At 43.0% G+C, this 259,475-nt stretch overlaps 4 protein-coding genes, 3 long non-coding RNA genes and 1 other non-coding gene across 21 annotated transcripts; 4 read left to right on the forward strand and 4 right to left on the reverse strand.

Annotated features, from left to right (window-relative positions):
* Positions 1–22,922: 22,922 nt before the first annotated feature.
* On the reverse strand, positions 22,923–64,531 carry LOC125711320 (claudin-7-like). The gene is made up of 6 exons (XM_048980123.1): positions 64,414–64,531; positions 63,892–64,140; positions 29,473–29,637; positions 28,989–29,070; positions 26,309–26,422; positions 22,923–26,181 (listed from the first exon to the last, which is right to left on the reverse strand). Exons 2-6 carry the CDS (start codon positions 64,109–64,111, stop codon positions 26,088–26,090), a joined length of 675 nt encoding a protein of 224 aa, XP_048836080.1. The 5' UTR covers positions 64,112–64,140; positions 64,414–64,531; the 3' UTR covers positions 22,923–26,087.
* Positions 41,905–43,158, forward strand: LOC125711327 (uncharacterized). The gene is made up of 4 exons (XR_007382995.1): positions 41,905–42,086; positions 42,232–42,516; positions 42,632–42,721; positions 43,047–43,158. It is a non-coding gene; the product is annotated as an uncharacterized LOC125711327 (long non-coding RNA).
* Positions 64,532–71,422: 6,891 nt separating the features above from the next.
* LOC125711324 (uncharacterized) lies at positions 71,423–79,322 on the forward strand. Of its 5 annotated transcripts, none has more exons than XR_007382992.1 (5): positions 71,423–71,477; positions 71,835–71,931; positions 72,712–72,851; positions 78,001–78,119; positions 78,667–79,322. It is a non-coding gene; the product is annotated as an uncharacterized LOC125711324 (long non-coding RNA). The 5 variants fall into 5 exon arrangements; XR_007382991.1 differs by having other exon boundaries at positions 71,435–71,477; positions 71,764–71,931; XR_007382990.1 differs by having other exon boundaries at positions 71,451–71,600.
* LOC125712446 (small Cajal body-specific RNA 6) lies at positions 78,241–78,481 on the forward strand. The gene has a single exon (XR_007383313.1). It is a non-coding gene; the product is annotated as a small Cajal body-specific RNA 6 (non-coding RNA).
* Positions 79,323–96,314: 16,992 nt separating the features above from the next.
* On the reverse strand, positions 96,315–99,560 carry LOC125711326 (uncharacterized). Its single transcript, XR_007382994.1, has 2 exons — positions 99,441–99,560; positions 96,315–98,162 (listed from the first exon to the last, which is right to left on the reverse strand). It is a non-coding gene; the product is annotated as an uncharacterized LOC125711326 (long non-coding RNA).
* On the forward strand, positions 99,289–217,528 carry LOC125711306 (diacylglycerol kinase delta-like). 8 transcript variants are annotated; one of them, XM_048980092.1, is made up of 30 exons: positions 100,025–100,037; positions 100,548–100,567; positions 100,820–100,930; positions 101,215–101,295; positions 125,311–125,415; positions 125,510–125,642; positions 143,198–143,304; positions 143,939–144,064; positions 144,272–144,374; positions 144,725–144,887; positions 144,988–145,096; positions 145,508–145,647; positions 145,744–145,828; positions 156,363–156,457; positions 158,077–158,176; positions 158,591–158,858; positions 165,537–165,689; positions 188,638–188,734; positions 188,853–188,963; positions 189,110–189,206; positions 194,899–195,006; positions 195,276–195,389; positions 195,477–195,611; positions 200,812–200,966; positions 201,077–201,188; positions 212,304–212,396; positions 212,502–212,618; positions 212,782–212,899; positions 215,707–215,837; positions 216,559–217,528. In XM_048980092.1, the coding sequence occupies exons 2-30, from the start codon at positions 100,562–100,564 to the stop codon at positions 216,646–216,648; spliced, it is 3,363 nt and encodes a 1,120-aa protein (XP_048836049.1). In that variant the 5' UTR covers positions 100,025–100,037; positions 100,548–100,561; the 3' UTR covers positions 216,649–217,528. The 8 variants fall into 8 exon arrangements, 6 of the variants coding, with proteins under 6 accessions (XP_048836048.1, XP_048836047.1, XP_048836049.1 ...); XR_007382986.1 differs by lacking the exons at positions 100,025–100,037; positions 100,548–100,567; positions 216,559–217,528 and adding exons at positions 99,289–99,695; positions 213,060–213,970 and having other exon boundaries at positions 215,707–215,758; XR_007382987.1 differs by lacking the exons at positions 100,025–100,037; positions 100,548–100,567; positions 216,559–217,528 and adding exons at positions 99,290–99,695; positions 213,884–213,970 and having other exon boundaries at positions 215,707–215,816.
* A 9,782-nt stretch (positions 217,529–227,310) lies between these two features.
* LOC125711305 (uncharacterized) lies at positions 227,311–232,471 on the reverse strand. Its single transcript, XM_048980089.1, has 3 exons — positions 232,355–232,471; positions 231,810–232,135; positions 227,311–231,647 (listed from the first exon to the last, which is right to left on the reverse strand). Exon 3 carries the CDS (start codon positions 231,564–231,566, stop codon positions 227,799–227,801), a length of 3,768 nt encoding a protein of 1,255 aa, XP_048836046.1. The 5' UTR covers positions 231,567–231,647; positions 231,810–232,135; positions 232,355–232,471; the 3' UTR covers positions 227,311–227,798.
* A 3,127-nt stretch (positions 232,472–235,598) lies between these two features.
* LOC125711312 (coagulation factor IX) lies at positions 235,599–250,317 on the reverse strand. Of its 3 annotated transcripts, XM_048980105.1 has the most exons (9): positions 250,202–250,316; positions 249,882–249,980; positions 248,753–248,916; positions 240,180–240,204; positions 238,282–238,395; positions 238,064–238,198; positions 237,347–237,630; positions 236,746–236,860; positions 235,599–236,481 (listed from the first exon to the last, which is right to left on the reverse strand). In XM_048980105.1, the coding sequence occupies exons 1-9, from the start codon at positions 250,221–250,223 to the stop codon at positions 235,916–235,918; spliced, it is 1,524 nt and encodes a 507-aa protein (XP_048836062.1). In that variant the 5' UTR covers positions 250,224–250,316; the 3' UTR covers positions 235,599–235,915. The 3 variants fall into 3 exon arrangements, with proteins under 3 accessions (XP_048836062.1, XP_048836064.1, XP_048836065.1); XM_048980107.1 differs by lacking the exon at positions 238,282–238,395 and having other exon boundaries at positions 250,202–250,317; XM_048980108.1 differs by lacking the exon at positions 248,753–248,916 and having other exon boundaries at positions 250,202–250,302.
* Positions 250,318–259,475: the final 9,158 nt, after the last annotated feature.

A 259,475-nucleotide genomic window follows, 5' to 3' on the forward strand; every position in this document is an offset into this window, starting at 1 on the left:
AGCCAATGAGTGCCCTCCAGGTGCTGTTTAAACAGTTTGAAGCTGCACTTCAGGGCCTTTCGCCATTCTGGGTTTTATCAAAGCCCCATGTGTTTCAGAGAACTCTCTGTCAAGCCTTATGTTATGCTACTGGTTAGGCCAGGTTTCATGGGTTTCCTACAGCTCGTTGTCACTACTGAACTGATTCACCCTTTGTTACATTGTTTTTCTGTCCCCTCTGCCAGAGAAAGCTTGTAAGGGAGAACTGCCATTTTTTCCCTCAGTTTTTCCTTGAGTGATATGGAGTTGAGTTGTAGGTTTCTACCCTTTTCTTTTGTAATCTAGTTAGTTGATGGTCATTTTTGTTCAAGCTTAGGGCTGTTTTGTTTGTTGTGCTGGCCTTGGCTCCCCCCAGGGTCAACTTGTGCTTTCTTTAAAACACCCTGGTAATAATAAACAATTTCAACTGACCCAGATGATCTAATTATGTTTCTCCATCTAGTGCAATATTGCTCCCCTTACCTCTAAGCCTGCTTGGGGGTATAACACCCCACCTTGTGATTAAACCTTCTCATTGCGATGTGGGGGCCACTTTTTTGTCATCACACAGGGAAACTCAATTTTATGAAAATCTGTACTGCAATCAAAGAACTAAAAATGATAGAGGTATTTTGCTTGGTTACTTATGGTTAAGGGTATAGCTGGGTAGACGTTGTCATTGATGCAATGCTGCTAATTTGATTGTACTACATATTTTCATATTTTCCGCCTAGTATGATTTCTGGCCGCTACTCCCACCTCTGCTCAGCTAAGCATGCGAACTCCCAGCATCCTAGTTCTTTGTACTTATGTAAACCCTTAAAATGATGCTGAATAACAACTTACGGAAATTTCAAGTTACGAACAGCTGCTCGGAACATAACTCGTTCATAAGTAGAGGGTTCAAGATTCTCTAATTGTCACATACATAGTTATACAAAGTACAACACGTAGGGAAATGCATCCTGAATTGGCCTTTTGAAGAAATCCAATTATGCTAAAGTTAAAGCGCAAAAAGCTAAAATGCGAGCTAAAACTGCAAGCAGAGAAGTATGTTCAAAATGAACAGTAACACAGACATAAAAAAGTGACCAGTGTAACAGCACGGATATGGTGAGGGGTACAAGAGCATAATGTACAACAGGGTGTGAGGTACAATGGCATATCCAGGTTCAGAAGCCTTATGGCCAGGGGGTAGAAACTCCTCCTAAGCCTCTCAGTCCTGGCCATGATGTTCCTGAGTCTCTTTCCTGATTTCAGAAGCTTAAACAGACTGTTGTTGGGGTGACATGTGTCCTTCATGATCCTGAAAGCCCTGCTCCTACATCTCTTGATGTAAATGTCCTGAAGAGATGGAAGGGCTGACCTGCAGCAGCGTTCTGCTGCACGGATCATCCTCTGGAGGGCTTTACGATCCTGAACACAGCTATTCCCAAACCAGGAAGTAATTTTCTGAGTTAGGATGCTCTCCACAGTGCCTGAGTAGGAAGTCCATTGGATCATTGGAGAGACCATAAACTGTCTCAGCTGTCGCAGGTGGTACAACATACGCATGAAGACCACCAAATTGACAAAGTCAACAATAATATAAAAATCAACAGTGACTCAAATACAAGACCTCAATGCTAATAAAACATACTGGCATGATCTGAAACAGATTGTTCGATTAGATTTTAAAAATTTTAATACTGGTCACCTTTTCCCTGTCTTCTGTCTTCTGAGCACAGTTTTTCTAGCTGCTACAATGATTGATGCCCTTGACTTCATTGTGCACATGGGAGACATTTTTTCTGCTAGTGTGAGTTGAATTAATGTCACATGGAAGTCTCACATAGATGTTCTCAGCAGACCCTTATTGCTTGCCATCCTCACCCATCCAGCGTTCTCCCAATGTGCGGAACACCAAGAGGAGATAACCTAATAGCTCTGTCCTCCTTTTTCCAAGTGTCCAAAATGTATTGTTTTCAAACATATTTTTTTATGTGCAGTACATGGCTAACACAGAAGCCAAATAATAAAATATTCTGGAAAAAAAAATGAGATGTTAGGTTTCTCTAAGTTGTCCATAATGTGTCAGTACAATGCCTGCGATGAACTGGTATCCCATCCAGGGAATTACTTGGCTTATGCATTCTGCCTTCTGAGATAGGCTGCAATGAGAGAGAGAGAATACTACTCACTTTGGGCGGAGCTTAATTGGGGTCTCATTTATGATGTCATGAGCGGAAGGGGGTGTATCTCTTTATTCTGATCTGTCCAATGGTTATATTCATATAGGGTATCAGATATGCTTGTGCCACATGGTGTTGATAAGGGATATATGGTTTGGGGGATGGGGTGTCATTAAACTTTAATAGAACAAAAATACATTACATTTATTAATATGTTATTTTAAATTACGTTTTAAGGAATAATAAAACGTATAGCAGGATGAATGTACAGATGTAGCCGCTTGAATTTTCCCCAGTTTCCATGATGGGACCTTGGCTGGTCCTTGGCTGGCCCCTGCTTGGTTCTGGGTGGGACCTTGACTGTTATGAGATCCCCCACTATGATGTAATGAACAAGTGGGCCAGCATGATCCGCCCCTTACCTCTCTGTGTGTAAAGTACTTGCAATTATTTATCCATCCACCAGGGATAGCAGTTATTATGAAAGCTAAAGTGACTTACCTGAAATCAGGTAATCTTTACTTCACTACAAAAAAATGAAAATCTAAGCAAATATAATTTTCTTATATTTAGATAAAATTCCAATTTCATTAATAAACTGACTACACTGCAATAAATGGTCTGTGAAATTTAAGAAATTGTTTCTGTTGTGAGGCAAAGATGGCCTAAAACTAGCAAAATATGTTTTTAGTCAGTTTATTGATGAAATTAGAATTTTGTATTTTATTTCACCCTTTGGAGATGAGGCGGACCCACGATGTGTGCAGTATAATAATTACAGACCTAAACAAAGTAATAAGATTGATATTGTCAAGCAATGAGGGACAGCGTGGTATTTGAAAATTAAACAGATTTTAAGCTTGTTTGGCACATGATGAAATACTTCATCTGCAAGGAGGCCAAGCCAGATACAAAGCAGCAGCGTGTCCAAGCAAGAGTTATGTTGGGAGAGGAGAGTGACCCAAGATGTGTGTAACAGACTAATTACAGACCTAAACAAAGTAATACGGTTGATTGTGGAGAATAAAGGTGGACAGAGTGGAAAATGAAAAATAAAAAAACATATGGTTCTGTACTGTGCTTGAATAAAACAGACACATTCCTTAGTGTGTTCTGTCTGGCTAACAGTCTGAAAGGCTGCTGATGGCTGCATATTCACGGGGTGGGGATGGGAGGCAGTCACAATGACGTGTGAATGTGTCATTAACTTCTCTGCTTGGCCACAATGAAAAGAGATATGTTTGCAGGGGATCAAGGTGAGGTTGCTTTCTTAACCTAAGAACACTGAACCAATGGTCAAGCAGGGTGGTGGTAGTATCATGCTGTTCTGCTGACAGCACTTTACATCAATACATTGTCCAAAGAGGATGGAATGATAAAGTAGCACTGGATAGATAGATTGGGAATTTTTTGTCATAGTACCAGACTCAAAAAGAGGAACATAAAAGAAACATAGCATAATAAGTATTTACTGTAACCCATTGGAGTCTGAAGCCTCTCACCCACTTTCAAAGTAGTCTGACATGCCTTAACATTTTATAGTTTTTCTGAATTGCTAAAACATTTCCTAAAATCTCCTCTCCTTTAATCGATCCACTAAGCACAAACCGTAAAATTCTAGCTAAACTCAGAAAGAAATGAAAACACTACCACTCAAAATAGTTGTTGGCATGGAAAGTAGAAACTGTAAGACTATAATTAAAAAAAGTATGGTCATCTACCAAAACAGATGTACATATTACAGTTGTTACATATTAGTTATGTCATGTTTCCCATATTCAGTACTCCAGAAAAGTTACTGTAAAGAACAAAGCCAAAAAATAAACAAATAAGAGGCATATTACAGTAAAATGTTGTGCAACTGCTAATCCAGATTCACGGAAAGAAAGAATCCTCTTTGTGACCCATTTGTACCTTGACCTCGAAATTCAGCTCCTATTCACCTGGTGAAATCAGGTGAGATACCTGAAATCAGGTATTGTAACTCCACTGCACAAAATGAAAATCTAAGCAAGAATAATTTTCTTATATTTAGACAAAATCCCAAAGATGGCTTAAAACTAGTAAAATAATCTGCCAGTGCAATAAGATAATTATACTTGGTAAGATTTTCTAAAGGAAGACAATATGCCTACATGCAAGAAAATTATTAGATAAGATAATTTCTCCTCAGTGGCACCTCAGCCGTTCCATGATTTTATTAAATTTCAACAACAGCTCAATTAAATAATTAAATGTATTGGTTTAAAAAGTCAGTGACAGATTGACTAGCTATATGGGGTGTGCTAATGGCCAAGTAAAAAAATACATGGCTGCACTGGACGGTCGCTGTAAATACCAGGATGATTTTAGCAGAGGTTCTGATATGGCTAAGCTGACACACTTTGACAGGCATAATATCATAGTTTTACACCAACACGAGGACAATCTAAACATCATTTTCTTTGCCTGCCTAAAACTTTTGTACAGTACTGCATATGGCAGGCTTTTGTGAAGGTTTCCATGTCACAAACATAGGTTTGGGCTGCCTTGGATTTGAGCTAGCAGATTGAGTAAATGCAAATGTGCAAGGGTTCACAGTGTGTTTGCACAACAGAGGCAGGAGGACAATTGAGCTGAAGGCCTGTGCAAATTTGTGCAGCCTTGGTTCTAGTTCAACATAAACTTTTCAAAAACTTATTTTCAGTGGTGCTGAGAAATTGTAAAAAAAATCACATAAACATTTCTAGCCAAGACTTTTGAGTTCTGAAGCTTATAGACATAGGGGCTGGCTACACAAAGGTGAATGAGACATTCAAAGAATTGTATGAGGTTTGATTACTAAAGTGTTACAACTCTGAAGTGACTTTGGAGTCACCACACCTTTGCATACTGTCAATGGCCCATCAGTCTGGAATGTCTGTCACTGCTCCTCACACTAATCAGTTTGGAAAGGCAGTGTGAATTTTAAATTTTTTTTCAATTGCTAAGACAGATACTGCAATACTGAAGTTGCTTTCTCAAAACTTTTCATACAGTCATACAGTAGCATATGTGGGCTAAACTGTTAAGCATTTTGCTTTGCTTTCATACAAAATGCAATCAATAACTAAATTAATTTATCTTAAATTAATTTATCAGAGGCCATTTTGCACATAAGTACACACTGACCCTAAAACTGTTAGTAAAACAGTCAAAACTGAATATATATCATTTTACTAAATTACTATCAAGACCCTTTCTAAAATAGATTGTAAAAAACACATAAAATAAACAAATTATGTTAAATGACACAAGATCAAACAATGAATGCTGTATGCCAAGATATTTCTCCAGAGCAATGCCAAGGATGGATCATGTATGTGAAGAGATACAGTAGAATCTATGGTACTGTCTTAGCAATTGAAAAAAAAACAGTAAGAAAACACACAATACTAGCCTTTTCACAGTTTATAACATGCAACTGATTAAACGTTGAAGTATAAAATGTGCAATCACATTATATTACAGGAATAATACAATACAATAAATGAATATTAAAACAATAAATTAGTTAGCTGTTAGTTGCTGAGCTATTACAGTTCTCCTCAAATGAGCTTGATGGGCTGAATGGCCTCCTCTCGTTTATAAATTTCTTATGTTCTTATGTTTTTATATAAATTGTCACTCCTGATCAGGATGCCAAGCTTCAAAACAGTTGTCGGTTATGCTGAAAAGCCAGGTCTGTGCCTGGAACCCATCTAGTTTAAATGAACTAGAAATTCTGCAAATAAGAGTGGTCAAATATTCAGCCAGAATTATACCAGAGGCTTACTAATGGCTACCAAAAGATTCTGGTTGATGCCTGTTGTATGTAAACTTGTGACCACAACTAAAATGTGTTTTTGTAAAGAAAGCGCCATCTCATGGTAACACCCTGCAAGTGAATAAATGGGCAGGTTTAGATGAGAATTTAGGCACACCCCCAGAAGGAGGGGGGTCAGTCCCTTTGGCTGGCTTTTGGCAGGCAACTGGCAGGCAGCCGGTTGGGAGGGGAAAATTCAAGCGGCTACATCTGTAAGCTAGCACAGACACGTCCCATGTGCTGTTAGGAGTAGGCACAACTCTCCCGACACTTTCCGTATTGTAAAAGAAGAAAGTACTTAAACTCATTATATTTAACCAACATGTGAAAAGAAGAACTAGAAAAAAAACTTTAGCGGTATTTAACAGTGTTTTTATTTCGTTGTTAGGTTGAAGAAAGCAATTAATCAGCAAACTTTTAGGAGACTGAAGGCGAAATGAGAAAGCCTCGCTGCTCTGGTACATACGTTCTGTCCCTTCGAACGATGTGCTCGAAATGATTTTCGGAGATGGGTACACTCGCACATGCACACTAAGAACACGCACACTCATGCAGACAACCATTTCAAAATGGCACCCCTAACGGGGCTACACACGATCTATCATTTTAAATAAGCCCCTTTTACCCTCCTATGTTTTTAAGCAATGAAGCATTTTGACAACAAGAATCAAGGAATAACGTGGCCAATCCTTGTTAAATGAGCAATCAAGCTCTGCAAATACACATCCAGCATCACTGGTCTACAGGGGAGTGGAGTGACACCATATCCATCCATCCATTTTTCAAACCACTTATTCTTGTGGGTCACGGGGGGTCCAGAGCCTATCCCGGAAGCCATGGGCACAAAGTATGGAACAACCCAAGACAGGGGGCCAGCCCATCACAGGGCACACTCACACACCATTCGCTCACACATGCACTCCTATGGGCGATTGAGTAACTCCAATTAGCCTCAGCACGTCTTTGGACTGTGGGGGGAAACCGGAGTACCCGAAGGATACCCCATGATGACATGTAAACTGCAACCCAGGCGGACACTCGAACCCAAGTCCCAGAGGTGTGAGGCAACAGTGCTAACCACTGCACCACCATGCCACCCCCGATACCATATCATGCTATGCAAATATACATCCAACGTCACTGGTCTATAGAGGAGTTGGCGGTTACAGAAGCTGCCCAGCAAAGAGTGTCAGCTTTAACTCCATGCTCGCAATTCATTTGCAGAAGCATCATGGCTGCCACCTGTATTCTGCATTCATTGTATGTGTTGTTTGTGCACCTACGCATGGAACACTATGCATATGCAAGATGCAGTACCACCAAAAATCCTGGGGCAGTATGGTCACCTTTTGTCACGGGACTATGTGCAGCTTTAAAAGTACTGCATGTTTAGAATCATACATCAAAACTTTTAAAAATGACCGGATGGAGGGAGGAGGGACACACTCGCACATGCACACAGAGAACATGCACACTCACACAAACACATATTTCAAAATGGCGTCACCCCACATATTATCACACAGGGCAGCATACTGCTCTGTGTAGCAGACGAGGGCTTTAGCGATACATTGACTCACATTGCTTTCTGCCCATGAAGCTGAACTTTCCCTGCAGCTCTGGGTTTTGAGAACAAAAAAGATATTTCCTACATTTTTGGAACACCGTAGAAAATCAAAATTATGTCAGACCCTACCTGCCACCTGAGACATATGGTGTGCAAACCATGATGGAAAAGGAGAAGAGTGAGTTTATGGCATGGTACGACACTGTTGTTGGCAAGGTGTGTGACTTTAGGAATGAAATGGTAGAGTAGTGTAAAAATGATCTTGTCATCTTAAAAGAGGGATTAATCAGATTCAGGGGTGAGATTATCAACAACTGTAATCTAGACCCTTTTCAATGTGTCACCATAGCCTCAGTATGCATGAAAGTTTTGCATGAGTTTTTTGCCTGAAAATACAGTCGCGCTAACCACTCAATCTATTCAGTGGGTAGAATACACCACCCATCATGAAAAACTAGAGATTCAGCACGCGCTCTGTAGAGGGGAGCTGAAAATGGGTCCCTACTACCTTGATGGCTATGCTGAAATCGATGGGGTTAGTAGGGCATATGAATGTGCAGGGTGTTTTTTTTCTCAGGTGCCCGGAATGCTTTGATTCAAACGCATTGAACCCTGTAACATTAATGCCTTTTGGGGACATGCATCAGCAGTTTCAGCATAAGATCTTTGCCCTTAAACACATGTACAATGTCAATGTACATGTTATTTGGGAACACCAGTGGAATAAACTGAAGGCTGAAAATGTACATGTACAGACATTCTTGAGGGAATTTGACTTTCCAGAGTGCATCGATCCTCGGGATGCTCTGTTTGGTGGCAGAACTAACGCCTTGCAATTGTACTACAAAGCAGAGGGTGATGAGCATATAGGTCACTACAACTTCACAAGCCTTTACCCCTCGGTCAACAAGAATAAGGAGTACCTGGTAGGCCACCCCATAATCCTTTACCGTGATTTTGACAGTGTTGAAAACTTTTTCGGTGTGATCAAAGCTAAGGTTTACCCACCAAGTGGACTTCATTTACCGGTGTTGCCTTACACGGCAGCTGGTAAACTCATGTTCACACTTTGCAGAACACGCTGTGAAGGCGAGACGCAGAGGATATGCAATCATTCAGATGAACAGAGGGCACTGATCGGCACATGGTGCAGTGTCGAAATCAACAAGGCTGTCGAAAAGGGGGATAAGACTGTAAAGATTTATGAGGTCAGGCATTTCCCCAACAGAAAAGACACACTCTTTGCTGACTATATTAACACCCATTTAAATGGAAAACAGGAGGCTTCGAGCTACCCCTTATGGGTAAAGAGTGCTGAAGATAAAGAGAGATACAATTAGACTTATTTTGAGAAGGAGGACATCCGTTTGAACCCCAAAAACATCATTTGGCAAGAGAATAAATCAGACAAGCACGATGCTCATTGAAGATCTCGATGAGTTTCTGCAATACGTGTTTTCAAAAGAGCTTGATGTGTCTCACATTTCCTTTCTGAATGATAATGTGACAATGGTCCAATTCCAGAACATAACGGGGTACCCAACTGTGGCACTGTCTAGCTCGGTACCGGTGAACGGGCGATCGCTCGGGCAGGCGGGCAAGGAGCAAGCCGACAGGCAGAATCCGGGGTAAAACTGGGATTTATTCGGATAATGGGAGCGGGGAAACATCAGACATGGACTCACACCTAACATCAGTGACAGACACTGAACTCTGGTAAGACATGGACTCAAATAGACAGGACTGGTTGAAAATAACTAGACACAGCAGGGTACAATCAGGGAAGCACACGTGGATAACCAGGGGGGCGTGGCACACACGAGGATCGTACGGGCCGGGTATGACAGGCACGACAAATCAATGTTTTTATTGTAGCTTTCACTATGGCTAATGCGAGGCTTGAGGCACCCCGTCGCCCTGGAGTTAACCATCCACAGCAGCGATCTCTTGTTGGCGATGTCCCCACCTGAGGGCAGGCACCGCTTGGGAGAGGTGCGTGCCAACCTCCACCAGCTGATTCAACGTATGACATCACGGAGGTTGTTCCCCAGCCGCCCGTCCTGTCGGACGTGGAGCAGCCTCCCTCAGCAACCGTGATGCGATGGAAGAAGAAGAGGAAGAAGCAAGCGATCGCCCAAACGATCGTTCTGGGGGCGTGCGCGCTTGTCCTCGCTTCCCTCCCAGCCGGGGAACAGGAGGACTCCCCGGCTGATCCTGATGTCACGAGCGCTGGTAAGCTGCCTTCGCAGACAGCTTCCCCCGTCTGGGGAACAAGCCGGGCCGCCAAGCAGCTACCGCCTCCCCTCGAGCAGTACTCCTACCGGCCGGAGCGACTGGCCAACAAAGGGGCCAGTGCGGTCAGAGACGCAATTCCGCGGGTCCCCAGGATCCTTAAAGGGGCCACGCCCGTCTCTCCTGCATGGGACCTGCCAGTCCCGCTGCCTGCAGCAGCTACGCCTGAGGCGCCCCCTTCACCTCTACCTGCTGCAGCCGCTCGGCCCGAGGCACTCCCTCCGCCTCTGCCTGCTGCAGCCGCCCAGCCCGAGGTCCCACCTCTGCCTCCGCCCGCTACGCCTGAGGTCCCACCTCTGCCTCCGCCCGCTACACCCGAGGTCCCGCCTCTGCCTGCAGCTCCTGCGCCCGAGGTCCCACCTCTGCCTGCAGCTCCTGCACCTGAGCAGCCGCCTCTGCCTGCAGCTCCTGTGCCCGAGGTGCTCCCTTCGCCTACGCCTGCTACAGCCACTCGGTCCAAGCAGCCGCCTCCGCTTCCACCGCTTTCTCCGGCCGCTCCACCCGCCAGCGGCCTCTGCCCGAGGCGCTCCTGTCTATCCGGCTGCCCGAGGTCCCTCTGTCTGTCCTGCTGCCTGCTGCAGCCGTTACGCCCGAGGCGCCCCCTCTGCCTCCACCGCCTGCTGCAGCCACAATGCTCGAGGCTCCTATGCCTCTGCCCGAGGCTCCTATGCCTCCGCCTGTGACTGTAACCCCTGTAACTCCTGTCCCTGACCCCACTCCAGTCCCTCCTCCGCCCGAGGCTCCTTGCCTCCGCCTGTGACTGTAACCCCTGTAACTCCTGTCCCTGACCCCACTCCAGTCCCTCCAGCTCCTGTCCCTTCTGCCCCAGACCCCGAGGAGGTCCCGGACAGTCTGACCATCACTCCTCCCTCCTTGGAGGTGGAGGAGCTTGAATGGGACCCCTCGGGGACCCTCCTTGTGACTCCTCCGCCCTCGCCCCAGCGAGCTCGACCCCGGCCCAGGGTCCCGATGTCTGTGTACAAGAAGGGGAGAGGAGATAGACGCAGGGCTGAGGTCCCTCCTGCCCTGCCCCCTGGCTCACCCTCCCTCACCTGTGCTGGGGCTCAGAAAGCGCCTGCGGGTCCTGGGCCTCCAGATTGGCTGTCGCCTGCGGGTCCCCCTCCGAAGCCTCGTCACCCTGCCTAGGTCCCGCCTCCGACTCCTCGTCGGTCGCCTGCGGGTTCCCCCGCTGCGGCTCCTCCATCGCCTACGGGTCCTCGTACTCCAGTGCGTCGGTGGACGTCGCCTGGGCCAGCTATGGCTTCGCCGTCGCCTGCTGCGGCTCCCCATCCCTCCTTTCCTTCACCGGTTCCCCCTTCAGCTCCCCCCTCGCCTTCCCTGGTGCCCCCTCCGACTTCCTCCTCGTCACCTCCATCTGTTCCTCACCCTGCCTCCTCGGCCCTTCCGAGGTCCCCTCCTACTCCGGCCTCCCAGCTTCCTGCGGCCCCTCCAGCCACTGCCCATCGCCCGCTCGGGCTCCCTCGGGCTCCCCTTTATTCCACCTCCTTCTTTCCCTGGTGTCCTGTCTCCGTCCCTCCTCTCTTTGTTCCTTGTCCCTTTATTCCTCCCATCTCTGCTCCTCGTCCCCCAATGTTCCCTCCATTCAGTCCTGGCCCTTTCGTCCCGCCTGTTCCTTCCGTGTCCCCATTCCTCATCTGTCTGTTTGCCTTCCCTGTCCTATGTCAGGTCCTGTCCTGGTTTCTTCCCTTTTGTCTGTCCATTCTGTTCCCTGTGCCCAGTTAATGGTTTTGTTCTTGTTTTCCAGGTCCCATATCCCTCATCCTGTCTGTCACCTCCCCTGAGGCGCGCCCGGAGAGCGTTTCTTTGGGAGAGTGGTTCTGTGATGCCTGGCTCATCCGATCCTCATGTGTGCCACACCCCCTGATTACCCATGTGTGCTTCAGTAATCTTGCCCAGCTGTGTCCATTTATTTTCACCCAGTCTTGTCTATTTGAGTCCATGTCTTGCCTTAGTTCTTGGTCCGTCATTGATGTCAGTTAACGTTAGTGGATGTTACCTCGCTGTTTCCCTGACCTTCGCTTTATTAAATCCCCGTTTACTTCGACTTCGCCTCCTTGCCTGCTTCCTGCCCACTTGCCTGCCTGTACGCTCACCCACTCACCCAGTGATCCTCACAGTACCCGTGACATTCAAAATTTTTTGTAGAAACTTTCGAAGATGTGACAAAAGTCCCTTACGGGTATCTGCTTGTGGATTTGACACCGAGGACTGTAGGCTCAGAACCTGAATGCTTCCACCCGACTGATGTGCTTAAAAATGTTTCACAGCGCAACAATAAAAAGGTTGAATATATGATGGGCAAAATTCTTGAAAACTGTGCCGTCGCTCCGTGGAACCCGCATGGGGAATTTGTTTTTAATGGTAAAACTATCGTGGGGGATTTGCTTAAAAACATTACAAACCCGCATAATATGACCAAGGCAAGAAGACCTGTGGGCTTGGGCAAGTTTCTACAGGGCTTGGCAAGTCTCAATATGCCTTGCACCCTCTTACTCAACCAAGATGTCTGCCGTCTCATAGAAGTGATCAAGAACAAGAATCCCATCGCGGAGCCGTGTGACAGTACACCCCGAGGTATTACCCAATCTCCATGGACCCGTAGCACTCCACGGAAATTCTTAAAACCAGACTGGCTTATGTTTTAAAATGTTTTTGTACTTACTTAATAAAACACTAAAAACGTGATATTTTGTCTCTGTAGATTTATATATATACACAGTTACATGCTTTATTCATAGCCTTACAACACATCGCCATTTGCGTTATGGTAAATACATTTTTCACAGGATTGATATATTTAAATTTTGAAACAAAATGCTAAACCATGGTGTCATTCCTTCTCAAGTCATAGTTATAAAAAGACAGAATTTTAGAAAAAGAAAAGCCTCTACAGCGATTAATTACTGTAAATAAAAAAGGCCTATGTTGCCTACACGTTACACTGACATCGTCTTGAACCTGCTTTGTGCTGTAAATGAGTCAGTCGCAGTTCCTTGTCATAAAAGCTTTCATGGCTCTCGGAAAGCTGGCATGGTCTGGAGGGTTACTGTACGAGTTGAAAAATTCACCGGTGCTGTCAGCACCAATGTAAAGCGCTAGTCAGTGCTCTCCCGGGGGCTGTCCTCAGATGTGTATTGATGATAAAGATTGCAGGTAATTCATCAGGTTTTACTTCCTCCAGCTCGTCACAAGCTAACACGCTTTGTTAATAAAAGTGTTTTGTAGTCTACTGGTTTCTACTAAGGATATTCGTCAGCTCCCATTTGTTCATGACTAGTAGTGATCGTAAAAAACGTTTCTCCTTTGGTTAATCTCGATTATGCTGTCAAAGCACGCGTAAACTATCAGCGTCACAGTCCTGGCCAGCGGCTGGCGGAATCTCATTTCCAAGTGCATATTATTGCTTTTTACCATGGAGAGATGCTGGTTGCATCCTTCATCTGGTGACAAGTTAAAGGTATGCAAAGTGTAACCACTTACGTACAGTCGACCCTAGTTTATCACGGTTAATCAGTTCCAGACTCTACCGCAATAAGCGAATTTTCACGAAGTAGGATTCTTTATTTATAAATTGAATATTTTCGCAGTTAGAGCATAGACAACCTATTTACGACCTTCTAAATGTGATTTTTTAAATTATTAGACATGAAATAACACCCTTTAATCACCATTACTGTTATGATTGCTGGACATGGAAGCAGAAACGGGGAGACGAGGAATCAGAATCGAAGGGTTTATTTGGAATCACTCCAAATACAGGACACAGGAACATGTAACATCATAATGTCAATGACAGACCTGGGGTTACAGACTCTGACGTGGACTTAAATACACCAGACGAATCAAACTGACAGAAAACAACTGGTCACAATCGGGGTCGCACACGTGGTTAATAAGGGGACGTGGCACACAAAAGGATCGTACAGGCAGGTCATGACAATTACACTCGTATTACTGAATATATTACACAAAATAAGAGAAAATGACATATTAGACATTACAAATATAATATTATTGTTATACATTTAATTACGAAGAGCAATGATCCTTACGATGCGTAGCGATGTATCATTTTCACTGTCTGACAACTTTTTAATGAATATACAAAAAACCACGATAGAGTGAAGTGGTGAAAGTCGAAGCATCAAGTGGCGAGGGATGACTGTACTCATTTCAGTCAACAGAAAAAGAATCTTTTTCAAATGTCTCCCCGTCGCCAGAACCAAGCTGTAATACTCAGGGGCCAGGTTTCCTCGCTTAAAATCCGGTTAAAAGGGTTTAGTGGGATATTGCTGGCCATTGAAATGAAGCACTACAAATTCAGCGTCATAATGCTGAAAATTGAAAGGGTTACACGCCCATAAATCCCATGTTATCTACAAGTCCGATGACAACGGTTTTAGGCAGCTGTCCTAGAAATTCATTTTCTTGCTCACAGACACGGCTGCCTGCAGCCACGCTTAATGTTTTCATGTATACTCTCTCGATCAGGTATTTCATGTTTGATGTCAGCAAGGCACTCGTGTGACCCAGTTTGACAGCTGTCGACACAGAAGTTTTTTTAACAGAGGGACGCCAAAACTATTTTGAGTGAGCACTGTTCAGCATCTTCGCTCATGAGGCAAAACTCATCTTTGTTTCAAACCATTTTAATTTTGACATCAACCCCATTTACCATTAAACTCTCCTGAAAAAATATGTCAGTGTATTGGTCCCATCAAATCGATAACGCTGCTTCTTGCTAAAAATGAGGCTCTTTTCTCTAATCCTTTGTTTTAGCTGACAGGATTTGTCTCATCATTGAACCACTGCTGTCCTTGTAAAACAACCCGCACGTAAACTGTCTGGAGAGTGTACTAACACTATAATTAAGCAGGGATTCTATCATCGCTCTATAAGGGTACATATTGCTAGACTGGCTCACTAGCCATTCGCCACACCCCCTGATTACCCATGTGTGCTTCAGTAATCTTGCCCAGCTGTGTCCATTTATTTTCACCCAGTCTTGTCTATTTGAGTCCATGTCTTGCCTTAGTTCTTGGTCCGTCATTGATGTCAGTTAACGTTAGTGGATGTTACCTCGCTGTTTCCCTGACCTTCGCTTTATTAAATCCCCGTTTACTTCGACTTCGCCTCCTTGCCTGCTTCCTGCCCACTTGCCTGCCTGTACGCTCACCCACTCACCCAGTGATCCTCACAGTACCCGTGACATTCAAAATTTTTTGTAGAAACTTTCGAAGATGTGACAAAAGTCCCTTACGGGTATCTGCTTGTGGATTTGACACCGAGGACTGTAGGCTCAGAACCTGAATGCTTCCACCCGACTGATGTGCTTAAAAATGTTTCACAGCGCAACAATAAAAAGGTTGAATATATGATGGGCAAAATTCTTGAAAACTGTGCCGTCGCTCCGTGGAACCCGCATGGGGAATTTGTTTTTAATGGTAAAACTATCGTGGGGGATTTGCTTAAAAACATTACAAACCCGCATAATATGACCAAGGCAAGAAGACCTGTGGGCTTGGGCAAGTTTCTACAGGGCTTGGCAAGTCTCAATATGCCTTGCACCCTCTTACTCAACCAAGATGTCTGCCGTCTCATAGAAGTGATCAAGAACAAGAATCCCATCGCGGAGCCGTGTGACAGTACACCCCGAGGTATTACCCAATCTCCATGGACCCGTAGCACTCCACGGAAATTCTTAAAACCAGACTGGCTTATGTTTTAAAATGTTTTTGTACTTACTTAATAAAACACTAAAAACGTGATATTTTGTCTCTGTAGATTTATATATATACACAGTTACATGCTTTATTCATAGCCTTACAACACATCGCCATTTGCGTTATGGTAAATACATTTTTCACAGGATTGATATATTTAAATTTTGAAACAAAATGCTAAACCATGGTGTCATTCCTTCTCAAGTCATAGTTATAAAAAGACAGAATTTTAGAAAAAGAAAAGCCTCTACAGCGATTAATTACTGTAAATAAAAAAGGCCTATGTGAAAATGACATATTAGACATTACAAATATAATATTATTGTTATACATTTAATTACGAAGAGCAATGATCCTTACGATGCGTAGCGATGTATCATTTTCACTGTCTGACAACTTTTTAATGAATATACAAAAAACCACGATAGAGTGAAGTGGTGAAAGTCGAAGCATCAAGTGGCGAGGGATGACTGTACTCATTTCAGTCAACAGAAAAAGGATCTTTTTCAAATGTCTCCCCGTCGCCAGAACCAAGCTGTAATACTCAGGGGCCAGGTTTCCTCGCTTAAAATCCGGTTAAAAGGGTTTAGTGGGATATTGCTGGCCATTGAAATGAAGCACTACAAATTCAGCGTCATAATGCTGAAAATTGAAAGGGTTACACGCCCATAAATCCCATGTTATCTACAAGTCCGATGACAACGGTTTTAGGCAGCTGTCCTAGAAATTCATTTTCTTGCTCACAGACACGGCTGCCTGCAGCCACGCTTAATGTTTTCATGTATACTCTCTCGATCAGGTATTTCATGTTTGATGTCAGCAAGGCACTCGTGTGACCCAGTTTGACAGCTGTCGACACAGAAGTTTTTTTAACAGAGGGACGCCAAAACTATTTTGAGTGAGCACTGTTCAGCATCTTCGCTCATGAGGCAAAACTCATCTTTGTTTCAAACCATTTTAATTTTGACATCAACCCCATTTACCATTAAACTCTCCTGAAAAAATATGTCAGTGTATTGGTCCCATCAAATCGATAACGCTGCTTCTTGCTAAAAATGAGGCTCTTTTCTCTAATCCTTTGTTTTAGCTGACAGGATTTGTCTCATCATTGAACCACTGCTGTCCTTGTAAAACAACCCGCACGTAAACTGTCTGGAGAGTGTACTAACACTATAATTAAGCAGGGATTCTATCATCGCTCTATAAGGGTACATATTGCTAGACTGGCTCACTAGCCATTCGCCTAGCAACACGTCCACTTGTGAGAAAATTGACACGATCAGGTAACGTAACTTCGATCTCCCGTTCCATCGTTCCCTCACTCGTGAACAAGACCCCGAGATACTCCACTTGATAGAGGACCTCATCCCCAAGATGAGAGTATTCTACCCTTTTCCGGCTGACAACCATGGTCTTGGATTTGGAGGTGCTGATTCTCATCCCAGCCGCTTCAAACTCGGCTGCGAACTGCTCCAGTGAGAGCTGAAGGTCACGGTCCGATGAAGCCAACAGAACCACATCATCTGCAAATAGAAGAGACTTAATCCTGAGGTCACCAAACCGGACACCCTCAATGCCCTGGCTGCGCCTAGAAATTCTGACCATAAAAACTATGAACAGAATTAGTGACAAAGGGCAGGCCTGGCGGAATCCAACCCTCACTGGAAACGAGTCTGACTTATTGCCGCCCATGCGGACCAGGCTCTGGCACCGGTCATACAGGGACCGAACTGCCGTTTAAAAGGAAGCCCGGCACCCCATACTCCTGGAGCACCCCCCGCAGGACTCCCCGAGGGACAAGGTCAAATGCCTTCTCCAAGTCCACAAAACACATGTAGACATTCCTACTCTCACCTATGTTCACAAGCTGTGGGTAGTGACCGAAAGAACGAGATCGCAAGTGCAAGCGGCCGAATTGGGTTTCCTCCGCAGGGTGGCTGGGTTCTCCCTTAGAGATAGGGTGAGGAGCTCAGTCATTCGGGAGGGACTCAGAGTAGAGCCGCTGCTCCTCCGCATTGAGAGGAGCCAGATGAGGTGGCTCGGGCATCTAATTAGGATGCCTGCTGGACGCCTGCCTGGTGAGGTGTTCCGGGCATGTCCCAATGGGAGGAGGCCCCGGGGAAGACCCAGGACACGCTGGAGATACTATGTCTCTTGGCTGGCCTGGGAACGCCTTGGGATCCCCCCAGAGGAACTGGATGAAGTGGCTGGAGAGAGGGAAGTCTGGGCCTCCCTGCTGAGACTGCTGCCTCCGCGACCCGACCTCAGATAAAACGGGATATGATGGATGGATGGATGGATGGAGGTAATTTATGACACCCACTTTCACAGTCGCATCAATGTTTACCCCATTCGCTCTTGTAATTTGACACCAGACATGCAGTAGAGCGTTGTTGAAATCTAGGTGATATTTCCCTTTACTAGCAATAAAAAACTCTAGGGGTCCATTTTCTGTTAAGGCTGAGAGTGGTGGCACTTCAACGTATATGTTTTTATCAATGCTTGCTTGTGTGTATGGTAATGCAAAAATTTCCAATTCTGACTTCATACACTCCTCTGACATGTTGTGTATGAAGACCATAGTTTTAGAAAATGTATCTTCTCTTAGATACATTTACCTTTTTTAGCTACCTTCTTCTCTCACTTCTTTTCGGCTAATGTGCCTCTCTTGGGTGTTACTCTGCATTTTTTAGTAATGGTAATTCGATCCCACTTGGGATCTTTGATGCTTGCCATGTGTTAACACCATGAGCCCAGAGCCCTCCTGCAGTTGTGCAGTTAATTGCCCTGTTATGGCTACAGTTACAACATCTTTAGCAATATTTTGCTTGGTCGATTTTAAATGCGGCTTCACCATATTGAAAGTCCTTTTCAGAAATGGCACTGCCATTCTGAGGAGTCCTCGAAAAAGACTTCCCAGACTCCCACCGTACATGACAGGGGCTGTATTGTATCCGGGGAGGCCATTATCTGCTCGCAGCTTTACAATCGTTTTCCCATATTGGAAGGGTATCGCCTTGTTCTGGTCAGACTCGATGACTATATTATTGTGATTCTTTGTGATTCTTGCTGAGTGACACGTAATGAATCCAGTCGTACAATTTTGTGACCATCGAGTTCTGTTCCCCCGCAATATGTACAATATGTAAAAGGGGCACGTAGCAGTCGGCCACTCTTTGATGCTCACCAATGTCTGAATATGCGTAAATCGTGTAAAAGCCTGCACATATGTCTGCATGGTTTGGAGCTGATGGTTTTTCTCCTATCTTCTAAAATACATCAGGAACAAACCCCAGCATCCGTGTAAGGTTACCTTTCGCTTTAAAGGTCATGTGTGGTGGCCCAACCATATACACTTTGTTTTTTATCACGCCATAATCAAGTCTTAGTTTTGACAATCCTAGAGCAACGTACGACTCACTGATTAGGTTTTCAATATCTCTGTAATGCCCCGCCTTTAGCTTGTATTGCAGGGTAGGCAGTACTGACGGTCCACCGGTCACGTAAAATATGGTGTTTCTCCTACCAACGTATCCCATGTGTCATGCCTGGCTCGTACACTCCTCGTGTGTGCCATGCCCCCCTTATTATCCACGTGTGCGTCCCTAATTGTACCCAGCTGTACCTTGTTGTTTTGCCATGTCTTGCCTATTTCTGTCCATGGCTTGCCCTGCTTTTTGTCCGTCATTGATGTTAGTTGGCGTTAGTTGATGTCAAATGTTTCCCTGTCGCTGTTTCCCAGGTTTCTCTAATAAATCCCCAGTTTTCCCTGTCTTCCGCCTGCCTGCATCATCCTTCCCTGCCTCCTTCCTGCCAGCCTACTCATCCGAAACCCGCAACCCTGACACCATGTACGTGGGTAATGGATTTCCGCTAATCCTACTTCCCATTTACCATTCAGATCAATCGGTTTGGATAGTTTTGTTGTGTAGCTAGATATGTTATTGTGCAGGAAAACATCCATACACACATTACTTGGGAGCGTAACATAAAAGCTGCTTTCCTCCATGACGGCCTTTGATGAAACTGCACCCCACAAACATGTGCCATCGCACTTATATGTGAACTACACAATTAGTTGGGACCCAGCTGTTAAATTTGTCAGGCCACCGAAGCCATTTCACTAAAAACATTTTTACATTTTTTCCACAACAATTTTCTCAACTTTGAAGTTTTTATCTTTGTCTAGTCTGATCTTTTGTTGGCGTAAAATGTCCCCTCTATCCTTTCGCTGCCATAAGCTTTTAACCTATACAGACGTTCGGTGACTGTAAAATACTCGTCCGTAAAAGTTTGCTCATATTCTTTGGTAAATTTTCCACGTGCTTTCGGCACCTTGACCACATCCCCAGTATTAAACTTATAACGATGCTTTTCAGATGTACTCAGCATCAAACCATATATGTTGTTGAAGACTTGGACTGTGTTCTTTGAATTTATCTCAACTGACTTCATTGTAATAGTACTGTTAGGTGTTATTGTAAGAATACACTAGATCTTGTACAAGATCCACATATCTGCTTGTATCACAGGTTGTAAATTAATGCTACATTTGTGTCTTTAACGTGCGGTTAAACCTTTCCACTACAGATGCCTTGACATTGTTACCAGTAGTAAAATGTATTATCCCCATGTTTCTTGGTAAGCTTTTGAAAAGCAATGTTAAAAATTTTAGGTGACGCAAGTGAATTAGATATGGAAGAAAATAAGGCACACATAATCCTTACTGCTTTAGGCATTGCAAAGAAAACTATCTTCATGAACTAAAAATCAAAAAATAATTTATGTATTACTCAGTATAGAAATGTACTTTTAGATCACGTAAGTCTGGAGAGAATTACTGCTCCCTTCTGAAAAAAAAACAGGTGAATTAGATTATCTCTGGTCCACAGAGACCAATTCCATTATATGAGGGTGTGGTCAGCTGTGGCCTCATCTCCTCAGGAACATGGTGGGTAGCGGGGTTGGACCCTCGAGCTATGGGCGTCTAGTGGCTTCTTGGGGTTGGGGGGCTATGGCTGCCGTTTTGTGATGTCTGGGTGTCTGCCCTGGCTGGTGGTGGTGGGGTGAGCTTGGGCAGGTGCTGCATGGTGGTCATGGGGTGTGGGGTCTGCAGTGCTGATGGTGGCAGGGGCTAGCCCTGGGATGGGTGGTTGGCCTCTTCGGTGCGGGCCTGGGTATGGGGTCTGGGGCTATGGTGCCCAGGGCCTGGCCATTTCCTTGGTGGATGCCTCCCTGCGCTGGGGTAGTCTGTGCTCCCCCCAGGCTGCTGCCGGGGAGGGGGGGGGGGGGTCAGTCCATGTCTGGGCATCCGGCCTGCACAGTGTTGGGGGTGGTGTGTCTCGGGGCTAGTCTGCCACATTTTTGTTGTCGAATGAGTGACTGTCTGAGTGCGGGCTGCCCTTCAGGGTGGCTTTTGGCGCTGGTGGTGCCCTGGGGTGTTGTCGCCGCGGGTGCCTACTGAGTCAGCTGGTTAGCTGGCTCTCTTTTGCCAGGGGGTGAGTAATCTGTTTCCTGACCTTATGAATCCCAGCTCACTTGCTCACTCCCAGTTAGACTAACAGTATGAGGTGAAGAGCTGGGTGGGGATCGGTGTCCTTGGCTTTGGATAAACTGATGCGTCAGTGCTGTCACTCTAGCCTTACACTAGAGTGCTGATGTTCAGGGAGTCCCCATGCCTGTGTTCCCGCCTGTCTCTCCCTCTTTCTCATGCTGCTATAGCCAGATTTGCCGGAGCCTAGATGAATATTGCACTCAATCATTTTGCTTGCACTGCCTCTAGTTTCCTCAACTCTGGCTAATACACTATTTTATTACTTCCTCCCCCACCCCTTCTGGGGTGTGCTGCCCGGAGAACCATAACATCAAGGAATTTATGCTTCTGCTGCCTGCAAGACCACTACCTCCACTTCCGGCAACTACCCTCCAGCCTGCCTGCCTTTGGCTCACGGATGCCTCTCCTTCCTCCCCTGCTGCTGTGCCACTGTTGATCTTGCCATCATGCATTAAGCACCCCGTGCCTGCACCGGTCTGCCCCTGCATCGAGACTGAAATTTCAACCCCTGTATTAGCTTCAATTATATAATCTTGTTTTGTTTGACTCTTCTGCCGGCCCCTGGAGGATGGGCCCCCCCTTTGGGTCTGGTTCCTCCCAAGGTTTCTTCCTCTTAGGGAGTTTTTCCTTGCCACCGTTGCCTTTGGCTTACTCACTGGGGGGTCTTTACGTGGCAGAAATGTAAAGCGCATTGAGACAATGTAATGTTGTGATAATTCGCTATATAAATAAAATTGCATTGCATTGCTTTGCATTGCTATTTAGTACATTCCATGTTGAAAACACACGCCCACAACACACGCACTCTAGTCCGCATCTCACATACACAATTGGGCACACATGTACATATACTTGCACGCACCCCTCCAAGCACACACAAAGATTTAATGTTTGTATAGTTGTTACTTTCTTCACTCTTTATTTTTGTTTGTGTTCCTAAATTTATCCATTTCTGCACTTCTTTCAGATGTTGTTGCCTTTTTTTCCTTCACTCTCCATTACAGATGCAGCAATTGGAGATTGTTTTCTACGCTATTCATATCAATCGTGACTTTTGTTCTTTTCTTTTATTTATTTTTCCCCCTCCTAATCTGTCCCTCCTCTTCGGCCAGCTCAGCCACTGCAATTTTACATGTGCTAAAAATGAAATAAATAAATAAAATAAAAAGATAGGGCCTATACAGAGTTTATAGAGCCCCTCATGGTAAAGCAAACATGTTTGACACAGCAGGGAATTCAGACCATGACTCTGCTTGCTAAAGCTGTCGGATAGGAGAAAAGTTAAAAAAAATAAAAAATTCCGTCCCATGATCGGTCTGAAGTTTTTTGGGGGTCCTACCTTCAGAGAGAATGTTTTCAAAGGTTTTCTTTACCTCTGTACCAGTCTTGCTTTTAAGACACCAGAACCATGCATATTTTGATAGAATGTTTATACACGTTAACGTATTTAAAATCATCGTTCCGTGCTTCGTAAGCTGACATGTACACCAAGTCAGCTTGCCAGTGAGAATCGATATGTCACAAAGACTCTGTTTCTCCTAAAGTTAAGTCTCAGTGGCTTATGTAATGTTCAAGCAACTTCTCCAGCTAATCATGTTGCAACTTGTTTATTTATATTACACTGACCATCTGCATCCATCAGTGATCTGTATAGTCTTTTGGTACCTCAAAAAAACCTTGGGTTTCATGGCATAATAGACACGTTTCAAGTGCTTGTTATCCGTCGCGATCCCCTAGCAATCATGACACAGTGTTTTTCACTCAACTCATTTTATTTAGAAAGCCTGTAAAAACAGCCAGAGACATTTTTTAACAGATTCAGTAGCATAGTTCAGCATTTACACACCAACCAGTGTCTGTTGGAACTTGTGCATATCCCAGAAATCATTCATTGCAGCATCTACAGCACACGTATAATCTTTCCCTTCAAAATTACGTTTCAATTCGCGCAATTTCTCCCGTACATTTATTTCATCTTTAAGCTCGCATATGATGGCCTCGACAGTGCCTTGTACTTTCACAGGGGCAAGGTGGGATGGAACATCGTTTTTGTGATGACATATTTAAACCACAATCTATACAGCTTTTTGATCAAATTTTCAAAATTGTTTAAAAAGTAAAATGCTGGGGGCTCATACAGAAATGTATGCCTCTGCTGGCTTGGGTGATTCAAAGAACACCCGACACAGGTCTCCTTCCTGCATGTCATCTTTGATTATCCAATCCAGAATACAGGCCAGGACCCCTGTGATTATCTTAATGGCAGAGGCGTTGATGCTCCCATCAACAGAATCCTCCAAGGTCAGTCCAGCAAAACGGTTGCAAAGCTCATCAAGCCACGGTGTCATTTTCAGGATGGGGTCTTGGGATGTGTCCATTAGACCGGGGGCCTCGTGCGGGGGTTGCTACGATCCCAGCCACACAGCCCAGGTAGGACTCGGTGGGGTGACAGGCACAGATCACCATACGGACCCCATGATGCACCCTGCTGAGGGGCAAGTTGAGGAGAAGTCTCTGCTGAGTTGTTCAGCATCAGTCCAATAGTATGTTCACCTATAGCCAGAGGCCAGGATGGGTTCTGTGGAGTAGCTGCTTCAGGGGCTATCGGGCCGGTCGAAGTTGTCTGTCCGCTTGCCATTGCTCCTTGTGCTGGCTCACAGGACTGATGGGTATTAATACGTTTTCAACATGGTTAAGTACAGTCTTTGCTAGTTTAATTGGCTGTTACTGTTAGAAGGGGGCTATACTAACAATGTCATGACCGTTAGAAAAAATTCCAGCAGTTTCTTCAAAATTTTTTCTCGAGTTTTATACAGATACAATCATTATGCGAGAACATGCTACATGGAGACCCAGGCTTGCCATGTCTCGTTGATTTGCATGGCGCCCATGTTGGGTTTAACTGTGCTAAATTGCTGGGAGGCGTCGTCACTGGGCCCATTGAACTCCTTGCAGACTCTGTCTGTATAAGATCGGCAACAATTTGACAGCTGGTAGCCATTTTGTTTCCAATTTGACAATTGCTTAACGCCACAAGTTGGCTCATTAAAGAAAATATTGTGTATCTCTACGCACATGAGTTACAGGAGAGAGAGAGAGCGAGAGCAAGTGAGCGAGCGCAGGCACTACAGGTTGAATGCCGTGTGCTCAATTTAACAAGCATTCTTGTTATTGAAATGTTTAGGTTGTTTTATTTTAAATAACACATTGGCCAAAAATGTTATAGTTAAAGGCCACATGTGGCCCTGTCGGTGTCTCAATTTTGAAATGTGTCTCGGTGAGTGTGCGTTTTCTCTGTGCACATGCGCGAGTGTGCCCGCCTCCCTCCATCCAGTCGACTAAGGCATCATTCTACCAAAGTTCTTAAAAATATTCTGATGTATGATTCTAAACATGCAGTACTTTTAAAGCTGCACAAAGTCCCGTGACAAAAGGTGACATACTGACCCTAGGATTTTTGGTGGTACTGCATCTTGCATATGCGTAGTGTTCCATGCGTAGGTGCACAAACGACACATACAATGAATGCAGAATACACGTGGCAGCCATCATGTTCTGCAAATGCATTGAGCGCATTGAGTTTAAACTGGCCCTTAGAGCTGACGCTCTTTGCTGGGCAGCTTCTGTAACCGCCAACTCCTCTATAGACCAGTGGCGCTGGATGTATATTTGCATAGCATGATATGGTACCGGGGGTGGCATGGTGGTGCAGTGGTTAGCACTGTTGCCTTACACCTCTGGGACTTGAGCTCGAGTGTCCGCCTGGGTTGCAGTTTACATGTCGTCGTGGGGTATCCTTCAGGAACTCCGGTTTCCCCCCACAGTCCAAAGAGATGCTGAGGCTAATTGGAGTTACTCATTTGCCCATAGGAGTGCATGTGTAAGTGAATGGTGTTTGAGTGTGCCCTGTGATGGGCTGGCCCCCTGTCTTAGGTTATTCCCTGCTTTGTGCCCATGGCTTCCGGGATAGGCTCTGGGCCCCCATGACCCAGAAGGATAAGAGGTTTGAAAAATGAATGGATAGATGGATGGATGGATATGGTGTCACCTGTTGGAGTATGCTGACTCCACCGGGTCCGTAGATGAGAAGAGATCACCCGGAGGCGTGGATGAGTTGTCTAATAACCTATATTCCTGCAGATCGATCTGGGAACTCTGCAACGCGACGTACCCCTCACAGAGTTCGACTTCCTTGTTGTTCATCGTTTGTCTTATACCCCTTCTACAAGCAGCCCCCGCCCCTGTTCGTACTTTTCCACTTTCTGGCAATTTCGGCTTATCTGGTGCAACATGTTGTTCTGTACGTTCCTAGTTATTGCGTCAACCCTATATCATTTGCCTAGTGACTGTCACCGCAGCCCACATCAATAGATTAACTTTGGTGCGCACAGAGCCTCCCTACATGTCCTTGTTCCCCTGCATATATCGCTTTCCACACACCCCACTCCCCTGTAGACTGTGGTAGAAAAATTTTAAATATAACACTTGGTGCACTCTGAAATATTACTGATCCTTTAACACCCAGTTTTTAAACATCTTTTTGTGATGACTGGAGTGAATGAGAGAATGTCAAAAAGAAGTCTGCTTTTCACAGAATGACTGAGAAGCTTTTCTTGTGCAGTACTCTAATGATATGTAATAAAATAAAAGTTTGGTTTTATCAATATCATTTATTAGAGCACACTGCAATAGGATTTTAAATATTTACAATTCAATGGATGGGTTGTACATTTACTAGGTACATTTAATGAACTGAAATTTTAGTAACTGCGAAACACATTAACTATATATATATATATATATATATATATATATATATTATAACAATTAATAAAGGGACAAAGCAAATGTAAATAACCAGGATAAAAATATCAGTAAAATACCTATATATGTACTCTAACACTGCTTAAGTAATAGATTAAACGTATGCATTTGTGCTCAGTGACTCTGAGACAGGTGCTGGTGTGCAGATTTTCTGTCTTTGGCTACTCACAGAATATGTGTAACCATACCTGGTTGAGAGAAATGGATCAGGACAAATAGACCACAGTTCCACAACGACAAACAGAATATAGATAATAATAATCATCATCATCAGCAACAACAACAAAAATATTAAGTGTTTCTTGCTGCCCTTACCCTGTTGGCAGTTCTGTTGAGCTGCCCCTGCACGAACAGCAAAGAAGAGTTCCACCCAGAATGGCCAGACTAGCACCCCCCCAGCCAATATATAAACCAGGCCCAAGTTCAAACCTGCAGCGGGTGTGATTAATGTGGAGAGGTCACAGAGTTATAGTTAGTAAGTGTTGTGTATCTACAATGGAATGAAAAAGTTCACATCCCTGATAATTTTCATGCTTTTCCTTTATGAATCACTGGTTGTTTGGATCGGCAATTTCAGTTAAATATATCATATAGCAGATGAACACAGTGATATTTGAGAAGTGAAATGAAGTTTACAGGATTCACAGAAAGTGTACAATAATTATTTAAACAGAATTAGGCAGGTGCATAAATTTGGGCAGCCCAACAGTAAAATCACATTAATGTTTAGTAGATCCTCCTTTTGCAGAAATAACAGCCTCTAAACACTTCCTATACCTTCCAGTGAGAGTCTGGATTCTGGTTGAAGGTATTTTGGACCATTCTTCCTTACAAAACATCTCCAGTTCAGTCAGGTTTGATGGTTTCCAAGCATGGACAGCCCACTTTAAATAACACCAATAATATTCAGGTCTGGGGACTGAGATGGCCATTCCAGGACGTTGTACTTGTTCCTCTGTATGAATGCCTTAGTAGATTTTGAGCAGTGTTTAGGATCGTTGTCTTGTTGAAGTATCCAGCCCCGGCGCAACTTCGACTTTGTCACTGATTCTTGAACATTGTTCTCAAGAATCTGCTGATATTAACTGGAATCCATGTGACCCTCAACTTTAACAAGATTCCCAGCACCTGCACTGGCCACACAGCCCCACAGCATGATGGAACCGTTACCAAATTTTACTGTGGGTAGCAGGTGTTTGTCTTGGAATGCTGTGTTCTTTTCCCACCATGCACCGTTTTAGTTTCATCAGTCCATAGTACCTTATTCCAAAATGAAGCTGGCTTGTCCAAATGTGCTTTAGCATACCTCAAGCCACTCTGTTTGTGGCATGTGCGCAGAAAAGGCTTCTTCTGCATTACTCTCCCATACAGCATCTCCTTGTGCAAAGGGCACTGAATAGTGACACCATCTGCAGCAAGATGATGTTGTAGGTCTTTGGAGCTTTGTTCTCACCATCATTCGCCTCTTATATGAGATTTTTCTTGGCCTGCCACTTTGGGCCATACCTAGAACTGTGCCTGTGGTCTTCCATTTCCTCACTATGTTCCTCACAGTGGAAACTGACAGCTGAAATCTCTGAGATAGCTTTTTGTGTCCTTCCCCTAAACCATGATGTTGAACATTCTTCAGTTCATTCAAGTTTTCAGGTCATTTCGGGTTTCAGGTTCACTCTCAATATTCAAGTCCAGACTAAAAACACACCTGTTTAGTTTAGCGTATAGGGACACTAGTTCTAGCCCTAGCTAACTCTTCACTCCCAGTCAGACCTGTAGTGTGAGGTGTAGAGCTGGGTGGGGATCGGTGCCATTGGCTTTGGATGAACTGGATTGTCAGTGCTGTCACTCTAGCTTTGCAATCTCTTGTGGAACTGGAGTGCTGACATTTCAGGGACTCCCCATGCCGGCATTCCCACTTGCCTCTCCCTCCTACTGATGCTGCCATAGCCATATCTGCCGGAGCTTGCAGATTGCACTTCATATTGTACTCACCTAGCTTTTAGCACTGCCAATAGCCTCCTCTACTATGCCTAATTGTACATTTTATTTCCCCTACTCCTCCTGGGGGTGATGCCTGGAGACCTCAATCTATCAAGATATCCAGCACACCCGACCACCACCAGTGACGTCCCTGCATCCAGCTCGCCGTTCTGATCTTCCATGTATGACCCGCTGCCTTACCTCTGGTTGCCTGGCAATTGGAAGAAGACTCGGCTTCGGCATTGGCTTATCTTCCTTGCTCTCCTCTCTCTATTTGACTATCCCTGCCGGCCCCTGGAGGATGGGCTTCCCCTTTGAGTCTGGTCCCTCTCAAGGTTTCTTCCTTCTAGGGAGTTTTTCCTTGCCACTGTCGCCTATGGCTTACTCACTGGGGGCTTTGGGTGAGGATACTGTAAAGCGCTTTGAGACAATGTAATGTTGTGATAATGCGCTATATAAAAATAAATTTGTTGTTGTTGTTGTTGTTGTCATTTGTGAGTTGTTTTGAGGCTCCCATGTTGTCACTCGTCAGAGAATAAGCAAAGAGGAGAAAAACTTGCAATTGGCCACCTTAAATATCCTTTCTCATGACTGGATTCACCTGTGCATGTAGGTCAAGGGTCAATGAGCATACCAAACAAATTTTGTGTTCCAATAATTAGTGCTAAAGAGGATCTACTAAATATTAATGTGATTTTACTGTTGGGTTGCCCAAATTTATGCACCTGCCTAATTTTGTTTAAAAAATTATTGCACACTTTCTGTAAATCCTATAAACTTCATTTCACTTCTCAATTATCACTGTGTTCATCTGCTGTATGATATATTTAACTGAAATTTCTGATCCAAACAACCAGTGATTCATAAAGGAAAAGCATGAAAATTATCAGGGGTGCCCAAACTTTTTCATACCACTGTATATCACTTTTCACTTTTCACACACACAATTTATGTCTTTACAAAACCAATAGACTTCTCACACTCACAATTTATGTCTTTACAAAACCAATAAACTCACTTCAGGCTTCCACCTATGGGATTGTAGAAGTCCTGTATGACTTGAGAGGCATACCAGCTCACGGCTGTGAGGGAGGAGGCCCCTGAAAAATAGAAATTTTTCTGTTTTAATTGTACTTTTCCAGTTAAAAATGTAATTAATCTAAATTATTATTTGCAACCAAATTGTTACTTAATCTTACCTCTTCCTAACCTATCCACCCATCTTCAAACCACTCCAGGGTTGTCTAAGCCTGTCCCAGGAAGTTCAGGGCAAAAGGCTGGGGTGTGCCCTTGATGCAATACCAGTCCATCACACGACACACACGCATGCTTTCGATAATATACTATGGGCAATTTACAGATGCTAATTAGCCTAAGTGCATTCCTATGCAACACTGTGAGAACATGCAAACTCCACAAACACTGAGCATCCAAGTCATTACACATCCCATTTGTTATCTGACACTAGGACTCTGCTATTAACCTAATCTGTGGGAACTTACCTGACAGAAGGAGCATGATACCACCAAATGTGGCAATCTTGGCCTTTAGATGGTCAGAAGTATGTCCAATTTTTATAAACTTCATCCCCAGCAGTGATATAATGACACCAAACAAGCCCAGAAGCACAGAGGTAATCATCAGAGCACGGCATGCTTGAATATAACCTAGACACAGAGTGATATGCTTCACATTATGATCAAGCAAGACATTATTAACAACAAAATACCAACAAAGATTATTGTTTGGCTAAGTTTCAGCACTTCGGAAAACCACCAGGATGGTTTTCAAGTAATATATAAATAATCATTACTTAAGAATACTTAAGAATTCCCAAAGTATAATGTTTTAATATCTTTATGAATTAAAGAATCAGATATGCTTATACGACTTAAAAAAAATTCCAAGTTTCATAGTTAGAGATAATTATACAAAAGTGAGTTTATTTTGTGCATTTATGTACATGATGGTACTAAAGTTATTTCAAAATATATTTACTGCGTTTTGACGAAGCTTATTTAATTTAATTAAAATCAAGTAGAAAAAATAAACTATGGCCATGACTGTGCATGTGTGCATAGTTAATGCATTCATCTTTTATTTGCCAAGGAACAGACTTTTCTGAAGGACAATGGACTCGCCGTCTTTTTCTCTGCACTATCCAGCTAACGTGTTTTGTAAGTGAACTTTTGCAATATTGCAAACTATTTTTTCAGTTGTTTTGTTCAGAAACTATACCACCGTACCGCAGTATTTTTAAACAAGTACCTATAAATTCACTCATATGAATTAAATGTCATATCTTAACATATGGTATTTACGCAGTATAGGTGCAGAAACAAAAGGCTGTAAAACATTTTACTATAGAAGAAGGGAAACGGTATAAGTGCAGCGTGGTTAGAGAATGTCAGGTAGCCTTCTCTTTTCCATATGGAACAGTTAAGCTCATATTTTATATTCTCCATAGGTCAGTACCAGCATGGATCGTTTTAAGCCTGGCGTATTCAAAATCGTTTTGGATCCGTCAGTTTCTGATTTTGTTTAATCTCTCATTTGGCATAGCTATATATTTTTAGTAGTTATCTTTGTAATATATGAAATACAACGGTTAAATTGGGTTATTGTACGTCCTCTTATTCCTGCTCATTCTCTTTTTTGGGACATAAAATGCCTGAAATTTCAGGGATTTCGTTTCATATCGTATCGGCATTTGAATTTTTGAAGTCAGAAACGGCATATTTGCGTTATACTGATGCCTCTCTTTGGAACTATAACCGCAGTATCTGCCTTAACAAAGCAAACTATACTCACCCTAGTTTAAATAAGGTTTATTTGTATGTGGCTACATTTAACTAGTCACATTGCGACTACCCAAATTAACCATCTGACAGACATGTCGGCATTTCTCGGCTATTACTAGGGGTGTAACAGTACTTTTTATATTATCTAACCGTTCCGTACGTCTCCTATAGTTAAATATGCATTTACTATCATCAATTAATAAAATAAAAGGAAGGAAAATATAAGCATTCCGATTGTGAATTTTGTACGTATTTCTAAAAACAATAATCACATATTATCATATCAAATCTCTTTGAATAAACTGATATATTTGTTCCTTTTCTTTTTCCTGCGTATTTTTGAGGGAGTACAAATTCAGCTGCTTTTTTTCCAAGAAATTGTAATGGTAAGTTAAAACACTTTTGGAGTACTATTTGAATGTATATAAATTTAGTGTAATAATAGTTGTTGTTTTTTATATATACATGCAGGGATGTGGCTGTGTAAGGAATGCAGTGTATCCGTGTCTAATACTTGATCAGGAGTGACAATTTGTTGTTCGCTATTCCCCGGATCCCCAGGGCTCTTAAAGGGGCAGCGCCCGCTCTCACGGCACCAACTCTAGTGATGCTTTCCGATGTCCCGCCTGATCTGCCTGTCCTGCCTGTGCCTGATCTACCTGTCCTGCCCGTGCCTGATCTGCCTGTCCTGCCCACTGCCATGCCATCCAGCAAGGCTCCGGCTGTCATGGCGCCCCTTGCTGGTCCAGAGTCAGCGGTTCCTGTGGCGCCCGAGGCGCCTATCATGACACCACCTCCAGCTATTGCTCCGCTCCCTGCACCGCCTGCAGCTACTACTCCACTCCTTGCACCGCCCGAGCTCCCTGCTGCGCCTGTAGCTCCACCCATGCCGGAGGTCCCCGCTACGCCCACGGTCCCTGCTACAGCAATGCCCGAGGCACTGCCTCCACGTGCTGCACCACCCAGGGCTGCTGCCTCCTGCTTCACCCATTCCTGAGGCACCTGCTACGGCCCCGCCTCCACCTGTCCTGCTCTGCTCAAGGGTCCTCTGCCTCCACCTGTCCCTGCTCCACCCAAGGTTCCTCTGCCTCCACCCGAGACTCCATTCCCCCCAGCACTGGTCCCAGTCCCTAAGGAGGTCCGGACAATCTGACCACCATTCCTTCATCCCTCGGGGACCTCCCTAGTGACTCCTTTGCTCTCACCCCAACAAGGTCGACCCCGCCTTACTGTGTCCCGAAAGGAGAAAGAACACAGGTGCAGGGCCAGGGTGCCGCCCACCCTGCCCCTTGGCTCGCCCTTGCTCGCTTTGGCTGGGGCTCGGGGGTGCCTGCAGGTCCCCCTCCAATGCCTCATCGCCCAGCCTCGATCCCGCCTCCAATGCCTCGTCGGTCGCCTGTGGGTTCCCCCACTCCGGCGCATCAGTGGACATCGCCCTTGCTGGCTGCGGCTGCGCTGTCACTTGCTGCAGCTCCCCCTCCCTCTTTGCCTTCGCCGGTGTCCCCTCCTGCTTCCTCGTCACCTCTCCTGGTGCCCCCTCCGACTCCCTCCTCGTCCCCTTCGCCTCTCCCTCGGCCTGTCTCCTCGGCCCCTCCAAGGTCCCCTTCTGCTCCAGCCTCCCGGTCGCCTGCGGCCCTTCCAGCTGCCACCCATCGCCCAATGTGACTCCCTCGGGCTCCCCTTTGCCCCCCGACCTTTCCTGTCTGGCCCTCTTTGTCTATTTCACATCCTTTTGTCCCTCCTGTCTCTGCTCTTCATCCCTCTGTGTCTCCTACGTTCTCTCCTGGTCCATCTGTCCCTCCGGTCTTTGCTGCCCGTCCCTTTGTGCCTCCCGTGTTCATTCCTGGCCCTTTCGTTCCTCCCGTTGGTGTTCCCCCTGTGTCTCCCTTCCTCATCTGCCTGTCTGCATTCCCTGTTCTGTGTCAGGTCCTGTCCTGGCTTCTGCCTTTGTGCTTGTTTTGTTTATCTGTCTTGTTCCCAGTCCCTCGTTGATGGTTTTTGCTCTTGTGTTCCAGACTCGATTTCGTCCTGTCTGTCGCTCCCCTTGGGGCACACCCAGAGTGCGTGCCTTTGGGGTGGTGGGGGGCTTCTGTCATGACTTGCGTATCCAGTCCTCGTGTGTGCCACGCCCCCTGATCATCCACGTGTGCTTCCCCAATTGTGCCCAGCTGTTTCCTGTTATTTCTGCTTGTCTGGTGTATTTAGTCCGTGTCCAAGTCCGTATTCCTTAGTTCTGTTATTAATGTTGTTTGATGTGCAGTACCCTGCCCTATCTCCTGTCTGGAATAAAACCCCATTCCTGACTCCACGGCTTCGCTGCCTTCCTGCCCACCAAGTGATCGTCACAAGTATTGTGTCTTTTCTTACAGTTTTTTTTCAATTGTTGAGACGGAGTAGAATCTAGGGTAGTAGCTCTTCACATGCCTGATCCATCCTTGGCATTGTTCTGGAAAAATATTTTGGCATTCAGCATTCATTGTTTGATCTTGTGTCAATTTGTTTATATTATGTGATTTGTACAATCTATTTTAGAAAGGGTCTTGATAGCAATTTTACAAAATGACATATTTCAGTTTTGACTGTCTTATTAGTAGTTTTCAGGTCAGTATGTAGGTATGTGCAAAATGGCCTCTGAAAATTTAATGTGAGTGACACAAGAATCCATGATTTTTGAAGCGTTTAGTTATTCATTGCATTTTGTATGAAAGCAAAGTGAAATGCTTAACAGTTTAGCCCACATAAGCTAATGTTGTGATGACTGTATGAAGAGTTCTGAGAAAGGAACTTCAGTATTGCAATATCTGTCTTAGCAATTGAAAAAAACTGTAAAATTCACACATACCTTTCCAAACTGATTGGTGACAGACATTCCTGACTAAAGGGCCATTGACAGTATGCAAAGGTGTGGTGACTCCAAAGTCACTTCAAAGTTGTAACACTTTAGTAATCACCATCCATCCATCCATCCATCATCTCCCGCTTAATCTGAGGTCGGGTCACGGGGGCAGAAGTCTCAGCAGGGAGGCCCAGACTTCCCTCTCTCCAGCCACTTCATCCAGGTCCTCTGGGGGGATCCCGAGGCGTTCCCAGGCCAGCAGAGAGACATAGTCCCTCCAGCGTGTCCTGGGTCTTCCCTGGGGCCTCCACCCATTGGGACATGCCCGGAACACTTCACCAGGGAGGCGTCTGGAAGGCATCCTAATTAGATGCCTTGTTCCCTCCATCGTTCCCTCACTCGTGAACAAGACCCCGAGATACTTAAATCCTCCATTTGGGAGAGGACCCCATCCCCAACCCGGAGAGAGCATTCTACCCTTTTCCGGCTGAGGACCACTGTCTCGGATTTGGAGGTGCTGATTCTCATCCCAGCCACTTTACACTTGGCTGCGAACTGTCCCAGTGAAAGCCGAAGGTCACGGTCTGATGAAGCCAACAGAACCACATCATCTGCAAAAAGCAGAGACCTAATCCTGAGATCACCAAACCGGACACCCTAGACTGCGTCTAGCAATTCTGTCCATAAAAACTATTAGCAGAATCGGTGACAAAGGGCAACCCTGACGGAGTCCAAGCCTCACCAGAAACGAGTCCGACTTATTGCCGCCCATGTGGACCAGGCTCTGGCACAGGTCATCCAGGAACCGAACTTCTCTTAAAAGGAAGCCCGGCACACTATACTCCCGGAGCACCTCCCACAAGACTCCCCGAGGGACATGGTCAAATGCCTTCTCCAAGTCCACAAAACACATGTAGACTGGTTGGGCAAACTCCCATGAACCCTCCAAAACCCTGCGGAGAGTATAGAGCTGGTCCACTGTTCCACGGCCAGGGCGAAAACCACACTGCTTCTCCTGAATTCAAGGTTCGACAATCCGATGGACCCTCCTCTCCAGAACCCCTGAATAGACCTTACCAGGGAGGCTGAAGAGTGTGATCCCCTGATAGTTGGAGCACAACCTCTGGTCCCCTTTCTTAAAGAGGGGGACCACCACCCCGGTCTGCCAGTCCAGAGGCACTGCCCCCGATGTCCACGCAATGCGTGTCAACCAAGACAGCCCCGCAACATCCAGAGCCTTGAGGAACTCCGGGCGAATCTCATCCACCCCTGGGGCCCGGCCACCGAGGAGCTTTTTAACCACCTCAGCAACCTCCGCCCCAGAGATAGGCGAGTCCACCTCCAAGTCCCCACACTCTACTTCAATATCGGAAGGCGTGTCGGTGGGATTGAGGAGGTCTTCAAAGTATTCCTTCCATTGAACCAAAATGTCCCGAGCTGAGGTCAGCAGTGCACCATCCCCACCATAAACAGTGTTCATGTTGCACCGCTGTCCCGCCCTGAGCCGCCGGATGGTGGACTAGAATCTCCTTGAAGCCGTCCGGAAGTCGTTTTCTATGGCTTCGCCAAACTCCTCCCACACCCAAGTTTTTGCCTCAGCAAACGCTGAAGCCGCATCCCGCTTGGCTCGCTGGTACCTGTCAGCTGCCTCCGGAGTCCCACAGGCCAAAAAGACCCGATAGGACTCCTTCTTCAGCTTGACGGTCACCATCGGTGTACACCAGCGGGTTCGGGGATTGCCGCCACGACAGGCACCGACCACCTTACGGCCGCAGCTCCGGTCAGCCGCCTCCACAATGGAGGCATGGAACATGGCCCATTCGGACTCAATGTCCCCCGCCTCCCCCGGGATATGGGAGAAGTTCTGCCGGAGGTAGGAGTTGAAACTCCTCCTGACAGGGGATTCTGCCAGATGTTCCCAGCAGACCCTCACTATACACTTGGGCCTGGCAGGCCTTGCCGGCTTCCTCCCCCACCAGCGGAGCCAACCCACCACCAGGTAGTGATCAGTTGACAGCTCCACCCCTCTCTTCACCCGAGTGTCCAAGACATGCGGCCGCAAGTCCGACTCCTGGTGCCAAGTGCACATATGGACACCTTCATGCTTGAACATGGTGTTCATTATGGACAATCCGTGACGAGCACAGAAGTCCAATAACAAAGCACCGCTTGGGTTCAGATCAGGGGGGCCGTTCCTCCCGATCACGCCACTCCAGGTCTCACTGTCATTGCCCACGTGAGCATTGAAATACCCTAGCAGAATAAGAGAGTCCCCAGGAGGAGCGCTTCCAAGGACTCCAAAAAGGGTAGGTATTCCGAACTGCTGTTTGGCGCATAAGCACAAACAACAGTCAGGACCCGTCCCCCCACCCAAAGGCGAAGGGAGGCTAGCCTCTCGTCCACTGTGGTAAACCCCAATGTACAGGCCCCCAGCCAGGTGGAAATAAGTATGCCCACCCCCACTCGGCGCCTCTCCCCGCGGGCAACTCCAGAGTGGAAAAGGGTCCAACCCCCCTCAAGGAGACTGGTTCCAGAGCCCAAGCCGTGCATCGAGGTGAGACCGACTATATCTAGCCGGAACTTCACAACCTCGTGCACCAGCTCAGGCTCCTTCCCCATCAGAGAGGTGACATTCCATGTCCCTAGAGCTAGCTTCTGAAGCCGAGGATCGGAACGCCAAGGTCGCTGCCAAACTCACATTGCACCCGACCCCTATGGCCTCTCCTATAGGTGGTGAACCTATTGGAGGGGGAACCCACGTGCCTTGTTCGGGCTGTGCCCGACCAGGCCCCATGGGTGTAGGCCTGGCCACCAGGCGCTCGCCATCGAGCCCCACCCCCAGGCCTGGCTCCAGGGGGGGGCCCTGATGACCCACGTCCAGACAAGGGAAACTTCAAAATGTTGTCCGTCATTAGGGGTCTTGTGAGCCGTACTTCATCTGGTTCCTCACCCAGGACCTGGTTGCCTTGGGTGACCCTACCAGGGGCATAAAGCCCCGGGCAACATAGCTCCTGGGATCATTGGAATACGCAAACCCCTCCACCACGATAAGGTGTCGGCTCCAGGAGAGGCTTTAGTAATCACAACTCATACAATTTTTTTTATGTCTCATTCACCTTTGTGTAGCCAGTCCCTATGTCTATAAGCTTCAGAACTCAAAAGTCTTGGCTAGAAATATTTATAATGTGTTTTTTTTTTTTTTTTTACAATTTCTCAGCATCACTGAAAATGGTTTTTGAAAAGTGTATGTTTAAAGTAGATTTTAACAAAAAAATAGAATAATCACATTCTAAATTATCTCAGATTATTGGTGCTGAATAAAAGCATTTATAGCAATTTGGGATAAATGTTTTTTAGATAGGTGAAATATTTTACAGTTTTTCCAAATTTTTGAAATGTTAAAAATCTTTTTAAAAACTGCCAACTGCCAAAAGTCATTTATTGAATCAGTCACTTGTTTAGCGAAACTTTAAACCTTGTTCACCTAGTTAGACACAACTTGCAGATCTCAGTCATCCTTTTTGCAAAACTCGAAACACATTCTCATTCATCAAAACACATTTTGCGCTTTGGTGAACTTTGATGCAAAATAGAAAACACAGGCCACAGAAGTTAAGCGCAGCCAGCACACAGTAGTCATTTAAACACAATGACTCAAAACTGTTCACACACATTTCTAAACATTTGAAGAAGTCAAAGAGTGACTAGTACATAGAATACGTGCCATAGGTGAATAGGAGCTGAATTTCAATGTCAAGGTACAAATGGGCCACACAGAGGATTCTTCCTGCATCGCCCAACAAGGGATAGCATCGCTAGTTCCAGTCCTGAGACATGGTTATGAGGCAGAATGAATATTCTTCCGTGACTCTGGCTTGGCAGTTGCACATTTTACTGTGATATGCCTCTCATTTGTTTACTTTTTGGCTTTGTCCTTTACAATATCTTTTCTGGAGTACTGAATACGGCAAACGTTACATATTAGCTATCAGTCATAACTGTACAGTATACAAAACCGACCATACTTTTTTTTACTATAGTCTTCTATATACTATAGACTGCTCAGTAGTGTTTATTTAACCGACTGGCTTGATGCATGATCTGAAAGCAGTGTTTGCTTTCGAGAAAACATAATGTATAGTTTTGAGAAGATTGATTTTGCAAGATGAGTGTATGGTTTTGTGAGTTTATCTTGAATTTTAGGGCTTGTGCTTAGTGTTCTGATTAAAGGAGCGGAGATTTTAGGAAATATGTTTTAGCAATTCAGAAAAACTGCAAAATGTCAAGGCATGTCAGACTACTTTGAAAGTGGGTGAGAGGCCTCCAAAGGGTTACAGTAAATACTTATTATGCTGTGTTTCTTTTCTGTTCCTCTTTTTGTGTCTGGTACTATGAGAAAAAAAAAACCCTGTCTATCTATCTAGTGCTGCTTCATTATTCCATCCTCTTTCTGTAATGTACTGATGTACAGTACTGTCAGCAAAACAGCATGATACACCCTGCTTGACCGTTGGTTCAGTATTCTTTGGTTAAGAAAATAATCTCACCTTGATCCCCTGCAAACATATCTCTTTTCATTGTGGCCAAGCAGAGAACATAATGACACATTCACACGTCATTGTGACTGCCCCCCACCCCTACCCTGTGAATATGCAGCCATCAGCAGCCTTTCAGACTGTTAACCAGGCAGAAAGACAGAACATACTAAGGAATGTGCTTGTTTTATTTAAGAACAGTACAGAACCAGATGTTTTTTTTTCATTTTCCACTCTGTCCACCTTTATTCTCCACAATCAACCTTATTACTTTGTTTAGGCCTGTAATTTGTCTGTTACAGACATCTTGGGTCACTCTCCTTTCCCAAAATAACTATTGCTTGGACACACTGCTGCTTTGTACCTGGTTTGGCCTCCTTGTGGATGAAGTCTTTCATCATGTGCCAAACAAGCTCGATGAGCTTCAAATCTGCCATATCATTGTCATATACCACACTGTCCCTCATTGCTCAACAATATCAGTCTTATTACTTTGTTTTGGCCTGTAATTCTTGTATTGCACACATTTTGGGCCCACCTCATTTCCAAAAGGGGAAGTAAAATAGAAAATTGTAATTTCATCAATAAACTGAGTAAAAACACATATTGCTAGTTTTAGACCACCTTTACCTCACAACAGAAACAATTTCTTAAATGTCACAGGCCATTTATTGCAGTGTAGTCAGTTTATTAATGAAATTGGAATGTTGTCTAAATAAAAGAAAATTATACTTGCTTAGATTTTCATTTTTTGCAGTGGAGTTACAATACCTGATTTCAGGTATCTTACCTGATTTCAGGTAAGTCACTTCAGCTTTCATAATAACTGCTCTCCCTGGTGGATGGATAAATAATTGCAAGTACTTTACGCACAGAGAGTTAAGAGGCGGATCATGCCGGCCCCCTTGTTCATTATATCATTCTGGGGGATGTCATTACAGTCAAGGTCCCACCGAGGACCCAGCAAGGACCTGTCATGGACCAGCCAAGGACCAGCCAAGGCCCCATCATGGAAATGGGAAAATTCAAGTGGCTACATCTGTAGGTATGAGCTATTAAAGCATTTTAGATTGCAGCACAGACATAATCAACACTATCCATGTTTATATCTAAGCTGCCCTTGTACTTTTAAAACATGGAATGCTTTATCCATTCATTTAAGCAGAGTCCACCCTAAAAGAAATTCACAGAAGCTACTCGAACTGTCAACGTTCATTTGTCACTTCTGCACTTGTAGTGTTCTTTCTACCAAGAGTGATTATTTTGTGCACATTGCAATAGATGCAATACAGAACATGCCCAAATTAATTGAGCAGAATTTTGCTGCAATATTGCTCAAGTTGTAGCATATTGCTCATGTGCCAGGTGCAACACTTGATGAGTTTTAGAGGAACTGCACTACATGTTTACTTATGCAACATTGCCACTGTCTCAACATTGTTGAAGACATATTTCAAAACCACAGTGTTTCATCTGAGAAGTCAGAGATCAAAGAAATAGCCAAAGCTCTCTCCATTTCTAACCCCTTACTTAAAGTGATAGGAAAAGGTGGTCCTTTAAGTACAGCTTACCTTCGTAGACAGTATTATAAAGCGAGCTTTAATATTGTAGAACCTGTTGAGTTTATGCTTGATGTCAAAGAAAGCCGAAGTTTTCAGTATGTTCCTGTACTAAAATCTTTGCAGCTGGTATTTGCAAATAGAGAGGTGGTGGATATTGTAGTCAAAAATCTAGCACAGCAGAAGAGTAGGATGACAAGTGAACCGAAAATATACAGGTATTCTAAGGATGGGGCTTTCTTCCAGGAAAACAATTTTATTTCATGGAATGAATTGAGAATTTGTTTAAGTTTATACATAGATGATTTTGAGGTTTGTAATCCGCTTAGAACTTCTCGTAGGAAACATAAGCTTTGCGCACTATATTTGATTTTGAACAACTTGCCTCCAGGTTCACATTTGGTTGCTTGGTGTCATATGTGCTTTCAACCTGAGCTACCCTTCAGAGCTCAAATACACATATGAAGCTCTGCAGAAGATTTTTATGGAATTAGATGGAAAGAAGTGCCAAAGTACAAGTTTTGAAAACCAAGCTTTTCCATGGGCAACTTCATTGACTTTGATGCCCCTGGAAATACATTTTTCTTCTCTTTTTATTTTATTAACATCCTAAGTGTCATGCCCGGCTCGTCCGCTCCTCCTGTGTACCACGCCCCCTGCTTACCCACGTGTGTTTCCCGGATCGTACCCAGCTGTGTCCGTTTGCTTTCAATCAGTCTTGTGCATTTAAGTCCTGGTCTCCCCAGTTTTCCTTGTCTGTCATTGATGTTAGTTGGCGTCTTCTGTTCCTTGCCCCGGATCTCCTAAATAAACCCCTGTTTGCCCTGATTTCGCCTGGTCTACCGCTACCTGCCTGCCGATCCGTACGATCACCGCTTCGCTCGACCGCGTCCCGTGACACTAAGCTGCATAAATGTTTTACTGCAAATATTGAAATGGATATGCAAGTCATTCAAAAATGAGATTTGTAAATGGATAGAATCTGCTGATTTATAAGATGGGGTCTGATTCAAAATCATAGTGGACAATTTTGTACTGAAGAATTTTTTTGCAGAACTATAAGGTTTCCTTTGTGTTTTAAAAAAGACTGATTCCCTATTTTTGAACATTTGTTTTACAAGGTTCAACACTTTGAAAAAGCGTGCATTTTGTGCATTTTCAAAATGAGAAAAGAATATCCTATTTTTCAAAGTTGAATGTTTTAGTACGTTTATCATGAGAATGTGTTTTATTATGTTTCAGGAAATTGGAAGGTTTACCGTGTACTAGTTTAAAAAGAAACTGGTTTTATACCTGTTTTGTATTTTTCCAGTGCTGTAGTCTTAGGCACAACTTAACTGTTCTTCAGTATATATTTATTAGTAAACTAAGGTTTTTGTTGAATATTTAATGTGTAAGAGGAAGCAGGTTTGTAAATGCTTTGTATTTTACAAAGTTGCATTCTTAAGCACAACTTAAATGTGCTTTATTACTGTATTTCTCAGGAAATTGTAAGGTTTACACTGAATCATTCTGAAAAGGTAACTAATGTCCTGTTTTACTGGCAAGCTTGGAACTAAAGGTTGTTACAACATGTTTGTTGTGTGGTATCTTTTATACTCCTGACATCCAGCAGGCTGTACAATTAAACTATGATCCAGCATACCAGCTCTATTTATTCCAGTTACCAGTAAATGATATTTTTTGTAAATTATGAATAACTTACCCTAGTAAATCAGTCTGCACCAAATTAACATATTTACAGTTTTTGACGATTGCTTACACACGGAAATTAAAAGTAGTACACTATTAGCAAAACTGCACACTCAACAAGCAAAACAGCAGCCCATATTTGCACAACTATAAGCACATTGTCAACCTCACACTTGTTGCAAAACTCTACACACAGTGATTTGCAAAACACTAAACACACTTAACATACATCACACACAAAAATCTATCATGAAGTCACTTCCTTGCAATACCAAAGCACTGACTGTCAAATTACCGCACCATCCAACTAATTGGTTCAACACAGTCATCAGGTGTGCAAACACTTGTTTGCTTAATTGTAGACACACCAATCAGGTGTGTAAGCACTATAAAAAGCAGCAGGTGAGTTCATCGGTCTTCAAGCAAAATGGAAGGAGGAGGAGGAAGGGGAGGACGAGGAATCAACAGAGGAAGAGGAAGAGATGGAGGCCATGCTGGAGGTAGAAGAAGAGGAAGACGAAGACAAGAAGGTGCTCAAAGAGGACCGAATCTGACAAATGAGATCCGCGCAACACTGGTTGACCACGTTGTCAACCACGGCCTGACGCTGAGGGAGGCTGGACTGCGAGTACAGCCAAATCTAAGCCGATACACAGTGGCAAGTGTGATAAGAACATTTCGGCTGGAAAATAGGTATTGTACAAATATCACCATATCAAGAACATCTGCACGGTTTCAGTAACTGCTTTACAGTACTATATTCTATGCAGTATCAGCACTTCTGTTACCTTGTCCTGTGAATATACTGTACCATTGTTTACTGTTTTTTTCTACATAGGATTGAGGGTCAGGAACGACAAGGGGGAAGGCCTCCTATGTTCACAGAACAGCAAGAGAGGGAGATAGTAAACATGGTTTTGGCCAACAATGCTATAACACTCAAACAGCTCCAAGCTAACATTGTCAATAACCATGCCAGTTTCAACGATATCCATCAGGTCTCAATATCAACACTGGCACGCATCCTAAAAAAAAAAACCATATTCAATTGAAGCAAATTTATCGAGTGCCTTTCGAGCGCAATTCCGAAAGGGTGAAACAACTGCGGCATGATTATGCAGAGGTATGTATTCACTTTAGCAGTGTGATCTTGCATACTGTCTCATCTTTTACTGTACTGTAATATGTATACTACATCGACACTGAACTACACAATTTTGCCTGACACTGTTCTTCAGGTAGTTCTACGAATGGATGGAGAGGAGATCCAGCATGAGTTCATTTACGTAGATGAGGCTGGGTTCAACCTGACGAGAACACGAAGGAGGGTAAGAAACGTCATTGGCCACAGGGCTATAGTCAATGTCCCAGGGCAACGTGGGGGAAATATAACACTCTGTGCAGCCATTACACAGAATGGGGTCCTCCACCGCCATGCCCATATGGGCCCTTACAACACAGCACTCATACTTACATTCTTGGATCAGTTGCACAACATAACAGCAGCAAATCAAATCGATCATATGCAATACATTGTTGTCTGGGACAATGTGTCTTTCCACTGCTCTGCTCTGGTTCAGAACTGGTTTCAGCAACATCCACATTTCACCGTCCTATATCTTCCACCATACTCTCCATTCCTCAACCCTATAGAAGAGTTTTTCTCGGCATGGCGGTGGAAGGTATATGATCACCGTCTCCAGGCTGAGGTACCCCTCCTCCAAGCCATGGAGGAGGTCTGTGACCAGATGGAGGTAGCAGCAATACAAGGATGGATTCGTCATTCAAGACGTTTCTTCCCAAGGTGTCTAGCTAATGACAACATTGCCTGCGATGTTGATGAAATTCTCTGGCCAGATCCAGCTAGGCGAAGAGACAATGTCTAGTGTTTTTCTTTGTTACAGTAAACTGACAGTACAGTACGTAAAGTGACATGTTGTTACAGTTCTATGAATCTCCATGTCAACATTTTGGGGCATGTTGAGAAATAAATGAGTTTCTTCAGTGTGCAACATTGGTCTTGTGTAGTGTTTGGTGGATTTACTTTACATTTGTACTTTGTTGATGGTAGCCTACTCTAATCATAGGGAAGTAGAAGTGCTAAAAGTGTTTTAGGTTTATCACAGCAGAGTGTAACTCGTGCAAACAGAGTATGGTAAATGTGAAACATGTGTTTCTTATGGTACAAAAGTGTGGTTTTTAAACATAAGTATATAGTTTTTACAAGAGTATTTCATTATGCAAAGGATCTGTAGTGTTTTGCTAATTGGGTGTGTGGTTGTGCTAATTGTGTGTACTGTTTTGAAAACACGGGCCCTGTTTTGAAAATCGTGCGTAAGCAATCGTCAAAAACTGTAAGTTGGAACAACAAAATTACTTAATACTGAGAAAAATCTATAAAATCACGTGGAAATACTTTCTGTGATTTTTTTAAAGTTGATTCAACAACTATTTTTTCAGTGTACTCAGAAAGAATGGTCCAGGAGGAGTCCCCAAAAAACCAACTCAGTTGCTATGAATGACTTCTGCCCTGTTACACTATGTCATGACCCGCTTGCCCGATCCTCCAACGTCTGACACAGGGTGCAGGCGAAGGAAGCCGTGGATACAAACAAAAGGATTTATTCACAGGGTAACATACTCCAAAACACACGTAACGTTAATGACAGGACTAGGGAAACGTACTCTGACGTGGACTTAAATACACTGAACTAATCGGAAATAACGCAAACGGGCCCGGACATAGGCATGGGCAAGGTGGGGCAATGCCCCCCTAAATGCTGTGACTGCCCCCCCAAACGTGAAGGCATGCAAAATTCCGAATTTCATAAAAACTTTAAGTAAAAGGGTCAGAGCGCTCTCTGCTCGCTTTCAAACTAGCTACTGATTGGTAGAAGTAGGGAGGGAGTGGCTACTCACTTCATTTGCTTGCTCGTCTCACTTGCTCGTCTCACTTGCTCGTCTCACTTGCTCACAGTCACGGCACGACAGAGCTCAAAACTCAAAAAAAAAGACATCGTTCTAAATCTTTTCTTTCGCGGTCTCTCACCGGAATTATTTAATTACTATAACTCTGTTTGTCATGCCCTGCTCGTCGGCTCCTCCTGTGTGCCACGCCCCCTGCTTACCCACGTGTGTTTCCCGGATTGTACCCAGCTGTGTCTGCTTATTTTCAATCAGTCCTGTGTATTTAAGTCCGTGTCTTACCCGAGTCCTTTGTCCGTCATTGATGTCAGTCGATGTTCGTGCCCTCGTCTCCTTAATTAAACCCCTCGTTTGCCCTGATTCCCGGCTGTCTGCCTGCTTTTTACCCGCTTGCCCGCACGATCGCCGCTCTGCCCGCGATCGCTGCCGATCACCCGTGACAGAATGACAGACCAAAGAGAAGCAGCTTCCGTGACTGTGGAAGACTACCGCGGTTACGTCGATCAGCTGCTATTTTGGATCGCCCAGCCCGGCATCCGGGAAGATCTCCCGGCCTGGGATCTCATCAGCCGGAGCTGGGACATCCTGGACCGGCTGTCCCTGGAAAAGGACGCGCACCTCGCGGAGGAGGTGCGCGATAACTTCCAGCGGGTGGCCGAGCTCCGTAAAGAGCGGTGGGTTGCGCTACGAGAACCGGGGACCATCCTCCCGCGGTCCGCTTTCTCGGACAGTGCGCAGCCTACCCCCCCGACGGTGACGCGGAGAAGGAGGAAGAAGCGGACGGTCGCCCGGACGATCGTCCTAGGGGCGTGCACTCTCGTCCCCGCCTCCTTCCCAGCTGGTGAGCTGGAGGACGACACGGAGGCCCTCAGCGCTGCTAAGTCGCCTCCGCGACTAGAGGCCATAGCCGAGCCTGAGGAGCTCCCTTTGCTCTTGCCGCCGACGCAGCCGCCGCTGCCTGCGGATCCCTATCCCGTGCGGCCGCCGCTGCCTGCGGACCCCGCTCCCGTGCAGCCGCCATTGCCGGCGGACCCCGCTCCCGTGCAGCCGCCATTGCCGGCGGACCCCGCTCCCGTGCAGCCGCCATTTCCGGCGGACCCCGCTCCCGTGCAGCCGCCATTTCCGGCGGACCCCGCTCCCGTGCAGCCGCCATTGCCGGCGGACCCCGCTCCCGGGCAGGCGCCCCCACTGCAGCAACCTGCAGCTCCCGGGCAGGCGCCCCCACTGCAGCAACCTGCAGCTCCCGGGCCGGCGCCCCCACTGCAGCAACCTGCAGCTCCCGGGCCGGCGCCCCCTCTGCAGCCGCCTGCTGCAGCTCCCGGGCAGGCGCCCCCTCTGCAGCCGCCTGCTGCAGCTCCCGGGCAGGCGCCCCCTCTGCAGCCGCCTGCTGCAGCTCCCGGGCAGGCGCCCCCTCTGCAGCCAGCTCCTGTTCCTGACCGCGCTCCTGTTCCTGACCGCGCTCCTGTTCCTGCAGAGGCGCCCCCTCTGCAGCCGCCTGCTGCAGCTCCCGGGCCGGCGCCCCCACTGCAGCCACCTCCTGTTCCTGACCGCGCTCCAGTTCCTGACCGTGCTCCAGTTCCTGCAGAGGCGCCCCCTCTGCAGCCGCCTGCTGCAGCTCCCGGGCAGGCGCCCCCACTGCAGCCACCTGCTGCAGCTCCCGGGCAGGCGCCCCCACTGCAGCCAGCTCCTGTTCCTGACCGTGTTCCTGTCCCTGACCGCCCTGCAGCAGCTCCAGAGGCGCCCCCTCCGCCTGCAGCAGCTCCAGAGGCGCCCCCTCCGCCTGCAGCAGCTCCAGAGGCGCCCCCTCCGCCTGCAGCAACTCCAGTCCCTGGCCCCGCTCCTGTCCCTGGCCCCGCTCCTGTGACCCCTGGTCCCTCGCCCCGGCAGCGTCGGCCCCGACCTAGGGTCGGCCTGTCTGTGTCCCGCAGGGGAAGGGGACACAGACGCAGGGCTGGGGTCCCGCCCGCCCTGCCCCCTGGCTCGCCCTCCCTCGCCTGCGCTCTGGCTCGGTTGGCGCCTGCGGGTCCTGGCCCTCCGGGTCGGCTGTCGCCTGCGGGTCCCCCTCCGGTGCCTCGTCGCCCTGCCTCGCTCCCCTCTCTGGGTCCTGGTCGATCGCCTGGGGGTTCCCCGACGGCGGCTCCTCGGTTGCCTGCGGGGCCCCTACCTCCGGCCCTCCTCCGGGCCTTCGCCGTGGGCCCCTCCTGCTCCCTCGTCCCCTTCCCTGGTGCTCCCTCCTGCTCCCTCCCTGGCCCCTCCGCGGGTCCCTCGCCCTGTCTCCTCAGCCCCTTCTCGGTCCCCTCCGGCTCCGGCCTCCCGGCCGTCTGCGGCCCCTCCGGCTGCCGCCCGTCGCCCGCTGGGGCTCCCACGGGCTCCCCTTTGTTCCCCCGCCTTCTCTCCCTTCTCTCCTGCCCTGATCCCTCCTTCGTTTGCTTCCCCTTTTTTGGTCCCGCCTGTCTCTGCTCCCCCTCGCTTTGTTCCTCCCGTCTCTGCTCCTTGTCCTTCTCTGTTCCCTTCGTTCACTCCTGGTCCTTTTGTTCCTCCTGTTCCCGCTGTGTCCCCTTTCCTGGTTTGCCTGTCTGCCTTCCCGACCCTCTGTCAGGTTTTGTCTTTTGTCTTGTCGCTTGCCATGTTTTGTGCCTCGGTCCTGTTTCCCGTCTCTCGTTGATGGTTCTGTTTTTTTTGCTCCAGGTCCCGGTTCCCGTGTCCCGTCTGTCGCCTCCTCCCTGGCGCGCCCGGTGAAGCGCGCCTTTGGGGGGGGGGTTCTGTCATGCCCTGCTCGTCGGCTCCTCCTGTGTGCCACGCCCCCTGCTTACCCACGTGTGTTTCCCGGATTGTACCCAGCTGTGTCTGCTTATTTTCAATCAGTCCTGTGTATTTAAGTCCGTGTCTTACCCGAGTCCTTTGTCCGTCATTGATGTCAGTCGATGTTCGTGCCCTCGTCTCCTTAATTAAACCCCTCGTTTGCCCTGATTCCCGGCTGTCTGCCTGCTTTTTACCCGCTTGCCCGCACGATCGCCGCTCTGCCCGCGATCGCTGCCGATCACCCGTGACACTGTTCTTCTTCTCTATCTTCTCTCTCTTTCTCCTCACTCATTTACAATTTGTTGAAGTGAATCAAGTAACGAGTCGACAATGCACAGATTTCTGGTTGCTAAAGCTAAACCTAGCAGTAGCAGCGGAGCTGCCAGCAGCAGTGCTACGGATTTAGCAGCAGTGGAGACAGAATCATTACCCGGTCCCGGCTCATCGGGTAGTACTGCTTGTGGACTCGCCACAAACCATTGTGCCCGGTCCAGTACCAGTACAAGTTTTTCTAGCTGCACAAGCACCACAGCCCCCGCTGCCCCCACCGTTCGCAGTCCAGTGGCCGCTGCGGATGATGTAGACATAGGCTTGAACACCATAGCACCGTCACAACCCATAGCTCTTGTTTTCCCCAAGCGTAATTTTGGTAAAAATGCACGCTCATTCTGCCCAGGCTGGTATCGCGGGAGACCATGGCTCGAATATTCAGCAAAGCTTGATGCGTGCTTTTGTTTCCCATGTCGTAAATTTGGCGGGAACAATGACTGGGATTTGGTTTTTACAAAACAAGGATTTAATAATTGGAAAACGGCATTGGAAAAGAACAAGGGACTCACAAAGCATGCATCAAGTCAATGCCACATAAAAAATGCAAAAGCATGGTCTGAAATGTCCCAAAGAGAGGCCACAGGGGAAACTATTGGTAATTTATTAGGGCCAACACAAATGGAAAAAAATAGATATTATATAAAAACAATTGGAGAAGTAGTTCAGTTCCTAGCAGTAAATGAACTTCCACTTCGTGGCAGTGTGGAGAGCTCAAATGAAGATGATTTCTCTGCAGGACTGTTCTTAAAAATGGTTGACTACACACTAGCAAAGGACCCCAAATTTAATGAAATAAACAAACATATCCCACTAAATGCAAAATACACCTCTCACAACATACAAAACGAAATTATTGATACTCTGGCCAAAATGGTATTGAAAAAGATCAAAGATAATTATGACAACGCAGATTACGCTGGGTTTTGCATTAAAAGTGATGGAACTAGGGACAGATGCAATGTGGAGAATCTGTCCGTCATGGTTAGATTTGTCTCTAAAGGCATTCCAGAGGAACACCTGATTGGTCTGCTTGACCTCAGTCAGTTAAATGCTGAATTTATTACCACCCAAATTCTTGAGCATCTTTCTGACTCAGGCTATAGAGCAGCTGAAATTATCAGTCAGTGCTATGATGGAGCTGCTGTCATGAGTGGAGTCAGGGGTGGGGTTCAGGCCTTATTGCAAAAGAAGGTAGGAAAGGATATTCCTTATATCCACTGCTATAACCACCAGCTGCACTTGGCAGTGGTCCATGCAATGCAAGCAGAGCCATGTGCAAAAACCTTTTTTGATCTATCAGGATCACTGCACTCATTTTTTCACCGTCATTATGTGTCACAGAACTATAATGTTCCCTCCCTTAAACGACTGTTGGAGATCAGGTGGACAAGCCATCATGATGTGACCAAGTGCCTTGTGGAGAATCAGGATGCTATTATGAGTATCCTGTCAGAAGTTACAGAGGACAGAGCCGCTGCTATTGATATCTGTACAGAAGCATCAGGGTTATTGATAATGTTAAGGAGGCATAATTTCTTTGAAATAGGAAAATTTCTCCTAAAAGTTCTGGGTTCGTTGACGTCTGCAAATGTTATGCTGCAGGCTCATTCTGTTGACCTGTGCTGTGCTTCAGAAGTAGTCAGTGCATCTCTACGGGCTTTGAAGCAGATGAGAGATGAGGAGAGCGAGGCATTAACCAGCATGCCTGCACCAGGTGCTAAAAGAAAGAGAACAATGAGCTCACTGCTCACAGATAGTGTCACTATGTCCACTGTAGGCCATGCAGACGACTCCATGACTCCTTGCCAGGCTCTGAAGAGAGCTCTTCTCAACATTTTGGACATAGCCATTGTAGAGATGGAGACAAGATTCTCCAAAAGTAATCTTGATCTCATGAAAGCAGTTAATTGCCTTCAACCTCAATCTCCCTCTTTTCTGGATGTTGCCATGTTAAGTCCTCTGCAAAAAATGGCGGGAAGTGACAGTGACAAACTTTCCAATGAGATTCTTGTAGCAAAAATAATGTTGGAAAAAGAATTTAAAAAGACTGACGATTATGGCAATGTAGAGTTTGTAGACCTCTCTACCGTTTGCAAATATCTACACGGTTATAAGAATGCCTTTCCTCAGCTCCATCGCATGTATGTGACCGCCCTTGTGATTGGAATATCATCTGCATCATGCGAGAGCTCTTTCTCCACTTTGTCTCGTGTTCTTACTCCCTTCCGCCGCACTATGCTACATGAAAGAAAAAGAAATTTAGTTATTCTGGCTCACGAGAAGGCCATAACCACAGGCCTAGATATGGATGCATTTGTTAGTCTTTTTGCACAGAAAAGCAGACGACTGATGCTTTAATGATTGTTAAGCCATGCTGTGTACAGAACTAAGAAATAAAAACGACAAAAAATACACAAGAAAATAAAGAAATAAAAAAATATATAAATTAAATAAAAGACAAAAAAATGAAAGGAGAGATAGATAGACAGACAGACAATCAGACAAAAGCAGACAGACAGACACATTTAAAAAGTAAAAAAAAAAAAAAAAAAATCCAAAAAATAAATGTAAAAAAAAAAAAAAAAAAAGAAAGAAAACACAAATGCAGCCTCAAAAGGGTGCAATGATTGCACCCTTTTTGTGCCAGTCCCAAGCCTGGGTAAATGCAGAGGGTAGAGCATCAAACATAAAACCTGTAAGGCAAATCAAATGAGAAGATAGAGATATGGATAGGGGGACTGATATGACGACAGCATAGTTAGTATAGTTTTCTTTGCATAGATGATTAGAGAAGCTCACACTCGCCCCCCCCAATATTTTACATGCACCCCCTACTGGGGCTGGCTAAATCCGGCCCTGAACGCAAAACAGCTGGTGAACATGGGGAATCCACACGGGGTAGATGAGGGGGCATGGCACATGGGAGGATCGGACGAGTGGGTCATGACAGACTCATATCAGTTGTCATGAAATACCTGAGGAAAATAGTTTTAAAATTCATCAAATCTATAACTCCGTCTTACAGACTGTTGACCCCCTTCAGTTCCACCACCAGCCAAATAAGTTTATAATGTGGTAGCTTTTGCTCTCCACTCTGCCCTGGAGCACCTACAAATGCATATGTAAGTATGATCTTCCTGGACCATCCAGCTCACAAGCTGGTAGTAAAACTGGCAGGTCTTGGATTGCCGACATGCACCTGTAACTGGATCTTGGTCTTTCTAACTGACAGACCAGAGGTGGTAAGGTTAAGCAACAAAGTGTCTGCTGAATGCCCAATAAGCAATGGTACCCTCCAGACCTGCTGTTACAGTCCAAAATTCTTCCACCTAATATATGACTGCTCATCAACTCAAAAACACAACATAATTTTCATCTTTGCAGAGGGTACAACCATACTTGGACTTATTAACAACAGCAATGACACCTCATACCCCCGAGTCAGTAGAGTGTACCCTCTTCTGCCTTTACCTCCATTGCAGTCACTCTACATCAAAGGCACTGAGATGGAGCAGGTCAACAGCTTCAAGTTCCTAGGAATACACATCGGCTTCGGCATTGGCTTATCATCTTCCTTGCTCTCCTCTCTCTATTTGACTATCCCTGCCGGCCCCTGGAGGATGGGCTCCCCCTTTGAGTCTGGTCCCTCACAAGGTTTCTTCCTTCTAGGGAGATTTTCCTTACCACTGTCTTTGGGCAGGGATGCTGTAAAGCACTTTGAGGCTATACAAAAATAAATTTGTTGTTGTTTATTATTAGAATTAATGCTTAACTGAAATTTTCTGCAATGAGTCAATACATAATTTAAAAATTGTTCGCAAGAATATCTTAAACTAACCAAAAAGTGAAAGACCAAATATGATACACAGGCCAGATAATAGTTTAAGGTCATACATTTTAAACCTATGCAGTTTAGATCAAAAAAGATAGCATCACCTTATTGAATTATATCTAAAAAAAACATTGTTTGAAAACATGCCAAGATGGGGTTAACCCTAGGATGCACAAGTGGGTCAAAAATGACCCGGTGAGGTAGTTTTCTTGTAGTATCTTTGTAATGAAAAGTTTTTATCTTTTCATATTCCAGGTATTCCTGAAATTACATGTTTTTGATATCATGTCATTAAAATTTTTAAGTTACCTCTTATACTTTTTAAGAAATTGTAATATTTGTATTACTACCCCAAGCTTCCATAAGTGGGTCAAAAATGACCCACATGCATTTCCCATACAATTTCATGGGAAGCTGTGCTTCTTATCAATTGTGGCTGTCAGGGATATATTTACTGTGGACCACACACCCTACGTTAGAAGTGTCACCGATCAGGAAGATTATTTTACACAGCAAGACCTGATACATGTAAGTATTATTTTTTTATCTCAGAAAAAAAATAATATATTTCACCATACTTACGCATTCATGAATATTATGTGAAGGATTATTATTATTGTTACTGGGTATTATCAAATTATCCTACTTTATAGTTAGCTAACATGTGCTAGCTAACTAAGCTAGGTATCATTACTGTACATATGTATTGTGTGAGTGTGTGTGTGGGTGGGGTTTGAGGAGAGAGTGTGTGTGTGAGAAAGAGAGAGAGAGAGAGAAAGAGAATGTGCATGTGTGCATTTATTTACATAGCTACATATTGATTGTCATTCAAAACATTCTCTTCCTTTTATGTTTCCTCATCTAGTGTCATGACTACTAGGTTTACAGGAGATATGGTCATCCAGATGCTGGATGATGGAGAGGCAGTTATGGGGTTGGACTCAGAATCTGAAATCTCTGACATCTCAGATAATGAGGATCCAGACTATTATCCAGCTGGAGGTATCGGTCGTCCACCTAGAAATCCAACTCTTCTAACTGAAACAGATCAATCAGACACAGAAGATTCCTCTGATGAGTCCTCTGAAGAGGAAAGTGAAGTCCAAATCATGTCCAACAGAATGAGTTGTAAGGGCTCTTACTGGAGCGAGTTACCTCCCACCCAGAGCAGAACACCTAGCCACAATATCCTGAGAAGTCGGTCAGGGCCTGCACCGGGGCTTGCCACCACCATCTCACCAAAGGATGCATGGGAGCTCTTTATCACTGATAATATCATACAAGAGGTGATGAAGTGCATAAACTTTGAGGGACGGAGAGTAGCAACAGCTAGAGGAAAAGAGTGGAAAAATATCAACAAAGTTGAATTAATGGCCTTCATTGGATTGACCCTTCTTGCAGGAATTGAGAAGAACTGGGATGCACCAATCCGTGAGCTGTTTGGAAGTCCTTTACAAAATCCCATGTACAAGGCCACTATGGCTGTTGGAAGATATGAAGATATTCGCCGTGTCTTGCGTTTTGATGATAAGAGGACCAGAGCCTTCCGACTGGACACAGACCATATGGCAGCCTTCCGCTACATATGGGACCTGTTCCTGGTCAACTGCAGACAGCGATTCATCCCCAGTGATTGTGTCACTGTGGACGAACAGCTTGTGCCATTCCGGGGCAGGAGCAAGTTTTTGCAGTACATGCTAAGCAAGCCCACCAAGTATGGCCTAAAAATCTTCTGGGTTTGTGATGCACGCATCCCATATGCAATAGATGGGATGGTTTACACAGGGAGACAACCAGGGGAAGAAGTTCAGAAGAATCCGGGGGAAAACATTGTCCGGCAGTTTTGCAGTAGATTCAGAAACACAGGTCGCAACATCACCACAGATAACTTTTTCACCAGTGTGCCTCTTGCTCAGCATCTCCTGGAAATGGATCTCACTATTGTGGGGACTCTACGACAGAACAAGCCAGACATCCCTCCTCTGATGAAGGCTTCTAAGTCCAGGGAGGTTCACAGCACAGAGTTTGGATTCAATGGCAGCATTACCATGGCCAGCTATGTCAGAAAGAAAGGAATGGCTGTTGTCCTCCTGAGCACGATGCACCACGATAAAACGGTGGATGAAAACAGCAGAAAGAAAAAACCAGAAGTCATCACCTTCTATAACAAGACCAAAGGAGGTGTTGACACCATGGACCAGATGGTTGAAATCATTCTTGTGTGGTCCAGAATGTAATACAGACTATATTACAATTCATTATTCGTAACCAAATCTGGTGACTATTGCCACGTACAGGTAAACATATCATATAGGTACATTAGTGATGTGGCCAAAAAACTGACTCTGGGCGTACCATGGGAAAGGTTGTACACGGACTCAAGCACAACAAAGTCATGTGTATCCATAAGAATAATTTTGTTAATTTCTTAAAGGCCAAGAAAATTCTGGTGCGTTCAATTATTTCTCTCCAACTCGGAACTCGGACGAAAATATCACAAAACGTCAAGAAAAACGTCACTTCCCGTCGGAAACACACCTCTATTATGACGTCGGACAGAATTTTCTTGTCCGAGTTGCCCCTGTGACATGATTTCAACATGGCGGCTTACACACTCAACAGTAATTCTATTTTACAAATCTTTAAAAATGTTTATTTTGTTAAATGTATTAACAACTATAAATGTAATTGCATGTGTTCGATATAGAGAATACCATATCGTGACCGTAAACAGTATCCTAGCATGCAATATCAGATTTTTACCAGACTTTTTAGTGTTTTTGATTTGTTTGTAGTTTGTTTGCCTCTCTAAAAAAGAATATCGCTATGAATGTACTAAAATACTTTATAAAGCTTTTAATGCGGTTTGACTTGTCACGGGAACGCTCGGCGATCGCGGGCAGAGCGGCGATCGTTCGAGGCGAACGGGCAAGAAGGATGCAGGCAGGCGGAAGTCGGGGATTAACGAGGGTTTAATATACAAACTGGGAGCAGGAGACATGTAACGCCAACTAACATCAATGACAGACAAAGCAAACAGGGGAGACCAGAACTTAAATACACCAGACTGAATGACAGTAAACGGAAACAGCTGGGTACAATTCGGGAAACACACGTGGGTAATCAGGGGGCGTGGCACACACGAGGAGCGGACGAGCCGGGCATGACAGAACCCCCCCCCAAAGGCGCGCTACTCCGGGCGCGCCAAGGAAGGGGGCGACGGACGGGACGAGGCAAAACAGGACCTGAAAAACAAGAACAGAATCAACGCAGGACAGGGAACAGGACCGAGGCACAAAACAGAGCGAGGGACAAGACAAGACAAAACCTGACAGAGGGTCGGGAAGGCAGACAGGCAAACCAGGAAGGGAGACACAGAAGGAACGGGCGGAACAAAGGGGCCAGGAGTGCAAGGCGGGTACACCGGGGCACAAGGAACAGAGACGGGCGGAACGAAAGGGCGAGCAGAAAACAGAGGGGCAGAGACAGGCGGGACAAAGGCAGGGGCGTAGGGAGACAAGGAGGGGGAACTAGGGGAAGCCCGAGGGAGCCCCAGCGGGCGACGGGAGGCAGCCGGAGGGGCCGCAGGCGGCCGGGAGGCCGGAGCCGGAGGGGACCACGGAGGGGCCGAGGAGACAGGGCGAGGGACCCGCGGAGGGGCCAGGGAGGGAGCACCAGGGAAGGGGACGAGGGAGCTGGAAGGGGCCAGGGCGAAGGTCCGGAGGAGGGGGGAGCCGCAGCAGGCGGCGACGTCCGGAGGAGGGCCGGAGGTAGGGGCCCCGCAGGCAACCGAGGAGCCGCCGTCGGGGAACCCCCAGGCGACCGACCAGGCACCGGAGGGGGGAGCGAGGCAGGGCGACGAGGCATCGGAGAGGGACCCGCAGGCGACAGCCGACCCGGAGGGCCAGGACCCGCAGGCGCCAACCGAGCCCCAGCGCAGGCGAGGCAGGGCGAGCCAGGGGGCAGGGCGGGCGGGACCCCAGCCCTGCGTCTGTGTCCCCTCCCTTTACGGGACACAGACATGATGACCCCCGGTCGGGGTCGAGTTCGCCGGGGCGAGGGAGAAAAAGTCACTGGGGGAGAAGGGACAGGAGCTGGAGCTGCTGCAGGCGGAGGGGGCGCCTCTGGAGCTGCTGCAGCGCGGTCAGGAACTGGAGCGCTGACGGGAGCTGCAGGTGACTGAAGTGGGGGCGCCTGCCCGGGAGCTGCAGGTGGCTGCAGTGGGGGCGCCGGCCCGGGAGCTGCAGGTGGCTGCAGAGGGGGCGCCGGCCCGGGAGCTGCAGGTGGCTGCAGAGGGGGCGCCGGCCCGGGAGCTGCAGGTGGCTGCAGAGGGGGCGCCTCTGCAGGAACAGGAGCGCGGTCAGGAACAGGAGCGCGGTCAGGAACAGGAGCGCGGTCAGGAACAGGAGCGCTGACGGGAGCTGCAGCAGGCGGCTGCAGAGGGGGCGCCGGCCCGGGTGCTGCAGGCGTTCTCCGGAGTTGGATTAGCCTCCGGAGGTCCTCAGCCATTTTCTCCAGATCTGAAAAAGGGGAGTCTGGAGTAAAGGAGTCAAAGTCTTGCCCCAGCTGTGCGGCGAGTCTTTCCCCCTCCAGGGAGGCCTGTGGGGCCGGTTCTCCCATCACCCTCCAATAAAGCCCCTGGAGGGTGAAGTATCGGCCAGCTAGGACCGCGGGTGGCGGCGGCAGCGAAGGCGGCTGCGCCGGCAGCGGCGGCCGCACGGGAGCGGGGTCCGCCGGCAGCGGCGGCCGCACGGGAGCGGGGTCCGCCGGCAGCGGCGGCCGCACGGGAGCGGGGTCCGCCGGCAGCGACGGAGGGAGGTCCTCCGTACTGGCGATCGCCGTTCTCCTCCGTCTCCCTCGCTGGCGCCTGGCGGTTGCGGGAGGCGGCGCGATGTCCGTGAAAACGGACGGTGGAAGAAAGGCTTCTGGCTCCGGGTAGTGGAAGGGCTCCTCGTCCTCGTCCTCACTAGAGAGCCAGTACTTCCACGCAGGATCGGGGACGCGTGTGGTCGGCCCCCGGGCTGGAGGTAGGGCAGGTACCTCCCTCTCGTCCTCCGCCGGAAGCCAAAGCCTGGAGAGCGAGCAGGCGCCGAGAGAGATCGGCTCTTGTGGGAGCCTCTTCCTCCCTCTCCGCTTCTTTTTGTGGTCTGTCATTCTGTCACGGGAACGCTCGGGGATCGCGGGCAGAGCGGCGATCGTTCGAGGCGAACGGGCAAGAAGGATGCAGGCAGGCGGAAGTCGGGGATTAACGAGGGTTTAATATACAAACTGGGAGCAGGAGACATGTAACGCCAACTAACATCAATGACAGACAAAGCAAACAGGGGAGACCAGAACTTAAATACACCAGACTGAATGACAGCAAACGGAAACAGCTGGGTACAATTCGGGAAACACACGTGGGTAATCAGGGGGCGTGGCACACACGAGGAGCGGACGAGCCGGGCATGACATGACTAGTACCTATTTCCTGTTTGTTTGTCTCTCGGAAATAATAATCTCACTCCAAAACTGCTAAAATATAAACCAACAACACACAGCAGCGTATTCATGGAGGCAACCATGTTGTGGTAGTTCGAACGGGAGATTGTGGGACGTGATGTCACTCAACTTGGAATTTCCGAGTTCCGAGAGATAATCGAACGCACCATTCTGTCCGACATCAACTTCATAAAAGAGCCGTGTTTCCAACTGGAAGTGAAGATTTTTGTGACGTTTCGTGCCATTTTCATTCAAGCTCCGAGTTGGAGAGAAATAATTGAATGCACCATTCTGTCCGACATCAACGTCATAAAAGAGGCGTGTTTCCAACAGGAAGTGACGTTTTTGTTATGTTTCCACCCGAGTTTCAATTTCCAAGAGAAATAATCGAACGCACCATTATTTCAAATAAGACCTTTTAACCATAACGTTTTAACCCTGCAACAATTTGTCAAACAGCAGCCATTTTGTTTCATTGATGCATCCTTCTCATGGACTTATGGCTCACGACTTGAAGAGCTCTTGCGCTAATGCCCCGTTACCCACCGCCGTGGACATTAGCTGACCGACATGTCTAGACATGCAATACGCATAAATCCCCTCCTAAAAACAGGATGGCTGTGTTTTACCGATATAAAATAGTGTATTTTGTTTAAAAAAATAACCCTTTAAGAATACACAACTACTGATTTTACCATTTTAAACTGCCATACCCTCTTTCCTCTCTAGCTAGAAAAGCTTGACGTGTCCGGTGACCACGTTAAAATTATTGTTAAAAGTTTTATTATGCCTTAAAACATATTTAAAATATCGAATTAATAAATGAATGTATTGTATTTTATTCTTTTAAAGACTACTGATTCCAATTTGGTGCCATAACTTTTATCTTGTAGGCTGCTGGATAGCGCCATTTCTACCAGCTATAGGCCGGGGTGCGTATGGGATATTATGCTTAAATTCTTTATTAATTATCGTTGGTTATATGCTCTATAACACATTTTATACTTATTTTACACACCTTTTGTCATGCCCGGCTCGTCCGCTCCTCGTGTGTGCCACGCCCCCTGATTACCCACGTGTGTTTCCCGAATTGTACCCAGCTGTTTCCGTTTGCTGTCATTCAGTCTGGTGTATTTAAGTCCTGGTCTCCCCTGTTTGCTTTGTCTGTCATTGATGTTAGTTGGCGTTACATGTCTCCTGCTCCCAGTTTGTATATTAAACCCTCGTTAATCCCCGACTTCCGCCTGCCTGCATCCTTCTTGCCCGTTCGCCTCGCACGATCGCCGCTCTGCCCGCGATCGCTAGCGTTCCCGTGACAGAATGACAGACCCCAAAAAGAAGCGGAGAGGGAGGAGGAGGCTCCCAGAAGAGCCGATCTATATCGGCGCCTGCTCGCTCTCCAGGATTTGGCTCCCGACGGAGGGCGAGAGGGAGGTACCTGCCCTACCTCCAGCCCGGGGGCCGACCACACGCGTCCCCGATCCCGCGTGGAAGTACTGGCTCTCTAGTGAGGACGAGGACGAGGAGCCCTTCCACTACCCGGAGCCGGAAGCCGTTCTTCCACCGTCCGTTTTCACGGACATCGCGCCGCCTCCCGCAACCGCCAGGCGCCAGCGAGGGAGACGGAGGAGAACGGCGATCGCCAGTACGGAGGACCTCTCTCCGTCACTGCCGGCGGACCCCGCTCCCGTGCGGCCGCCGCTACCGGCGGACCCCGCTCCCGTGCGGCCGCCGCTACCGGCGGACCCCGCTCCCGTGCGGCCGCCATTGCCGGCGGACCCAGCTCCAGTGCAGCCGCCGCCGCCTGCGCAGCCGCCTTCGCTGCCGCCGCCACCCGCGGTCCTAGCTGACCGATACTTCACCCTCCAGGGGCTTTATTGGAGGGTGATGGGAGAACCGGCCCCACAGGCCCCCCTGGAGGGGCAAAGACTCGCCGCACAGCTGGGGCAGGACTTCGACTCCTTTACTCCAGACTCCCCTTTTTCAGATCTGGAGAAAATGGCTGAGGACCTCCGGAGGCTAATCCAACTCCGGAGAACGCCGGCAGCACCCGGGCAGGCGCCCCCACTGCAGCCACCTGCAGCTCCAGGGCAGGCGCCCCCACTGCAGCCACCTGCAGCTCCAGGGCAGGCGCCCCCACTGCAGCCACCTGCAGCTCCAGGGCAGGCGCCCCCACTGCAGCCACCTGCAGCTCCAGGGCAGGCGCCCCCACTGCAGCCACCTGCAGTTCCTGCAGAGGCGCCCCTTCTGCAGCCGCCTGCTGCAGCTCCCGGGCCGGCGCCCCCTCTGCAGCCGCCTGCTGCAGCTCCCGTCAGCGCTCCTGTTCCTGACCGCGCTCTAGTTCCTGCAGAGGCGCCCCCTCTGCAGCCGCCTGCTGCAGCTCCAGGGCAGGCGCCCCCTCTGCAGCCGCCTGCTGCAGCTCCCGGGCCGGCGCCCCCACTGCAGCCACCTCCTGTTCCTGACCGCGCTCCAGTTCCTGACCGCGCTCCAGTTCCTGACCGCGCTCCAGTTCCTGACCGCGCTCCAGTTCCTGCAGAGGCGCCCCCTCTGCAGCCGCCTGCTGCAGCTCCCGGGCAGGCGCCCCCTCTGCAGCCGCCTGCTGCAGCTCCCGGGCCGGCGCCCCCACTGCAGCCACCTCCTGTTCCTGACCGCGCTCTAGTTCCTGACCGCGCTCTAGTTCCTGACCGCGCTTCAGTTCCTGCAGAGGCGCCCCCTCTGCAGCCGCCTGCTGCAGCTCCCGGGCAGGCGCCCCCTCTGCAGCCGCCTGCTGCAGCTCCCGGGCCGGCGCCCCCACTGCAGCCAGCTCCAGTTCCTGACCGCGCTCCAGTTCCTGACCGCGCTCCAGTTCCTGACCGCGCTCCAGTTCCTTACCGCGCTCCAGTTCCTGCAGAGGCGCCCCCTCTGCAGCCGCCTGCTGCAGCTCCCGGACAGGCGCCCCCACTGCAGCAACCTGCAGCTCCCGGGCAGGCGCCCCCACTGCAGCCAGCTCCTGTTCCTGACCGCGCTCCTGTTCCTGACCGCGCTCCTGTTCCTGCAGAGGCGCCCCCTCTGCAGCCGCCTGCTGCAGATCCCGGGCAGGCGCCCCCACTGCAGCCAGCTCCTGTTCCTGACCGCGCTCCTGTTCCTGACCGCGCTCCTGTTCCTGACCGCGCTCCTGTTCCTGACCGCGCTGCAGCAGCTCCCGAGGCGCCCCCTGACCGCGCTGCAGCAGCTCCCGAGGCGCCCCCTGACCGCGCTGCAGCAGCTCCCGAGGCGCCCCCTGACCGCGCTGCAGCAGCTCCCGAGGCGCCCCCTCCGCCTGCTGACCCTGTTCCGGTCCCTGTCCCTGGCCCCGCTCCTGTCCCTGGCCCCGCTCCTGTCCCTGGCCCCGCTCCTGTGACTCCTCTGCCCTTGCCTCGGCGTCCTCGGCCCCGACCGAGGGGCGTGATGTCCGTGTCCCGTAAGGGGCGGGGACACAGACGCAGGGCTGGGGTCCCGCCCGCCCTGCCCCCTGGCTCGCCCTGCCTCGCCTGCGCTGGGGCTCGGTTGGCGCCTGCGGGTCCTGGCCCTCCGGGTCGGCTGTCACCTGCGGGTCCCTCTCCGGTGCCTCGTCGCCCTGCCTCGCTCCCCTCTCCGGGTCCTGGTCGGTCGCCTGGGGGTTCCCCGACGGCGGCTCCTCGGTCGCCTGCGGGGCCCCTACCTCCGGCCCTCCCCCGGACATCGCCGCCTGCTGCGGCTCCCCCCTCCTCCGGACCTTCGCCCTGGCCCCTTCCAGCTCCCTCGTCCCCTTCCCTGGTGCTCCCTCCCTGGCCCCTCCGCGGGTCCCTCGCCCTGTCTCCTCGGCCCCTCCGTGGTCCCCTCCGGCTCCGGCCTCCCGGCCGCCTGCGGCCCCTCCGGCTGCCTCCCGTCGCCCGCTGGGGCTCCCTCGGGCTTCCCCTAGTTCCCCCTCCTTGTCTCCCTACGCCCCTGCCTTTGTCCCGCCTGTCTCTGCCCCTCTGTTTTCTGCTCGCCCTTTCGTTCCGCCCGTCTCTGTTCCTTGTGCCCCGGTGTACCCGCCTTGCACTCCTGGCCCCTTTGTTCCGCCCGTTCCTTCTGTGTCTCCCTTCCTAGTTTGCCTGTCTGCCTTCCCGACCCTCTGTCAGGTTTTGTCTTTTGTCTTGTCCCTCGCTCTGTTTTGTGCCTCGGTCCTGTTCCCTGTCCTGCGTTGATTCTGTTCTTGTTTTTCAGGTCCTGTTTTGCCTCGTCCCGTCCGTCGCCCCCTTCCTTGGCGTGCCCGGAGTAGCGCGCCTTTGGGGGGGGGTTCTGTCATGCCCGGCTCGTCCGCTCCTCGTGTGTGCCACGCCCCCTGATTACCCACGTGTGTTTCCCGAATTGTACCCAGCTGTTTCCGTTTGCTGTCATTCAGTCTGGTGTATTTAAGTCCTGGTCTCCCCTGTTTGCTTTGTCTGTCATTGATGTTAGTTGGCGTTACATGTCTCCTGCTCCCAGTTTGTATATTAAACCCTCGTTAATCCCCGACTTCCGCCTGCCTGCATCCTTCTTGCCCGTTCGCCTCGCACGATCGCCGCTCTGCCCGCGATCGCTAGCGTTCCCGTGACACCTTTACTTATTTTATACACACTTTAAAATTCAGAAAACTACTTGCCTCAGCTGTTTTTAATAAAAGATAGTGGCATGTGGGGATCGTGGCTCTACACACAAGCGCAACATGGAGAGAGAGCGCGTCATTTTAACAAGGATTGTCCACGTTATTCCTTGATTCTTGTTGTCGAAATGCTTAGGATGTTTTATTTTAAATAACACATTGGCCAAAAAAGAGTTTCATTACTTAAAAAACATTATGGTTAAAGGGTCTTATTTGAAATAAAAGGGCAACATGTGTCACCATTTTGAAATGTGTGTCTGCGTGAGTGCACATGTGCAAGATCGGGGCCGTTTTGGACAATCATTTCAGCCACGTTGTTCAAACAGGTCGGAACTCTGTTGGACTCGCTCATTTCACCTTTTAGCTACCATCGGACTTAAAGGTTATTCCTCCTAAAAGCTTGCTGATTAAATGCTTTCTTCAGCTTAACAACAAAATAAAACACTGGTAACTACCACTAAATTTCTTCTTTTAACATGTTGGTTAAATATAATGCGTTCTAAGTGCTTTCTTTTAAAATAACGCTAAAGTGCCCGTACTTTTGTGCCTACTCCTAATAACACGTGGGTGTGGCTGGACGGAAACCTGCTGGACGTTTATGCACTAGCTTACATTCATCCCACTATATGTCTTATCAATCCTAAAAACGTAATATACGTAAAAACGTAAAAATAACACAATAAGTATATGTCATATATTTTATTCTTTTAAAGTTCAATGGCAATGCTTATCTCCCAAACCATATGGCCCCCTATCTGCAACACGTGGTATATGCATGAATGATATATGGAGATAACCCCTCGACCAATCAGAATAAGGGATGCGCCCCCTCCTGCTTATGACGTCAGAAGCGGAGTCAAATTAAGCTCCGCCCAATGTACCAACTAATATCTCTGGTAGCTGTTCACGAGAATGATCTCAGTGTGTATATTGATGCTTCCATGTCCCACTCTCGCCAGTGTGAGGAAGCAATAAAAAAGGCCAATAGAATGTTGGGTTACATTTTTAGGTGTGTAGAAATAAGGGAAGTGATGCTACTTGGTATGACCCCACCTAGAATATTGTGTGCAGGTTTGGTTACCGTACCTTAAGAAGGACATTGCTGCCTTGGCAAGGGTGCAATGTAGGGCTACGAGAATGATTCCTGATCTTAAAAATACTAGAACTCGTGGCCATAAGTGTAAATTAACGGGAGAACAACGTGTAGTTGGAGTATGGAGTAGTCTTCCTACTAGTGTAGCTAAAACCCTGGGTTCCTTTAAATCAGGCTAGATAAGATTTTAACAACTCTGAGCTATTAGTTCTCCACAAACGAGCTTGATGGGCCGAATGGCCTCTCGTTTGTAAATTTCTTATGTTCTTAAAAGGAAAACAATTAATAGATGATTCATACCAAATTATTTGCTTGTTTTCAGAAAATTATAGATGATTATGCAGTACACTAACTACCTGTATAACCTGTTTGTTCATTTTGTAGATAATTGTAAGTAGGTTTAGGTTGTGGAAGAATCAATGAAAGTCACACATTAAACAGCTGCATTAAATACAATAATTCAGAAATATGATATAAATATATAAATTGTATATAATTTCTTTATGATTTGAGTCGAAAATGTAAATAATAGGTACAACATGAGTTTGGAATGTTGACAATAGGCTGTGAAGTTGTAAATTAAAAATCTTGGGGGAGGGATCCATAAAGTAGGATGTCTCACTTAATTGGTTAATTGAAGTTAGGAATTGTGATTGTCTCATAAGACAATCTAATAGGCAAGGAGCATCGCTGCTAAATGATCATGACTTCTAGCTTAAGTAACCCCAGCTAATCCTGCTTTGTGGAATACTGCCTGTTTTAGTATGAAAAATATAAACATAGGGTTTAATTGTCTATTTCAACTAAGATATATTTTTAAAGTCATGTATTTGCCCTCATTTCAACTAATAGTTTTATGAAGGAAATAAAAATTTGAAATTCTGTAGTATCTGATCTTTTGTATCAAATCTATTGAAAAAATGTTAAAGGACCCTGGCATGGTACTGTAAGTAATCTGTAGCAAATTAAGTAGTCTAATGGATTTGCGTTCCTCTCAGCCACTGTCTTCTAGACTTTAATGTTTGCAGTGTCGTACATTTGTGTATGTGCATGAATACTGAACCAGTGCACAATTTCCCAAACACTTACTGCATGAAGAGCACAAAACACAATATGAAATAATACACATAGTGAATAACTGGTTAGCCAAGCATTCTTGCAGTACAATTCTAGCTATAAGGGGCTTATCTTAGTCTCATGAATAACACTGTCAGGTATTAACTAAAACTTTCTCAGGAGGAACCACATTTGATTTTGTTAATGTAACTAAAGTAAAATAAACATCATATTTCCCTTGAAAAATTGAGTACCACTCTAAACAGATGCTATGTGTGTCCATAATTTTCATAGTCCAGTTGTCAGATTGCATATGTACATTTGCTTATGTATCTGTGTGAGTTGATAAACCTACCAGGTAGTCCAAGGACAGTTTTATATCTGTGACATTGAATTGCTCCAACAGCAGTGGCTGCACAATGCATCCAGAGACCCTGAAATTGCCAGGTGTTGGTAGTCACTGCATCTGCATGGCTCTTCACCTTCCAGACATGGGAGCTTGTAGAACTTAACTCGAGGGTCCAGCTCACTAAGCCCATGAGTAGGCCCAGGATCTGCATTGCCATGACCGCCATTCCTGGCACACTTTATGGTCTAATAAAATCTATAAACAGCAAAGAACCAGAAAAGAAAGAGATGAATGGAGGAACCGAAATAAGACACCACTTACTCAGCTGACTTCTGTAATGACGCATATACAGTACTATAGTATTGCAATCAACTGCTTAACAGAGAACAAGTACCTAGACAAAAATATCAAAACCTTCTGAAAGCAAGTAGGTTTTTCATACTGAAATTCTGGTTCAGCATCTTGGAAAAAAACAATTTCATTAAAACTAATTTACATTAATTACATAAAAAATAGTGCAAGACTTACATGTGTGTCCAACCCCTGGTATGAGTATTAAGGACCTGTGCAAATGAGGTGTGCAGTTGTAAGATTTTTGGAGCCTGTGCTCCCCTTAAGCTAATATAAATCTGAGGGTCAATAACCGTGCTGTCACAAAAGAATGACCTGGGCAAATATACTGCATACTGCAGCACATGCTCAGTCTGATAGCATAGCTATTGCCTGTCAAGTCACTGAACACCCACTCTAACACTCCTTTGCCTTGGATTAAAGTATTTGTCAAATTAACTAAATGTAAATGCTTATTATATTCTGTGATGGGTTGGCGCCCCATCGTGGATTGTTCCCGACTTTGCGACTGTAGCCTCCGGAATAGGCTCCGGACTCCCTGCGACCCTGAATAGGACAAGCAGTTGGATGGATGGCTTATTATATTTTCTATAAAAATCATGCAAACAGTGGCTCCACAAAATCAGTTTCAAAGTATATTTAAACTAATTGATCTGGGGACATAAAGGATGTGGAAGTGACATTTTTACACACAATGACTACATGTGGGGCACATAAGAACTATACAAACGAGAGAAGGCCATTCGGCCCATCAAGCTCGCTTGGGGAGAACTAAACTAATAGCTCAGAGTCGTTAAAATCTTATTTAGCTCTGATTTAAAGGAACCCAAGGATTCAGCTTGCACTACATTATCAGGAAGGCTATTCCATACTCTGACTACACGCTGTGTAAAGAAGTGCTTCCTTAAATCCAGCTTGAAATGTTCTCCCGCTAATTTCCACCTATGGCCACGAGTTCGTGTAATATTTTAAATTGAAAGACAGAACATTTTTCTTGTATATGAATAAATTTCGTGTTTGAATGCACGTTTCTTTCTTTTTTTTTACTTTTGTCCTGTCCGGCCGCTTCAGCAAGCAGAATCATGGTCTGAATGCACTACTGTTGTGGTTTTTCCTTCCCCGCCAATCAGGAGTCAGGAACTGCTTGTGTAGCTCTTCAGATTCAGTCTTTATTGCTAGAATGAAGTTACAACCAAGGCGAGACACTTAAAGTGTGTCCAATACTGTTTTACGCCAATTTTTATACATTTTCTTATTGTGGAACAATATCTCGTCACTTAAGCATCATCATTCCCTCAACCATTCACCCTCGTTGTTTTCTCCCTTGATCCACACCCCTAGATGATAAGTTTGCCAGTCATCTCTTTGACTGTTTGGTGCCTCGGCTGAACATAATGGTGGCGTGACCATCTCTACTTGGTTTTTTTTAAATACCCAGCCGTGAACTTTTGGTGAACTCAGGCGAATTCCTTCCTTCTGTAGCAAACCTTGGCAACTTCTGCTTGTTGCACATTGTCTGGCTAGAGGGTTAATAATATATTTGTCCTTCAACATAGTGATAAGCTGCAGCAGTGATAATGTACATATTCATACAACACATGTTCCGGGCTTGCCCGGTCCATTTAATTCTCCATACAACTCCTCCAGCCCAGGTAGGGGTGTTGTGTCCGATCAATGTCTCCGCTACACAAATGGTTGTTCCTGCTCTCTTGGCCAGGTAATCTCCTTAACTACCAGAACCTAGTGGATTCTAGACCTGCTAGAAGCTTCTTTGACCAGCAGCTCATAACGCTCCATGCCATCCCCCTGGAACCTCTGTAAATCCTGCAATCCGTCTGCGGAGGGGATGGCTCTCCACTGGCAGCAGGTCAGGTTACTCATTGTACCCGTCCCCTATGAATGCAGGTAGAAATCACCCATTCAAAGGACATCCAGTACCTGATCCTGTTGACCATCAAAGATGGAGTGATTCTAAATCACCCGTGGCTGCAACAACACAAGCCACGCCTAGACTAGGCTAAGGAGAAATTCTAGCATGAGCAACATCTTGTTTTTCCTTGTGTATCTCATTTCCATGTCAAGTGTCATCCGTTGATATCTCCCTTCTGGAGAATCACACCCTGATCCCACGGGATGGAAAAGGTGAGAGCAGTGCAGAAATGGCCCCAGCCTAACACAGTGAAGGACCTTCAACACTTCAACACAAATGTTTTTCTAATTTTTATCGTTGCTTAATTCGCAATTTCAGTACGGTTGTTACAGCCCTCACGTCTCTTATACATACCAAGCAAACCCATCTCCAATGGAGTTCTGCAGCCGAGGTCACCATGAAAACCCTCAAAACCTTGTTCTGTACCACTCCGATCCTCCAATAACCAGACCCCATCAAATCTTTTGTGGTCAAGGGTGTTGTATCAGAAGTGGGAGTGGTGGCGGTGTTGTCCCATCAAGCCTCAGATTGGAAATGACATCCTTTCGACATGGAATCGAAATGCTTTGGGAAAAACAGGACGATGCGCAGGCTAGAATCTCACCTCTCCTCTAATCTATGTGCAAGTTATGCTGTTGTAGCCACGGACAGCCGAGAATTATTCCATATTTGACAGTTGAAGGTAACTAACAAGGAAGTCAGCAGTGGCTTCCAGAGGCTATGGAAGAGTCATTCCCCCAGAGGGGCCCAGTGGGGCCATCAGGGAAATCCCCGAGGGGTCCCATTCGAACTCCTCCTCTCCCTCTATCAAGAGAGGAGGAGCGGTGGTCTGGCAATCGGGGACCTCCTCGGGGACCGGGGCCAGAAGTGCAGGGTGCGTAGGAGCAGGGTGAGGAACTGGAGGGTTAGGAGCTGGGGATCTGGACTGGATGAAGATGGGGGGTCTGGATCTGGACTGGATGAAGATGGGGGGGTCTGGAGCTGGGGAATTAGAAATTGGGGCAAAGCTGGAACCTCAGGAGAGAAGGAGGAAACAGGTGATCGAACCGACGATCGCCCTGGGGGAGTGCAACCTCGTCCCCGCATTTCTTCCCGGTGGTGATCGGGAATGCTTCCCGATCACAACAGAGGGCCCCAGCGCTGCTAAGCTGCCTCCCCGGGCAGCTTCCCCCGTCCGGAGAACACACCGGGCCGCTATGCAGCCTGAGCAGCCGCCTCCACTGCTCGCTGCAGCTGCCGGACCTGAGGAGCTCCCTCCGCTCCTGCTGCCTGCGCAGCCAGAGCAGCCGCCTCCGCTGCCGCCTGCCCAGCCACTGCCACCTGCGCAGCCAGAGCAGCCGCCCTTGCCAGTGGCTCCAGCGCCCGAGCAGCCGCCCCTGCCAGCAGCTCCAGCGCCCGAGCAGCCGCCCCTGCCTGCATCTCCAGCGCCCGTGCAGGCGCTCCCTCTGCCTGCGGCTCCCGAGCAGGCGCTCCCTCTGCCTGCAGCTCCCGCGCCCACGCCCGAGGCGCTCCCTCCGCCTCAAGTGACTGTGCCCCCTGGGGCTCTTGTTCCTGGCCCCACTCCTGTCCCTGACCCAGCTCCGGTCCTTCCAGCCCCAGTCCCTGAGGAGGTCCTAGAGAGCCCAACCACCGCTCCTCCCTCCGTTGAGGTAGAGGAGCTTGAGTGGGAGCCCTCGGGGACTTCCCTGCTGTCTCCTCCGTCCTCGCCCCGGCAAGCTCGACCCGGGCCAAGGGCCATAAGGGGAGAGGACACAGACGCAGGGCTGGGGTCCCACCCGCCCTGCCCCCTGGCTCCCCCTCCCTCGCCTGCACTGGGGCTCGGTCGGCGCCTGCAGGTCCTGGCCCTCCGGGTCGGCTGTCACCTGCGAGTCCCCCTCCACATCCTCGTCACCCTGCCTCACTCCCTCCTCCAGCATCTCGTCGGTCGCCTGCGGGCTCCCTGACGGCGGCTCCTCAGTCGCCTGCTGGTCCCCAAACTCCAGCATGTTGGAGGACGTTGCCGCCTATTGCGGCTCCCCCCCTCTCCTTGCCCTCGCCTAGGTCCCCTCCAGCTCCCTCGTCCCCTTCCCTGGTTCTCCCTCCACCTCCCTCCTCGGCCCCTCTGTCAGGCCCTCATTCCCCTTTATTCCCCCTCCTTCTCTCCCTCCTCCCCTGCCTATCTCCCTCCATTGTTGGCTCCTCCTCCCATCTTTGTCCCTCCTCCTATCCCTCCTGTTTCTGCTCCTCATTCCCCGGTGTTCCCTCCTTTCACTCCTGGCCCGTTTGTTCCGCCTGTTCCCTCTGTGTCCCCATTCCTTATCTGTCTGTCGTCTACCTTCCCCGTCCTTTGTCAAGTCCTGTCGTGGCTTCTGCCCTTGTGTCAGTTCTGTTTGTCCGTTCTATGCCCTGTGCCGCGTTAATTGTGTTCTTTTCCCTTGTTTTCCAGGTCCTGGTTCTCCAGTCTCGTCTCGTCCGTCGCCTCCCCTGAGGGGGGTTCTGTCATGCCCGGTTCGTACGATCCTCGTGTGTGCCACGCCCCCCTGATTATCCACGTGTGCTTCCTCCGATCGTACCCAGCTATGTCTTATTTTGATTGATCCTGTCTTATTAAGTCTAAATCTTGCCTGTGTCTGTTGTCTGTCATTGATGTTAGTAGATGTCCGTGCTCCTGTTCTGTCCTGCCCGTCCTGCTCCCTTTAATAAACCCCAGTATTTTTCCTGTACCTGGCTTGCTCGCCTGCTTTCTGCCCACTTGCCTGCCCATACGCCTTACCGCGTTCAGTGAAAACGTAACAGTATGGAGCCCATTTCTTCTTTCTTAATTTCATTTGAAAACCACTTTGGCTGTATATTCCCAGGTTTGTTTTTATGAGAAACCAGTATAACTCTCCATGAGGTTGCAGTAATCTGCTTTTAAGAAATGACCATGCCTCTTCTACAGTTTACCTCCATCCAGTTTACAGTCTTCTAATTTCTGTCTCATGCCATTATACTTTACCTTCCTAACATTATATATTTTTATCCTGACTTTACACTCTACACTGTATACCCAGAAAATTAAAGTCACACATAACAAATACATCATTTTTATTACTCTTACCCATGATATCATTATATAAAGTTCTGCTGCCCCCTGCATCTACATTAGGTGCCCTATAACAAATACCCACAATTAAACCACTGGAGTTGCTAGCTTTCAGTTTTACCCATGAAGTTTCTGTAGCTGCATTAGGGAGTTCCCTTGCCTACAGATATGTTTTTACATGCGTAGCAACTCCACCACCCTTTCTGGCCTGCTGGTCTCGATGGAAAGGTTAAGTTAAGAAGTTTATTGTCAAAAGCGTGTAACCTTCTAAATTATATTTGTCTCCATCACTTTCACTCAACCATCATTCTGTTATTTCTAGAATATCATAAGACTCAGACAAAATTAAAGCCCCTAAGTCATGTATTTTGTTTCTAATGCTCTAAGCATTTAAATATAGACAGCAAAGGACAGGTCTTTTACAGTGCCAACCTTTCACCTACCCCCATTTTTCTCAACCAACCTCCCCCCCCCCCCCCCCCCCCCCACACACACACACACACACAGTCCCTAGTTAAAACGCTCTTTGACTACTGGAGACATAGTCATAAGGTTGGCTCCAAGAGAATTTCTGGAAGAGGGGTCAATAAAGTGACATTATTATTATTATTATGCAATGTCTTCTCTTTTTCACTCTTTTACAGCAAAAGCAGTTATGGCCAAAAGCTGTTTTTGTTTCTAGTCAATTGTTCAACAGTTTTTCTCTTCCGGCAAATTTCCACCAGGAGCATGATGGGACTAGGAATCTACTTGTAGTTTTGCAAATACTTACCCGGCAAAATCCCTAGTCTTTCCAAAAACATACAAAACTCTGTGACTAATGACACATTGTCTTTAGATGTGAGTGTCACGCCCCCCTGATTATCCACGTGTGCTTCCCCGATCGTATCCCCAGTTTCCCGTAATCTGCCTGCCTGCAACTTGCTCACCCGCTTTACCAGCGCGATCGCAACCGGCGATTCTGACAGTGAGAGGGTGTCAGACTTTAATCTTTAAATAGGTTTTTTTTTCAAAGTCTTCTACTCTATGGTTAGCATACATCAGCATAAATTAAAATTTCCTACGGCATAAACTGGCACAAACGATTGAGATTGGTTTGGTTACAATCAGAAACAATGAAACATATGGGATGCCAACTTCACACAGTGTCCTCCAGTGCTTCTCTGATGTCTATAGCATGCTGCCCAAGCAACAAAAGGATGTAGTTCTACACAGGGATCATCTGGTACTGTACTGTCCCCTAGCCCAACCTGACCCCCCTGCAGCAGCAATGGACAAGGACACGGCGAGCAAGGAAGGTACACCAGGGACCTTGAGGCCTGTCAGCAGAAATTTCATTTTTCACATACCTGCATGTCCTGCTCTGCACCATTAGATGTGATTTAGGGCATTTCCATACCTATAGTGCGGTTCAGTTGATAAGTCTGTAAACTTGTAGTATTTTCCCCTAGGTTCAGTTTGCTTTCACACAGAGAAAAATCCAAGAGGAGTAACAATGCCTGCCCGTTAATTGTGTTCTTTTCCCTTGTTTTCCAGGTCCTGGTTCCCCAGTCTCGTCTCGTCCGTCGCCTCCCCTGAGGCGCGCCCAGAGAGCGCGCCTTTTGGGGGGGGTTCTGTCATGCCCGATGACGATCGGGGAAGCACATGAGAATGTTCATATGTCCTTCTCCGCCTAGCTGCTACTACTGGATTGTGTGCTTACAGAATGCAAAGCATACCTGCCTGCTGGAGCTGTTTAGCTCAAACTCGTGCAGTACACCTGGAACTTGGGTTGGACTGAGATAGGATCACATTCACACCACAAACGAACTGCTCCAGAACTAGACCAAGACAACCTCCTCTCCAGGGTCTCGGTCTGGTTGCACCCGAGTGTGATTACTGTGTTCACACCAACCAAAAAGAATAGCACCAAGGTGAAAATTGAGTCAGTCTGTTTTAACCAGACTAAAAAGTGCTGGTGTGAAAACACCCTAAATATATAATTTAATGTGGGTATTCGTATATTTATGTGTACTGTAAAGGACCATTTAAGTGTCTATTCTTTCTATTTGATTTGGGTTGTAATGTATTGGTGTAATTTATATTTATGTATTTGTTAGAAATGATGTTGTACCTGTTCATGACTGTAGAGGCACTGTTGAGCCATATGATTGAAATTTGTCCCTTGTGCATACAGGAGGGAGTTCCGAGGGCAAATTGAACGCACCAGAAAAACTTGACAAAGCGTTTCCGGCAGGGTTTGAACATGTGCGTGGAGCTTGCTGGCACAGATTTTTTTTCTTCTTTTGAATTTATCTATCTATCACTATTTTATGTGATGAAAAAGCATTATCCTGTGTAATATTTGCCTACCTTTATGAGGGGAGCGGGGTACGGTCTTATTTATTTTGTGTTAAGTGGTGATTTGTTTATGTAGTTATTTGATATTTACTTTGGTAGCGTCATGTAATGATCCTGTTTCGTAGGTGTATATGTTAAAAGATGTTAAATGAATTTGTGAAACATGCAATGTGTATTTGTATGTTTAATGCAGTTTTCATGGTGCTTAACGACACCGATTGACGGAAAGGTTTAATCGTGTTTTATCTGTGCTATGGTGATCAGCGATGGACAAAATACGAGAAACTTTTAAAGCACCAGTCCAGACACTCATTTTGGATTTCAAGGACTATTATGTATATGAGTATCGTAACGTCGCAATGTAAGTATTTTACCTTGATGTGCATGTGTTTGCGTGAACTCTGAACGCTTGTGAATCGTTAGCATTTTTGTGCCTGTTAGACCAGTAGTGGCTGTATATAAAAGAAGCTTTCATTTTTAAAAAATACGTCGCATTATTAAAATTACTTAAGCACTAGCCACAATTTATTTATCGTTCCATTTTTGAATCTTAGTTAGTCTTAGGAAACTTAAAATTGACCACGTTTTATAAGTGTCTGTCTTTACTTAAATCAAATACTTTAAAACTCTAAAACATTGTCAATTTTAAATTTCCTAAGACTTTAACGCAAGATTCGTGTCGTTCTTTTCAAATTAATATAAGTAGAGGAATTTTCTTGCTTACTGCTGATTCATTCAGTTTGTTTAGTGAGTTTTTATTTTTTTTTATATATATATATATATATATATATATATATATATCACACACACACATACGTACGTAATGCATACGTTGAATTAAATACGTCCTCGCTTCGGTAGTACGTGATTTTCTGAAAGGAATCATGCTTTTAATCTCCAGTTCTGTTAAGGCCAACTTCATAGGTTTTAACATTTTCAACAATTTTTAAACCATATATTTAAAGTAACCCGTATCGGGAAATTCGTCTCCTCGATTGGTTGGAAGCCTCGTGACGCGACCTAAAAGTTCCCGGATGATGTTTGGTTTTTTCACGGTGTTTTGGGCAAGCTTGTTTCATTGCTATAGTGTTCATATGTTTTGGATTTTTGCTTCTTTAACTGTTTTCTTGTGAAATTTAAGGCGCCGTGGGTACGGGGAGTACCTTCGCTTGTCCCGTGCAGCTTTAAAATGCGGAAGGATGCTACTGCGATGTGGAGCATAGTGTAATTATATGAAGTTACAGCTAGTGCAGCAGAAATGCTGGCAATCTGAACTGTAAGGTAAGTGTTCATTATGAATTTGTTGTGCTCTAGCATTTGTCTCTGACATCACAATGAAAAATGCACAGACTGTAAGTTCGTCACTTAAGGAACTGTACGTTTGATTGAATTCTGGATGCCAGTGATGAGCAGTAAAAGGTGTGATGCTTCCAACTTTCTTTAGTTTCCAGCAGCCACTTTTCTGCTCCTAACATGCCCTTGGTGTGGGTTTTGGGATACAGGGGCTTCTAACAAATTGAATAACACGACATCTTGTGTGCCAGAGGCTATTGGGACATAGTTGTGGTGGAGATCCAAGATAATTTCAGTTTTGGGGGAAGGGATGCGTGCATGATCCCCAGTTCTCAAGCTATTGGTGCGTTCCATTTGTCCTCGGAACTCAGATTCCGGAGTTTTGAAGCCGGAAGTGAGGATATGCGCGCTCCCGTTCCGGGTAATATCTCGGAGCAGCACTGATGGTCCCTAGTTCAGAATCCAAGATGACTGCGTCCTTGATCAACAGAAGGGAAAGTTGTAGTTTTATACTGTTTAAGAAATACTTCTCATTTGTGGCTCATTAAATCGGTCGCGCACACTATACTGTCCAACTTATCTGTGGACGTGTTGCTACGGATGTTTATACGTCAAGCGCCGCGCGTAATGTGTTATGAACTGATATTGCTAACAGTGGGTAACAACCGGGCTAGAATTGGATTTTATGATTAGTTGGATTATTTGTAAGTGAACGAAGATTATGGGCATTTAAACTGAGGTACCTTAAAGCCGATAAGCCTTTATGGTCTGCACAAAGTCATGTGTATAGGTCATGTTCATACTACAGTCGAACCTCGTTACTACGTACCCCGGATACAACGTTTTCACCTTTTCAACCTACAGATTTCTAATTCCCGTTTTTAGCCTATGTATTATTCCAATAGCAGCCATTGTTTACAGCGTACACCCTTACAGCGTAAACTTCGTTACAACATCCAAATTTCTAGATAAAATACGAAAACTAACCATCGTTACAACGTACAGCGCTCTCCCCACCCACCACGACTTGTGTCGCTACATCTACCTGTATCTACCTGATCTTCGCCCGACAATACACATTTGTCTATTGCGTTGCTTGGCGTTAAATGAGTTGCCTTGACCGATCGGTACTGGACTGCGTAGTAATGGCTCGTTAAGTGTTGTGTGCGTATTCTTTGTTTATTAAACTTTGTGAAATACCGGTCATGCTGGTAATTGTGAATTCAGAATAATAATGGTAGTAAAGGATTTTATGATTTAATTTGACCAATATTTCATTAATATTTTCAGGCCAAATGCCCATTTGGATGCAAATGTTTATTTTAAGAATACATTTTTATCAGCAGTTGTGTATTTTCGTTGCCGTTTATCGCCGGCCGGCACTAATTAAGTAACCGTGAGTAATTTAAGGAAAATTTCAAGGAACCAAATGAGCTTTGTCGAATTATTTAACAATTAATAATGTGTTCGTTTGTTTTGTAGTCAATTGAAGGATCTGTTCTATTAAAATTTTATCATTTACATAGATATTTCGTGAGTTCTTTCACCCATCTTGTACTAAGTGGGTACAACGTTCTATGCTTATAACGTACATGTTTTTGATATCCCGTCTTGTACGTAGTAACGAGGTTCGACTGTACAATGTTTTTCTGTGGATCAAGAGGTTTGGGATGGGGCAATGTGATGGTAGGGGGTTATAGTGGTACGACTGAAAAAATACAGACGTCAGATTATTGTTGTGATGGCATATTCCCTCTCTGTCTATGGAGGTTAAGAAATGCTTACTTGTATGAATTAATATGGGTTAGGTATTTTTCTGTGACAACTTTTTTTTTTAGTAGTGCTTAATTAAAACCTCATGTTTGCCCCTGTTTCACTCAGCAATGTAACAGCTTATCTGTATGTGTATGGAGGATGGCAGTGGGAATTGGCTGTAGAGAGCTGCAGTAGGTGAGCAATGTAGCCCAGATGATTATGTTTAGTAGAAACTTGCTCATGTGCAAGATAATTGACTAGGTATATCCAGTAGGTGGCATGTATGAAACTTTGTCCTTTCAGTTTGTTCAGCTCAAAACAATATCAATTGTTCTGGAAACCTCATCTATATTTGTTCAAGATTAATAATGAGGTCAGGGTGAGAGTGTTTTTTGCAATAGTTTTATGTTTCCTCGCAATACTTTATGAACCCTCACAATAGTTTTTAGTTACTAATAATTACTATGTTTTTTAAAGTACAAACCGTAGGATTAATAAATAAGTATAATTCTACATGATAGACATGTCCAGTTAGTTTAATGCTTAAAGCAAACTTATGGGGAACAATGCCCACCATAACTTTCATATGTGCTTTTATATGTATTTAATAATGGCACTGTCAATTCATCACCAGTACCTAAACAAGACAGGTGGGCCATTGAACAAGTGCACACGCAAACATTATTTAGGTTTATCCTCATCAAAATAAGCAAGCTAAGCCTCTGTGTCCATGATCCGAAGGTCGCTGGTTCAAGCCCGGCCTCGGCAGAACAGTCACATGTCTATGGGCACTTGAACAAGGCCTTTAACCACTAGCTCCATAGGTGTCACGTTGGCCAACCCGGTGTTGTGACCCCAAAGCTATAGAGAGCAAGTTGGGGCAGGCGAACAGAAGAATTCCAATGTACCTGTACTCATCCTTGTGCAAATGTCAAATTAAGGATTTTCATTTATTTTATTTTTCAATGCCTTAGTGACTTGCTCGTGAAACCCGATTCTCGCCCCCATACACATACACTATCTGCGCAGACCATAACAGCATGTGGAAAAGTTAAATATGAATTGGTCTTATCTCTCTCTAAAGTACTGTGTGGAACATGGCTGTTCTTATACAATGCTTGGTGCCTGTTTGTTGTACATGGCAGTTAGGTAAAGCATTTCAGAATCAGAATTCACTTTACTGGTACATCTGCATATACTAGGAATTTTTTTGACATTATTAGTGCATACATTCACAGACAACAGAGAACGTAAATTAAGAAGAATAGAATTGGTAGAAGTTAAATGGAATGAAACATATAGTGAATATGGAAAAATTACTGATTTCTTGTGTGTATTTTGCCTGTGATTGCTTGGAGGTAGGGCTGGATGATATATAGAGAGATTATATCGCTCATGCACAATAATCACCAAGGCTTCATATGATGGCCGAAACATTTGGTCGGATGCCAGCTTTTCGGTACTATACGCATGTTTGTTTATGTCCACAATTAGGTGAGCAGATTATTAAATGCCTGAAATATTAATGAGGCATTTTATAAAGCCCAAAATTTAGTGATCGGTATAAATTCGGCATTTCCTTGTGTTTAATAAACATGTCTGACTTTAAACTGCAAAAACTCCCTCCACACCACCGACATCTTTTTACTGTTTATCCACAAGATCATCTCTTTCAGATGATGTGGCTATTGAGCTTTCCCTTTATTCACCGCCACTCCAGTGTATATTGCACTGAAGTATACCAAACCACAGCATACCAAAACAGTATTATATGGTGTGATCTGCTAACCAAATTTAATAAACGTTAAATTTAAAAGCCCCATTTGGAGACCACTAAATGTACACAAAAATTCAATTCAGGTGCTTTATTGTCACTGTTTTCACAGCAACAAAATTTTAAAGGTGTATCCTCTCCAGTGTCACATTTAAACAGTAGTCCCATAGTAACAACAGAACATCAAATAGACAAACAATGAATAAACAGACCAGCATGATAAAGTAGTCATACCCCATGGATTAAAGATATTGCATTTTTTGCCTATTACACTTCAAAATAGCAAATGAATTAGGCAATGAGTCCAACTTAGCTGTAACCATAAGAGTGAATTGTAAACATGAAGGTGAACTAGATCAGATCATCAGCTTTGCAGCATTCAGTATGGTGATGGCTGAAGGATAGGAACTGTTTTTTAGTCTGTTAGTTTTAGTCTATGTATGTGAAACACCTGCCGGAAGTACATGTCCAGGATGTGATGGGTCCTGTAGAATTTTCTGGATGTTGCTGAGACAACGGGAACTGCAATTCTTCAAATGAAAGGAGAGGGCAGCTGATTATCTGCTGGGCGACCTGAATGACCTTGTGGAGCTTTTTCCTCCGTGCTACTGTGCAGCTGGAGAACCATGCACAGAGACAGTAGGCTAGGACAAATCAGAGCACCATAACACCACGGCTGCTATCTTGGGACATTGCCAGATGAATAGCAATATTTTGTGATTTGCAGATTTGCTTGTACACTAACATTTGGCTTCATTTAAATTGATTTAACTATTGATTACTTTGTCAACAGGTGAAATATATTTGAAAATCAGTGTTCTCTGTGGATCTCTAAAAGCTAGGGTTATAAAATGCTTCTCAGACCTATGTTTAATAAATGTCGGGCTATAAATGGGAAGAAGTTCTACTACACCACCTGCACGTTTTTGTACTTTGTTAATCCTCCAATATCTCATCTATCAATGGATGATGTGGCTGTTAAGCTGCCTTCCTTCCCTGCCACTTCAGTGCTTATAAATCACTTCCACAATATACCGAAACAGTAATATGTGGTGTACTCTGCTAACCAAATTTAGGTTAATGCAAGGATATGCCAAATGTATATTGATCACTAACTTTTGAGCATTATGATACACCTCTCATTAATATTGAATCATACTACTAATCTGCTTACCAAATTGTGAGTGTAAGTAAACATCCTTATTGTGCCGAAAAGCCTTCATCCGGACAAATGTTTCCACCAGTCACCTAAAGCCCTGATGATTCTTGCGCATGCCCCATGTAATTGTGAGTATATAGTGATGCGATGTCGTGTAGCCCTGGTTGTCTTACTGTTCTCTTTGAGTGGAAATGGTTTATGTGTGATTGCTGTTGCTTTTTGGATGCATTAACTACAGTTCTGCAGGAAGGAACAATAGAAATGTACAGTTATTTTCAGAAATGATTTACAAGGCTCACTATCAACATGTCAGCTTAATGTGTTTAGCAGTTTTCCACATTTTATCTCTGCACATTTATTTAGAAAGATCTATAACCTACCAAAACTGTTTCAGAAGTAAATGCATCTTTAAAAGAGCCAGTTACATTGTAAGTCAATTTTGTTTTCAGGTTTTGGACCAGTGCTGAACATCACACACTCAATGCTGGCTGGGAATATCACTAAAGCAGAACCTTACGAATGCCGACTGTGAACTTAGTACTGCAGAAATGGCAGTATAAATTGTAAGGTGAGAGTTCATTGTCAACTTCTTAGTATGATGCGATCTGTTGTATTGTGCTGGAGGGCTATTAGGCACTGATTGTGGTTTAGTGAGTTTGAATAATGTTTGCGTGTGAGTGAATTCTGGAGGTCAATGATGAGCAGTAAAAGGTCTGATGCTCCCAACTTCCTTTTGTGTCCAGCAGCCCTTGTTTTACTCCCAGCATGCTCTAGATGTGTGTTGTTGGCTACAGGGGCTTCTAACAAATTGGATAACGCCTCCTCCTGTGTGCCAAAGGCTATTGGGACATAGTTGTGGTGGAGATCCAAGATTATTTTAGTTCTGGAGGAAGGGAGCCATCCATGATCTCAAGTTTTCAAGCTGAGACCTCCTACGTAGACCTCCCACGGGTTTGCCTTGAACCAGGGTTGTCTATGGTTCTGTGATTGCAGTGTATATGAAGCTAGTGTCTCGCAATTTAACTGGATTATATTTTGCTTTGCTTGAGATCTTTAGGGCAATATTATGTCTAGTTGTGCTAACTATTTGTATTTGGTCTGTCTCATCTCTTAAGGGCAGGACATTTCAGGGAAGAGGGCAGGAAAGAGTCACCTCTTTTCAGTCATGGTGTCCTGTACTCCGGAAAAACCTGTGTATGCTGAATCAGACTAAGCTGGGTGGACAACACAACAGTGCAGTACAAGAAAAGTCAGAGCAAACTGCTTTCTAAGGAGACTCTAGTGTTTTGATCTGTGCAGCAAGATGCTGTACATGTTTCGTCAGTTGGTTATAGCTAGTGCTGGCGCTAGTCGTAATTGATGTTGTGAGAGCATTTTGGTTTCCCAATAAATTTCCCATTAAGTGGAGACCGTAATTAAGTTCAAGGTGTTTTGCGAACTAGAATTTGTAGCTAGAAACCTATCCAGAGTGCTAGCTCATTTGTGACGACAATTGTATGTTCAAAGTAAAGCATAAACAGACTCTACCTGTGGTATTTATGGAGCTTTTGCCAGGAAATTCAGGCCAGGCTAGTAACTAGTTATAAGGCTATGTATTGCTACAACTATGTAACTGTACTCAGTAGTAGAGAACCCAGAATTTAATTCATTATGATGGCCATGTGCAAATAAGGTTTTGTTATTCAAACACATCAACAGATGCATTGCCTTCGGTTGTACATTGTTCCTAATTGTTTGTACTTTTTAAAAATAAATTTCAAACCAAATTGTTTTTCCTTCTATACTGAAATTGCATAAAACTATGGATTTTGTGTACTGTTATACTCCTTGTACTCTATCAGAAGTGTGAACTGGTATTCTAGTGAAAACCACGAAGGCTCAACACTCAATTCTAGACCAGGCTAGTGCCCTGGGGCCTCTGACTGAAGGGGACCTTGGGGCATCAGAGTCCGCAACATGTATAGTGAATTGTTGAGCTAAATGGCAGTGCCGTTTTCATATTCAGTGTCAGTTGACCCCCACGAGGCCTCCTTGACCCTCTGCAAATACAATGCTTCGACTAGCAGGGCTCCTAAGCATTTTGCATTAGAGCATGTGAGCGGAGTGCAGCAGTGAGAATTTCCGCTCCTCGCTCAAGTCTATTGACTCTGCCCACTTCTCCGCTTTAATTTGCACTGAGCCGCTCCGCTCAACACTGCTCCTCGCTCCACTAAAATTTCCTCCCGCTCCAGTCAAATCGCTCCACGCTCACTCCAATTTAAGAGGGACAAATAATCTGCATGCCTAAAAAATGTCACCTTAAACCCGAAGCCTTAAGAAATAAAGAAATATGAGCAACGGCAACATTGTCACTCAGAACAGAAAATATTTATTCTTAAACATATCGGCAACAACATATGTAATATGTATTTTTTGAAACAGAGCTTATACGAGCAAAATAACCATGTCATATTGTAACAGTCCGACAATGGTTTTGAGGTTTTTTTTTATTGCGATATTACATTTTTTGTTACATCACTAACATGTACTCATACTTGTGCAAATAGCAAATTATTCTCATTTTTAATTGTAAAAATAGCAGTGGCAGCTAACTCAAACAGTACTGTCAGTAACCACTCTCCTTACATTCTCCCTGATGCTAAATACATTCCTAAAAAATGGTGGTGTTACAGCAAGAAACCAGTTTTAGATGCTTTCCAAAACGTGACCAATGCCCCACCCAGAGGTCAGAGGCTACATCCCATAAATGGACAAACACTTGCATTTAAACCAATAAGAACCTATTTTGTTGATTTTTAATGATGTTCTCTATCAGGTGTGTGCGTGCTGTGCTGCGCTGCACGTATCTGTGGCGCAATGAGTTAGCATGTTCGGCTATTAACTGAAAGGGTGTTGGTTTGAGCCTACCCAGGGACAACGTATTTTTAGAAGTAGCACGCGACTCAGTGGGCTAAGCCTGTGTGCCGGTGCTCGGAAGGCTGCCGGTTTGAACCCGGCCTCAGCACATCTACCGGTCCTTGAGCAAGGCCCTTAACTCCCAGCTACCTAGGTGCCACATTATTATATATATATTATATATTATTATATATATTATATATTATATATATATTATATATATATATATTATATATATATATATAATATGCACACACACACACAAACACTTTTTTCTGTGCTCAAAAAGAAGAAATATTAGCTACAACAGGGGTGAGCAATCTTACCCAGAAAAGCTATTATGTGATTTGGTTTTCACTGCCTCTCCCTAATTAGATTATGGCTCTTTTCCTCTGTTTCCAGGACTCAAGCTGTACCCGACCCATACCATGAACTGACGGTTTTCTATTGCAAAGAATGCAAGCGGTACCAGACACGTACCCATGTTGACATGGCCGTGCTGCAGCGGACGCTTCACACCATTGTTTTGCAAGTCCACTTGAGCCTGACAGACCTGCAAGCATCGGTGAAATAAACTGGGAGAGACAGCGGTTCAGTTTACAGAACTGATTCTGTCAAACTGTTCATTTAAATGAACTGAACATTTGATTTAAAGACTTGGTTGGGGGAGGGGCACAGTACAGGCTGCTGTTGATGTTTATTAAAATCTTATATTAAAATATTGGTAATCTCCGAATCTTCTGAATGTATATCAAGCATTTCAGTTCTAATTAAAATGAAAAACAATCACACAAGCAGGTTTTACAATTTGAAAAATAAACGAGCAGCTTCCAACAGTGATAAAATCTTGAGTACATTAAGAAATTTGCAAACATGTCACGCGATAAACTGCTTTAATTAAAGAATAAAAACCAACACCGAAGCCACAACATACAAAGTACAACAAACTCTGTTTGCGATGGCTATCTGAAGAGCTTCAACCGAATGTGCTGAACTCGATAACGTGTTGATTGCTGTAAGAAGTTAGCAAGCCCCAGCCATCATGTGGCTGGGCAAGAACATGGTTGGAAACCGGTTTGACCAATTCACTTATTAGAACCAGTTCAAATGAATGATTTGTTCAAGAATTGTACATCACTATTCTGCAGTGGAAAAAATCTGTAACCATGTCTTTCTTCGTGGTATTGATCAGGAATCGGTTGGTTCCTGTTTGTCAGTGGAAAAGCTCCATTAGAGGACTGATTGACTGAAGAGTTCTCACACCTGGGTTTGAAAAGCTGAGGTAAAGCTTATCCCAAAAACCTGCATACACACTTGACCTTTGAGGATAAGATTGCCTACCCCTGAGCTGCCATAATATATAAAAGTCTTATTCCTTCCCAAACATTACGTAAAAATGCCTGGGAAATTTGGCTTAAAAAAGAAACATGGATTCAAAGCGCCATTTTTTGAAAATGGTACAGAAAAGTTGATAAAATTTTGTCTGGAAATAAGATGGGAAAATGTGTGGTGCATGCATAGACATAACATTCAAGTATCTGATTGCAGAGAGTAATGTATGTTCTTTCAAAAATATTTATGACTTAAAGGTCATACAGGTCACTGGGACATGGGGTCATGTGATGCCACGACTAGTGTCATAATTCTTCCCCCTGTTGCTAGGTGTAATCTGATCCATACGTAAGAAATGGTGGGTTTTTAAAAAAATATTTTTTATGTGTATAAGGGGAGAGAGAGAGAGATGAAAAAAAAAATTATGGTGTTTAGTAAGGAGAGGGACCAGAAAATGGCAGCTCTGACAGGTGCTTATGAATATGGATTTATCTGACGGGTAGGGTCAGAGCCCATGCGATCAGCATGTAGCTGTTGATGAGTATGCCGGTGACAGATTATGATTGTCCTTGGGTGATTATCATCATGATCTGCGACAAGCCTTTGTCTATGAAGTATGTGATGGGGAGGCAGCCGTCTACATCGGCAAGAAGATGCTCTGTTGTGCAGCAGCATGAAGACAGGAGGAGGAGGGGGTCTGTATATGGGTGAAGGGGCTGGATCAAGTATGACCATACTCTGGGGTTGCTGCTGGCCCAGTGAAATCTCCAGTGTGTCTCAGCGCCTGAATTGCAACTGTTCCAGAATGCGAATACCATACGTATGATGTGGACGCGGATAACTGAAGAAAAGAGTGGTTACTTTCTCATGCTGTTTAAGGAGAGTCGGGCACATAAGGAAATGAGGGGGTGAAAACATATACGATGTAAGGATCACCACACTCCTCACAACTGGCTACATATAAAGTGGACAGTGTTACAATAATCCCTCATCATCAGCATCATGGCTGCACCTACAGATTCTTGCAACAAAGTGATCGCAATATTCTCCTCCAATAACGAGAGTGGGGAGTCCAAGGCATCTCACTGTCTTACTCCTCCATCTGAGCAGGGAGATGGGCCAAAGACAGAGGTCTGCACGCTGCTGTTCAGACCAGCCTTGTGCCAGTGGGATGTTATATAGTATAAAAGTGAGACTTTTAGCTATAGTCATCAGGAAGCATCAGCAGAAACACTGTTACAGGTGTGAGGTGAATCATCCGAGTCAAAGAATGCATCCTTGCCTGTTTCCACTTTGATTCTGTGCTACATCTGGACTGAACGACTGATCCCTGCTTTGACTAACGTTCTAGCGACCCTAGATATCCAAACTCCGGTTGACAGGTTGGAGGGTGCCGTGGAAGTTTTTCTGTATGATCTATGAGTGTCCCAAGATGGCATGCATGAAATAGATAAACTGGAACAGGGCTTGATTCAACACAAGCCTATACTTAAACCACCCCTAGAAGAATCTGAGACTCAGGAGACTGATGACTAAATCCAGGTTGCAATGGGAAATACTATCAGCAACGTCTTATGTGGGTTCATGTAAAATTTTATTATTTTTTTTTGAAAAAGTTAGTCCTCTGTTGTTGCATGCTATTGATAAAAAGGTTTTTGCTGGGAAAAAAAACAAATGTCAGGAAGTTTCGAGGGATGATTATGCATGCTGCTGCTTTCATGGATAGATATTTGAGATCACCGAAGTTAGTGAATGTTATCATTGGGGAAAAGTATTACTTACACAGGTGTTGGGCGAAAGAGAACAGGAAACTCCGGAAAGTCTCATATGCGTCATATTCCTGAGAGTGTATTTGATTGTAATCAGATTTTTGTATTTTATGCCTTGATTGTAGATGTAGTTGTGATTAAATTTCATAATAACATCCTATCAATGTTAATCAGACGCTTTCCATTTTGCACACCTGTATCACTGAAGAAGCCACGACATTGACCTTGTTGCATGTGACATCACTAATATACCTCAACAACTGTCACAGCTGTACATGAAGTGCAGGAAAATGGGCTTCACTTCTGGTTAGGGGTGGGCAATATGGCAAAAATATCACACCGCGATTTTTTTTTTATCACAGTATTTATACTGATTTGAATTATACAGACTTTTTTTACTATTTTGCAAGTTACTGAACAGTACAACCAAAGTGTCATACCCGGCTCGTACGATCCTCGTGTGTGCCACGCCCCCCTGATTATCCACGTGTGCTTCCCTGATCGTACCCAGCTATGTCCAATTATTTTCAATCAGTCCTGTCTATTTGAGTCCATGTCTTACCAGAGTTCAGTGTCTGTCATTGATGTTTGTTGATGCCCGTATTCTGTCCAGCCCTTGCCCTGATTAAATCCCTGTTTACCCTGAAGTCTGCCTGCCTGCCTGGTCCTTCCTGCCCGCCTGCCCGTTCGCCCTACCTGTTATCCACCGATTGTCACCCTCCCTCGCCTGCGCTGGGGCTCGGTTGGCGCCTGCAGGTCCTGGCCCTCCAGGTCGGCTGTCGCCTGCGGGTCCCCCTCCAGAGCCTCGTCGTCCTGCCTCGCTCCCCACTCCGGTGCCCAGTCGGTCGATTGCGGGCTCCCCAGCTGCGGCTCCTCTGTTGCCTGCGGGTCCTCCCGCTCCTGCGCGTCGGGGGACGTCGCCGCCTGCTGCGGCTCCCCCCCTCTTCTTGCCCTCGCCAGGGTCCCCTCCAGCTCCCTCGTCCCCTTCCCTGGTGCTCCCTCCTGCTCCCTCCTCGGCCCCTACGTCGGTCCCTCACCCTGCCTCATCTGCCCCTCCGAGGTCCCCTCCGGCCGCCTGCGGCCCCTCTGGCTGCCTCCCGTTGCCCGCTGGGGCTCCCTCTGACTCCCCTTAGTTCCCCCTCCTTCTCTCCCTACTTTCCTGTCCCTGTCCCTCCAGTGTTTCCTCCTCCTCCCATCCCTCCTGTCTCTGTGCCTCGTCCCTTTGTACCTCCCGTCCCGGCTCCTCGTCCTCCTGTATTCCCTCCATTCACTCCTGGCCCTTGTGTCCCGCCTGTTCCCTCTGTGTCCCCTTTCCTTCTCTGTCTGTCCGCGTTCCCTGTCCTCTGTCAAGTCCTGACCTGCGTCCTGTCTCTGTGCCAGTTCTGTGTTTCTGTCCTGTTCCCGGTGTCTCGTTAATGGTTTTTTCTTGTCTTCCAGGTCCTGGTTCCCCAGTCTCATCTCGTCCGTCGCCTCCCCTGAGGCGCGCCCGGAGAGCGTGCCTTTGGGGGGGGTTCTGTCATACCCGGCTCGTACAATCCTCGTGTGTGCCACGCCCCCCTGATTATCCACGTGTGCTTCGCTGATCGTACCCAGCTGTGTCCAATTATTTTCAATCAGTCCTGTCTATTTGAGTCCATGTCTTATCAGAGTTCAGTGTCTGTCATTGATGTTTGTCGATGCCCGTGTTCTGTCCAGCCCTTGCCCTGATTAAATCCCTGATTACCCCGAAGTCTGCCTGCCTGCCTGGTCCTTCCTGCCCGCCTGCCCGTTCGCCTTACCTGTTATCCACCGATCGTCACACAAAGTATTTTCCTTTGTAAAAATATAGTCCTAAAGAACAAAACAGGATTTTGGCCATAGAACATTTCTGAACAGATTTTAATCAGTTTGCACAATTTTGCCAACAAGTGTATTTAAAGATAAATAAATACTTAATAATTTACTTCAGAACAAAATATCAACAAGAACAAAAACTTACAAATGGTAAACAATAAACATGGCAACTCTTATTATGGGCTAATGCAATTCCTAAACTATTACTGAATTAGTCAACATTGTCATTTTAACATGACATGACAATACCTTCTTAGGTAAAATAAAAAACAGGTTCTTAAAAGGGTCAATAAAGGGTACAAATGTAAACTTAGAGTTAAATTGTGGTTCTCTCGGCGTACTGTTTCGGATGTTGTTTCTTTCAGTGACTGAAAAGGTTTGTCGTTTTGCTGGCCAACTCGCGAAACTTTTCTCGGCAGACTTTGCAAATAGCAACTGTTTGTTCCTTATCCATTCGGTAAAAGCCAAACCACTTCCATATCACCGATGTAGAGTGTTTTTGTAGGGACCAACTCATCTATTACATTCTCACTTTCAGCCATTGCTTCCCGCTACACTCAGAATCAAAGAGAGTGGTGGATGAGAATTGTAGGTCATTGACGTAGTTCACATTGGTTGGTTGAGCGCCGTTTCTATAAGGCGGGCATCAAGTGGACTAGCAAATAGTGCGCTTTGGCTGAGGAGAACAATTAGGAAGAGCATAGACAGATAGAATGTAATCTACTGTATATAGACAATTCTACGATCTCTGCTTTGGCAGATCGTCAACACATAGATCATCTTCACGATCTCATATCGTCATATCGCCCACGTCTACTTCTGGTGCTGACCACAAAGAAAAATCTATGAAGAATAGCAAAAACAGGCCACATTTTGCTTGATATTGTTTAATTAATGAATGTTGTTATTCTTCATGGCTGTAAATGATAATCATTTTAAAAACTGTACACCTTTTTGAAAATGTATACCTTTTGAAAAATGTATTTGAACTGGATATCTCTGAAAAGTATTTTCTGTGTAATAATTTTTTGAAGTCTGTGTAGTAGTTTTTTTAACAAAACTGCACACCCCTTTTTGAAAAACAGCCACTCATTTGTGAAAGCATACCTATTGCAAAGACTATGGTACTAAGAGGACATACTATGACCCTGGCCACCTGGGTTCATACATGGGTGCCACCAGACTGCAGAGAGCTGTTGAGGAGGATACAGGTAAATACGAGAAAAAACTGAGTACCAATGAGATCAGAGATTGGATATTCATGCAAGACAGTTATAGGTGGGTGCAGCTGTCGTGGGAGCCTTTGATTTGATTTTAACCAAGGGGAATGTGGATGTTGGTAAGGAGTTAAATCTGACTTCTCAGAATCTTTTAAAAATCTTTTTAAAAGTCATAAAATCACCCATTTCACCACAAGTTGTGAGTGTAGATAGATTTATTTGAATGTTAAAAGAGTGGATATGCAGGTACTTAAGGCTAAAAACAACTGGAAATGTGAATGTTTTAGATGATCTAATAAATAGCGGTATTAAAATGAAATCTTCCGAGGTTACGGCCGATAATGCTCATTGAGTATTTGAGAATCTATATGGGGCCCAACCTCTAAAAAGCAGATGCCCTCATTTTAAATTTAACATAGGCAACACAGTGGGAGTATCCAAACAGTAAGATATTTGACAAGAAATCCAAGCAGACATTTACGGATGAGTACTTTTTTATATGCAAACGTGTTCCCAGATTCCCGCTGATGTTTAAATTGAGGGATGTGCGTGGTGAAATACTCCAGGGGATATTCTATGAAGCTGAGCTGCATAATATTACACCAGTCAGGCAGGGCATGGGCTCCCCAGTTTTGTGGGAAGCCCCTAGCTATATGGGTGCGGGTTGGGCTCGATGTCCAGTATAACTTTTAAATTTGTTTTATTGCTTCTTAAGCAGGGGGTTGACATAGTGAAACCTGATTTGAAATCAGTGGCCAAAGGAATAGCCTTAGATTTTCTTAGTTCGCTGTCAGCGGACATTTAACGAACATGGCTGATCCTGGCCAGAAAGGCTCGGGTCTACTGTGCATGTCTCAGAGGGAGAGGAAAAGAGCCACCGGGGCTTTACACACAGTCGGTCATAAAAATAAAAATAAAGTCTTTAGGCTGTTAAAAAACCCAAGTCTCAAGCTCAGAAGAAGAAGAGGAAAGGTCTAGCCCCCGGGACATATTTTAAGAAAATAGGGAGATAAGGAAGAATAGCTCTAACTCTCTACCTCGCCACAGAATGCACCAAATCAGAATTGGACCCATTTGTAGCCTGCATGATGCAACTCTTCCTAGATCAAACCAGTTATGTAGGAATCAACCCTTTAAATTCCATTACCGATCAAGATGTTTTGGATTTCCTAATGCCGGGGTCAGGCAACGTCTATTTGGACCTGAACTCTTCATTGCTATATCTAAGGCTCTGGATCATTAGAGTAGACAGAGCCACCCTGACGGACGTGGAACCCTGTGGGATTATAGAGTACCCACTAAACTATATATTCGTGTAGATGAATCTGAGCCTGAATGATGTTCTGATCAGTTCTTCATCAGCTACATACCTGTACAGGTCAATCATTGAAACCCTGTCCCAATTTAGCTAAAGATATGCTACAAAGCCAGTTTTCCGCTGAGCTCTGGTACAAAGACGTCAGAGTGGACTTCGATAGCATGGACAACTTGAGGCTGCATACTGTAAGCACCCGGCATTCTGTAGAAAAAGAATGTTTTTAAACAATTTGGACATGCGCTTAAACTTTGTAAGGGCCAGTCTCAGAAACAACGGTGATTCTGAACTGAAAATACCGAGGGCCAGTTTCTTTGTGGAAATAAGTGGACGTCGCATCCATAGTCTCACTGGGTCACTCAGCCGCTCCTATGAAATCAAATACCCTGTACCCTATAAGCAGGGTAGTCATTAAAAATTATATTACCAGCACAATCAGGGATCTGCCTGCAGGACAACATTTTCCTGGGTAACTTGTCACGCTACATCGTTTGGGGATTGTGGATGACGCCGCATTCATGGGACGAGAAACAGAAACCCCATTAGATTTCAACTTCATGACCGGGAATTTCTGAGCCTCTCTGTGAATGGTCACCAAATACAAACCGTTCCAACCTTGTTTTAACGTGCGGCAGTTGATCAGAGAGTTTTGCAACCTTTTTCTGGCTACAAACAGGCATTTAAGGGATTCGGTGCTATGCATTAACCTTGAGGATTTTGAAAATGGTTACTCGCTATTTCATCTCATTCTCTCCTGAGATGACAAGCTGGATGGAGATGCCCCCTCATCTGTCATCAACATGGATTTAAGGTTCGAATCATGAGTCTCATCATCTACGTCTGCTTCGACAGCATGATTGAAATAAACTCCAAAAGACAGGTTTTGGTGGATTTTTAATAATGATTCACCAGCTGGAATGCCTATTGCACCCCATTCTGGGGGATGCTTTCGGGGGTATATGACCTAGTGATTTATTACCCTCCTACAGGGAGAGATGGCCCATTTCCTGGTGGGAAAACTTACGATTGAAATAGAGAGGGTGAACAATGGGTCAGAATAATTTTGGAGCCTGAACATGGAATTCTTACAGTTGTCCACCCGATTCCCCTTACTACCATAAAAGTTTTATGTGCTTTTTAGGGTGGGAAACTACCAAAATATGGTATAATATGTCAAGTTCAAAAACGACTTTTCCTCCACATACAGGGCCCATGTCACCTTTTTCCTCTACCACCACTTCATGGGACTTTCATTTCAAGACACTATGGGGTTGTACTCTGATGATTTCAAGAAAAACAATGATCTAGTATCCAAGTTATGAAATATTCACAATGTATTACCCATGTTAATATCATTAAAGTTTCAAAGCAGCAAAATGTATTATCCTTGAAACTATTTAAAGAGTGTTATAGTTGTTAGATAAATGAAGATACAGAAAAAAAGAAAAAAATGCTTTTTTTTCAATACAAAATTTCCTTTATTAACTATCTTTTTGCTGTTACAAGTGTTTTACATTCACACTGTCATGTCCGGCTCGTCCGATCTTCGTGTGTGCCACGCCCCCCTGATAATCCACGTTTGCTTCCCTGATCTTGCCCAGCTGTGTCCTATTATTTTCGCCCAGTCTTGTCTATTTGAGTCCACGCCTTGCCTTGCCTTTTATCCGCCATTGATGTTAGTTGATGTCAATGCTGTTGTTCCGTCCTGCCCTTTCCGTAGCCATCTTCCCCCTTAATAAATCCCCAGTTTTCCTCTTATTTTTCCTGCCTCGTCCTTCCCTGCACCCTTCCTGCCCGCCTGCCCGTCCGCAACCGCGATCCTGGCACACACATTGTAATCACTGAATTCTAATAGCTGTAATCTATTCACTGAGCACAAGGGCTACCTTTTGAAAGCCATAAATGATATTCTGGGGAAGAATCTCAGGGTGTGTGAGGGGTACCCACAAATGGGGCCCTGAGTCTGTGTGAAATTTTCTGTGTCTTTTGTGCTTCTTTGTCACAGGGGATGCTGACATGCCACCTGTTGCGGCCTTTCTCCCGTAGTGTTTAAGGTCACTAAGTGCTTTCCTAGCTTAAATGTTACAGATGGGCGAGAGGAGGATGTTTCATTCCAATATTATGTTTTAAAAAGGTTCACAGCCTTTGGGATATCCAACAGCCTCGGATTTTTGCTGAGAAACTTTTCATCAAATCCAAAATATGTGAACCATTAATGGGTCGATCTCTGATGATGAGTTCACCCGATTGGCTCCAACGCACTAGCTGTCTGAATCCAGAAGTTTCTGCATGATGTACGCCACATTCTTCCTGGCATCAGGTCTCACTTGCTGAACTTCCTGCACCTATTTGTTGGTAGGTGCAGGGGTTGCCCCATCGGTCTCTTTTTCCTCTGCATCACCCATTTCCTTGGTCATTTTTCCGTTTTGCTCAATAAGGATAATTTCATGCCCCAGACTTTCCTCTTTCCTGACTAAATTGAGATACCTCTGCAATAATTGGTAGTATCTCTTTACTTTTTCATGTAAATTCATGCCTGGTAAACTGTGCATTTGGTTTTGAAGTTCACCCTGGGCCGATTCCCCGATGATCTGAGGGGTCGCTGACTGAGTCAGTAACCGGAGTTGTTGCGGGGGGTCAATAAAAACATCTTCCTGACTTCACTCATGGTAAAAAAAAGCTAGTTAGCCTTAGTCGTGCACAGGCCTGATGAATGGCAGAGCCACTGACAGCAGCGGTAATAAAAATCTCCTTTCTGGAGTGCGGCCTTCCGTTTTTCCATGATGCTGTTTGCCTTACAGGCGAAAAGCTTTATCAGGCTTTTCTGCTTCTTAAGTTCATTAAATCGAGGAACTGTTAAAGGTATTCAACCTCACATAAGATTGAGACAGATTTTGGAGAAAGCCAAAATTATGTCATTAGATCAGCCTGGTAAACTCTTTCACGTTTTAAAATTTGTAATGCTTTAAGGGTCAGAAGGTACTTCCCGAGATGCTCGGACATTGCTTAGTATTAAGTCAATGGTGCAGCATAAAGAGGACAGGGAGAGACCCCAGTAATATGCCCCTTCTAAGTCGGAACCCTTCTGGACATGTGGCTCTTAAATCGTCGTGTGTGGGGTGGGTGGCTTTCTTCATAGGCATCTAAAAAAATGTTTGTCTGTGAAGGAAACATTTGCTGCTCTAAAACTTTGAATTGCATTCTGTAGTGTGCAGCACACAGACAGTAATAAGTAGTATTTAAGGCCTCAGTTCTCAAACTGTGTATGCATACCCCTGGTGGTACATGGCCTCCCTCTGGTGGTATGTTTGGAATCTCCAGTGTTGTTTTATATAGATCATTTTAAAAAATGAAAAATATATGATTTATTATATGATATATGATAAAGTATATAATGCACATGGTAGATGACCAAGATTTGACGGTGGTCTGAACCTTGTAAAAGTTTCAATTAGGAATTTGTTTTCTGACGCACTGTCCATCAAATCATCAAAAATTATCAAAGAGTCTGGGGGAAAATGCCCCTCGATCATCTTCCCAGCTGTTAGGAAGTCCTTCTGTAAATTCAGTTTCGGCTGTCTGTTCGCATAATTTGACATAAAGAGGCTGGTAGGAAGCATAACACCATGCACTTTTCTTAACAGGTGTGCCAGTGAAACAGTGACTGGTGAAATAGGTTATCCCTGAAGAACTTGCCCCAGCAATTATTGGCATAAATGGCAATTCTAAACAGTAATCAAACCCAACCTCTCTCATATCTGTTACCCCTCAGTGGTGGCTCAAAAAAGACTGATGAAACGGTACCTCTAAATTTTTTAATCTCCCCATGTCGCTCAGGGATAAAAAGTTGATAAAAAACAGATTCTTTAAATAAAAATGTTTCAATTATTATTTTTTTAATCAGTATATTAAAATAAAATGTATGTTTCATTTTTTGAAAATCACGATCGCGCTGCATACATGTAACAAATCATTTGTACAACTCACTTTTGAAATAAAAAAACAGTTCAAGTTATATATTAACAAATAACTCATTTAATAAAATTTGTACATCGTATATTTTAAAAACATTTTTTAAAAATGCGTACAACTTGCTTTAGGATAATAGAATTTATACATTTCAGTACCCAAAAGGCTTCCCCACCAGTCTGAATTTGTCGTAAACTACCCTTACCTTTTTTTTTAAGAGACCTGGGGGGTATTCCACAAAGTAGTCTGGCTCATTTAAGTGGGAATTCCGTTCCATCAACGTGTCTTAAATGAATCCCTGCTGAGCTACCATGGTAACTTAGGCGAGTGAACAAGTCTGCTCTTACCCTAAACCAACTCAAAAAACTCAAAGTAGTTGTTTATTATGGCTTTTTACATTCGGACCTTAAGTTATAATTCACAACCTCATGTAATTCGTCACAAATGTGACGGTAACGTTTTCATTAAAACGCTACTAATGCTTTTCTTCACGACAATGCTCGTCTGTCCAAATACAGTCACTTTCAGTCACAAGAAGGGACTGATTTAGTTGAAAGATATTTTTGATACTTTGTTGAATCCATTCTGCTGAAATTTTTCTTCTATTCTGTCATCGTATAATATAATACTTTTAACTTCATACTCAGCACTTAGAGTAGTACGTAGAGGACTGCTCAACTGAAGAGTTCACACATGTGGGTTTGAACAACTGATCGAACGGTTATTTGAAAAAAAACCTTTCTGGATAAGATTGCCTACCCCTGTAATATGCAGTTAGTGTGTATTGCTTGGTAAAGGATATTGTGTAACCAGTGGTCATTGTGCCATATGGTACACTTTGCCACATATAGTAAAAAAAGAGTATTACTACTTATAAAATAAAAAGAAAAGAATAAAACCCCAAAATAATAACAATAAATCATTATCCCTTGTATGTGTATGTCATGCCTGGCTTGTCCGCTCCTCGTGTGTGCCACGCCCCCTGATTACCCACGTGTACTTCCCTGATCGTCTCCAGCTTTGTCCGCTTCCTTTGATTGGTCTTTGTATGTTTAAGTCCTGGTCTGACCTGTTCCCCTTGTCCGTCATTGTGGATCTCCTGTGGTTACGTGTGCGTTTAGTGTGGTTTGTCGGCTCTAGTCCCTGTTACCCCCATTAAACCCTCAGTTTACCCTGCTCTCTGTCTGGTACTTGCACGCCTGCCCGCACGATCGCCTGTCGGCTCAACCCTCGATCGTGACAGTGTACATGCATGGGTATATTTGTAGCCCTATGCAGACCATTGGGTGTTGTGCAGTTTCTTCAGTACACACATGACTTCAGAGGCACAACAGTCACCTTAGAAAAGAGTACAGCACTTTGATGAAGTACTCCTTATTCACTGACAGGTGTCATTGTCATAATGGGAGAGTAGAATGACACTATACAGCGGTCAGATACGAATCCATGCCTTTGTACTTGGGAAACGACGTCTGTGATGTTTAGATATTACACGCACCTGTCTATTCCAGTCAGCCACTAACATTCTGTAAGCTACAATGTCGGACCAGGAATTTATATACTTTGCACTTGGACAACCTCCTTTTTGTTTTTTTTTTTTCACATTAGCATTTCAGTTGTTCTTTTTTTCTCAATTAGATGCTGTGACAAAAAGTAGCCACCAACCCACAACGTCCCGAGCTGAGGGCAGCAGCGCACCATCCCCACCATAAACATAGTGCTGCACTGTTTTCCTGCACTGAGCCGCCGGATGGTGGACCAGAATCTCTTCGAAGCCGTCCGGAAGTCGTTCTCTATGGTCTCACCAAACTCCTCCCATACCCGAGTTTTTGCCTCAGCAACCGCCGTAACCACATTACGCTTGGCCCGCCGGTACTCATCAGCTGCCTCTGGAGTCCCACAGGCCAAAAAGGCCCGATAGGACTCCTTATTCAGCTTGACAGCATCCCTCACCGCTGGTGTTCACCAGCGAGTTCGGGGATTGCCGCCATGGCAGGCACCGACGACCATATGGCCACAGCTCTGGTCAGCCGCTTCCACAATGGAGGCATGGAACATGGCCCATTTGGACTCAATGTCCCCTGCCTCCCCCGGAATATGGCGAAGTTCTGCCGGACGTAGGAGTTGAAGCTCCTTCTGACCGGGGATTTCGCCAGACATTCCCAGCAGACCCTCACTATATGCTTGGGCCTGCCAGGACTGACCGGCTTCCTACCCCACCAGTGGAGCCAACCCACCACCAGGTGGTGATCGGTTGACAGCTCCACCCCTCTCCTCACTCAAGTGTCCAATACATGTGGCCGCACGTCTGATGACATAACCACAAATTCGATCATTGAACTGCGGCCTAGGGTGTCCTGGTACCAAGTGCACATATGGACACCCTTATGTTTGAACATGGTGTTTATTATGAACAATTGGTGACGAGCACAGAGGTCCAATAACAAAACACCACTCGGGTTCTGATCGGGGGGAGCGTTCCTCCTAATCACGCCTCTCCAGGTCTCACTGTTATTGCCTACGTGATCAGTGAAGTCCCCAACACCCCTTCCAAACACTTCAAAAAGGGTGGGTATTCTGAACTGCCGTTTGGCGCAAAAGCACAAACAACTGTCAGGACCTGTGCCCCCACCCGAAGGCTAAGGGAGGCTACCCTCTCATCCACCACGGTAAACCCCAATGCACAGGTGCTCAGCCATGGGACAATAAGCATGCCCAACCCTGGTCAGCACAACTCTAGAGTGGAAGAGGGTCCAACCTCCCTCAAGGAGACTGGTTCCAGAGACCAAGCCATGCGTCGAGGTGAGCATGACTATATTTAGTTGGAACCTCACAACCTCGTGCACCAGCTCAGGCTCTTTCCCTGCCAGAGAGGAGACATTCCACGTCCCTAGAGCTATCTTCTGCAGCTGAGGATTGGACCGCCAAGGTCCCTGTCTTCAGCCACTGCCCAACTCCCATTGCACCCGACCCCTTTGGCCCCTCTTATAGGTGATGAGCGCATTGGAGGGGGGACCTTCGTACCTTCTTTGTGCTGTTCCCAGCCAGGCCCCATGGGTGTAGACCTGGCCACCAGGTGCTCGCCATCAAGCCTCACCCCCAAGCCTGGATCCAGGGGGGGCGGTGCAGTGACCCGTGTCCGGGCAAGGGAAAATGTGAATCCATGTTGTTTCTCATCATAAGGGGTCTAATGAACCGCACTTCATCTGGTTCCTCACCCAAGACCTGTTTGCCTTGGGTGATCCTACCAGGGGCATAAAGCCCCAGGCAACTTAGCTCCTGGGATCATTGGAACACATAAACCCCTCCTCCAAGATAAGGTGTCGGCTCCAGGAGAGGTATCTTACTATTATTATAATTATTGCTTGTCAGTGCTTTCACCCTGTGAAAAAAGGGGGGGGGCTGGATAGGTCCCCACCTCATTTAAGGGGATGTGAACACCCAGACGTGCAGAGAGGTAGAAACAATGCGCAGCTCCAGTGCCAAAAAGTAGGTGCAACTTTATTTGCTTTGCACAGTTATGGCAAGCCATCACCACCAATACTGGCATTCAATGAGTCTAGGCCGCAAAGAAAAAGACCCCCTTACTTTAGCCCTCTCCTCTTATATACCAGTTCTCAATAGGTTAATTCAGACAGGCCAAAAATACAGGAGGAAACAAATTTGAGGACCATATGAACAATACATACTTTCACTACCAAACAAAACAGAATAGCTGGACTTTAGCCGCGTACGTTCCCTGACATTTCAAATAACAGAACAAACATTGCATAACAAAACAATAATACACATGACCTCACTCACCCCCCTGTGCATCTCCTTCCCTTGTTCCACAATTGGCAATTAGGGAACCGTCCCACTATGACGCACGCTTCTGCAGGGAACCATTATGGCGAGGGACCAGAGAAAGCAGCAAACTGCGTGTGAATTTGTGAGAGTTGTGGGCATGTTTGCGTGCAGTTCTATGTTTGCTATGGAAGTATGGATGAAGCTGAAGCAGTGGGTACCTCACTGTTCATGAAGATGTTGGTGTAAATAAATGACCTTTGCGGTAAACTACTGTGTGTAAATTTGCTGTTTTTTGAGTGCGTGCTGGCAGGGAATGATGGGAAATGTAGTCCATGCAAATGTAATGTGCTACTATTCATATGCCACCATAACCACTACACAGAGTACAAACACATTCATATTAAGACACCACAGGTAACCCAAATTCAAAAGTGACCCCTTCATTTTTTACACACCCCAAAAATAGAGAGGCTTGTTTCTCTCTGACCTAAGCAGTAGATATATCTTGGATGCATCTGTGGTTTACACATCCTACTGAGGAGAAAGGTGTTCATTGGGGAGGGCAGGAGTACAGTGAAATAAGTATTTGACCCCTTGCTGAATTCTTAAGTTGACCCATTAATAAAGGACTGAGAAGTATGTAATTTCACTGGTATGTTTATTTAAACAGCAAAAGATAGATTATTAACAAAACAAGCAAGAAACAATCATTATGTAACAGTTGCAAACCAATTTGTCATTTATTTAGGGAAATAAATATTTGATCCCTTAGAACACATACTTTAATACTTGGTGACTGAAGTTAATCATTGCAATAGTGTTTACTTGATTATTTCAGTACACAAATTTGACTTTAATGTTGAAGTAGATGCTAAAACATGGAATGATTTCATAACTAGAGAAACATGTTTTTAACAAACACTAGCAAAGGTAGCTTATAGTTAAGCTTACTTCAGTGAGCAAGGAACGATTTAGGCTACGGTGTGTAAGAGGTACACGATAATTTGTCTCACTCTTACATGACGGAATAAGTAAACAGAAAATGTAAAATGGCTGAAACAGCATCATTAATGTCAGCTAAAGTGGAGGTGCAGAAAAGGTGTCATGACTGAAGTATTCCCAAACTTTGAAAGACCATGTACGAGACTTCTTTGCTGCGTGTTTCTTCAGAGGCTCTGGAGGTCTGCTGGTAGACGCAGCCATGTTACCTCGTACGCGTGGCGGGCGGCAACTTTCCATTTAGCAGGGTTGGTAGGTGATGTCTCATTAATATTTATGAGAAGTGCTACATGATTGGCCAGTGCATGCCTTACAAAATAGTGCGGCACTGCTGGCACCAGTGATATTAGACAAAACTATATCGGAATTCAGTCTATAATTGATATACTTTTAATGGTGCGAGCAGTGAAACAACTAGCCAGCTTATTAGCGGAATAACTCTGTATTGGAAATAAATACCATGCCGTAGGTCCAATAAATAAAATATTGTAGCTCTTGAATGGCGAAGAGATCATCAGGTGGACAGTAAATTTCAGTTATTAACAGACTGTTTTATTGCGCGATTCTTAAAAGGAAAGCCTTAACGTGCACCCTTACAATACGTTTAGCTTAAGCATTGTAGTTATAAAACATTTACAAAGTTTTACACAACGCGTCGACGCTAAAATTCCACATTGACGCATTTTTATAAATCGACATCGTCGATTACATCGAATACTTGTCTCAGCTCTAGTGTGATACCTCAGCACCACACTAGTCCAAATGAACCATTGTAAGTTTTTTCCGCCGGCTGACGTGCCAATTCTGCCACCATCCCCCAAATTTCCCTGTAAGCTGGAGGACCTCCTTACAGGTCTGGATGTAGATTAATGTTATACCCAGGATGAAGCAATTGCAGGTTAGGGGCCTTGCTCAAGGGACCAATGGAGTAAGATCACTCCTGGCATTCAAAGGATTTGAACAGCAACTACTTACCTGCAAACTACTAATTTACCTGTAAAGGAATATGAATCAAAAGACAATGACCTAATGCTATCTCCCTAGCTAAACATACACAAAGAATCAAAGAAAATGGCAGTCACTCCTTATTCAATACATATGTCACGGCACATACTCACAAACACCAAAACCATGCAGTGACTGAGCTTAATCATAGTCAATAATAAGTACACAGAAAACGGCAAATGAAAAAGGTAGACAACCAAAACCAGAGGTAGGGCAAAAATCAGTAACCAGAAACAAATCAGTGTCATACACAGATAATCAGAACAGAGCAAGGCATAAACCACAAGTGAAAGCAAAACCAGCACGGGTACCAAGGTACATCCATAGTAGCATTTGCGGTCCTTATATAGGATGGGGAATCCGGGACTGATGACACACTGAGGATTGACATTCGACGTGCAGCTGCCCAGTCTTGGGTAGAGCTGGCATCATGTCATCCTGGGAGCTCTGTCTCCACACACAGCGCTTGTGGCACCTAGCACACTCTTACGGCATGTAACAAACACAAAAAAATGTAGAGTATATGTACAATCCTTAAATTGCCCGAATATTTACAGAATTCACAATTCAAATTAAACTGGAAAATAGATCATCCATTGAAAAGATACAAACTAGACTTTCATGCAGTGGAATATCAAACGGACAATGACAATTCGGACCTGCAACTTGACAGAAGCTGAACAGCTGGCAGGTCATGGATTCAGTGTGGCATAAAGAAAATAAGAAAAAATTAAACATCTATTCACACTGATGCCAGTGTGATATTCCGAGAAGGCAGGGCAAATCACACCCTAGACAGCTAGTCTCCAATGTCAGAAATATTTAATATGCAATTAAAAAAAATCAGAGTAGCAGGGGGAATCTAGTGAAAGCAGCATTACCCCTCATACAGGGCTCTAGACTACATTTAGTCCTACATTTAAATAATTCAGCGGACACTTTTATCTAAAGTGAAGCAAATAGAACAATACAAATATACGGCTGTAAGTGCAGCTACATAGATATTATATACATAGTGCCGCATTTGTCTTGTCATCATGCGTAAATTCCACCGCCATCTTGTGACGGGGTTTTGACCAGTACTACTATACGTCACAAATGGAAGATGCCGGACGCCTGTCCTGCTTATGGATGTTCTTATGAAAGAAACGATAAAACTAAATAGGGAATAACGTTTAACTTAAAAAAACTTTTTAGCACATAATACACTGAAGACATTTCAAACGAATGAACACTTATTTAAAAAATTCATGGTAGCCATTTACTATCTATATTAGACCGTGAATATGAAAACGTTCATTCTAATTTTGACCAAGTGTTCTATATCATGAATACATTTATGACACTCGTAACAAACCAAACAATTTGAAAATCGGTTGAAAATTCCATGATTTTCATTTTAGTTGTGGATAAAAGCCTTTGCTTCTATAGACGGACATGTATTATAATGAAGAGTGCCTATACCCCGTATCAAGATGGTGGCTGTATTTACGCATTGCTTCAATGAACAGCAGTGGCCAAGCGGCTTCTATGTGGTTTATAAAAATCTATGGTGCATCTAGGCCGGCTTCCATTGAATGCCCAGTTCGAAGTGTAAGCACTATTGGAGTAATAGCTATCCATACAACAATTTTCAAGCAAACCTAATTAAACAACTGTTGAAATCGGTAGACAGCACCTGAATCAACCGTTTTTATCTCGATTAGTTTAATTCCCTATAGAGCGATAGAGTCCTTTAGGTCCGACTAATTGCAGTGATTTACCCCATTTCCATCGGAAGCGATGTCCGTAGTAATGGCAGCTGAAGTGTTGCGCTGCATTGGTCGCCTGGTGGCGCCGATTCACTGTAGTTCGACTCGCTTGCTCCCGGAGCGATCGCAATGATGGCGGTAGCGGCCGGGGGAAAGGCCGCCGTTAGGTGCTTAGAAGAATCTTCAGATAGCGAACTGGAGCAAGAACCCGGCTCCCCGCAAAAACTGATCCGCAAAGTGTCCACATCGGGCCAGATCCGAAACAAGGTAGCCTGTAAATGCATTGCATTACTTCTAGTTTGGATAGTCAAAAGTGCTGCATGAGAACAGACCGGTCAGCTAGGCCAGTTTGGGCCTTTTTTTACTTTGTTATAAAGGGTCAGCTCGCTTAGCTTTAATAAACTAGCTCACAATTAATGGCTTTTACGAAAGTTTAGCATTTGCTTTAGTTAAATTGCGTAACCGTTTATGTATATTTTAGTGTGTATTTGGCAATGTTTTTAAAGCTTGTAACTTTGTTTTTGTTTCTTAATTTGTGAGGGACATAAAATGTCTAAGCCCGCTAACAAGCTGGTTAACTTTTTCATGGAGTAAATGGAAATCTTATCTGTAGGTTCTGTCTAGTCGCCAATAATAGTATAGCGATTTCAAAAGAAGACAATGTGTGGCAAGCTATATCGCGCTTTCAGTTTCAGCACTTAGTATTATAACGGTTGTATCTTTATAGTTTTAAAGGATTATAAATGGGCAAAAAAAATGTGTGTATAATTTTTTCACAGCCGCGGCAAAATTTTGCTTTTGTGCATATAAATCCTATATTAGTTCGTTAGATTATAAGAGTTCAGTGATGTGCTGCTTTATAAGTTTTAATAATAATTTCATAAAGTCAATATTCATTCGTTAAATACAGAATGCATGATTTGGTTTTCTTGTTTTTATATTTCAACCACGTCATTGTGTTTACAATTTGTCATTATCTTTATATGAAAATATTTAGCTCTAATAAATAATCAACTACATATAGTTAAGTGTGTATTAGGACCGTTGATATGAATCTGTATCTTTAAATCCGTTTTTAAAATAACGCCTCCTTTTAATTAATTTCTTTTTCAACGGGAGGACAAACTGACGGAATGTCTGTAAGTTTGAAAACCTTTTTAATCAAATTATGATTAAAAATTAAACCCATGATCTGATGTTGCGAGTGACTGTTGCAATATTATTGTCATTGAATTTCAGCGCGGTTTGAGCTGTAAAAATAAAACGGTCTGACCTGCTGCAGTTTCTGTTGATGTTACTTGATACATGGTTTTTACTTTCAGGATCCTTCCGGAGTAGTTAACAGCATGTGTTTATATGAGAAAACATCCCTTCATTATTTTGCATTACAGACGATCCTGAAGGAGGGTAAGTTGATGAAACAAACCAACTCCTTCCAACGCTGGAAAAGACGCTATTTCAAACTTCGTGGAAGGACATTGTATTATGCCCAAACTGCCAAGGTGTGTTTGTACGTTTGTTTTCGTTTCTATTTTCATTCTGAATGCTTTATGTAATGGAGAAGTTATAGGAGAAGGTATAAGTAGTCTGGTAGAGATGTGTAGTTCAAGAAAATGAAACTGGTAAACTGGAAAGGATCAGTGGTAACATACAGTGCAACAAATGCTGGCAAATTAAGTTTGCATATTTTATCTCTCTTCTTCCCCCATTGATATCTGTGCATTTTGATTTGATAATAAGAATGATGATAATAATAATAATAATTATTTTTGTGGGATTGTTTCAGTCCATCATATTTGATGAAGTTGACTTGACAGATGCAAGTGTTGCTGAATCAAGCACCAAAAATGTTAACAATAGTTTTACGGTAAGACCTTTCTGTTATGCTCCTTCTCTGATGTTGGTCAAATGCTGTAAATTTGTTCCAAATTTGTGTACAAAGTTTCAGATATCTACCATTAATTTTTCTCCAGAAAACTTCTTTGTGGATGGACGCGCAGGTGTTTTTAGGCTTTTCTTCAGGCACCTTGTATTTACGAGGCTGTCTAAAAACTACAGTATCTAGAAAAATGTTTGATCTGGGTCCTGCACTTTTTGTAGGCTGAATATCTGGTACTATGACCCACTCTGAGTTTTTTCTGGAGTGCAGCCCCTGCCAGCAGATTTGAAGACTTGTAGGAAGCATCTTATTCTCTCTGTAGCTAACCATATGATTTTGAAAACACTGGTTTTTACCAGCGTTGGAACATACATTTGGAGGCTACTGTACAGTAATAGCAGTATTTTAACCATTGTTTTGAGAAATTGAGGGAGAACACTACCAGAAGTTTTGGGAATAATATTAACATGAAACTTTCTCTTCCCACCAAAATCTGTTTGGATTTGGTAGTTTGTGTCATACCTGGGGAAAATCACACTGGAGTTGGATGAAAAATCTATTTTCCTTTTTTTATTTCCAAGCTTTACTATCTCTGAATCTTGTATTTAAGATGTTTATAAAATATCAGTCCCGTAACTTTAAAATTGTGGCGCCAGTTGCACAAAACACCCTAACTTAAGATTTTCCTTCAAGTCTGAGTTAAGATTTCCTTAAAATAGTTAGTTGCACAAAATGCCCTTAAGTGTCCTCCTTAAGATTTTCTTAAAACGTTCACTTAAGTATTTCAGTTTTTCTCCTTATCTTGGAATTGTACTTAAGGAATCCCTTAAAGTTCCCTTAACTTTTACATCCTGACATCTATTTTATAGAAATAACAACAAAATACAGCATTCTGTTCAGCAGTATGGAAAACAATTAATGGATATTTTCACGGTATTCATTCACAAAAGTTTATGTAACAGTATATGTACAGTATCTCACAAAAGTGAGTACCTCACATTTTTGTAAATATTTTATTATATCTTGTCCTGGGACAACACTGAAGATATGACACTTTGATACAATGTAAAGTAGTTAGTGTACAGCTTGTATAACAGTGTAAAATTGCTGTCCCCTCAAAATAACTAAACACATAGCCATTAATGTCTGAACTGCTGGCAATAAAAGTGAGTACACCCCTAAGTGAAAATGTCCAAATTGTGCCCAATTAGACATTTTTCCTCTCCGGTGTCATGTGACTTGTTACTGTTACAAGGTCTCAGGTGTGAATGGGGAGCAGTTGTGTTACACTTGGTGTTGTTCTCACACACTCTCACACTGGTCACTGGAAGTTCAACATGGCACCTCATGGCAAAGAACTCTGCGGATCTGAAAAAAAAACAATTGTTACTCTACATAAAGATGGCATAGGCTATAAGAGGATCATCAACACCCTGAAACTGAGCTGCAGCACGGTGGCCAAGACCATTCAGTGGTTTAATGGGGCAGGTTCCACTCAGAACAGGCCTTGCCTGTTGACCAAAGAATGAGTGCATGTGCTCAGCGTCATTTCCAGGGATTGTCTTTTGAAAATAGACAATTAAGTGCTGCCAGCATTGCTGCAGAGGTTGAAGGGGTGGGGGTCAGCCTATCAGTGCTCAGACCATATGCCGCACACAGCATCAGATTGGTCTGCATGGAAGCGTTTTCTAAAGATGATGTACAAGATACGCCGCAAACAGTTTGCTGAAGACAAGCAGACTAAGGACATAGATTACTGGAACCATGTCCTGTGGTCTGATGAGACCAAGATAAACTTATTTGGTTCAGATGGTGTCAAGTGTGTGTGGCGTCAACCAGGTGAGGAGTACAAAGACAAGTGTGTCTTGCCTGCAGTCGAGCATGGTGGTGGGAGTGTCATGGTTTGGGGCTACATGAGTGCTACCGGCACTGGGGAGCTACAGTTTATTGAGTTAACCATGAATGCCAACATGTACTGTGACATACTGAAGCAGAGCATGATCCCCTCCCTTTGGAAACTGGGCCACAGGGCAGTATTCCAACATAACTTCCTAGCACACCTCTGAGATGACCACTGCCTTGCTATTGAAATTGAGGGTAAAGGTCTCCAGACCTAAACTCTATTGAGCATCTGTGGGACATCCTCAAATGGAAGGTGGTGGAGTGCAAGGTCTCAAACATCCACCAGGTCCATGATGTCATCATGGAGGAGTGGAAGAGGATTCCAGTGGCAACTTGTGAAGCTCTGGTGAACTCCATGCCCAAGAGAGTTAAGGCAGTGCTGGAAAATAATGGTGGCCACACAAAATATTGACACTTTGGGCACAATTTGGACATTTTCACTTTTTCTCACTTTTGTTGACAGCGGTTTAGACATTAATGGCTGTGTGTTTAATAATTTTGAGGGGACAACAAATTTACACTGTTATACAAGCTGTACACTGAGTGGTTTACATTATATCAAAGTGTCATATCGTCAGTGTTGTCCCATGAAAAGATATAATAAAATATTTACAAGAATGTCAGGGGTGTACTCACTTTTGTGAGATACTGTACATTTGATGTCGAGCTCTGTCAAAACAGTTGAAACACTTGGCACTGGAACTCTTCTCACATGCAAAGACAATGACCATGTTGGTTTGTTTGAGGCACAAATGCTGACAGTTTCTTTCTCAAATTTCACTTTACCAATCCTAGTGTATATAGGCAGAAAAACGAAAGAGATAAGCATTCAGCATTAGACTAAAACTGTCTGTTATGTCTGTATTTATCCAGTGGATCATAAACTAAACAGTGCTTTATTTCAATTTCTTTCAGAGTGTGTGTTATATAGTGACATATAAAAATGAATATATAAAACCATGCATGGCTATCTATCATGTAACTTCAAAAAGTTACCAAATCGATGAAAAATAAGGTATTAATTTTCACCTGCATTAACCATGTATTCCTTCACAATACTAAGCCATAGAAGCCCTGTGAACCCCTGCATTCCCACATCATAGAGGCTCTAATCTCAATGTTTACAAGATTATATTTGTAGTGCCTGCAAAATGTTTATATTAGATGAAAATTGAGAAATTTTCGTAGGGGCAAGTAGTTTGTCCTAGAAGGATGATTTCAAGACTCAGCATTACACAACAAATTATGACATATCTGAGTATCCCAGAATGTCCTGAAAACAAATCCATGAAGTTTGCCTTACTCATGTACATACAATGTAATAAGCCTAAAATCAATGGAATAGAAAAACACTCAAAAACGGATAGGGTTCAAAGCGTAAAAAGTTGCATGAAAGACCTTAATAGCCAAAGTAAGGATGAGAACTAAAGGTACCTCTGACTGTATCTTAACCACAGCACAGCTGAGTTCATGCTGATAAATGAAGAAAATGAACGCATCTTGAGAAGTGTTCTGCAGCTGGGAGTACCCAGTGAATATGATTAATGGTGATAAATTGGTTTTACCTGACCGACATTCCATATATGATTGTATTTACTTGACTTGCATCGTCTTTATAATTCTGGCTAGCAGAACGATCCTTCGGTTTCACAGAATAAAAAATGATGTAACATTATCCCACTAATAAGTGTTGGCAAGTTTCACCTTATACTTTTCATTTCATCATTGTCATTAAATGCGTATTTAACACGGTAATCATGTTTTAGTTTTAATTATCACACAAAATAACCTTTGCCAACCTGTATTCTTATTAAAATTTCTGTCATTGAAGTTAACCCTGGAGGCGAATACAAGTATCTCAAGCAGGTGTGAGGGCAATTAAAAATAGTCTCCATGGAAACCGCCATAAAATGTCTTTCAATGACGTAAATCCTTTAAGATTTTTCCTTAACTAAGGAAACCTTGTAAGGGATTCTCGGCAACATCTTTAAATAAATCCCTCAACTAAGGAGAAATTAAGCTTTAAGTGTCATACTTAAGGGGAAAACTTACGGTGTTTCATACGATCATCATGTAGTTTGTACTGGTCTTCAGATTTTAAGGAAATTCAAAAGTCTGTATTCATAATATCAGATATTTAACCTATAAAGTTTTAAGGATCTAGGATCAATCCAGTCATCGATGGTGGGTCGTTTATTTTTAGCAGTACAAATATCAATAGCTGTTGCTTGTGTAGACCTGAAATCTGTCTAGACTTTACTTGACCCATAGCAAATGGACTGCTAGTGAGGTGCAAAGTTATCAACTTTACTTTAGCTCACGTAAGTAAAAATTTTGCGTCTGCCATTTGCTTCATTTTTCTCCAAAAACAAAGCACTTGAAGAAGCAGTACCTTCTAGCACATGAATGTAGTATAAAAATATTTTAAGAAAACAGATAACTGGATTTTTTTTTTGTTGCAAATCTGATGTGGTGAGGTTGTAGGCATTTGATGAACTTGCATATAACCCACATGCATGTATTGTCATCGTTGGCGTTAACAAACTTGGAATCATATGACCCAACATTTATCAAACTAATGACAGCATCATATTTCTAGACCACCGACTCTCAAATGTAAGGCTGCTGTGAAAGTCATGCAAGTAAAAAATCTTATATGTAGAACAGTCCCACATTATTTGTTTCTTAGTCTTATTCTGCCTTGATTTTACAGATAAATAGAGTATCTAATTCAGTTTGAAACCCAAAGTTTTTCTTTGGACCTCTTAATACCAACTAAACTAAATTGACTTACTGACTTTAATAATTCACAAGCATCTCTTTATTAGCTAGCTCTTATCACTCTCCATTTACGTGTTTGCAATGGATTTATTAGTGGATAGACTTTTTGGACTTGGTAGGTGTATTTGAATAAACACAAGAACAACTTTAACTTGTAAACACTGTCCTTACAATTTTTTTTTTTTAAACTCCTTATAACGCTTTTCGATACTGTAATGGCCATGACACATTGATGTTTTCTTTGTTGTTACCCTACATACCCTACATTAATTTTAACATCATTTGTTTAGGTTCTGAAAAGCTTTTTTGATTTCCTATAGAGAAGTTCGTAAAAGAGATTCATATAAATATATTCATTGTCATAAAATAGTGTACAGTGGGACTACAGCTGGATCTTAAAGTTGGAAGACAAATTTCTCCTCTACCCACCAAATTGGTCATCTTTATTCTGTGCCTTTGGAATCTGCCAGTCACATTTATTTCATTTGTCTCATCACAGTTCCCTGATTTCTGATTTGCAAATAACAAAGATGCTTTAACCTCGATATTCTGCAGAGCATTTGTAGTAATCTGTGAAAGTGGAGGAAGATTATTACCTTATTCTTATTAAAGCTAATTCTTGTTAAAATTGATGTTTTTGTTTCTGTAGTTCGTTGTAATGTGTAATGTGAATAAGGATCTTTGCTAGTAGTGGTTTTTAATGAGCTAGAACAGAACTGTGGGACTCTTATATCCTCTGACTTGGTAGCTGCAGTCTCTGTTATTCATGATTTACTGCAGCTGAAAAATGTGGAAAATTCCAAAAATAAACTGTTAATAAAGTTTAAATTCCGCATAACTCTGCGGAGCCTTTCCGCCCAATCTTAGCTATGTGGTATATATTTTTTTATCTTATTATTAGTTATTATTGTTAGTGATGTCCTATTGTGTGGTTTATAAATCAGACTTTATTATAGGTATGTATGTAAATGGGAAACAAGTTATTTATAGTCTTTGCTACTATCCACGGTTTCTGCCAATCATAGGTAGATTTTGGAACATATTCCCTGCGGATATGGTGGCACTACTATATTTAACATGTGACATTTTGCTAACGTTGATATCAGTGCTCAGTATAAATAAAGTTACCTGGTTATATGGATTACGTGCTGGAATTTGCTTCAATTAGTCGTACACAACCATGAACACCATACAACGATTTTTCGTTGTCAAATCAATGCTTGTTACGAATTAAAGCTGCTGTTAGCTGAAATAACTAAGTATTGGGACCGGTGCCTTCGAATCAAGTGGGCAGTTCAACCAGTAAAGTTACAACTTCCCTGTCCACTTCTGACAAACACAGTGCAAGTAGCTGGGTAGTTTCCACCTTTGTTTGAAAAGCTAGTTTGTTTATGGTTTGGTAATTTTAGCTTTTCATTTTTACAATATAATACTGTTCATGGTTCATGTTCTAATCTTATGTTCTTATATCAGTTCATGAGTTTGAGCTCCAAATTTGCCTTTAATATGCCAGTAGATCAATAGATAAGCTTTTAAGTCAAAGTTTATTTGATTAGCCAACCAAGGCACCTTATGGAAATCAAAATGTCCTTTGGTCTGATGAGAAAAAACTAGAACTTTTTGGCCAGTTAAAAAGTTCCAGTTTTGTCTTATCAGTCTAAAGGACATTCTCCCAGAAACTTTGGGGCTTGTCAACATTCATTTTGGCGAATTCCACTTTGGCTTTTTTATGTTTTTCTGTCAGTAGTGGAGCCCTCCTGGGTCTTCTTCCAAGGAGTCCATTATTGTTCAAAATGTAACAGATGGTGCAATCAAGGTGACATACCTTGTCCTTGGAGCGCAGCTGAAATGGTTTTGGACGGTTTCATTGGCTCTTTTTCTAGAATCTGCACTATTCTGATTAACTTGGGGTTGTATTTCCTCCTCCCATGAACCTTATACTTTTTAAATAATATTGGCAACTGTGGTCACAGGAACATGACGCTGCTTCGAGATGGTCTTATAGCCTTTACATTTGACATGGTTATGTATAATCAGTGGTGCACATAACTGGTACGCAAGTATGCATTTATCTTTAAGAACGATATGTGTTACAGTCGATTGTAAAAGCACAAGTGCGTACTTATTTTATGTGCATTTGCGCTGCTCTGAAAACAAAATATAATGTATTTCAATCTTTATATGCTAACTCGACTTCATTTGCACTTTATGGGTTAAAATACAAGTTATTTTCTTGTCATAGCAGCGCAAATGTACATAAAATAAGTACGCATTTGCGCTTATGCAAACAATCGATTGTCGCACGTATCGTTCTTAGAGGTGAATGCGTACTTGTGTACCAGTCATGTGTACCCCTGTCTATAATCTTTCTGAGCTCCTCAGACAGCTCTCTCCTTTGCTTTCTTTAGTCCATGTTCAGTGTGGTGTAAACAATGATACCAAACAACATGGTAGCTCTTTCCCTTTAAACAGGCTGAATGGCTGATGAAAAGTTTGAAGGCACCTGTGATGCTAATTAACGTTAAACACTTAGTTTTACTATAATGTAACGATAAATAGTCTCTTTAGGGGTACCAACAAGTATGTGCATACAACTTTAGCATATCTTTATAAAATAAACAACAAATAATTTCTTTTCACAATTTTATTGGTTTGCTCTAACATACAGGCATGCAGGTATTCATTAGATAAATTCTTTAAATTGAATCACTTTTTAGGATGAATGAAGCATTGTTTCAATGAGATGTAAGGGTACCAACAAATTTGTTCATGTCTGTATATTAGTCCGATGAACATGTGGAACCAGTTTTGCCTCTGGCCAGAGCAAAATTGCCATAATGCCTGATGTTTGGACAGCGGCGGGCTGGGACCTGGAGGAGTAAAATTCAGAAGAGCTGAGAAGGTAAATGTTGTGACGTCGCAAAGAAATGGGGAAACACATATTTCAGCAGTAGTGGCTGAAAGACTAAGAATTTAGGACATGATTGCAGCTCGTTGGTGGTCAACATGGAGAAGGATTTTGCAGTGTGTGTTACCAGCAATCATCACCTAATTATTAAAGATAATCCACGGACTTTTTAGTAAGCAATTTAATGTAGGAACTATTTTCTTCTACCAAGCTCCACACACCAATCGAATCACTGTGCAGATGATACAAGCTTCCTGGTGATCATCTGCACTGTGATACCAAACTCCACATACTAATTGTATCTCAAAAACTAGGAATATCCCAGCAAAACAACCTTGATGGATAGATAGCCCTGAAGCCTCTTTAAGTTCCTTCCTCTTAAGTTCAGAGTTACCATATGTTCACAATGCAGGTGGCGAGAGCGTCAAATTCAATTCAATTTATTTGTATAGCGTATTTTCACAACATTACATTGTCTCAAAGTGCTTTATAGCATCCCCACCCAAAGCCCCCAGTGTGCAAGCCAGAGGTGACAGTGGCAAGGAAGAAACCTTGAGAATAACCAGACTCAAAGGGAGAGCCCATCCTCCTGGGGCTGGCAGGGAAAGTCAATTGATCAAGATGGCAAAGTCCCAGTTCATATCTTCCCAGTCTTAACATTTGAGTTACAAAGTGGGGGGCAGGGAGGTGATTACAGGCAAGTGCTGGAGCTGCTTCAGATGGCAGGGCGAACAGTGTTATGGCAGCAGGACATACAGGGAAGACATCACAGGCAGAAGGGCAAGCAGGCCGGAAAGGGTTCTCCAGGCAGCACACCCCCGGGGGAGTAGGGAAAATAAAATGGGCATTTAGCCAAAGTAGAGGAGACTAGAGGCAGTACAAGCAGTTAGGTGAGTTTAATATGTAAGCTCCAGCAGATAAGGCTATGGCAGCGTAAGTAGGAGGGAGAGACCACTGGGAATGCAGGCAAGGGGAGTCCCTGAAATGTCAGCACTCCAGTTCTGCAAGGGAATGCGAAGCTAGAGTGACAGCACTGACAGTTCAGTTCAGTTGTCTTTAGTCTAGACTTGAATATTGAGAATGAGCCTGAATCCCACACATCTGGTGGAAGACTATTCCACAGCTGAGGAGCTCTATAAGAGAACGCTCTGCAGTCTGCCATAGTTTTTTCTACACTAGGTACTAACAGACATCCTGCTCCTTGAGATTGAAGCAAGTGAGGAGTGCTGTATAAGACCAGCAGATTACTAAAGTATTCTGTTGCTAGGCCATTCAGTGTTTTGTAAGTTTAATAGCAGTATTTTGTAGTCAATCCAAGACTTAACTGGAAGCCAATGAAGGGAGCATAGAACAGGGGCTAATATGATGAAAAGCGACTGGAAGTCATTCATTGTCTTTGGGGTGGTGCGTCACCAGGCAATAAAGAGTGGCGTGGTGCGTTGCGATTTGGGTGGCGAGAGAATCAAAATGAAGTTCAAGCCTGGTCAGCTTTATGGAAGTGAGCTATGATGCAGATTGGCTCAACCAATCGGAATGTTGAGATACTCCCCTAAAAAGAGTTCCACAGAACACAAGTGTATAAACTTCTATTCTGACCAAACAGGTCCCAAGTACAGTTGAGGTATAAACCCTGAGACAGAATACATCTCCACATGGTGTTTTTACGCTCTAGACACCATAAAAATACCTGTGTTTAGGCAGCGTAAAACTACGTGTTTAAAAATCATTTAGGCGTGCATTTTTATACCGCATCGTCATGGTATAAATGTATGTGTTGAAAAGGTCTTAAAGTACTGAGCTATACCTAGAGCAGGCTAATACTTCTCTCTTTAAGGGCAAAAGCTTCAGTCTGTAATGCCATTGACATACCATGACATTTTACCTTGTGAATTTGATAAGTTGAGTATTATACAGAACTTATTACTGATTCACAAAAACATTATATGGATGAAGATCAACCTGGTTTCATTTTCAGACAAATCACCCCAAAATGAAGCTGCAACACTTTTTCAGTGGCTGTGAATTTCCATCCATCCATTTTCCAAACCGCTTATCCTACTGACAGTTCAGTTCAGTTGTCTATCGTCTCTGTTGTCTCAAAAAAAAAATACAAACATAACAGCATTTTAAAAAATACTCTTGCTGTACTTGTATTCACATTAACAACTTCCAACTTAACATTACGATGTACGTGCGCATGCGTAGTGGTGTGGCTTCATTCACCCCTTTCAAAATGTTGCTCTGGGGAAACGCACAAACACAAAGATTCTGCATTTGCTGCGTTCGGTACACATGCGTACTGAACCAAATGAACAGAATGTGTACCGTTACACTCCTAGCATTTAGGCATCATAAAAATGTTTATCTTAAACTTGTGTAGACATGCATTTTTATATGAGTCTTTTAGCACTAAATGATACGTAATACTTTTCCATTCAAGGACAAAGGTTTCAGTATGTTATTCATTATGTTGGTTGTGGTATCGTGTCTCGTGTTGTATTTTTATTACCATTTCAAATGGTAATTTGTGCGCATTAAATATAGGGCCCTGGAAAATTCAGAATAAGTAAGGAATAATTGACGACGGGCCGTTGAATTATTAGAAAATAATGCACACCCGAGGTGGTAATGCGGCCACGACGCGAAGCAGAGTAGCCGTTACACCTCGGGTGTGCATTATTTTCTAATAATTCAACGGTCCGGAGTCAATTATTCCGCTTATACTACGGTTGCCACTCCTCAAGACATCGATCAGATGATATATTTCAAGGGATTCGTCCGGTTTTTCTACTTAAATCACTATTGTGAGTAGGATTATTTCTTCCGCATCTCATCCAACGACTCTTTTGCTAGTTCCAAAACGTCATTTTAAAGCTGGCAATGGAGGCTTGAGCCGTTGATAGCAGACTAATGCAGTTAATAATGAAGTTATTAGAAAGAGAGCGAGAGAGACAGAGACACAGAGAAAGACAAACAGAGAGAGAGAGAGAACTTGTATGAATTAGGCTACCTTTGTGTGTCCCTCAACAGTGTTCTGAAGCACCGTCTCTAAACTGTAAGTCTGCTTTAATATGCAGCGCTGTTATTACCTCGCTAGTGAGAAATGTCATGTGTAGCCTTTAAGTTGCTACACTAGGCTAACTGATAAAATCGTCAGGGCAGCGCTGACAACACGTTTTTGTGTGAGTGTGTAACCGTAGTGTGCGTGTGCAAGGACGTGTGATTGCAGTAATGAGACAGAAAAGCTTGTGCATGTATATTTATTCATTTAATAATTTATTCGTTCGTTGCATTTTTCTATTTATTGCAATATTATTACAGTTAACTATGCGAAGTGATATGGAACTGTAATGCGGTCAAGAGAGCTACCTGGAACTACGTTCGCCGTGCGTTTATCTGAAAATAATTGCACACCTCAGAACGTTCGTCAGCCAATCAGATTCAAGCATTCAACGGTCCCGTAGTATAATCTTTAATAAATCACTTGGGCTATCTCTCACGACTCAATAATCGAGTAAGCTACCGATTTAATCAGACAATTCATCGATTAATTGTTTTTATATAATATAAATGGGCTAGTGCAAGGCAGGAACCAACCAGCCATATTTACTCAATCATTGACAATAAAACTTAACAAGCTATGCAATTTTAATGATGGTTTCTTTTCAAAATTATGCAGTTTATAAAAAAAAAAAAGAAACAAATTTTACTGCTGCTGCTTTTGCTTGAGATCTAGCATATACTCTCTGAGACAATACTAATCATTCTTATCCTGGCTGTTGCACTCAGTTATACTAATGGAACCCTCGGTTGTGTGGTGTGTTTGTAAGAAATTAAACAAAAATGAGCGAAGAGGAGAAGAGCGAATGAGATCTGCTCATAAAAAGACATTTATCTTCCACTGTCTGGAAATATTTTTTATTCCATAGAGACGATATTGATCAATAGCAAATGATTTTTCACCACTACTTTGTGTCTATTGGCATTACTCACAGGAACACCACCAACATATATGACAGACTCTTTTGGTAGATAATTGCTATGTAGTTAATTTTCAACTCTGCAACAATCGCAGAAATGTCAAATATTGCAATGTGAACTTTTCCTATATCGTTCAGCCCTAAAACATACTATGTAATATAATAATAATGTTTGGTTGCTAGTCATTAATAAAATGATTTAATGGATATTATGCACAGTCAGTGGGGGCAGGGAGGTGCAGGTAACCAGTAGTTCTAACTAATTTTAGCAGCAATTTTTGACATACAGGAATTGTACATTTAGTAAATTAAGCAAAATAAGGCAATGTGATGACAAAGAAACGCTAGGCTTAACCATGAGGCTCTCTAGTTAACTTTGCATTATTGGGTGAGTCCGTCAAAACTGTGTCGTCTTTTAAGATGTTTTTGTATTGCAGTCTGATTTCCTCAGTGAAACCTCAGGTTCATTTAGAGTTGAATAATATTGCAGACATAAGGTATTTTTTGCAGTGAGGGACAGAGATGCAGTGATTGCTGTGGCTCACTGCCTCACTTGGAGAAGACACTAGAGAGAAGCTGCGTGTGTTGAGGATGACCATGGTGGTGTTTGGAGTCCCTTAAAACCCATTCCTGGGATCTGCTCAGTGATGAAGCATCTCTGGCAGTATGAAGAACATCCTCAAGTTGTACAGCTCATGAAGGAATTACTGTATATTGATGATTTCATTGCCATTGTCTGGGATATTGCAGAAGCTGTCTCTTTGACAACAGCAGCAATGGAAATCATGTCAGTTGCTGGCATGGACCTGTGTAAATGGACAATGCACTCTACAGCACTGTGGGACAGGTTGAAGGAGACTGTCATTGGGCCAACTGAGGAGCAATACGCCCATGACAGTGCGGAAGGTACTTGGTTTAGTGTGGAGGACCCAGACTTATGACTTTGTGTTTGAATTGAGACTCAAGCTAGAGCAACCGTTGAAGCAGAGCACAAACAAAAGTGTTCTGCCACTCTCTACTAGTATCTTTGACCCCAATGGCTTCCAAACACCTTTCACCATAGGAATTACATGTCTGCTGCAGGAGATGTGGGAAATAGTTCCTCTTCCCAGTCAAGTCCTATCACATGATCTGAACTAATAATGGAAGAGTTGGTCTACTGAACTCCCACTGATTCACCAGGTCTCTATACCATGCTCCTATGAAGAGAAGGATGACCAGAGTGACAGGATGACCAGAGTGACAGGGCATCAAGATTCCCCTGTGTTTTTTGATGCCAGCAAGAAGGCGTACAGAGCTTTGGCTTAACTACATTACGTAGAAAAGGAAAAGTGGAAGGCTGCTCCTCTGGATACTTCAAGATCTAGAGTGGCCTCTTTGAGAATCTTGTCGTTGCCATGCTTGGAGTTGATGGGAGAATTGATAGGAACACAGCCTGAAAGAATCTTGATAAACCTGTTAATAATGGAAACCCAGTGAGTTCACATGTGGACAGATTTGTATTACACTGGATTTGCAGCTCCACGTGTAAGTGGAAGCAGTGTATTTCCAAGAAGGTGGTGGGAATCCTGCACCTAACAGACCCTGCATCTTGGTCACACTGCAAGGGTAAAGAAAATCCCAGTGATCATCTGACTTCTAGCCAGGCTGTGAGCTGTTAGTTCAACACTCCCATGAGAAGCTGATGCATGCAGGTGTGCGAGATACACTAGTGCAGTTAAGAGAAAGACACTGGGTAATGTGCAGGAGACAGGTAGTAAAGGGTGTAATGTGGTAGTGGCTGAAGTGTCATGTGTGCAGAAGATTAAAACCCACTGCTGATCACTGCTTTTATCGGGGAATATGGACAGCCGACATCCTCGCCATTTGGACCCTCATTTTTTTTTCCGCTGCAATGATCACCTTGTCCCTTGCTGATTGCCTTAGGAAGCGTATGAGCACTGGTCTTGGGGGGTCTATCAGGGTCCGCCACTGGATGAAGTAGTCGGTGAGCTCTCTCAATCTCACAGTTCAAGCTGGTTCGGAGTTCAAGTCCTTCCTCTAAGATCATATGGATGCAGATCTTTAATGTTCCATTGGACCCAAAAGTTTCTTTCAGACCTATCAGTCTCACGTTATTTCTCTTACTGTGATTTTCCATTATTTTAATGCGGTCCCACATTACTTTCATCATCTTCCTCCTCTTTTCCCCGTCAGCGTGCAGCTGTTCTGAAGTCTCCTGCAGGCCTCCTACACGTGTTTCGACCTTCTTTAGCTTCCCCTGCATAACCGCTACCGCTGTCTTCAGCTCTGTTGTCATTTCTTTAATAGTTGAAATATTCAAAGCCATGTGTTGGAGTGTAGGGTTCATTTTAGAAATTTCCATAAACACAGTTTCGGGACAACGGAGCGCATCATCTGTCGATCCATCTTCATCCCGTGGAGGACTTTTTTGTCGCCATGCGGCCCCTGGTTTTAGGCTGTTTTGATGTCATTTCGTGAAACTTTTACTTTTCTCTTCACAATTCTATGCCGTCTGTTTATAGTGTTTAAAAGTAAGATTAGTTTAAGTATAATGGGAGTCTGTACTTCTCGATAATAAATTATTTTAACTGTCGGATAAAATAACCACCATCTTTTTCGCCGTGCCCACGTGACTAGACTGAGACTGAATCACTATCCCGAACATAGACTGGTAAACCATTACACAATATAGGGGCCCTGTAGCTCAATGCTACAGTTTATTTATATGTGGAACGACAAGAAAACCTGCATTCTGTGACCTGAGTGGACGACGCGGCTTGTAAACTTAAAGTAATTCTGTCAGGTAGACAGGAGCTAAACCATTAAGTTCCTTATATGTAAGTATGAGAACTTTGAAGTCAGCTTTAAACCTAACAGGAAGCTAATGCAGGGAACTAAGAACAGGGGTTATGTGTTCAATCTTCCTGCTCCTGGTGAAAATTTGAACTGCTGCATTTTGAATACACCGCAAGGTACTCAGTGTGCAGTGTGTGCTCCCAGATAACAGAGCATTACAGCTGTCTAACCTTCTGTACACAAAGGCATATATCAATTTCTCAGTGTCTTGAATAGTAAGAAATCGTTGCAATTTGGTGATTTGGCGTAGCTGCTTGAAGCACGCCTTCGATACTGCATTTACATGTGATTTAAATGAGAAGCTTTTATTTAAGATGACATGTAGGTTACAGGCCGAGCTGTTGAGGGAAGTTCAGCCCTTTGGAGTGAAATGTAGAGATTATACTATTGCTATCTGCAGACCTGCCTCCAAGCAACAGAACCTCGGTTTTCTGAGCCTTTCGTGATAAGAAGTTTTCCGCCATCCAGGTTTTAACCTAATTAAAGCAATTAGCTAAAGGTGTGGTGTCGTTAGGTGAAACCGAAATGTATATTTGGGTGTCGTTGGCATAAGGATGATAGTTTAACATTATGTTTTCTCATTATGTTTCCTAATGGCAGCATGTACAGTGAAATCAATAAAGGACCAAGCACTGATCCCTGTGGTACCCCAAATTTGACCGATGACATTGATGATGGAGTACAAGTATTTGACACTTGAACATATTGATAACGATTAAAGTTATATTTAAACCACTTCAACACCGTTTCACGCAACCCAACCTCAAATTTGAGTCTTTGTAATAAGACAGAATGATCAACCGTGTCAAAAGCAGCACTAACGTCCAGAAGCATTAGCACAGTCGTGCTGTCAGCATCAGTTGCCATTGTTATGTCGTTTACAACTTTAGTCAAGGCAGTTTCTGTCCTGTGTCCTGGGCAGAAGCCTGACTGGAAACAATCCAGTATGCTGTGTCTCTCCATGTATGAGTTAAGTTGAGCAGCAACTGTCCTCTCCGGAACTTTAGACAAAAATGGTATGTTTGAAATAGGGCTGTAACTGCTGAGCTCATGTGTATTCAAACTTGGTTTCATCAGTAGTGGCCTGATTACTGCTACTTTCAGTTAGTCAGGGACATCACCTGATAACATGGACGCATTCCGTATGGCAGTTAGGTCTTGCCAGAACTCCCAAGGATTCTTTAAGAAGCTTTAGTGGGGATTGGGACCAGCGGACATGTAGTTGATTTAATCTTAATTATAATAGTTTTTAGGCCTTGTTCATTAATTGATTCAAAATCATTAAGGGTGTGTTCACGATCCGTTTGCACTGATGTTAATTGTGAGCCATTGGGATATGTTTGAAGGATAATGTTTGTAATTTTATCATTAAAGAAGTTCATAAACTGTTGACTACTGAAATTACTTGGAAGCAGAGGTTCAGCCTTGTCTGTTAGATAAGCTATTGTTTTAAAAAGGTAGCAAGGGTTATTTTTATCAATGAGGTTAGAGTAGTAGGCTGAGCGTGCTGTATGATGGGCTAATTTGTATTGTTGCACGCTGTCAGACCATACCAACTTGAACACTTCTAAACCCGTGGATTTCCATTTGTACTGCAATCTGTGGCACTCCTGTTTGCAAGAGCGCGAGTAATTAAACCATGGGGTGTTTCTGGTTGTTTCTACTACTTTATTTTTCAAAGGAGCCATTTCATCTAAAATCTGACTACAATGACTCCACTGTATTGAAGTCATGGGTGACTTCATTGACATCTGAAATAGACATGAAGTTCACATTAATGAACAGACAGATACATGAGGAGCAGAAACTCTATGAGTAATAATCAAGTTTAGCATATGGTTGCGAACATGCGTTGGACCTGTTATGTGTTGGTGACATTCAACAGAGTTCATGAGGGACAGAAAACTTGCTGAAGGCATCAGTCTCTATGTCCACATGCATATTGAAGTCTCTAAGTATTATAATATTCTCTAAGTTAATCACTCAAATTTCCAGAAATAAAATGTATGATCCCTGTCATCTATAAACTATAAGAAAATAGATGGGCGGGACGAACACAAATTAAAGGAACATTTTTTAATCAGAGTATCACATCAAGTCTTAAACTTCTGGGATATTGATGTGGTCAGTTAAGTAGCAGAGAGGGTTGTTTATCATTTTCAACTGCTTTGATGTTAATTAAATTACCAACTGGTGCACCAGAGGGGCAACAATGAGACGACCCCCAAAACAGGAATAGTATAACAGGTGGAGGCCACTGGCATTTTTCCCTCCTCATCTTTTCTGATGGTTTTTTCACTAGTTTTGCATTTTGCGACGGTCAGTGTTACTACTGGTAGCATACCTGGCGATACCTGGACCCTACAGAGGTTGCACCGGTAGTCCAACTCCTCCAGGATGGCGCATCAATACGTGCCATTGCTAGAAGGTTTGCTGTGTCTCCCAGCACAGTCTCAAGGGTATGCAGGAGATTCCAGGAAACAGGATGTTACTCAAGGAGAGCTGGACAGGGCTGTAGAAGGTCCTTAACCCATCAGCAGGACCGGTATCTGCTCCTTTGTGCAAGGAGGAACAGGATGAACAGTGCTGGAGCCCGACAAAATGACCTCCAGCAGGCCACTGGTGTGAATGTTTCTGATTGTTTGGTCAGAGACAGACTTCATGAGGGTGGCTTGAGGGCCCAACGTCCTCTAGTGGGCCCTGTGCTCACTGCCCAGTACCATGGAGCTTGATTGGCATTTGCCATAGAATACCAGAATTTGCAGGTCTGCCACTGGCACCCTGTGCTTTTCACAGATGAGAGCAGGTTCACCCTGGGTACATGTCACAGACGTGAAAGGGTCTGGAGGAGCCATGGAGAACGTTATGCTGCCTGCAGCATTGTTCAGCATAACCGGTTTGGAGGTGGATCAGTGATGGTCTGGGGAGGGGTATCCATGGAGGGATGCACAGACCTCTACAGGCTAGACAACAGCACCTTGACTGCCATTATGTATCGGGATGAAATCCTTGGACTCATTGTCAGACCCTATGCTAGTCCTGGGTACCTCCTGGTGCACTACAATGCCCGGCCTCATGTGGCAAGAGCATGCAGGCAGTTCCTGGAGTATGAAGGAATTGATACCATTGACTGGCCCCCAAGCTCGCCTGACCTAAATCCAATAGAACACCTCTGGGACATTATGTTTCTGTCCATCCGACACCACCAGGTTGAACCTCAGACTGTCCAGGAGCTCAGTGATGCCCTGGTCCAGATCTGGGAGGAGATTCCCCGGACACCATCCATCATCTCATTAGGACCATGCCCCAAAATTGTATGGCATGTATAGAAGCACCTGGGGGCCATACAAACTACTGAGTACGATTTTGAGTTGCTGCAATGAAACTTCAGCAAAATGGACTAGCCTGCCGCATCATTTTTTCACTTTGATTTTAGGAGTGTCTTTGAATTCAACCCTCTGTAGGTTTGTAATTTTCATTTCCATCAAATGATGTGGCATTCTTTCACTCCTAACACATTACCCAGTCCATATCAGTATAGATATCAGCACAATTTTTTTCCCATTGAGATCTGATTCATTTTCAAAGTGTTCCTTTAATTTTTTTTGAGTAGTGTAGTTGCCAGGCCGCCCCCACACCCAGAACCACGTGATTTCTGTACAAAACTAAACCCATCAGATGAGGCTTCAACCAGAGGTATAGTATCTGTGGGTCTGAGCCAGGTTTCAGTTAAAAAAACACAGGTCTGCACTAGTGTCCAGCACCATATCATTAACAAGAAGTGATTTACTTCCTAAGGAGTGAACAGTTTATGTTATCATTCATTCAATCTTGTTAATGGAATGGATATTAAGTTATCCGCACAGGAGCCCCCAGTGGAACACTTACGTCTAAGTCTTAGTCTAATAATGCTTACAATATTCTTTCTATGCTCACTCAACTTTATTCCTAAAAAGTTGCTAGATTTAGGGGATGTCGTGCAATGGAGCACCTGGGTCAAGGCCGAACATGATCTAAAGGTGGGAGAATAAACAGCCTTCGATTTCAGATCGCAAGGTTGAGGCCTAGCTGGTGCCCTCAGTCAGGCAGGTAATTTACTCACCATGTTTTGGTGTAATATAAATGATCCTCTCCAGTTAGGATAAAGACCGTCCCATTTATAGAAACCAGGCTGTTCCCAGAAAAGGTCCCAATTATTAATAAAGGCAAAGTATAATCGATTATAGGCAGAAAAGTATAGCTTCCAGAGGTTTTTTCTTGGCACTGAAAGTAAAGCAAGATTTATTTCTGAAATAAAACCCAATCATCACTTTCAGCTTCTTGACTAATTTAACTATATGCACATTGAATATTGACTTGTCATCTATCCATATACCACTATATATGTATATATCCATATACCATACGTGTATTATGTATATGCTTTGTCTGCCTAGCATCACGTAATCACAACTGAACCGATGGTTCTCTCACACACGCTGCGGGATTGTGGGTAATCGTCTCCCATACTCGGTCTCAGTCGGCATGCGTCACTCGTATAGTCAAAATTTTGTAGAAAAGCACCACCTGAATAAGGGGGTAGCAGTGCGAACTATGTCCATATTTCTGAAAAATCTAAAAGGAGGCAAAAGCGGCTGTCATTGGGTTGGTTCCTTGTTAGAAAAAATTCCAGTGAGCCAACATATAGCAGTGATTCCGTTAGTGAAAATCGTCCTACAAAATAACCCTCCCCTTCTCCTCTCTCCCGTATCTCTCACACCATCCACAAATCTTTTCAAAGGTAAAATGCAGGTTAATTTGTTTTATATATTTTTACTTTATATTTTGTATTAATCATTTTTCTATGAATATTTTGGGTTGTGGAATGAATAATCTGAGTTTCCATTATTTCTTATGGGAAAATTCCCTTTGATATACGAGTGCTTTGGATTGCAAGCATGTTTCTGGAACGAATTATGCTCGCAATCTGAACTTTTACTGTAATCTGTAATATCAGTTGGCTTTATTTTAAACCTTGGATTATTTACGCATACTGAGTAGACAAACGTTTTTTTTTTTCGGATAACAGAAAATATTGGATACTGATACACGGATACGGGGGGACTGCTGTATTTTTCACACAGCTGACATGACAGCTCCCACGCATAACAGCTATCCATCACAGTTGTCAGGCTAGACCTCTCTGATGGACATAGGCATAAATTAAGGGGGGTATGGGGAGTTGTAACACCCCCCCCCCTCAAATAATGAGAACCAGCCAATACAACCCCTTGGACTCCCTTAAATGGTTGAGGTCCTTAACCCCCCCCCCACTGCTCAACCCAAAGGTATGCCCTTGCAGGTATAACTGATCCGGCATTTTTAGATGGATGTTTTGGGCGTAACCAGCAAAAAACCAATCAAATCAGCATGTCACCTCACCTTTAAAAGGCAGCGGCACATAATCTATTGTGGATTGCTATTACAATGCCGTGTTTTCCCGCCAAACAAGATCGATTTTCGGCCAAGGAAACGGACATGCTCATGCACAAGGTGAAAAGGCGTTAGCACGTTATCTATGGGAGCAGCACTGTTCCACCAAGCCTTTTGAATGAAGCAGATGTGGAATGAGGTAGCAGCAAGCGTGTCCTCGTTTTCTGGCATCACCAGACCATCCGCTCAGTGCTGAAAATGGTATAATGATTTCAGCATACCGGGAAAGCACAAGCTTGCTGCTTAACAAGAGCAGCGGCTGGGAACGAGGACTTAATTATGTTTGTATGTTTTTTTTTATTTTGGGTCTACAGTTCGTAAAATATAAGTAGAAGTGTGATCTTTGTTCAAACAAAACACAGCCTCTTAAGGTGTTTTTAAATGTTCAGATAAACATGTCACAAAAAATGCCGCAACCTTCTGAGGGCTTCATTGTAGTGTTCCCCCTGACTTATCTAAATATCTGAAACGCATGTTCAGCGATCAAAATGTCCTGTCAATTACAGTATGTGCTTCATTCTGATAATGAATTTGAAAGGTTTTTATAATGATACAGTTTGTTCTTTACTTAATATTATTGTTGTTCTTTTGGTATTATATTGAACAGTATTATTATGCAAAATGACCAGTTGTACTCTATATATGTGTAGTGGTTGTGGCCGTAGCCTGTCATTTAGTGGTTTTTACCTGCTCGATTAGATTTTAAGCGTTGGTCCACAACCACGCCCCCTGCTTACTAAAGAGCTGTGATTGGACAGTGATTGCATTTTGTGGTGGCATACAGTCATACAGCGCTGTTGGTATGACTCTGTATTAGAGATGGAAATGTAAATTAAATTAATAAAAATTTTTATTTTACATTAATTTATTTTTCCTGAAAATCTTGTGTGCTAGATCACAGTTTTTAGGGGCATTCTGAGATATCTTGAGCCTTTTTTGTCCAGTATTAACTTGCTGAATGAAATTTGCTTTATTGTCTAGATAATACAATGTGGCACCTTGTATTTTACTTACCCAGAAATGCCCTTATTTACTTACTTTTTTGTTTGTTTTTACTTTTTCAGTGATTGTACAAAATATTCAGTTTCCGTTTTATTTGTCATATGCAAGTTAACACAGGCTCAACATTACAATGAAATGTGATTGACGAGAATCAACAAGTCTCTCAGCAATATACTATAAAGAAGTACTGAGGTAGGGGTAGCGGAGACAGCGTTACTGCACATGAAATAAAGTGACGAGTGAGCAGTAGTACAATTGTCAACGATTTAAGGTGGCAGTCAAGTAACAGTATTGCACAGTTTTTTTTTTTACTTTAATTTTTTATAATAAAAATGAAAATGCAATGCAAAGTGTGTATGTGCATCCAGTGAAGTCTGGTGTATGTGTTTAAGTATTGTAGTTGAGGTGTCGAATGGCCTGATGGTAAAAACAATTTTTTAGTCTTGTAGTCCAAGCAGACAGACTCCTGTATCATCTGCCAGACGGTAACAAGGAGAACAGCTGTCGTGCAGGATGGCTGTGGTCCTTGATGATGCTGTGTGCTTTATGGAGGCACCGCTGGAGATAAATGTCCTGAATAGCAGGAAGACTCCTGCCTGTGATGCACTCTGCTGCCTTCACCACTCACTGAAGTGATTTCCAGCTGCTGGAAGAGATCCTTGGTGACGTTAACAAGGAATCTGAAGTTGCTGACCTTTTCAACCTTGAAACCGTTGATGTGGATGGGCTGGTGCTCCCCGGCTGATCGTTTCCGGTAGTCCACTATCATTTCTCTTGTTTTGCTGAGATTAAGAGACAGGTTATTATCCAGACACCAGTTATACAGTGCCCTCACCTCCTCTCTATAGGCCGTCTCATCGTTGTCCGTAATGAGGCCTATGATGGTTGTGTCATCTGCAAACTTGATGATGATATTGGACCTGTGTTTAGCGACACAGTTGTGAGTGAACAGGGAATACAGTAGGGGGTTAAGCACACATCCCTGTGGCATTCCTGTGTTTAAGATGAGTGGTGAGGAAGTGTGTTTACCAACTCTCACCACCTGTGGCCTGTTTGTGAGGAAGTTGAGAATCCATCTGCACATGGATTGTCCCAGCCCGAGGTCGACGAGCTTCGAGGCAAGTTTTGAGGGGATGACGGTGTTGAATGCCGAGCTGTAATTGATGAAGAGCATTCTTGCATATGTATTCCCTTTTTCCAGGTGAGGGCGGTGTGCATTGTCAAGGCGATGGCATCCTCTGTGGCTCTATTTGTTCGATAGGCAAACTGAAGAGGGTCCAACATGTCAGGGAGGGTGGATCAGATGTGACCTTTGACCCCTTCATGATTATTGATGTCAGTGCAACAGGGTGGTAGTCATTCATACAGGAGACCACTGATTTCTTTGGGATAAGAATGATGGTGGATGTTTTGAAGGAAGTAGGGACCACCGACTGCATCAGGGAGAGGTTAAAGATGCTGGTGAACACCCCTGCCAGCTGGTCGGTGTACGCTCTGAAGACCCAGCCTGGAACGCCGTCTGGTCCCGGAGCTTTGTGAGGATTGACCTTTTTGAAAGACCATTTCACGTCTTCCGTTTCCATTCATTGAAATTGATTAGAATTATGACCAAAGCTCTATACATCTATTTTTTGCAACTGCTTGTCCTTTTCAGGTCGCTTGCCACCCCTGATTAAACAGATTACATGACTATAGTTGTGATTTGTAATTGATTTCAGTTGTATAATTAACTTCAGTGTAGATGAAGGGGAGGAGAGAGGTAAAATAAGGATATTTATGTTTTGGGACAGTTGGGAGTGGGGTTGTGTAACTTATGGAGAATGATTGTGCTTTAATGTGTCTAAAAGAATCCACCACCCAGAAGATATATGGCCAATGATTGGCCAGTGGTCAATAATAAAACTGGTGAATGAGGCTTACCCACATTGTTTAAATTACAGCTTGACGTGAATGGTTGCCATTACCCTTACTGTTTTCCTTTCTTCATTAAAAAAGATACTGCAGCTAAGGAATGAAAAAAAATCCTGGTCTGGTGAATCATCTGTAAAATCAGAGTAACCTTTGAATGCCACAACCTGTCTGAATTTCTTTTCAGTCTGGTTCATGCCTTCATGGCTGTGGTGGATTCTTTTGCTAATGGATTATTTCAGCCTGGTAATGCCCCTTACCAAGACTGTGATGTTAGAATTTAGTTAACTAAAGGAACCCAAAGCTATTTTTTTTATGCAACAGAAACCCTCACAGGACCTGCACAGTTTTTGGTAGCCGGTCATCTGACATTCCTGGGCCAACTCACTTAAAATTTAACAATTCTTTTAAAAGCACCAGGCAATGTAACTATTTCAAAACACCATACAGACCTAGGTTATGATAATTGAGTATTGGTGGATGGATTATTTTGGACTTGCTTTGCCAGCCCTAGAAGGATGGGCTCTCCCTTTGAGTCTGGTTCTTCCCAAGGTTTCTTCCTACTAGGAAGTTTTTCCTTGTCATTGTTGCCCCTGGCTTGCTCACTGGCGGCATCGGACAAGGACAAAGTGCTTTGGCTTTGAGACAATATAATATTGTGAAAATGCATTATATAAATACATTTGAATTGAACTGAATTGAATATTGATCTCTCCAAAGTATCATCTGCTTGATCAGCTATTGGAATTAGCCATAATCTTTTCTTTATGTGAATCTTTTTTACATAGAGAACCATTTGTGATGCTTAATGTCATGCTGAAGAGCTTTGATGTTAGTCTTATTTTCAACTTTGAATGGAATCCGAAATTATAATCCTTAAATTTGTAATCTCGATCTGTTTGTATTGCTGTCTTCTGCCTCTTTTTTTAATAAGAACAAAAAATTATAAGAATAAGAAATTTACAAACAAGAGGAGGCCATTCGGTCCATCAAGCTCTCTTGAGGAGAACTCAACTAATAGCTCAGAGTTGCTAAAATCTTATCTTGATTTAAAGGAACTGAAGGTTTTAGCTTGCAGTACACTAACAGAAAGACTTTTCCATACTCTAACTACATGCTGCGGAAATAAAAGTGCTTTCTCAAATCCATTTTAAAATGTTCTCCCGCTAATGTGTGTCTTTCTTCCAATAGATTATCACTCCTTGTCGAAAGCTAATCCTGTGTGCAGAGAATCGAAAGGAAATGGAGGACTGGATAACAGCATTAAGGACAGTGCAGAACCGGGAATACTTAGAGGTGAGCAAGACATGATTCATCATGATTCAGCAATGTAAAATTCGAGTGTTGCTGATCCCCTTAAACCATGGTGATTTTCTTCCTGTTCCTTTAGTCCACACAGTATAGCATGGACCACTTCTCCGGTATGCACAATTGGTATGCCTGCTCACATGCCCGGCCCACATACTGCAATGTGTGCCGTGAGGCTCTCTCTGGTGTCACATCTCATGGCCTGTCCTGTGAAGGTAAGTAGCTACCCACAAACCACCATCCCAAGTAAGCAGTCACTAGCTGAAATTCTCCTGTTACTCTCTGAACAGGAGAATTCACATTTGTTTCTGGAGAGAAAAGATCATTTGTTGAGAAGATTCAAGACAGCCTTTTTGCACTCTATGAATTAAGAAGAAAATCAGATTTATTTGGTCTTTTTAAATCACATAATAATTTTATAAGTCTATGTCAGAGTGACTCAAAGTTACATAATTTGTCATGTAAAGCCAGCTCTAAAACAGAAGGTGAATACTTTTAAAGGAGTGTCACACAGGCAGAACGAACAGCAGCATACCCTCTTACCTCTAGAGCTTGGTGGTTTGTATCTTGTCTCTACTACTGCATTGACAGAGCTTACCTGTTCTTCCTGTATTTGCGGTAGTTTGTATTTCATTTCTGGTTTAATTTAAAAGAATTTTTATATATCGCCATTCACAACATGGATGTGTTGTGATACAGTGCAACATCATAAAGAAGGAACAATACATGTATCCATCCATTATCGTAACCGCTTAAACCCCACTGGGGTCGCGGGGGGTCCGGAGCCTATCCTGGGAACAACGGGCGCAAGGAACAATAGAAAAACAGACAAATGGAAAGATAAGGAAATAAAAGAAAGCCAGATGACAACAGAGGAGAGGAACCAAAAACTATGGAAAAAAGTAGGGAGAAAAAGAACCTCTAGAGGTCCAAGGTCAACTGGCTGCCCACCTGCCCTGGGCATGCTATCATTATAGGAAAAAGAAAAGAGTGGACTTGCTTGCTAAAAAAGGTGTAGACCGTAATCAGTCAAGCCAAAGTCCAACAATGAGTCAATTCTCGAATTCTCAAGAAGCATTTGAGGGATCTTTTCCAAATGTTGCAGACAGATTTAGTCTTGAGACCATTTTTTGTGGTCTTGGTCTCATCTCAGAATCAAATTTATTTTTACTTGGTCTTTTCTCCATATCGGACATAGAAGACTCTCTCGCCAATCGAGACCACTCATCAAAATGATTCAATATTTATTCATCCATCCATCCATCCATCCATTTTCCAAACCGCGTATCCTACTGGGTCGCGGGGGGTCCGGAGCCTATCCCAGAAGCAATGGGCACGGGGCAGGAAACAACCCAGGATGGGGGGCTGGAGGAAACCCCATGACGACATGGGGCGAACATGGAAACTCCGCACACATGTGACCCAGGCGGAGACTCGAACCCGGGTCCCAGAGGTGTGAGGTAACAGTGTTAACCACTGCACCACCATGCCGCCCCTCAATATTTATCACAATGGCTAAATATTCACTTGTTTGTAAACCCTTAGAACCTGACAAATGCAAAAAATGATTTTCGCACCCATTAATCTCAGGCTCATAACCTTGGATAGGTATAACACACAAACATGACTCACATATCTTTTTAATTGAGAGAATTTATGTCATCTGCTCTTCCAAAATATTCCAGAATAATCCTGTGCACGATGAGTCATATGTTTTAAACATTTTCCGCGAAAAACCAGCTGTAATAATCCATAAAACATCAATATTGTTCACCTAAGACGGAAAACAAAGCACGTATTTGCTTCCACAATAATCCACGCGCTACCCTACTGGGAAAATATACACATAATTAATTTATTAGCCTATAAATAAATGGGCTGGGGTTCTACTAGAAACAACAACATAAACTTGTATTCTATTTATCAGGTAGACAATTTCTTGATATTTTCGCAATATTTATTCACAGATATTTGTATATATATGTTTGATGTCAAGCTCCGTTAAATCAGTTGGAAAAAGAATGCGCTCATTGTGTAACTGGAACACTTCATACATGTAAATACAATGAAGTGCTACACCGTTGGTTTGTTGTTGGAGGCTAAAATGCTGACTGTTTCTTTCTCAAATTTCACTTTACCAATCATAACGTATATAGGTGGAAAAATGATACAGACAGACATCCAGCATTAGACTTAACTAAAGTCTAAACTAAACAATGCTTTTCTATTTCAATTTCTTTCAAATGTTAAGTGATAAAAAAATTAAAAAAATATAAAATCATGCATTACTGTCTTTTGCATAACTTCAACAAGTTACCAAATGGATGCAAATTCAAAGATATTAATTTCTGCCTAGCATTAACCATGTATTCATTCATAATACTAAGCCATAGAAAGGTCCCCAATGAAACCCCTGCACTCCCACATAACAGAGACTCCAATCTCAACATTTATAAGATTATATTTGTAGTGCCTGCAAATTTGTATAGTAGTAGATGAGACTAAAAATTTAGAAATTTCAGTAGGTGCAAGTAGTTTTTCCCTCATAAGAAGGATAACATCAAACATTTACACAACAAATTACGACATATCTGAGTATCCCAGAATGTCCTGAAAACAAAACCATAAAGTTTGCCTTACTCATGTACATACAATGTAATAAGCCTAAAATCAATGGGATAGAAAAACACTCAAAAACGGATAGGGTTCAAAGCGTAAAAGGTTGCATAAAAGGCCTTAATAGACAAAGTAAGGATGAGAACTAAAGGTACCTCTGACTGTATCTTAACCACAGCACAGCTGAGTTCATGCTGATAAATGAAGAAAATGAATGCATCTTGAGAAGTGTCCTGCAGCTGGGAGTACCCAGTGAATATGATTAATGGTGATAAATTGGTTTTACCTGACCGACATTCCATATATGATTGTATTTATTTGGCCTGCAACGTCTTTATAATTCTGGCTAGCAGAACGATCCTTCGGTTTCACAAAATAAAAAATGATGTAACATTATCCCACTAAGTGTTGGCAAGTTCCACCTTATACATTTCATTTCATCATTGTCATTAAATGCTTATTTAAATCACATTTTTGTTTTAATTATCACACAAAAAACCCTTCTCCAGCCTGTATTATCATCAACATTTCTGTCAATGAAATTAAACCTGTATTAACTGTGTACTAAATAAATCACAGGGCCCTGATGGCATCTTACCTACAGTGTTAAAAGAGATGAGGGATATTATTTGCCGACCCTTAACTTTACTGTTTCAAAAATCCTTATCTGAAGGTGTGGTACCTTCTGATTGGAAGCACGCCTTCATAACGCCTATTTTCAAAAAAGGGGATAGAAGTAATTTGTCTAACTATAGGCCAATCAGTCTAACTTGTATAACTGGTAAAGTTATGGAGGCTATAATCAAAGAGAAAATGGTAGATTACCTGGACTCCAATAACATTTTGCTGGATAGCCAGCATGGATTTAGGAGAGGTAGATCCTGTTTAACAAATCTGTTGGAGTTTTTTGAGGAAGCTACTCAGGAAGTTGATGATAAGAAGGCCTATGATGTCATCTACTTAGATTTCCAAAAGGCTTTTGATGTTGTCCCCCACAAGAGGCTCCTACTTAAACTCAAAGCGACAGGTATTTTAGGTACCGCAGCGACCTGGATTGATAACTGGTTAACAGATGGGAAACAGCGAGTAGTTATAAGAGGCACAATGTCACAGTGGGCTTGCGTTCATAGTGGGGTACCGCAGGGTTCGATTTTAGGACCACTATTGTTCCTAATTACATAAATGATATGGATACCAATATATACAGTAAACTGGTGAAATTTGCAGATGACACCAAGGTGGGTGGTGTAGCAGATACTGAATTAGCGGCTCAGCAGCTACAGCGGGATCTTGATTTAATTAGTGACTGGGCCGATACCTGGCAGATGAAATTTAACGTCGATAAATGTAAGGTACTCCATCAAGGGAGCAGAAATATAAAGTACAGGTATTTCATGGGTGTCACTGAAATAAAGGTAGCTGATCATGAGAAAGACCTTGGTGTGTATGTTGATGCTTCCATGTCCCATTCTCGCCAGTGTGGGGAAGCAATAAAAAAGGCCAATAGGATGTTGGGGTATATCTCCAGGTATGTGGAGTTTAAGTCAAGGGAGGTAATGCTAAGATTATACAATTCCTTGGTGAGACCTCACCTAGAATATTGTGTGCAGGTTTGGTCACCATATCTTAAAAAGGACATTGTGGCCTTAGAAAAGGTGCAGCGTAGGGCCACAAAAATGATTCCTGGTCTTAGAGGAATGTCATACGAGGAACGGTTACTTGAGCTAAATCTGTTCAGTCTCAAGCAAAGGAGACTGAGGGGGGACATGATCCAGGTATATAAGATTCTAACAGGTTTGAATGCTGTTCAACCAAATAGTTTCTTCAGCATTAGTTTAAATACACAAACTCGTGGCCATAGGTGGAAATTAGCGGGAGAACATTTCAAGCTGGATTTAAGGAAGCACTTCTTTACACAGCGTGTAGTCAGAGTATGGAATAGCCTTCCTGATAATGTAGTGCAAGCTGAATCCTTGGGTTCCTTTAAATCAGAGCTAGATAAGATTTTAACGACTCTGAGCTATTAATTTAGTTCTCCCCAAGCGAGCTTGATGGGCCGAATGGCCTCCTCTCGTTTGTATAGTTCTTATGTTCTTACTGTGATTTGGTCTAAAACATCCTGCTTCAAAATTCAAGCAGTGCAACGATCCCAAACTAGCGTCAGAGGCTATAAACGGAGAACAGATCACCACCAGACTGCAGCTACAATTACAAAGATAATTTTATTCAGTACAATTCATGCAGCAACCCATCGGGTCGGATCTGGATTCACAAAGAGTTCGGTCCCGCTATCTCCTCGTAGCAAACCACCCCTTTTCAAGCGTGTGTTAACCCACGCTACCACACAGTAAATCCTGCACCACACAACATCCCCATTAGGGCACGGCACACCAATAGCACTGCAATACAAGGTAATCCCCACACTTCGGGCACAGGCAAGCGTTACGGGACCTGAACCGCCCCTATAGTCCTGTCCCGACCCTAAGTGGTTACGCTGCTCCTTTAAAAACACACGAAATACACACACAATAAAGACATAGTTAAAACAGAACACCCCCTCCCCCCCGAGGATCAGGACCCTCCCCCGGGGAAGGAATGATCGCACCGGTCCGTCACCTAGGACATCCCACGGCAAGGGAATTTCCTCCCCCCAACGCCAATCCGTCCATATGAGGGTGCCACTACTCCCGTCTATCAACCACCCCGCCTACACAGTGGTCATAGCCTCCTAACCCCACCGTCCTGACTGTCCTCGCCCTACCACACGGGGAACTGTCCCTACAGCCCGCTATCTGGCTTCACCGCCGGCAGCCCTAAACGGCGTGCGAGCGGCACCTCCCCCCCAGACCCAACGCTTACGGCGCCTCCTAGACCAAACAAAAATAAGGTGTGACTTATTTGAAAAAAAAATGTTACATTTGTACAGAAGGATTTATATTGAAATTTTAAGAAAAATTGTTTGTTTCAAATTATACTGCAATATAAATTTTAGGCCATACTGCCTAGCCCCAGGATAGTACCTATGTTCCACATTTTATAGTGTGTTGTGTTATTTAGACTCAAACATTAGTCTGTTTCTGATCTTGTCTCGGTCTTGCCCTGCCTTGGTCTTGGTCTTGTCTCGGTCTCGGTATATTCTTCTTGGTAATGACTTGGTCTCAGTTTAGGTGGTCTTGACTACATGACTAGACAGATTGAGTTGTTGAACAAGTGTAACTTATGAAATATTGAGACATATCACACCAAAACTGAAGCAAGTGCACTTAGTGGCAGCAAAGGGAAGCAGACGACATTTGACCTTGTGAATGTGGTAAGTGAAAAAATATTTGATGGATCTTATTACAACTTCACAAAAATGTTACGGTATAAGGTGTACATTTTCAGATGTAGATTTTCATCCATGTACGACTCGTTGCATACATGTGTACACCCCTAAACTAATACTTTGTTGAAGCACCTTTTGATTTAATTAGAGCATTCAGTATTTTTGGGAACACACCTGCCATCAATGAAAGTAACTCTGATGAACCCCAAATAAACTTCAGCTCTCCTAGTAGGATTTTCCTGACATTCATTCAGTTGCATCCTACAGCAAAAGCCATGGTTCACATTTGGCTTACAAAGCATCATAGGGATCTCATTGCCAAAAGGTATCAGTCGGGGGAAGGGAACAAAAAAAAATCCACGGGATTAGATATACCATGGAACACAGTGAGGACAGTCATCAAGAAGTGGGGAAAATATGGGACAACAGTTACCAGGTTAATGTTACCGAGAACTGAACTTCAATCCAAAATTAATTAAAAAACTGGTCAGGGAGGCTGCCAAGAGACCTACAGCAACACAGTCTCCCACATTGTCCATTTATCTGGGCCATGGGGTAGGGTTGCAAGATGGAAGCCTTTTTTTACAAAGAAAAACATCCAGGCCCAGCAAAATTTTGCAAAAAAAATACATCAAGTCTCCAAAAAGCATGTGGGAAAATGTGTTTTGGTCTGATGAAACCAAGGTTGAACTTTTTGGCCACGATTCCAAAAGGTATGTTTGGTACAAAACAACACTGCGCGTCACAAAAAGAATGCCATACCCATTGTACTGTTCTCGCTACATGCTTTATACTCCTACGTAGTATGTTAACGTAGTCAAACAGCCAGCCAAACTCGAATTTCACAAGATAGGAATTGAGCATCTTGCACCTTTATTAACAATGCTGCATGACAGGTGAAATTTTATGAGTAAAACTGTATCACAGAAAAAAGGAAAAGTTTTTTCAAATTTGTGCTTTAAAGCCAGTAAATAACTACAGTAGTATAAAGTCAAAATAAAGTGCTAACACTAAATATTCATAAACATTATTATAATGCCAATGTGGTTCTCAGTTAGCATAAAACGTTTTACAGGTTAGTGCTATCACTATTGTTTACTTCTATGCTAATGATCACAAAACCATCTAAATCCATACATTATAAAAATATTCAGATTATTTACACATTCTTATTCCAAATAATAATAACCAAAACTTACAGCCATTGCTTTGGAAGGTGCTGGAAAAGCTTAAGTTAAAGACAAAAAAACTTTCTAACAAGCACACGTCTGCTGCGCTTCACTCCACATTACTTTCAGGTACACTTATGCATCCCAGAATGCATTGCATGTCTAACAACCCTTTAAGTCAAAATAAAAGTTGCGCAAACAATATCAAGGTGTATTGCTTTTAAACCTTAATTAAACATGAACTTTTATGAATGATCCAGCCAGAGCCCAGACCTAAATCCAATTGAAAATCTGTGGGATGTCCTGAAGTGGGCTGTGCACAAGAGATGCCCTTGCTGTCTGACAGATTTGAAGTGCTTTTGCAAGGAAGAGTGGGCAAATATTGCCAAGTCAAACATGTACCATGCGACTCATACCCAAAATGACTGATGTAATTAAATTGAAAGGTGCTTCAACAAAGTATTAGTTAATGGGTATGCACACTTATGTACCAGCTTATTGTATGTTTTTTATATCCCCCCAATGTTACGTTCCCTGAAAGCGGGTAATCGCACGGACAGGCAGGCAGGCAAGGATCAGGTAGGCAGGCAGAATACAGGGCAGTACTAGGGGTTTAATCAAAGGACTCGGGGCAGGAAACATCAGACGACAACTAACTTCAATGACAGACAAGGAACCAGGGTAAGACGCGGACTGAAATACACAAGACGGAGCAAAATAACTAAACACAGCTGGGTATGATCAGGGAAGCACACGTGGATAATCAGGGGGGCGTGGCACACACGAGGATCGTACGAGCTGGGTGTGACACCCAAACAGATTTATTTCATTTGAATAATACAGGTTATAGGTCACATTAAAGGTATAAAATGTTTTGAAATGATATACCTTGGATCTTTTTGCAAGCTTCCCAGAAACGTTGTCCAGGTCAGTGATTCTCATGTGGGGAAATGTTTTTTTGAATATTCTAAAACAGAGTCTATAATTTTTTTCCCCATCAGCAGTCCCCACCCTACTCAGTATATTGTATTTGTGGCAGTCTAATAACCAGTCATTAAAATTCAGCATGAGGAACTCCATTTAATTGCATCACATTAAGGCGAGTCACATAAATTGCTCCAGGGGCCTGGGTAAATGGCCTGACCTTGCACTTAGATCCCAAGCATTGTTCTCAACGGTGTCTCTTAACATATATATGTCTGTGTGTATGTCTGAAAAACTCTCAATATACAGCTGTGTGTTTTAGTACGAGAGGGGATTATAGGGCTCTTGAAAGAAGAAACAGGCACGCTTTGGTCCATTCAGAACTATTTTATTAAAAGTGATACAAATTATGAAATATAAAGTGAGACAAAATCATGAAATATAATCAGCAATAGTAACAATATATATAATAATATATATAATAACAAAATTATGGAATATAATACGGAAAAATTATGAAACGCCACAAACATTGATAATTCAGTGCAGTATTCAGTGCAGTTTGTATATCTTTAATATTTATTACTCTTCATGTCTCAGTTGTCGAGTTGCATTTTCAATTTCGTTGTCCAAGTGACAATGACAATAAAGATTATCTTTGTAAGTAGTCCAAAGCGATACAAAATTAGGAAATGTCATAAGCATAGGTAAATAGTCCCTCTAATGATTAAAATGCCTCAGCAGCTGCATAGCTATTCACACTTGGATGTGTGAATCACCCACCTTCACGCACGGACCGGGGAACCCCTTTCAGTCCTAGCAGGAGACCAAAACATGTGTCCTGATAAGTGCCGGGCAATGCACGCTCTATCCCACAGCTGAGCGCCGGTCAGCTGGTTGTATGTGTGTGGGCAGGGAATGGGCTGATCAGGCTCACCCCTCCCCTCAGGCAAGACACTCTCAATTTTCCAATTCCCATCTAATTGGAGTGAAACGGCCTGCAGCTACAGAGCATACCTAAGCAACACTTTCTCTTTTGATTTCTAGAAAAACAAGGCAAGCGCCCTTGGGCGATGGTCTCTCTTCTTCCCCAAAAACAAGATAAGCGTCCCAGTATGAGATTCCGTAAAAGCAGTTATTTGTGTAAAAAAAAAAAAAAAAACGTTATACAAGTGATCAGTGAAAAATATGTTTATGCAGTTTTGACCTTAGCACAATAGTATTATGGGTGAATCATGGACGGCGTATTTGAATCTCAGGATGATTAGTCCATACACAATCAAAATCAATCCATACTTCAATCACCTTATATGTATGTCTGCTAGGTGGAGTTGGAGGCACTCCACCGGACTGTGAGTAATCATCTCGAATAATTACAACTTCCCAAATCATTATAATAATAGGTGGACATTCAACAGTGTTCTTTAATTTCTTTAACACAGATTACAGAGGTGGCATCAGCTGAAGTGACAGGGTTTAACTGCTTTCAGGTGCTTCCAGCTTTAGAGCCGGAGGAGACTGGGGAGGCAGGAGGGTTCTTGGGCACTGAGAAGCCCCCTCCCCGCAGGAAGATGGAGGTTGTGGTAGTAGGGGATTCAATGATTAGAGGTGTAGACAGTTATGTGTGCACCCATAATAGAGGGTCCCGTACGGTGTCCTGCCTGTCTGGTGCCCAGGTAGGGGACCTTCCGAATCGTGTGGACAAGCTTTTGGCCCTCGGCTGGGGTGGATCCAGTGGTCATGGTGCATGTTGGCACCAATGACATAGGAAAGGGTAGGAGGGCTGTTCCGCAGGATAAATTTATAGAAGTCGTGGATAAACTTAGAAGCAGAACATCCATGGTCCTATTCTCTGGAATACTTCCTCTGTCATGTGAAAGCCAGGCTAAGTTAACTGAGATAAGGAGATTAAACGCATGGCTAAAAAGGGTGGTGTAGGGATGAGGGGTTTAGGTTTATGGGGCACTGGAAGACCTTCTGGACAGGTGGGACCTGTTCAAGCCGGACGGGATGCATCTGAACCAGAGGGGAACCAGAGTATTGGGGAGGCGTATGTGTAGAGTAGTTGAGGAATGTTTAAACTAGGGACTGGGGAGGCAGGGAGATTAGTTAAGAATATAGGTGGGGAGAGACGGAAAGCCCCAATTAATATTACAAGTGGGCACTGTAAAAGGCCTACCCTTCGCGGTCTGTACTTAAAATGCTTGGAGTATTAGAAACAAAATTCATGATTTAGAGGCATTAATTTCATCAGACGCAACATTATAGGAACAACTGAAAGATGGATGAGTGACAATGATGGAGAAGAATATAATATGGATGGTTACTCATTGTTCCGTAGAGACCAGATAGACAAGAAGGAAGGTGGTGTTGCATTATAAGTAAAAGAAAACTTACAGGCAAGGGAGCTCACTGATAAAAATAAAAGTACAGAAGCTGTATGGGTAAAACTAGATGCTAAAAACACAAATTAATTGTCGGTGTTTCTTATAGAGCACCTACTGTAGCTGCAGAGGAAAGTAGAATGTTATATGACAATATCAGGATTATGAGTAATAAAAATGATGTGGTGGTTATGGGTGATTTTAATTTACCTGGGATACAGTGGGACACTCTGGCTCTTCTGTAAATGAACTTGAGATGGTGGAATTAGTACAGGATTGTAAATATATTGTAAAATAACATTAAACTCACTAAGAGGAATGTAGAAAGGAAGTTTGCATTAGAGGCTAAGGATGACATTAAAAGTTTCTTCCAATATTTAACTCCAAAAGAGCTCTAAAAGCAGAAATCACTAATCTGCAGGGTAGTAAGGGTCTCATAATTGTAAATGAAATTTAGTACAAATTCACCATTGTCTATGACCAATATATGTATACAGTGAGGGAAATAAGTATTTGAGCCTCTGCTGAATTCTTGAGTTGACCCATTAATAAAGAAATGAGAAGTCTGTAATTCCATTGGTGTGTTGATTTAAACAGGAAAAGATAGATAATTAACAAAACAAGCAAAAAAAATCATTATGTAACAGTCATAAACCAATTTGTCATTTATATAGGGAAATAAGTATTTGAGCCTCTGCTGAATTCTTGAGTTGACCCATTAATAAAGAAATGAGAAGTCTGTAATTCCATTGGTGTGTTGATTTAAACAGGAAAAGATAGATAATTAACAAAACAAGCAAAAAAAAATCATTATGTAACAGTCATAAACCAATTTGTCATTTATATAGGGAAATAAGTATTTGATCCCCTACAAGCCAGCAAGAAATTAGGTCAAGTACATGGCCACTAACACAACACATCCATCCATCCATCCATCCATTTTCCAAACCGCTTATCCTACTGGGTCGCGGGGGGGTCCGGAGCTTATCCTGGAAGCAATGGGTATGAGGCAGGGAACAACCCAGGATGGGGGGCCAGCCCATCGCAGGGCACACTCACACACCATTCACTCACACATGCACACCTACGGGAATTTAGCAACTCCAATTAGACTCAGCATATTTTTGGACTGTGGGGGGAAACCGGAGTACCCGGAGGAAACCCCATGACGACATGGGGAGAACATGCAAACTCCACACACATGTAACCCAGGCGGAAACTTGAACCCGGATCCCAGAGGTGTGAGGCAACAGTGCTAGCCACTGCACCACCATGCCGCCCCTAACAGAACACAAGTAATACTCAATTAAGTATTAACAGATACCAAGCCATCATTGTCATTTAATGGCACTAATTTGTTAAATAGTATTCTTGGGTCACTAACCTGTCTATGTCTTCAACCTTATCACTCTGGGAAATACCAAAGAGACATCTAAGTACATCGGAGAAAAGATTGTTGACCTTCACAAAGGTGGAATTGGCTGCATTACCATCAGCAAACAACCTGGTGAGGAAGTGACAACTGTTGGTGGAATTATTCGCAAATGGAAGAAAGACAAAATAACTGTCAATCTCCCTCGGTCTGGGGCCCCAAGGAAGATTTTATCTCATGCAGCATCACTGATCTTAAGAATGGTGAGGGCTAACCCCAGATATACATGGGAGGAGCTCGTTAATGATCCCAAAGCAGCAGGGACCACAGTCACCAAGAAAACCATTGGCTAGGGCCCCCCCTATGCTGTTACGGTTTGAAATCCTGCAGTGCTCGCAAAGTACCCCTGCTCAAGAGGGCCTATGTTCAAGCCCATCTGAAGTATGCCAGTGAACACCTGAATAATTCCAGTGAGGCTTGAAAAAATGTTATGTGGTCAGATGAGACCAAAATCGAGCTGTTCAACTCTACTTGCTGTGTTTGGAGGAAACAGAATGCTGACTAGGAAAACCATGCTTACTGTCAAACACGGAGGTGGAAGCATTATGCTTTGGGGGTGTTTTTCTGGCAAGGATATAGGACTACTGCACCGCATCGAAGGAAATGCTCATGGGGGGCCCTAGCCAGTCTCCGGACTTAAATCCCATAGAAAACCTATTGAGGGAATTCAAGCTTCATCTATCCAAATGACAACCTAAAAACCTTAAAAATTTGAAGGAGGTCTGCAAAGAGGAGTGGATGAAAATTCCTGATGATCTGCACGCAATCCTGGTGACCAACTACAAGAAACGTCAGACAGCTATACCTGCAAACTATGGTTATTCCACCAAGTACTGAAGTATGTGTTCTAAGGGATCAAATACTTATTTCCCTAGATAAATGACAAATTGGTTTTCAACTGTTACATAATGATTTTTCTTTCTTGTTTTGTTAATAATCTGACTTTTGCTGTTTAAATAAACATACCAGTGAAATTACAGACTTCTCAGTTCTTTATTAATGGATCAACTTAAGAATTCAGCAGGGGGTCAAATAATGATTTCCCTCACTGTAACTATGCTGATGTGGTACAAAGTCTAGCTAAGTTCAAAAATAAATAAATGGCAGGGCCCTGATGGCATCTTACCTATAGCTTTAAAAGATGAGTGATATAATTAACCAGCTTTGAACTTTACTATTACATAAATCCTTATCTACTGGTGTGGTACCTTCTGATTGGAAGCATGCTAATATAACACCCATATTCAAAAAAGGGGATAGAAGTAATCCAGCGAACTATTGGCCAATCAGTTTAACTTGCATAACTTGAAATGTAACGGAAGCTATAATCCAAGTGAAAATGGTTGATTACCTGGATTCAAATAACATTCTGAGGGATAGCCAACATGGATTTAGGAGAGGTAGATCCTGTTTAAGTAATCTACTTGAGTTATTTGAGGAAGCTACAAGAGAAATTGATCACAAAAAGGCCTACAACATGATCTACTTGATTTCCTGATTTCCAGAAGGCCTTTTATGTTGTCCCCCACAAACGGCTCTTGCTTATCCCTCTGGGATCTAGGGCTAGGGAACACACTTTCACTAACTGGGGCATGGTCACACATTTCATTCAATATCATAAACTTAATTCATGGCAAATAAATTATTTTGTATATATTTGTTTTGGCATTAAACTTATCTTAATCTTTTATCAATCTTGTACTTTGTAAATTTGTCAGATTTATGAGAGGTTTCTAATTTGACATCAAAGTATAAACATTGCAAAATGCAGTTGTTTTCGGGTCCTTGAGCAAGGCCCTTAACCCCCAGCTCCCTGAGTGCCCCAACAGATGGCTGCCCTTCCCGGACAGCTTACTCTACAAAGAACAAGTTGAGGGAAGCATAAAAAACAATTTCCCCATGGTGATCAATAGAAGTATCAATTATGAATAATTATTATGTTATTTAGAAAAGGGCCCCATATTTCCAGGAATTTATCATTTGAATGTTGAAGTGAGTATTTGATTTTTTTTTCAAGGTCTTCAATGGAAAACAATCAATTGTCAATCAAAAGCAGCTGTTTATTAGGAAATTCACTACGCAAATGTCACAAGCAACGCAGTTACTGAATATATTTGAATGTGTGAAACTAACCCCAATATTTCAGTCAGTGCTTGTTGTACATGCTCAAAAATTACAGAAATAAATCTTTATCTGTCCACTTAAAAATACGTAAAATAAAATCTCTCAAATAACAGAATAAATTGCAACTCGCTGAAATCTTTGATCCTGTTTTCATTCAGTAGTTGCATACACCACTTTCTTGCTTTATGCGGTTTTAATATTTTAACGTTAATGTTTTAATTTTGTCAGAATGAACGAACAAACAAATCGATGTCAATGGAATATTATCATATAGTATTTCCGTTACAGGTGCTTAAAATGGTTAGAGTTGTGATTTGTTGTGACTTAATTTTCTCATACCGTTAAATAGAGCGCAAAGCCTTCATATATTATAAACCGTGAATTTTACTAATTTTAATGAGCTTCTCTAATGTATCATTTAATATGTTCAGTATAATGCGTAAATAAGTTTCTTAATCCAGTTTCCTGAAAGTTGTCTGTAGTGGGTGAATCTGAATACAAAAAGCCAAGTTGTGACAAACCTTCACATTATCCAACACGTAAGATAAAGATTAAAAACAAATACTATGAAATATATATATATATAATATAGTCTTTTTCAGATGATTTTCTCAGTCGACTCAGAGACTATCAACATGGAAATAAATGACTCTGATCTTATGACCAAATAATTTGCTTTGTGCAAGAAGCGCCATCTAGCGATCATTATGTTTCAGTAACAGTGTCCCTGTCTAAAGATTTAGCGTTCTTTTGACTGCTTAGCTGCGCTATAACTAGGTCAAACCAGCACGATGCTTCTAGTGTTAAGCGGGACATCATGTCCATCAACAGGTAGTTTTTGCTGCCATAAATATTTGTGATCGCATAGTGGGGGTATGGGCAGGTTTCAGTGTATGCTGTTTATGTTAACAGGCTGCATAATTCATATTGAATATTAAGCTATATTGTTAAAGCTGCACTTACACTATATATATGAATTTATCTGAAATCAATTCCATTTTAATTCTACTTCCTTATGTTCAAAGTTGAATTATACATTTTGTTTTCAACCAATTTATGAATTGAATTTGATTTTCAAGGTCATTCTCAAGTGACTTCTGAATGGTGTACAACCCTGTTATGTACTGAAATGGCATTTAGATGTTACAACAACGAGTCTCATTTGCGCTAATTTATAGTCAACTTCATAGTTTTATATTGCAATATTGACCTCTTATTACATCAGCAGCATTATTACATTGTCCAAAAAGAGTGTCCAATAACAATAATAATAGTGGGTCGGAGCACTCATAAATCTACGAAAGAGAATTAATTACTTTAGTTATGAAGGGTGTCGGGAAACGCGTGCTAATTATTGATCAATCTTAAGTATTAGATGACAAACTACTTAGTTTTATGAAGCTTTCAGGAAAGCCACTCCAGAACGTGACTTTGAGCATCTGTGTCATGCCCCGTTCGTCCAATCCTCCCATATGCCACGCCCCCTCATCTACCCCATGTAGATTCCCCATGTTCACGAGCTGTTTCCTGTTGCTGTTATTAGTTCTATGTATTTAGTCCGGGTTTAAGTTCATTTCCCCAGTCCGGTCATTAATGTTATGTGTTTTTACTGAGTGTGTTAACCCACAATAAAGTCCTTCGTCCATATCCATGGCTCCCCTCCCCTGCTTCCATGTGCCTTCCTGATTGATCGTGACAGATCAAATACATAGAACTAATGACATCATCAGAAAACAGCTGGTGAACACAGGGAATCCACACGGGGTAGATGAGGGGGCGTGGCACACGGGAGGATCGGACGAGCGGGGCATGACAATCTGGTAAGATGAAGTCACTTGTTTGCCAGTATTCCTTGTTGTTTTGTATTCAGCTAATTGATGTACTCTAAGAGAAAGCCAAGAGTTAAAAAATGCTTTAATTTGTATATAGTTGTCTTGTTGATTGTAGCTAATCTTGTGTATATGCCATTTTGTTCAGCATATTTATTGTGCAGAAGAAACATTTTGATGCAGTTGTATAATTAAGGGGTGGACTCACCTATCTCTCGAGCGGAGGTCGCTAAGGTGGTTAAAAAGCTCCTCGGTAGCCGGGCCCCCGGGGTGGATGAGATCCACCCGGAGTTCCTCAAGGCTCTGGATGTTGCAAGCCTGTCCTAGTTGACACACATCTGCAGCATCGCATGGATATCGGGGGTGGTGCCTCTGGATTGGCAGACCTCTTCAAGAAGGGGGACCGGAGGGTGTGATCCAACTATAGGTCGATCACACTCCTCTGCCTCCCTGGTAAGGTCTATATTCTCAGCAGGGTCCTGAAGGGTGCATGGGCATTTGCCCAACCAGTCTACATGTGTCTTGTAGACTTGGAGAAGGCATTCAACCATGTCCCTCGGAGAGTCCTGTGGGGAGTGCTCCGGGAGTATGGGGTGCCGGGCTGCCTTATCAGGGCTGTTCGGTCCCTGTACAACCGATGTCAGAGCTTAATCTTCATTGTAGGCAGTATGTCGGACTCGTTTCCAGTGAGTGTTGGACTCCAACAAGGCTGCCCTTTGTCACCAATTCTGTTCATAACTTTAATGGATAGAATTTCTAGGTGCAGCCAGAGCGTTGACGGTGTCCGGTTTGGTGACCTCAGGATTAGGTCTCTGCTTTTTGCAGATGATGTGGTTCTGTTGGCCTCATGAGACTGTGACCTTCGACTCTCACTGGAGCATGAAACAGCTGGGATGAAAATCAGCACTTCCAAATCTGGTACCATGGTCCTCAGCCAGAAAAGGGTGGAGTGCTCTTTCCGAGTCAGGGATGTCACAATTTCTGGGCCTCTTTCATTGAATAGGTAGCAACTTTCATGTGTCTGCATGAGCCATTCACACTTGGCCACATCCCCCCCTTTTATGGCGCAGATGGGGATGTATCTGGATTGAGTCTCACCGTTGCGTTGTTCATCAAATTACCATGTGAATACGATTTGAATACACGTTAATGCGGCTATTTAGAATGCGAATAGTGACCTTCATGTGAGGACGGCACTACACACCCCCGATGCAGGTAAAATATAGAAAGATCACATGGTTTGATTTCTGCTGATTTAACGTAATTTTAAAAACTTTAATACTTCCGACAATTGATGAAAATAAGAAAGATTACAGATTTAGTCAGTGTTTTTTCATGTTTCTACAATAAGATTTCAGCAAATTATGAACTGAAATACATGAGAAACACATGAGGCATGGCATCGACTCCAGAGGGTAAAAGTCAATGAGTGAATCTAATTGACTGTGGGAGGCTTTTCCCACTTTCCCGAACCTTTAGCCATAGGCATTCATTGACCCACTGTGCAAAGTAGGGGGACCCAGCCATCAAAAGTGTGAGAGTGGCACCAGTTGAATTTTTTCCATATCTTCCATGATTGGCTGTTGCAGACTCCACCCACTTTTTTAAACCTTATATGGCAGTCACTCATTGACGAACTTAGCAGTAAGTTTGGGGAACCTGCCATCAAAAGTGTCAGAATGGCAGCAGTTTGTTTTTCTAGAATGACAGATGACATCAATGACCCGTAAATGATGACATCGTTGATAGATTTTTATACAAATTGTGCATGGGGATTTTACACATACAGCTGTTGTTAATTTGTAACTATAATCCTTGAATTGCAAGGGGTAAGTAATACTTTGAATCACAGTTTAGTAGTCATTCACTGTCTAATTTAAATATGCATAAAATAGAAAATCTATAAACCTTTTAAAGGCTTACCATTTTCCTGTTTTATTCAATTTTGTTGTGGTTGCTTCATTCAGTGTGCAAGTTCAAAGCCCACAAGCGCTGTGCTGTCAGAGCCAACAACAACTGTAAATGGAGCACCCTTGCATCCATCGGGAAGGATATCATTGAGGATGAGGATGGGGTACGACATCTGTGCCAACATAAATACACATGTTTTCACATTTCATCTTTTTTTTTACATGTTTTCACAGCGTTACATTGCTTTAAAGCACCTTACATTGTCCCTGCCCAAAGCCTCCAGTGAGCAAGCCAGAGGCAACAGTGACAAAGAAAAACTCCCTAGTAGGAAGGACCCTTAGGAGCAACCAGACTCAAAGGAGGAACCCATCCTCCAGGGGCTGGCAGAGGAAGTCAAATGAACAAAATGACGAAATCCTAACTGATACAGTCCAAATTTTAAGATCTGAGTCTAAATATGGAGGACAGGCAGGTGATGCTGCTGCTTTTGATGGCAGGATGAACAGTGGTACAGCAGCAGCACAGGCAGGAAAGACAAACGTAAACATAAATCTGGAAAATATTGCTCTTATGCTGTTAACTGTACATGCATTATTGTTAAAAAACAGCGATACTGGCATTGCTATATTATGCAGTATTTTAGAAGGACCTTACTTTAAAAAAAGTTTTTTGGTTCTTGTTTGTTGAGACCATAGATTCCAGACCAAATCGATGTACAGCCAATGGTAGTGCTGTTTTATACCCTCTGAGAAAGACTGTTTGCATGTCATTGAATTGCTATATATTGTTTTCTGTAGATCTCAATGCCACACCAGTGGCTGGAAGGGAACCTGCCTGTTAGTGCCAAGTGTACAATATGTGAAAAAACCTGTGGCAGTGTGCTTCGCCTGCAGGACTGGCGTTGTCTCTGGTGTAAAGCTATGGTGAGTGTGCGTTTTGCATGATTTTTTCTATCTGTGTCTGTGTTTTTATGGTTATACTTTTATCCAAAGTAGTCTTTTATAGCTTATTGTTTTCCTTTTTGTACCACTAGATATACTGTATTTATCGAGGTAGAAATTTAAGTACTTTGCTTAGAAGTAATACACATATGGTTTGAGTTCATTACAATAAAATTGTATTTCTACCAGGTTCATACAGTATGTAAAGAGCAGCTGTCCAACAAGTGTCCTCTGGGTCAATGCAAAGTATCTGTCATTCCCCCCACAGCACTCAATAGTATTGATTCAGATGGTGAGTCTTTATATTTTTGATTGTTATTTATATTATCTTCTTCATGTTGTACATGTTGTGATTTTTGTTTTTCCCAATTTTTGTAGCCTGAGAAAAGAATCAAAATGGAAAAACTGAGTTCATAGTTAAAGCCTAAAACATGATTTTCCTGACTGATTTGATTTTTCCTGACTGTACAGTTACTAGAAAAAAAAACGGCATATTGAAAATTTTAAACATGGAATCCTCTTTGTTCATTGAAGGATTGATTGGTTTTGTATTCTTGCATGAATTATTGCTTGACTCAAGCATATAAAAATATTTTTGTTTGAATGTGTACTCATTCTAATGCAGCTACCATCTGTTTGCAGGGTTCTGGAAGGCCTCCTGTCCACCCTCTTGCACAAGTCCCCTTCTTGTCTTTGTCAACTCTAAAAGTGGGGATAACCAGGGTGTCAAGTTCTTACGTCGATTCAAGCAGCTGCTCAATCCTGCTCAAGTGTTTGACCTCATGAATGGAGGGCCACACCTGGGGTTGGTGACATACTGTCAGAGAACATTTCAGAATGTTGTGCAGAAGGTTATACATGTGATTTTTTTTGTAAAATTTGTAAAAACTTTCTGCCCCTTCTAGTTTACGGCTGTTCCAGAAGTTTGACACATTTCGTATCCTGGTTTGTGGAGGGGATGGCAGTGTAGGCTGGGTGCTCTCAGAGATTGATGCTCTGACTCTACACAAGCAAGTAAGCCTGATTTTTTTACATTCCTTGTCAGTTTTTAATTTGAAATGGGGAACATTTGTTTTCTGGGTAACCTACGTACATCTGCTGAAGATTGTTCCCATTTCAGCAAGGAACTTGAAAGTGAAACTGAATAATGACAGCAGACATAAGTCTGTTCTCTGCATATTATTTTACTGTTAGTTTGACTTATATTCCTGAAAATATACTCTTGTGAAAATCATGTAATCTGAAATCAAAAATAATGTACACTTAAGAGATGTTCCACTTTCTGATTTTGTCCATTCATTATGAAGTATAATGAAAATCTGTATGTTTTTTCATTTTGACTTATGTTTTGTAAAATAACCCATTAAGGTGGGGTTTGTCCTTCCATGTTGAGGTGCAAGTGATTTTTATCTGATCTGGTTGCAGTGCCAACTAGGTGTTTTGCCACTGGGCACAGGGAATGATCTGGCACGGGTGCTGGGCTGGGGGTCCGCATGTGATGATGATACCCAACTACCACAAATCTTAGAGAAACTGGAGAGAGCCAGTACAAAGATGCTGGACAGGTAAGAGAATCATGAGAAAGACAGGAATGAACTGGGCTGTAAAGACACATTAACAGTTCATTTGTACTTGAGCAGGGCTCTTGCCTTTCTTCATAGATGGAGTATTATGGTATATGAGACAAAAATTCCACGACAGCATTCCAGTTCAACGATGGCAGAAGACTGCAGTGATGACTCTGAGGTACAATAAGTAGTGATTTCTTTAAGACATGAGGTCAAGCAAAGCTTCACAAAAGTAAAGGAAACGTAACATTTGTTTCACATAAGATATCAATTTAACCAAAAAAAGTGTGAGTGGTCAAATAATCAAACTATTGTAAAAAACACAGCACAACCCCTGGGTTGATAAAAGGAACTTCAGTGAAGCAAAACATTTTCTGCCTCACTAAGCTCATAGACTTTAAGGTAAGATAAGAATCTATTGTTATTCTCCAAAACAGAAGGTAATGAGAATGAAATTATAGTTTCCCTGGGAGCCTAGACCAGATGGGGGGTATAAGGTTTAACCATACAGTGGGGCAAAAAAGTATTTGGTCAGCCACCGATTGTGCAAGTTCTCCCACTGAAAATGATGGCAGAGGTCAGTAATTTTCATCATAGGTACACTTCAACTGTGAGAGACAGAATGTGGAAAAAAAATCCATGAATTCACATGGTAGGATTTTTAAAGAATTTATTTGTAAATTAGGGTGGAAAATAAGTATTTGGTCAATTCAAACAAGGAAAATCTCTGGCTCTCACAGACCTGTAACGTCTTCTTTAAGAAGCTTTTCTGTCCTCCACTCGTTACCTGTCTTAATGGCACCTGTTCGAACTCATTATCTGTATAAAAGACACCTGTCCACAGCCTCAAACAGTCAGACTCCAAACTCCACTATGGCCAAGACCAAAGAGCTTTCGAAGGACACCAGGAAAAGAATTGTAGACCTGCACCAGACTGGGAAGAGTGAATCTACAATAGGCAAGCAGCTTGGTGTGAAAAAATCAACTGTGGGAGCAATTATCAGAAAATGGAAGACATACAAGACCACTGATAATCTCCCTCGATCTGGGGCTCCACGCAAGATCTCATCCCGTGGGGTCAAAATGATCATGAGAACGGTGAGCAAAAATCCCAGAACCACACGGGGGGACCTGGTGAATGACCTGCAGAGAGCTGGGACCAAAGTAACAAAGGTCACCATCAGTAACACACTACAACGGCAGGGAATCAAATCCTGCAGTGCCAGACGTGTTCCGCTGCTGAAGCCAGTGCATGTCCAGGCCCGTCTGAAGTTTGCCAGAGTTCACATGGATGATACAGCAGAGGATTGGGAGAATGTCATGTGGTCAGATGAAACCAAAGTAGAACTTTTTGGTCTAAACTCAACTCGTCGTGTTTGGAGGAAGAAGAATACTGAGTTGCATCCCAAGAACACCATACCTACTGTGAAGCATGGGGGGGGAAACATCATGCTTTGGGGCTGTTTTTCTGCTAAGGGGACAGGATGACTGATCCGTGTTAAGGAAAGAATGAATGGGGCCATGTATCGTGAGATCTTGAGCCAAAACCTCCTTCCATCAGTGAGAGCTTTGAAGATGAAACGTGGCTGGGTCTTCCAACATGACAATGATCCCAAACACACTGCCCGGGCAACAAAGGAGTGGCTCCGTAAGAAGCATTTGAAAGTCCTGGAGTGGCCTAGCCAGTCTCCAGACCTCAACCCCATAGAAAATCTGTGGAGGGAGTTGAAAGTCCGTGTTGCTCGGCGACAGCCCCAAAACATCACTGCTCTCGAGAAGATCTGCATGGAGGAATGGGCCAAAATACCAGCTACTGTGTGTGCAAACCTGGTAAAGACCTATAGTAATCGTTTGACCTCTGTTATTGCCAACAAAGGTTATGTTACAAAGTATTGAGTTGAATTTTTGTTATTGACCAAATACTTATTTTCCACCCTAATTTACAAATAAATTCTTTAAAAATCCTACCATGTGAATTCATGGATTTTTTTTCACATTCTGTCTCTCACAGTTGAAGTGTACCTATGATGAAAATTACTGACCTCTGCCATCATTTTCAGTGGGAGAACTTGCACAATCGGTGGCTGACCAAATACTTTTTTGCCCCACTGTAAGTAATAAAGCAATAAATAAAATTTAACAAAATGTACAAAATGAACAGCAAGATGTACATAGTGCACAATATGGGATCCACGAGTATTGGTTCAGCAGCAAGTAGCCAAATAGTGCAATAGGTGGTTAGTGTTGTGTGTGTGCAAAATTGTAATACAATGTACACAAATACTGAAGGCAGTGATAGTGAGGTAGACTGGGCGATATGGTCTAAAAATAATATACAATTCTGATTTGGAGGTTAAAAAACAAGCAAAGCATATACATTTTATTGTGCACTGCTGTGTTAATGGGGAAGGGCTACTTTGGTAAAATACTTTAGGCTTCTTAGTTCCTATCTGGGGTCAGTTTTTTTATCTTCTGAATGAAACATCACTGCATCTGTAATTTCTTTCAACCTGGATCCCTTATCATCATTTGGAAATCAATGTGAAAAGGATGTCACTGTTGTTTTCTGCTTTCTAACAGGTGTTTGGAGGCTGCGGCTAGTTTACATATCTCACAGAGCTACACACTCCTGTCAGTCGGCTGCGTGCCTCTGTATAAGATACTAAAATTAATTTGTTGTGCCGCTACCTTTAGTAGCCAGATTTCAGACAAACTTTACAGCGGGCAGTGGTTTGTTCTGTGATGGACTTTTATAACTAAACCACTTACAAATCACTGAGGAGACACTGTAAATTTTTGAGGCAAGCTCTTCACTTGTTGATGCATGCCAGCTTGCTATTGTGTGTTGGTGTTCGGTGGAGTAGGGTGTGGGATGGTCACAGAGAGCAGTCTGGTATGCTGTAATTCATGGAGCCCCTGAAGTAAAAAAAAAAGTTATGCACCGCTTATAGTGATCACAGTTATAATGATCAACTGCTTATCTGAATCAAAAAGTTTGGGACAGAATCATTCCTGTACAAATACTGTTTAAATAATTCACTTATTGTAATCAAGTAGTCCACATACAGTGCTCATTTAGTTATATATTACATCATATGGAAAAAATCTAAATTATGGAAATTCTTTTTTTTTTACTTTACTTTGATAGCCCTACTTTCCTTGCAGTAACCTGCCTACTTCTGGCTAGCTACCTGAGGCTAATGCTCTGTGCACAGAAAACATGATGGGAAAAGAAAGAAATTTTCTCTCAGACAAATATAGACTCATCAAAGCTTAAGATAAGCTGCCAAAAATGAGCCAACGAGATGCGGCAGCAATATTACAATAAATCATAATGTAGGAAAAATTTGCTCAAATAATTTGTGTTTCCTCCAATATGTAGGGAAATTATCATTTAATCAATCAATCAATTAATTATGGTTGAATGGTTTGTTTCTCTAACAGCATTTTAAAGTCACAATTAGTCAGTTACTGGTGATTTAATTCTAGGATATGAATGTAGAATGGGGGCGGCATGGTGGTGCAGTGGTTAGCACTGTTGCCTCACACCTCTGGGACCCGGGTTTGAGTCTCCGCCTGGGTCACATGTGTGTGGAGTTTGCATGTTCTCCCCATGTCGTCGTGGGGTTTCCTCCGGGTACTCCGGTTTCCCCCCACAGTCCAAAAACATGCTGAGGCTAATTGGCGTCGCTAAATTGCCCATAGGTGTGCATGTGTGAGTGTGCCCTGCGATGGGCTGGCCCCCCATCCTGGGTTGTTCCCTGCCTCGTGCCCATTGCTTCCGGGATAGGCTCCGGACCCCCCGCGACCCAATAGGATGAGCGGTTTGGAAAATGGATGGATGGAATGTAGAATGTTCGTCCAACAAACATAACTCTCACCAGATATGTAGCAGCTCTGTGACGGCCGTAGAAAGAGTCTTGCGGTACTTTAAGACAAGCCTGGGACTTTTAAGAGATTAGCATCAGTAAAATTACTTAATTATGAGACTCAACCAGAGATTTTAAATGTTTAAAGGCATGCATTTATTTCCAGTGCTACAACTAACACGACAGACATTACACTTAACATAAAACAAACATAAAATAACAGAATAAAATCAATGAGCAGGATGGAATATGGGAAGGCAATAACAAAATTAATGGGTACCCTTAAAGGTTAATGCTGTTCTACACAGCAAGCCCTCGATCTTGGAAGCCTGACCCAAAATTATAAAACAGATGGACAGTACAGGTCAGATTATCAAATGAATGAAAGGGAGTTTACGTGGTTGCAGATGAAGTCTCTGCAAGTTTGTTGGAGAGGTGATGATATGATTGAGAGATGGAGTGTGGGAGGGTGAGGTCTGGAGTGGTTCTCCAGTGCATTTTTGATGTTGTCTTGCGGCGTCTAGTACTGTTCGGATTTCCTCCCCCTTTCGGCGGTTGTTCTGCATATGGTTATCTTCAATCTTTAGCTTCTCTTCCACCCCCGGAAGAATTCAAGATTCTTTAATTGTCACATACATAATCATACAAAGTACAACATGTAGTGAAATTCAATCAGAACCACTCTTTTAGACTGTGAAAGTTAAAATCCAATCATGTAAACTGGTTAAAGTGCAAAAATCTAAAATGCAAGCTAAAAGTGCAAGCAGTGATCAGTGTGACAGTGCGGATATGGTGAGGGGTACAAGAGCATAATGTACATCAGGGTGTGAGGTACAATAGCATGTCCAGGTTCATAAGCCTTATGGCCTGGCGGTAGAATCTCCTCCTAAGCCTCTCAGTCCTGGCCATGATGTTCCTGAGTCTCTCTCCTGATTTCAGAAGCTGGAACAGGCTGTTGTTGGGGTGGGATGTGTCCTTCATGATCCTGAAGCCCTGCTCCTACATCTCTTGATGTAAATGTCCTGAAGAGATGGAAGGGCCAACCTGCAGCAGCGTTCTGCTGCACAGATCACCCTCTGGCGGGCTTTGCAATCCTGAACACAGCTATTCCCAAACCAGAAAGCAATATTCTGAGTTGGGATGCTCTCCACAGTGCCTGAGTAAAAATCTGAGGTGTGTGATTTTAAAATCCATGAATATTGATCGTTGGGAATTCAACAGTTGGACCAGTGATAGGGGACATCCAACTGGAGTTCTGGGCTAGAGGTGTGTATAGCAGTCCAATGGATTTACCACCATATACTACAGCAACTTTAGAGCTATTTTTGAATATAGGATTTAGATACATGCAGTTGCCTTATAATCCATGCTAAGAGATCAGCACCAGTAAAATGACTTAATTATGAGACTCAACCAGAGATTTAAAATGTTGAAAGGTATGCATTTATTTCCAGCGCTACAACTAACACGACAGACATTACACTTAACATAAAACAAACATAAAATAACAATAAAATCAATGAGCAGGATGGAATATGGGAAGGCAGTAACAAAGACTAGGGGTACGAGCTCTATATAGAACTTTAAAAACGACCCAGGTTATAAATCTCTGAGCTATACAAGTTGGAATGCTGGCATTTCTTTACCTTGGAATCTGAATTGCCTTGAGTATGTGTGCGTGTGTGTCTGTGTGTGTATTTTATGTACAGTACTGTAGACTTACTGTATTATAGTATATTTGAATTATACAGTTCACTAATGTAATTTTATAGTACTGTAATTTGAAAAGTGTTTGAAACAGCTGTACTGTATTTTGAAAGCATCAATAAAGTTCATAAATAGTGACGCTGTCCGTTTTATTACCTTATACTCATGTAAATTTCATTTAGATGGCAATCTGCCTGTGACATAAAGAAAAAAATGATTATAATGATCATCCGCTTATAGTGATTAGTTTCACCCAGACAGACGTGACAAACGGTTTCCACTGTATTTTGGGAACTTCACAGGCTCCATGTTAATTATCTAGTTTAAAGTGAATCACAGTTTTCATTTTACACATCATTCTAAACCAAAAATTCTAATTAATTGATAAATTCGATTTATCACCCAGCTCTTCAATGAGGTCATATGTCATGTCGTTATTCAGGAAGAGTCAGAGTTCAGTGGCCTGACAGCACAAGGATAAAAACTGTTTTTAAGTCTTGTAGGTTTGTAGTCTTATACCTGAGGGAAGAGGAACAAACAGACCTTATGCTGGGTGGGTAGAGTCCTTAACGATTCTTGGATAGATAGGGAATATGGCATGTTTTTCTAATTAATCATGCTCTTGCACGTTTTCAACACAAAGATGGTTGGCACATGGTAAACTATTCAGAACATGAGTTCACCCATCAAGCAAGATAAACTTACTTGTTTGGCAATATTCCTTGTTGGTTTGTGACTAAGGAAACGGTATGCTTTCAGTCAGGGGTGGCCAGTCTTATCCAGAAAGGGTCATTGTGTATGTTGGTTTTTACTGCAGCTCCCTTATTACATTACAAATTAGAGGCTGAAGAGTCCTCACAGCTGGGTTTGAATAGCTGACCTAAAGGTTATCCCAAAAACCTGCATACACGCTGGCCCTTTGCGGATACAACTGGCCACCCCTGCTTTAAGTGAAAGAGTCAAGAGTTGAAATACTTTGGTTGGGTTGCACCAAAATGATTTAACTTTTAAACTGGATTAGATAAAGATCTACTAATCCCATTGCACCAAACTTTAAACCTAGTTACAATTTAATTTACAAGTAATCCTGGTTAAATGTTTAGTAATCTCAGTTCAATTTCTACTTAAACCTAGATTAAATTCAAGTCTGTTGCACCAGTGAATTTAAACCTAGTATAAAGTTGGATGGATATTTAAACCACCCCTTGATGAGGATTATGTTGGGCCTGTTTCAGTTTTATGAACAACATGTACCTCATTTTGTAGTCACAGTTCGCTACATTTTCAGTACCGCAGAGGTAAAAGAAACAGAACATAAATTGCTTCTTTTTTTCTTTATGAAACAGTGGTTTATTGAACAATGTATGACACTTTCTTAAATAAATAGTTTCTGTCAATACTGCTACAACCTAATAAAAAACTAAAATTTACTAAATTTAAGTAAATCAAACTAAGTATTCTCTCTTGTAAATAAAAATAAAATATATTTACATTAAGGTGCACATTTAAATTCACTGAACCTGATGCATACTGTATTCACATTAGCTGGTTTCAGCTATTATGACCATTATGGTGCAGTAGTATCGTGCTGTATTTGTATTCTGTTAACTTCCAGCTTCATATAGATGTACGTGCACATGCGTAGTGGCACGGCTTCATCTACCCCTTTCTGAATGTTGCTCAGGGGTTAGAGATTTCGCATTTACTGCATTTGTTTGGTACGTATGTTTAATAAACTGAAATACCCATACCAAACATTTTCAGTACGAAATGGCATACTGTTACACTCCTAATGGCTACATTTCTTTGCTGGATGGAATTGGAGGAAAGAGTCCCAATTGAATTTTATATCGAAAGTGAGTTTTCCCAGCAGTATAGATTTTTAAAACAGTGTTTCATATCCCTGAATGGGAAGCTTGGACCAGCTATTATGCTCTCTGCTGTGCCTCCACTTCTCCAGCTCCTAGTAGCTTTCTTTTTTATGCTACAGGAAGATTTAAGATAGTTGAAAGGGATCTTTCTGGAGTACCACATCTGCACAAATAGTTGCTTTCACATCACCTTTTTATGGAAAATATGGAATACATTTTTATGGAACCAGGACCTTTTTCCGGAATCAGGGACTTTTGCTTTGTTCACACTGCAGGAACTCAGTCCAACTGTAGTTCTTCGGAGGCAGTAACAGAACCCATTACTAGTACCTACTCCAGAGTGGGTAATTTTTGTTCCAACATGAACTACTGGGAAGGCGCTTAAAGCGATCACTCACTGACTGGTTGACCACAAGCACCAGTGCTAACATGGATGTTATGCAGAAGTACAGAAAAACATATGTAGTGGAGCAAAAATTGAGCAGTTGTAATTATTTTTGTACCACAATTACATGTAATGCATCAATTAGTACATTTTTTGCTTGCATTACCATATTTCTGCATTGGAAAATTAGATTGATAACCAATTATACTTTTGTCTATAACCGGTGTCGTGATGAAATTTGCCGGTGCTTATTAGCAAGATAATGTTTCATGACTGTTTATTGATCAATCAGCTGGCCAGATCCCCCAATAACTACAAATAAATAAATAAATAAATAAATAAATAAAACTTTTTCATCCTCCTTTGTTTTGGCATGGAGCAGACACGGACTAGTAGGCGGGGCAGCCATGACAGCTGCCCCAGGGCACCAGATATTTTTGGTCCAGCCCCATAGACATCAATGGCCCCTTTCCAACTGTAAATCTCAAATATATGTCACATATTTCTGAGGATTAAGCCACTGATGTGATGCATGTTATAATATAATTATAAGTCATAACATGCTACTTTCATATCTCTCTTTTTTATGTACACAATCTCATTATGGTGGGAGTCAACACAAAAAAAATATCGTAACACTTTACTTAAAGCAGTTGTTATTCTGTTTTATACATACCTCTATAATGCATTTCAATGCATTCACAAAGTATTATAAACACAGTTATAGCTATTTTAAAAAAGGCATAACACATTATAGTCATGTATATAATGCAATATGAATGCTGTATGAAGGTCTGATCTTATATGCACTATATAGACCTGCATAATGCAGCACAAAGCATCCTTTATTCTATTGCTGACCATTATAATGCATTTTGCAATGCATTAAACATCAGACTTTCACAGAGCATTCATAATGCATGAGAAACATAGCTATAATTTGTTGCACGTTTTTATACATATTTATAGCCATGTTTATAATACATTATAAATGCATTGTAATGCATTACGAAGGTGTCTTTAATGCATTATTAAAGAAGGCTTCATAAAAAGTGTTACCAAAAATATTTGGTGCAATAAAAAATTGAAAAAATAGTTTGTAATGTTTTGTCAATCTATGTTGTCAATGCATGCCTTTAATGAAAAAAAAGCATGTTTGTGGAATTTGCTAACTACTGCAGTGCATAATAGGTATGATATCTGGTCTCTACTTTAAATTCATTATCTGCAGCTGCTGCAACTGGCATAAGCAGGCCCTAGGTGTGAATTTTGAAAGAGGGGGTGGCATGGTCCATTTTTGCCCCAGGGCCCATTGTAGAGTTGTTGTGGTGTAGTTTCATATAAAATTTTGTGAAGTTTACCCTACCATCTTTTTGCATCTCCCATGCTTATTTAGAATAAAGGTCCCAGTTCCTGTTGTGCATTTTGTCAAAGGCAATTGTATGTTTAAAGGATCATTACCTTCATTTTGAACCAAGGAGGGAGACAGGACTTACAAGAGAGCAGGTTTTCCAGGAGTAATTGGAGCTGTTGACTACCATATTTTGATTACTAACTCAGGTTGTGAAAATTGGGAACTTTTACATAAATGAAAAAACAAGTGTCCAATTAATGTCCACGTTGTTTATAAAAAGTAAATCAACATAACTCAGAGCAAAAGTCTGGTAAAAGCAGTGGCTTTCATTTTTGAGTTAACTTTATTGAAGCTCATATTAATTTAGCCTTGGACGCATTGTTTACATTTTGTCAGAATCCATCATGGTAGACACTGAAACTAAATTTATCCTATTTTAATCATTGGTTTAACCAATGGGCTAAAATTAAGATGTACAACAAATATCTGATTAATTATTAACCACTTTAATCCTATATTTACTAACCCTAGATTAAGTCTATTCCAGGATAAATGTAATCCATGTTGGAGAAACCCAGCCTTTGATTTGTAAAAACTGTTCTTTTTGATTGCAGCTAATCCTATGTATAGATTATGAATAAGAACATTTATAGTTTGTTCAGTTTTTTATTGTGCAAAAGGAACATTTCAGTGCAGTTGTGTAATTAAATGTTTTGGGTAATGTGAGGATTACAATTTGTACCTGTCCTGTATATTATGCAATTGGGCAATATTGAAAAATAATATGCTGTGTTCCCTTCTGAACAATTATAGGATGTGATCTGTCATGTATTTTTTTTATTTCAATTTTGCATAATTGAAGGCTCGGGACCCTGCGATGGGCTGGCCCCCCATCCTGGGTTGTTCCCTGCCTCATACTCATTGCTTCCGGGATAGGCTCTGGATCCCCCACGACCCAGTAGGATAAGCGGTTTGGAAAATAGATGGATGGATGAAGGCTCGGGATACAGGATAAATAGGGCTACATTTGATTAAAATTAGCAACCAATAGAAAATGTTGAGGACTTGAGTATAATGAATATTGTAATATTTACTATCAAATTTTTTGTAAAAAATATGTACAATGAGGTTTAAATTATACTGGGGAATTTTCTTGACTGGCTAGATGGCAGCATGTTATGATATTGGACACTTGAACATATTCATATTGATTAGGCACATAGGATTTAAACCACTTCAACACCATTCTACACACCCCGACATCAAAGTCTGTGTAATAGAATAGAATGATTAACCGTGTCGAAGGTTGCACTAAGGTACAGAAGCATCAACACAGTGACATTGGCAGAATCAGTTTCCATTGTTATAGTATTTATGACTCTGGTTAATAGTAACAATTTTGTGAATTCTATACAACTGGAAAATTTCTTTAGAAATTCAGGTTCAACACCTAGATCAATAGTGCAAGAAGAATATCTACTGTTATTGAAGACTTTGGGGTACAAATTTTGTGTTCTCTGTTCTAGGTACAACAGATTCTTACATATGAAGATTCAGTAGCAGCTCATCTGTCTAAAATTGTCACTTCAGACCAGCACTCTGTGGTTATCTCATCTGCAAAGTATGTTAGTCTATTTGCCTATATAATTTTAGTACTTGTCTGTCTGTCTGTCTGTCTCTAGCCAGAAGAATATATTTTTTAATGTAAATGTGGCTGTTGTAATTTCTGTCGTATTTTAGTCCCTGATGCCAAAGTGCATGTTGTAGGGATGCCAGTCTTTTTCTCATTTTGTATTTTTTTTATGTGGTTTGCTTGGCTTTTTATGTGTGCATGTGTGTTTGTGTTTTTAGTAACACTTTACTTAACACTTTATTTTAGTATTTTATAAATGCATTCATACAGTATTTATAAACAGACAGAACACACTATAGCCATGTTTAATATGCATTATGACTGCTTTATGAAGCTCTCATCAATAATGCACTATGAATACCTTTATAATGCAGTACAGAGCATCGTTAATGCTTATACCAACCATTATAATGCATTAAAGAATAATAAGTACTGTGACTTGCAAAAGTATTTAAGCCCATGACGATAAATGTATATTAACAATTTTTTAACTTTTGCTTAACCACATTTTCCAATGCCAAAATAGGTCAGTTGTCTACTAAGACAAAAAATAAAAAAACAGGATATATGTTGTTTGCATAAGTATTCAACCTCCGTTCTTTGGAAGCTCAAGGGGGTGTTCTACAAAGCAGAATTTCTGAGTTAGCTGGCTAACTTAAGCTAGAAGTTATGACTGTCCAATTGGAATGCCCCTTACCTAAACTCTTATTGGACAATCATGACTTCTTCCTTATGTTAACCCAGCTAACTCAGAAATCCTACTTTGTGGAACACCCCCCTGGTTTACACAAATGACAAATTATTCCCAAACAACAAACAAGATGACAGTTCTCAGACATAATTAAACAATTAGGTACTACTTAGTCTTGACGTTTATTTCTTGATATAAAAAAAATGCCCTTTGAAAGGGCCGTTGTTTTTGTTGAACAATCACTACAAAAATTAAGACTAAGGAGCATTGTGCTCATGTGAGATACAAAATCATTGCTCAAAAAATGCTCAAGGCAGAAAAAAATATTGAACAGTTTGAATGTTCTTTTAAGCACTGTTGGATCCATCCTCAGAAATGGAAAGTTCATCACGGCACCCAAACCCTTAATATAACAGGCCGTCCCTCAAAACGTTCTTTGGATGAACCTGGAGTGAAAGTGCATGGGTTCACAATTTAAAGAGCTCTCCATAAAACAGGCCTCTACGGGATTCATAATGCTTTTATGCTACATTCATAAAACATTTAGTGCACCTTCATAATACATTCATAAGCAGCATGCAAGTACACCTTAACATCCTAACATCCCTTCACAGCTTTAATATATATTAATAACAAACATTACATGATTATACAATTATAATATGATATGTATAATTTATAATGTAAAAGAACTGTGATTCATTGGGGGAAAATCCAACACCAACAAGGTGCACTGAACGTTTTATGAATGCAATATAAAAGCATTATGAGGTGCAGTTAATGGAAAGCTTTACCAAATATTTATACCCATGTTTATAATGTTTTATGAATGCATAAATATTTGTTATGAATGTGTTTATGAATTACTAAAACATGGCCTTGAGTAAAGTGTTGCCATGTTTTTTTTCTTCTGTAGGGTGCTATGTGAGACAGTGAAGGACTTTGTTGCTCGTGTTGGAAAAGCATATGAAAAAACTCCAGAGTGTTCTGAGGAATCGGAGGCCATGGCCAAGAAGGTAAGGATTAATTTTGGAATAGTTGTTTTTCACAGGAGTAAGAGATTTCTTTATAAATTTATGATATTGCATGCTATATGTAATATCATACATCCTGTAATTCTATCGTAAGTCTCCACATTTGCATTTTTGATTATGGTAAATTTTTGCTACCCTCCTGAATTGCTGCTTGCAATTATTCTTGCTTTCTCAGTTCACCCAACTTTGCTCTAACCAGTCAATATCTGGATGAGTAACCTCGGCAAGCCCTGCTATTAATTTTTTTTAATTCCCTCTAAATGCCATTTATGGAGGTGGGGATATCTAAAGTTTTACCTGGACTGTTATCGATGATACTGAAGATTCTCAAACTGTTTTTTTATCTCTATTGTTTAATCTTGTTGGTTTCTGATTTAGTGTTTTTTATTGATACAGTGTGGAGTTTTGAAGGAGAAGCTGGACTCGCTGCTCAAAACACTGAATGAGGAGGCACAAGCATCCACTATTCTGCCCAGCCTTTATCCCACAATTGCTGAGGAGCAGGACAAAGGGGAGGGGTTCATGATGACTTCTCCATGCATCCCTCCTACGCCATGTTCTCCCCGAACCACCTCTACCATCTTTACTCCACGGGAGCAACTAATGTTGAGAGCCAACAGCCTGAAGAAAGCCATTCGACAGATTATTGAGCATACTGAAAAAGGTGAGCTATTTGTTAAACATGAAGGATGGTGACCTTCACATAAAAGACCCAGCAAAAGGATAACTTCACAGTAGACAAATATTGCATGCATGGGCAGGTTTTACATTTATGCACATAATGCTGACATTTACACTATTTGAAATTTTATGCAGTTTTAATAAGTGGTAAGCTACCTTAACTTGTATGGATGTTGGGGTATATCTCCAGGTGTGTGGAGTTTAAGTCAAGGGAGGTAATGCTAAGATTATACAATTCCTTGGTGAGACCTCACCTAGAATATTGTGTGCAGGTTTGGTCACCATATCTTAAAAAGGACATTGTGGCCTTACAAAAGGTGCACCGTAGGGCCACAAAAATGATTCCTGGTCTTAGAGGAATGTCATACGAGGAACGGTTACTTGAGCTAAATCTGTTCAGTCTCAAGCAAAGGAGACTGAGGGGGGACATGATCCAGGTATATAAGATTCTAACAGGTTTGGATGCTGTTCAACCAAATAGTTACTTCAGCATTAGTTTAAATACACAAACTCGTGGCCATAGGTGGAAATTAGCGGGAGAACATTTCAAGCTGGATTTAAGGAAGCACTTCTTTACACAGCGTGTAGTCAGAGTATGGAATAGCCTTCCTGATAATGTAGTGCAAGCTGAATCCTTGGGTTCCTTTAAATCAGAGCTAGATAAGATTTTAACGACTCTGAGCTATTAGTTTAGTTCTCCCCAAGCGAGCTTGATGGGCCGAATGGCCTCCTCTCGTTTGTATAGTTCTTATGTTCTTATGTTCTTATGTATAGGGTGTGCCCATGTGGTATAATGCACACCCACATACCAGGGGAAGTTTAGAGAGACCAATTCACAATTGCAGCATGGCTTTGGACTACAAGAAGAAACTGACATACATTGAGCTCATTTCCAAAGAAACTGATGCTAAGACCCAGGCAATGTAAGGCTAATGTGCTAGCTGCCAAGCCACTGTCCTGCCAAATGAAATTCCCCTCTGTGTTTGCATATTTATATTCCCCTGGACTTCATGCAATACATATGGTTTTAGCACCAGTATCCTACTGCCACTGCAGGTGCTTTACTTCTTCAGACAATATCTTTTGTAATTTTGCAGAGGAATTGTATTGGTACAGATCTGGAACTCAGTACATTTGAGACCTGTTGGTCAAAACTGGAACAAAGCTACGTAGTGGCAACAAATTGAAGGGTGAAATCAGGTGACATTTGACCTTGTGAATGTAATAATTCAAAACGTATTTGATGGATTTTATTACTGTTTCACAGAAACATCACATGAAGATAATAATAATCGATACTTTATTTAAATTGTCTTTATACCTCCCTCAGCTAGCTCTTTTCAGAGTAATCTGTCCCTGAAGGGCAGCTACCAGTTGGGGCGCCCAGGGAGTTGGGGGTTAAGGGCCTTGCTCAAGGACCTACAGATGTGTTGAGGCTGGATATGAACCGGTGACCTTCTGATTACAGGCACACAGGTTTAGACCACTGAGCCACACGCTGCCCCGCTATCTACAACTGGTTTCATTTTCAGACAAATTTGCCCCAGAAATGAAGCAGCAGTGCTATGTGGCAGCAAAGGAAGGAAACAGCAGCTGTACAAAACACTTGGTCTTCTGAACACAGTAACTGAAAAAGTGTGTTATGGATGTGTTTCAAGCTCTGCAGGCACATTGTAGGAGGGACAAACTGAAAGTGATCAAATACTTCGACTGGTAGTTTCATACATTTGATCTAAAAAGTATTTGGCAGATCTTTTTCAACATCTGCAGACATTTTGTAAGTGTGAAAATCTAGACCTGCTCAAATTTTGCAACAAATTACAGCAAAACTGAAGCAATGGTGCTTAGTGAGAGCAAAGAGATGGATGAGATGATTAGAGGCTTATCCTTGTGAACAGGCTCAATATGTTTATTATTGTATTTGCTCACATTGATATTTAATGGATCTTATTACCACTTCAGAAGAACTTTACGTGGATGGAAATTGACTCCTAAAAAGGTGCAATTAGAAATCACCTTAAAATTGTGACTTCAGTGACAAAGGGCAGAGAGGGTGAAAAGAGAGGCTGCAGCCACTCTCTTGCCATCTAGACATATTTTGTGGATCTTTTTGCCAACTTCCCAGGAACATTGCGCACATAAATGATTCTTAAAATGTGACTTGCAAGATGATTTTATAAATACTCTATAATAGCGTTTATTTTTTTATTTTTTTTGTCCTTTGTCTCTCTGCTTGACAACTTTTACTGGTAGCTGTTTGGTAGCCAGTTCACGAAATGTGTTGTGGGGGAATTTAATCGTGTAAATTTGAGGTGAGGTGAGGAAAATGTCAGGTAGACTTGTAATAATATTTTCATTATACTGCTGAATTTTTGTTCAGCGAAACTTAGCATGGGCGATTAACAATATCATTTAACCCATTCAGCAGTGCTAATCTGCTAAAAGCTGGTAATCTGGTGAACCTAATTGTATTAAGACAAGTCTCAAGTGCTCCATGGATACCGGATAAATAGCCTGATCCTACACCCGCACCTCAAGCTTTGTTCTCAATTGTATATACTCTGTGTGTGTGGGTCAAGTATATATTACATTATGGGCACCAAATGTCCCCACAATGTGATAACAACCTGTTATTTTGATGTTGGTCATTTTTTGGTCTCTACAAGGGGAAACACTGTTTTCAAAAAATTTGTGACTACAATAAAACAAGCTAAAAAACTAAAGATGCCATAAATCTTATATTTTGTTTGGCTACTTATGGTTATGGTTAGGGCTGGGTGGGGGGTAATGCTAACATTGTTTGGTTAAAGGTTTTTCACAAAGAAATGATTTTATGATCCCCCTCAAATATGTAAATAAAAAGTGTGTGTGTGTGTTGTGTTGTGTGCGTTTGTCTGTGTATGAGACTGAGAGAGAAAAGTGATTCAGGGTTGCTGGATAAATGGCTTTACTGTACACTTGGACCCCAAGGTTTTTCTCAACTGCATTGTATATATACAGACGTGGACAAATTTGTTGGTACCCTTACAGTTCAGTTAAACAATCCTTCATTTCTCCTGAAAAGTGATTCATTTAAAAGCAATTGTCTAATGTATACCTGCATGGTTTTAGTATGTGATAGAGTAAAACCAGTAAAATTATGAAAAGAAATGATTTGTTGATTTGCGTTTAAGAAATGCTAAAATAGTATGGACATATTAAAGAGACTATCCTTGCATTATAGTCATGTTTCAAATTAAGTTGATTAATTAGTATCACAGGTGCCTTCAAACTTTTTATCAGCCATTCAGCCTATTTAAAGGGAAAGAACATAATACTGTGTTGTATGGTATCATTGTGTGCACCATACTGAACATGGACCAGAGAAAGCAAAGGAGAGAGCTGTCTGAGGAGCTCAGAAAGAAGATTATAGAAACCATGTTAAAGGTAAAGGCTATAAGACCATCTCCAAGCAGCTCCGATGACCACAGTTGCCAATAATATGAAAAGCAAAAGGTTCATGGGACTGTAGCCAACCTTCCAGGATGTGGACACAAGAGGATATGCAGAGAAATGAACACATCCAAAATCATAAAGTTGAGCTTCAAGTACAAGATCCGTCACTTTTTGAACAGTATTGGGCTCCATGGAAGAAGACCCAGAAGGGCTGCACTATTGACAGAAAAACATAAAAAAGTGGAATTCGGCAAAAAGCATGTTGACAAGCCCCAAAGTTTCTGGGAGAATGTCCTTTGGACAGATGATACAAAACTGGAGTCAAATGAGCTCTATATTCACAGAAGGAAAAATGAAGCATTAAAAGAAAAGAACATCACACCGACTGTGAAACATGGAGGGGGCTTGGTTTTGTTTTGGGGCTGCTGCTGCATCTGGCACGGGGAACCTTGCATGTGTGCAGAGCACAATGATGTCTCAAGAATATCAAAGCATCCTGGAGAGAAGCATTCTGCCCAGTGTCAGGAAGCTCAGCCTCAGTCACTGCTCATGGGTCCTCCAACAGGATAATGACCAAAAACATACAAATTAAATAAAAATTGTTGTGTGCACTTGAAGTAGGATTCTTTATTTATAAATCGAATATTTTTGTAGTTACAGAATAGAAAACCTGTTTACGACCTTCTAAATACGTTTTTTAACATTATTAGACATGAAATAACACCCTTTAGTCACCATTACTGTTATGATTGCTGGACACGGAAGCAGGAACGGGGAGACGAGGAACCAGGATCGAACGGTTTATTTGAAATCACTCCAAATGCAGGACACAGGAACATGTAACATCAAAACGTCAATGACAGATCTGGGGTTACAGACTCTGACGTGGATTTAAATACACCGGACGAATCAAACTGACAGAAAGCAGCTGGTCGTAATCAGGGTTGCACACGTGGTTAATAAGGGGGCTTGGCACACAAGAGGATCGTTCAAGCAGGTCATTACAATTACACTTGTATTACCCAATATATTACACAAAATAAGAGACAGACGGTACAAATATCATATTATTGTACATTTAATTACGAAGAGCAGAGATGCTTCCAATGCGTGCGATGTATCATTTTCACTGTCAGTTTCATGTTATTTCAGAGATACAATTGTGCTCATACGTTTACATACCCTGGCAGTTTTTGTAAAATTTGTACCATTCAAGGACTAAGGGTTTGTAAACTTTTGAACAGGGACCATCTCTGTATTTTCTTAATCGTTGTTTTTTTTTTTTTTTAATAATTGTCTTATTTTGAAATGTTTCATAGTTTAATTTGAATCCCATTACAAATAAAAGTGATATTGTTTTGTCTAATGTTTTGTTTTTTTTAATACTGTTCCCCCCTTTAGCATAAATGATGACTTGTAGTCTTTTGTGATAGTTGTGGATGAGCAACTTAATTTACAAAAGACCTCCCTGTCCCTGTAAATCTTTGGCCTGTCTTGCATGATCTGCACATTTGGGATCTCCCCAAAGTGGCTCAATGATATTGAAGTCAGGAGACTGATGTCCACTCCAGAACCTTTACTTTTTTTCTGCTGTAGCCAATGAAGGGACGATTTTGCCTGGTGTTTGTGATCATTGTCATGTTGGAAAGTAAAAATGCGCCCCATTCACAGCTTCCAGTCAGATGAGTGCATATTGCCTTCCAGTATTCTCTGATAACATTCTGCATTCATCTTACCATCAACTCTGGCAAAATTACATGTGTCACTGTAGCTCACACACCCCCAAAACATCAGAGATCCTACTCCATGCTTCACAGTCGGGATGGTGTACTGTTTATCATAGACTGTGTTGACTCCTCTCCAAACATAGCATCAGTTTATTCAATTTTGGTCTCATCGCTCCAAGTTTACAGAAGTTTTAATACTTTTCTAGGTGCTGGTTTGCACATTTTAACAGGATATTTTGTGACATTGGCACAGTAATAGCTTTCTTCTGACAACTCGACCATGCAGCCCATTTTTCTTCAAGTGCCTCCTTATTGTGCATTTTGAAATATCCGCACCACTTTTCTCTAGAGAAGCCTGCATGTCAGCTGAAGTTATTTGTGGCTTTTTCTTTGCATCCCGAGCAATTCTCCTGGCAGTTCTGGCTGAAATTTTTGTTGGTCTACCTGACCGTGGCTTTGTTCCAACAGAACCCCTAAATTTCCACTTCGTTATGAACACTTCTGACTGGCATTCTCAACTCCTTCTTTTTATATCCTTTTCCTGTTTTATAAAGTTGAACAACCTTCTCTCTCATGTAATATCCAATTAACCCGTGTGTGTCAATTTGTGTGTGTATTATTAGGCCAAAACTTCAAGAGTATGTCAACTTATGAGGACAACAGTAGTTGTATTTTTGTTTTTTGTTTTTCGTGGAAGAGTACCAACAAATTTGTCCACGGTTGTTTATGTGTGTGTGTGTCTGTCTGTCTGTGTCTTTGTGTGTATATATATATATATATATATATATATATACACACACACACACCTTTTTCTGTTAAGTGAAGTGCTCCTAAAGTAGTGATTCATTTTCTACATCACCCGGTTTAAATTGTAATACATTGTAATACATTGATTGATTTTTAACCGATTCGCGATTCATTGTTACATGCCTACTATTTATTCAAAAGTGTGTCAGCCATTTGTGCTCTTGAGAGGTAAAGTGGGCTATCCCACAAAAACAAAGTTTTGAGAAAATGAGCTCTAAAGTTGAATTTTTTTTGCAAAACATCAGTGTGTCTATACTCTACAATTGATATATATTATAGGTAGCACAGAGGTATGACTTAGATAATAACAATTATCTAATATTCAATTGAAAAAATTGTGGGATAGCCCACTTTACCTCTCAAGGGCACATTTCAGAACCTCTCCTAAAGTCACCCCAGTATTTGCAGCCACCGTCCAATACATCCATGTATTTGGTAACTCCACCACTGGCACACCTCAATACCCTTTTCCTTTTTAAAAATCAAATTAGATTAATTAAGTAACTTAGTTGTGAAATATAAAAATTAATGGAATGGGTGAGGTGCCACTGAAGGAGTGGTGTTTGAACCAGAGTAGTGTTTGTTATAAATCCTTGGTCTTGAGGTTTGGGGTGTAACAGAATAAGTGTGTGAGTGTGGGTGTAGAACACTTACATCATTTTCATTATTGTTTCTTTCTCTGCCAATCCTAGCTGTTGATGACCAGAATGCTCAAACACAGCAACATGTTTTTTCTCTGGCAACGGAGGAGGAGGAGGAGGATGAAGATGATGAGCGTAATTCCCTTCAGTCTACTTATAGTGGGAGCACATCCCAAAACATTAAGGCACATCCCTCTAAAAGAGGTTAGTACTACCTATTATCAAGACATGAGACCACCTATGACTTCATTTATACAGTGTTTAAATATAAGGTTATATAAGTGAAAATGTATAGTTGCATGCCATTTTACTTTCCCTAATAAAAAGACAGAACAGCACAGTTTGAACAGCTGAAGTATGGTTAGATAAACTAAAAAAGCTGCATATATATATTTTTAATGATCAAAATCAGTAGCTTTTACTGACCTGATATGTTTAATAGTTTTTTCCTAAGAACTGGTCTTTATAAGGGACATTTTGGAATTGAGATACTGATTGAGGTACTAATTGTGTTAAGTTTTTCTGCTGGTGTTAGGTTCATATTTCATTCTCCCTGTTTTGAATACATCAGGTCACCATGTTTGTTGATTTTAGTGTTTTTTTCTTTATATTGTCTAGTCTTGTTAATCACCATGTGAAAACAAATCAGCAAAGGAAACCTTTCCTTGTGCATCTCGGGCTCACTGCCAACCACAAACTGGGATAATATGTCAGTGTTCAATACCAAGATCTTGTATCCAAGTAAAGCTACTTCTCTCCCATATTTTGTGTGTGAGTGATACACATCCATGCATTTTCAACAAGCACAGTTACATTCCATTTCAGTGTTTAGTGTGGGTGCTGGGTGCATGATCAGTGTGTATAATATGGATTCCAAGCCTCGAAGACTGAGAGGGGGACTTGCCCATCTCTAGGGCTGAAGTTAACGAGGTAATTAAAAAACTCCTTGTTGGCAAGGCTCCAGGGATGGATAAGATTCACCCTGAGTTCCTGAAATCTCTGGACGTTGTTGGGCTATTTTGGCTAACACTCTTCTTCAACATACTGTGGACACTGGGGGCAGACTGAGGTGATGGTCCCAATCTTTAAGAAAGGAATGTTTTTCAACTGGGAAGGTCTATAGCAGGATACTAGAGAGGAGGGTCCAGGTGTTGGTTGAACCTCAGATCCAGGAGGAACAATGCGAATCCTATCCTGGTTACGGAACACTGTACCAGCTATCCTCACAAGGATACTGATGGGTTCATGGGAGTGTGCCCAACCAGTCTACATTTGTTTCTGAACTTGGAAAAGGCATATGATCATGTCCCTTGGGGTCCTGGGGAGGGTGCTCCAGGAGTATGGGGTACAGGGTCCGTTGTTGACTTGTTTCTTCTCTTTCGTTGTCATCTGGTATTCTATATCTAATCTATTTCTCTTTCCTTTTCCCTATTTTGTATTACTCTCTCTTAATGGTGATGGAATGCAGCACAACACATCCATGTAAAGCGCCTTGGGGTGATTCTGTTGTGAAAGGTAGCATATAAAAATAAATTGAATAGCCACTTTAAATCAGTGGGTGTTTTTATATATAAGAACATAAGAACATAAGAACTATACAAACGAGAGGAGGCCATTCGGCCCATAAAGCTCGCTTGGGGAGAACTAAACTAATAGCTCAGAGTCGTTAAAATCTTATCTAGCTCTGACTTAAAGGAACCCAAGGATTCAGCTTGCACTACATTATCAGGAAGGCTATTCCATACTCTGACTACACGCTGTGTAAAGAAGTGCTTCCTTAAATCCAGCTTGAAATGTTCTCCCGCTAATTTCCACCTATGGCCACGAGTTCGTCTATTTAAACTAATGCTGAAGTAACTATTTGGTTAAACAGCATCCAAACCTGTTAGAATCTTATATACCTGGATCATGTCCCCCCTCAATCTCCTTTGCTTGAGACTGAACAGATTTAGCTCAAGTAACCGTTCCTCGTATGACATTCCTCTAAGACCAGGAATCATTTTTGTGGCCCTACGCTGCACCTTTTCTAAGGCCACAATGTCCTTTTTAAGATATGGTGACCAAACCTGCACACAATATTCTAGGTGAGGTCTCACCAAGGAATTGTATAATCTTAGCATTACCTCCCTTGACTTAAACTCCACACACCTGGAGATATACCCCAACATCCTATTGGCCTTTTTTATTGCTTCCCCACACTGGCAAGAATGGGACATGGAAGCATCAACATACACACCAAGGTCTTTCTCATGATCAGCTACCTTTATTTCAGTGACACCCATGAAATACCTGTACTTTATATTTCTGCTCCCTAGATGGAGTACCTTACATTTATCAACGTTAAATTTCATCTGCCAGGTATCGGCCCAGTCACTAATTAAATCAAGATCCCGCTGTAGCTGCTGAGCCGCTAATTCAGTATCTGCTACACCACCCACCTTGGTGTCATCTGCAAATTTCACCAGTTTACTGTATATATTGGTATCCATATCATTTATGTAAATTAGGAACAATAGTGGTCCTAAAATCGAACCCTGCGGTACCCCACTATGAACGCAGGCCCACTGTGACATTGTGCCTCTTATAACTACTCGCTGTGTCCTATCTGTTAACCAGTTATCAATCCAGGTCGCTACAGTACCTAAAATACCTGTCGCGTTGAGTTTAAGTAGGAGCCTCTTGTGGGGGACAACATCAAAAGCCTTTTGGAAATCTAAGTAGATGGCATCATAGGCCATCTTATCATCAACTTCCTGAGTAGCTTCCTCAAAAAACTCCAACAGATTCATTAAACAGGATCTACCTCTCCTAAATCCATGCTGGCTATCCCGCAAAATGTTATTGGAGTCCAGGTAATCTACCATTTTCTCTTTGATTATAGCCTCCATAACTTTACCAGTTATACAAATTAGACTGATTGGCCTATAGTTAGACAAATTACTTTTATCCCCTTTTTTGAAAATAGGCGTTATGAAGGCGTGCTTCCAATCAGAAGGTACCACACTTTCAGATAAGGATTTTTGAAACAGTAAAGTTAAGGGTCGGCAAATAATATCCCTCATCTCTTTTAACACTATAGGTAAGATGCCATCAGGGCCCTGTGATTTATTTATTTTGAGCTTAGCTAGGATTTGCAAAACATCTGCTTCAGTTATATATATATATTAGCTATAGACAATGCTGGATAGGTAATAACTGGTAAATTACTAAGGTCCTCAACAGTGAATACCCGTGCAAAACTATCATTGAATTCATTTACTATATCAATGTCGTTTACAATTATAAGACCCTTACTATCCTGCAGATTAGTAATTTCAGGTTTTAGAGCTCTTTTAGAGTTAAAATACTGGAAGAAACTTTTAACGTCATCCTTAGCTTCCAATGCAACCATCCTTTTGACATTTCTTTTAGCTCGTCTAATATCATTTTTTAACTCAGCCTGTAGACTTAGATATTCCTGCTTAATTCTGTCATCATCAGTTATTTTCCATTGCTGGAACAAAGCCCTTTTCCTCCTTACTTTATACTTTATTTCCCTAGTAAACCACCTAGGTTGCAATTTCCTAGATTTATTCTTGCTGGAAACAGGTATGAAGTCCTCTTGCACTTGCAATAATGTGCTTTTAAAAAATTCCCAGGCCTCTTCAACAGTTTTGTTATTTAACTCCATCCAGTTCACAGTTTCTAGTTTTTGTCTCATACACTTAAAGTCAGCCTTCCTAACATTATATATTTTTGATTTGGACTTAGCTCTTCGAACACTAAACTGAACCTCAAATTTGACCATGTTATGATCGCTACCGTCAAGTGGTTCTAAAACATCTAATTTACCAATCCTGTCCTGGTTATTAGAGAGAACAAGATCAAGAATGGCATCTCCTCTGGTAGGGGTGTTAACAAACTGAGTAAAAAAACAATCCTGTACTAATTCCACCATCTCCAGTTCATTTTCTGAAGAGCCAGTGACAATGTCCCACTGCATTCCTGGTAGATTAAAATCACCCATAACTACCACATCATTTTTATTGCTCATAGTCCTAATATCACTGTATAACAATCTGCTTTCCTCAGCAGCTATATTAGGTGTTCTGTAACAAACACCGAGAATTAGGCTATTTGAGTTTTTAGCATCTAATTTTACCCATATTGCTTCCGTAGTTTTATTTATATCAGTAAGTTCCCTTGCCTGCAAGTTTTCCTTTACATATACTGCAACACCACCCCCCTTTTTTCCTATACGATCCTTACGGAACAACGTGTAACCATCCATATTATATTCTTGTCCATCCTTTTCACTCAACCACGTTTCAGTTATTCCTATAATATCATAAGAGTCCGATGAGATAAAAGCCTCTAAATCATGAATTTTATTCCTAATACTCCTGGCGTTTAAATACAGACAACAAAGGGTAGGCCTATTACGGTGCCCACTTACAATATGATTATTTGGGGCTTTCCGTTTCCCCCCACTGACATAGTTAACTAACCTCCCTGCCCCCCCAGTCCCTAGTTTAAACATTCCTCAACTACTCGTACGCCTCCCCAATACACTGGTTCCCCTCTGGTTCAGGTGCAACCCATCCGGCTTGAACAGGTCCCACCTGTTCCAGAAGGTCCTCCAATGCCCCATAAACCTAAACCCCTCTTTCCTACACCATCCTTTTAGCCACGCATTTAATTTCCTTATCTCAGCTAACTTAGCCTGACTTGCACGTGGCACTGGGAGTATTTCGGAGAATACCACCGTGGACGTTCTGCTTCTAAGCTTATTGGCGACTTCTATAAATTTATCCTGCAGAACAGCCCTTCTACCCTTGCCTATGTCTTTGGTGCCAACATGCACCACGACAACTGGATCCACCCCAGCTGGGGCCAAAAGCTTATCCACACGATCTGGAAGGTCTCCTACCTGGGCACCAGGCAGGCAAGACACCGTACGGGACCCTCTATCATGCGTGCACACATAACTGTCTACTCCCCTAATAATGGAATCCCCCACTACCACAACCTCCCTCTTCCTGGGGGGAGGGGGCTCCTCAGTGCCCAAGGGCCCACCTGCCTCCCCAGTCCATTCCGGCTCTAAAGCAGGAAGAACCTGAAACCTGTTCGACACAGTCACCTCAGGTGATGCCGCCTCTGCAATGTGTGTACGCCCTTTCCTGCGTCTACGACCTACGGTCACCCAGCTCTCTCGACCTCTCTGCTCTTCATTCTCCCCCCTCCCCGCTAGTGGCGTACACACCTTCTCCCTAAAAGATGTATTAACTTGCTCCTCTAACTCACTGTTGCATTGGATGAGAGCCAGTTGCTCCTCAAGGTCGTGAACCTTGACCATGAGCGAGTCCACTAGCTTACATCGCTCGCAGATACCCATAATTAACACCCATAATTAACCAACCAATAATTAACCAACTCACTATGACCTCGTACTCCCAGCCCAGTAAATTTATATAGCGTATTTAACTTTAAAGATTAATTAGCGTACCGTTAAATGCAATGAAGTGCCGAGAATATTAAAATAAGTTACTTGGGTTGAAACAGAACTAACTTATTATTTTTATTTAAAATTTTAAATCCGATAAATTTACTACTACTTACCAAAAGAACTTCTGCCTGAACCAAGTATGAACTAAAAACAAAATGAAATCGAAGTTGCTCTTGGGAGGTCGAAAAACCACAAAAACCCCCTCACAGCAGGCTACTGCCGGAGCGGGGAAAAAAGTGGAAAATGTCCTCCCGGCCCCGACTGGCGACCGAGCAAAGCTCAGGAGCAACTGTCCTTTTCTGGCGCTGAGTAACGTTACCGACGTTAGATATTATTAGCTATTGCGCCCCGCCGGTGTTTTTTACGGAGTTAAACGCGAACAGAAAACGCAGCTCACTGCCCGTAACAATCCCGCTGTTAATAAACAGACAGGACAGACAAGCACTCACGCCGACCAAAATAAGAACAATAAATAGAAATAACACAGCCACCCACTAAACAATTAAAGCACACAAACACTCAGAATATACGTTCCAAACACCCCAAAAACAATCACAAACAATCCCAAAACAATCGCTGCAGCTCAACACCACTCTCTCTCAGTATCCCAGCAATCTCTCGCCTAGTTAATATTTGAATGATCTCATGTGCACCGGTTGAGTGATAGATTGTAATATCTGGAGGGGGGTGGGGGGTAGGCAATGTGTGGAGCTTCTAAGGGGACGTGGGAGGAAAAGTAAATTCATGAAAATATTTTGACATTATGAGAACTCACAATAATTTTGCATTACTATTAATAACTGTACTGTAAACAGTATAGACATGTCCAGTAAAATATATTTCAAGTAATAGACTATGAAGGACATTTAACTTTATGATTAGGTCTTTTTACATGTATTTATTGATAATTGCATTGTGTCTATTCATTACCAGAGATATACATGGTGACTGCTATTGAACATGAAGTGCACATGAGATCATTCAAATATTAACTAGAAATGGGGCTGTCAGAAATTGCTGCATTGTATTCTCTGTAAAGCCTCGACATGTGCTACACCCATCTAAAAATACTTACCCATCCCCATCAAAGGAAGGGGTACAATTAGGGTTGCACCGATACCAGTATCGGGCCGATACTGTCACCTCTCCCCCTCCTGGATATGGAGAGCCGAAGTCCTGGTCAGGGTCTGTCACATGGGGGTAACAGAGCTGGGGTCCATGCCTTGGCAGTGGGCGCAGGCAAAGCAGCAACAGGCAGACTGGCTCCGGGCACAAGCGAAGCAGCGCCTGGCAGACGGTCTCCGGGCGCAGGCGAAGCAGAAACAGGCAGACGGGCTCCGGGCGCAGGCGAATCTGCACCTGGCAGATGGTCTCCGGGCGCAGGCAAAGCAGAAACAGGCAGACGGGCTCCGGGCACAGGCGAAGCTGCACCTGGCAGATGGTCTCCGGGCGCAGGCAAAGCAGAAACAGGCAGACGGGCTCCGGGTGCAGGCGAAGCTGCAGCAGGCAGGCGGGCTCGATACGCAGGCGACACTGGGTCGAGTTCCTCTCGACATACCGCGGGGGAAATAGTGGAGATGGAGATGGCCCCTAGGGAATTGTGCAGCGCTATCCCTGCTTCTCTCTCCCACGACCAGGTCCGGCGAGGTCCGGCAGCTCGCGTGGAATAAAAGAACGAAAACTGTAATCGGCCCTTGCTTGCTGGGTCATGTCCTCACCTACCCAGCTCCTCAGCCGGGTTAAATTCAGCTGCACCTCCTCCGTGTGGTGCGGATCTTTGGAAGGGGAGATCTCCCTCGACCAGCGCGCGATGGTTTGCGCCGCGGGATCCTCTATTACCTCAGGCTGCCCAAGCCAATAAAGTACCTCGTCAAAAAGGTCAAGACGTTCCGCCTCACTGAAGGGAGGCGTCCTCTCTTGGGGTCCTGTCATTCTGTCACGGATCGGCACAGGGAAGCAGGCAACGGAAGCCGTGGATACAAAAAAAAGGGTTTTATTTGCAGGGGAACACTAACATTAGTGACAGGACTAGGGAAACGTACTTGAACGTGGTCTGAAATACACTGAACTAACAACAGCAACCGGAAACAGATGGTGATCATGGGGTTAACGAAGGGGCGTGGTCGATGAGAGGGCATGACAGATACCTCGTTAAAATACTTGTATTCGTAAATAAATTGCCGATGCCACTCACCAATACCACTCAATGGTATTTCATTATATCAAACTGGTCGTAGCCAGCGAATGTGATTTGTTGTCCTACCTGACCTCAATGCCTACATCACAGACATTATGTTGCCAAAGGTGTACAATGGCATGAAAAATCATGTTAGGTTCCTGGTGCATGATGTTGCAGCATTAAGTTTCATAACTGATATATGGACTAGCAGTGTCTTCCCAATGTCTCTCCATAGCACAGTGGATAGATGAGTATATTTGATGAAATTGCATTTAAATTCATTTAGTCCTACCTTGGAGAGGTCTCACTGCCCCTTGAGGACAAACCATTGCAATACTGGAAAAATGGCAGAAAACTCTACTTCTGAATTGCAGATTGTGTTTTTATTAAAATATCCAGCTGCTGTAGTAATAAGTAATATTTTATAAAGGAACTACTGACTGCTTGTTTTTGTTTATAATTACATACATTGTTCAGTCAGGAAAAGTTCTGGTGAATACTTAGTCATAGCTGGATATTTCACTAATAAAAAAAACTGTTACATTAAAAGGAAGAATTAATCTGATATAAGGAAACATGTTGATTATTAATTATTAAAAGAGTTTTAATATTATGACAATCATTGTATCGGGAACTTTTCATCGCGATATTATCGTACCATGAGTTTTTGGTATTGTTACATCCCATATATATATATATATATATATGTATATATATATATATATATATATATATATATATATATATATATATATATATATATATATATATATATATATATATCCATCCATCCATCATCCATCCATCATCTCCCGCTTGATCCGGGGTCGGGTCGCGGGGGCAGCAGCCTCAGCAGGGAGACCCAGACTTCCCTCTCCCCGGCCACTTCGTCTAGCTCCTCTGGGGGGACCCCGAGGCGTTCCCAGGCCAGCCGAGAGACATAGTCTCTCCAGCGTGTCCTGGGTCTTCCCCGGGGCCTCCTCCCAGTGGGACATGCCCGGAATACCTCCCCAGGGAGGCGTCCCGGAGGCATCCTGATCAGATGCCCGAGCCACCTCATCTGGCTCCTCTCGATGCGGAGGAGCAGCGGCTCTACTCTGAGTCCCTCCCGAATGACTGAGCTCCTCACCCTATCTCTAAGGGAGAGCCCAGCCACCCTGCGGAGGAAACTCATTTCGGCCGCTTGTACCCGCGATCTCGTTCTTTCGGTCACTACCCAAAGCTCATGACCATAGGTGAGGGTAGGAACGTAGATCGACTGGTAAATCGAGAGCTTCGCCTTTTGGCTCAGCTCTCTCTTCACCATGACAGACCGATGCAGCGCCCGCATGACTGCCGACGCCGCACCGATCCGCCTGTCGATCTCCCGCTCCATCGTTCCCCCACTCGTGAACAAGATCCCGAGATACTTAAATTCCTCCACTTGGGGGAGGACCCCATCCCCAACCCGGAGAGAGCACTCTACCCTTTTCCGGCTGAGAACCATGGTCTCGGATTTGGAGGTGCTGATTCTCATCCCAGCCGCTTCGCACTCGGCTGCGAACTGCTCCAGCGAGAGCTGAAGGTCACGGCTCGATGAGGCCAACAGAACCACATCATCTGCAAAAAGCAGAGACCTAATCCTGAGGTCACCGAACCGGACGCCCTCAACGCCCTGGCTGCGCCTAGAAATTCTGTCCATAAAAACTATGAACAGAATCGGTGACAAAGGGCAGCCCTGACGGAGTCCAACCCTCACCGGAAACGAGTCCGACTTATTGCCGCACATGCGGACCAAACTCTGGCACCGGTCATACAGGGACCGAACCGCCCTTAAAAGGGAGCCCGGTACCCCATACTCCCGGAGCACTCCCCACAGGACCCCACGAGGGACACGGTCGAATGCCTTTTCCAAGTCCACAAAACACATGTAGACTGGTCGGGCAAACTCCCATGAACCCTCCAGAACCCTGCTGAGAGTATAGAGCTGGTCCACTGTTCCACGGCCAGGGCGAAAACCACACTGCTCCTCCTGAATCCGAGGTTCGACAATCCGGCGGACCCTCCTTTCCAGGACCCCCGAATAGACCTTACCAGGGAGGCTGAGGAGTGTGATCCCCCTGTAGTTGGAGCACACCCTCCGGTCCCCCTTCTTAAAGAGGGGGACCACCACCCCGGTCTGCCAGTCCAGAGGTACTGCCCCCGATGTCCACGCGATGCTGCAGATGCGTGTCAACCAGGACAGCCCCGCAGCATCCAGAGCCTTGAGGAACTCTGGGCGAATCTCGTCCACCCCCGGGGCCTGGCCACCGAGGAGCTTTTTGACCACCTCAGCGACCTCCACCCCCGAGATAGGCGAGTCCACCCCCAAGTCCCCACACTCTGCTTCCATATTGGAAGGCGTGTCGGTGGGATTGAGGAGGTCTTCGAAGTACTCCCTCCACCGACCCAAAACGTCCCGAGCTGAGGTCAGCAGCGCACCATCCCCACCATAAATAGTGTTGATGCTGCACCGCTTTCCCGCCCGGAGCCGCCGGATGGTGGACCAGAATCTCCTCGAAGCCGTCCGGAAGTCGTTCTCCATGGCCTCACCAAACTCCTCCCACACCCGAGTTTTTGCCTCAGCGACCGCCAAAACCACATTCCGCTTGGCCTGCCGGTAGCCGTCAGCTGCGTCTGGAGTCCCACAGGCCAGAAAGGCCCGATAAGACTCCTTCTTCAGCTTGACGGCATCCGTTACCACCGGTGTCCACCAGCGGGTTCGGGGATTACCGCCGCGACAGGCACCGACCACCTTGCGGCCGCAGCTCCGGTCAGCCGCCTCCACAATGGAGGCACGGAACATGGCCCATTCGGACTCAATGTCCCCCGCCTCCCCCGGGATATGGGAGAAGTTCTGCTGGAGGTAGGAGTTGAAACTCTCCCTGACAGGGGATTCCGCCAGACGTTCCCAGCAGACCCTCACTATACGCTTGGGCCTGCCAGGCCTGGCCGGCTTCCTCCCCCACCAGCGGAGCCAACCCACCACCAGGTAGTGATCGGTTGACAGCTCCGCCCCTCTCTTCACCCGAGTGTCCAAAACATGCGGCCGCAAGTCCGACGACACGACTACAAAGTCGATCATCGAACTGCGGCCTAGGGTGTCCTGGTGCCAAGTGTACATATGGACACCCTTATGCTTGAACATGGTGTTCATTATGGACAGTCCGTGACGAGCACAGAAGTCCAATAACAAAACACCGCTCGGGTTCAGATCGGGGGGGCCGTTCCTCCCAATCACGCCCCTCCAGGTCTCACTGTCGCTGCCCACGTGAGCATTGAAGTCCCCCAGCAGAACAAGGGAGTCCCCAGGAGGAGCGCTCTCCAACACCCCTTCCAAGGACTCCAAAAAGGGTGGGTATTCCGAACTGCTGTTTGGCGCATAAGCGCAAACAACAGTCAGGACCCGTCCCCCCACCCGAAGGCGGAGGGAGGCTACCCTCTCGTCCACTGCGGTAAACCCCAATGTACAGGCGCCCAGCCTGGGGGCAATAAGTATGCCCACGCCCGCTCGGCGCCTCTTCCCGCGGGCAACTCCAGAGTGGAAAAGGGTCCAACCCCCCTCAAGGAGACTGGTTCCAGAGCCCAAGCCGTGCGTCGAGGTGAGTCCGACTATATCTAGCCGGAACTTCACAACCTCGCGCACCAGCTCAGGCTCTTTCTCCATCAGAGAGGTGACATTCCATGTCCCTAGAGCTAGCTTCTGCAGCCGAGGATCGGACCGCCAAGGTCCCCGCCTTTGGCCGCCGCCCAGATCACTTCGCACCCGACCCCTTTGGCCCCTCCCATGGGTGGTGAGCCCATTGGAGGGGGGACCCACGTGCCTTGTTCGGGCTGTGCCCGACCAGGCCCCATGGGTGTAGGCCTGGCCGCCAGGCGCTCGCCATCGAGCCCCACCCCCAGGCCTGGCTCCAGGGGGGGGCCCCGGTGACCCGCGTCCGGGCAAGGGAAACCGTGAATCCAGGATTTTTCTCATCATAAGGGGTTTTTGAGCCGTGCTTCATCTGGTTCCTCACCCAGGACCTGTTTGCCTTGGGTGACCCTACCAGGGGCATAAAGCCCCAGACAACATAGCTCCTGGGATCATTGTAACATGCAAACTCCTCCACCACGATAAGGTGTCGGCTCCAGGAGGGGTATATATATATATATATATATATATATATATATATATATATATATATATATATATATATATATATATATATATATACAGTGCTCAGCATAAATGAGTACACCCCACTACATTTGTCAGAAAACCTTTAGTTTCCTTTCAGAATCAACATTTTCTATGAGATACTATATTACAAAATACTCTCACAAATGTGGGCCATTGATTGCAAACAAGATTTGTTGATTTGCACACACAAAAAAGTGATTTTCCTAACAAATTCACTCAAGCCCATGTTGCAAAAATGAGTACACCCCAATTATAGTCTTAGGAGAAAAGCCACACTTAAGACTACAAAATTCTAATTAACAGGCATTCAACCACAGGTGAGTCTAATGATTCATTTAAGAGGTGTCCAGCAGACAGGTGACTATAAAAGGGCATTACTTAACAAAGAAAAGCCCTTCCCATTTCATGCTGTCAGCAATGGCTCCACATGGAAGAGAAATGTCACAAAATCTGAGAAAGGCAATCATTTCTTTACACAAAAAAAGGTGAGGGCTACAAGAAGATCAGCAAAATACTGTAGCAAAAGTGATCCAAAAATTTAAGAAAGATGGAAGTGCAACGATCTTACAGCGACGTCCAGGCCGTCCACGGAAGTTAACATCTCGAGAGGAGCGTCTGCTGATGAGAAGGGTTGAAGAAAATCGCCATGCAAGTTCACTGCAGTTAGCTAAAGTAGTAGAAAACCAAACTGGAGTGACCGTTTCCCGTGACACCATACGGCGCACACTGCAGAGGAATGGCATGCATGGGTATCGTCCACGAAGGAAGCCTCTCCTAAAGCCCATGCACAAAAAAGCACGCCTAGAATTTGCTAGGGCCCATGCGGAAAAAGATGAAGACTACTGGGACTCTATACTCTGGAGTGATGAGACAAAAATCCCTGTTTTTGGAACTACTTGTTTCAAAACTGTATGGCGTCGTAAAGGTGAGGATTTCAAAGAAAAATGCATGGTGCCTACAGTGAAGCATGGTGGTGGCAGTGTCCTTATGTGGGGCTGCATGAGTGCTGCTGGTGTTGGGGAGCTGCATTTCATTGATGGTATCATGAACTCAACAATGTACTGCTCTATACTGAAGGAGAAGATGCTGCCATCTCTCCATGCACTTGGTCGTCGTGCACTTTTCCAACACGACAATGATCCAAAACACACATCTAAAGCTACTGTTGCATTTCTGAAGAAGAACAGGGTGAAGGTGATTGAATGGCCAAGTATGTCTCCTGATCTGAACCCAATCGAACACCTGTGGGGAATTCTGAAGCGACAAGTTGAGCATCACTCTCCATCCAGCATCCAGGCTCTAAAACAGGTTATTCTTGAAGGATGGAAAAAGATAGATGTTGTAATATGTCGCCAACTTGTTCATTCCATGCCTAGAAGACTTGGTGCTGTCCTTAAAAATCACGGCGGTCATACAAAATACTAGATGTAGTACTTTTTGTTGCGGGGTGTATTCATTTTTGCTTCAACCAATTTGAGTAAAACTGAAGATTTTGTGATCTAAGTTATATTATTAACCTTAATTTCATGTTATGGAGTTAAACAAGTGTTCAATAAAACTCAGCCTTGTGAAAATTTTGGAAGTTATTCTTTTGTTCATTGAGCTACTGATTACATTCGTACTTTTCAAAGGGGGTGTACTTATTTATGCTGAGCACTGTATATATATATATATATATATATATATATATATATATATATACACACACACACACACAGTGAGGGAAATAAGTATTTGACCCTTTGCTGAATTCTTAATTCTTTTGACCCGTTAATAAAGAACTGAGAAGTCTGTAATTGCACTGGTATGTTTATTTAAACATGAAAAGATATATAATTAACAAAACAAGCAAAAATAATTATGTAACAGTCACAAACCAATTTGTCATTTATATAGGGAAATAAGTATTTGATCTCCTACAAGCCAGCAAGAAATTAGGTCAAGTACATGTGCACTAACACAACACAAGTAATACTTAATTAAGTATTAACAGATACCAAGCCATCATTGTCATTTAATGGCACTAATTTGTTAAATAGTATTCTTAGGTCACTAACCTGTCTATGTCTTCAACCTTATCACTCTGGGAAATACCAAAGAGACATCTAAGGACATCAGAGAAAAGATTGTTGACATTCACAAAGGTGGAATTGGCTGCATTACCATCAGCAAACAACCTGGTGAGGAAGAGACAACTGTTGGTGGAATTATTCACAAATGGAAGAAAAACAAAATAACTGTCAATCTCCCTCGGTCTGGGGCCCCAAGGAAGATTTTATTTCATGCAGCATCACTAATCTTAAGAATGGTGAGGGCTAACCCCAGATATACATGGGAGGAGCTCGTTAATGATCCCAAAGCAGCAGGGACCACAGTCACCAAGAAAACCATTGGTAACATATGCCGTTACGGTTTGAAATCCTGCAGTGCTCGCAAAGTACCCCTGCTCAAGAGGGCCCGTGTTCAGGCCCGTCTGAGGTATGCCAGTGAACACCTGAATAATTCCAATGAGACCTGAAAGAATGTTATGTGGTCAGATGAGACCAAAATCGAGCTGTTTGGCATCAACTCTACTCGCTGTGTTTGGAGGAAAAAGAATGCTGACTAGGAAAACCATGCCTACTGTCAAACACGGAGGTGGAAGCATTATGCTTTGGGGGTGTTTTTCTGCCAAGGGTATAAGACGACTGCACCGCATCGAAGGAAAGATGGACGGGGCCATGTACCATAAAATCTTGGATGAGAACCTCCTCCCTTCAGCCATCCCTTCAGCCACCCCTTCAGCGGGTGGGTCTTCCAGTAAGACAACCACCCTAGGCATATCCAGACTTCTCAGTCCTTTATTAATGGGTCAACTTAAGAATTCAGCAAGGGGTCAAATACTTATTTCCCTCACTGTGTGTGTGTGTGTATGTGTGTGTGTGTGTGTGTGTGTGTATATATATATATATATATATATATATATGAAAATAAAGAAAACACGATGAATGAGAATGAGTATATATATATAGTACAGGCCAAAAGTTTGGACACATCTTCTCATTCAAAGTCAAAGTAAACTTTATTGTCATCTCTGCTATATACTGTACAGGTACATAGAGAGACGAGATGACGTGGCTCCAGTTTTTTTCAGTGCAGACGAGAGAAAATAGACATGTAACAAATCAATAAATATAAGGTATTCAAAAAAATATACTATACTTGGAGATAGAGGTAGAGGAGGTTATAATAGTTATGTATGGAAAATGTGCAAATAGGTGGCAGAAGTGCAAAAATGCTTGTAGCAGAGTTTGTGTGTAAAGTGCAGATGTGCAGGAGTCAATTTGTTCGCAGTCCGGGTGTGTGTGGGGGGGTAAGTGTGTTCAGGAGTCTAATGGCTACTGGGAAAAAGCTATCCCGCAGCCTGGAAGAACGAGTCCTGATGCTGCGATAGCGTCTGCCAGATGGGAGGAGTGTGAAGAGTCCGTGTGAAGGATGAGAGGAGTCAAGCACGATGCAGGAGGCCCTCCTGATGCAGCGCTTGTTGAAGATGTCTTGCAGCGATGGTTGAGACGCACCGATGATGTTCCCAGCTGCTTTGATGATCCTTTGAAGCCTTCGGTTATCGGAAACCGTGCTGTTTCCAAACCAGTCGGAGATGCAGCTGGTCAGGACACTCTCTATGGTGCCCCTGTAGAACACGGTGAGGGTGGGAGGTGGCTGGTTGGCTCGCTTAGGCCGTCTCAGGAAGTGGAGACGTTGCTGCGCCTTTTTGGTGATGGAGGTGGTGTTGGTCGTCCAGGTGAGGTCGTCTGAGATGTGAACTCCCAGGAACTTGGTGTTTTTTACCATCTCAACCGTGGGACCGTGGATGCTGAGTGGTGTGTGGCTGGGGCGAGTTCTCCTGAAGTCGACAACCATTTCCTTGGTTTTGTCCACATTCAGCGACAGGTTGTTCTCACTGCACCACGTGGACAGCTGCTGAACCTCGTCTCTATACGCCGACTCATCGTTGTTGCTGATGAGCCCCACCACCGTCGTGTCGTCTGCGAATTTGATGATGTGGTTTGAGCTGTGCAGGGCAGTGCAGTCATGGGTCAGGAGTGTGAACAGAAGTGGACTGAGAACGCAGCCCTGAGGAGCACCTGTGCTCAGTCTGATGGTGCTGGAAACGCTGTTGCCGATTCGAACAGACTGAAGCCTCTCTGAGAGAAAATCCAGAATCCAGTTGCAGAGTGAGGTGCTCAGTCCCAATCCGCTCAGTTTCACACACAATCTTTGTGGAATGATGGTGTTGAAGGCTGAACTAAAGTCTATGAACAGTAGTCGCACGTAACAGTCTTTATTGTCCAGATGAGAGAGGGAAAGGTGGAGTGCGGTGGATATGGCGTCCTCGGTTGACCTATTTGTGCGATAGGCAAACTGTAGCGGGTCCAGTGATCGGGGGAGGTTGCTTTTCACCTGCGACATGACGAGTCTTTCGAAGCACTTCATGGCAATGGGTGTCAGAGCGATGGGACGGTAGTCATTCAGGCAGGAGACTGAAGACTTCTTTGGCACTGGGATGATGGTGGTGGATTTGAAGCATGCTGGGACGATCATCTGGCTCAGTGATGTGTTGAAGATGTCTGAGAAGACCTCAGCCAGCTGATCAGCGCAGTCTCTGAGCATGCGAGCAGGAATGTTGTCTGGACCGGCAGCCTTCCGTGGGTTGACTTTGGCAAAGGTTCTCCTCACGTCGGCTGCAGGCAGAGAGATGATCTTGTCAGTGATGGGAGGCGTGGCTTTCGACATGTGTGTGTTGTTCAATGCGTCGAATCGTGCATAGAACTTGTTCAGCTCCTCAGGAAGTGTGGCATCTCCCTCACAGCTGCTTGGTGCTGGCTTGTATTGAGAGACAGCCTGGATGCCTTTCCATAGACTACGAGAGTCTTTTGTGTCCCTGAAGTGGTTGTGGATCTTTTGTGTGTGTGCTCGCTTTGCCTGTCGGATGGAGCGAGAGAGGTTTGCTCTGGCTGTTTTAAGAGCAACTTTGTTCCCAGACCTGAAAGCAGCATCTCTCTCTCTTAGCCGTGCACGCACCTGTGCTGTGAACCAGGGTTTCTCGTTGGCTCTGGTGGTTATGTTCTTAAGGACAGTAACATCCTCTATGTACTTGCTGATGTAGCAGGTCACAGATTCTGCTAACTCGTCCAGATTGATGCAACCATTGAGCGTCGCTGCCTCTTTAAAAACATCCCAGTCCGTGCACTCAAAGCAGTCTTGGATTGCTGAGACAGCTCCACTGGGCCAGACTCTGACGGTTTTTTTGGAGGGTCTTGTGCGTTTTAACAGAGAGAAGTATGTGGGCAGTAGCATCACCGTCGTGTGGTTGGAAGAGCCGATGTGTGGGCGCACTGTTGCTTTGTAGGCACCACGCACGTTGGTGTAAACTTTGTCCAGGCAGTTCTCCCCCCTCGTAGCAAAGTCCACGTGTTGATGGAATTTGGGGAGAACTAACTTCAGGTCTGCGTGGTTGAAGTCGCCAGCGATGATGAGAAAGCCGTCTGGGTGCACAGTCTGGAGTTTATTAACAGCCTCATGGAGTTCGGCTAGCGCCTGGTTAGCATTCACACTAGGTGGCAGGTACACGGCTATAACTAGCACCACTCATCATTCATCGTGTTTTCTTTATTTTCATGACCATTTACATTGGTAGATTCTCACTGAAGGCATCAAAACTATGAATGAACACATGTGGAGTTATGTACTTAACAAAAAAAGTTGAAATAACTGAAAACATGTTTTATGTTCTAGTTTCTTCAAAATAGCCACCCTTTGCTCTGATGACTGCTTTGCACACTCTTGGCATTCTCTCAATGAGCTTCAAGAGGTAGTCACCTGAAATGGTTTTCCAACAGTCTTGAAGGAGTTCCCAGAGGTGTTTAGCACTTGTTGGCCCCTTTGCCTTCACTCTATGGTCCAACTCACCCCAAACCTTCTCGATTGGGTTCAGGTCCGGTGACTGTGGAGGACAGGTCATCTGCTGCAGCACTCCATCACTCTCCTTCTTGGTCAAATAGCCCTTACACAGCCTGGAGGTGTGTTTGGGGTCATTGTCCTGTTGAAAAATAAATGATCGTCCAAGTAAACGCAAACCGGATTGGATGGCATGTCGCTGCAGTATGCTGTGGTAGCCATGCTGGTTCAGTGTGCCTTCAATTTTGAATAAATCCTCAACAGTGTCACCAGCAAAACACCCCCACACCATCACACCTCCTCCTCCATGCTTCACAGTGGGAACCAGGCATGTGGAATCCATCCATTCACCTTTTCTGCGTCTCACAAAGACACGGTGGTTGGAACCAAAGATCTCAAATTTGGACTCATCATACCAAAGCACAGATTTCCACTGGTCCAATGTCCATTCCTTGTGTTTCTTGGCCCAAACAAATCTCTTCTGCTTGTTGCCTCTCCTTAGCAGTGGTTTCCTGGCAGCTATTTGACCATGAAGGCCTGATTCGCGCAGTCTCCTCTTAACAGTTGTTCTAGAGATGGGTCTGCTGCTAGAACTCTGTGTGGCATTTATCTGGTCTCTGATCTGAACTGCTGATAACTTGCGATTTCTGAGGCTGGTGACTCGGATGAACTTGTCTTCAGAAGCAGAGGTTACTCTGGGTCGGTCCTCATGTGTGCCAGTTTCGTTGTAGCGCTTGATGGTTTTTGCGACTCCAGTTGGGGACACAATTAAAGTTTTTGCAATTTTCCGGACTGACTGGCCTTCATTTCTTAAAGTAATGATGGCCACTCGTTTTTTCTTTAGTTAGCTGATTGGTTCTTGCCATAATATGAATTTTAACAGTTGTCCAATAGGGCTGTCGGCTGTGTAGTAACCTGACCTCTGCACAACACTACTGATGGTCCCAACCCCATTGATAAAGCAAGAAATTCCAGTAATTAACCCTGATATGGCACACCTGTGAAGTGAAAACCATTTCAGGTGACTACCTCTTGAAGCTCATCGAGAGAATGCCAAGAGTGTGCAAAGCAGTAATCAGAGCAAAGGGTGGCTATTTTGAAGAAACTAGAATATAAAACATGTTTTCAGTTATTTCACCTTTTTTTGTTAAGTACATAACTCCACATGTGTTCATCATAGTTTTGATGCCTTCAGTGAGAATCTACCAATGTAAATGGTCATGAAAATAAAGAAAACACATTGAATGAGAAGGTGTGTCCAAACTTTTGGCCTGTACTATATATACACACACAGTACAGGCCAAAAGTTTGGACACATCTTCTCATTCATCGTGTTTTCTTTATTTTCATATATATGTGTATGTATATATATATATATATATATATATAAAAATTCTTGTTTGAACCTTAACTATATATATTTGAGTTAAGGTTCAAACAAAAATCCACTTTTGGAATTCCTGAAAGGTTCTCTTACTGGAAGAAGAACCAGACAGTGATGAACAAGCTGAGCATAGATTCCATGATTGCACATATCTCTGGGGGGGGGGGTTATTGATGTTGACTGGGAATTGGATTTCAGTTTCCCCAGCCTCACTTGCTACTTTGTTTCTCTTTGGAATTTGGTGATCCAAAGAAAGGTGGGGGTGGGCACAGAAAATTTGGCAAGTTTGTTGTAGAAAAGTCCCGAGATGCTGATAAATGCCAAGCTGAAGTCCACAAAAAGAATCGTTGCATGAGTCTCTGGTTTACCCAGGTGTTGCAGGATGTAGTGTCTCATTTTCATTGCTTTGTCCCACGACCTCTTTTCTTAGTGTCCAAATTAAAGCAGGTCCATTAGAGGAAATGTGATGTCCTTCAGGAGGGCCAGTTTTTCCAGGGTCGTCATGACCCCAGCCTGTAAGGGCCCAGACACTAGGGAAATAGAACGATCGATCTGCTGGCATATCTCACCCCTCCCCGCTTGGCAGAAATTCTTATTGTCAACTATATTTATTTACTCTTTGAATGAACACAATGCAATTATTAACACATTATAATACTTAATCTGAAAAATAAATGGTCTGCATTGTCCCCATATCTTGTTTGAAACAAAACTTTTTTAAATCTCGCTAAATGATTTATTATTTTTCTTCCATCCCTTAATTTTTTACTCCCATGTCCTCTTAGCAGGGCAGCATGGTGGTGCAGTGGTTAGCACTGTTGCCTCACACCTCTGGGACCCAGAGGTTCGAGTCTCCTCCTGGGTCACATGTGTGTGGAGTTTGCATGTTCTCCCCATGTCGTCGTGGGGTTTCCTCCGGGTACTCCAGTTTTCCCCCTCAGTCCAAAAACATGCTGAGGCTAATTGGACTTGCTAAATTGCCCATAGGAGTGCATGTGTGCATGAATGGTGTGTGAGTGTGCCTTGCGATGGGCTGGCCCCCCATTCTGGGTTGTTCCCTGCCTCCTGCCCATTGCTTCCGGGATAGGGTCCGGACCCCTTGCAACCCAGTCGGATAAGCGGTTTGGAGAATGAATGGATAGATGGATGGATGCCCCCTTAGCGATTCTGTTGAAATGTGTACATAAATACAGGACAAATCATTTATGTTGTGGATCAATACAGGACACACAATTTTATTGTTCAGTACTGGATGGTCTGCACACTACAGCAGACAAGCTTTTTTAAAATAAATAATAGCCTAGTCTAATTTATCTAAAAATTGTCAATAGGTTATTTTTTTTATCTCAAGTTTTGTCTATAGCCATTGAACTCTCTCTCTCTTATAAATTTAAAGAGCTGCAAAGAAGAATTCATGGCAAGACTATTAATGCTTGTCGACACATTACTTATCTTGAAAGGGAATTTTAAGCCCTTGTCTTCGACCCGTTTCATATGTTGAGAATCTCAAAATCTTTTTCTGGCCACTGACTGGAAGATGGAATTTGCTGATGTGACAATGTTGAATTTCCCAACTTACAAGAAAACTTTCAGTCATAGGGAGTTTTTCCTTGCCACCGTTGCCTTTGGCTTACTCACTGGGGGGTCTTTGCGTGGCAGAAATGTAAAGCGCATTGAGACAATGTAATGTTGTGATAATGCGCTATATAAATAAAATTGCATTGCATTGCATCAGTTATTGAAACGGGCAAGGTTTGTGAAATGCTATGCTATGATAGCCATTTAACAAAATAATGCATAAGAAACATATGCCCAAGTGCTGAACTGAAGGCTAAATCATAAATCCTTCTGTTATATTTCTTTGTGTGTAACCTAAGCTTACTTCACCACAAAGGTGAGAATTGCTGGTTAGTCACTCTCAGATACCAATACTTTTCTACTTGTCTGGTATTGTTGATTACTAATATCTTCATATAACTCAGCCATAAGTACAAAGATAAAAACTATTGTAGCCACCGAATCCTGTTGTAGCAAACTCTTAGTCATTTACAGATAACTGGAAAAACCACTTACGTCTGTGAATCATTTCAGCCCATCTTATATAATCATCCAATTTCAAGTCACTTATCCCGTACAGGGTCATAGTGGGGGCTTACAGCCTGTCCCATGAGGTACTAGGCTGGGGAACACCCTTTGTGTGATGCCAGTCCAATCTAGAGTACATGCACACACACCATAGGAAATTTTGAACTGGAAAATTGCAACTTGTACAGTAAATATCTCAGATTAACCACTTATTTAAAAGTGAATTTAAATGGACAATTAAGTTATATTGATAAAATAATGTGTGGTCATACCCAAGCAATTAAATTTTAAATATAATCATTTATTAGTTCTTTAAAATGTATACACAGTAGCTTAGTGTCACGACAAGGGAATACAGGTTGCGACGTACCAGCAGGAATCAGGCAAGACAGGCCAGGTGCGGGGAATATAGGGGATTTATTAAAGAAACGAGGGTTAGGGAACATCTGACAGGGATTGACAACGAATCCACAATGACAGACAAGGGGAACAGGTAAGACCAGGACTTAAATAGGACGGGATTAATCAAAGTAAGCAGACACAGATGGAGACAATCAGGAAAGTACACGTGGGTAATCAGGGGGGCGTGGTACACACGAGGAGCGGACGAGTCGGTCATCACACTTAGCATATTTCTTTAGAAAATCCTGAAATGGTCATCTTTAGATTTCCATTAAATCTATATTGGTTCAGTTCAGAAACTTTCCCAGAGGCAGCTTGGGGAAATTGTGTCCCTAAGTTGCCTATTCTGGGAGTTTTTGCATGTGAGTCTGTGTCCTATGATGGATTGGTATCTCCTGCCTTGTGCTCTGTGCTTCTTGGCATAAGCCATGCACTGGAAAAGCGGTTAAGGGAGGAGGAAACATGAACTGAATTTGTATGTTGGGAATCATTTCTGGTGTGAAATGTATTTTATACACTCAGTAACAGAAAAAGTTAAGCACCCAAATGGGTGGAAATTAAATTAAATGAATTTGCATGGACTGTCTTGGGCAACTGGAACCTTCATGATGTATGGGTACCTTCACATGCCCCTTGATTCCAACATCGGGTGACTGCGACATCTGCATGCCCCGTAAAGTGTAGATAATGCTGTCTAATGCATCTACGAGGCATCCTCAATGCCTGGTGACTAGATACGCTAGCTCCATGCAAATGAAATAATTTACATACCCATAGCTGGTCTGTGTGTGTGCCAAATTACATCTAAATTGGACCATTACTTCTGGATGCTGAACGTTTTTTGTAACTGAGTACATTTACTGTTACATTCCTTAAAATTATGTATTTTAGCTGCCAACACTTTTTTTTCTACAATTTCTTTAAACTTAATTTGAAAAATTCCACAAATCCCCAAAGCATTAGGAACCATGTTAAATAAAGAACTTTGTTTGCTAAAAATTAAAAACTGTAATTGTCAATATTTCCATTGTGATAAAGCCTCAGAATTGCACATCAGTGTTCCTCAGTTATTTTTCCATAGCCTTTTCACATTTGGTATTTGTTTGTTACCAGATACAAAGTTAGAGATTAATACAAAAAAACGACACAATGTTAGAAGTGCTTCATCAGGGTTGATCCAGGGGAATGAGCACTTGAGTATAAAACATTTAAATATGAAATAGGGACCAGGTCTGATTTCAAGATTCTGTATATTATGTTCAATCATTGTCGATATTGCTCTTGATTAATCTTGGTATTATCTGTGTAGAGTGACAGTTCATGACACCTGAAAAAGGTTAATTATTATTTAGGGAGTTGTATATATACTAAAATGTGGTGTAAGATCTTTACATTATTGGCAGACGTTTATTATATTTCTATATATTTAGAGATGTCTCGGAATATTTACCATCCTGTCATATCAACTGTTACATCTCTCAGGTCTGAGGGCTGGAATGACTGGGTCCCTCTCAAATACTTCAGTTATCAGCCGACTGCTAGTGAATGCAGATTCCTTCAGTTGTGACCCCGAAAACTTGTAAGTAGTCAAATCCCCCCTTTTTTCTTTGCTTTTCCAACTCATTCTATTACCAGCCATGCATTTGGGACTGGAATATTGAAGCTGCTTTGTGGAACTGGTATATGCTTTGTTTCAGCCAATGCTACACAGAGAAATGTGTGATGAACAATTACTTTGGAATCGGACTAGATGCAAAAATTTCTCTAGATTTCAACAATAAGCGGGATGAACATCCAGAGAAATGCAGGTAAATTCTCATACGCTATATGTACACGATCTCCATGACTTCCCAGAAAGTACGCTGTTACTATCTACACATTATCAAATGACAATATCATCAGTCATGCTATGTAGTCACACCATCCGTGTCTTTGAATTGTCTCAATTGTTTAGAAGCCGGACAAAGAACATGATGTGGTACGGAGTCCTGGGCACCAAAGAGCTCCTGCATCGTACATACAAGAATCTGGAGCAGAAGGTGCTGCTGGAGGTAAGTTGAGTGTGCAGTTATCCTGTGCTCATGGATGTGAGAAGTTCATTTATCCCAGGGCACTGTTGAATTCTCCAATTGTAAATGTGTTAATCAATTTTCTATAACTACACATAGTAGTTATCACACAGTAACTCAGTTAATTATAAAAGCAAACGAATTGCTACAAATCACTTAGACGTCACTGTTTTAGGCTGGAGACTGAGATCTCTGGTAAGTGATTACCATATTTTCATGTATATAGTTTGCACAAGCATATTCCCTACCCACAGACTGTGGAAAATCATATTTTTTAAGTAACTACAGCATTATTTTTAAGCTTCTTACTAAAGGCTGAGCACTCAGTTGTATATGGCCTGCATTTTTTATAATTATGTTATATCATTTTACTTAATTTACACATTTACACTAATTTAACACATTCATATACACACGTGGACAAAATTGTTGGTACCCTTCAGTCAATGAAAGAAAAACTCACAATGGTCACAGAAATAACTTTAATCTGACAAAAGTAATAATAAATAAAAATTCTATGAAATTTAACTAATAAAAGTCAGACATTGATTTTCAACCATGCTTCAACAGAATTAATAAAAAAAAAAAAAAAACTCATGAAACAGGCCTGGACAAAAATGATGGTACCCCTAACTTAATATTTTGTTGCACAACCTTTTGAGGCAATCACTGCAATCAAACGATTCCTGTAACTGTCAATGAGACTTCTGCACTTCTCAGCAGGTATTTTGGCCCACTCCTCATGAGCAAACTGCTCCAGTTGTCTCAGGTTTGAAGGGTGCCTTTTCCAGACGGCATGTTTCAGCTCTTTCCAAAGATGCTCAATAGGATTGAGGTCAGGGCTCATAGAAGGCCACTTTAGAATAGTCCAATGTTTTCCTCGTAGCCATTCTTGGGTGTTTTTAGCTGTGTGTTTTGGGTCATTGTCCTGTTGCAAGACCCATGACCTGCGACTGAGACCAAGCTTTCTGACACTGGCCAGCACATTTCTCTCTAGAATCCCTTGATAGTCTTGAGATTTCATTGTACCCTGCACAGATTCAAGACACCCTGTGCCAGATGCAGCAAAGCAGCCCCAGAACATAACAGAGCCTCCTCCATGTTTCACAGAAGGGACAGTGTTCTTTTCTTGATATGCTTCATTTTTCCGTCTGTGAACATAGAGCTGATGTGCCTTGGCAAAAAGTTCAATTTTTGTGTCATCTGTCCATAGGACATTCTCCCAGAATCTTTGTGGCTTGTCCACATGTAGTTTGGCAAATTCCAGTCTGGCTTTTTTATGACTTGTTTTCAATAATGGTGTCCTCCTTGGTCGTCTCCCATGAAGTCCACTTTGGCTCAAACAACGACGGATGGTGCGATCTGACACTGATGTTCCTTGAGCTTGAAGTTCACCTTGGATCTCTTTAGAAGTTTTTCTGGGCTCTTTTGTTACCATTCGTATTATCCGTCTCTTTGATTTGTCATCAATTTTCCTCCTGCGGCCACGTCCAGGGAGGTTGGCTACAGTCCCATGGATCTTAAATTTCTGAATAATATGTGCAACTGTAGTCACAGGAACATCAAGCTGCTTCGAGATGGTCTTATAGCCTTTACCTTTGACATGCTTGTCTATAATTTTCTTTCTAATCTCCTGAGACAACTCTTTCCTTCGCTTCCTCTGGTCCATGTTGAGTGTGGTACACACCATGTCACCAAACAACACAGTGACTACCTGGAGCCCTATATATAGGTCCACTGACTGATTACAAGATTGTAGACACCTGTGATGCTAATTAGTGGACACACCTTGGATTAACATGTCCCTTTGGTCACATTATTTTCAGTCTTTTCTAGGGGTACCATCATTTTTGTCCAGGCCTGTTTCATGAGTTTTTTTTTTTTATTAATTCTGTTGAAGCATGGTTGAAAATCAATGTCTGACTTTTATTAGTTAAATTTCATAGAATTTTTATTTATTATTACTTTTGTCAGATTAAAGTTATTTCTGTGACCATTGCGAGTTTTTCTTTCATTGACTGAAGGGTACCAACAATTTTGTCCACGTGTGTAGCAGGGGGCAGCTAATTCAGCGCCCGGGGAGCAGTGCTTGGGGGCGGTACCTTGCTCAGGGTACCTCAGTGGTGCCTTGTTAGTCTGGGATTCGAACCAGCAATCTTTCAATTACGAACACGCTTCCCTAACCATTAAGCGAACAATAGTTGTGAACTATGCCGTGTTACAATAATACCACCAAAACCTTCAATAATAATTCTACCAATAGATGTGTTTTCAGTTTTTAAACATAAAAATAGTCAGTCCTGCTACAACACAAAAAATGCCAAATAAAATACCAAGCCGCGGAGCTGTGAGAGTTAGACTTTACATAGTTTCATATTTGTTTCTGTCTTTTCTTTCATTTCATGTTTGGTATGCAAGGGCTCATATTAAGTACAATCGGGAAACTTTAACACAGCTACAGTAGGTACATTTAGTCATGGAGGAGAAATTAATCTCACCATGCTCGATTCCTTCCCGGAGCTACATCTACATACCAGAGTGATGCCAAGACAGGTCAGAGCAGGGGGTTTTCCTGAAAGCTGAAAAGGAAGCATGGCAGGTGGGGAAGTAAAGAGCGGAGACTCAAGCACCTAGTTAGCAAGGGAAGGCTAGCTCTCCCAGCTATATTCTTTCCTAACGTTCAATTGCAGGAAAATAAAATGGATAATCTCCTCAGCCAAATAGCAAAGAGATATATTCAGGACTGTTCGTACTTTGTTTCTGTGAAATGTGGCTCGGACAGAGGACCCCCATGAAGCAGTGACACCCGCAGGATACACAGTTTTCTGAGCCAACCGCAATGCTACAGAGTGCGGAAAAACTCGCGGGGGAGGAACTGCGATCTTCATAAAACAGTCCTGGTGTATGGACACTATGGTAATATCCCAGTGTTGTTCTAAAGACATGGAATATATTACTTTAAAGTGTTAACCATTTTATTTACCGAGAGAACTGCAGTGCGTTATACTGAGTGCTGTTTACTCTGCAATTGAGGACATCGCACTCAGTGAACTTCACATCATGATCAGTGGACATGAAAACAAATACCCAGATATTGCTTTCATTGTTTTAGGTAACTTTAATCACTGTAATCTCTCCAAGACTTCCCTACCAGGGCAAACAATACCCTGGACCATTGCTACAGTAATATAAAAAATGCTTATGCTGCTGTCCCCAAACCACATTTTGATAAGGCTGACCACCTGGCAATCCTGTTACAGCCTACCTATACCACAAGCAAACCCAGTCACAGTTAGAACCGTTAGGAGATGGACTGAAAATGCACTGGCAGACTTGCAGGGCTGTCTGCAGGCAACAGACATGAATGTCTTCAAAGAAGCCAACAGTAACATCCATGACTACGCAGAGATGTTAGTAGCTATATTAATTGGTGCAGTACTATCTGCATTCCCTCTCAAACCATCCGTGTATTCCCCTTTCAAAAACCCCCACAAAGCAGTGGGACCAGACAGAGTGTCTCTGAGAGTTCTGAAAGCCTGCACAGCACAGTTAGCTGGAGTGTACATGGACATTTTTAACTACTCTCTCTGACAGGAAATAGTTCCACGATCCTTCAAGTCCTCTGTTATAGTACTGGTCCCTAAAAAATACAACGTCTCCACAATGAATGTCTTCAGGCCGGTTGCATTCTCTTCAGTTGCCATGAAGTGCCTGGAAAAACTGGTGTTAAGTTCTATAAACTCTGTCATCCCAGACACAGTTGACCCTCTGCAGTTTGCCTACCGCCCAAACAGATCAGTGGATGATGCGGTGGCTCTGGAACTTCATTACACACTGCAACACTTGGACACAAGTGGGACATATGCACGCATGCTCTTATTAGATTACAGTTCCTCTTTTAATACAATCAGGCCAATGAAGCTGATTGCTAAGCTGGTAGACCTGGGAGTACCAACACCCACCTGTAACTGGATATTGGACTTCTTTATGGACAGACCAAAGGTGGTAAGGATGGGGAATAAGGTCTCTACTGAGCTCACAGTCAACACAGGAACCCCTCAAGGCTGCTGCCTCAGCCCAAAACTTCTCACTATACACAATATACCTGGCCCCCTTTAAGGCCAGGCACATCCCCTGGAAGGGACAAGCTGCAGACGAAGCGGTGGACAGGCGGCAAAGCAGCGGGCAGACGGGCTTCGTGCGTAAGCACCGCTGGGTTGAGTATCGTGAGGGGCTCCTCCCGACATACTGCAGGTGAGGTAGCGGAAATCGAGATGGCCCCCAGGAAGATGCCCAGCATGACCTCCCATCTGTCACTCCATTTCCTTCTTCTGCGAGCTGGCATTGCGAGGTCCAGCAGCTCACATGGCAAGGGAGGAGGAAAGCCACAGTTTATGCTCGCCTGCCAGATCATATCCTCAGTGACCCAGCTTCTCATCCAGGTCAAATTTTTATGGTCTATGATCTCCTTCGACCGGAAAGCAATAGCTCACGTCACGGGGTCCTCCTTAACCTTGGGCTGTCCGAGCCAGTAGATTACCTCGTCGACCAAGTCGAGATATTCCGCCTCACTGAGGGAAAGTCTTTTTTTCCAGTCTGGTCATTCTGTTATGGATCGAGGGGAACATTGACCAAGGAAACAGGAGCAAGACTCACGGAATCAGGTGAACTCGTGGTTTAATCAAACAGGCAGACAAGCAGGACCAAACAATAGCATGTCAATAACCAGTCTCGAGCTCCTCCTCCAACTCCACTAAGGGAGGAGTAGCAGTGGTCCAACAGTCCAGGACTCCTCGGGGACAGGGGCTCCGCACTCTGGGTGCACCTAAGGGGAGCGAAGACACGAGACCGGGAGCATGACGGTACCTGGGGAAACAAAACAAACAAGAATCAACTAATTAACAACAATGTGAAATGGCTGGTAACACGGGGATTCCATACGACGTAGTGAGGGGACGTGGCACACGGGAGAATCGGACGAGCAGGGCATGACAGTTGGAACCTTCTCCATGCCCTTGAGATACAGCAAACCTGAAGGAGGTGGTCTACCTGTGCAACCTCTGTAGAATCCCGGTATCACCTCATGGTAGCAGTAGTGACACTGCCCGTACCCAAATGCAAAACTAGTGAAAAAAGTCAGAAAAGATGAGGGAAAAATGTCAGTGGCCTCCGCCTGTTAAACTATTCCTGTTTTGGGGGTTGTCTCATTGTTGCCCTTCTAGTGCACCCATTGTTAATTTCATTAACACCAAAACAGCTGAAACTGATTAACAACCCCCTCTCCTACTTAACTGACCAGATCAATATCCCAGAAGTTTAATTGCTATACTCTGATTAAAAAATGTTTCTGAATGAGTAAGCCGAATGTGTGGTAACCATGCAATGGAGTACTGTAGGAGAACATTTGATATTGGGGGGAAGGAAACAACTTAATAATTTAAATGAAAAGGTTTATTTCAAATTAAGTCAAATTATATCTTGGGTGGGTACATGTCCCCCGCAGGTCCTATGCCCCTGTAATTGCAAGTTAATGTACTTCAAGCTGAGCATTAAATGTTTTTTCAACATACTCCATGGTTATTCACCTCATGGCTATGTGTTTATAAATGATTAACGCACGGCTTGTTGTGCATTAATTCTTACATATTCAACCAAGCTTGCTATATGTCCACAGTGTGACGGAAGACCCATTCCACTCCCCAGCCTGCAGGGCATTGCTGTACTCAACATACCAAGCTATGCTGGTGGAACTAACTTCTGGGGTGGCACCAAGGAGGATGATGTAATTACTGACCCCACAATTTGTGTCTACATTTTCAGAAAATTAGCTCTACATTTTACAATATCTGAAAAACTGAAATTTAATAATTGTAAGTTAGCGTGAACTTTTATCATCAGTTCAGCTGCTAGTCAAAATTATTTGAAGCATAGTGATCTCCTCTTTCTGTAAAATTTTATTCTTCATTTTTACCTTAAGATTATCTTTTTACTTTGATCTAACATTGACTTTGAAGTTTTTCCAATATTTAATGCCATTTTTTTGCTATTCAGACATTCACTGCTCCTTCATTTGATGACAAGATCCTGGAAGTTGTTGCTGTGTTTGGCAGCATGCAGATGGCTGTATCACGAGTTATCAACCTCCAACACCATCGTATTGCACAGGTCAGTGCACACGTGGTTACAGCCAGCAGGTCTATGGGCGCAAGGCGGATTGGTCTTATGCTCGCTGATCTCTGGTGCCCTCTTCAGTGCCGGACAGTGAAGATCACCATTCTTGGGGATGAGGGTGTTCCAGTTCAAGTGGATGGAGAGGCCTGGATACAGCCACCAGGTTACATCCGCATCATCCATAAGAACCGTACACAGACTCTTACCAGAGACAGGGTGGGTATCATGCTACATACACGACAGACTCTTGAGACAGAAAATTAGTCAAATGACAATTATAAGAATTTCGCATCTATCCTTCAGCATCTGTAGTACATTTAATACATTCTCTGACTTCTCCAGCCATATATATACAGATGCTTCTCAACCTATGATGAGGTTAAGTTCTGATGAACTCATCATAAGCTGAAAATATTGTAAGTTGAATATAATATCATTTGACACACTTGGTTGTTTAGTAGGCCTAATCTGCTTGGGCAAATATGGTTATAGAAAAGAACATAGAAAAGAAACACTGTACAATATGATGATAAACACTGTATGGGATGTTTGCGATTACCACAGAGACTGGAAGCATGGCTTGGTGGAAGATCAAGAAAAGTAACTGAAAATTCTGTAGGAGAATTGTTCAAGAGCTATGTAAGAATCCAAAACAAACAGTAGTGGACCTGAAAAAGTCCTTAGGAGCAAAAGGAATAAAGGTCTATATCTACACAGTCAAGTGCAGTCTGCAAAAGTCTGGAATGCGTGGGATAAAAATATTCAGGAATCCATTGCTTACTTCCAGACACAAGGCAGCATGCTTAGTGTATCCTAAAGAGCATCTGAACAAACCAGATGAATTTTGGACCAAGATTATGTGTTCTGACAAGACCAAAGTTGAATCGTTTGGTCATAATTCACACAGGTGCATGTGGTGAGAAAACAACTCTGCTTATAAGGAGAGGAACACTATTCCCATGGTCAAACATGGCGGAGGCTCGATGATGTTTTTGGGGTGTATGCCTGCATGAAGCACTGGACCTCTGCACAAAGTAGAAGGAAAAATGAATGCAGGCCAATATAAACAGATTTAAAACAAAGCCTCCTACAGGTCAGGTCAGGTCGGGGAGCATGTGCTGATGCAATACGTTGCCGCACCACACAGCGAAACTCCTCAGGATGCCGGCCGGCAATCTGCCGGGCAGATACACGGTCCAGTCTCCCCCTCCGGAAATGACCATCCATTTGCGGTAGCCAGGTTTTTGCGGGTATCCCCTTCGCCTGGTCCAGCCGCTTGAGGATCCTCCGAGCCGGATCACCCTTAGGGATATGCACCACATGGCTGTAGTGCCATAACTGACACTACCTCACAATGCAGGTGAAGTGCCTCAATCAGGAATCCTCTAGTAACCACTCATTCAGCTCAAAGTCAAACCAGCAGTACCCAAGGATTCTCCAAAGAGACATTGTACCAAAGGAATCCAGTCTTCATGTCAGCTCACTGGATAGAGTCCATGTCTCTCAGCCATGCAGCAAGACAGGGAGCACCAAGACTCTAAAGACTTGGGCCTTCATCCTCTTGCAAAAATATCGGGATATGTGGGCAGTGGTGGCTTAATGGTTAGGGAAGCGCACTTGTAATTGAAAGATTGCAGGTTTGAATCCCCGACCAGCAAGGCACCACTTAGGTACCCTGAGCAAGGCATTGCTCCCCAAGTGCTAAATTAGCCGCATCCTGCTTTGTCACGACATCAGATATGGGTTAAATGCAGAGGACACTTTTTGTTGTTGTGCATTGAGTGCTGTGGTATGCCTAGAATTCTAATTTGGGAGTGCCATACACCCCTTTCCAGCGACCTCATGACCCCCCCCCCCCCACCATGCTCTTCCAATCTGTATGCTGACTTCATAGGAAGAGTCACGAATGTTGCTGCCGGGATAGGTAAATCTCTCTACAAGGTTGACATTCTCCTCGCAGACAGACATACTACTGATGGCTGTGCCTAAGTAGTCATTAAATGCCTGGATCTTGGTCTTTATCCAGGACACCTGCAATCCCAGACATTCAGACTCAGTTAAGTTCAGTCTTTTGAGAGCCTCGATTAGAGCTAAGATCACAGCATCATTCGTAATGTCAAGATCAGTAAATCTTTCTTCACCAACGGATGCCCCACAGCTGCAGGACCCTACGACCTTGCCCAAAACCCAGCCCATACAAGCATTGAACAGAGTAGGAGTAAGAACACACCCTTGGCGAACCATAGAATCAGCTGGTAAGAATGCAGAGGTTCTCCCAGCACTGTGCACAGCACTCACAATACCAGTGTACAGGCCGGCTATGATGTCCAGCAGTTTCGGGGGGATTTCAAAAGACTCAGGATATCCCACAGGGAAACTCGATCAGCTGAGTCGAAGGCTTTACGAAAATCAACAGGCTGCAAGAACCTCTGCTGATATTTGCACTTCCGCTCGATGAGAACCCTCAGTGCAAGGATACGGTCGCTGGTAGACTTCTTAGTTGTAAAACCAGACTGCTCCGGTCGTTGACATGCAAGCAAGTGATCACAGATCCTGGTAAGGATAGCCATAGCAAGGACTTACATGGCGCTGAAATCAGTGTTATCCACCTGTAGTTTCCGCAATCCTGGAGATCACCGTTCCCATTTCAGACAGGTTTCCCAGTCAGTTGGGATGATGCTTGACTCCAAAATGGAGGCAAAGATTGCTTGCAATGCCAGGAGGACAGCCTTACCAACAAACTGGAGAAGTTCACCCTGGATACCACAGATCCCTGTGACCTTCCCTACCACCAGCTGATTCACCCGTGCAATCTAAGTGATATTGGGTGGTTCACAGCTGATTGGAGGATCAGCTTCAAGAACTGTGGACCCAGAGATGTCCAACGTTCTAGCTGAAGGGTCAGCTTTAAACAACTGCTCAAAGTAGCTGACCCAGTGGGTCACAACTGCAGTGTCATTCGTAAGGACCATTCCATCACCTGCCCTGACTGTAATACTTCGATTCCTCTGTAAGTAGGACATGGGTCACTAGACCAGAGATGGTATGTTATCTGCTCACAGATCTGTCTAACAAATACCTCCTTCTCTGCCCTCACAACCATCTTTCTCAGTTCCTGGTACAGACTGGAGTTGCCACCAAGTTGTGCGCTGTGACTCCTCTTGATAATATCCAGGGTGCCCTCCGAGATGAAACACCTCCTTCTGGGAACACTGGCAACACCAACACAACCCTTGGCAACCTTCAGGGTCTTATTACGGAAGGTCTCCCACATCACATAAGAGTCAGCAGTCACACCCAAATCTGCAAGTTCCTCACACAAATTGTGGGCAAACTCGGAAACAGCTTGATCTAGTAGTCTGGCTAAGTTCAGCCTCATTCACCTAGTCGGTGGTAGCCTACTGGATCTAAGCTGAATCTTTAAAATAGCAACAATAAGTCTTTGGTCAGAATTCACAAACTGGGCACTTCTGTAGACCCCGCAGTTCTGCAGTAGCCTGCAGCATCTGCCCACAAGGATGTGATTGATCTTCTTCACCGCACCACCAGTATTGGTGTTGGTGGTCTCAAGTACAACGATCTGGCTGGAGTGTTGGAAGCAGAATCCAGCAACTCGTAGCCCCTGACCTTTTGCAAAGTCAAGGAACATGACGCCACTTTCACCCCTGTCTCCAGACCCATGGGAACTGACACAGTCCTCATAGCCAGCCCTGTCAGTGCCAGTGGTCGCATTGAAGTCACCCATGACCAGAGGAGTGTCTCCTCAGGGGCACCCTTCAACCACCGAGTGAAATTGCAAATAAGATGTCTCCCTCAACAAGACATCACTCTCTGCAGTAGGAGCATACACTGAGACAATAGACAAGACACCCAAGGAGTGCATTAGCCTGAGTCTCATAATGCGCTCGTTGAAAGGAGTGACATCAGACACCATTGGAAGGAGCCGATCCGCTACAGCAACAGCCAATCAAAGACACACCGAAAATCAAAGTGAAAAAAATCATGCGGCAAGCTAGTCCATTTTTGAAATTTCATTGCAGCAGTCAGGGGCCAGGCAATGCTATAAATTACTTCATCCTTCAGGAACTGCCTACATACTCTCGCCACATAAGGCCAAGCATTGTCGCGCACCAGCAGGAAACCAGGACCTATTGCATGAGTGTAGGGTCTGACAATGGGTTGAAAGCACAGGCCTCAGTGGCGGACCTGCCAATTCTGGGATTCTGTGGCAAATGCCAGTCAAGCTCTATAGTGCTGGGCAGTGAACACAGGGACCACTAGAGGATGTCAGGCCCTCAGGCCACCCTCATGAAGTCTGTTACTGATTGTTTTGTCAGAGACATTCACACCAGTAGAGGTCATTTTGTAGGGCTCTGGCAGTGCTCATCCTGTTCCTCCTTGCACAAAGGAGCAGATACCGGTCCTGCTGACAGGTTAAGGACCTTCTACGGCCCTGTCCAGCTCTCGTAGAGTAACTGCCTGTCTCCTGAAATCTTCTCCATTCCCTTGAGACTGTGCTGGAAGATACAGCAAATCTTCTGGCTATGGCACGTATTGATATGCCATCCTGTAGGAGTTGGACTACCTGTGCAACCTCTGTGTGTGTGTGTGTGTGTGTTTGTGTATATACACCAATGAAGTAGCTCTCAGTTTCAAAAACCCCTGATCTAAACGATATATATTATAACACCGTTTGTGCAAAGTTACTACTATATACACTTGAAGCACTGTGTTTTGCACCCATTATTAAAAATGCTAAATTACCAGCAATGAAAAGTTTAAAAACTGCTACAATATACACAAGATTCCATAGTCATACAGATTGGTAATACGCAAGTGCAGCTAGTTGCCGAAACAAAGATGCACGGAATACCTAAGCCAAGACTTTTAATACTAAACATATAATAGACACTTACACTAACAAATATTATTTATCAGTAATACAGTATTTATGTTTTATATGATTTTATGTGATTTGAAAAAAACATTCAGTATTGAATTTGGATTACATGTCGTCTGTGAGTTTTCTTGATCTTTCAGGAAGCTCCAAAAATATTCCCAGTTAATTGTTTACGGATAACAAACTACAAATGTCAAGTCTGCGAATGTAATGGAGTTACTGTATGTGTATGTATGTATATATATATATATATATATATATATATATATATATGTGTGTGTGTGTGTGTGTGTGTGTGTGTGTGTGTATAATTTGCAGTACATATTTGTGTATTTCTTTGCTTGTGGCATTTAACCGTTTGATTTAGAAGTTTTCAATGCAATTCAAGAATTTATAGCTTCTGAAGAAACCCTTTTATTTGTTCACTGTTCTGTTACTTATTGTGAACAATGTCTGTAACCAGCACAAGAACATTAGATGGTAAATGTGAAAAAATAACCTATTATTATCACTTAGGCATTTGAAAATACACTCAAGTCTTGGGAGGACAAGCAGAAATGTGAGTTCCCTCGTCCTTCATCCCAGCATGCACTACCACCAGAGATTGTGTCAGAGGAAGAGGCAGCTCAGATCAACCTTTTTGGTCAGGCAGCTGGAGCCTTCATACACAGGTGAGACAGAGTTCTTTGGTCTATGTATGCTAACCAATACGTATATTCTGCTTTGCTCAACGAGACATGTATATGATGTGTTTTTTTCTTCTTTTCGTATTTGTACTCAGTATTCGAGAAATTGCCCAGTCGCACCAGGACATCGAGCAGGAGCTAGCTCATGCTGTCAATGCCAGTTGTAAGGCTATGGATGTGGTTTATGCCAAGTCCAAAAATCCAGAGGTAAGTGAAAGTTGTTAAATATGTATTGTGTCATTTTGTCTGTTGTGTTGTGTGAAAGTGACTGGTTAGGTAGTGGATTAAGGTTTAATTTATAAAAAAATATATAATGATAGGAAGAATATTTTCCTGTTTTTATTAGTCGTAACTAGGGATCCACAGGTTTTTTTTTTTTCTTCATTTTTTTAAAAGCTGACACCAATTCCAATTACTGGTGACATGTGAGACCAATCACCAGTAACTTAAGCCAATGTTAAGTAATTTTAAAATTTAGAAAAAAAAAAACGCATAACATAACATTCTCCATGGCTTCTACAGACCCTTTCACGTCTGTCACATGTGCTCATGGTGAGCCTGCTCTCAGGGGCCCACTGACAGACCTGCCAATTCTAGTAATCTATGGCAAATGCCAGTTAAGCTCCACGGTGCTGGGCAGTGAGCACAGGGCCCACTAGAGGATATCAGGCCCTCAGGCCACCCTCATGAAGTCTATTACTGATTGTTTGGTCCGAAACATTCACACCAGTGGCCTGCTGGAGGTCATTTTGTAGGGCTCTGGTAGTGCTCATCCTGTTCCTCCATGCACACAGGAACATATACCGGTCCTGCTGATGGGTTAAGGACCTTTTATGGCCCTGTCCAGTTCTCCTAGAGTTTCTGCCTGTCTCCCAGAATCTCCTCTATGCCCTTGAGCCTGAGCTGGGAAACGTAGCAAACCTTCTGGCAATGGCACGTATTGATGCGCCATCCTGGAGGAGTTGGACTTCTGCTTCGCTCTGCCCATACACACAAATGTTGTTGTCTCATAAGTTGGCAAGTTGGATGTGTTTCCAGCAACATATCCAAGTTTGTTGTAGCAGAGCTGATGGAACGTCTTGATCTTATCAGTGTTCTCTCTTTAGTGTGGGTGCTTTTTATTGTGATAATGTTCCAAAACCACTGAGTAATGGCTGACTGTAAAGGCCCCTTTTCACGAAATATGTAAGGTGCTGCACATGTACTGCAGCGCTGGCACTACACCCAGTGCACACCCACTGACATTATGTCATGAAGGTACGCGTAAAACAGGTACATAGATTTGAGACTGTTTTTAATGTATAACTATGGCACCTTTAAAAACAGTTTATATATTTTTGTGTTACTGATTTTTAGCTATCTACTTGGAGAAAATGGTTGAAAATTCATCAAATGACATTGTTGAATTTTTATATATTTAAAAGTTAACAATGTCACAAACACTAAGAGTTCTCTTTTGATGATCTAACACAAAATATAAAGCACAAAGCACAACTAACATTTTTGGCGTGTTTTGGGGCATAACAAGCAATAAACCAATTACAGTGGTCACATCACTTTGTAAAGGCAGCGACCCATTATCTACAGCAGATTGCTATTACAATGGCTCAATTACCTGACAAGCCAGATCGCTTTTCACGAAAGGAAAAGGCTCGCACTCCTAAAAACCCCCCACACAGGTAACAGGTGCGTTATGCTGTAGGAAGTGGTGTGAGTTTTTACGAGGTAGTATCTAATAGGGCTGCTCGATTATGGAAAAAATCATAATCACGATTATTTTGGTCATGATTGAAACCACGATTATTTTACACGGTTACTCATTGACTTTGGAAATATGTTGCATTTATTGAACAGAACAGTGAATTCTCCTTAAAACAGATTAAGGCAGATAAAACAGATAAAGGCAAACAAGATCAACAATGTAGTGCACTTCCACAATTTTTCGAAAACAAGTAGTAAATAAAATATAAATATTAAATAAAATAATAAATAAATTAGTCCAAAATAAATTTGCTCACGTATGTGCCTTAACAAACTGAAAAATTCAAAACAACATTTTACAACATTCTACATTTTAAACATAATTAACAATAAAATTCCGGTCAGTAACTCAGTCCAAGAATATTTTTGACTGGCACACTATCGCTCAGAACTAACAGCAAATATGTTTAACTTCAACTTTAGCCTATGTAAACATGTTTCAACATGGCCAAAATGCTGATAGGGTTACAGATCTAAACCTTAAAGGTTTTTAGCCAGAAACACCAGCCTATTCACATGATCTGGTTTCAGTGATGAATGCAAGCAGTAGACAATATTTCCGCTAGTGCTAAAGACTCGCTGATGAAGAACTTGTGGCTGGAATACATTTATCATTTTCCTGAATCCTTCATTCTCAACCGTGCTAATAGGGCACATGTCTTTGGCTAAAAAGTATGCAACAGCATCTGTTATTTTTTTGTGCCTTTCTGAGCTGGATGGATACGGAGTTGCACTGAAGAGCGTGTCTTTAATGGATGACTGTGTTGCGGAGGATGTTGTGGGGGTTGTTCGCCGTTCTTTCTGTTTCTTTATTAGTTGGTCATATGTCGGTCTGTGTTTAAATTTTAAATGGTTAAAAAGATTTGTGGTGTTACCAACCGGTGCCGACACAACCGCGTAGCAAATCTTGCACCTAATATGTTTTTGATCCACGTCCGCTTCTTCCAATCCAAACTGTTCCCAAACAACAGAATTGCTTCTACCTCTTTTGTTTCCCAAAGACTTCTGTGGCTGCTCTTTTTCTGCCATCTTCACTCGCGCTGATTTTTAAATGCGATCAGATGCCACATACACAACTTCTTCGCTGACTATAGAGTGAGAGAGTTCAGGCTTCTGGAAGGGCGAAAGTGCGGATGCGCGCGCGTGCGTCAGAGCGCAGGTCAAAATAACTTAAAAAAAAATAAGTGAATAATCGTTTTTTTTTTCGATTACACCATTTTTGTGATCGTTGAGACCCGAAATTCGATTAATTGCACAGCCCTAGTATCTAACATAGCGGCGTGCTTCTGAATATACTGTAAAAACATCTAGTAATTATTTATCTCCGCCAGCTTAAGGCAGCCTAAAAGGTAAGAATATGAAACTTATTTATATTACATCAACACTTCCACTTTGGAGTGGCCTAAGGAGGATCTGGACAGCTTACTCAGCTTCTTCAATGAGTGTTTCGAGAGGATCATCATGGGGAAACCCAAGGCTCCAAACCTCACCACTACACTGATGACTAGCAAAAGTACTCTAGTCTACCAAGAGGAGCTGGCCTGAGGATTCACCCGAAGTTGCATATTCACCTGGCCAAGAATTTGCGAACATTCTGGAGTCTATCTAGCTTTAACGAACATACAGTTGAGGCCAAAATTATTAGCCCCCCAGGAATTATGGAACATTTTCCTAAACTTATCCCCAATGTTTTCAGCATTGATGAAACTTAATATAATCAAACATTCACCAGTGCTATTTAGTAGCTTTTGGTACATTTTGTAATATAAAATACATTTTTTAAGATTGCTTTATATCAAATATAGTAAAAAAAAATGGGGTGGTCAAAAATATTAGCCCCATGTGAATGTTTGCTTTCAAAACACACCTACGGTAATTAACCTATCAGCTTTGAAACCACACTTGTGCAGTCAGTTGGCTTCCTAACAACACCTGCAGTCAATTGGCTTCCTAACAACAATCAGCATAAAAAGACTCCAAGGAACAGGGCACTTGACCACTTGAGAAGGACTACTGTTACTCACCATGCCAAAGACAAAGGAAATCAGTCTGGAGGTCAGAAAGAAGATAGTAGAGGCTCATGATAAGGGGGAAGGCTACATTGCCATTTCCAAGCGATTTACAGTGTCTAAAACTGCTGTACGTTGCATCATTGCATTGCATCACCAAGTACAAGGAGACAAATTCTGTAAGAAGAATTCGTGGCCATAAGCGCAGGATTTCAAGAACTTTGGAGAGGAAAATAGTCAGAGATGTCAGCAAGGAGCCCCTGACATCTGCCAAGATGATTGTTGCTGACCTGACCTCTTCTGGAGTTGATGTTTCAAGGAACACAGTTGTGAGGACTCTTTGTGGTGGGCTTCAGGGCCATCGTCCCAGAAGAACCCCTTTACTCAGAGCGGCACTTCAAAGCCCAACTGAGGTTTGCCCGTGAACATTTGAATGATAAAGATGAGTTCTAGAAGTCTGTTCTTTGGTCTGATGAGAGTAAACTGGAACTGTTTGGGCACATGGATGCTGCTTATGTTTGGCGAAGAAAGGGACAGGCCTTCAACCCTAGGAACACAGTTCTCACAGTTATACATGGTGGTGGGAGCATAATACTGTGGGGCTGTTTTGCAGCATTAGGCACAGGGAGCCTTGTTAGGGTGCATGGCCTCATGAAAAAGACAATTATGTTGACATTTTGAGGGAGAATATGCATAAATCTGCTCGTAGTCTAGGCTTAGGTCATCGCTGGGTCTTCTAACAAGACAATGACCCAAAGCATACATCAAAATTAGTCCAACAGTTCCTCAAGGATACCAAAACCAAGATCCTGGTGTGGCCCGCACAGAGCCCAGACCTCAATCCTATTGAGAATCTGTGGATGGAACACTTGCAGAAACATTATGAAAGTACATAGTAAGCAATGGTGGAAGTTTGTTGGAACTTAGAATGTCCATGCTCGGAAACCATGCAATTCGGACCTGCTAGAACAATTTGCAATGGAAGAATGGGCCAAAATCCATCAGGATACCTGTGCCAACCTAGTAAATAACTACTCTGCTCTGAGATTGTTGTCAGTTGTGGCTCAGAAAGGGTACATTATTGACTATTGTCATTGTTTTTATAGTATTTGTTTCCAATATAACAAACAATGTTTGTTAACGATCATTTTCATGGAGAACTCAAGAGTGTTGTGTAATTTCATAAGGGGGGCTAATAATTTTGGTCTCAACTGTATGTCCTTATTGGAAATCCTCCACAGGGAGTTCCAAGAATTATGGGGGTCTTTAGCCCTCTGAGGACAAGGTCATTGTTGGTGATCTTATTTATTTATCCAACTGAATGTTGCAGCTACACCATTTAGTCATGTTCATGTACCCAAGATATTGGTGATCAGATATCTGGGATCAAAACAAACTTCCACCATTGCTTACTATGTACTTTCATAATGTTTCTGCAAGTGTTCCAAAGTGCATTTTGCAATGTCTATACTTTGATGTCAGATTACAAATTTTACATAAATCTGACATATTTACAAAGTACATTAAAATTAAGATAAGTGTGATGGCAAAACAAATATATAAGAAATAATTTATTTGCCATGAATTAAGTTTATGATATTGAAAGAAATGTATGATCATGCCCCAGTCAGTGAAAGTCTGTTCCCTACCCCAAGTTCCCAGAAGGTTAGAGTTCAACTAACAAGTTGAAACGCTTACGGCGGATAACACGCTCTTCAGAGAATCGGTGAAATCCCTCACGAATGGAATGAACCAACTCTCAGAAGAAAATAAAAGAATTTAAGAAACCGTTATAGATCTACAGGCGCGTAGTATGAGGGATAACCCTATCTTTGCTGGTATCCCAGAGGCGAATGAAGAGGATCCAGAAGCCACAGTTAAAAACTTCATCCAGAACCAGCTCAAACTTCCAGCGGACACCGTCAATAATATTACCTTAGTACCCACATTTTTGCAGAGCCACTTTTTCACATTTGATTTAATTTCTTACAACTAAATACTACTTCACTAAAAACCTTTGTTTGGAAAACACCCCAGTACTAAGATGTTCCTAGGAAATTAAAGACATAACCACTATTATCTTTTTTGGTGAAAGTAGAGTACATTTTTATTCAGGCTGAGATGGGTTCCCAAACTTTTTCATATGATTGTAAATATTATAAATTGGACTGATGACTTATTTTATTATTTTATATTTCATCTTTATTCATTTTATTTCTATATTTTACTATGTATGCAGTGTTTGTCAAGCGTGGGCAAGCTCTTTTAAGCAGTCATCCCCAGCTGCAGCCAATCTGATTTGCTGGGGAGTTTAACACACGGAGTTGAATCAGGTGTGTTAACCCTCTGGAGTCGATGGCATCCTCGGCAATGCCATGTATCTTTTTCGTGTAATTAAGTTCATAACTCGCTGAAATTATATTTTAGAAACATTAAAAAACACTGACTAAATCTGTAATCTGTCTTTTCAAAACGTCAATTGTCGGAAGTATTAACGTTTTTAAAATGAGGTTAAATCCGCAAAAAATAAATCATGTGACCTTTCCCCTTTTCAACCGATGGCCACCACCTGGAGGTTGGGAAAGAGAATGATGGGGGCAGCTTCAGGGTTGCAGCCCCAGTTTATCAGGGTGCTCACAATGGTACTCTCCCATCATCTCCTGGTCCAAGATGTTCACCATGGGGACCCAGGCTCACTCCTCTGGTCTAACTCTTCCAGTCGACCAGGTACTGCAGGCGGCCTTGTCGCCATCGTGAGTCCAGGAGGGCATGTATGGCATAGACCTCCTCATCATCTAGGGCAGGGGTTTCACTCCAGTCTTGGAGGTCCAGAGCCCTGCACAGTTTTTGGTTTACCCTCGTTTAACCCTCTGAAGTCTAAGGGTAGGGAATACACTTGTATTGACTGGGGCATGGTCACACATTTCATTCAATATCATAAACTTAATTCATGGCAAATAATTTCTTATATATTTGTTTTGGTATTACAATCTTTATATCTGATCACCAAAGTCTTAGCTACATGAAGATGACTAAATGGTGTCATTACAACATTCAGTTGGATAAATAAGAAAAACCTAACTCATGTCATTATTTCTGGGCTCCTTTCATTGAATATGTAGCAACATTCATGTGTATGCATGAGCCATTCACACCTGGCCACACCCGCCCCCCCTTTTGGCGCTGATGGGGATGTATCTGATGTTTCCCTGTTGCGTTGTTCGTCTAATTACCATGTGAATACGCAGAAATGCAGCTATTTATAATGTGAATAGATCTTCAAGTGAGGGCGGCACTACACACCCCCGATGCAGGTAAAACAAAGAAAGGTGACATGGTTTACTTTTTTGCGGATTTAACCTAATTTTAAAAACTTTAATACTTCCGACAATTGATGTTTTGAAAAGAAGACAGATTATGGATTTAGTCAGAGTTTTTTTTTTTATTTCAGCGAGTTATGAGCTGAATTACACGAGAAAGATACGCTGCATTGCCGACGATGCCATCGACTCCAGAGGGTTAGCACACCTGATTCAACTCCCTGTGCTATTCCACACAGCTCTTCAGCTGAATCATTTGTGGTAGAATAGGAAAGAACTAAGCTACACAGAGCTCCAGCCCCCCAGGACTGCAATTTGACACCCCTGATCTAGGGCAAGGGCTAGACTGTAATGGACTGGTTTGAGGAGGGAAATGTGGAACTCTGGCTAGTTGCGGCAGACCCGGGGGAGCTGCAGATGGTAAGTCACTGGGCCTACCTGACCGAGGTTGCGGAACAACTCAATATAGCGAGGCACCAAGGTACAGAGGTTCTTTGTGGAGAGCCAGAACCACTGGCCCAGCCGGAGTGTAGGGCCTAGATACCAGTCTGCCTGATGCTTCAGTCGAAATGCCCTGGCTTCCAGAAAGTGGTGCATCTGGCACCAGACTCTTTGGCAGCTCCAGAACCAGTCATCTACAGTGGGGACCCCACAAGGCTGAGGGTCCCAAGGGAACAGCGGAGACTGATACCCCAGGATGTACTGAAAGGGAGAGAGACCAGTATCTGGCTGGGGTTGAAAGTTCCTAGCATACTTTACCTAGGGTAGGTAGCGGGCCCACTGCATCAGTTAGGCAATTGGAGGGTCTTCGACACCTCCTAGTTTGTGTGCTCAGTAGCTCCGTTAGTCTGTGGGTAATAGCTGGAAGAGAGGCTGAGAGAGATGTTGAGCTAAGCACAGACCTCACGGAAGACCCGGGCAATGAACTGTGGCCCCCGGTTAGACACTATGTCCTCAGGAACTCACAGCTCCATGGCTGAGGGCAGTTTAGGTAGAGATTTCAGCCTGCACATCTGTTGCAGTCAGAATTACTGCATGTCCCTGGAACCGCGAAAAGTCAGTGATGAGGTCCAGAGGCTCTATGGCACCGACTGGGGTTGGAGGAGGGGCTGACGCGGGCTGGCAGTTGTCTGCCTTGTACTGAGCACAGGCAGGACATGATGGAACGAACTCCTCCACCCCCTTCCTCCAAATAGGCCACCAGTAATGTCGCGCGACAAGGTGAGTGGTTGTGGCTACCCTCTGATATCTGGAACCGATGGAATATGTGCACCCATTGCATAACAGCCTGCCGGTTTAGGGCCAGCACATACTGCCTGTTCAACAGGCAGTTGGTGGCTACCGGTTGATCAAAGTGGAGGATGTGTAGGGTAGCCTTCATGTCCCATGAGACAGGGTTCAGGAAACAGAAGGATGGCAGGATCGGGACAATTCTTCAGATACCGTTAGTTGGTCAAATTGGTGAGATAGGGCATCAGCCTTAGATTTCTCCTTCCCTGGGATATAAGACACTTTAAGTTGAATTTCAATTTAATACTGAACCAACTTTAGCTTAATGTTCCTGAGTGGATCTTAGCATGGGGCCGAAGCAATGACACTTTCAGACTACTTTTATATCTTCACTTCTTTAGAATGATAATCATTAATCTTTAACTAATGTTAATGTGAATAAATTATCATGCACTCCGGTCGCCCAGAGGAGGATGGGGTCCCCTTCCAAGTCTAGCTTCCTCCCCAAGATTTCTTCCTGCTAGAGGGAGTTTTTCCTTGCAACTGTTGCCTCAGGGTTGCTTGGTGGGGGCACAGGTGCTTTGTGACAATGACTGTTGTTATTGTATATAAATAAAATTGAATTTAATTGAATTTAAAACCAAACAGCCAACCTGGCTTGTTGAGGGTTGAGGCATTTGGCCGTCCTCAGGTATTCTAGATACAATGGTTGGTCCGGACCTGGAATGGGTGAACGGCCCCCTCTAGCCAGTGACGCCATTCCTCCGGGTTACCATAATGCCCAACAACTCATGGTTCCAAATGTTATAATTACATTCCACTGGTTACAGCTTCTGGGAGAAGAATGCACAGGGGTGCAATATCCTGTCTGCAGTATGCTGGGAGAGTACTGCACCCACCCCTACCTCAGAGGCATCTACCTCCACCACAAAGGGTTTCAAGGAGTCTGGTTGCTGGAGGACAGCTGTAGTGCTGAATAGAGCCTTGAGTGTCTCCAGAGCTGCCTCGGCTATTGGAGTCCCCCTGGCCTTAAGAAGAGAAGTCAGGGATGTGGCTACCATGCCGAAACCAGGAATGAACCGGCGGTAAAAATTAGCGAAGCCTAAGAAGTCTTTCAGCATGCAGGGTTTGGGCCACTCCCGCTCGGCTTTTACCTGCTCATCCATCCCCACTCCTCTGGGTTGGATCTCGTACCCCAAGAACTTGATGGCCAGGAGATGGAATTCACACTTCTCGCCTTTCACATAGAGGTTGTTCTCTCAAAGGCATTGTAGTATGTATGCTGTTGGATGTGTCCCACATGGACATCGAGAGAAGGGGAATACTTGAGGATATCATCAATATACACTATAACAAAGTGATGGAGCATGTCTGCCAACACCTGGCATATAAAATTCTGGAAAATGGATGAGCTGTAAGCTGATCCGTATGGCATGCTCGTACTGTCTAATGGTGGTAATGAAGAATGTCTTCCATTCGTCACCCTCTCGAATGCACACTGGATTGTAAATGCTCCACAGGTCCACCTTGGTGAAGAACCTGGCCTCCCTAAGTTGCTCCAGAGCTGGGAGAATTAGAGGCAGGGGCTCCCGGTGCTCGTGGGTGATGGCATTGAGGCCCCAGTAATTGATACAGGCTCTCAGGCCTCCATCCCTCTTCTTTGCAAAGAAGAAGGCTGAGGAGATGGGAGAGGTAGAGGGACGGATTATTCCTTGAATGAGGACCTCCATTACATATGTCCTCATGGCCTCCCCCACATGTTGGGACAGAACGTGGAGGTGTCCTCTCGGCCAGGTTGCACCCTCCTCTAATTAGATGGCAAAGTCCAAACTGTGGTGCAGCCGCAGCCCAAAGGCCTGAGATTTACTGAAGACATCAGCGAAGTCATTGTACTCTGGTAGAATCTGGGCATGTCCTTCTGGAAGGAGGCTTTCTACTGACTATACTCGACAGGGTAATGTTACACAGTGGGTGAAACACAATGGGGCCCAGATAAGGATCTCTCCCTTCCTCCAGTCTTTGTGTGGGTTATGGTGTTGTAACCATGGGTAGCATAGGATAAGCCCATCTCTTACAGCAGGCAAAACCAGGCACTGGATCTCCTCGTGGGTGGCTCACACCTGCATCCGGAGTGGGCTGGTGTGGTGGAGTACCTGACCTGAAGCAAGTGGACACTATCCACTCCACAAACTCATAACGGGGTCTCCAAGGGGATGGAATGTAGCGTCACACACTGCCAGTCAATGAAGTTCCCTGCAGCACCAGAATCCACCACGGCCCTCTGATTAAATTGACTGCCTGACCAAGAAAGGGACACAGGGGCCTGTTTGGCACTGATTGTGGACCATGTTGTCGAGGGCGAAGGGCAACTGCACATACTTATCAAACGTGTGTGGCTGAAGATCTGGATTTAAAGCTTGCCAGATGATAACCTGGAGGGAGGAAGTGAACCAATCTGGCCCTGCCACGATGGTGCGGAACTCCAGGGTGAAGTCTGTAGCCATCTGGTTTCCCTGGAGGAGATCAAGGAAAAGTCTCCAAGACTTCTGCCCATGGCAGGGTGGCCTAATACCACCCCGAACCCGGTGCAGTTCCTGAACCAGTAATGCATCGGCAGAGGAATCTCTTTATTCCCTCAGTAGAATGTAGTGAGAGTGGGAAGGGAAAGGTTGCCCTTTCTCAGCCTCTGTAGGAAGTCGAGATGCTGCTGAGCTGATTGGTGTGTGTGTGCATTAATATTAGCACAGATTCATGTGCTGGTCCATAAAAAGCCATCATATTATTCACATTATATATATATTTTTTATATTATTTACATAATACTTTGGGCAGGGATAATGTAAAGCACTTTGAGACAATCTAATGTTTAATGTGAAAATGTGCTATAGAAATAAAATGTAATTGAACTGAACTGAATATTATTTGGTATGTGTCCAACTACTGTATCTGCATTATTTAGGCATACAATATATACCTACATGATTTGATTGCTTCATTTTCAGGGCCTGAATTGCAGTTCAGTGGTTCAGATGGTAAGCAATGTTAAAGCCCTTCATAATGAAACAGAACTGCTCCTGGCTAGCAAAATGTGTATGGTAAGTTTGACGCATTATACACACAAACATATTACTCAAACCCTATAGTATGCATTCTCTTTTCAGATGCACTCAGTTGTAATTGATATTATGTGCATTTTCCAGCAGCTGGACCCTCCTCAAAAAGAGCAGTTAAATGGTTCCCTAACCAATGTCACCCAGCATCTTCGGAGGCTGGCAGACATTGCTTGGCTTTGCCAGCTGATCGAACCGACAGATGAGGTAAATCAGCCCACATCTTGGGGCACTGCAGTAGCAGTTTTTCCCTACCCTCCAAACCTATTACCATGCCCCTATCTCAACATCAGCCTCTTATTCCCAGCTCCTCTAAGATAAATCCTTTAATCAGATTGCTGATTTGGCTCACCTGCTGACTTTTGTGCAGGTACACCTGATGGATTTGTCCAAGCGAAACCGTGGTGGCAAGTTCCGTCTTGTCCCCAAGTTCAAGAAGGAAAAGAATAACAAGAACAAGGAAGCTAGCAACACCCTTTCTTTACCAGGTACCTCCCAGTGCACTATAGTGATATTTTTAATCTGAAATCCCATACTTACACAGTATGTACTGAATCATAATCGGTTATTGATTTCTACTAATATTCATATGGAAACAACACTTCTTCTCCCATCTTGATAAGTGACAATCTTCATCTCTGTCTGCAGCTCTAGTGGCCTTGTGGGATAGCATTGCACCCATCAGTTATACATTTCCAAATTTCACAAAATGTAGCATGCGCAGGGGTTGGCCAACTTCCCAAAAACATCATATCACAATCTTTTTGACAGACAATCATGATCCACAAGCTGAATTGTGATCTTTTTTCCCAATTTTGAAATGTACTGTCAATAACAACTCAAACAATCTTAAGGACTTTTAATGGACATTAAAACCTGAGTTAAACTTCGTTGGTAAATCACTGCACATAACACTGTGGATAGCAAGATAGTCTCAAAAAACTGGAGTTCAGAACTGGAAAAGGCATCATATGGAATTTGACGACGGTTAAATGTGCTTTTACAAAGCGATGCCAAACCACCACCATGCAAGGGGAGCTAAAGAACTCACAGTCTGGAGGAAAGAGTCAGAGAAGGGAGCGAGCTCACCTACTTTCAGCCTCATCTCTGTCAAAAATATAGAATACAAAGCATGAGACATGAAGAAGTTCTGCAGAATGAAAGTTTTGTTTGTTAGCGATCTAGCATTAAGTAAAACCAAGCTCATCGTCAGCCCATTACTAGCCAACCGGGACGCATGTTGTAGTGGGCGAAGATTCCTGGGATCCACACTGCGTTAATACCTTCACAACCACCTTGGGTGCGAAAGCCGGAGCCCCTGCTATCTAAGCTCCATGGAGCACAGGGTTGGCCACAGGCTATAGCATTCTCCAGAGGCAACACAGAAGTCCATCCCTCAGAGAGCCCTAAACAGGTCATATTTTGCCTGGACACCACTTTGCTTTCCACGTCTTCTACACCTCTTCTTACAGCTCTTCACACCTGAAGCAATGCAGGTAGAGTGACACAGCCATGGAGGAATGGCACACAGAGGTGGAGGGGGGCTAAAGAGTTATCACGTAAGTCCTTGTTCGAGAAATTCTCTACAGAATCTCGCATGACCAAAAGTGGCCACACTGGCACCATCTTGGATCCAAGCAGGATGCATAAATGCAAATCTTATGTGAACAAATTAAAGTCTGATTGGTCAGCATTACTGCATGAGGAAAGGAGCTGTTTACATGGTGTCTTGATTTGGTTTTCCTTGCTCTAAAAAATGTTATGGTAATGTTTTTTTTTTCTAAAGCACATTTAAAGTTTTCAAAGTGCTACACAAAATTACTATAAACATAAATAAGACAACCACATAAATAGTTACAATACAACACATTCAAGGACTAAAATAATAAGACTATCGAAAATCTACACTTTAAGCCAATCCATCTATTCATCCATCAATCCATCCATTCGTCCATCAATCCATCCATACAATTTCAGCAGGGATGCCCTGACCATCTGTCTCACCAGCCACCTCTTCTAGCTCCACCAGAGGAATACCAAGGCGTTCCCAGGCCAGCCAAGAGCATATCATTGGTCTGCTCTGGGGCCTCCTCCCAGTTGGACATGCCTGTAACACCTCCCCACGGAGCTTTCCAGGAGGCATCTTAGATAGATGCCCAAACTACCTCAACTGGCTCCTTTCGGTGCAGAGGAGCAGTAATTCTACTTTGAGCCACTCCCAATTGTCTTAGCTCCTCACTCTATCTCTAAGGCTGAACCTAGCCACCCTGCAGAGGAAACTAATTTCTGGCACTTGTATGTACGATCTCATTCTTTTGGTCACTACCCAGAGGTCATAACCATAGGTGAGGGTAGGAATGCAGATCGACCAGCAAATTGAGAGCTTTTCCTTCTGTTTCAGCTCCCTCTTCACCAAAACTAAATTACGGCTAATATTGCACTGATCTGTCTGTTGATTTCCTGTTCCCTTCTTCGGTCACTTGTGAACAAGACCCCAAGATACTTAAACTCTTCCGCTTGAGGCAGCAACTCATCCCACACCAGGAGAGTGCAATCCACCCTTTTCCAGTTGAGAACCACGGCCTCAGATTGGAGGTGCTGGTTCTCATTCTGGCCGATTCACACTGAGCCTCAGTGCATGCTGCAGGTCGCAACCTGATGACGCCAATAGGACCACAACATCTACAAAAAGCAAAGATGTGATCCTGAGGCCCCTGAACCGGGCTTCCTCCATCCTTTGGCTACACCTTGGTATTCTGTCCATAAAAGTTTCTTAACCAGATATGCTCCTTTTTTCCTTTTTTTTATTATTAATAAAGTTTTTCATTCTTACAAGAACAAAGTGTCTTCTGTCTTTTTTCCCCTCGCCACACCCCCATGACCCAAAATTCCATGGTATAATAATGTATTACTGCCCAAGCGTAGTTGTGATCATCAATAACTTTCACTAGAACATTTTACTAGGACATAGGAAAACTTAGTAAACTTTGCTATTTTATTGTTCCTCTCTCATATGTGTTAAAAACCTGTGTAAAGTTTAAATTCCGCTGTACTGAAATATTTTGGAATCCATAGAGACAATGTTGAATTGAAGCAATGACTTTGTTCAACCTCCAACAACACAACTAATTTATTTGACAGATTACTGCTATATAATAAATTCCATTTTGGTTACAATAGTTCATTTTGGGTAAACTTCTTTTTAGCGTTATATATATCAGAATATTTATTGCAAGAAAATCACGTTGCGATATGTTGATTATGTGACAGTGGTGATATGAAATGCCTCCTGCAGTGAATCAGTGGAGTACAGAAGAGGTGGCAGCCTGGTTGGAGCTAATCTGTCTCTCGGAGTACAAGGAGATTTTCATCGGCCATGACATCCGTGGAGCTGAGCTTCTACACTTAGAAAGGCGGGACCTCAAGGTATGAGATGCTTTTGGGCTCTTGTAATCTGTTACATTTGGATGGATTTTTATGGTACTGTATACTTGTGTTTGTTTATGAAAGATAAAGTTTTAGATGTTGTTTTGTGTGTGTGCATGTGTGTGTAAAGGGCCAGAAGGTCAAATAATGCTTACATTCATTGAGCTAGCCAAAATGACAATACGAAAAATAGCTTGCAAGGAAACTAGTGAAATAATGTATGAATCAGAAGAAGAATGTAATGATACAGTGACTCCCAAAAACTCGTAAAGCACAATCTGAAAACTGTTTTGGGTTTCACCAGCAGTTTTTAATGTAGGGACCCCTCCTCAAGCTATTTTATACATGGTAGCTTATGTCAGTTGTTCAGTGTCAATTGTTACTTTAATTTCACACCACAATTTTGATTCCTTTTTGGTTGTTGCTGCTGTCCTGTAAGTAGCTAAATAAATGAAAATGTTTTAGCATATATTACTGTCATCATTTTCCTCAGTTAAGACTGTAGTAGGCTATCATTGCAGGTTTCAACTTTAATGGTCGATTCCACCATTATTACATTAATTGTAATTAATATTCAAATTTCTTGAAATGATAATTCCGTTATATAAAAAAAATTGAATGCCCTGGCTGTTTCCCTTCCCATATATGTGTCTGTGCATGAGTGTGTATAATTATTAGTTATTAAAATTGCTCAAAACTATTATGTGTGTGTTTATTATAGGAGTTAGGTGTGACTAAAGTGGGCCATATGAAACGGATCTTACAAGGAATCAGGGAACTGAGCCAGACCAATAGCACCAACGAGGCCTAGTGTCTCCCTTCCAAGGCTGTGCAGCAGCATGTCGTTTGTGCATGACATGGACCAATTTGCATATCCTATCAGGACAATATGTGTGCCTTCCTTTTAGCAAATGAGCATGTAATTGTGAACAGAACAACCATCGTGACATGCTGGGGCTGTGGGTGGACGGAGATTATATGGATGGATGTGTACTGCTCCATACTGCTTATCCAGTTCAAGATTGTTGTGTGTGTCTTCTCGCTCCAATATTTCTCATCTTGATTGCTGGATTTAGTATTCCTGTTGATGCAGCAAGTTGTCCTCACACCAGAATATTGTCTAGAGTCCAGAGTTCATAGTTCATTTTTATGTATTTTTACTAGCTTGACTAATAAGCTAATACACTGTAGGGTTTGTGAGAGAGCACCACCACAGATTTAGGAGGCTAGATGTCTCATTTCAGAATGTCTATCTTAACCGTCCTTATGTCTAAATTGTCTGACTGCATTTATGTACACATCCATCCATTTTCCATAACTCCCAGCACAGAGTCATTGTGAGCCTGGAGGCTATCCAAGGAAGCATATGGCACCCTGTATAGAATGTCAGTCCATCATAAGGTACACAATGACATACTATGATAAAACTAAAGACACCACATGCCTAAACCATGTTTTTGACTGTGATAAGAAACTGAAGTACCCAGAAAAAACCTGTGTGAACACAAGGAAAACTTGTGGAGACTAAAGTGCTAACCACTGAGAATTTGTGCCAGCCCAGTATTTATTACAGACATTATTTTGTCATTGTATTGTTTATGTATGAGTCCCAATTTATGGCTGTAAATACATTATTATTGTACAAAGAACATGCATCTTCCAGTAATAAAATATCTCCAGATTTCTGTCTATATGACATCTCTGATTATATGATTATATGTAAGATATGTGTGTGCGTGTGTGTGTGCGTGCACGTGCGTGCGTCTGTGAGCGGGTATACCTATGTATATGGGGACACAATGTCCCCATAACGTGATAAATATCCGTTTTTTCCCTTATGGGGACCGGTTTCCTAGTCTCCATAAGGGAAAACTCTATTTTATAAAAATCAGTGACTGCTATGAAAAAACTAAAAATGCAAAAACTCTTGTATTTTGCTTGGTTACTTATGGTTAGGGCAGGGTGGGGGTTAAGGTTGCCATAGTTAGCATGCCTACATGTGCGTGCATGCGTGTGTGTATGTATGTCACCTACATGTTCTAGTCTTTGAAACATGACAAACTCAGTTTCACAATTTAATTTCTTTCCACTTTGGTTCTACTTATCAAACCAATCAAAATGCGCTTTGCTTAACTGTTGGCCTTTATGGTACAAACAGATATTGGATGAATGGTGCAGGAATTATAACGATTCTTAAACATGAACCACCCACCCCCCAGCTGTTTAGCTGTTGCTTGGCCAGGTGCACATTACTACATTGTCAATTCAGCTGACAAAAGGTTTACAATTGATTCTGAGTGTGATGTTTTCATTCTCTCCTTAAAGAGAATCTGTTGCTGTTGTTCCTCAACATGAGGACCAAAGTGGTGTCAATGCCAGAAAAGCAGGTTGAAATAAAAAATATGCTTCAAAGTGAAAGCATTAGGAATGGCTAAATTAACTATTCCATACATTATTAAAGAAGGAATATACTAATGAGAAGAGTGTGGAAGTAAAAAAAAACCTGTGCTCACTTTTATTTCTCTAAATTCTGTTCAGCACCAGGCATGAAGTAAATTTGACCTGACACAACATTAGTGAGATAAAATTTCTTTATTACAGCAGGGCACGCCCGGAGTTGACATCAGAGAAATAAGGCATTCCTGTTCCAAAAAAGTGAAGCCCCAAACAACAGAAAGGCTCGGGTCTTACACATTTCTGTAACCGCACTAAAAAGAAATCTTCCACCACTGGTTAAGATGAAAAGCGTGATGGCCTCAGAGGTGATGATCTCTTGCACCTCCACATTGCTGTAGGCCCAGGGCCAGACAGCCAGTCGCCCTCAGCTACATCCCACCCTTGCTAAGCCCTTCACATATTTCTATTTAATCCATTCCATGCAATCAAGCAAATCAGATTAAACATAGCATACATAATAATAATAATAATCATTGATACTTTACTGATCCCCCAACTTGCTCTTTGCTCTTTGGGGGTTAAGGGTCTTGCTCAAGAACCCACAGATGTGCCGAGGCTGGGTTCAGACCGGAGACCTTCTGATTACAGACACACATATAAGGCTACATAAGAATATACGCCTATTTCTCTGTTTGGTATATCTGACTGCTCCCCCATGAAGACACATACATCTTCTTGCTTGAATATAATGATCATTAAATTAATAATTTCCCTACATATTGGAAAATTTTTCCTACATGTTAAAGACAAAGCATTGAAGGAAGACAATGATTTGATAATGAAAATGGATTTTATATATTAAAAATATCAGGAAGTCTGCCGTTTTGCATGTTTACCATAGCTTACAGTCTTAACCAAATTACATTTTAGTTACTGCAAAATAACAATTGAGTGAAAAAAGGTTTGATCACTGATACATTTGTACTCCAACACTTCAACAATTTTAATAATAATAATAATTTTTATACTTCGTGACAGCAAAAACCATTCCTGCAGTCTCGAACCCAGCAATTCAGCTTTTGTTCTCGACAGACCCAAATCTCTGATGAGATCATTTAATTCTGACTGTGTTATGAGATGTGGATCACCTGATGAGGGAGGAGGAAGAAGTAAGGTGCATGTTGTCATACCCACCATAAGACAAACTACCTCAGGGATAAGAACGGGAATGCAGCCATGGGGCAGGTGATACATCAGCACCACACTAATCCAAATGGACCAGTGGGAGGTTTTTTCCAGAGTGCCAATCCTGCCACCAACCCCCAAGGTATTCCCTGTAAATTAGAGGACCTCCTTGCAGGGCTTATTATCATACACTGGGTGAAACAATTGCAGGTTAAGGGCCTTGCTCAAGGGTCCAACAGAGTAGTATCAGGGCATTCACAAGATTTGAACCCACAACCTTCTGATTATTGGTACATCTGCTTTGTCTAAGGTCCATTCCTCTGGTGGTTTCGGAATTGGAAGTTGTCATGTGGCATGGATCTCATTGCTAATAGTAACATTAGAATATTCAATTGACTTCTTGTTTTTGGCAGGGAAACCAGGCACATTAGTCAAACATAAGTAAGTCTTTTTGTTCTCGCCATATCATTGGGACAGCAAACGACATTCTCTTTCAAGTGCCTCTGAGCCAGGCTCTCAGACAGACAGCACATGTCACACAACAAATATGAGGCACCCATTCCTTGTCTTGATCACCAATTTTACAGCCGAAGTACAGATGATATGCTTTCTTCAGAAGAGCAGTCATTGGGCGTCTCTGAGGCGCAAGCATATATTTGCCACAAATATAGCAGAATGTTTTGCGGCTGTTACGACATTCACAAAACATATTGACCGATACCAGTTATCTTGGAAATGTCTATAGTATCTAGCTAACTTGTTACATTGCTACTGAGGCAATGCTAAATTCTAAAACAATACATACACACTATCTATACACATATTAACCCATTGAGCACTTTTATAGCCTGCTGAGTGTCAAGCTGGTTCCGACCTACACAGGCATGCCTGAGCTGCAAACTTCCACAGAACAGGTTTCCAACCAGGCCAAATTCCATGCCTGGACATTCCCAAACTGTACAAAACATTGTTGATAGGTCTCTTTCAGAGAAAAAAATTTTGGACACAAATATAAGAAAAAAACATGACAAAACTCAAGATTTCGATGAAATGGTATGTGATGGGCAAATTTGGATTTGATTTTCGTGAGCAGCAGTCGAAAATCTATAAGGAACACCCAACAAGAAGCAAAAACTTTGTTGTGCAGTGTCATGGGCTAGTTACAACTACAGTATAGTGGTTTGAATTTTATATTTGTACTTGCAGGGATCAACCAAGCTGCATAAGTTAGAAAGACTGAAGCAGGGAAAAAAGCAGTGTTGTGTCATGAAATTCTCATGCTCCTGGCGACCTCAAACTAATTGTGGATTATTGATACTCTGTTTATTTTTGCGTCAGACTGCTGTGGCATGTCATTCAGATATTCCCATTAAGCTGGTTTACTCTGCACTTCCATGTAGACAGGAGGGTCTACGGTTGAAAAATGAAATGTTGGAATGAACATGTAACAACTGAGTTCTTACGATGTAAAATTTCCTTGTTTTATCAAAACTGCGCACACAAGACAAAAAATTACATTGCCTTGTTTTCTTATTACACACACTCTAGATCTGTACATATAATGACACCTTGATCAGCTAAATAATTTACATCATGGTTGTACCTCAAACCCAAATCAAAAGTAGAACCACATTGATGTGTTTGTCTGTTACATCTATTCTAGTAGATCTTAAATATAATGTATGCAAATCACAGACACTATCTGCGGGACTTAAAGAAAATAAGGGAAAGTTTCTCAGTTGCATGATTTAAATCAAACAAGAGAACAAATTCTTTATCTTGTGCATACGATTTACAGTACTAAATGAGGTACCCAGTCATACCTGCTTTACTCTGTGTTGTTCACTCCGTTGATAATACCCTTTTAAAATTTTACATCAGTCTTCCAACACAGACCTGACAGCAATGTTATTTATCTAATTATCTAATTATCTAATTATCTTCCTCTGAAAATAAAGATCACCCACCAAAAATGTCTACATCAAAGGTTTCATTTATGAAACAGTGCCTAGTAGTCATAATAAATGTACACATATGGACAAAAGTCAAAAATGACGTGCACAAAAAAAGTTTGTACACACCCCTGCAAGCAATGTCCTCTTTATAATCCCACTCTAACTGGAATTGTGTGCACATGGATCAGCTTCATATTCCGCCCTCTACATGCCCACATTCAACCTTAAACGGTCAATGAAAAACACCACATGAGTATTTAAGCATACAAATTAAGCCTGATAAACTTTTTTTTGTTTTTTTACTTATTTACTTATCATGGCAACTGAGAGGAAGTACAAGAAATCCTTTTCTGAAATAGAAATGGAGGTGCTTGAGGGTGAGGTGGAGACTAGAAAAAACATTTTTTTGGTGGTCACAGTAATGGGGTGAAAAAAATATCAGGGACAGCGAACATGTTGCAGTGCGTGCAGCAAACAGGACAGTACATGAAATAAATAAAAAAAATACATACAGTATGGTCTGAAGGTGATTGCAAAAAAAAAATAACTGCAACCTATTACCAGTCATGTCCACCACTAATATTTATATTTCAACAACTGTGATGTGAGACAGCATTGATAAAATATTACAAGTGCAATTTAAGATTTGAGTAGACCTATATATTTTATAACTGAAAAATCCTTAGTGAAAATTTTTGGCTCACCATCACAAATAAAACTGCTTTTTTTCCAGAGGATAAAGTAAATTTATATGTATGGAACCCATTTCTGCCAGCGTGGTAAAAAAAAGGATAATTGAAGTAAAAATAACGACTTGAGTATCTCACAATAATGACTTACTACGTAGAAATTTTGACATATATCTCAAAATAATGACTTATGGCTGGCTGCGTCTGTGGCTTAATCGTTTGTAGTCTGGTAATCTAAAGTGTGAGATGTAGAAGAATAACAGCCCTGTTGCCTTTTATTTGAGCATATAAAAATGCTTTCAAAACTGTAGATTGTTGTCATGCCCCGCTTGTCCGATCCTCCTGTGTGCCACGCCCCCTTGTTAACCTCGTATGGAATCATCAGCTGTTTCGAGTTGTAGTCATTAGTCCTATGTATTTCAGTCCACGCTCCAGTGTGTTTCCCCAGTGCTGTCATTAACGTTGTATTGTGTTCCTAAGTGTGTGTGCCCTTGATTAAACCCTTCGTTCCCCAACTTCCTGTCTCTCGCTCCTTTGTCCCCACTCAGCATGACAGTTGTATTTTGTTTGAATAAGATTGTTTAATTTTGCAAACTGGAAATGCACATTTAAAATAAACAAAACAAAATACAAGCATAATTAAGTCCCCGTTCCCAGCCACTGTGCTTGCTGAGCAGCAAGCTCTGTCTTCTGACACCATTATATTGCTTTCAGCACTGCTTGAATGATCTGGTGATACCAGAAAATGAGGACACACTCACTACTAGCTCATCCCACGCCTTCTTCACCTTGAAAGGCTTAGGTGGAATAATGGTGCTCCCGTAGAGGATTTGCTTGTGCCTTTTCACTTTACACATTGCCGATGTATATTTTTTCCACCGTTAAAATACCGAAATGGATTTGGACAAACCCATAAATATTAGTTGACAGACTTCCAGCAGCTACCAGATCACTTTGTTCAATCAAGAAATCTTAAATGATTCCAGCAAGAAGTAACTGTTGATGCAATCAGTATCCCATGCAGTGGTGTAAACGAGCAGAAACTGCAATCATTGTTAGCTTCAGGAATAATTTCTAAAAAAGCTACACACATATTTATCATTAAAAATTATAACAAAGCCTGTTTTGCCACAAAGTATGCTTGATGGAAACCTCACAGACGCAGAAGCTGAAAAGCGAGGCTTGGAAGTACAAGCGAAAGCTGAATTTGCACTTTGTGTGAATGACATTGTCAGATTTGAGAAAATCATTCACTGCAAAATATTGGTGTATCATCAGCAACTGTATTCAAACAATCTTCACGTTTACCAGACCGACACACCATTTCTGTTATTCCACCAGAAATGGGGAACCATAAAATAATAAAAAAAAAGAATTGTGGGAAGAGAGCTGCTAAGTGGGGTGACACTGAAAATGGTGATGAAGGATGTGGTGATAAAAAGGTGACCAAATATGGGTTTTTAACTTCAGACCTTGGGTACCCATGTCCCTCATTACATGTGTGCCATCACTGATCAGAAAAAGGTAATGACTGCCGAGGAGCCTGAGTGCACGGTTGAGTTCCTTAGGCATTTCAGGACACCAAAGAATGACAGTGTTGACTTCATTAGTGTTCAAAAATCACATCATATTGAACACCATGATTTGAAGGAAGGGATAGAATTGAGCATAGTGTCACAATGTGACATCAACAGTGTGTTTGACCAAAGGTACATCGAGTCACTTCTTTCTAAGGATGCCTTTGAGAAAAATCCCAAATACACTGGGATATTCGACCCAGATATGTAAAGCTTTTCCCACACCATTTCAGAGACATGAAATGCATTCACACATTAATGGACAAGCATAGAAGATAAAAATGGCATGTACACCAGTGGGTAAGCTAAACTGAAGTAATAGGTGTTCAGTCAATATTTAAAGACTGGGACCGATTCAGCATCCAGAACATAAGCTGGCAAACCATTCCACAGTATAGGGGCTCTGTGCTGCCAGATCTGGGAGGGGGAGGGACTTTTGGTTCCTAGTGTAAAGTGACTTTTATTCTGAAGAAGGAAGAGGAAATGGATAGTGTTCTCCCAAAAGCCACTGAGAGAGAAATAAATATACTGTTGAGCAGCAATCTTGGTGGGACCTGGGGGGTATTTTCCGTATGTCGCTTAAATCATCTGAGTTTCACCGGCATTAACTCATCCAAGATGAGGCATCTGTGGCCTGTACTATGAAACGGGGTTACTGGCTTATCTGGGTAACATCAGATTTAAGGTAGTCTGGGCAAAATGTAGGCGAACGAATATGAAGTCCAATTAAACTTCTTAAGTCCAAATTAAACATAACTTAATGAGATGTGTATTGTAACTTAAGTCCAACAAGTAACCCCGCTTCGTTGTACAGGCCACAGAAATCAGATGATTTAAAAGATGTTGTGGCTGCTGATCTGTCCCATCCTTCATTGCTACTCCAGTGCTTATCGCTTGCTGCATGTGGTGTGCTTCACTACCTGAATTTATTAAGATGGGGATGCCAAATTTATACAGATTAGTAATTTCTGGCCATCACAATACACATCTCATTAATATGTTTAGGCATACTACTAATATGTTTATCAAATTGTGGGCAAAAATAATCTGCATATAGTGCTGAAAAATCCAACAATGACATGCAGTTTGTTGTTGTCAACTTAAATTAGACTTTTAGATTAATCGACCAATCGATATAGTAGTCAATAGATTAACCTGTAGAAAAATGGTAGTTAGTGGCAGCCCAATAATAAAGAGTTAGTCCCTGATGGTCTCTCTGCGATACTGGGTTACTCCACTCAGTCTTTGACGTTTCCTCTAGTACCATAACAAACCCTAATGTTTAGCAAAAATAGTTATCCCAAGGGAATGGAAATCTGTCAGCTCCCCTTGTTTCAAAAACTGGCTAAATGGTATAGCTTCCTGTTTGTATCTCAAAAAAAATTAATTATATTTTGTCAGATTCTCTCCCCAAGTTTATGAATGTTTGGGGACCTTTCATTACATATGTTAAGAGGGAAATGTGTCAATTAGGGAAATAATGGTGTTTGTATGGCTGTGAAACATGGACGCTATCCAGTGACCTGAGACAAAGACTGGACTCCTTACAATTGAAAATGAAACTGATATAGTAAATGAGTTTAATGATTATTTTACACAGGTGTTCACAGTAGAGAACACAAGTAAGTTTCCACCATTTAGTATGAATATATCGTCGTCTATTACCAATATATGTATAACTGAGGCTGATGTGGTACTAAGCCTAGCTAAGGTAAAAAATAAATAAATCACAGGGGGCATGATGGCATCTTACCTATAGTTTTAAAAGAGATGAGGGATATTATTAGCCAACCTTCAACTTTACTATTCCATAAATCGTTATATGCTGGTGTGGTAGCTTCTAATTGGAAGCGTGCTATATAACGCCCATATTCAAAAAACAAACAATATCAAACAAACTAATTTATTTTTGTATAACGCATTATTACAACATTACATTGTCTCAAAGTGCTTTACAGCATCCCCACCCAAAGCCCCCAGTTAGTAAGTCATAGGCGACAAAAAAATGGGAGATACAAGTAATACAGCAAACTACAGGCCAGTCAGTTTAACTAGCCTTACTGGAAAAATAATGGAAGCTATAATCCAAGTGAAAATGGTAGATTACCTGGATTCAAACAACATTCTGAGGGATAGCCAACATGGATTTAGGAGAGGTAGATCCTGTTTAACTAATTTACTTGAGTTCTTTGAGGAAGTTACAAGAGAAATTGATCACAAAAAGGTCTATGATGTGGTCTACTTAGATTTCCAGAAGGCCTTCGATGTTAACCCCCGCAAACGGCTCTTGCTTAAGCTCAAGGCTGCAAGGATTTTAGGAACTGTAGCAGCTTGGATCGAAAACTGGTTAACAGACAGGCTGCAGCGAGTAGTTATTAGAGGCACAATTTACTGTACTCACCAAGTGCATTGCCTTATCGCCACCTATGAGCCACAGATGGAAGTTTTTTCCAAAAAGAACAGCCTCTGTGATCCGTTCGCTGCAGCCCGGTACCTGTCCGGCCCGGTGGCTGGGGACCCCTGCTTTTTATAACTGTAATTTTATTACGTATACATTACCTCCAAAGGCATGAAATGCCCCTTTAATTGCTTGCACTCGCGGGTGTCCAGGAAAAACAATTGCAAATTGCCTGGCAAACTGTACTCTTTGATATATTTTCCACATCACCTACAATATACAAAAAATGGCACAATATGTGGTAGACAGCTGGACATTGTTAAGTTCCACTCTAGTTCCACTCCAAAAGGACTGAAAGAGCACATCAACTAGTCTGCTATGGCCTGGATGAAATTGCTAAGGTGTATCAAACAATTCAGCCTGAGAAGTTAAAAAGATTCTTCCCAGATGTCCAGCTCGAAGACCTGAAGAGACCAGCCGAAGTTGAGCTTCTCATAAGCCACCGTGAGGGAAGACTTGCACCTCAAAGAGTCAAAGTCATCGGAGACCTTGTTTTGTGGGAAAGCCCATTGGGGAAAACAGTGGGCGGAGCCCATCCTGACTTATTTGAAGAAGTGGAGGTGGCAGCATATGAGTCAAGAACCCATTTCGCTCGCTCCATGCGAACCGCTGCTGTCAGATATCAGGAGATCACAGTTCCAACAACCAAACCAGGCTGGCAACTGCAGGAAGATGCGCTGTCCAAATTTACATCTGCCAGTAACCGTGGGTTCCTTGAGTGGTGGCACTGGGACAGCATCGGAGCCGCATGCGAGCCAAGGTGTGGAGGGTGTCGATGTGGAAACTGCTCACCAGGAGGAAGAGACATGACCTTAGCAGAGGAGAGGGAGCTTGAGATCATTAAAGGAGGCCTCACCTACAAGGAAAGGGATGCTCACACACCTACACCACACTGGGATGCAAAGTATCCTTGGACTGAATGTCCTACATCTCTCCCTGAAAACAAAAGGGCAGTCCAGGCTTGCTTCTTAAGGATGGAAAAGCAACTAAGCAAGGAACCAGAATGGAAAGTCGCTTATGCAACCCAAATCCATGAAATGGTCGAAAGAGGTGTAGCCATGAAACTCACCAGTGAAGTCATGGAGAAGTGGACGGGACCAGTGTGGTATGTCAGCCACTTGGTGGCGCCTAACCCTCATTCAGTGACAACACCAGTTCGCATTGTCTGGAACAGTAGCCAGAAATACAAAGGGGTACGCATGAATGATCTTCTTCTAAAGGGACCAGATGTCCTTAACCCCATCAGAGCCATCCTACTAAGATTTAGAGAAGGCGTGCATGCAGCTCTAGGAGACGTAAAGAAGATGTATAACTCTGTCTGGTTGGAGGAGCGTGAGATGCATCTACACAGATTCCTGTGGAGAGACAGCCCAGAAAAGGAGATCTGTGAATACGCAATCACCAGAGTTAACATCGGTGACAAACCCGCTGGTTGCATTGCACAGTTGGCTATGAGGGAGACTGCGAACCTGCCCAAATTCACTCACTTGGTGGATGAACGAAGAGTTATCGAAGAAGACAGTTATGTGGATGACCTCTTAACCTCCCACAATGACCTGCACAGACTTGACAACATCACAGCAAATGTTGAAGAGATTCTAAAAGCTGGAGGCTTCTTCCTTAAACCATGGGTCCGGTCAGGGCAAAGTGGGAGGAAAGGAGCTGAAGCAGATGTCCTAAGCCAGGAGCAAAGGAAAACCTTAATTCTTCCAAACCAAATGAGGGAAGGGGACAACAAAGCCTTGGGCATTGGCTACCAAGTGGATGAGGACAAGCTCTACATGCTGACCGCTGTGAACTTTTCTAAAAGGAACAAGAATCGCTCCTTTCTGCTTGACCGGTGCAACTAGGCCAATTGGGTCATACAGTGCAGCAACTTGGCTTAAGAGAGCTTTTCTAGTCAGTGGGTTAGGTGTTTCAGTTCTCACCTCCTCTTCGAGAAGATCTTTGCCAACTCGCATTTTCTTCTTCCTTTTAGAAAAGTTCACAGCGGTCAGCATGTAGAGCTTGTCCTCATCCACTTGGTAGCCAATGCCCAAGGCTTTGTTGTCCCCTTCCCTCATTTGGTTTGGAAGAATTAAGGTTTTCCTTTGCTCCTGGCTTAGGACATCTGCTTCAGCTCCTTTCCTCCCACTTTGCCCTGACCGGACCCATGGTTTAAGGAAGAAGCCTCCAGCTTTTAGAATCTCTTCAACATTTGCTGTGATGTTGTCAAGTCTGTGCAGGTCATTGTGGGAGGTTAAGAGGTCATCCACATAACTGTCTTCTTCGATAACTCTTCGTTCATCCACCAAGTGAGTGAATTTGGGCAGGTTCGCAGTCTCCCTCATAGCCAACTGTGCAATGCAACCAGCGGGTTTGTCACCGATGTTAACTCTGGTGATTGCGTATTCACAGATCTCCTTTTCTGGGCTGTCTCTCCACAGGAATCTGTGTAGATGCATCTCACGCTCCTCCAACCAGACAGAGTTATACATCTTCTTTACGTCTCCTAGAGCTGCATGCACGCCTTCTCTAAATCTTAGTAGGATGGCTCTGATGGGGTTAAGGACATCTGGTCCCTTTAGAAGAAGATCATTCATGCTTACCCCTTTGTATTTCTGGCTACTGTTCCAGACAATGCGAACTGGTGTTGTCACTGAATGAGGGTTAGGCGCCACCAAGTGGCTGACATACCACACTGGTCCCGTCCACTTCTCCATGACTTCACTGGTGAGTTTCATGGCTACACCTCTTTCGACCATTTCATGGATTTGGGTTGCATAAGCGACTTTCCATTCTGGTTCCTTGCTTAGTTGCTTTTCCATCCTTAAGAAGCAAGCCTGGACTGCCCTTTTGTTTTCAGGGAGAGATGTAGGACATTCAGTCCAAGGATACTTTGCATCCCAGTGTGGTGTAGGTGTGTGAGCATCCCTTTCCTTGTAGGTGAGGCCTCCTTTAATGATCTCAAGCTCCCTCTCCTCTGCTAAGGTCATGTCTCTTCCTCCTGGTGAGCAGTTTCCACATCGACACCCTCCACACCTTGGCTCGCATGCGGCTCCGATGCTGTCCCAGTGCCACCACTCAAGGAACCCACGGTTACTGGCAGATGTAAATTTGGACAGCGCATCTTCCTGCAGTTGCCAGCCTGGTTTGGTTGTTGGAACTGTGATCTCCTGATATCTGACAGCAGCGGTTCGCATGGAGCGAGCGAAATGGGTTCTTGACTCATATGCTGCCACCTCCACTTCTTCAAATAAGTCAGGATGGGCTCCGCCCACTGTTTTCCCCAATGGGCTTTCCCACAAAACAAGGTCTCCGATGACTTTGACTCTTTGAGGTGCAAGTCTTCCCTCACGGTGGCTTATGAGAAGCTCAACTTCGGCTGGTCTCTTCAGGTCTTCGAGCTGGACATCTGGGAAGAATCTTTTTAACTTCTCAGGCTGAATTGTTTGATACACCTTAGCAATTTCATCCAGGCCATAGCAGACTAGTTGATGTGCTCTTTCAGTCCCTTTTGGAGTCTTGACTCTGACCTTTAGGAGGTACCTTCTTGTATTGACTCGCATAGTCATTCCACCAACCCCATGTATGACCAGGGTTATCTCTTCACTCCTCAGGCCCAATCTTTCAGCAGCTTTGTGGGTTATGTAATTGGTGTCAGATGCTAGGTCAATGAGGGTACCAATCTTTTGACCTGCGTTCGCCGTCACCTGCATCAGCATCATGATCACTGGAAGTTCAATCAGCCCATTCTTCTTCAGTAGCTCAGACTGGCCTGCTGTTTTGAGTGTCACTGAGGACCTGTTAGTGAATGCCTTTCGACATTGCTCTGCTAGTTCTGGGGAAAGTTGTGACAAGAACTTCTCCTGTTCCTCTGTGAACTTCCCTTTACTTCTTTCATCTCTTCCACCTTTGCCCCCTTCTCCTCTTCTGGATTCAGTTTTTGGGCACAGGAAATAATGGTGGTCTGGACCAGTTCCTCCCGTTTTGCAGTCTGTATTCCTGCATAAAAAATTTTCCCTGCAGTATCCGTCATCATCATGGTATCCTAAGCATTTGCTGCATGCTCCCAGTTTCTTTAGAACAGACTTCTTTTCGGATAGTTTCAAAGCTTTAAATTTCTTGCAGAAGAAGACCTTTTTGCTGTGTCCACGATCACCACAGACACCACAGCCCTCATCAACTTCTTTCTTTGTAGCTCTGGTTGATGCAGTCTTTCTTTCATGCCTTTTCTCTGGCTTGTCTATCTTGTCCACAATTTTAAGTTGTTCAAGTCTCTCCAGTATCTCTTCTTGATTCTTCAGGAATTTCAAGAGCATGTCAAAGTGAGTATCTGCAGTGACATTATTTTCAGGGTTGACCAGGAACATTAGCCAGTCTCTTTTTATGAAGTCGGGTAACTTGCTTTCAATGGACTTGATGACTAATGGATTTTTCATGGCTCCCACGTTCCCCAGCTCTGTCAGATCTGCCAGTGCCTTCTCCACAGATTGAATCAGGTCAATGACTTTCCTCGGCTGGTTCCCCTTCACTGGAGGCATATTGTCTAGTTCTTCGAGGATTTCAACTGTAATGGTGGACTTGTTGCCGTATCTATTGTCCAGGACCCTAAACATGTCAGCTGCTGTTGTATAGGTTGAAAGTCTTAATTCTTTTGCAATGGTCTCGCTCACACTCTCCAGAAGCTGAATCTTCAGAACTTCAGGTGAGCCAGTGGGCTCCCCCTGCCTTTGCAGGCTCTCCCAGTCCTTTCTCCACCTGTGGAACTCTCTCTTACTTCCCTGGAAGACAGGCAGAGTAGTTGGTTTTATCTTCACAACAGGTGGTGGTGGTTGGACAGGTTTCCCACTTGTGCCTTGATCAGCCAGCCTCCTTGATATGGCAAACTCTGCTTTTCTCAATTGTAGCCTGTTGTGGGTTGCTCTCAGTTCTTTAAGTCTCCCAGCCAGTTCATCTTTTGATGATTCGGGGATCCATCTCTCCCACTCAGACATTGCTGAGATGGCTGCATTTATCTTTTCTTCCAATAAGGTGAGGTGAACTTCATAGCCTTCTAGATTGTCACTTCTGACTTGAACTCTGTCAGCTTCATCAATTGCTTCTTCTGCTTCGAGAATCGATGTTCTAAGTTCGTTCTTTCCATATCTTCCCCACATGTTAGTTTGTACAATGTCCCTTACTTCCTCCATTTTAATTTCTGCATCTTTTATGGTTGTCTTTATGTCAGTTTCTTGCTGCTTATCAAGTTCTGCTTCATTATCCGCCGCCTTGACGTCAGCCTCCAGTCCGATCCTGTAGTCCTCATTAGAATCAAGCACTGACCTGAACCGGTCTGAAAGTTTTCCAAATTCCTCCTTTAATTCGGCTCTCAGCATGGTGTTTGCTCCCCTTGAAATGAAGTTGGCCAGTTTGGTGAAGCTGCTCTTTGCAATGGTCCTCTCCTGCTTCAGTAGTTTGACAGTCTTCCCCAAGACCTCTTCTGCCATCTTTATTTCCTTTTTCCGTCCACAGCTTATCTGGTATGAAGCCCTTTATCTTCCACTCCAGGCTGCTCCGTTGGTTATCAACTGTTAAATCAAATAATAAATTTCATTAAATGCTCGCTTCAAACAACAGAACAGTTAAACATCAAATGTACAATCAAACGTCAAACAGACAATCAAATCAAAATGAAAGCTTTTGCATTTTAGTTCTTTTTTAACTAATATAACCTAATAACATTTACCAACCATTGGTGTCTTTGGAGTAAACTCTTGAGTAGAGCTTGCTGTGCTGTTCCTTGGCTTGTTTGAAGACTGAGCTACTATTCCTGTTCAGGTGTTTTCATTTGTGATCAGCAGCCATTTTGTTGGTGCATTATGGGAAATGTAGTTTGACGGTGGTGGCAACCTTAGACCTTCAACTGTTCAGTTATAACCCAACAGACATACACACCGGCGCCATCTTGCAACCAAATCCATGTTTCCCAATCTGGTCCTTCGAGGCTATACAAAGAAGTTTGTGTTGATTGTGCTTTTTTCGTGGGAATTCAAAGCCTCCGTCATTATCAGAGTACCTGAGGGATTTGGTGTGAGAGTTGAAAACATTAAGCAGTCAATTTGTTGTTAATTTTAAGAACTATTTTCTTACAGTGTGCTCAGTAATCTGTGATGTTCCTGCTAGAGCCTTTATTAAGGGTATTAAGTCACACAGTGTATACAGTGGGTGTGACAAATGTGTACAGCCAGGCAGTTATATAACTTTCCCCAAAATAAATGCTAAACTCAGGACTCACATGTCTTTTGTGAACCTAGAGGATGAAGACCACCATATGCAGCATTCTTCTTTTTCTGAAACCTCTGTCGCTATGGTCAGTCATACATCATTACATGCACTTGATGTGTATTGGGATGATGCGCTGTCTGTTGGATTCGTGGATGGGAAGTTCTGGCCCCCGTGTTGCTGCATGTCATCTAGACAAGCTTCTTGCATTGTAGAGAAATTGTTTTGAGGAGCTCCATACCTACAGGATTTGCAAGAAGACCTAGAGCACTTGATGAGCAGTCACAGTTTTTCTGAATTGCTAAAACAGGTTTCCTAAAATCTGCTCTCCTTTTCTCAAAACACTAAGCACAAATCCTATAATTCAAGCTACACTCACAAAACCTTTGACTCATCTTGGAAAATCAAACAATCTTCTTAAAACTATTTTATCTTTGTTCAAAAGCAAACACTGCTTTCAGGCCACACATCAACCCAGTCAGTAAAGAAACACTACTGAGCTGTCATTACACACTATAGCAAAAAATGTAAAACACTAGAAGTCAAAACTGTTGCTGACATGTAGAGAAACATTTACTGTGGATGTAATCTTTTGCATGTTGAGCTGAAAAATTGGAAAGCAAAGGACTATAGTAAAAAAGTTGCCTACCAAAAATATTTGTATACAATTATATTAAACTAATGTGTAATGTTTGCAGTATTCAGTACTCCAAAAAATTTAGTTTTTTTTTTTCCAATTGCTAACACACTAAAATGACAGGCATAGCACAATTATTTAAACTGACACACAGAGCAAAACCTCTTCTCAAGTCTCCAAAACTCTAAACACATTTTCTGCTTTACACACATTTTGCAATTGAAAATGGCACTTTTCAAATGCACTGAACACGGTTCTCTGCACAAGACACAACAATCTGACATAAAGTCACGTTTGCCAATTTAAATCACTGCCATTCAAAATGACACCACATGAGCTACTTGGCCAATATATGTGCCATCTGGCCAAACACCTCAATGGTTAATTGTTACCACTTCAATCAGGAAGTAAGCACTATAAAAAGACCACAGGTGAGCACCTTTCTTTTACAACAACAATGGAAGATGTTGCAGAGAGAGGAAGAGGGAGGGGGAGGATGAGAGGGGGAGGAAGAGTGAGAGGTAGGTGTAGAGCTGGTAGAGGAGTTCATGGCCAAAGAAGACAACGACTATCAAATGAAATCAGAGCAACCTTAGTTGATCATGTCATCAACCATGGGCTGACAGTGTGAGCGGCTGGACATAGAGTTCAGCCCAACTTGAGCCATTTTACTGTCGCCTCTGTCATCCGTACATTTAGACTGGAGTACAGGTATGTAGCCAAAATTTCTTTCACACTGTGTAGTACACCCCATGTCATAGTGTATCTCTTGCGTGACACCTGTTTACTTCATGAATGGCTGATATCATACACTAACTACAAGTTTCCTGTACAATTAACTCTACTGTGGCGGAAATATCTTTAGGCTGCATTGTCCAAGCCCTATTTTTTATTTTATTTTTTTTACTAAAGGACTGAGAGACACAACCATGGTGGAGGAAGGGGCCAAATGTTCACCGGAGTACAGGAAGCTGCCATTGTAAACTTGGTTTTGAAAAATAATGAAATCAGATTACGAGAAATTCAAAGCCACATAATCCAGGACAACACCATATTCAACAACATTCAAGGAGTCAGTCTGTTCACATTGGCCCACATTCTCAAGCGAAACCAAATCAGACTGAAGCAACTATATAAGGTGCCTTTTGAGAGAAACTCTCAAAGAAATAAAGAGCTCAGACGAGCATATGTGGATGTGAGTACAATATTGACTGCAGCACACTACACGCAACATTGTTTCCCAGTGTACTGGATAACACCATATTGACTGATTTTTGTTCTTTGTTTTCAGGGAGTACTGGAAATGGATGTTCATGCAATTCCACATGAGTTCATCTTCATCATGTTCATCATGCTGCCCCAGTCCAAAATTGGTTTGCTGACCATCCACCGTTTCTCGTGCAATACCTCCCACCATACTCACCATTTCTGAACCCCATAGAAGAGTTCTTTTCGGCATGACCGTGGAAGGTATATGACTGGCAGTCCTATATGCGCATGTCTCTTGCGCAGGCTATGGAAGAGGCATGTGGTGAAATTGATGTAGGTGCGATTCAGAGATGGATACGGCACTCAAGGCGCTTCCCTCGATGTCTGGCAAGGGAAGATATTGCCTGCGATGTGGACGAGGCGTTGTGGCCAGACCCAGCTGTGTGGCAAGATGCTGCCTAATTATTTTTCTTGCCTCTTTTTTTCTATATATTTTTTCTGCACATTTTCTTTTTCAGTTTACTGTTTTTTGTGAGCATATTTTTGTTCACTCCAATGTAAATATATCTGCTGTGCATATATGTTTGGTGAAAAATAAAACAATAAATGCATGTTGTCATGTCCGGCGCGTCCGATCCTCGTGTGTGCCACGCCCCTTGATAATGCTTCCCTGATCTTGCCCAGCTGTGTCCAATTATTTTCGCTCAGTCTCGTCTATTTCAGTCCGTGTCTTGCCTTGGTTTTCACCCGTCATTGATGTTAGTCAATGTCTGATGTTTCCTGGTCTCCGTTACCTTGGTTTCCCGACTTTTGCCTTCTTGCCTGCTTCCTGCCCGCTTCCTGCCCGATTGTCTGCCCGTTACCCGTTTACCCAGCAAACTCTGAGTTCGGACGAGGATCGGACGAGCCGGACATGACATGTATGTGTATCTCCAAATATTTCTGTGCATGTGAACAATCTGAAGAATTTTCTACAATTTGAACTATTTTACTATTGTGGCAAAGCGTACTAAAGATGAGAGTGCTTTTCATTATGCCCAACAGTGTGTAGTTAGTTAGACAAAAATCTGGTAATATGAATGACGTGTGTGCCATTTGGTGCAAAAGTTTGATTTTGATAATTCTATATGTAGTTTTGGTTGCAGTGCTTCATTTTGCAGGATATATGAGGTTTTCTGCAGTTCTGGGTGTGTGGTTTTGTGAATTGTATTTTGATAAAACCAGCCTAGTTTGCAAAATTGTGTTTTTGCAATTGGAAAAAACTGTAAGGTATAGAGGTGTAACATATATCTCTGGAAAGCTTGAAACATTTATTATTTACTCGGGGAGTATGCTAAGACAGGGACCTTGAAACAGACCAAAGATTTGGAATTACCAGTGTTGATGTCAATTCATTAAACAGCAATACATGGCCATGTATTCATATTTATTAAAGCACTCCTTTGTTCTTGGTCAGCTTGTGTTCTAATGGCACCACAAAACTGTCTCTGTTTTGCGGTGAGGTGAACTATCATCCAAAGCCACTCTATGTTAACCCTTGAATTAAGCTGTTCAGTCAGTTAATTCCATTTGATATAACACTAGTCTTATTTAAACAATTAAGGAATTACCAGTTACCAAAAAGTACCAAAAATCTAATTTTTACTCACTTCATATTAGCCACACATTCATTATACATTCCACTGTAATTTTCATAACAACACAAAATAACATTTGTAAGATTTCAGTTTAGTTTTCAGTAATGTTCTGCTCATACTGCAGTACTGTGTCTTTTATCCAGGACAGGTAGTTGTCAAGTTTGGTGTAAACACCATATTTGCCCTTGGCAGCACACATTTCTCCCCAGCTTACCACACCTATAAGGTACCAGGTGTCCTGGTGTTTGGACACAAAAGGACCACCACTATCGCCACTGCAGGCATCCATGAGCGCTTCATCATATCCTGCACAGAACATATTGTCTGTAATCACCTGCTCAGTGGACAAAATGCACTTCTTCTGATCCACAACTGGGAGCTCCACCTTGCGCAAGAAACGGGAAGATCTTCCCATGTACTGGGTAGCCCCCCACCCAGAGACAGTGCCCATTTTATTCTCCTTTAGGAGCAGTTGTGCCAGGTGTATGTTGGGAAGACACGCAGGTGTGGCAAAGGGCCCCAGGTGCACTGACTTGGCCAAGTAGAGTAGGGCTATATCGCTGTCAAATGTAAACTCATGGAAGTGAGGGTGCACTATTAAAATTTTAACTCGGATCATCTGCTCATCTTGGTCTAGTCGCATCTTGTCAAATTTCCCTAGGTACAAGAGAAGTCAATATTTAAAATATTCATGGATATAAAATGCTTCATATGCACACAAGTATAATTAAAAAAATTGCAACATATGTCTTTACATATAAGTATACACCCAACTGTCAAACTCACTATCACTGTATAGTGATATAGTATACTATAGTGTATAGTGTATAGCTTGTATAGTGTATAGTTTGCAGACTGAAAACTTAGTTGTGCGCATACAATGGATTATAAAATACCGCACTACAGATTCAAACATCTCACCAATGGTCACATGATGAGGGGTTTCCTGGAAGCAGTGGGCCGCACTAATAACCCAGCGTGGCATAATCAGAGTGCCACCACAGAACCCAAAGCCATCTTCCTTGTGAATAAGAACCTGTACATTAAAAATTAGGATAGAATCGCATTTTTTTTTCATTAAAACAATTAATTAGTTGGCAGAATTTTACATATTTTAGCTGGTAAGCAGCATCACACAGAACAGTGTAAAAAATGTAAACATTGTACAGTTACTGACCCGGTGTTAGAGCTTGTCCCTACAAATTCTTTCAATTTTATTGTTAGACTATATAGCCCTTTCTTACTCACACTGCCTTATCAGAATTATTTTTTCTTATTTAAGATGAGGGAGTATTTAAATTGTTTCAAAAATATTTTTTTATGGATTCAAAAAATTCCAGAAAATAGACTACTGTTACGTGAATATTAAGACTTGATCTGTGAAATCTATATTCACCAACTGAACAAATATTCTTTTTAAATGTAACATAAAATATGTAGCAAGACCAACTGAGTAAAAAAAAAGTATACAGTCTAATTGCATATTTGGGCTTTGAATTTGTTGTTCCTAAATATGTCATACCTGCCATGGACTCCCACCCTGTCTTTCAAGCTGTCCTCCAACAATGCGTGCTTTCATATCAAATCCCTCTGATAACTCATCTTCAATGCTGTCTCTTGTGTTACTGCTAATGCTGGTGGAGTTACACTTTTGATCAGTAGAATTATGAAAGGACACTTTCTTTGGATTCGTAGAGTTAGGAAAAGTTGATGGAAATAGTTGAGTTTCATTCCGTATGAACACATCCTCCAGGGCAGAGCGCTGGACAGAATACCCTTGCCATCGTTTCCCACAGGGGAATGGCACTGGGATGACAATGTGGTAAGTACACATAACTATAGCTACCAGACAGCAGTATAAAAAAAAAGGAACCTGCTAAATAAATCCCCATGTGACAAAACAGATAAAAGCGTGCAACACTATAATGTTAATATAACACCTTCACTTGATATTTGAAAAGCGGATAATTTACAAAGCTTATTTTATTAGTTAGAATTCCTAGCTCATATTTTACTCTTTGTATGTGTACTACTTGCTTGAACATTCTTATTCATCTAAATATAGTTGTATACATCAAATGATAGTTGACTTAATTTTAGAAAACTACAGTAGTGCTAAAACTAGAGTTTAATGTTATACTACAGAATGTTTTGTTATGGTCTATTCTTATTTTTATGATCTGCATAAAACTATTACGTATCCTTAGGACAAAGATGCACACTGGGAGTTTTCCTTTACCTGCTTCCTTGCAGGTCTTTCCATCTTCCTGCAGATGATATCCTTCAGCACAGCTACACATCACACCGGTAGTACGCTCTATGTCAGTGCAGTACTGCAGGCACCCCCCATTTTTGTACTGGCACTCAAACACCTCTAGGAGACATAAATGCCATATAAGTATTATTGGCCTTGCCTATTCAACAACCAGGGTACTTCAGATTCAAGCTATGCCTCACCTGTCTCACATCTCTTTCCATCATAGCGAGGTGGGCAGAGGCACAAAAAGTCATGCTGGTCAACTGAACATATCCCTCCATTCAAGCAAGGGTTTCTCTGACAGGAGTGCAGATCTGAATCACATATAGATAGAGTAAATCTTTGAAGCTCTGGTTCATCTGAATCAAAAAACTATTCTTGGTATTTCATTCACAGGTCAGGTCAAGTTAGGGAGCATGCAATGGTACAGCGCTTTGCTGCACCCACCTCCCCACAGGAAAAAACACCTTGGGATCTCGGTTGACCGCCCCCCAGGCCAACATGCTATTCAGTCCCACTCCGAAAATGGCCATTCATCTGTTACAGCCAGGTGTTACGTGGGCGTCCCTTTGGCTTGGTCCAGCCACTTGAGTCCTCATGAATGAGGATCCTGCAAGCTGTATCACCCTCAGGGAATCGCACTATGTTGCATTAGTGCCATAACTGATGCTTCCTCACAATGCAGGTAATGTGCTTCATTTGGGACTCCCTGAGCAACCGCTCATTCCACACAAAGTCATACTAGCAGTACTCTGGAGAGACACAGTACCAAAGGAGTCCAGTCTTTGTCTCAAGTTACTGGATAGTGTCAATGTCTCACAGCCATACAGCAAAACACAGAGCACCAGGACTCTAAAGACTGGGACCTTCATCCTCTTACAATGATATTGGGAGTGCCATACACCTCTTTCCAGTGACGTCATGACCCCTCATGTTCTCCCAGTCTATCTACTGACTTTATAGGACAAGTCCCCAGAGATATGAATGTCGCTACCGAGGTAAGTGAGTTTCTCGAGAAGGTCAACATTCTTTCCGCAGACACACCGTTGATGGCTGTGCCCAAGAGGTCATGGCTTAGTCAAGGCCTGGACCTTGGTTTTTATCCAAGACACTCGCATGCCCAGACAGAGAATCGCCTTGTTCAATCTCTCAAGAGCCCCAATCAGAGCCTCCACGGACTCCACAAAGACCACAGCATCAGTGGCAAAGTCATGATTAGTGAATCTTTCTTTATCAAGAGATACCCCACAGCTACTGGACCCCATGACCCTGCCCAGCACCCAGTACATGCAAGTACTGAACAGAGTAGGAACAATAACACACTCTTAATGACCCCCGGAATCAACTGGGAAGAATGCAGAGGTTCTGTCTCTACTCTGCACAGCACTCACAGTACCAGGATACAGGCCACCCATGACATCCATCAACTTTGGGGGGAGTCTCACAGTTCCACAGGGCAGCTTGATCAACTAAGTAAAACATTTTTAGAAAATTGACAAAGGCCGCAAAGAAACTCTGCCAATATTTGGGTTTGCACTCGATAAGAACCCTCAGTGTCAGGATGCGGTCAGTGGTAGACTTCTTATGCATAAAACCAGACTGCTCCTGTCACTGGTAGATGAACAAGTGATCATGGATCCTGTTGAGGATGACCCTAGCAAGGACCTTACCCAGCACTGAAAGCAGTGTTATCCCCCTGTAGTTGCCACAATCCAGGCGATATCCCTTTTCTTTCAAGATAGGGATAAGTAGTCTCATTTTCCAGTCAATTGGGATGACACCCAAATGAAAGCAAAGTTTGCCTGCAATGCCAGGAGGACAGCCTTACCAGCAGCCTGGAGAAGTTCACCCCAGACACCACAGATCCATGTGGCCTTTCCTACCCCCAACTGGTTCACCACCTGTGCAATCTCAGTGAGATTCTCAGTGAGGGTGGTTCACAGCTAATCAAAGGATCAGTCTCAAGAATTGTGAACCCAGAGATTGTGGAGAGTTCTCTCGGTCCATTTCATCCACAAAACAAATGATTCAGGAAAAAAACAGTGTAATATTGAAAGAGATACTCAGCATGCCAAATTACAGATTTACGCATACTTACTTTTGTATCGATACCAAAATTCCATCTGTAAAAGAATTACATAAATTTTAAAAAGAGAAAAATAGGATATACAGTTATCACAATTTTAGAAATGATCCTCTATAAACTAGTTTTTATATTAACAGCTAGCTGCATATAAGGCACTGCTAACCCTATACAGAGGCATATGGTAATAATGATAATCCCTGAAATTTTATTACTTTTCAAGGATTCAAGGTTTTTATTTGCCACATGCAAGGTACACAGTCAGAATATATGCTGCAATAAAATTGTACTGTAAAAAATGAATTGTGCAACATAGATTAAATAAAGTATGAGATGCATATAGTTAAGTAGGGAATAGAAATAAGATGTGTAATAAAGTACTAAGCATTGTAATGGCTTGGGGGTAGAAGCTCCTTCTAAGCCTCTCAGTTTTCACTGAGAGATAGCAGAAGCACTTACCAGACCTCAGCCTGGTAAAAAGGTAATTGTTTGAGTGTGTGCCTGCTGATTTTGGCAGTTATGCTCCTGCATCATCTGAGGTATACGTCCTGCAGGGAGGGCAGATCAGCCTTACAAATGCATTTGGCTTATCGTACCACCCTCTGCAGAGTTTTATGGACTAGTTTTTGTCTTTGTCTAGTCTGATCTTTTGTAGCTCTTTGGCGTAAAATATTTACTTTTAACCTATACACTGGTGGTGCTCTAGACAGACGTTCGCCGACTGTAAAATACTTTGCTCATATCCTTTGGTAAATTTTCCACATGCTTTCAGCACTCTGACCACATCCCCAGTATTAAACTTATAACAATGCTTTTCAGATGTACTCATCATCAAACCATATATGTTGTTGAAGACTTGGGCTGCATTCTGTGCATTTACCTCAACCAGCTTCATTTTAATGGTACTGTGGTGGGTGTTATTGTAAGCACTCGCTAGATCTTGTACAATGTCTACATTCTTGTATTATAAGTTGTAAAATAGCACCACATTCATGTCTTTAACATGCGATTAAACCTTTCCACTACAGATGCATTGTTACCAGTGGCGAAATGTATTATTCCATGTTTCTCGGTAAGCTAATGAAACAACATGTTAAAAAAATCTGTCCCGAGATCGGTTTGTAGCTTTTTGGGGGTCCTGCCTTTAGAGGGAATGTTTTCGAACACTTTCTTTACCTCTGTGCCGGTCTTGCTTTTAAGACACCACACCAAAGCATATTTTGATAGAATGTCTATACACGTTAACATGTATTTAAAATTGTCATTCTGTTCCGCGTAAGTCCACCAAGTCAGCTTGCCATTGAGAATCGATATTAGTCAAAAAGACTCTATTCCTTTTGAAATTAAACCTGATCGGTTTATGTAATGTGTATGTATCTTCACTAGACAGCCATGTTGCAACTTATTTATATTATACGCACCTTCTTCATCTATCAGCGATATGCATAATCTATCGGGACCTCCAAAAGACCAAGGGTTTGATGGTGTGTAACAGACACGTTTCAAGTTCGGGTTCGTACAGGCACGTGTGGCACCGCTGGCTTGGGAGATTCACAGAGCACCCTATACAGGTCTCCTTCATGTCCTCCTCTATTACTCGATCCAGAATGCTGGCCAGTGCCCCTTTCATTATCTTCATGGCAGAGTCAGTGATGATCCCATCCACAACATCTTCAGATAATGACAGCACCGCAAAACGCCCGCAGAGCTCATCCATCGTTGGTGCTGGGGGCCACGATGTGTCCACGAATGCACACGGGAATACACCTGATGCATCAGCCACCGCCGGCCATTGCGCCCATGTCGGGGTAGAAGGGGGTGCCGGTGGCAGGCACGGATCCCCATATGGACCCCATGATGCATCCTGCTGAGGGGTGAGTTGAGGAGAAAGCTCTGGTGGGTTGTACAGTCACAGTTCAGAAGCTGTTGGCCGAAGCCCAGATGAGTACCACTGAAGGCAGGATTCAGGATCACCCAGTCGCAGTCCAGAAGTCATTGGCTGAAGCCGGGACGCCAGTGTCGGTGCAGACCCCAATATGGGGTCTTCAGGGGTGGTCAGACCGGTCAAAGTTGTCTGTTCGCATGCCATTGCTCACTGGGGAGGGGTGTCTCGTCTTGAGTGCTGGCTCACATAAGTGATGGATATTAATACGTTTTCAACATGATTAACTACAGACTTCTCTCATCTTATTGGTTGTTATCGGCAGAAGTGGGTTGGCCTAATAATGCCCCGCTGACCACACTTTGTTAAAAATTTTTCTTGCGTTTTATGCAAATACATTCATTATATGAGAATATGCTGCACAAGCGCCATGCTTGCGCTGCCTCGGTGGTTTGCATAGAGCCCATGTTGGGTTTAGCAGTGCTAAGTTGCGGGGAAGGGGTGTCACTGGGGTCATCAAACTCTTTGCAGACTCTATCTGTATGAGATCGGCAACAATTTGACCGCTGGTAGCCATTTTATTTCCAATTTGACAACTGCTTGACACCACGAGGTGACTGTTTAAAGAAAATACTGTGTCTGTACGCGCATGCGCTACAGGAGGGAGGGAGGGAGAGAGAGAGAGAGAGAGAGAGCACATGCTCATTTAAACAAGAATTAACCTCGTTATTCCTTGATTCTTGCTGTCGAAATGCGCTTTACTTTATTATTCACATTGGCAGAAAAATGCCTCATTACTTAAAAAACGTTATGGTTATAGGGGTTTATTTGAAATAACAGGCATACCGATGGTGCCGCCATTTTGAAATGGGATGTCTGCGTGAGTGCGCCTGCGCAAGCTTCGGATCTCCTAAGGCGTCATTTCGCCCACATTGTTCAAACTGAGCACACGAATACGGCAGAGCGGGCCTATTCCTTCTAAAAGTTAAATTAAAGTGCTGTTAAATGCCTTCTTCAATCTAACACTGGTAGAGTGTTTCTTCTTCTTTAAACATGTTGGTTAAATGTAATGAGTTTAAGTGCTTTCTTCTTTTAAAATGACATGCTGTATGTTAATTGGTTTTGCTTGTGCTTGTTTAAACTCAGCATTTGCTCTTCTGACAGTGTTTCGTTCGGGCATGTTTATACGGGTTTTAAAACAAATTTGAGAAAGTACTTCTTTACACAGCATGTAGTTAGAATATGGAATAGTCTTCCTTCTAGCATAGCGCAAGCTAAAACCGTGGGTTCCTTTAAATCAGAGCTACATAAGAGTTCAACAACTCTGAGCTATTAGTTAAGTTCTCCTCCAAACGAGCTTGATAGACTGAATGGCCTCCTCTCATTTGTAAATTTCTTATGTTCTTATGTACCCGGCTTGGCTGAGATGCCTTTACTGAGGGATGCTACACCTATTAACTTGCAGAATTCTTTCTCGGAGACATCCAGGAGTTCTGTGTTCATGCACCAGATGGGATAAGCTACATAAATGTCTTTTTTTTCACTGGTCTGACGGTGTTCAGCTACAGTAATATAATAGTTATGTTCTCATTGCAAGATGACTCTCTGTAACTACCTTTTTGTTTGGTTGTTGTGGTTTATATGATGCCAACTTACTGGGATCTTGCCAAAGGTTTTTGTGAAACTTGTTCAGTATTGAGGTGCTACTGATTTCTGATTATGTTAAGGTACTACTGAATATGTTGAAACGTTGATATGTTGCTGATTTTGTTATCTTTATGTAGGAGTTGGTATCTTTAATGAGCTTAATTTTGGGGCAAGCTACAGGTACAATCAGATCATTTTCTGGTCAAAGGTATAATTTATATTGCAATTTTTATTAATGGCTATTTTGGTGACTAATTTTTCATTAGTATTTTGCCTTGTCATTTGGGGACTGGGCAAATGGTGTCAGCGGTATAGTTTTTCAGTTCTTTAAATTTTGTTTTCTTTTTCAGCTGGTGCTCCGTGTTCACTGCTCACTGGATTTATCATATCTCAGTCATTGGTTACTCAGGGATCAATATCAGTCCCATATCTCTTTGAACCATATATGGTTCTGTTAGTACTCATTATCCGGAAGCACAATATTTCCCTCCATTGTTATGCAGATGACACCCATTTATACAATATTTTGCAAAAAGCATTGGGGCACCTGCCTTGACACACACATGAACTTTAATGACATCCCATGTTTAATACATAGGTTTTAATATGAAGTTGGCCCACCCTCTGCAGCTATAACAGCTTCAAATCTTCTAGGGAAGCTATCCACAAGGTTTTGGAGTGTTTATAGGAATTTTTGACCATTTTTCCAGGAAAGCATTTCTGAGGTCAGGCACTGATGTTGGACGAGAAGGCCTAGCTCACAGTCATCCCAAAGGTGTTCTATCAGGTTGAGGTCAGGGCTCTATGCAGGCCAGTCAAGTTCCTCCACACCAGACTCGCTCGTCCATGTCCTTATGGACCTTGCTTTGTGCAATGGTGTGCAGTCATGTTGGAACAGGAAGGGGCCATCCCCAAATTGCTCCCACAAAGTTGGGACTATGAAACTGTCCAAAATGGCTTTTAATGCTTCAACATTAAGAGTTCCTTTCAATGTAACTAAGGGGCCAAGCCCAAGCCCTGAAAAAAAATGCCACACCACAACCCCCCTTCCACCAAACTTTATACTTGGCACAATGCAGTCAGGCAAGCCATTCCCCTGGTAACCATCAAACCCAGACTTGTCCTTGGAATTTCCAGACAGAGAAGCATGATTCGTCACTCCAGAGAACACGTCTCCACTGCTCTGGAGTCCAGTGTTTGTAGCTATTGATTTCTGCACACTGTGTGCCTCAGTATGCATTGTTCCCGCTCTGTGATTTTATGTGACCTACCACTTCATGAATGAGGCTACGTTCGCACTGCCATGCTGAAGTTACTCAAATCAGATTTTTTTGCCTTAACATGACACAGATCTGATCTTTTCAAATCGGATTTGTATCACTTTTATATGAGGTACTAAATCAGATACATATCTGATTCGCAGCCATGCGACCCGAATGTGAACGCTCAGATCGGAATTCATGTGGCTTTTTGCTTATACGCATGCACCGACATCATCAGCCTGCACCGGCAGGCTCGTACCCACATATCTCTTGGTGCAGCAGTTCCAGCAATAACCACGAAAATACAAATAACTAGCCACTACAGTTTTTTTCTCCTTTTCGACCTGCTCATGTACAGCTGATTCACTGTTTGTCGTCCTCCAGAGCATAGTCCTTATAAGCGTGAGCTACTAACGCCTTTCTGAACTACATTCATCGATTTGGGTCTGTTTTTCAATATAATTTGTTCTGATTGATTTTACCAGTCTTTGTCTAAACACTTTATGTTTTTCTGAGTAATAGACCAGATATGCTGGACTGTTTTTGTTACACCCCACAATTATGCCCTTTTCACATCTGGCATCCAGTTTCTTGTGGTCATGTTTGTTAGCATACCATGTTTGTAAGCAATCCAAATATCCACATTTTAGAGAGGTCAGGCTTTCTAATCTCTGTTATTTGCTCTCTATTTTATACTCTGTACAGTTCACAGGTCAGCTAACAGGATTGACTGGTATCTAATTTTTAATATCGTCATACCGCCCAGACATTATACAGCGGCATATTATATTTTAAAAAGCAATATTTCCCAATAAGGTTGGGGGATATTCTAAGGAGTATATGTTACAATATATTATAGCATTACCACCCAAGCCTAGCCAGCAACCACCCCGCCCCCTAGTTGTCCCTCATCCACCTCCCTGAAATCAATATGTCTGTGTTTGGATGTGTGAATTTCGAACTAATGATTGCCTTTATGGTCTTAGCAATGGACAGTTTTATAATTAAAAAGGTGAATTGGGTTGTCTAGCCAAAATGTTATACAAAGTTTAATTTAAATAATGCTGCCAGGAAATTTACTCAATTATTAATTAATAATAATTATTTAAAAAAATACTAATATAAGTCGGCGCCCCCTGCTGGTCCAGAGTCGGCAGTTCCTATGGTGCCTAAGGTGCCTGCCACAGCCCCGCCTCCAGCTACTGCTCCGCTCCCTGCACCGCCTGAGCTCCCTGCTGCGGCTGCTGTGGCTGCTGCACCGCCCAAGGTGCTGCCTCCGCCTGCTGCACCACCCGAGGCGCCACTTCCGCCAGCTGCACTGCCTGAGGCGCCGCCTCCTGCTTCATCCGTCCTTGCTCCGCCCGTTCTTGCACTGCCCACTCTTCCAGTCCCTGCTCCGCTCGTCCCTGAGACCCCTGCTATGGCGCCGCCCATGCCTGCTGCTCCACCCGAGGCCCCTCTGCCTCCGCCTGTTCCTGGTCTGCCCGAGGCCCTGTCTGCGGCTCCGCCCGCACCTGTGACTCCTGCCCCTGTGGCCCATGTTCCAGTCCCTGACCTGGCTCCACTCCCCCCAGCACCAGTTCCAGTCCCCAAGGAGTTCTCAGACAGTCTGACCACTGGTCCTTCCTTCCTCGGGGACCTCCCACATGACTCCTCTGCCCTCTCCTGGCATGGTCGGTCCTGGCCGGTACTCCACCTTTCAGTGTCCCGAAAGGGCAGGGGACACCTCCGCAGGTGTTGGGTCCCGCCCACCCTGCCCCCTGGTTCAACCTTGCTCTCCCCGGCTGTGGCTCGGCGGTCCTCCGGCTCCGGTCCGGCTGTCACCTGTGGGTCCACCTCCGAGGGCTCGTTGTCAGCTGGTGGTCCCTCCTCTGATGCCTCGTTGGCCGCCTCCGAGTTCCCATGCCTCGACTCCTCAGTCGCCTGCGAGTCCCCCCACTCAGTGTCGGGCAGCATTGCGCTGTGGTCCCCTCTGCCTTCCTCTTTGCATCTCCTGGTGTCCCCTTCTGCTTCCTCCTTGCCTCCTTCGGCAGTCCTTCTGCTTGCCTCCTCGCTCCCCGCAAGGTCCACTCCTGCTCCGGTCTCCCGGTCGCCTGCAGCCCCTCTGGCTGCCGCCCGTCGCCCACTGTTGCTCCCTCGGGCTCCTCTTTGTCTCCCGGCCTTTCCCGTCTGGCCCCCCATATCTGGTCCCCTTCTGCTTACTCCTTGCCTCCTTCGGCAGTCCTTCTGCTTGCCTCCTCGCTCCCCGCAAGGTCCACTCCTGCTCCGGTCTCCCGGTCGCCTGCAGCCCCTCTGGCTGCCGCCCGTCGCCCACTGTTGCTCCCTCGGGCTCCTCTTTGTCTCCCGGCCTTTCCCGTCTGGCCCCCCATATCTGTGCCTCCTGTGTTTGTTCCTCATCCCTCTGTTCCTCCTGTCTCTGCTCCTCGTCCCTCTGTGCCTCCTATGTTCACTCCTGGTCCTTTTGTTCCTCCATTCTCTGTTTCCTCTGTGTCTCCTTTTCTGGTCTGTCTGTCGGTGTTTCCTGTACTCTGTCAGGTGTTGTCTTGGCTCTTGCCCCTGTGCTTGTTCTGTGTGGCGATTCTGTTCCTGGGCCCTCGTGAATGGTCTTGCTTTTGTCTTTCAGGTCCCGTGTCCCTGGTCTCATCCTGTCCGCCGCTCCCCTTGGGCCACGCCCAGAGTGCATGCCTTAAGGGGGGGGGTTCTGTCATGACCTGTGCGTCCAGCCCTCGTGTGAGCCATGCCCCCCTGATCGACCATGCGTGATTCCCCAATTGTGCTCAGCTGTTTTACATTGGTCTGATGTCATATCCTGTATTTACAGTAGTCTGCGTTGAAGTCTGTTTCCCCAGGTCTGTCATTAATGTTTGGTTGTCACTGCCCTGTGCTTTCCTGTCTGCCCGGATTAAACCCTGTTTCACCTGACTCCACGGCTTCGTTGGCTTCCTACCCACCAAGTGATCAGTACAGTAGTTCTAATTATATGTCACACCCCCCAGGCAGCACAGGAGCAGTCGAGTATCGCAATCAGACCAGGCTTCTTAACCTCACAACAAGCTCCCAAAGTTGCGAAGGATTGTTGCCATTCCCAATGACACTTGCTAAGCACTTCTCTGTCTCATGTCTTGCCCTCCTGCCCTGCCTGCCTCTCCGTGTCCTGCCATTATGCCTGCCCTGCTTCCCCAGTTGTCTCTGCCTGCCTGCTTCCCTGCCCTGTCGTCCTGATCTGCCTCTGTCCTGCTTCCTACCCCGTCGTCTCCACATCTCGTCTTTATTTGTAGGACTGGCTTTCGACCACCAGCTTTCGACCCAACTATCTGCCTGCCTTATCCCTTGGGCTTTTGGTACACCCAGCTTTGAAATAAATAGATCAGTCTCCTGCATTTCGGGGTCTGCCTCGTCTCTGTGCATTCAGTGTTCCATAATAAATACATTTTCCAATCGAAGATGTTAATATAATGTCTTTAGGTACAAACAAATGTGTGGTAACTATGGTACGAGTATAAGCATGTCGAACTTCAAGCTGTGCATTGTAAATGCTTCTGCAACCATATATTACTCTTACTTATTTGCATCTTATGAATAATGAGTCTGGAAGTAATGTTAAGAAATATCTGGGAGTTTAAAAAAATTACATGAACATTTACCAAACTGCCGATGAGTTTATTAGCCTAAAATTAGTTCAGAATTTCTTGTGGCTTTTTTTTCAGTGCAATGAAAGTTTACTTTTCACTAGTAAAGTGAAAGTGCAATGTATGTAAGTGTACATGGAGTGAGCCACAGCAACATCAGAATGATACCGTTTTCTCTTTAGTTTGGAAGATCTCAGCTGCTTCTTCCTGGGAGCAGGTCTCCTCATAACACTCACGCTCCAGGTTTCCTGGTAGCATTTCCTCCAGGAAAAAGTTGGCTCTTGGCCGTCGGACCTTCAGGACCTGAACTGCATCTCTCCACTCCAGAAATACTGAATGCAAAATAATGATTTGTTGACTATACTGCCTTATGGTCCTCTCAACCCTGAAACCTGTTTTTTACACCTGTTTCTACTATGTTTCTTTTAGATGTGTTTTACGTCTTATACAAATTTGCACTATAAAAATAACACTGATTACAGAAAATAAAAATAAAAAGATCAAGCTTTTCTTATATGTTCCATGGAAGTTTAATCTCCAGTACCCTTCTTAGGTGTTATCATTTTGTTCTCTCATAATTATGGTCGTGGATTAGAACTTTCTAAACAAAGCATGAGCAAACTGAGCATGTATTCCTTCACAAAAATCTGAGATGCAAAATGCATTATTGACACCTGTTACCTATTTATCAATCAGATATGAACCAACTTGAATTTTAGAAATTCTTTGTGCAGTGAGTTCAAAAGTGATATTGCACCACTGTCTTATCTTCAACACCATAATGGCCAGACAGTCATGGTAAATAATTGCCCAGCCAGCACCCCAGGAAGTCAGTAGGGAAAATCAGCCAATATCCACAACTTCTGCATTAGAATTAAATTCCCTTGACAGAGCTGTAGCCCCTGAGTGGATTCTACAGAGGATGACTTCCCTGAAAGTCTCTTCAGCCAAGGAGTGCTGGGACTGTGTTTCTTATGCCTTTGTTCTCCTGTTTTTCTGGCACAGTTGTCTCCCTGCATACTGGCTCATCCCTTCCTTAGCTACCAATTAAGCAGTTCATTGGGCTCTCACTCATTTCTCAAACTTGCCTCTATGTCATCACCGGACTTTGTATAATAGAACAATGTGTACTGCTCCCCCCCCCATCCAAAGTGAAGATTACACTCCACTATACATGGTGAAAACTATACTCCGATGTGCCTTAGAACATACATAACACGATTCATCATTTTATCTGGCTATGAAATTATGCAAAACACACAACAAGCAAAGTGACATGTTCTAAAGACTGACTCACTTTTGGAAGTTTGTGCTGTTGTAAGGGACAGCAGGAAAACAGCATTGAGGAGCAGACATTCAAGCAAGGACACCCTATAGCTGAGCCTCATTCTTCTACCTAGACAAAGAAGAGGAGCAGTAAGGGTCTTAAAATTACAGGTGAGGCAAAAGACTGAGATACAACACTGCTAAAAAAAAACAGGTACCCTTAGTATTAAGTCTGATGGTAAAAAGATACAAAACCGGCTAGAATAAAAATAGTACCCAGATTAAAACACAGTATGGAGTACTGTGCTTTTCCAACATGACACAATCAGGAGAAAACTAAGCATGACTTACCAAGTGTATTAGTGTTCAGCATGATAAAGAATTTGTCTGTAAAAAGAAAAACAGAAAAGCTGAACTTCAACCACACTTTAAATATTGACACAGGAGTGATACAATCTGTTAAACACCCCTCTCCAGGATACTCAAACTAGACAGTTTGGGTAGTTATTTAATTTAACGCATAACACCATGTCACATTAAGCTGTTACAGACTTAATTCTTACTTAAACTGCTATTCAGTATTCACTTCTCAAGTCATCAGCTTTTACTGTAATCAATTGAAGAAAGTTAAATTACTTCCCCACTTCCCAAATCTAGGTTCTGAATGAAGTAATTCATAATAATTCATAAGTAATTAATTGTACTGCAGGATCTAAGTACACCAATAATGTGGATTTTGAACTTCCAAGAAGTTTTAAGTACTGATTGTAAATGCACTATTACATGGGGGAAAATTAGTTAGAAGCTAAGGCTATATAAAAATTCAGCCTGTGTCATAATAAAAAAAGCAGTGAATGCAAATTAATATAGTATAGTATTCTACTTTTCTACATTTACAAACTACAATTTCATCATATACACTATATTGTCTAAAGTATTGGCACACCTGCCTTTACACTCACATGAATTTTAATGACATCCCATTCTTAATACATAGGCTTTAATATGGAGTTGGACAACCCTTTGCAGTTATAATAGCTCTTTTGGGAAGGCTGTCCACAAGGTGTTTATGGGATTTTTTGATCATTTATCCAGGAGAGCATTTGGGAGGTCAGGCACTGATGTTGGACAAGAGGCCTGGCTCTCAATTTCTGCTCTAATTCATCCCAAAGGTGTTCTATCAGGTTGAGGTCGGGGTTCTGTGCAGACCAGTCAAGTTCCTCCACACCAGACTCGCTCATCCATGTCCTTATGACCCTTGCTTTGTGCACTGGTGCACAGTCGTTGAAAAAGGAAGCGGCTTTGAATGATGCAGCATTAAGAGTTCCTTTCACTGGAACTAAGGGGCTAAGCCCAACCCCTGAAAAACAACCCCACAGCATAATCCCCCCTCCACCAAACTTTACACTTGGCACAATGCAGTCAGGCAAGTACCGTTCTTTTGCCAATGGTCAAACCTAGACTCGTCCATTGGATTTTCAGACAGAGAAGTGTGATTTGTCACTCCAGAACAGGTCTCCACTGCTCTAGAGTCCAGTGTTTGTAGCTAATGACTTCTGCACACTGCATGCATCAGCATGCGTTGTCCTTACTCTGTGATTTTACGTGGCCTACCACTTTGTGGCTGAGTTGCAGTTGTTCACAATTGCGTCCACTTATATAACTTATATAACACTGTTATAGTACCAAATAACATTCTGACAGATAGCAAACATGGATTTAGGAGAGGTAGATCCTATTGAACTAATTTACTTGAGTTCTTTGAGGAAGCTACAAGAGAAACTGATCACAAAAAGGCCTACGATGCGATCTACTTAGATTTCCAGAAGGCCTTTGATGTTGTCCCCCACAAAAAGGGATTTTAGGAACTGCAGCAGCTTGGATTGAAAACTGGTTAACAGACAGGAAGCAGCGAGTAGAGGCACAATATCACAGTGGGCCTGCGTTCATAGTGGGGTACCGGAGGGTTCCATTTTAGGAACACTATTGTTCCTAATTGGATTAATGATATTGACATCAATACATACAATAAACTGGTTAATTTTGCAGACGACACCAAGGTGGGTGGTGTAGCAGATACTGAACTAGCGTCACAGAGGCGATAATGGGATCTAGCGACTGGGCTGATACCTGGCAGATGAAATTTTACATAGATAAATGTAAAGTAATCCATGATCTATGCTTTATTACATTATACTGTAGAATAATAGAATAGCAGATGTTCATAATAGAACTTCATGTTCCCTACTGTATGACTGTATGACTATGTATGTGACAATTAAATAATCTTGAATGTTAAAGATGTAGGTGATGGTTAATTTTACTATATACTCTCAAAAAATAGCAAAAATTTGTAGCTTTGCTTGTCACTGGGGCTGTAGCATCAAGGGTTTGCCACTTGTAGCCTTAAATGCAGGTAACTCTGAGGACACTGAGAAACATTTCTCTACTATTGATGGTACATTAATGCTGTTTGTACCTTTGGGATGTTCCTCGGAGTCCATTTCTGTACCTTAAAATGTACAATTACAAGGTGGAGGTCGAGTTCATACTGGTCAGCTTGTAAATGTGGAAGTTGGACCCCAGCATGGTCTCCAAATTCTCACTGTACAGGTCTAGGCCAAAGACATTGTTTATAGCAGTCCTCTCCAATTGTCGGTTAGTTATCATGCCTACCGCCCATATCTGGTTGGGAGTACGATTCCTCTCAATCTGTAGCTTGACATTATTTCAAGCTCTTCTGAAGGCATTCAGTCAACCCTGAAGTTATTAGGAAGGAGTCAGGAAAACATAAGATGTTTCATAGTATTTTTTACAGAATGAATCCTATAAAATTAAAATGACCAGTTTGGACACAGCCAATTAGCTTGATTACTCCGAGATGATATTTCTACAAAATACAATTACAGGAATTCTTATATCAATTCCTGACTACAGGAATAATTTCACAACAATCTGCGATAGTAGATTTTGAAATAGATTTTTCTGTGTGAATTCCTGTGAGATGACCCAAATAATATATGGGCAGCAGTGGGCGTATGCTACACCCAAGGGTGTAACTTTGGCTGGAATATTGGGGGGGTTGAGGTCTCCACCCATTACGGGGGGAACATGATTATTGGGGGGGTTGTATTAGCTGGTTTTGATTTATTAAAACCATAAGCTGCCAAGCTGTTTCACTGCTGGCACCAGCGGTATTAGTCAAAACTACATCAGCTATGGATTGAATTTCTTGGGTATGCAGAAGGTTTAGATGCAATAGCCTGTCCCACTTTTGCTGACGTTATGTTGCCAGATTCTGAGCCTAATCTTTCTCTGGTGCCTTGCTGGAGCCATTTTTTCTGGCCCAGGGCCATTTTTTTGTGGCAGAACTGGGAAAAAGTCCGGCACTAACACTGCATTGGTGGAAGTGAGGCAATAGTGAAGTTTCAGAGTCCCAGAATCAAGGAATACTAGGCCATACAGTTTTGAAACCTGAAAGCCCATTATGAAGATAACACGATGCCAGTAAGCAAAAGCAAACACTGCTGGTCCATCCACTCCTTACAAGATTACTATTACAATTTGGGGGAACATCTCTGTTAAGGACATCAGAGACAGGATTGTTGACCTTCACAAAGGTGGAATGGGCTACAAGACCATCAGGAAGCAGCTTAGTGAGAAAGTGACAACTGTTGGTGCCGTAAATGGAAGACAAAATATCTGTCAATCAACCTCAGTCTGGTACCCCAAGGAAGATTGCGTCTTGTGCAGCATCAATGATCTTAAGAACAGTGAAGGCAAACCCCAGAACTACACGGGAGGAGCTTGTTAATGATCTCAAAGCAGCAGGGACCACAGTCGCCAAGAAAACCATTAGTAACATGGGTCTTACAGCAAGGGAATGACCCAAAACATTTGGCCAAGGCAACAAAGGAGTGGTTCTAGAAGAAGCACATTAAGGTCATGGAATGACCTAGCCAGTCTCCAGAACTTAATCCCATAGAAAACGTATGGAGGGAACCTGGAGAAACATCTGACAACCGTGCTTGGTTATTCCACCAAGTACTAAAGCATGTGTTCCAAGTAATCAAATACTTATTTCCCTAGATAAATAACAAATTGGTTTGTAACTGTTCCAGCAGGGAAAATAAGTATTGAACCCGTCAACATTTTTCTAAGTAAATATATTTCTAATGGAGCTATTAACATGAAATTTAAACCAGATGTTGGTAACAACCCAAGTAATCCACAGATACACAGAAATCAAACAAGTCCGTAAATATGTTATGTGTAATAAAGTGAAACGACACAGGGAATAAGTATTGAACAGGCTTACTGAAATTTATTCAATACTTAGTAGAAAAGCCTTTGTTGGCAATGACAGCTTCAAGACGCCTCTTGTTTGGAGAAACTAGTCCCATGCATTGCTCAGGTGTGACTTTGGCCCATTTTTCACCACAAACTGTCTTCAAATCTTCAAGGTTCCGGGGTCCCTCCTATGAACTCTAATTTTCAGTTCTTTCTATAGATTTTCAATTGAATTCAAGTCAGGTGATTGAATGGGACACTCTAGCAGCTTTATTTTCTTCCTCTGATACCAATGTAGAGTTTCTTTTGCTGAAATGTCCACCCTTGTTTCATCTTCAGTACCCTGGTCGATGGCATTCTTATCATGAATATATTGGTACACTTCTCCATTCATCCTTCCTTTAATTACATGAAGTTTGCCAGTGCCATATGCTGAAAAACAGCCCCGCACCATGATGTTCCCAGCCCCAAACGTCACTGTTGGTATGGTGTTTTTGGGGTGATGTGCAGTGCCATTTCTCCACGGTGTGTGCTATGACATCCAAAGAGTTCAATTTTGTTCTCATCTGACCAGACTATAATCTCCCAGTATTTCATTAGCTTGTCCAAATGTTGTGCAGCAAAAAAAATTTTTATAATCATAATAATAATAAAGGTGGGATGGAGAAAACAAAGCGTAAGGGAATGCAGAGTACAAACAACCATAACACACAAAAACACTGGTAAGGCTTCAGGTGAATGAGATTTGCCTACAGTTCCTGAAGGCTCTGAATACTGTTGGGCTGTCTTGGCTGACATGACTCAACATTAAAAAATATGTACAGCTATGTGTTGCCTGTTAAACAATGAAAACTCATTGGTGCTTTTTCACTGGCATAGAGGAATCAAGCAATACCCAACCTCTACCCAACCCATGCCATGAAGAGAGACTAGTTACAGCATGTTACAGTTTGCTTTGGTTTTCCACTGCAGAAAGGTCAGCTTGGTAAAGGCAGTGCCGAGTTTTGAAAGAGATAGTGATGTAAAACTGAAGCAACACTTTTTAACACAGTAGGCATCATGGACATTGTGGCATGGTTGATCTTTATACTTACACACATTGTGAATCACAAAGGTGAGATAAAAAAAGTAAATACAGAAAAACTCATAAAAGCATACACATGCCATAAACAAAGAATCAGGATTTTGCATTTTTCCAGGAACGAACGAACGAACATCTGAGGCACATAAGTTGTATATAAATGGAAACATGGACAAATATGTTGGTACCCTTACAGTTCATTGAACCAGTGCTTCATTTCTCCTGTAAGTGATTCAATTAGAAACAACTGTCTGATGTATACCTACAGCCTTTATTATGTGATAGAGTAAACAGTAAAACTGTGAAAAGAAATGATTTGTTGTTTCTTTTACAAAGATATGCTGAAATAGTATGGACAGATTTGCTGGTACCTCTAAAAAGACAATTTATCCTTGCATTATGGTCATGTTTCAAACTAAGTGTTTACTGTAAATTAGTATCACATGTGCCTTCAAGTTGTTCATCAGCCATTCAGCTTATTTACCTCCAACTGATTCAGAATGCAGCTGCTCGTCTTGTTTTCAACCTTCCCAAGTTCTCCCACACCACTCCTTTGCTGCGCTCCCTCCACTGGCTTCCTGTAGCTGCACGCATCAGATTCAAAACACTGATGCTTGCATACAAAGCCAAAAATTCTCTGGCACCATCCTACCTAAAGGACCTCATCACCCCCCGCTCTGCACCACGATCTCTCCGATCCTCCAGCACTGCTCGACTGGTCCCACCTCCCCTCAAGGCACAAGGAAGACACGCATCTCGGCTCTTCTCTGTCCTGGCACCTAATTGGTGGAATGAACTCCCCCTAGATGTCCGAACAGCTGAATCCTTGACTGTCTTCAAGCGACGACTCAAAACTTTTCTTTTTCAGAAATACCTGACATAGAACTTCTATATTCTTACTCGATTCTTTTTCTGGTGTGTGTTTAAAAAAAAAAAAAAAAAAAAAAAAAAAAAAAAAAAAAAAAAATTCTGCACTACTCAATGGAGTTCTCAGAGATAGTATTCATAGCTTGGGTCCTTATTGAGCTAGCATCGGAAATTCATTGCAGAGTCTCAAAGCACTTATGTAAGTCGCTCTGGCTAAGGGCGTCTGCCAAATCCTGTAAATGTAAATGTAAATTTAACCCTCTGGGGTCTAGAGGTGGGGAGCACACTTTCACTGACTGGGGCATGGTCACACATTTCATTCAATATCATAAACTTAATTCTTGGCAAATAAATTACTTCTTATATATTTATTTTGGCATTACACTCATCTTTAATTTAATGTACTTTGTAAATATGTCAGATTTATGTGAAGTTTGTAATTTGACATCAAAGTATAGATATTGCAAAATGCAGTTTGGAACACTTGCAGAAACATTATAAAAGTACATAGTAAGCAATGCTGGCAGTTTGTTTTGATCCCAGATATCTGATCACCAAAGTCTTGGCTGCATGAAGATGACTAAATGCTGCAGTTGCAACATACAATTGGATAAATAAATAAAAAGAACCTAACTAATGTCACTATTTCTGGCCTCCTTTGAATTTGTTGCAACTTTCATGTGTCTGCATGAGCCATTCACACCTGGCCACACCCCCCCCCCCCCCCTTTTATGGCGCTGATGGGGATGTATCTGGATCACGTTTGACCATTGTGTTGTTCATCAAATTTGGTCAAGGCAACATGAGAGTGGTTCTAGAAGAAGCACATTAAGACCATGAAGTGATCTAGAACTTAGTCTGTGTTTTTTTTTCATGTTTCTACAATACAATTTCAGCGAGTTATGAATTTAAATACACGAGAAAGATACGTGGCATTGCCGACGATGCCGTCGACTCCAGCGGGTTAAAGGGGAAAAAAAAACATGCAGCTGTGTTGTTGTCATTGTGTGCACCGCAGTGAACATGGACCAGAGAAAGTAAAGGAGAGAGTTGTCTGAGGAGGTCAGAAGATAAAAAAATATAGATAACCATGTTAAAGGTACAGGCTATAAGACCATCTCCAAGCAGCATAATGTTCCTGTGACCACAGTGGCCAATATTAAAAAGTATAAAGTTCATGGGACTGTAGCCAACCTCCCAAGACGTGGATCCAAAAAGAAATCTAACCCGAGGTAGATCAGGATAGTGCAGATGGTAGAAAAAGAGCCAAGGAAAACATCCAAAACCATTCAAGCTGAGCTCCAAGGTCAAGGTACGTCACTTTCTGATCACGCCATCCATCGCATTTTGAACAATAACGGGCTCCAAGGAGGAACACCCAGGAGGGCTCCAGTATTGACAGAAAAACATAAAAAAGTCAGAGGGGAATTCGCCAAAATGAATGTTGACAAGCCCCAAAGTTTCTGGGAGAATGTCCTTTGGACTGATGAGCCAAAACTGGAGCTTTTTGGTAAGTCACATCAACTCTGTGATTACAGAAAGAATAATTAGGGTTTAAAAGAAAAGAACACCATACCTACTGTGAAACATGGAGGGGCTTGGTTTTGTTTCGGGTTTGCTTTGCTGCATCTGGCACGAAGAACCTTGAATCTTTGCAGCTCACAATGAAGTCTCAAGACTACCAAGGCACCCTGGAGCGAATCATTCTGCCCAGCGTCAGAAAGCTCAGCCTCACTCGCAAGTCATCGGTCCTCCAACAGGATGACCCAAAATAAACTGCTAAAAGCACTGAAGAATAGCTGAGGAAAAAAAACACTGGACTATTCTTAAATGGCCCTCCATGAGCTCACATCTTAATCCTATTGAACATCTATGGAAAATTCTTGGCAAATGCAGACATCTCACTTTGAAGTACAGTTGGCAGTAATTGCTACAAAAGGTGATGCCACAAAATATAAAATTAAAGGTACCATCTTTTTTGTCCATGCCATTTTCATTTGTTTAATTATATAAAATATTCAACTCAATCAAAAAGCAAAAGTAAAGTCTGATTTATGTTAAATGTGGAATAAACAATAAAGTATGCCAGTCAACTTTTATCTGTTTCAAGTTATTTCAGAGATAGTTGTTTTCTTTGTTTTTGTATAGGGGTGCCAACAAATTTATCCAAGTCTGTATATTATTTCAACAACATATGTTCTGTTGCCTAATAATAAAGTGATCTTTTTGACATTTCTTTACTCATCTTTAGTTGACATTGATGTAATCCAAAAGTAAAAGTAATTAGTTACATTACTTTTATTTTGAGATACTTATATTACAGCCATATACAAAACTTTTGAGAATGACACAAATATTAATTTTCACAAAGTCTGCTACCTCCGTTTTTATGAGGGCAATTTGCATATACTCTAGAATGTTATGAAGAGAGCAGATGAATTTCACTTAATTGCAAAGTCCCTCTTTGCAATGAAAATGAACTTAATCCCAAAAAACTATTTCCACTGCATTTCAGCCCTGTCACAGAAGGACCTGATGACATCATTTCAGTGATTCTCTCATCAACACAGGTGACAGGGTTGATGAGGACCAGGCTGGAGATCACTGTCATGCTGACTGAGTTAGAATAGCAGACTGGATGCTTTAAAAGGAGGGTGGCGCTTGAAGTCATTGTTCTTCCTCTGTTAACCATGATTACCTGCAAGTAAACACATGCAGTTATCATTGCTTTTCACAAAAAGGACTTCACAGGCAAGGATATTGTTGCTCATAAGATTGCACCTAAATCATACATTTATCGGATCATTGAGACATTCAAAGAGACAGGTTAAATTTTTGTGAAGAAGGCTTCAGGGCACCCAAGAAAGTCCAGCAAGGACCATCTCCTAAAATTGATTCAGCTGTGGGATTGAGGCACCATCAGTGCAGAGCTTGCTCAGTATTGGCAGCAGGCAGGTTTGAGTACATCTGCACGCGCAGTGAGGCGAAGCCTTTTGGGAGGATGACCTAGAGTCGAGAAGGCCAGAAAATAAGCCAGTTCTCTCCAAGACAAACATCAGGAACAGACTGATATTCTGCAAAAGGTAGAGGGATTGGACTGCTGAGGACTGGGGTAAGGTCATTTTCTCTGATGAATCCCCTTTCTGATTGTTTGGGCCATCTGGAAAAAAGATTGTCCGGAGAAGAAAAGGTGAGCGTTACCATCAGTCCTGTGTCATGCCAACAGTAAAGCATCTTGAGATCATTCATATGAGGGGTTTCTTCTCAGCCAATGGAGTGACACTCACAATTTTCCCTAAGAACACAGCCATGAATAAAGAATGGTACCAAAACATCCTCCAAAAGCAACTTCGACATTTTGGGTCTATGGTCAGGAAACTCCCCAGA

Source organism: Brienomyrus brachyistius, chromosome 17 (genome assembly GCF_023856365.1).
Source record: "Brienomyrus brachyistius isolate T26 chromosome 17, BBRACH_0.4, whole genome shotgun sequence".
Classification (NCBI taxonomy): domain Eukaryota; kingdom Metazoa; phylum Chordata; class Actinopteri; order Osteoglossiformes; family Mormyridae; genus Brienomyrus; species Brienomyrus brachyistius.

Bases quoted from the DNA above. Each gene is read 5' to 3' on its own strand.
- LOC125711305 (XM_048980089.1), bottom strand. From the start codon at position 231,566: ATGGCAGAAGAGGTCTTGGGGAAGACTGTCAAACTACTGAAGCAGGAG.
- LOC125711306 (XM_048980090.1), top strand. From the start codon at position 99,558: ATGATGGCGGTAGCGGCCGGGGGAAAGGCCGCCGTTAGGTGCTTAGAA. The intron at 144,375-144,724 runs GTGAGTCTTTAT...ATCTGTTTGCAG, and splicing joins CAATAGTATTGATTCAGATG to GGTTCTGGAAGGCCTCCTGT. The intron at 195,390-195,476 runs GTCAGTGCACAC...TGCCCTCTTCAG, and splicing joins AACACCATCGTATTGCACAG to TGCCGGACAGTGAAGATCAC.
- LOC125711320 (XM_048980123.1), bottom strand. From the start codon at position 64,111: ATGGCGGTCATGGCAATGCAGATCCTGGGCCTACTCATGGGCTTAGTG. The intron at 26,423-28,988 runs GTGAGTTTATTG...CACCCGCTGCAG, and splicing joins CCCATAGGTGGAAGCCTGAA to GTTTGAACTTGGGCCTGGTT. The intron at 26,182-26,308 runs GTAAGGGCAGCA...TCTCTCAACCAG, and splicing joins TCAACAGAACTGCCAACAGG to GTATGGTTACACATATTCTG.
- LOC125711312 (XM_048980105.1), bottom strand. From the start codon at position 250,223: ATGCTGAACACTAATACACTTG. The intron at 248,917-249,881 runs GTGAGTCAGTCT...TTTTGCATTCAG, and splicing joins AACAGCACAAACTTCCAAAA to TATTTCTGGAGTGGAGAGAT. The intron at 237,631-238,063 runs GTAAAGGAAAAC...TTGTCATCCCAG, and splicing joins AAAGACCTGCAAGGAAGCAG to TGCCATTCCCCTGTGGGAAA.